The 264,201-nt window shown below is 29.8% G+C and overlaps 22 protein-coding genes and 1 long non-coding RNA gene across 46 annotated transcripts; 16 read left to right on the top strand and 7 right to left on the bottom strand.

The window, feature by feature from the left end:
• Positions 1-21,581: 21,581 nt before the first annotated feature.
• On the top strand, positions 21,582-59,933 carry LOC126847465 (proton-coupled amino acid transporter-like protein CG1139). 5 transcript variants are annotated; one of them, XM_050587710.1, is made up of 11 exons: positions 21,582-22,101; positions 23,617-23,691; positions 49,327-49,409; positions 53,842-53,979; positions 54,058-54,208; positions 54,444-54,565; positions 55,217-55,301; positions 56,363-56,635; positions 57,218-57,396; positions 57,471-57,637; positions 58,403-59,933. In XM_050587710.1, the coding sequence occupies exons 1-11, from the start codon at positions 22,045-22,047 to the stop codon at positions 58,648-58,650; spliced, it is 1,578 nt and encodes a 525-aa protein (XP_050443667.1). In that variant the 5' UTR covers positions 21,582-22,044; the 3' UTR covers positions 58,651-59,933. The 5 variants fall into 5 exon arrangements, with proteins under 5 accessions (XP_050443667.1, XP_050443666.1, XP_050443668.1 ...); XM_050587709.1 differs by having other exon boundaries at positions 23,617-23,697; XM_050587711.1 differs by lacking the exon at positions 23,617-23,691.
• Positions 59,934-64,682: 4,749 nt separating this feature from the next.
• On the top strand, positions 64,683-77,824 carry LOC126846932 (outer dense fiber protein 3). 2 transcript variants are annotated; one of them, XM_050586845.1, is made up of 6 exons: positions 64,683-64,816; positions 72,014-72,162; positions 73,140-73,197; positions 73,420-73,490; positions 74,649-74,971; positions 77,462-77,824. In XM_050586845.1, the coding sequence occupies exons 2-6, from the start codon at positions 72,054-72,056 to the stop codon at positions 77,540-77,542; spliced, it is 642 nt and encodes a 213-aa protein (XP_050442802.1). In that variant the 5' UTR covers positions 64,683-64,816; positions 72,014-72,053; the 3' UTR covers positions 77,543-77,824. The 2 variants fall into 2 exon arrangements, with proteins under 2 accessions (XP_050442802.1, XP_050442793.1); XM_050586836.1 differs by having other exon boundaries at positions 74,649-75,085.
• LOC126846922 (FK506-binding protein 59) lies at positions 76,963-81,757 on the bottom strand. The gene is made up of 7 exons (XM_050586810.1): positions 81,394-81,757; positions 81,121-81,314; positions 80,553-81,046; positions 80,336-80,489; positions 80,106-80,272; positions 78,486-78,669; positions 76,963-78,073 (listed from the first exon to the last, which is right to left on the bottom strand). The coding sequence occupies exons 2-7, from the start codon at positions 81,299-81,301 to the stop codon at positions 77,916-77,918; spliced, it is 1,338 nt and encodes a 445-aa protein (XP_050442767.1). The 5' UTR covers positions 81,302-81,314; positions 81,394-81,757; the 3' UTR covers positions 76,963-77,915.
• Positions 81,758-82,048: 291 nt separating this feature from the next.
• On the top strand, positions 82,049-88,868 carry LOC126846920 (myotubularin-related protein 3). The gene is made up of 13 exons (XM_050586793.1): positions 82,049-82,578; positions 84,133-84,494; positions 85,109-85,298; positions 85,430-85,617; positions 85,685-85,820; positions 85,917-86,107; positions 86,176-86,713; positions 86,790-86,902; positions 87,018-87,196; positions 87,288-87,394; positions 87,465-87,611; positions 87,734-87,894; positions 88,132-88,868. The coding sequence occupies exons 2-13, from the start codon at positions 84,133-84,135 to the stop codon at positions 88,346-88,348; spliced, it is 2,529 nt and encodes an 842-aa protein (XP_050442750.1). The 5' UTR covers positions 82,049-82,578; the 3' UTR covers positions 88,349-88,868.
• A 464-nt stretch (positions 88,869-89,332) lies between these two features.
• On the bottom strand, positions 89,333-100,539 carry LOC126846900 (eukaryotic translation initiation factor 4E transporter-like). 4 transcript variants are annotated; one of them, XM_050586771.1, is made up of 20 exons: positions 99,956-100,539; positions 97,358-97,547; positions 97,152-97,269; positions 96,584-96,747; positions 96,393-96,530; positions 96,161-96,309; positions 95,915-96,007; positions 95,238-95,380; positions 94,425-94,707; positions 94,148-94,360; positions 93,934-94,076; positions 93,773-93,844; positions 93,403-93,463; positions 93,225-93,319; positions 92,769-92,955; positions 92,147-92,269; positions 91,958-92,073; positions 91,708-91,882; positions 91,442-91,627; positions 89,333-90,234 (listed from the first exon to the last, which is right to left on the bottom strand). In XM_050586771.1, exons 1-20 carry the CDS (start codon positions 100,035-100,037, stop codon positions 90,029-90,031), a joined length of 2,937 nt encoding a protein of 978 aa, XP_050442728.1. In that variant the 5' UTR covers positions 100,038-100,539; the 3' UTR covers positions 89,333-90,028. The 4 variants fall into 4 exon arrangements, with proteins under 4 accessions (XP_050442728.1, XP_050442719.1, XP_050442711.1 ...); XM_050586762.1 differs by lacking the exon at positions 99,956-100,539 and adding an exon at positions 97,660-97,927 and having other exon boundaries at positions 92,769-92,949; XM_050586754.1 differs by lacking the exon at positions 99,956-100,539 and adding an exon at positions 97,660-97,926.
• Positions 100,540-100,648: 109 nt separating this feature from the next.
• On the top strand, positions 100,649-102,387 carry LOC126846925 (ZZ-type zinc finger-containing protein 3). Its single transcript, XM_050586824.1, has one exon. It carries the CDS (start codon positions 101,065-101,067, stop codon positions 102,220-102,222), a length of 1,158 nt encoding a protein of 385 aa, XP_050442781.1. The 5' UTR covers positions 100,649-101,064; the 3' UTR covers positions 102,223-102,387.
• Positions 102,388-102,932: 545 nt separating this feature from the next.
• On the top strand, positions 102,933-108,375 carry LOC126839665 (splicing factor ESS-2 homolog). The gene is made up of 6 exons (XM_050575078.1): positions 102,933-103,147; positions 103,850-104,009; positions 104,138-104,257; positions 106,319-106,419; positions 106,533-107,161; positions 107,291-108,375. The coding sequence occupies exons 1-6, from the start codon at positions 103,097-103,099 to the stop codon at positions 107,595-107,597; spliced, it is 1,368 nt and encodes a 455-aa protein (XP_050431035.1). The 5' UTR covers positions 102,933-103,096; the 3' UTR covers positions 107,598-108,375.
• Positions 107,308-108,492, bottom strand: LOC126839740 (macrophage migration inhibitory factor homolog). Its single transcript, XM_050575155.1, has 3 exons — positions 108,210-108,492; positions 107,817-107,998; positions 107,308-107,751 (listed from the first exon to the last, which is right to left on the bottom strand). Exons 1-3 carry the CDS (start codon positions 108,315-108,317, stop codon positions 107,670-107,672), a joined length of 372 nt encoding a protein of 123 aa, XP_050431112.1. The 5' UTR covers positions 108,318-108,492; the 3' UTR covers positions 107,308-107,669.
• Positions 108,493-110,528: 2,036 nt separating this feature from the next.
• Positions 110,529-205,996, bottom strand: LOC126839751 (macrophage migration inhibitory factor homolog). Of its 10 annotated transcripts, none has more exons than XM_050575216.1 (3): positions 205,704-205,996; positions 141,438-141,610; positions 110,529-110,682 (listed from the first exon to the last, which is right to left on the bottom strand). In XM_050575216.1, the coding sequence occupies exons 1-3, from the start codon at positions 205,809-205,811 to the stop codon at positions 110,604-110,606; spliced, it is 360 nt and encodes a 119-aa protein (XP_050431173.1). In that variant the 5' UTR covers positions 205,812-205,996; the 3' UTR covers positions 110,529-110,603. The 10 variants fall into 10 exon arrangements, with proteins under 10 accessions (XP_050431173.1, XP_050431146.1, XP_050431164.1 ...); XM_050575189.1 differs by lacking the exon at positions 141,438-141,610 and adding an exon at positions 114,243-114,415 and having other exon boundaries at positions 205,704-205,969; XM_050575207.1 differs by lacking the exon at positions 205,704-205,996 and adding an exon at positions 168,503-168,798.
• LOC126839694 (macrophage migration inhibitory factor homolog) lies at positions 115,313-144,307 on the top strand. 4 transcript variants are annotated; one of them, XM_050575124.1, is made up of 3 exons: positions 115,313-115,514; positions 116,216-116,388; positions 144,095-144,307. In XM_050575124.1, exons 1-3 carry the CDS (start codon positions 115,407-115,409, stop codon positions 144,195-144,197), a joined length of 384 nt encoding a protein of 127 aa, XP_050431081.1. In that variant the 5' UTR covers positions 115,313-115,406; the 3' UTR covers positions 144,198-144,307. The 4 variants fall into 4 exon arrangements, with proteins under 4 accessions (XP_050431081.1, XP_050431069.1, XP_050431075.1 ...); XM_050575112.1 differs by lacking the exon at positions 144,095-144,307 and adding an exon at positions 117,453-117,829 and having other exon boundaries at positions 115,318-115,514; XM_050575118.1 differs by lacking the exon at positions 116,216-116,388 and adding an exon at positions 143,377-143,549 and having other exon boundaries at positions 115,319-115,514; positions 144,095-144,295.
• Positions 122,305-150,144, top strand: LOC126839825 (uncharacterized). 2 transcript variants are annotated; one of them, XM_050575253.1, is made up of 5 exons: positions 122,305-122,445; positions 123,548-123,598; positions 123,869-123,913; positions 124,006-124,163; positions 150,011-150,144. In XM_050575253.1, exons 1-4 carry the CDS (start codon positions 122,379-122,381, stop codon positions 124,161-124,163), a joined length of 321 nt encoding a protein of 106 aa, XP_050431210.1. In that variant the 5' UTR covers positions 122,305-122,378; the 3' UTR covers positions 150,011-150,144. The 2 variants fall into 2 exon arrangements, with proteins under 2 accessions (XP_050431210.1, XP_050431201.1); XM_050575244.1 differs by lacking the exon at positions 150,011-150,144 and adding an exon at positions 125,142-125,275.
• Positions 157,035-162,138, top strand: LOC126839676 (splicing factor ESS-2 homolog). The gene is made up of 6 exons (XM_050575087.1): positions 157,035-157,248; positions 157,951-158,110; positions 158,239-158,358; positions 160,420-160,520; positions 160,635-161,263; positions 161,393-162,138. The coding sequence occupies exons 1-6, from the start codon at positions 157,198-157,200 to the stop codon at positions 161,697-161,699; spliced, it is 1,368 nt and encodes a 455-aa protein (XP_050431044.1). The 5' UTR covers positions 157,035-157,197; the 3' UTR covers positions 161,700-162,138.
• LOC126839720 (macrophage migration inhibitory factor homolog) lies at positions 161,410-162,586 on the bottom strand. The gene is made up of 3 exons (XM_050575140.1): positions 162,312-162,586; positions 161,919-162,100; positions 161,410-161,853 (listed from the first exon to the last, which is right to left on the bottom strand). Exons 1-3 carry the CDS (start codon positions 162,417-162,419, stop codon positions 161,772-161,774), a joined length of 372 nt encoding a protein of 123 aa, XP_050431097.1. The 5' UTR covers positions 162,420-162,586; the 3' UTR covers positions 161,410-161,771.
• LOC126839711 (macrophage migration inhibitory factor homolog) lies at positions 168,973-171,480 on the top strand. Its single transcript, XM_050575133.1, has 3 exons — positions 168,973-169,164; positions 169,866-170,038; positions 171,104-171,480. Exons 1-3 carry the CDS (start codon positions 169,057-169,059, stop codon positions 171,204-171,206), a joined length of 384 nt encoding a protein of 127 aa, XP_050431090.1. The 5' UTR covers positions 168,973-169,056; the 3' UTR covers positions 171,207-171,480.
• On the bottom strand, positions 169,009-191,277 carry LOC126839837 (uncharacterized). Of its 2 annotated transcripts, none has more exons than XR_007685980.1 (2): positions 190,792-191,277; positions 169,009-169,172 (listed from the first exon to the last, which is right to left on the bottom strand). It is a non-coding gene; the product is annotated as an uncharacterized LOC126839837 (long non-coding RNA). The 2 variants fall into 2 exon arrangements; XR_007685978.1 differs by lacking the exon at positions 190,792-191,277 and adding an exon at positions 182,064-186,600.
• On the top strand, positions 175,072-178,039 carry LOC126839814 (uncharacterized). The gene is made up of 5 exons (XM_050575232.1): positions 175,072-175,209; positions 176,312-176,362; positions 176,633-176,677; positions 176,770-176,927; positions 177,906-178,039. The coding sequence occupies exons 1-4, from the start codon at positions 175,143-175,145 to the stop codon at positions 176,925-176,927; spliced, it is 321 nt and encodes a 106-aa protein (XP_050431189.1). The 5' UTR covers positions 175,072-175,142; the 3' UTR covers positions 177,906-178,039.
• On the top strand, positions 194,234-199,353 carry LOC126839656 (splicing factor ESS-2 homolog). The gene is given in 6 exon segments (XM_050575068.1): positions 194,234-194,447; positions 195,150-195,309; positions 195,438-195,557; positions 197,619-197,719; positions 197,834-198,462; positions 198,592-199,353. Coding segments are annotated over 6 exon segments (1,368 nt in total). The 5' UTR covers positions 194,234-194,396; the 3' UTR covers positions 198,899-199,353.
• LOC126839730 (macrophage migration inhibitory factor homolog) lies at positions 198,609-199,786 on the bottom strand. The gene is made up of 3 exons (XM_050575148.1): positions 199,512-199,786; positions 199,118-199,299; positions 198,609-199,052 (listed from the first exon to the last, which is right to left on the bottom strand). The coding sequence occupies exons 1-3, from the start codon at positions 199,617-199,619 to the stop codon at positions 198,971-198,973; spliced, it is 372 nt and encodes a 123-aa protein (XP_050431105.1). The 5' UTR covers positions 199,620-199,786; the 3' UTR covers positions 198,609-198,970.
• Positions 205,997-206,175: 179 nt separating the features above from the next.
• Positions 206,176-208,681, top strand: LOC126839686 (macrophage migration inhibitory factor homolog). The gene is made up of 3 exons (XM_050575097.1): positions 206,176-206,364; positions 207,066-207,238; positions 208,305-208,681. Exons 1-3 carry the CDS (start codon positions 206,257-206,259, stop codon positions 208,405-208,407), a joined length of 384 nt encoding a protein of 127 aa, XP_050431054.1. The 5' UTR covers positions 206,176-206,256; the 3' UTR covers positions 208,408-208,681.
• A 1,374-nt stretch (positions 208,682-210,055) lies between these two features.
• On the top strand, positions 210,056-213,030 carry LOC126839807 (uncharacterized). Its single transcript, XM_050575223.1, has 5 exons — positions 210,056-210,199; positions 211,303-211,353; positions 211,624-211,668; positions 211,761-211,918; positions 212,897-213,030. The coding sequence occupies exons 1-4, from the start codon at positions 210,133-210,135 to the stop codon at positions 211,916-211,918; spliced, it is 321 nt and encodes a 106-aa protein (XP_050431180.1). The 5' UTR covers positions 210,056-210,132; the 3' UTR covers positions 212,897-213,030.
• A 7,142-nt stretch (positions 213,031-220,172) lies between these two features.
• LOC126846542 (mucin-19-like) lies at positions 220,173-236,777 on the top strand. Of its 2 annotated transcripts, XM_050586060.1 has the most exons (13): positions 220,173-220,289; positions 220,439-220,450; positions 221,237-221,275; positions 221,673-221,687; positions 228,780-228,803; positions 229,286-229,318; positions 230,185-230,217; positions 230,998-231,021; positions 232,463-232,486; positions 233,616-233,636; positions 234,368-234,391; positions 235,129-235,159; positions 236,680-236,777. In XM_050586060.1, the coding sequence occupies exons 1-13, from the start codon at positions 220,181-220,183 to the stop codon at positions 236,687-236,689; spliced, it is 399 nt and encodes a 132-aa protein (XP_050442017.1). In that variant the 5' UTR covers positions 220,173-220,180; the 3' UTR covers positions 236,690-236,777. The 2 variants fall into 2 exon arrangements, with proteins under 2 accessions (XP_050442017.1, XP_050442029.1); XM_050586072.1 differs by lacking the exon at positions 233,616-233,636.
• A 1,490-nt stretch (positions 236,778-238,267) lies between these two features.
• On the top strand, positions 238,268-240,557 carry LOC126846298 (uncharacterized). Its single transcript, XM_050585607.1, has 3 exons — positions 238,268-238,419; positions 238,867-239,023; positions 240,215-240,557. Exons 1-3 carry the CDS (start codon positions 238,339-238,341, stop codon positions 240,460-240,462), a joined length of 486 nt encoding a protein of 161 aa, XP_050441564.1. The 5' UTR covers positions 238,268-238,338; the 3' UTR covers positions 240,463-240,557.
• A 7,286-nt stretch (positions 240,558-247,843) lies between these two features.
• Positions 247,844-249,972, top strand: LOC126846296 (uncharacterized). The gene is made up of 3 exons (XM_050585593.1): positions 247,844-247,997; positions 248,695-248,851; positions 249,670-249,972. Exons 1-3 carry the CDS (start codon positions 247,920-247,922, stop codon positions 249,921-249,923), a joined length of 489 nt encoding a protein of 162 aa, XP_050441550.1. The 5' UTR covers positions 247,844-247,919; the 3' UTR covers positions 249,924-249,972.
• The last annotated feature ends 14,229 nt before the right edge of the window (positions 249,973-264,201 follow it).

Here is a 264,201-nt window from a genome sequence, read left to right as displayed (position 1 = left end):
ATCACAGTAATTAGTTTGGCATTCATATTATAATATATTATTATACCTACGATTAGCATGTTTTCAAACAAATCATTTTTCATTCACCTTTGTTGCAGTCTAAACTTTTAGGATTTATCTGACGCAATGTTTTATTTTAACCTACCAAAATATTGACCAAAAAAAAAAAAATGCCTAACTAAAAGTTCAACGGGTAGGTATCTAAAATAAAATATTGTGTGAAAACATTTTTTTGTTAATGGATAAATTTAACTTGGAAATTATTCCATCGTGAGTACTCGACCCTAGTAACGCTTTTGTATAAAATATGGAAAAAAAAAATATTTTGTCAAAGTTGACATTTTCAAATTCACTGCATGTACTCGCTATACTTATCTAGTATTATAGTATACCGGGCTATTGTTTTTTTTTTTTACAACTCAGGTGTACATTTTGGTTTCGATTTAAAAAATGGCACGTTTTCAAATTATTTACTTTAGGATAAGACATGCGTAAGACAATCGACACACGTTGATATTCTTGTGTGTCACTTACATGTATGGACTAAAATAAAAACTGTGCACGTGATCAGTAGGTGCCAAAATAAGAGAATTGCGCATATTTTTTTTTATGGACTGTAACCAAGTACGGAGACCCAAAAACCTTGTGAAAAATGTGTATAAATGTACAAATTAGTTTCCATGCGAAGCTTTACGGGTAAGAAGGTATAAATAGACTCCACAATTGCTTTTTCTTTGGCCATTTGCAATCGAAATAATTGGATCAAGTAGGTCGAATTTTGAAAAGTCTAAAACTCCAATTAAATCTCATTTTTCAAGGTACCGTTTTAGAGATTCAGAGCCGAAAAACCACTTGGATTTACATTATGAAAACGCATTGGACTTGAATAAAGTATTCATTTATTAACATAAACAATAATTGTATGCATTTTATGTAAAAGCCAAATAGGTATCAAACATTCTAGACAAATTTTGTATTTACACATATTGTAAACTCTCAAATCGTCAATATTATATCGAAAACTTACATTTTAAAAAACGTCATCGAAAAACACTTGTTGTAGTTTACATATTATATAATATAGCGCGATCAAACTTGTGTATCAGCCAAATTGTTTTTTTTTATAAGATTATTAAAACTCTTTATGTAGAAAAAAATCAAGCGACACTAGTGGTTATACATTGTAAAGAAATAAAAAAATTAAATAATTAAATACTCTTGACCACAAAAAAAAATTGTGGTTAATGGTTTATTTAAATAATTTATTGTTTTATTTATGTACCAAATTATCAAAATAAATATATAAAGGATTAGATCGAAGACTTGGTTTGAAGATCAGTTTATGTTATATAATTCTTATTGCAAAATTTCTTGTAATACAAATTATTACTAGTTTATAAGCCGTTTTGAATAAATAAATTTTAAATTATTATCAATGAAAGTTATTAGGGATGATAGGGATAAAAATCACATTACAGTCTCCTCCAGACTCTTATCTTAATACCTTTTTGTTTTAATGAATTTATAAGTTATTGTTCAAAACTAGTTATCAGATAGACGTTATTTCCATTATGGTATTACCATAAAGTACAACAAACGTTGTTAAATGTTTAAGTATAGTAAAAATCGTATGAACTTGTAGTTTGAATAGTTTGTGGCCAAAATATATTTTACAAACAATTTCAAGATGTTTTTTAGATCTTTTTAGCTAAGAACAAAATGTGACGTACACTTATTATTACCCTGTATAGTTAGACCAATAGAAGTTGCATGATATTTAAAAAAAAAATTCACCAAACTACAGGAAAACACAATTAATATTAAAATAGTAGGCTAGGTCTTTTTTATTTAAACGTCTCCAACGACAGCAGAAGTCGAATAATCTTACAAAGTTTAAAATGTTCTAGATCCTTTATTTTATAAATTATAATTCCATAATTTTTTTTCGGATATCACAACATAAAGCACTTTATAAGAATAATCGAAGCACTAGCAATAGTTAATCAATCATAATGGCAGCTCCAAGCTCAATTCTTATAATTTTTATATTCGAGTTGGTTTTCTGTTTAACGATTGTGACATCATCTTCATTATTTGAACTTGTACTTAGACCTAGTGCCGACGAAGTAAGCAACGCACTCGCGGATTTGGAGCTTCCTGGAGAAACAAAGGTGAATTAAAAATAACACAGCTGTAATTAAATTTAATAAGCAATAACAATAACTGGCTCTGATTTTTCCTTTGTGTTCGATTAAAAATACCCTAAAACATTGTAAATCATTGTGATACAGCCTAAACAGTTTATCTTGCTAACATACACATTGCTCAACATGGTTACATTTTAATATAGTAATTGAAACTGATTTTATCTGTCCTGTAAAATCGATAAAAAAGAAATATGCGAGGTGTTGCATCTTAATCAGGACTATACATTGTCCCAAGTATTTACCCAAGTAAAATATAAAAACAGCATATTTAACTTACATTGGTCTAGTACTGAGGTACACAATTAGCAGTTACATTGGTTCTCACGATGAACTTGTAGTTTTACTCTGCCAATTATTTTACCCATGAACGATAAAATACTCGCTCAACTGAAATACTTCCGTAAGACGCAAGAAGTTCAGTGCACAGACTTTGTGTTATTGCTGTACAAGTTGTGCGTAACCGCCAAACGGAATACGAAAGACATTGCTGAGCATGTATACAATATGATAGCGATGGCATACGATGGGAAGACAATGGTGCACGGCTGGCTCTGGAAATTGCACGTCAACCTTTGGACGCCGAATAATAGTTATGGCCACGAGGCGTGGACATTGGAGATAATGGAAGAAACTGTGCGGGGTCTAAGACAGTTTGGAAAACCCTTAACCGATCTGGCGAGTATGTGTGTGCAACACGGATATACTTCGGACTTGTTGTACCTAAAAAACACTGAATTTCCAATGACGATGAATGCATTCGCGTACGAATGGATGGAGGAGTGTTTTAAGTTTAACAACGAAAAACATGCACGTTATAGAAGTAAGAAACCCGCGTTACCTATCACCGTCGAACATTTATTCTTGATAAATGCATGGCCAATTTCTCGCGACCAATGGCTTGTGTACGAAGCAATAGCCTATGTTACTATTAAATGGAATATGTTAGCCAATGTATTCGGTGTCGATTTCCAAAATGTTTACAGACAGTTTACAGTCACTCGAGACTTGACGATTGAACCGTTTAAGCACATTGAATTTCAGCAAACGTTTATACACATCGTCAGGATAAAACTATACTCTTTTATTTGGGTGGAACTTACGGCTTATCGAAATGCCAATGACTCTAAAACGAACGTATACTATCATAACTCCTTTAGGAAAAATATAGCAAACATAGTTAAAATCAGTTACATCGAAGACAGTGCATTAAACCAAGTATTAACTTTGTACAGTGAAATAAGTAAATCTAATATGGAGCAGATCGAAGAAGTTTTGAAAATAATAACAGATCAAGTAAATAACATTTTGACAACATTAAATAATAGTATATATCCTAATGAATCTGCATGGACCGACATTTCACACGTTGACGTAGATCATGATATTGCGTACGATCTATTTATGGAAATATTTCAAAAACAATGCGATCAATTTGGAATAATGCTTAAAAGAAAACTAAAAGGATTACCATTAGATGTTTTATCATTCTTTATTGACGGAAGTAAAAACACGGTTCTTACTGTTTTCCCGGAAAACTGATATAAATACATCTAATATAATGTCCTACAAGATTTTCACTAAGTAATGTTAATAACTACCAATATTGTATTTGTTCTAAACCCAAGATCTATGTTTTAGTATAATAGATTATATTTAAATTAAATTTTAAATATTGTGATGCTTATAATTTTAATGTTCACGACAAAGTTACAGTTTTCATTTAATAAAATAGTATAACTACCTATTTGGAAAAAAAAAATGTAATTTTTAGTTTATATGTGAATGCAATGAGAATGAGTAGTCCGAAATTGGCAATGTCTTCGAGGAGGAGGCAATGTGTGAGGTCGACAGCAGATAGAGAAAAATATTATTAAGAAGTACTTTACAAGAAGTACTTTGTGGTTATCTTTTATGACATGTATGTACAAACATTTTGAACTCTGCTTTTTGGTCTTGTGATAAACTTGACTACGTGTATTTAATAATCCAACCCTAACGCAACACCAATAACAGCTCCTAGCTAAAATTCTGGGTTTACCTAATTATAGTATAATATATTATGTAGATTGCAATTCAGCTTTTAATAATGATCCTCTATAAGTAACGATCAACAATCAGAAGCCTTGCCACCGGCATAACAAAATATGCTAAAAATAAAAGCAATATACAATACGAATTGTCATTTTATATAGTAAATATTTTTAAATATAACATTTTTTAATTTTAATAAAAAACTATATTAGATACAAAGGTAAATATATTTTTTTTTTTAATGAATATGATTTAATAAAGTAAAAAAATTGTAATATATTACATAAGGTAGAAGTTATTGTAAATTGTACTATAGTTTGTTTTCGTTAGATTTAAAAATTAGCTATTAATAACAATACCATATAGAATTGTTAAGAGGCCAAAAAAATACAAATTTATTATCATTCGAGTTGAAAACAAAGTTTTTTTTGGTTCTGTCTTAAACCATAAATGTAGGTTATCGGTAAATTTCAAGGTTTTAAGCACACCAACTTGGTAAACAAACTAAATAAATAAAAGAAAATATATTATTTTCTTGTGTGGTATTCTTTCTTTGTATGAAAAATTGGCGATAACAATAATTTATCAATTTTGTTAACAGTTTTGGAATAAATATATTAAACATTTTCAATAAAAACAGTAAACTAGTTATAGCATTAATTTAATGTTATTATTAAGGATATTCTATCACTTGGATTGTTAAAAAATAGTTAAAAATACCATAAAGTATATACATAACAATAAAAGTTTCAAATTTGAATGTATTTCATTGTATAATACTTTCTATATTTTTTTGTTGAGTTTATTTTGCTGTTGTTTTTTACATTTCGTATGATTTTTTGAATAAATTGCCACCCAAATAAACATTTTAATAACTACTTACATTAAGATAAGACATGTGTAGACAATGTTCATGTAGAATATTTACATGTAAACTTATAATAATATAAACACTACACGTGATTGTAAGGTGTGAACATAAGAAAATTACGCAAATAAGTAAATAACTAAGTACAGAGACACAAAATATTGTGAAATGTATAATTGCATGAATGCCTTTTAAAATATATCTTACAATGAATGACATTTTTTTTTCTAGAGGGGTGTCTTTTCTTAGACCCGATGACTATTTTTCTTCTGGACCAATTTACTGATAGTGTTACTATCAATCATATACTGCGAGCTAATGATAATTTAATGGATTTGAGTCGGGCAATATATAAAAAAATATACATCATACCAATCTAAATCGGGATTGATGCAACATAAATTAGTCGTTCAGCTATTGAAAACATTTAATGTAACAATTTTTTCAGAATTCAAAGCTGAAAAACACAAAAAATCATTTTCACGATATTATTGCAGTATTCATTTTACTCTACTGCTTGACAGTGTGATTTTAATGGGTTTATCAAGTATTTGGCAATTCAATTTGTAAATTGACCTTCTTAAACAAACCTTCAAAATTTTGCATACTTAACTTAGCAAGCTGTAATATTATTGTATGTAAATCTCAGTTTTTCTAAATGAACAAATTAAATTAAATAAATTTTCCAAAAGTATGCCTATTTCAATAGTCTACACTCTACAGTATAATTTATTTTGAATACATTTAAGTTGTGATGTTCATATCTCTATTTATTGTTCAAGTGAATTTCACTTTTACAATTTGTATGATAATAAAATAATTTTTATTTATTTGATTTTTTTATCTTCGCTGAAAATGTGTTGAGAATCGATGGAGTAATGTAGTAATGACATTTTACATAGCCACGCATTAACTTCACGAGGCCATATAAATAAGTTATTGATTCAGGACCGTTTGTTGTCTGCTACACTGTAATGGTTATGATAACGAATTGTCGATTTAATAAAATCATCGAAATACGTTCATCAGAACGTTGTGAGGAAATTATCTGGAAAAGCCGAATTCTATGAATTTACACTTGGCGTCTAGCTGTAATAATAATATCTTCTAGTCCAATTTTCATTCATCGCATCATCAGGTTTATTTTTATTACAATATTTGTCAGTTACGCCACAGATAAAATAAAACCAGATAGTGCACTTTTGAAGAAAAAAAAACGTAAAATGTAAACAAACTTTAACCATTTTTTAGTGTGACCAAAAAATAAAAAATAAATAACTCTTCTGTAACACAGTGTGATCTAAGAAATTTGATCAAACATCTGTAATGTTATGACCGTTCACTATCGTTTACCTATTTGTTATCAGTTATTCTTATCAGCGTATGTTATCATTGTAAATAGTGTCTACAATATTTTTGGCACTATAGCTTGGCCCTACTGCATTATGCAATCAAATATCGTTATTTAAAAATCTATTGTTTTATCATTAAGACACTAAACGCGCTAAATACACTTTAGCGTTCATTTATTAAGAAAATATCCAAATATTTTAAATCAATTCCACACTATGACTTGTACCTGTAGTCTATCTAATCGATTGACTGATAAGCTTATTGACTGAAACAGGCGCCTAATTAGAATTAATATTTCAGCTTAACTCTAACACAATTGGGGCTTTACAGATATAACTATAATTAACATGTCATCATGCCATTGCACTTTAGTGCAACAAACTCTAATTAGGTCTATAAAATCCCAGCATTTATCTGCGCCAGATGTTTGTTATGGTAAGTAACTCATGTGATTTAAATATACAGCTGCATCTAAATCATTCGACCAACGTTTATACAATAAATTACATTTACATGTGACATAATTGTTTTGTATTTTGTTTACCAATAATTCTAGAACTAATTATTTACTATGCATATTATACCTATGTATTTACTTTCTATAATCGATAATTTCCACAGCTTATTTGTAGACTAGGTCTGTTTTTTTTCTACATGTTGTATTATGAACATAGTTTTTAACTATATAGCAATCTGGTATTTTTACTACCGCCAGCACCTGTTTTATTAGCTAGTAGAAGCAATTTTTTTTATACAAAATATATTTGACAAGGTCAGTTTTGATTGAAAAAAACACACACACAACATATTAAAAAGTTGGCAAAGTAGGGTCAAGGTGGTCCCTAAATTTGAAAGTCATAATATCACTGCCAAACTCTTGGCGGTGCTAATTTGCGAATAACTAACTTCTTACTGTGCTAACTAAGTTACATAAAATGTGTAAAAATAGATGCAAAATACAGTAGTAGTTTGTACTTTGTCTTGAGAGTGGAGGAAATCTAGTTAATATTCCATAAAGAAAAAACCTACTCAAACCGACCACATTTGGCGCCCTGTCAATGTTGGAACTTTAAAAATCGGCACAATTTTAGCCAAATTATGATAAACCTCTTCATGAAGAGTACTTGAGAAATCAAAAAAAAGTATAATTTATTTAGAAGTGTTTCTAAGTTTAAGAACTTACCCGTCACGTGATCGACATAATGTTACCTAATTAAAGACAAATACCAAAAAAAAACTCAAATGTCAAAATTATCGTTAATTAAAAGTATGTCATATACATTTTAATTTTTCAAATTTACCAGCTCAAACGCTTAAATAACATACTATTACACAACAGCTGTTATTAACAGAACATTATTACTGTAACAATGAAAACAATAATATCTTAATTCAAGATCACAGGTTAAGTGGTCATTTACTAATTCGGAGATGGCAGCAATTATTGCTGTTCGCGGTATAAATTGTTTTCATAATTAAAAATCCTTTAAAAGCCAAGGCTAACACGTAATGAATGTTTAATATTGACCAGTAAACAATATAGTCAAAACAATTTATACATTAATACTATCTACTTAAACTGTAAAAGCCAATACAAGATAATATCAAAATATGATTTAGCAAATCAATGAAATTTCCAATTAAACTGATATCTGATAATAGTTCATTTCTTAAATACCGTGGATTTGTTTCTTAAAAAATTATCCCAGTTCTTTTAAAGTTGGTATGGTGATAAGTCGTATGTACTTCCATTTTAACCTAACCGTCTTGTAAACCAACATCTCAATATTTAAACTCAATTAAGGTGAGCGAGTGAAAGGCTCTCTCTCTCTCTCCCTCTCTTATTGCCTTTCTTGTTCAATGTATTTAACATATTATAAGAATTATTGCAAAGTGAAAATCGGACCATGATAAACTTTCAAAAAATTGAACTTACTCTTACAAATAAGGATTAATGATTGATTAGAGTCAAACGTGTCTTTGTATTTATTTTACAAGCATCTCTTCTAAATAAAACCATCGAAAAGAGGTTTGGGAAGAGGGCGTGTAATAATTTAGTTTGATTTTGGGTCATTACCTAAATCTTTTAAAATGTTCTGTACTACTATTCAATGTATTTAAAAAAAAAATCGAAAACGCTTAGTTAAATAAAAAAATTATCGCAAATATTGCTGCAGCACCGTTTTACCGTTATGTACAATTTGCATACTATGCTTAATGGGTACAGTGGCGCTGAATGCTCCATTATAACATAAGTATAATAATTATTATAATATGCGCTCTTTGACAATGTGTCTGACCTAAATCTCATCTGCGCAAAAAAAAAGTATAGGTTATTTAATAAATAAACAAACGTTACACTGTACGCTCCTCCCTCGTTCCATTCATTTAGAAAATGGCTTCTTATTTTATTAGGTGGCGCCTTTGAGTTTGTTTTTTTACAACACTAACACAATTCAGTGGCGCCTGGTATTTTTTCCTACTTTGTCAGTTAGTCTTAGTGCAAAGTATACTCTTGATTTGTAACATCTATTGCACTTTGCTACATATTATTCAGAACTCAGATACACCCTATTTTTTTATTGTAGACATTCGAACCGATGCAAGTTCATTGTTGTACTTACATAGCTAGAATTAACGTTTGTTTTGGAGGCACCTTTTATAAACCATATAATCATTAGAGAAAAAAGCTGTATAAAAAAGAAAATATATGCGTAGGGGTAAGTACTAGGTACACACAACACTTTGGTCTTAAAATAGTTATTATAGTTAACAGTTTACAGTACACGAGCATAACAGTGTTTATAAATACACTGACATTGGGTCTTAATTTAGATTTAGAAAATATTATGTAAACAATAAACACGTCGAGTTTAATATTTTTCTAGGCACACCTAAGTCCGTAGCGTTGAAAATAGTGTTATGTAATTTTCACCATGTACACAATAATTTAATGATGACGATGGAGTCTACTAGTGAAGGCATTTTACACATAGTACAAGTGAATACATTGAATTAGCATAATATTATTTTGTTGTTTTTTGTACCTACACTTTTTATAAAATAACAAGAACCACTTACTTTTGTGAAAGGCTCAACGGTTGACTTCATCTAATCAGAGCACAGATATATATAAAAAACTAGATTGCTAACTAGTGATAAGAATGGAAGTCGTCATCGGCCATTTTTGTGGGATTTTTGTGTGTATAAAATAATATGTACATATTATATAACTGTGATTTTGTGTTATCAACTTAACTTTTGATTGTTGTAATCAATGATAAAAGTTATAAACATGTGATAAGGTTCTAATTTCCACAAAGATGGCGGAAAATGGTAACTTCAATTATCTCTATTGGTGGCATGTACACTATGTAATCTAGTGACTCAGAGTGATGTCTTTTTTTCAAGTGTTGATTTATCTTAGTAGGCTTAAGATAATTGTGTATTCAGGGCAAAGTAAAATATCAATTTTATTTAATACGTTTAAATTTTCGATTTCTTTCACTTTATAGGTTAACAACATGGGAAAAACCTTTCATAATATTACATTGTTTTCCGTTCTGATGTTATAATAGAGCAGTATAGCTGTTCTATCTGGCATTAGTCATCGGTAAGTTTAATATAATATTTGATACCTATTTGCCCGTCACAATTGTTTTATAATTAGTTCAAAATATATTACACTTGAGTTGCATATTAATGAACTCGATAATAAGTAATATTATATTAATACACATACTAGAAAACGCTTACAAACAGCTGCTAATTACACCCTCTGCGAGTTAAAACCGGTTAATGCAGTTTTATGTAGGTTTTTTTTCGTTCCTGTGACTATTGCTAGTGCACACTTGTGAATTTTATAAATTACTCGACCATTTCATGGTTAGACAATTATAATTTATATCTGTGCACAAACGCATGGATTTTGGTTACATTTGGTACGCCAACAAAAGAGAAATTACAAGGTCTAGCCGCGTCTAGGTAGGTTAGGTTTTTTCGAACAAAAGACATTTTCAACAATAGTTTCAATTTATAAAAATCACTACATTGTAACAGCGGGTAAGGTAATTTTTTTTAACGACCATTGAAGAAAAATATTTCAATGGACAACATGGAGTTCAATTTCAATAATATTAAATCTTCCAACTTTATTCCGACGGGTGTATTGTACGATTAAATCTTTTGGTCAGTAATCATACAAAATAATATATCAGTTTGTACTAGGTCATTCAACTGAAATCATATTCGTTTTTGATAAGGCTGAACAAGAATATCATTTTTATAAAATTTGATAAGTTTATTTAATAAATAGGACACATTTTTCGAATGCCATTTTTCAATCAATTTTTAATTATAAAATGTTAATACTTACCATACACTCGTATGTAATGTAAAAAATAGACCGTTCTTATACTATTACAAAAACATTGTGTTGACATTTGTTCAAACGTAATTTTACAATTTTGTTTAAGTTGATAAAATTGTGTAAGGGAATAAATGGACCTTGGAGACCAAAATATGTATGGGAAGCGTATTATTATGCCATTTTTTATTTTAAAGACAAAAAAATTGGCACAATTTTTGGCACTTTATTGCACATAAAACATAAAAACCTAATGTGTATACATATATATATTTGATAGTTATATGCAATAAGAATTAAATTAAGGATATCCGGCATTTCTGTAGATTTATGATTTTCGCTTAAAGGGAACGGGAAAAGCTATTTACCAAGGAGTAAAGGATAGGCAATTTTTGACAGAAATTTATCTAGTAGTTATTTTAAATATGCCGACTAGTTTTAAGGTGAAAAAATATTAAGTTTTTCTAGTAATAAAACTTTTAGAGTGTTTTTTCTCCGAGTTATGGCAAAAGTTTGATAAAAAATTACTTTCGTAGAAGTCATTTTCTAGCGTATCTATTAGACGGATTTCAAATTTGTTTTGACAAAAACAACATTATTCGTTTATTGGTTCAATTCAATTAAGTGATAAATAAATGTCCAACACAATTCATTTATGTACAAAATCACATTTATTTATCGCTAAGAGATTTTTTATGGTTCAGATATTAGTGCTAGTATTAAAATTAGTAGCATAGCAAATTGAAGATCAAATACTCAAGTTTGCAATTGTTCGAGTAATTATAACCAAAAAAAAACCATGTACTTTTTTAATCCGAAAAAATGTATTTAATAAACATTTTCAACTTATTAACAGGTTTAAGCCCAAATTCAGATAACGATCATAAACGTTTTGTTTGGATACAAATTTATTAAGACTCGTTTATCGACACTTATGAGTATTTATATTAATCATAAGAGCATTACCCTTTGGTTTAAATTTACAGTTTTGAATCGAGTCCAAGCACAAAACTATTTTACTAGTTCTCGAAATATTCCTAAAATTAAATGTTTTCTTTTTTATGTATTTTACTGTAAATTCGTATAAAATGTCATTGTATATTATGACAGGTACTTAATCATTGGCGCCCGCAGATGTTTTGTACAAGTTAAATTTATGTGCGTTAATAAAATTTCAACGGACTACATAATAGTTGTGTCGAAAATGTTTTAATGGAAAAATAGATAGCAATAATATTATAGGTACATATGCATGAAATTAATTGAATCTGTCGCATCTATGTTTCCTAGCAATTTTTTTTTTTTAAATTGTTAGTAATTAGTATTAGTGGTTCTCGGTATAACTATGATATGGTATTAAATAATAAGTACCGATTTGAATTGTGTTTTTTTTTTTGTACTTAAATGACACAAAGTGGTTAGTTAACACAATCAATTAGCAACATTTCTTGAAATTCGCGGTGTCACGTCGAAGACGAGTGTTACACCGTTTATAGTAAGCTCACCAGTGTTGCTATCAAGTGTTACGAGAATTAAACATCTTATTAAACACAACTCTGTTAATAGTTCTTCACACGCCTGGTGATGGTTTCATTATTATTGTGTAGCAACGATATGTGTTTTATCTTTCGCGGTGTTAAAGCCAATCTTGGAAGTTTTTTTGCTATTTTGCACTATACCAGAGTCTACGACAAAACGTAGACGTAGCAAACAAAATTATAGAGTTTAAATGCGATTTTTTTTTTACTATCTTAAGCGATAATGGAAAAATTATAAGAGATTATAGATAAGCACAGATATATGTATATAATAAACTAGATTGCCAAGTGTACATGCCACCACGTATTTTCGCGAGGGTACTTAAAGCAAACGGTTTGCTGTTGACCATTTTGGCGGTGTTTTAACCCAGAATAAACAGAAGGGAATCTTAGAGCTTATCAAATACATATTGAGTTTTAGCCGGTGATGCCAGAACTCAGATATTATCTTGTTTTCAATTTGTCTGATGTTGTCGCCATTTTCCGCGTCTGTCGAGTGAACAGTGTAGCCGGAATAAACGAAAAATGAGAATTTCCCTACATCTACCAGCACTGCCCATTTCTCGATCATATTCAAGATGTCGGACATGATTTTGTCTCGTCCCATAAGAGCCCATGTAAAAATTGGATAGTTTCTTTTCTGTTTATTCTGTGGTTTTAATGTCAAAACTGTTTGCTGTTTAATCAAACGTTTACTCTTATCAGCAAACAGCTTTTCCAGCAGTTTGTAATATTTGCTACCTATGATAATGCCAAATCATTTGTTCGGGGTAAACAAACAATCCTTATCAACTAAACATTATCAGCACATATAAGTAAACAATCAATAAACATATTTGCTTTGGTACCACCGCGAAAATACGCTTATTTTCTGCCGTCTTTGTGGAAATTAGAACCTTATCACATGCTTATAACTTTTATCAATGTTTTTAACAATTACAAGTTAATTTTATAGCACAGAATCATATGTATATACTATTTTATACACACATAAATTCCACAGAAATGGCCGATGTCGACTTTCATTCTTATCACTAGCAATCCAGTTTATTATAAATATATCTGTGGAGATAAGAAATAAAAGCCGAAAGATAAGTGATAAGAGGAGACATATCCATGATTCCATGTTTTCCACGGAGCGGAAAAAACTAGGTTTTTTGTTAATTCACCTTAAACATGATAAATAATTATTATAAAAAAATCTCTTTTTTCCCCTAGCGTTTGTCCAACTATCAGTTTGTATAGGTATTTCGTATACTGTACGCACAAAATAGGTTCGACCGTGTCATACGCAGTCGTTCGTGTACAATCAATATTATATTATGTTAACTGCTTGTTTGAAATAAATTTGAATTTAGGTTAATGGTAATAATTAATTATTACTATTATTCGAGTTGTCCGTGATTTTAACGCGGGGCAATGGCCTCTCAATCGTACTAGACGCAAGCGGTTACGGATAGCGTGTGAGAAATATAAAACCGTTTTGTTATAAAAAAAAATAATATCAATAACGCAAACGATTCCATTGGCGTTATTCGCCAAGTTTCCTGAATTAATACTATAGAATATTATGTTTCCATAATTTCTATCATCATCCCATTACCGGTGCAGTTGAGATTTATAGCATAGAAAACCATGGCGAAGGTGGACCGGCTGTATGCTATACATAATAATATTATACTATAACACTAACGTTCAATAGTCTTGTGTCTAGGCCACTAAATTAAACTCTTTGTCTCTTTGTGTCCGGGCAAAACCTACGCGGTCCAATCTTATTATTTATAAGACGGTGTATGTATATGTACATCACAGCAGCATCTGTATTTTATAGTATTGTTAACATTATATATATATATATATATATGTATGTAATTAGCTTTGGACAGATAAGAGCTGCAAAGTAATGTGCTGGTTCCAACATATTATACCACATTATGCAATATAAGGTTTTTTTTTTGCTTAACTCGTTAAGATCGTTGGAACCCAAACGTGTAGTCCATTGTTTAAAAGGTTGACAGTGACTAGTTACTGAAAAAAAAGCTGGAAAATTTAACGGTTTATATATTGTTTATAAAATAACATATTTTATTCAGCCACGAGTTGAATTTTAATAATTAAATTTTCAATTGCCTTAAGCTTAGCTTAAGTCGCGACTAGATATGAACTTAATGAATTCGCCCTAGTTAAGTCGAACACATTTGTATGAGATAAGGCAAAGAAGAAAAACAATGGTGTTAGTTGAAAAAACATTTAGTTAATTATTGTCGAGAGAGTTAAAAAACTAATAAACTAAATTTGTTGTCGCGTCAACGTTCACACTTGTAAAATATGATATAAAACTAGCTATAATATACAATATAGACATATTGAAACAGCAATTCAAAGATCATATTATGTAAAAATAATATCAATGTAATATTATGTAGACTGTAGAACGTCATTAAACAGCCATTAACACAATATTATACCAAGGTTGGCTGAGTTAATTGTATATGTATGCTTTTTTTTAACCTAGTTAAGAAATAGTTGTAGTTCATTACTTAGTAAAAGGTTAAGTTAACAAAATCAACGTAACTAATGTTGGTTTTTTTCAAATCGATTATGTCATATTTTGGATAGGATACAGCTTTAGCAGCCCACGTAGGGCCATCGCTGCCTCTTAGAGGCTCACGGGGGGGAAGAGTTTGAAAATTATTAATTATATGATCACCTCCCCACGGAAAAAAAAACACAAAACAAAATATATTAACAAGACACTATATAGTGTTATGTTTAAATTATTTATATTATGTTTATTATATTTCCTACTATATTTTTAAAGGTTTATCGTTTTCCACACAAAAGGTCGATTCGTCAATAATGACCTTTCAATGTTAATTGCACAACAAAGTACCTACTCTCATTTGAACACCTTTTATGTAATTACAAGATTATATCTGATAATTATTTGATTTATCATATATAGAGGCGTGTTTTAATTAAAACCGTATAATAAATGTAACGAAGTATAATAATAAATAATATATTAAAGTTCTGACTTGAATTTCTTAAACTTTCACGGATTAAGCTAGGTACATACCGTGAGACCCATTAGTTTTAGAGGTTGCCTGTCAAATTGCCTACACAAATCCCCTTTGTACATTTTGCGTCCAGTATCATCAAATAGGTACCCAAGTAGGAAAGACCGGAGACAAAAATAACCGGCTAGTTTATTTCTTAATTGATAAATATTAAGATCAGCCCGTTTTTCATTCATCATGATTTAATTATAATACAATAAAATATATATGTATTTTTTTTTAAATAAATTAACTGCCAGTATTTAACTAAACGCTTTTTTTTAAATAAATTAACTGACAATATTTAACTAAACGCTTTTAAGTTAAAAAAAAAAAATGATAGACAAACCAGATTCAAAATGTAATAAGATTAATAAATTATATAAAACACGGATGTGCTGGGGTTTTCTAGAAACGAAGTTGCTTTAACATTTGCCTGAGGCTAAGTATAATATGTAAAGTGAACGATAAATACAGTTTTTCGAAACTTTATATCCCTTTAAAATGAACTAACCTACTTAACAAGCGATAATATTATACAATATAATATTGTCATCTGTTTGTATACCGAATTTTTATTTTTTTTTTACTATAAACTTCTAACCGATAAAATAGCAGAAATAATTGTTTTCAAATCTATTTTGACTTATTAAATTCCTTGTTTTAAAACAGTATATTGATTTTAAAAGTCTTAACGTGTCACCTGGTCGACGTTAGCATGACTATTTGCCTGTCATATAAATAGGTGGCTAATTAGGCACGTTAAGGCATCGCTAAATAATCTAAATGTTTTATGCTTTCCGATACAGTTATCAGCGCAATTAGCAAAGAAAATTATCATAAAAAAATGCCAGTGTAATGTTAAACGTTGCATGTGCACAAAATGCTGTGTCATATTACAATCTGTATAGCTGTAGAGATGTTTTAAATGTCATGAGCCGATTAATAACCGTTTTGTGATACCACCATTAATATCTGATAAAACAAAAGTGTTTTGCGCGAACGAAAAAATAGATTATCGTGTAAGGAGATTTCATTTTTTTAATTTTGCAACGTGACACATTGTACAGGGGAAACAATTACACTTCGGTACAGTCTAAAAAAAAAATAATAATATATTTTCGATCATTAGCCTTTGTAGACAATAATTATTGTTATCCTATTGGAGCCGTTAACTTAGTCACAAGTGGTAAATAGCAAAATATTTACAGTGTCTTGTAACTTTGTAGCCAGGGACGGACAAAAATGGGTTGTTCATGGTTTGTTAATCCGGGATTAATAAAAAATTAAATTACATTTATTCCAGTAAACCAACGTTATGGATAACAGATTTTTTATCTTCCACCCAAATGAATATTTCATGCAACTATTGTGAGATGTTTTAAAAATAAAAAATGTCATGAAATTTCAGAACCCTAATTGTGATAATATATTATAATACGTATACTGTTTCTATGTTTTTCGTTAATTTATATTTATTTAAAAAATATTTACAATCTATGCTCTAAGGTATAATGAGAAAATAATAACATTAATATTATATATGTACAGAAAAATAAAACGGAAGAACCCGACGGGATTTTTTTCTAACTTAAATTTAATTAGCTTAATTGGTTAACTGTTGGATTAATAGATCTCGTAGGCGTGTAAGGTTCAAAGTTGGGATGGTTTGCAGATTGCATTGGCCCCAATAGGCCTTAATGGGGATTTGTATATTATGGTTTTAGTACATAAAGCTAGTTTTGAATATATCGGGATAGGTATTTCTTGGAATTGAAGGAGGGGGGGGGGGTGGATTGGTTTTTTTAACGTGAAAGAGACGTATACTGATTTTTCAGGATTAATTTTAATTCTCTTTTTGGATGACCAACCATCGAGTAGTCATAAATGTGTTGAAGAAAATTGGAAGTCAGTATTTGTTTTTAAAATTGATTAATTTAAAAAAAAAAAATACATTCACAGGTTGTTACAATATTATGAATGATTTTCTCGTTCGTTTGAAAATGATCAATTAGCTTGTTGTTTCTTATTCTTAAGCGTGAATACTGAGATTGCTTTAATCGATATTCCAGTTTTTTCGGATTGACCTACTGGAATAACAGTTAATCCTTTGAACCTGGATTAATAATCCTTTCCATCTCGGTTGGTTACCATATATAGTGACTGTTTACTTTTACCTGCTTGAGTCGTTACAACAATTATTTGTTCCCTTTCAACCGTATAAATTTAATGCTTTGATTTTTGTATGCTGCGAACAACTACAAGTTCATCACATTGTGTAATAATTTATACATCAATGTAAAACCAACAGATCCGCGTGGAAGCTAAAAATAAAACGTATTAAGCGAAGTGCCAGCTAAAAATGGAACACGACAGTGTGACAAGTGACAGCAATACATCAAGTTGGCTGACAAACACGAGTGTCTATTGAAATATTTATAATGCGATTCTATCGACGGTCTTGTACTGACGTATTTGGGTAATGGCCCTTTGAACTCGGTTCGCGTTTTGATTGTATACCAACCGACATAATATTTTATTGTACGTTTTAGTGTGTGTTTATTGGATTTTCGGAAAACTGTTTTATTTAATAGGTTACGCGCACTTGCACGTTGTTGAAACGACCGTGACTTTGACACGAGAACCGAGTGCGTTTGACTTAGTCTAACAATAGAATCCTACGTTTCTATATGTACATGTTTTACATAATTCACACACCCTTCCGGATAGAATGTAAGAGACGGGATACGGTTAGAGCCGTAACGGGAGGGTGGGATGGGAGGTGAAAATTGCCCACGTAAGACTGTGATATAATTATTTAGGTTAGGTCAAGTTGCAGTGTTAAAAGTCAAGTTAGGACAACGGGAAAACGCGTTGGACACTAACGGCTTGCGGAATAAGTAGGTTTAAGTAGGTCTTGATATGCTTCCTGAGCAAGACAAGTATTTTGTGGGACCAACCATTCGACAAAATAAAGGAGAAGTCGAAAGATGTGTGAATCGAGTGTGGTCGAACGAGGTAGAGAAAGGCAACAGCAGATGTGTTGTGCGCTAGAAGGTTCAGGATAGCACAGGAGGCCGTAAGGAATGTTTTAAAAAACACAATACCATTAGTGAAACCAACACAAGTAGTTCATTTGTTCAAGTAAATAATATTTTTCTAAGGATAGATTGGCGGTGTATGCAAAAGCATTGATTTTTAAATCAATGGCGAGACACACATACCGAGCGCGCCAAAATCGTATTATGAACGTGGAAGTTAAAATACTTTATGCTGTCTATACTTTACTCTCTACTCAAGGTTACCGGAACCGGTAACTTATTGTGCGCTAATAGGTGTGTAAATTTTGTTATCGTTCAGTGTTTGTTAACACACATGGGTCGGGTTCATAAACTATCTCATACAAGTGCATATGGAAATCCGTTTTGATTTCTGACCCGTCACGAGCTTCGATAAGATTATGCGGTAGAACAATAACACTATAGTGATCACCGACCATAATATAATAATAACATTATGTATTGTACATCGTTAATGATATAAATATTGGATTATCAGAATATTTGTACTATTTTGTCAACAACTTAACGCAGCACTAGAGTTAACAGAAGGTGCTACACCTCTTCGCCCAAAAGGAATATCCCAATTTTCCATCTTTCTCCAGTATTCGAAAAGTGCCATCCTAACCGCTTGTTAATCTTGTGTTATCAGTTGCTTAAAGATACAAATATGTCATTGCGCATAAAATCAATCCTTGCTCGGTTGGTCACGTGAGGTGAATCCTTAGGCTTCTTCCGCTCTGCAAGTATCATTTCCCTGATCCGGTCTCGGTTAGTTACACTTAACGTGCATATAATTTACCTGTCAAGTCTACTAGGTAGTTACTTTGTACATAACCCAGCGAAGACACGTGTTGCAAACCTTTTGCGGTACACAAATGGTGACAATTCACTTCACAGATGTTCGACATTCTTATCTTCATTTAACTCTGTTTACTGTGCCCCTTGTTCGTTCCATTCTGGAATATGCCAGTGTCGTCTGGGATGAACATTAAATTTATAAAATCGAGGAAATCGAGAAGAGTGAAGTATGTCATTACTTCTGTGAGAAAATGAAGGAGAAAATTAAGAAGGTATTTCAGAAAGGACGAAGTTAGATCAATGTGTGTAATGTGAGCCATATTCGTAGCAGAGGAAAAGAGACGATGCTTATTCCAATTGTAATTGCCTTTAAATAAACAAATTCGGACTAGGTAAGGTGAAGTGACTAACGGCTGTCCAACCCTTAACCGGTGGTGATTAAATTTGAAAAGGGAATTTACCAATTAAAGACCCAAAATTAAACAATCATGACAAATGTTTGTGGTACATTTCCCTCCGGCCTTCTCAGTCTAATTGAATTACTAGGCCTAAGTAGATATTATCCCAAATTCTATAACTGCTATAGATAAACTATTGTAGAAACCGATTAAAAGTAATGATTTACATTTGTCAACATTTAAAGGCAGACAATGTCGAGTATTCGCCATTGCATAAATCAATACAAATTGTAATGGAATAATATTTAATACAATATATTGTGTATGTAGTAAACATTTTTGCATAACTGGCCAGAATTTAAATGGCAAAATAGAAGAAATCCAAATTGTATGGCAAGAAAGATTCCGATTTCAATTATTTTTTTATTTGTAGATAGGAAGGCTAAGTCGTTCCTGTTCTACACAATGAATTTCAATTTTTAATTACATCACCATAAACAAACAAAAACAATGTGTAAAAAGGTTGCCATTAACGCATAATAAGTTTAAGTAAAGTTACTTTTAATTATATTTAGGTGAGCTAAGTTATCTAAAAACTAAATTTAGTTCTAACATTTGAAATAATATTTTTAACTTGATGACAAAAAAATGTTAGACCATACAAAAATTATTATAGTTGATATCTTTTTTCGCAAAAACAATTACTGTAACATACAATTTGGATGACCTTGTAAAAAAAGGTGGGATTTTGTTTGCACGCAAATTGTTTAAACAAAATAATTTTTGTATCCGGATTTTTTTCCTGCCGAACACCATTATGCTCTTATATATATTTATAAACATATAGTACATATACTATCATTCTGTAAATTTATTAGTCGTATTATATTTTAACTTAGCTGGTTTTATTTTTTAATCCTCGAGTACCTCGATTCCAGTGAAATTAATCCTTTAAAAAAACCTAAATACACATCACTGTGTCCTGTGGGCAGAGTGGTGTATTATCCAAATAAAACATTTTCTAAACAATCATCTAGATAACACATTATTCAAGTAAAAGTTATTCAAATAATTTCAAATATAATTATTTGTATAATATTTTATTCGAATAATTTCAAATTCAACTGTTCGAATAATTTAAAATTTAATTATCAGAATAAAAAATTATTCAAACATATTTTAAAACATATTTTTTAAATATTTTGTAAGTGCTTTATTTAAATAATTATAATATGCTATTGGTATATTGGAAGACAATGTTTTATTGGAATAACAATTTGCAAAGCTCTTATCCTGTTATATATAATATGAAATAAAAATAGCATAAAACATTTTATTTTTACAATAGTGTTAAAAATTTGGTGGTGATTATTAGAATAAATTCAAAAAAAATCTTTCGAATAAAATGGTTTTTAAATAATCATCTAGATAACTCATTACTTAGAGAAAATTTATTCGAATAATTTCAAAAATAATTATTCCAATAATTTAAAAATTTTATAATTCGAATAAAAAAAAAATTCTAATTATATTTGAAAATATTATTTCGTATAAATTTAATATATTTTACATTTGGAAAATATATAAAACCAGTAAACGTAGGAAGACTGAAATAGAATGTTTCATTCGAATAACGTGTTTTATTTGAATAAGAATTTCTTCTATACAACTCTGCCTTTGGGACCGTGATTTTTTAATTTTCCTTTTTTTGATTGAATTTTTGATTGAAATTTTTTTTTTTTCAGCACAGCCCCTCCGACGCGACGCAGAAACGAGGCGTGGCCGGCCGCGGTGGACCACCGCGCGCTCGGCCGGTGTGGTGGCGGTGGCGGTAGCGGTGGCGGTGGCCGGGTCTGCGGCCGAACGCGCGGACGCGGCGAAATCGCGGCGGCGGCAGTTCACAGCGGACCGTTCTGCACGACGCACCACGTCCCTCTCTCAGTCGGCTGTCACACATCTCGCCAGCGCCGTGCATGCCGCCCGCAAACGCGCTCACTGCAAAATATAAAGTCACCAGCCACCGCCGTCGTTAACCGTTTATTATTTAAAATATATTCGTACACAAAATTATTATTTTCTTATTGTATACAAATAAAAAATAAATACAACGACGTCGTACTCGGCGCCTCCCCCGCGTGACCACGGTGGAAGGAAAAACGTTTGTCGCTAAAAAAAGTCAGGGAACGTTTTTTTTTTTTTGTTTTTTCACTCTACACAATAAGTATTGGTAATATAATTTCGAACCCGACGCACCCGGACCCTGGACACGACCCGTAGCCACGGCACCCAAACACGCCAGCAGCCACGGTCACTGCACTGCAGCACAGCACGGACAAGGCAGCAGCCCCAGGCCGACACACCGCTATGTCGCGTCATTTCGCCGCCGCCGGAGACGCCGCCGGAGTGCCGCTCAAGTCGACGGTAAGTGCACGGAGCAGTCTTTGGCCACCACCAAAAATTTTCTTCAGACGAACCCTCCCCACCGACCCGACGATTCCCCGTCCCCACGGGGGTCACATGGAAACGGCGACTTTCACGTGGACACGTGTCTTACGGCCGGGGGTCATTCTGAAATTCCCGTGGCGTTTCGCGTGTCACGATTTTGACGGGTACCAGGATCCTATGTTTCTTAAGAGGACGTCGAAACCCCCCCATTTGTTAAGCAGTTTGGGTATGGGTGAATATTCGCGAAACCTTAATTTTTATTCATGCATTCCGTTACAATTTGTAGAACAATAAGCGTGTAATATATTATTACAAAGGGCAGATTGACAGAGTGAAGAGGCCTCCCCCCAGTGGAGAACTTTGATAGAGTTAATTGACCACTGGCTTTTTAATCTTTTTCGATGTGTTTCCAAGAATAGTTATTGACGAGAGTTCAAATCTCAATTTAAACGTTAACCCATCACGTATAATCACGTTAATTATTAATATAATTAGGACTGGTTTTTGCATCCTCGACGGCGATTGAAACAAATTTGTATCGTCCAAACGTGTTTGCGCAAAACAGGAAAAGGTTTTTTTCAAAATTATTTTTGAAATGAAATGCCTGTGATAAAAAAGATAGAAGACAACTCATCTCCGAAGAAACCTCAAAAGCCGTTTTGTGTTATCTACAACGCGCATAGGTCAAGAGCAAAAATACATGTTATTTTGATTTTGCTAACTTTTTAAAATCGTTGTAACTTTATTTGTGATTTGACATTTTGAAAATTGATTACCTCGAAAATCGAATAATTGTCCTCCGTCGGAAGAGACAATAAGACTTTATTGTAATTACTTTTTTTTTTGTCTCTAAAATCACTGGAAAAGGTAACTGTGTATTCTGTTTTGTGTAAACATGTTTGTGTAACCGTTGAAAATAATCTCAGATCAGACGTCCTCTTAGGCCCTCCACTCACACGGGGATACTCTAAAGAAACAGCTGTTAATTAATCTAGCCTGGATACTAAGGAGACTGAGCAACTAGGCAACCGAAGCTGTTGCCGGTTGTCTTCACAAAGGGACTAACCTAACCTAACGAAAGGCGGTCTACTTAAGGAACAGCCGAGATGCTGAGACACACTCTATACGTGTAGACACTGCGAACGCGGCGGGTGTCACCGTATCTCTCTCTAGCCGACCGAATCTCACGTGCTGTCCAGATGACGATGATCTCGATGATAATAATAAATATATATATAAATCTATATGTATATAATTATTATTCTATAATATAACAATAACTAAAATACGACACAAACCGTAGAAAAACGTGCGCCGCGGTCCTATTAATAAAGTATGGTTCTCGGGGGACATTATCGTTGAAAACTAAATGTATAAAAAAATAATTACTATCTAAAGTTTTATATTATTAAGATCATAATATATATATATATATATACTTTTGGTGGTACGGCTTTTTTTTTTTTTCTTGACACGCTTGCCCGTTTTCAGGTCGGGGTGGGTATACCTGTCTCGGCCGAAGATATAATTCTACAGACATTCGACAATGACGACAGAAACCTGCAGGTGTGCGTATGTATGCTTTGGAAATCTACACTCGTTATACATATATATATATACCTATATATATAATAATATAATATAATATTACACTATATGGTTTTTTTTTTGTTTTGGTTGTTTTCCGTTTTTACTAATCCGTACGATAAAAAAAATTGTCAAACTTTTGTCGTCCGACCCGAGCCGTACACGCTCGAAGACGGTTATAATAATATATATTATTACACCTTCTGTAACGTTTTTTTTTTTTTTTTGCATGTGTGCTTCTTATATTATTTGTTGGCATGACATCATGTGAGAAAAAAAAATGAAAAGTGTGCTTAACATAAATATAATAATAATATTATCGTTGATTAAGCTTTCCGTAACAAGCTTGTGCCGGGTTACCCATAGGGCAACCGCATCACAATAATAATAATTGTTATTGTTGTTGTTATAATAGTAATATACTTACCTATATATTACGTACCTAGGTACGTTTCTACCGAGCATAGCTGCATTCTTCGTTTTTAGTCTTGAATGCACTTTTTTTTTTTTTTTTTACAACATTTCAATAATAGAAACAATACACAGATAATGCCAGTGTTGCCTACGGTGGTATTCTTGACGTTTAACATATTATGTAGGTATGTGTTGTGCATTAAAGACCGCCAACGTTTTCAACAAAATATTATCAAAGCTTTTCTCTGTACTTAAAAAAAAAAAAACACGACCTCTATCGAAAAGCCAATATGTTCTTCGTGCGACCGTTAACAATATTCGCATCTGTACAAATAGTATAATAAAACTAGCGCATATTTTTTATAATAATTTCAATTTATTATTACTCGTTTAGTATTTTTTTTTTGTCGCCAATTTGGTGAAATTGATTAGAATTTGCTCGCCAACAGTGTAATTTAAAAAGGCGTGCACTTGTTGTAGTCTTCAGTTAAAAATTAGATACAGATTAAAATATGTTCGAGTTACTTTTAACTTATAACCTCGATTTCTTAGAATCTGGCTTAAACTAATTCATTTTTCTATCAAAAGAAAAATGTATACTATATAATATAGTTTCAAATATTGTAACTATAGTTTTAAAACAACGACAAATTTAAGGGTTGAAAATATAATTTTTTTTTTTAAATAACGAATTGATTCACTAGGCTATAATTTAACTAAGTTAACTGTCAATTTAATTCAACTTGGAATTCAATTAATAACACTTACTTTAACAAGCATACAATTTACCAGCTTAAAATAATTGTAATTTGATTGGTTTCACTAATTGTACTTGTCGATGTAAAGTGTACTATTTACAACTTACTGTAATTATAATAAATACTGGTACCGATCGGTATGTAAACTGTAATATTATTATATTATTGATTTGTTTAAAACTTGACGGTATCCGCTCATGTGATTCGCCTTTTAAGGACATAATAAATTGTTTTTTTTTTCCATTACGATTGCAAAATTCGGTTTCCGGTCTTCTGTAAAACTCACTTTATAATACTTATCCTGTTTTTACATTCGGCTTAACCGTGTAGACAAGGCGTTTTTGTGCTTCCCCGCTCGGAGTGATTGATTCTATTCGCCCGGCCGTTACGCCATAATCCCTCGGGCGATCCATAAAATACAAACCGGGGGCTTTAAGGATTTATCCAGAACAATATTATACAACAGTAGTTTCGACTGTGTGTAGTCACCGGTTTAGGATATATAATTTGGTGTATAAGAAATATTGCCAATAAGATACACCACACAAATGCGGAAGGCCGACTGAGGTAAACCTGTGTGACCTGAATTCCATAGAATAGGTCACAAAGGTTTAGCCTAATCGTTCCTGTGAACATTGCAAGGTCCACAATTCCATTATTTTTCGCGTTATACAATGAAACGGATTTCCAAGAAATCGCATTATTACAATCGCAAGGCGCAAAGATATATGTTTTACTTAAAAATTAAGATGTACAAAAACAATTTACGGAATCGACAACGTTGGGCGCTTGTAAATGATGTGCGGTAACGATTTTTCATGGCTTTAAAATGAGGGTGATATTTGTCAAATTTGAGTCGTCCGTTTAGGACAATTATTATTTTTAATCACACACAGCCGTTGATGAATTGCAAACATTTAATGATAAATTGGACGAGTTTCTGTAAACTGACTTCTGTAACTATTGATATACTTAGATAACCTTTGTTGGCCAGCTTAGACGATTCGACGGTGCTTGTTCCTTAACCGGCCAGAAGCGAGAATTTTGTGTTTTATTCTCCGCTTTGGAAACAGCCGGTTGTTCGAAGGGCAATTTCTTTTTTTGCGGCTACATTGCGGGAAGACACTTGTCAAAAGGGCCGGGAGTGGGTAGACCGATCTCGTTGTGTGTAATATTTTATTTTAAAACAACACAAAATCCACTGTATCCTAAATAGAAAATTGCTTTTCGTTAGCGTTTTACAAACCGGCATCGCATAATATTGGCATCGGCGTCAGGTCCTAGCGCCTCTCAACCCGGTAAGGTCGGGACAAACTTTTTAAAAATAAAATTATACACACAACAACATCCGAGTGATATACTTGAATGTCAAACTATACAGAGTCGTGCGCGCGGTTGCCTTCCATCTCTCCGACCCCGCGACTCCCTGCCCGCTGTCACCATGCAGCACACTGTACACCTACAGACCCGTTATAAATTTAGCATCTGGCATCTTGACGGCAGTCGTACGCACCACATCATTGTACGACGGGCACTGGTGAATTTGTTCACTCACGGGGTAACCGAAGCAAACGCAAAAAAACGTGATCATATCAGTATCACAGCACAAACAGCAGAGAAACTATATAATTTTTACATGAACTCTTGTGGGAAGAGATAAAATCATGTCCCTACATCTTGAGAAATGGACAGGGCTGGTAGGTGTAGGGAAATCCTCATTTTTCGTTTATTCCGGCTACACTGTTCACTCAAAAACGCGGAAATGGCGATGCCATTGTTGTCGGCGTAGGACATTTTTAATAATTGAACAGTGTAGCCATGAATCACAGAAAATTAAAAAATAAATATCTGCGTTCCGGCATCACTGTCTATTTCTCAATATGTCTAAACGTTTTTGATAAATTCTAAGAGTCCCTTCTGTTTATTCTTCGGTAGTTAAAAAAAAAAATTCTAACATATTGTTGTGGAACTTGGCAACTGCTAAAGGAACCTATCATAGTGTAATCATATTTGAAAGTAAAATATTGATGAAAATTTATGGCCTCATTTATTATATGCTGGAAACGAAATGGTACGAAAGAAGACACAACACCGAAATGCAGAGACTTTATGGATGGCAAAATATCATTCTCTCGTACATTAGAAGTAAAAAAGTTGAGTTGCTAGGTTATGCATGATGGCTTGATAGCTGAAGGAACTTGTTAAGGTCCAGGAAGAAGCTTAATTGGATATGAAGTAAGAGAGAGACGTGGAGAAGCATTGTGATGGCAGCTAGGCCATGTGTAGTTGTGTATGGTGTTTTGATGCAAAACAGTTATGCCCATTAATTTTCAGGGTTCCCATTCGAGCAAACCACTCATGTTCGCTTTATTAAAAATAGTTTATAAAAAAAAAAAACATAGTTTGTAAGAGTTATTTTTTGGTCAAAATAATAAGTTTTAATCGTCCGTTTTGGACATGCCAACTTGCTAATTATAAAACGGTTAAAGCACCTGTCACGCTTAGGCGTTTGCGGTTTACCATCGCTCTTGCGGAGAATCCGCGTCCTGGCTGATGTTTAAATTGAAAATGACCACCGCCCAACGTTATTACTCGCTGTTGTTGTTTATTAAGTGAGAGAGAGACAGAATCGGAGGTGGCTGCGGATGCTGTCATAGCCGGTTTTTGTAGGTTCGCTAAAACATTTATAATGTATCATTATGCAACGGTCGGTATGTTGTTATTGTTAAATTCAATTTCGTTGCCAAAAACCGTCGGTTTAGGTAAATTCGCTATATTTATGCGATTATTATGTACCTGCGAAATTGCCTAGTAGGATTAGAGGTGTAGCCGTTGGTCGTGGTCGATGATGAATGGAGACTTGTGCGCGTTTTGAGACACGTGACGGAACCGTGTTCAAGTTAAACACCGGCAACGTTGTTGTTTTACTGCTAACAAAACGTGCAAATGTTTTCTCACAATATTACATATAGGTGAACGGCGAACAAAACAGCAGCAGCAGCAGCTGTCCTAGACGTGTGTACCTAATCCAATTCCGCTTTTGGGTGGGCCAACACAGTAATCGTTGTTTGGAGCGTGTGCGCGCGCTGTGCACATCATATTATTATCATAGTTGTGTGTTAACATTGTGCCCACACTGCGTTTAATCGATTCCGGTTCAATGGGATTACAGTTTAATTTCGATATCCATAAATTAAAATATATTAATAATAGTGGTAGGTAGGTATTTGTTCTTTGACCTCATAATCTGTCGCCATCGAGAGCGACAGATTGTTCGAATATTCGACAAAATTATTAACGTCTCGTCCCAAAAACGACAGTCAAAACGCAATTGCTGTTACGACTCTCTGATAAACCACATTAAATGCAATTTGGCAAATTTCAACGGTAAACAATCAAAGGTGCAATTATTTGGGTATGCTGACAATAATGTTATATTCAATCTCGAATAGCTGCTGTTGCTTCAATTGTTTTCATAAAGAAAATAGTACATGTCTCGGTTTTGCATTGTTCATTTACTGTAATTAAATAAGATTTGAATAACTTTATCTTTGGTAGTTGTCGAATATACTATTATACTTGCTGTGTTGTACTTATCATCCAATACATGAATTTGATGTTAACAATACAATTTTAACCATCGAAGACAGCCAACGTGTTGAAGATGGTTTTGTTTTTAAATTTTAATTAACACAAGCCCCTGTTAACAGATTTTTTCTAATAAAAATAACTGTTGGTATTGATGTACAATAATATGACATTAAAAGGGATAAACGACGGTCGTGTGCCGAAAAAGTGGGTTAAAAGGTTAAACGATATTCTAGTTTGATAAATCTGTTAGTTCAAAGCCGCCTTGTAAATAATGTTGGTGCCCGAGACAAATTTCGGCGACACCAGTGCCAAAAAAATATAATAATATAATATAATAAATGTGCGTACAATCAAAATAACACGAGCTGATGTCAAACGTTTTCCCAACTCGCACGGGTGTACGAGGTGTTGTATTGTGTGCGTTAAAAAATAAGTAACCTAAGTACAACATTTCTAAAAAAAAGAACTTAGTTTTTTTTTTTGCTCCGCGGTAAAAACTTGAATCATGTATAATATGTTATCTCTTATCAATTCTCTCTTATCATTTATTTCTTATCGCATGAAAATGAAAGTGTAACGCGACAAAGGTGTCATGACATTTCTTGTATCCAGCCCAATAACATATCTATTTGAAAAAAAGGCCTAACAAACAAGCAAAACACATGCTCGCAAAAAAAAAAAAATAAAGCATTTAGGTAAATTAGTTTTCCAATAACCATGACAAATAATTGCGGTTTCGTGCAGATTTCTATTTGAACACAATAAATCCGATGATGACTTGGACACGCGATACACATCCGCGTTTCAGTCGCTTGCTGTTTGATGTGCTCAAGGAAGTGCACTTTCTATAGGGGGAAAAAATGTATAAATCGCATAATATTATAACTGGGCCGAGGTCGAGAATTTTTTTCCTAGCAAAATATCAACACTAGTTATTGTTGTTTTTCTCGGTTTATAGCTGTAATGAATAAAAAAACCTTTGGCGTCCTTCCCGAACGGTTGTGAATAATAATTGTATTATCATTAATAATATGTTCTCCGCGTACCTATGCCGTGTTCTCTTTTACAAAGAACCCGACCAGAGAGATAAGAACGATTAAGGTATTTGTATTAATATTATTATAATAGTAATAATTGGTGTTCAGAGTCTGCGTTTGTTAAAAGCGATGACTGAGAAAAAAATTGTCTGGCAAGCCCTGTGGGCTAAGACCATCAGCGCCAGACATAATAACATACATAATTAGAAAATATGTTTTTGCCCGAACAGACCACTCGGATTTCGTGTATACTCAACATAGTCATTTCGAAAATTTCGCAAAGACGGTAATAATTATTGCATAATTACCTAATGTTTGCCATTTTGGCTTTAGAAATTAATATCGTATATTATTTTCTTTACCGTCGTATCCGATGGCTATTGTACCTACATATATTATGTATAATATTATATACAGAGCTAAATGTATATGTATACATAGAAAATATCACCCACGTGATCGATTAGTGTTAATTATTATTATTATTGGTTTTTTTTTTACAAAATTTTATTGAAGTCGTTTTGTTTTATAGGTTTATTGTAGTATAATTAATATTATTATACTACTATTGTGTTGAATTCCGACCGTTGCAAAATAGCTAATTATTATCAGGTCGAACCGGTACAAGGCCTGTTATCGTGTGATTAGTACCTAAATAATAATAGGTAACAACATTATTAGATAATAGTATGATTGCAATAATAATGTTACACATTTTACCTGTTTTTATTGTGCAGTTGGCCGACTAATAACTGATGATTAGGCTAATGATTTGAGCTCATCCTTAATTTCGCATTGTTAAGTCCAAATCCAGTTACCAAATTTAGCGTAGCAAATTGATTTTGGAAACATTTCCATTGTACACACTGTTTGTGGGTTTGTTCATAGACAATTATTTGAATTTTCACTCGTTAGACTTTGACAACGTTTTTCATTGACATCATTTTTGTTGATGAGTTTACATTTGTGAGTGTTAATCGATTGAACGATCAACACTGTTGTTTTAAACATTTGTTTAGAATAAAGCTAATTTACTACAGCATAATATAATACTTGGGTGCAATGTGTGTTATATAATATAGTAGTATTATATAAACAATTACAATATAAACATAATATAAGTAAACAAAAAATATCATACAGCGCAATAGTCGTGTAATTGTTGATGTTGTGATTATTTCGATTGATGATAGTATGATGAAAATGATGCGTAGTAGAAGTTATTACTGTAGAAAAGGCGCAAAAAAAATATAAAGATTTATTATATAAAAAAAAAAAAAGTAGTAGATAAAACGCACCGTGGCTTAATCTCGATGTCGTGCACCGAAGGTCTTCGATGCGGCCACAGAGTTAAAAAAACATTGATGATTATTTAACTGTGATTAACCCTTGTAATTATAGTATTAGTATACATATATTATGTATACAGAAAAAAAAATAATCCATATAAACTGTGCAGACGACCGAGCGGACGTGGACAAAGCCGTGTCAAAGGTTAAGCTATGGGATCGACCTATTTTTCCTTTTTTTACTGGTCGTTGGTAGATAGAGTTAAACGAAAAAAAAAGTGTCAATATTCATATTATTATTTTCAATAGTAAATTGTTATTTAATGGAATGCTTGTTGCGTTGAGTTTAAAAGAAAACATTGCGTTACTGTCGGAATGCATTTAAGTGACGTTTTCTAAGTACACATGTTACAAGACTTAGCCCGTGCTAAGTAAAATTTTAAATAAATTCTTATCGTAATCCGCACAGTGGGTTTGTTATATTTTTTTAAAACTAATGTTTTCGACATTAAATTGTATAGAAATAATTTTAATATTTAATGTTAACAATAAACAATAAGGACTTTAATTTTGCAAGCAAACAAAAACCCTAACTTCTTTTACATATTTTATTCCTCTTATTTGTAAGTTGTTAACTAACGTAAATGTAGTTATGAAAAAATGGCGGGTTTTCTAAAATTTAACACAGTAATATTATTATATTTTGAAAAGTCGCACCGACAATAATCGATAAATTTAACAATGTTTTCTTTAAACGTTATAGACTAATCATTCGATTTCGCTATAGGTACCTAATCAGTTGATTGATACTGACTAATAATAATTAAACCGAACGTTCAATTAGTAAATCTATAACGAGTCGTATTGTATTGTTAAAAAAATGAAATCATTAACTCGGTCGACCTTACGTCGAACGTATTAATTGTACAGTGTACCTGACCTATAACATACATATAATTTACAAGAAGAATACGCGCGAACGCAGTGATAACGGCAAAATGGCCGCCGTCGGGTTTTTCCAATTGCGCGGCGGCGGCCATATTGTAAAACTGATAACACGAGTTGTGGCTTACGTTGTAATATTTTCGTCTCGGTCGGTATTTTGTTATTGTTGTTATTTATGTCTATCGATTGATGGCATGTGCTCTGACGCAATTCTATTCGACACGGTGTAAAATGCCGTCAAATGCGACGTAGTTACCGAAATACTCAACTCAATCAGTGTATATACATATACAGTGTTCACATATATTTTGATTATTATTGCACATTCTCAAACCGTTGTGTCCCGGGGATAATGGGATATTATTACAATGTATTCCGTAGGGGTACGTAATCGTGTCAAGACGTTTAACGGGGCTTCCCTGTCTAACAATATGATATTATATACAACGCAAGTAGCACGCCATTGGGTATTGTTAAAAGTTTTCGTTTTAACTGTCTGCGCTGTCAAACTTTCGCCTTCGTAAGGCGTTTCGGCTAACCGATCGCCGTCTTCAGGGGTGGATCTAGGAATGGGGAAAAAAAACAGGGTGAGAGGCTAGAAAACAAAATCCACAGAGTTAGAGTTTACATACATGGTCAGAAAAGTACATATTAAAAATAAATATATATAATGCGTACAATTTACGTACTTAACAAAGGGGGTCTCCTCTCCCGCCCCATGGCCTCCTATTTTATCGGCGGTCGTCGTTAGCGTCCGGAAAAAAAAATGGTAATAGTTTGTTTGGTGCGTTGTGATTTTTTCTAGACCCAAGATCCAATTATATAGTAGGGTCCACTTTGAAATTCCATTCGAAGTTTGCCGCACACGCCAAAAACGAGTACCTTCTCGATGTTTGCCCAAGTGATCGACGGCTTGTGTGTTTGCGTGTCTCCTTAATCAAACAACATTCATAAAAAAAAAACGATACCGACTGTCACGTATGACGTGCACACACAAGCTTATACCCGGGTGATTATGGCCGACAAACACTCGAGAGACGGTGCTAACCAAATAATAATTATGATACCTTAATGTCAGACTTACGACCCGAGTATTTGCTATGCGTCGTAGTGCGCACATTTCATGAAATCTAACAAATAAGACAGGATCGTAATCACCCGTGTACTCGTGCGGCTTTTGTCCACTTGAAAAATTGCTCAAAATAACGTTAATTGGTGCACACACCAAATTTTGTCACAACAAATTCCTTCGGTCGAGTCTGAAGCTGGCGCATTTTTGATCAATTCCCTAACGCTTTTTTTAGAATTGTAGAAATTCGCTTTACAATGTCAATTTGGAACAACCAACGAAGAGTTATGATTTTCCTAAAGTCTTTGGAAATCATGCATTCCTGAAATGGCGTTATTTTTTTCAAAGGAATGCATATTTACCATTTTGTTTATTGAATGGCTATTGCCATGTCTGTGTCATTTTATAAACATCTCTCTTCAAATATGAATGTTATTTTAAATTTGTTAAATCACATTTTTTGTCGTTATTATTTCCAAATCACTTCTGACTTGAAACTTAGAGGAATACTAAAATGTAGTGACACTTGCCCGTAGTATTGCAACGAAAGCTGATGGTTTGAAAGCTGTACAGTGTACAAGTTATGATCTCATGATAGGGTTCCGTGGCAGGTTAGAATTCCAGATTGAGCATCGATACTCAGATCGAAAAGTTTCCCAAATAATAGATTTTGCTTCGTCACGATTTAACCTTTATGTCAACTAATGTGGGTAAAATTTAGAAAGTGCTAAGCAAGTTGAAAACGGACCTTGAAAATAATTGCAAACACTTCGATCCTGGCTATATTATTTTGATTTCGATCGTTGTTCGAAGCAAACAGATTGTGCTTCCGTAGACGACTTTTGTTTGAATCTACCTCCGCACTTGTAACGCCTACACTATTAAAACTTAACAACACCGAATCCCTTGATAGTTCGAGATAAAGTTTTCCAGGTTATTTCCCGAAGGCGGAGGCGCCGCCCTGAAAGATGATTAATTTTACTGTTGTTGCTAAAACGCAAATAGCCAACGATGGGTCATTATTTGAGGATAAAAAACCGGCTAAGTATTTAATGAGTCGGGTAGCATTCGTAGTGGACGTTTTACGTGACTCTGTAAAAGTGAATGACCCTAGAACGACTTAACTGTTTAATCGTGTTCAAGTCCGACTGGGGTTTTCGTTGTTTCTCGAGAGGGGTACTCGTACCCTTTGGCAGAAGTTCTAGTGTACAACGTACATAACCGACAGTCAAGGGTCAAGTTGTATAATTCCGGCTTCGTCTGTTATGGAGTCACTAGTCGGTGTTCAATTTGTTATCTACACCAGTGGCTACCACCAGTTGTTACCGATTTTCTAGTAGTCTCCTTACGCCCACGGTCTAGACTCAGACAGGCTTATCCGTTTCTCTTAAACAATATAATCTACACTCATACGGTGCATACTATAGCTAAAACAGCCTCGTCGGGGAGGGGCAAGGTGGAAGGGGAGGGTGTGTAGGATTTGCGTGGGATCGCGTTAAACATCCATTTGTGGCAAACGCCTCGTACTCCCCATACTACTTAGGTTCACACCGCTAACGGCAGCAATAGTTGTGCGTCATTCGCTTCCGTTTTGCCCGTCTGCCACCGTAGGACTTATCGATTAGCATCCGCGTAATGGCTCGTATACGCGGTCGTTGTCGTCACCGGAAGGCTTAGAGGTCTTGGCCATAGGGTAAAAATACATATAGGGCTGTAACGTCATAGGCAATGCCATGACGAAGTAATCGAGAAGCCGAGCGACAGTGTGACCACTTTAAGTACTTTTTTTGTGAGTTACACAACACAGTAAAATCCTTGTTTAACCATACAGATCAATAGGTAAATAATTCAAATGTCGCATTATGTTTTGTATCGAAAGGTTGCAATGATGAAACAAATTAAGAAGTAATATGTAGGCACTGAAGAAATGTGATTTCGTCATTTTGGTCACACTGCAGTTGGCCTTTTCGCCAAATGATTTTATAACATTTTATTCGTTGAGGTCCTGGCACAAACTGTGTAACCGTCGCGAATGATTGATACGGTGTGTGCTACTGTGCCCTGTACATAATAGCAGCCAGAAGTCTGGAAGCTTGAAATCCTGGTAGCTTCCCAATAGTGTATCAACTTCCCGGCGCTATTAGGGTGATTGTGTGTACTCGGCGTGGGTCGATCGACCACTTGATCACCGTCAAAAAAATATAAGGCATTTTTTTTTTTGTATATTATTATTATAAAACCGTATTTATACATCGATCGTCGACCGACCCCTTTTGGCCTTGATTTGAAGGGCGCGCACGCAATTTCTAAATATACATCTGTCGGTGGCTATATCTGGTACCAGGCTGTGGTACTACTGTCTACTACTACAATAATATAATTACCAGACGTCACGTCGATCGATTTTCCATTCATCACAATATTATCATCGGAAACAATATATATATGGGGAAAAAATAGCCAACAGTGTGAAGTCGTTACAGGGATTATCATAACTAAAAAGTGATAAAATCACTATATTGCTATAATGCTATTATTTTCGAAAATTAAGACATGCCTTGCGTTAAATTTATCACCATGTAAACACAATAAAAATATCAACACAAAAAATCACACAGTAAGTTAATGTGAATAAGTGACAGTACTGTTTTCCAAAATAAAAAAAATGTTGTATTACCTTCTGATTTTTGAGAAAGTATGTACATGTATAGAGTAGAGTCACGTTAACAAGTCCAATTTTCACCAACTGTAACCCTCGGTAAAAGAGATTATGATATTTTTTTCGCTGTTTATCTATAGCCTCTTGATCATATCCGGGTATCTATTTCACAGTGTATATTATTTTGCTATTTTTATAACGTGCACGTGCCTATCTTTATTTTTTTTTTTGAATAGTTGTTTATGTTCAACATTTAAAATTTTCAAGGTCACAAAATAAACCACATTGAATGTGATAAGTATATCACATTGAATTTTCTAAGTAATTATTGTCTGAAGTACAGTTTAGCGTTAAGCTGCCATCCTAAAGAGAAACACAGTAAATTGCAAATTAAAAAAATGTAAATGATATTTTATAAAGCGAATAATTGGATAATTCCGCGTTTTTCTTTTTATCAAAAGATGAAACGCAATAAATCCCATAGAAATACCTTCGAAAATGATTATAAAAAGCAGTAGTATCGACCTAAATATTGTCTAATACTAGAGAAAAATCCTAGCGAATATATAAGCATATTTTCATAGTAAACTGATTTCCCAATTCATATACTGCGTATTTACCTATCTTAGCTAAAACGGCTTTGCAGTATGTAATTAAACTTGCAAATATGCTACTAAATCTAGAAATAAACATTATAAGCAAATATATGCTCAAAAGCGTATAAATATGCAAATATATACAATATAAGTTTGCTGATTTGAAATCTAGTCTTTGTGAATAGAATTTATATGTTATTTGGGTAGAAAATCTGATTTCACTGGAAAGATATCATAAGCACCCAAACTTTACTCGAATCGATTATTTATGAAAGGGGTTTAGTCCAAAAAGTTTAACTTTCGGGAACGAACTTGACTCTTTTCATAAACAAAATTACTAAATCATAAACGAGACTGTGTGCAATAGAGCGATGTAAACCAAAACTACTATACTAAACTATTTCATTATGACTTTCAAATTAATTTTTATAAAAAGAAAAAAATCATTAATAAACTTTTTTTCTGACTTGTTTGGCTCCTTTCAAATACAAGCGATCCATCTATAAGCCACAGAACATATTGAAAAAGTTAAAAACTTTTTAAGGTGTAAAACAAAAAAAATAAAAAACTAATTTTCTTAACAATTTAATTTATGGAGCTGATACTGCACGACGTCTCTTTAGGAGGGCAGTATATTATTATATATTAATAAAAATAATTAAAGCTCGGATGATGATGACTGCATATTTGTTTAGTAAAATCAGATTTATACGCTAATACGGTATAAATTAAATTCACAAAGACTAGATTTCAAATCAGCAAACTTAATATATTGCTTGTATTTGTTTGTTAGACACGTATTGTGAGCATATATTTGCCTGTAGTGTTTATTTCTAGATTTAGTAGCATATTTCTAAGTATAATTAATGAAAAAATGTTCCATTTTTATGATAGTGCAAAATCAGTTTTGCGGTAAGCAAACAATCCTTATCGATCTAAACATTATCATTTATCAGCACATATCAGTAAACACGTTTGCAAAAATATAAGATATCCGACGCTAAGTTAAGGGTAATAAAATATAAGATTGCATTAATAATACTAACAATAATGGTCGGCACTCCAGAGTCTGTGGTATCATACTATATTATTCTATCTAGTGTTGTGTGTGTGTGTTTTTTTCTTCCCCATTTTTTTTTGGACAACGAATTCTGTTATTGGCGAGGTCGGAGTGTATGCGCCGGCTCCACACCGCCTCCGGTGCCCGTCCGTTTCCCATCAGATCAATACCGGCCGCGGCGGCGGGGCGACCCGTTGCCGTACTGCCGAAACCTACAGCGGCCGCAGCCCGGTCGGCCCGCGCGCCTCGGCCGGCCGCAGCGGTGTAACCAACGTATTCGCTCTACCGGCCGCCGCCACGCACCGAGCACGTGCACAGACCGTGTGCGCACACATTCGCGTATGCCGTTTCTCGTTTTCACAATCCAATGGTGTTTTTTTTTTTATGCGTATTCACACACACACACACACTATGGGACCCGCTTTTATGTATAGTTGTATGGAGAAAAAAAAAATTAACAAGAAAAAAGAAACCCGACGGGTCGCCAAATGCCGGGCCCCTGCCACCGCCCCGGGCTAGTCGAGCATCACGCACCACGGTGTACAACAACTGCTGCAGCAGTGTGTACCTACCTACCGGAATGACTGCTGCAACGCCCCACCCCCCCATCACCGGTGGCCGCGTGTGACGGCATGCGTGTCCTCCGGGAATTCCCCAGTCCCAGTCGGGATTCCCCGGATCCCGCGGCCTGTCCGTGTATCAACAGTTAGCGACGGGAACCCGAAAATTCGGGTTTTCTCGATAAAAATAGAAAACGTTATTTAAGCCGCTTGAAAATCTTTAAAGTATTAAATAAATAATAATAATATTAAGTGAAGTATTTATTATTATTGCTATACAATAAGCTGTTCGATTGAAAGTGAAAAATAACATACACCGCCAAAAGTTCGATAAATTATTTATTTATGTATAGTAATTAAACTGGCGAAAAGCCCAGATTACAGTCGGTAAATAATAAAGTTACAGTAATTAAAAATAACCGGAGAAGGAGGTGTTTAAATTGTCCTGTCTCACGCAGCGAGTTATAGGTTCAAAAAGGGACGGAGAAAGAAATAATATTGGTGGAGAATAATTTAGCAATTATTCATAATTTTTAAATTTAACAAAATGTATACGTTACCGCTTAAGTTGAAATCCGAAAATCCGGAATAAATTTGTTGTCAATGTTAAGATGACGCCATTTCTAAGGAGTAAAGTATAGGCAATTTGCTTACAAAATCTTCACCTAAATGACTATGATGTGTTAGCTTAGTAAATAGTACTGTTTTGTTGGTAGTTAAATTATTATTTGGACTATCAAAGCATCCTTGACAGAGATTTAAAAAAAAATTGTGAAACAACTGTATTCGTTATAAATGTTGTAAGTAAAGAACTCTAATTGTGTTGCGTCGACGAGATTTTTATATTAACTTGCGATTAATAAAACAAAAATAAGTGATTAAAAAATTATTTTGGTTTTAATAATTAAGTTATTATAAAAATCTCGTCGAGGCGACACAGATAAAGTTCTTAACGTTTAAGATGATGTAAGTAACTTTCTTGTAAGGCAATTTTTGAAAGAGCTGTATCAAGAAAGCCTACTTATGTTTTTATATCTAAAATGACCGGAATGGCGTTCTGTTATGGGTTTTTTTTTTAAATTTTCATCAAAATATTTTACTTACGTACACAGCTTTATATTATAATAATATTTATATGATTTTTAAGTGGCTAAAACAGAATTTTCTTTTATAAATCTGGGTTTTCGGATTACCATTATTAATACCAACACACATACCTAGCCGGCAATTTCAGACCGGTATTCAAACAGTAGCCAAACGAACCTAGCCGGGAATTAATCCGGTATAGTTAATACAATTATTATTCATTAATAAATTCGGTGAATTAGATGAAACAAATATTGATCATTATCACCGAAGTACTGCCGTATTGACTGAATGGATTTTATACTGTAATTTCAAGTGGAGAAGACTTATGAATCTCATAACTCCTCTAAAATTTCTTTAAGTACCCCATGCAACGCTATAATATAAAAAAAGGAATTTAAATTTCAAATACATTACACGGAACTAGATCAAAGCGTGACATTTGTATTGTTAAAGCAAGCTTATTTTTTTTGTTTGGCATGTTTTTAAGACGGTCTTTATAAATTCTGATCAGCTGTTTTGGATGACATAGATTGGTGTTATAGCACTACAACACTTCTAGTAAGTCGAGTGAGTTCGAGAATGTCGTTCTCTGAAACCGAGAAATATTGCGACATGTCTGAGACAACTTGAACAAACATTGGGTTGTGTGGCTTCAGCTTATAGAACAATACACGTAATTATATATTATTATAAGGCGACGACGTCGATGGTCCAGCGAGCAAAGAGTGAAAACCGGCTTGTGAAAGAATGGCGACGGTTCTTGGGGTTTTTTTTCTTCAAAAAAACCACTACGACATTGCCGACGGCCTTAGTATTCTTGGTTATTTAGTGGTTGTCGATGGAAACAGAGTGATCACTAATCATTTATCTCCAACAGAAAGTGACGACTATGTAACGCGAAAACGGCGACATCGAATTTCTTGTATCCAGTCCAATAACGCATGCATGTTAAAATGTGTTACTATTTAACTGTTATGAATCCGAGTGCACTGTTTTTACACCCCTCTAATATTCAAAACCCGCGGTAAGAGCCGTGCACGGCCTACTCTCTCTCTGCTTTTACCCTTTTGCCCGTCCCCATTGTAAATATACGCTGTTCGCCAAAACTTTGGCAATTCTCCACGTGTATAACCTTGACATTATACCCACCGGCTTTTTTGTTTCAATGGGACTTTTTTGTCCGTTCTCGTTAAAAATCCATGCGCGCCCGTTGGATTTCAAGCCGAAACTTTGTCGCTTCCTCCAACTAAAAAATACACAACACTTCAGTAATAAATAAAAAACTTTTGGAGTTTGTAGCATCTAAGTGCCAAGGTAGATGGGCTAACACGGGTCTTCACGCAACAACACCAATAATAATATGTTACAACATAATTTAATAATTAGAACCTATCCAATACAAATCCAACCTAATCCTCTATCCCTTACCCTTTCGGACCAAATCAAACTCTAACCTAACCTATCCAACCAGAATCTAACCCAAAACAAACCTAACAATTATCTAGTTTTTTCAATATCGGCAAATTGGACACCGCGAAAGCATATTCCGTGGTAAAATGCTCATTTATGTCGGACAGAATGGATAGAACGAAGAACAAGATGATCAACTTCTATCTCTATCCATATCGTGTCCAGAAAGGACAACGTGAATTATCTTTGTAGGTGTTGGACGTTTGGCACAAGAGACGTTTTTTACCGTGGCACAAAATATATAGTCACTTTTTTTTTTAATGACCCACACAACGTTTTTCCGTATATTCCTACGCCATATGTTGCGGAGAGAAGATAATACACCACTTGTCCCGGTCGTTCGACAAGGTATTTAATTGTTCTCGGTCCGCATAATAAAAAAAACTAAGTCCGTTCGATAAAACAACTGCAACCCACGTCGGTCGTAACCCATAATAAACGGTATAAAACGATAATATTTATTATACAATGAATTTTTTTTCGCACTATGCCGTTTACGGACGTGTCGAACCCGCAGTGACTATCGTTTTGCAATTGATATTATGTGAACCTATAATTCATTTTTCACTTCACTCGGTGGTTAATGGTTAAAGCGGGAGCAGAAGGAAGAGGCGTCGTATTACTATTGGTCTCCTCGTTGTATAAAATATTGTTATAACAACGTCGTTTAGCAGTTTGGGCAAACTTAACCAATATTCATCTAATCGAATTAGTATCATATTTCTCTGTTCGTTGCACGGTGTGACAATATGATAGTAGATTTCTCAATTTGTCGGAAATGTATTTTCGTAAATTATTCCTACTTAGTGTCTCCGAGCTAAATTTTCATGGACGATTCCAATGTTCTAAGCATATTCGATGGTTTAAAGTATGCTCATTTCGAAAAGCTTTAGGCAACCGTACAGTGTTTTTTCTACTTTGTCCACTAACCAAATATAAACCGTTCAGTTTTTTTTGTTTTCGACGAGTTATTAACTGTCAGGTGCTATCGCATCGCATTATTGTATGGACAGAATAAGCTAATATGATTTGCTCGTCCTTGGTTTAAAGAGAAAAATATAGTCCTCGATTTAGACGGATTTTTATTTTTAGACTGACCTGTACGAAAAGGAAACGAATCGTATGGTTTGTAGTATGTGGGCTGTGTTAATCGTTTATCGTTAACCGACCATTGCAGTTATGGTCGGTCATTATTTGGCGAAATCGAGACGTTAGAAACGGAAGACTTACTTAGTATAAAAATAGCCTTTTTTCAATTATTTCTACTCGATTATTGATCGATCAAACATTTATTTTCTTCGACTCGGCCGACTTTGCAAAGAAGGTTTTTAGGTTTAGTAATGAAACTGTTTAGTTTAATTATCCAAAATACCTATCGTGTGTGGGTAAGATACAAATCGCATAGCTACTCTATCAAGGTAATACATTAACGTAGTGTTTACTTTGTTTTTATTGAAACATCAGACGTCTCCGACGTAAGTCGCATTAGCCTTTAACGAATGAATTTTTCCAATAAAATTTGATAAAAACCTCGAGTTATGATTTGTTCTAAGACACTGAACTAATATGGAACGCGTATTCAGATAGAAAAATGTCCCGACCCGGGAAACAGCCATTTTGTGTATCAATTTCATGGAAAGTGAAAATGCTACGTTACTTTTCCATGGTACATATTAAAATGTTAGGTTAGGTAATGATAACACAGTCATATATTTGACAAATCATTGAAATGTTTGTGTTTTTTGAGTGGGCTAGACTTTCGAGGGCCCAAAGGTCATTGAGATCCTTCTGTTGAAAATCCCTAATCGCTACGCTGTTAACATGGACTCTAATCGCAAAATAGCTGTTGTCTCGACCGATACGATGACCGTCGAATGATTGATTATTATTTTTCTATCTCTTTATCGCACAGAAAAAAAAATCGGTATGACGGTGTCGTTCGCTTTATGATCGCAATCTTTTACACACGAGGCGTCTAAGAAGAATCCAAACGATTAATAGATTTGCGAGCACATGATCGAAACCGCTTGCAATTTGTTAACAATTATCATTTTTTTTTTGCAAATCATTAAACCCTTTCGATAAAGACTCTTTCTCATTAATGTTTGTCATTTGGCAAACTTTTTTTTTTTTTTAAGTCGTGACCACGTTTCTGATCAATCACATAACACATACTTGTGCCTTGTGTTCTCATTTTTATGCTCAATCATTGTTATAAAACGATTGAACGTTGAATCACAACTTAACAATATTGGATTATCATTTTATTATTTTTTTTTTTTTAACAGGTATTCAATCAAACCGAACACACAATACTATTATGTTGGATTTGATAAACATATAATATGTTAATACGTGGGGTTATTGTTAAGTTCAAAGTGCGTTTAAGCCTCAAGGTCTAGTCGGACAAGGATTACTTTATGAAACAAATAAACGCAAAAATTGTCCTATTTTTCAAATCTCATATGAACTGCTCTCAATTTCTTAGAAAATGAGCTAATAGGCTTCCACTCCAGTTACAATGTCAATGGCTCGAGAATTACTTGTAGTAATTTCGAAATTAATATATTGTACTCGAATAGTTACATCACTTAAATCAGCCGCAGTGCTTAAGCTAACAAAAATGTTTTCGCACGACTCTTAACGACCTCGGTTCGTGTAATACGGTTATTTTGCCTGTTACCTTGCCAAAGTAATTGCAAAGCTGTTAATTTCGGTTTTTCCATCCACCCAACACCCTATACGGATATTGTATAATCAAAATATACACTGTGAATACTAATTTTATACCATGCACGGCTAGTCGAAACGACCAAGCCGTACACCACTTTGGACTTGCTGTGTTAGTATATTTTTCGGTATTTGTTTAGGTATTTTTTTTTCTAGCTACACTTGTACAAACAAACAACCGATTCGTAATTTTAGAACGCAATTGTGTGTTTATTTAAAAACATATTTTGTATATTTTACTCAGCATGTAGTACACGTGCTCGCGACACCCAAGCACTGTTGCTGTACAAGTTTTTATTATGGAAACTAAAATTATTATTTGTCAGTTATACTATACCGGAACATACCTACACCATAGAAAACAAGCATAGCTCATTGATTTCTTTTGTAACACTAACGAATTACTGTTTAAAACATTGGGTTTTTTTTTTTAACAGCAATTAGTTTGAACCGTTTAAGTGCAGCGTTAAAAAGTGTATACCTACACAGTAAACATACATATTGTACAGGTACTCTAAGTAATTTCTTATACAGACTAAGTCCTGTCTTTGTAATGTGATTTTATTAGCCAAGTTTATTTATTTTATTAATGAAACGCTCGCCGATCAATGGTAAAACCGTTTTCACCTTAGTTTTTTTTTTTTGTATAATAAGTATTACAAAATGTGATTGAAAGTTTATTTTTTTTGCTGATACACAGCCAATACATTTATAGATTGTACGCTAAGAGTGTAATGGGTTTGGAAATTCATTGACCTTGATTCTAAGTATACACATTTAAATTAACAAATAACCAATATGCGGCCCAATAAAATAAACTAAATGTTATAATAGCTAAAGATTTATTTAAAATTAATGGCCACTTTTTTTTAGCTGAACGGTAACTAAAAGGTTATTAATTTATAAAAAAAATATTATCAACGTTTAAAAAATAAATAAATATATATTTATATTATGTACATTATAAATGTAATTTTTTTTTTTCAATTATAATTTAATGATAAAAAATATATATGTTTCTAATGTTTGATTATAAGTATAATTAGTTTAATAATACATTACTTTACCATCTTGAATGATTTATAATTAATTAACATATATATATGTATATATTTGTTTTGTAATTAGGTCGATTATGAATAAATAAAAAAATAATAGTGACTTTATTATACCTACATATATTCCTTTTTTGTAAATAACTATACCAGGTGATTCTTTTAACGCACAACACTAGTTTACTCTCAAAATAATTCTAACTATTTTGAGTGTTTTGGAATTTTGTAGTGTTTATCTTTGAAAACATTTTTATTTATCTTATAGTACAATATTACACAATTTTCAAATTTATATCATTTTTAGTATTGGCTAATGTTGTTTTTACCTGCACGAATTACTCAATCAAACTCCACCTCCCGTCCTTAAGTTTAAACTTTAAAATTATTTATTCAAAACTGGTTATCGACCAGTCAAAATTGTCACTGACTTATTCTTAATTAAAAAAGTTAATAAGATATATAATATTACTATTAAAGTTTTAAAAGTTGATAAAACTCTACCCTATATTAAAACGATATAAATTTGAATATTTTCCAATACTGTAATAAAAACATAAAGGAAAATATAAACAAGAAAAACGACAAGATATCTATTATTTTAAGAGAAAATTGGTGTAGGGCGTTAAAAGAATCAACCCTGTAGTAACTAGACTAGCTGTCGATGAGCTATATGGGTCAAGTATTATTATACATTTTTACTTGAAGTTTCATACCAGTAAATTTAAAAAAATAATGCTATTATTGTTGGTAAAAAAAAAAAAAATTAGTACAAGAACTTATATGTCGAGGGCCTGTGACGCGTTTCGGCCGCACAGAAGATAATTAATTGAAGGAATTATTTTTAATTAAAAGTTGTATTGTGTCTTTTAAACGATAATGGTAATTAATTTTAATTCCCAGAACATGTTGTCCGTATGTACAATATTGTCCCCTCGTAATTGTTGCTAATTTTTGCAATCGTATTCGTCGAATTTTCTTCCCTTCCTTTGCGTTATAAAAAAAAAAATGCCATCTTCATTTTCTGCTGTCTTGTGTAGTCTGCGGGTCAACGTCAGTCAAGGACATACCAATTGAACACAACAATAATAATAATAACATCATCGATGGCAAGTTTCATTTTTTAATTTGCATAGATAAAGTATAGAAAAAAAATGAACAATTAAAACGAGCTCACGAATAGTTTTTTTTATTTTTAAAAACTCTCAAGACCTCCATTTAGCAAATTGCAATGCTCGAGTATTCTAAATTGTAGTCGCTAAATTGGTTTTAATTATGTGTTAAATTTATTTTTGAATTTTGGTGACAAAACAACGTGTTATACATTTGTTTTTTATGGTTACTAACATACGTGCATTTTTTTTTTTGGAGCTACTGAAGTGACTTGACATGAAAGCAAATGTATAGACCGAGATGGATTGGTTAGATTAGGTACATTAAGACGTTAGGTAGGAAATTGTTAAACGAAAAGAGTAGACGAAAAATCAGTGGACAAAAAATGTAAGAACTCGCTTAGACCATTTTCAAAGGTCTTAATCATTATTTTTAATTTACTCCGGAATAGAAAATTAATCATTTTAATGCGCATTTTAATTCTATTTATCATTATAATATCATTTTAATGATATTATAATATTATGATATATTTCATATCATTTTAATTTTAATTTGTCTCCTTAACAGTTGTGTTTATTTTTATAAGGATGTACAATTTATTATGTTCCATTAAACTGGTTTTTGGAATATTATTTGGGACGTTCATTTGTAAAACTAAATAAATACCTAATGAAATAATGCTTACGCTTAAAAAAAAACCAAGAGCAATTTTATAGCTCAATTGCACCTATGCTCAAATTTTATTCTGAGGAAAACCAAATAAAATGTTATCGATTAATCCCGTTCGAGTGCAAATCAGAAATGTATTGGAATTTTTTCTATTTTTTATCATTGCCTATCCGTTGGTATTTATGATGGTCTAAAGTGGCCATCGTAAAATGCACACAATACGTATTTGTATTATGTAATATTACCGACAAAACCACACATGAGCATCAATTGCATTGTGAATAGCACTATAAATGCATTTGTAAGACAATCGGTTAGATTAGGTTAGGCGTTTACCGTTCAAAAAAACACCAACATTACTTGTGTTATAATATTTTGATGTTATCTATACTCATAAAGTACCTATACTAAGTGTATACAGGTACTACAGGTACTCAACAGTTGATGTTTAAAATGAATAATTACAGATTTTATCAATAACCGAAATGTATAACAATAGTAATCAAGCAGAAGGAGGGAGAGATGACGAGCTAAGAGTGGTTAAGTTAGAACGATAATGAGATTAATTAATTTGGAGTGGTGATTTTTTTTTTATCAATCTTATATTTTCAATGTCTTCTACGAGACGTGATACAGAGTGATTACAGGCACTCATTTTCTCTTAAAAATAAACAAATTCTTTTTTTTTTAGTTTTTCATTTTAAAAACGTTTATGTTTATTTACAATATATCATACAAATACTAAAATACTCACGTTATTTAGTAATTTCCAGAGCTTTATCGACTTTTGAAAATTAAATGGTAACTTATAAATATATTTAATTGACTTTTTAAACTGAGAATATTTCGCTGGTCGACAACCATTTTGGATAATTACTTTTAAAGTTATTAAAGTTTAAGGCTGGAACGCGTGAGGATAATAACAATACTACATTCCTACCGTTTTGTCTGCTGGGGCTTTAATAGCTTTAATATTTTTAAATGTAATTACCGAAAATAGTTAACATTGAAGTTTCAAAAGTTGACAGCCATCTGGAAAGTACTAAAAAAAAAGATATTTAATATTATAAAATAACATATTAAGCTAAAGTCTTCCCCTCCCCTTTAAAAAAAAACAACAACGAAATTGCAATGTTTCTAAGAGAAAATTAATGTCTCGTCCTTAATGAATCCACCTGTATGTATATAAATATATTACAATAATGTTTTATACCGCACTAAGTGTATGTAGAAGACTCGATAAAGATTTTTATCGAATTTGCATGCGACCGACGTTTAATCCGGTATTAAAAGATTATCGTTTTCAATGAAAAAACGACCATCATATTATTAATAATAAAATCTAGACCGCGACACAGTGACTTCTCATTGTAGTCTAGCTCGCGTTCGCCGGTAGCCGACGTTTGTGGGTGCACCATGAGTTTCAGGGTAAAACATAATATTATAATAACTGTAACCTAAATTGTTAATGACAAATATTATGTTGGAGTGTGTTTTTAAAAGAAAGAGTACAGCGGAAAAAAGTAAAATAAAATACATATGTTTTATATATATTGGGTGATTTTCTTTTTATCGCGAGCCACGGTTTAGTAAGTAATTGAATTTTTCTTTTGCACAGCGTTTTTAAATAATGTGATCTCAGTATCTCACAAATGTTTAACCCCCCCCTCCCACAAAAAAAACGAATTATTTTTATATGAACTTTTGAAACTTACTACGGTAACGTATATAGTTTTATTAATTTTTTAAATTAAGAATATTTTACTGAAAATTTTGGTCGGTTGATTTGGACCAGTCTCTGAACAAATATTTTTCAAGTTATAAGAGTGCACAAGGCACTTTTCCTCCTGCGCTAAACTTGAAACTTCAAAGATAGCTTCAGACATCTTAAACTGGTTGCCGACCAGTTAACATTTGTAGTACAATATTCTCAATTAAAAAAGATAATGAAATGTATGCGTAACACCGTTTAAGTTTCAAAAGTTGATATAGAGGTAATTAGTTTGGCAGGGAGGTAGGAAGATAAAAACTTGTGAAAAATCGAGGTAAAATTATATAAAAACACTATGGAAAAAAAATTGTAATTATTAATTAAACCCATTGTGACATTGAGTGGCTCACGATAAAAAATCACCCTGCATATTTATGCATTTTTTTTTTTATAAATTAATATTTTTACCGTTTTACTATTAAACAAATTATAATGGAATCCGCGGATAGGTAGAAAAATGTGGACAGTCAAAATGTCTCAAACAAAAAAAGAAAGCCAAAGTTTTCAATTAAACACTCATCGACTTTTTGTCCCTGTACTCTTGATAATTATATTTGCTCTGTTTTAATAGTGATAACGCGCGTTTAAATGGAGTTTAGGGCGATTGTAAACGAACGGGGAAAAATGGTTTTCCATTAAAAAGTGTCATGTCTAAGCACATAATATTATTGTATTTTGCCCGAATCGCTTACAATTGCTCTACACGACTGCTCTAATGATTGCTAGTGTTGTGGAAACAGATATGCTCTAGTTCCGTCGAAAAGCTAGTCATGATCTAGAAATCAACTCGAATAGTTTTCGACTTTGAGTAGTTTTAGTTGTTTACAATGAATATAATATTTTTAAAAAAACGTCTCGGCTCGTTTTTTTTTTATAGTTTTTTTTTTTTTTTTTTACTTATAACACTACTGTAGATCGACTCATCGTAGGATCATCGCATGTAAAAACTCGATATTGTGTTGTCTCTGACTAAAATTTTTATCTATATTATGTACTTAGCATTTAGCATGGAAACTACTGACACGTTCGTGCTAAACAAAATATAACGTCCTATTGTAACCTCAACGTACCTTCATTGCATCTTTTTTTTTTTTTCCATAATAATATTCTATATGAAATTATGTGTTACGACTAAAAAAAAAAAATGTGTGTTCGACACTATTATTATAATATACTGTTTGTGATAGTTTATAGAACTCATAATATTCTAGTCTCGTACATAACTATATAATATAGTGGCGTGAACAAACAATATTAAATACTTGGCTTGACTAGACATTAGATTAATATTATTATTACAACATAATAATATAGTCTTTGACGCAATCATCGCCGAACCGTTCGTATTTCATATTTTATTGTTTATTATTCTTTCAAAAAAAAAAAAAATAATAATAGTAATAACGCTTCGTCGATTAAGTAGCAACACCTCATATTCCATTTTATGGCCAAGTCATCAAGTTGGCCACACTGTTCCATAAACTCGATTTGCGCGGGAAACCGACTAATTTAAAGTCGAGAAAAATGAGATGTGTGGTGTTGCATCTTCAACGACGACTAATAGGCTATTTTTTTTTTATTTCAATCTGATCACTAAGAAAAAAAATCTGCACATTGTTCATTCTCGTTAAAAATGTTCATCAAAAGCAAAATAATATTATGCTAAATACGAACCGTTCGATTATGTTTGCAAGTTTAAGACGTGTGACGTTGATTTGATCGAGTTATATATTTTACAGGGATCCATGCGGCCCATCATCACAGAACTTGATAACAAAAAAGGATCCATTCGAACGGACGTCGCAGATCTGGTCCTTGTCAAGTATGTGAATCATCTTTACCTTTTTTCAAATATAGAAAAAATAATGGATATTACCCTCTGTTCTCTTTATGTAACGCGCATCTCAAAAATAAACACAAAAGCAATGAATCTAACCATGTACGTTAGGTTTAAATATGTACGCTAGTCTTTATTAGGATTTTGTTTAACCATTGTGTAGCCTAAATGACACTACTCGATTCCATACTTGATGTGATTTGCTTGACTTTGTAGGGGAAATTATTATTCCACTTTTATTGTTCAGAAATTTATTTTTTTTAAATTGTAAACTGAAAATCTTGTTTCACATAGAAAATGGACTATAATTAAGTTTATCGCCAAAGGAAATTTTAGATCCCTCAAAAAAAAACACACATTAATCAATTCGGGACATATTTTTAATAACATGTTTTCCTAATTGATTTTAAATATTTATTTATAAGTCAAATTTGTTGGAAAAAAAAAGAAATATTTTTGATTGGATTAATAACATATTGCAGACTCTCTAATTTACTTATAAAACAAAATAGGTAAATAGGTTTGGGCCACTCTAAAACAGCACTTTACTCAATCGAAAATCCAACATTGTATTTAGATGAAATTGGTCCGCTCTTATGTTGTGTTGTGTTTTGGGTAAACCTTTCGGCACTAACATAGCAAAGTTATTTTCTGTGTCACGAAAAAACATTTGCACGTGAACCTCATTTATTTGCCAGAACACAATCGACCGTCAAACTCTTCTCCCACGCTCGTTTTTGCCATGTTTATTCAGAAAAACACACACACACACACACTCAGATACTAAGTACGAATTTTTTTTATTATTATTTATTACATATTTACTCAAGCCAAAAACATGTCTTGTTCATATCAGCAGGTAACTAAAAACAACAAGTATTAATATATAAAAAAATATGTAAGCTCCATGAAAAACGCTAGTCCTCTTGACACCTTTTCGTCTGCCAAACTATCAAAATTGTCTATTTTTATTTAGGACAACACACAGAGTAAAAATATATATAGCTGTGACATCATAAAATGCTGCCCTATACTCGGCAGCAACCAAGTAATCAAGAAGGTGACCACTTTAAAAAGTGCTTTAACATTGCACAGTATAATCCTTATCGACAATACAGATCAATGGATAAATGCAAATTTCATAAGTAAATGTGATAACATTATAACTGATAAGACGTCACGTTGTGTATAACATAGTCACTGTAGAGAAACGAATTCAAAATATGTACCAGAGAAATGTAATTTCGTCATTCTGGTCACACTGCGGCTCTCCTTACTTCATGACATTTTACTTACTGCGACCCCCTGGGACAACCTCATTTTATTACATACTTGCCACATCCTTAATACTTCAATTTGTCCACTGTGCTCGTTGTTCACTATCAGGTTTCCGAGCTCCATTTTCTAACCATCTCATTATTACACTCACTGTGTATTCTGAGGTACACTTACCTGTAAAGTCCAAGCCGTCCCTAGCCACCGTGGCCACCATCGGAGAGTGACAATAAGTAAAATATAATCACATTTACATATGAAATTCGAATTTATCTATTGGTCTGAACAACCTATGAAAAAAAGTATTTTTTTTATATAAAGTGGTCACACTGTCACTCGCCTTCTTGATTGCTTCATTGTCGACTACAGGACGTTTTATGATGTTAAAACTATTTATATTTTTACTCTTTGGGTTAATACCGAGTGGACAATTCAATGTAGTCGGTTGTGTTTCTCCCTTCGTCTAAACACACCCACATTGTACTTTTATGGTATCGTAAAAAGTTAATATTATGTATGCGCTTCGGACAAAGTGCTGTGCATTCGGTTAGTTCAGTTTGGTTGGTTTGACCTAAGCAATTTGCGTTTCGTTTCTATTTTACATTTACAAGGTTCGATGAACTTTCTGTTTATTGAAAACTGCACCATACTTTAAATTAGAAAACCGTTTTACTTACAATAGTAACGACCATTTACTATGATGTAGTATTCGAACTCGAGTTTTTATTACTGTTATTATTATTTATACTCAATACATTGTACTGTAATAACCTCGGAAATGGCAATGGCAGTGGCAAAACGTTTTTTTTTCCAAAAATAAATCATTTATCTTTATTGTGCGGGCTAATCCGAATTGATTTCAATAAAAAAAATCAAATGTTTTATTAATGTGCAACGCGTGCCGGTTATTACATAATAATATTTTATACGTAAAAAAAGGACGAACAGATTAAAACGCTTGTTACTTGTATTGAGTACCTTTTGTAGATTAAACCGTTAATTGAAAGAAAACAAATTGTGTATTTAAATTCAATGTCGATCAGTGTTAAATCATACTCTTGTCTGAGGCCTTTAATGTTGGATTGATAAATTAATAACATTTATTAGATATCTAATCGTCGAGTGTGATTAGGTAATTTTGTTTATTGCAAATAAATCTTTTTGTACGGCCTGTTTGTTATTTTAAATAAATATATTTTTCTCTTGCCGTAGTGCAAATTATAGATACAGCGATTAATGTTTTTTTTCCACAATTATTATTATTCTATTTTATTATAGCATTGGGCCTTGAAGCCCGTTAAGCTTGATGATGATTTTATAATAAACGCTTATTATTGTATTTATCGATATAGCGTACGTTTATTTATGTGTTCAAATCAAACAAAAACCAAAATACAATTTTATAAATCACGTTTTTTTTTCAAGTTCATCCATTTAAATTAAATGACATAACTCATTGGGTTTGTTCTGCTTATAAAAAAGAAAAATCAATAAAAAATGATTACAATTGTTTTTAAAGTTCACGGTAGTATGTAAGGTCAGGTCGAACGTAAACAAGTCCAATGGTCGGGTTTTATTAGGTTAGGTTATGTTACTATAGCTACAACACATTTTGTTATCGCATTTCATTAATATTCTATTATTACATTAAAAATGACGAATTACTTCATTTAATTATGTATAGGACCCGGAAATCTATACTCTAATCGAAACCGAAATATACATGCTTATGAATGCATGTTCAAAAGAAACAAAACATACAACAATTGTCGATTATGTTTGGTTTTCTATTTGATAATATTAATTCATGTTATATTATAATTATTTTTTATATATTTTTTTTTAAAAAAACATGTCTTTTATATTGTCATTATTTTATCGGTACTCTTGTATAAACAAAATTTAAATAATGTAAAAAAAAAACGAATTATACTACAATGTGTAAAATAAAATTTCTCAATATGGATTCGTTAAAATATAAGTGTTCAAATCTAACTATTTTCGGAACCATTCGATACAAACACGAATAAGACCCCCGTGTATTTCCTGACCCTAATAAGTCCGATGGACACCCTAACGACCCTATAGATGTCATTAAAACGATAAAATACAGTGCGACCTAAATGACAAGTTCTCAAGTTCTCTTATTAACATTTGTGGTGTACTATGGGAATTACGAACCCCTACATCAAACATCTTGATTAATACAAAGGGTTCTTTGTACGGCGCGTTGTACAAATTCAGTGTTGCACATCGTTCAATGATAATAATTAACGTCTTCTTCGTCTTCGCCTTATACTCCCAACTGCACGGGGCCGGTCATCCTAGTCCTACACCTCCATAGTGCTCGATCTTCTAAATCTCGTTCAATCACCACAGCTTTCCTCATATAACTCTCTATACCATCTATCCATCTTCACTTCGGTCTTCCTATCTTTCCCTCTGCGTTTATCTTCATAACAACTCTCACTGCCTCTGCTGCCTCATTTCTCCCTATAATACGACCTAACCATCTCAATCTAATCTCTCTTATTTTTCCCACAATATTGATGTAACTCCTAGACTCCCCCTTATATATTCATTTCTTATCCAATTCTCCCATGTACCTACCCCACTCGTCCACCATAGCATTCTCATCTCCGCTACACTCATTCTTTGTTCAGTTTTCTTGTCTACTGCCCAACATTCCGATCCATTCAACATTGCTGGCCGCACTATCATCTTATAAAATCTACCATTCAATCGTATGGGCAGCCTCCTGTCACACAAAACACCTGACGCTTCCTTCGACTTCATCCATCCACAATTTATCCTATTTTTCACCTTCTTCTCACACCCACCATTTTTTTGTACTACCGTTCCTAAGCACTTGAACCTGACACACTTCATCATCGCCCATCTGCGTTACCTGTTTTTCCCTATAACTTTCTCCAAAATCAAACACGATTGTCTCCGTTTTGTGATCCTCAGTCCTTTCCCTTCAAGCGCTGCTCTCCACTCTTCAAGTCTCTCACCTAATTCTTTTGGGAATTTCCCTTTGGTACTAACACTACATTATCCGCAATGTTTTGTACAACAAACAATAGTTAATATATTATGCACTCTAAATTGATTTTCATTTGCATTGTGTTTTGTTTTACAGGTACAAATGTTCATCAAACGGCGTGCCGGTGACACAAACCAATGGGTCAACGCTACCATTGGTGTCGAGCAACAGCAAGGATGCCGAGCTGGGCGGCTACAATCCATTCGACCACCGGATGGTTCAACACCCTACGACGTACTTACATCTCTTTTGTGAACCCCCCCTTTAGAGAGCCGATATATTATAATAACAAATTGTATCGTGCCTTTGCAGGGACATGGAAACATTTATACACCTGTTGAAAGGAAGTCTGGGCACGGGCATATTGGCCATGCCTCTGGCTTTTCTTAACGCCGGACTAGTGTTCGGACTCGTCGCCACCGCTACCATCGGGTTCATTTGTACATATTGTGTCCATATATTGGTAAGTTTAACTTGCAATTGAAGGTCCGGTGCAAGGACCGGCTATCCTCTATATTGATGAGAGTGGAAAAGAGCTAGAGACAAGTAGATAGACTACGAAAATACAGCGTAGCCTTATCATAAACAATTTAGAATGATAATCAAAAACCTTCTAACGTTATATACTTTTAAAAATATGATTATCATTAAAAACCACTTGAATATACTCACATTAAATATTACATATCTATTTCCAGGTTAAATGTTCGCATAAATTATGCCGCAGAATGCAAGTGCCCGCGCTGGGATTTGCCGATGTGGCTGAAGTTGCCTTTCTCGCAGGGCCGCCGGCCTTCCAAAAATTTGCTGGACTCTTTAGGTAAGTAGTGGAGAGATTTATATTTTTTTTAGCATAGCGTTGTTATAGAGCTGGTTACAAGAAATTTCATGTCACCATTTTCACGTTAAACTTTTACTTTTACGTGATAAGAGATAAATGATAAACATATATATATATATACAACAAACTAGATTGCTAACTAGTGTTAAGAATGGAAGTCGACGTCCGCCATTTTTGTGGGATTTATGTGTGTATAAAATATTTTTATATATATTTGTGATTCCGTTTTATCAACTTAACTTGTAATTGTTATAAACATACTTTCGTGTGATACGATTTTAATTCCCACAAAGACGGTGAAAAATGGTAACTTCAGTTATCGCTATGTACACTTAGAAATATAGCTGTTTATTATATATGTCTGTGATGATAGATGATAAGAGATAACATATCCATGATTAAATGTTTTTTTATGGAGCAGAGAAAATAACTAGGTTTTTAGATTTTTTTAACGAATGCCGCTTTATATAATACCATATCCGTGTGGTTTTATTACATTTACCTATTATAATATGTTTTGATCGATGGATAAGTATAATAATACACATAATATTTTAATAATGACAACGGCATTGATGTATTATATCATTATTATTATTTTTATTGAAATATATGAATTTTTTTTTTCAGAGGTCTCGTTAACACGTTCCTAACTATTGATTTACTCGGTTGTTGCTGTGTTTATATTGTTTTCGTGTCGCAAAATTTAAAACAGGTAATCACAATACACAATATTGTTAATTTATTAAAACAATTGTATTGCTCTTTTAAAGCAGTTTTGTCCATTGCTGATCGATATTAACGCCGTCGATTAAACGAAATAAATGCGTTTATTCATATCGTTCATTGATGCATATCATGATGATTTATAATTAGTATAATGTAATTATCAGAGAAACGACGTTTAATCTAGGACACAGGGCCCGTTCATACATAAATATTTAAACATGATATACTATAAGATTATTATATCAATACTGAGAAAAAAATCACAATTATTTCAAAGTTTTTTATTTATGATTTAACAGTAATTATTATAAAGTCATCATTGAATTGGCGCATACCAGTTTAATTGGGTTTTTTTATAGGTCGAGCATGTCGGTTCGTTTCGAAATAAATATCTTAGTTATCAATACAAATGATCGATTTGAATTTTCGCTATGAAATAATATTATATGAGAAACCATGTTTATGATTACGCTTTGCGACCTACTACTAATGGACATACAAATAAAGAATACCATGTCCGTTAGGTCCAATATTAGTGTTAGCCGGTGTAATTGTAAGAAAATAGGGCAATCAATGAAACAAAAAACCGTAAATTGTTTTTTAACGTTTACATCATACGGTTAAAAGATTTCAACGGTTGAAATTAAATATTGTCGATTTTTCCTATCCGCAAGAAGGTATTTTTTATATTTTATTTCAAAAATGTATAATATACTTTGGCTCCGTGTGTTTACAAGTTGTCCGGCTGACATTGTCAAAACGTGATTATTTTCAAATTTGCTGCTGTGTTTGTGCGAATAAGGAAATGTTTTTGAACTGGGTCAACGCCACACGACGGCATTGTTAATGTGTTTGAGATGAAGTTCGTTGCACGTTCTCGTGACAAGCCATAAATTAACATCGTCCGGAAATGAATTAATTGGTGTAATTAATTGCGAAAATCCGACGAACGACTTACCGTTTACGCTATACCGATAAAACCCACTTGACAACGTCCCAGCCTGGGTCCACTAACGCGGCATTTGATCGATACGGTTGACTTTTCAGGTGATGGACGTGTACGTGGTCGAGATGAACGTCAGATGGTACATGTTGATGCTGTTGCCGTTGGTGGTCGTCATGAACCTCATCCGAAACTTGAAGTACTTGGCACCGTTCTCGATGATCGCCAACTTTTTGGTGGGCATTTGCATGTGCATCACCTTCTGGTATGTGTTCCAAGACGTGCCGTCCGCAAAATCGTTACCGTACATGGCCGACTGGCACCTGTGGCCATTGTTCTTCGGCACCGCCATCTTCGCCCTGGAAGGAATCGGCGTCGTGAGTAACAGCGTTGATTTTAGAATATAACATGCACACAACAGGTGCTACACAAACCTTACACGTCGATTGCCAATTGAGAATTGGTTGCTGTTACCATTGATTTTAGAATAATATACAGACTAGCGGTGCTACACACAAAATCGGTCGCCGTTTTTATGTGGGATTCCTGCTGGCAGCGGATACCCTCGTCATAGGTCGACGGTGAACTATGACGAGGGTATCTCCGTTGTTGTCTCCATTGAGGGAATTCCACATAAAATCGTATCTGTATAATCTACAATACAATGGTAACAGCGACCGATGCAATTGGCAATTGATGAACCGCGTTCGTTCGAGGAAGGGTCTGAGTCCAACGGTACACGAACAATTTCGGGGACCCAGAAAAGGGTTTGTGACAATCGAAATCCGCAATAATGTGATTTTGTCAAAAACCATGACTCGTGTTGTCTCTCAAACGACTGTGATTCGGCTGCACCCGATGTGGATCCACGAGCCTTTGACAGATCAGCCAAAATCTGTACAACGCTCGTGACCCACATTGCGGATTAAGTCAACATAATACTCACGGTTTTCCCACAGGTGATGCCGTTGGAAAACAGCATGAAAACTCCTCAGCACTTCATCGGTTGCCCGAGCGTACTCAACATCGGCATGGCCATCGTGGTGGTGCTATACTCGACCGTCGGTCTGTTCGGTTACATGAAATACGGAGACAAGACCCAAGCCAGCATAACGCTGAACCTTCCACAACACGAATTGTAAATTGCTCGCATTTTTGCTTTGGTCGAATAATGTCAGTAGGATTAATTTCATGTAATTCTAACCACCGCAGGTTGGCGCAATCCGTCAAGATCATGATAGCCGTCGCCATATTCCTCACGTACAGCTTGCAGTTCTACGTGCCATTTGAAATCATCTGGAAAGCCACGAAACACCGGTTCACATCGCATCCGGTGCTTTTCGAATATTTGCTCAGAGTGGCGTTAGTCATAGGCACAGGTAATGTCACGATCATCAAACAACAAACCGCGTGCACACCATGTCATGCGCTTATATTGAAAGGGTACTTATTCTCAGGGACAGTCTTCGTCATTTGGGCTCAATGTTTGTACAATTACGTATGTAAGAAGTATGTGTGACATAACTTCCCGGATCGTGTTCAATACCTTCTTGCACTCTTCGCTCGTACAACGGGTTTCTCAGTGATTGACAATTTTATAAACATTCCTTATCAGGCTGCTTCCGTTTGAACGTCATTAAAACACTGCTCCTTTAGCTTAGTTTTATCTTTAGAAAGAGGAAGATATCTTTTAATCCGATGAATTTCCGAGACCTGTTACCACGTTGCGTTTGTGCGCCAGAGAAATGTCCATTTATGTTTGACAAATTCATGTTGATGCAATGCCGATTCGGTTCAGGCCGAGGTATTTTTTTCCATTCGTGCAATTATTTTTCCTCGCTCTTAAGCCGCCTGTCTTATTCATTTGCAATACTGCCCAGGACGTTGAGTTTCATTGGCATCTCTGACGAAACCCCTTTGGGAACCACGATTTGAGATAATATGATTGTCTAACCGCTTGTGACAGAGTGACTAGCGTTCCAAGCGGACAATATTTTCAGGCCGTCGGGCAACCATATTATCTTAAATCGTACTGGGAACTATTTAGACATAGCCTATGGGCTAGTGGCTCGTAGTCGGTGACCGCCGCAACCCTAACCTAACGCAATATTATTCACCTTGTTGATTCATGTTTGGATTTGCAGTGGGTCTAGCCATCGCCATACCAAACCTTGGGCCGTTCATATCGCTGGTCGGAGCGCTGTGCCTGTCGTTCTTGGGGCTGATAATACCGAGCTGCATCGACCTGGTGACGTGCTGGGACGACCCGGGCATGGGCACACTATACTGGCGGTTGTGGAAGAACCTTATCATCATTGCTTTCGGCCTGTTGGGATTGGTCACCGGCGTCTACTCCAGCATGATCGACATCGTCAAAGAGCTGAGGCATTGAGAGAAGAAAGAGTGAAAGCAAGTGAGAGAGAGCGAGGGAGCAAGACGCGTGCGCAAGTAACCAACGACGGCAGGCGAGACACAACTCATCTTCAGGCAGAACAGCAATATTAGCGTTGTCAATTCATCTTAGAGTCCAGTAATGTTTAAAAAAAAAAAAAAAATGACAATAACTATTTTGTACTGATTAACTAGGGTGCAACAGAGAATTTCGGAAAAAAAAATTATTATTGACTTAGATTATATTAATTATTAAAATCTTAACGTTGGTCAAGCAGTTCAAAGTAATTTTATGCGTACACTACTACTTGTAGGGTAGTTATGACCTTGTAAGAAACTTAACTCGCCTACAATTTCAACTAATATTATAATAATATGTATTATAAAATAAACTACCTACTAAACAAATTGAGATACCTATATTTTATTCTTGTTGCTCAATATTTTTTCATTCAGTTAGTGATCGCGTATGCGTCGTATTCGGTGGTATTGTCTATATTTTATAAACCAATCTTTATATATATATACATAACAGTAATTGCGGTCGTTCTTATATTTTATAGATTGTTTGCTTGTTTGATGTATCCAAAATGTTTTTCATTTGCCATAGTAACGGTTAAAAACATAATAATTGTATTTTTAGTAGTATTATTATTATTTATTACCTAATTTAATATTTTTATTTTACTCTTTAAATTATATCATATTTTTATTTTCTAAAGATTATTCAGTTGTTTTTTATTTTTAGTTAAAATCAAAAATTAACCTAAAAAAACTTAAAAAATTCCATTTCCACGCCAGTAATTTGTAACAATCAATACATTTGTTTTGTTCACCTTGGAATGGTTTAAATATTTTATCATTGCCGGTTGATAACTGATATAGCTGCTAGAGAAACAAATCAATTACTCTACCGACCATTTAAATATATCATAGCAATAGTTTAATACATTTGGAATGTAACGACTAACTGAATTTATACTATAGTTGGGCAATAAACGTCAAATAGAGATGTATGACATGATGTACTCATAGATAATACTTTTGCCGATACAAGTAAAGAAAAAATAAATTGTAATAGACATATTAAAACGCTTAATAACACATATTAAAACAAAAGATTTAAAAAAAAAGATTTCCAATAAGAATAAAAGAAAATATTCGAATACATTGTTACATAAAATTTATTTGAGAAAAATACCATTTCAGTTGGCTACTATAAGACATATTTTACTGATGTATTATACTGGTTACAATAAATGATGTATTAATATTAAAAAAAACGTTCCTCGTTGTGTAAATTTGATTTGCGATTTGCATTTATAGATCATATTGTTTAATATTAATATAATAGTGTGTATGATATGAAAAAATTATTTAAAACTGGAACTTTGTGATGTAGTTTTAATAAAATACAATATATATGTGTGTAATTAATACTTATTTAACTGTAAAAAAAAAATCCATATAATATAAATATTTGTGAAAACGAAAATATTATTAATTTCAAATTGTCGATAGTAACTTTGAATTAACTGATCAATATTATAGTATAAGTGCAAATATGTATGTATATATATTTATATATATATATATATAGATATTTACAAGTGCAGGTGTATTATGAATAAATTAATGTATAGTTATATATTTTTTAGACTGAACTATTACAAATTCATATCCGTCATTGTTGATTTTAGTGTTCTATCTATGACAATGTATACATTAAAAAAAAAACAACCAATAATTACCGTTTATTACGAATAAATGTATTATTGTATTTTACATTGAACCATGTGACATTGTCTTTGAAACAATAGGTAGTGTAATAATATTGTGTTGTATTTTTAGTGAAGTGCTCACTATAATAGTAATAATAATACAGGTAGGTACTTATACCTACAATTTTGAGTATGACTTATATTAATACCTATATATCTGAAAAATCTTTATTTTAAATAATAATAAAAACTATAGACCAGTAGCGTGGTGACAAATGAATTTTATTTAAATTTAAAAACAAATACTACCATCTCATCGATAATATTTTTATAAAATATACATAATAGATTATATTTTTATGGCGTTTATTTTCGTTTACCATATAAGTATATACATATTATTATTATTATTATTATATAGTATTATACGCAGTGTACTCTTGTTAAAGTGTTTAGTTCATTATTTTTGATTATTTACTAAAATCAATGATTATTTTTATTACTATTATTATTACCTCGTCGACGGCAAACCCGTTTAAGTATATTATGTATTTTTTTTTTTGTGTCGGTCATTATGAATATAATTCGGTTGTTTATTTGAATTTTTTTTTTCAATTTTTATTTCAACACTATTTTTCGAATAACAATGTTCTGAAATTGGTTTTCTTCTGTCTCTAGTTAAACTTCAGTTATGAGTACTTGTCATTATTATACTATACTTGTCTGTATAATATTTACCTGAATTTTTTTTATTTCATTTTGTTGAATCTAAATTATAATTTTTTTTCCAGAGAACTTTTATTTGTTTTTCCTTTGAATTAAAAACCTTTAAATGGGGAAAGTCAGACGAGTTGTGATTGCGATTTAAGTAGTAAAAACGGATGAGTGAAACCTTTTTGTCTTGCAGCTTAATTATTTGAAAGTGCGAACGCGTCCCGTATCAAACGATAATCTTAAACAAAAAAAAAAATGATATATACTTACTAAGTTTAAAAATGGAATATTTATTACTTATTTTAATTATTATTGTTATTATTTATTCGCATCGAACACACGTGTTCGAACAACCTTATAATAAAATAATAACCGACATAAAAAAAACATTTCCTTGTTTGTAGAAAAACAATATTATATTTTTTTAGATTATATTATTATATCTTAAGTGTTTTATGTAATATTAAAATTAAATAAAAACCTGTGATGTTATACAAATTATTCGGTAGCTATAAGTTATAGTTGTAGGAAATGCTAATAAAAATTGAAAACAAAATGTTGATAAAACAAATTTGACCATGTTTTCGTCTATCGATACCTATTCTATATATATAAATCTACTACATGCCAATTATTGTAATCCTTAAATCCAAAAATAAACCCCTAAGGAAATGGTAGTTTTTTCTTATTGTAAAATGTTTAAAAGTTTTCCAAGTATAATGTATAGCTTAGGATAAAAGAATATTTACAATAGATAATTCCCCTCCCTGTTGGTAATCAGCTCTACGTTTCATTTTCAATAAAAATATACAAAAAAAAAAAGAAAGAAATATTTATGTTTAATTTGATCATACAACTTGTCAATCTAAAAGTGTTGTTGTATTACATATTTTAAAATACATGTAACGTTTTAATTCTAATCGAACAGGAGAAAATAAAGTATAATTGAAATCTCATGTAGTTTTTAAAATCTTAACAAACTTAATAAATAATCAGAGTTCTACACTTTCTTCTTTTTCATATGTACATTTTCGACAGTTATGAACGTAGAATGCTAATTTTTATTTTCTGAATTAACGCTGCCCACTTTTTAAGTTGGCGTATTACGACAAATGGTCATCGATTATGTTTAAAATCTTAAGCAGTTTGTCAATTTTTTTTTTTTTGGTACTTTTTATGACAAATGATGTCGCTAAAGTGGCCCAAAGCCTGTGTGTATTCTTAAGTTTTTCTTTCCTTTTTTTTCAGTGTTTGAAAATGGCTTTTACGCCCAATCCGTTCAGAGGACAAAGAGTTAACTTGTTAACTTTGTTGTTGTAATTTATTAAATATGTTTTGCCAAGAACTAACAAAATGAGTCTTTTAAAGACTTGTGGAGTTTCTGCGTTACAGGCAGTGTTGTGCATTATCCAGATAAAATTATCTATACAAATTACCTTTCTACATAATAGCAATTATTATCATTATATCACCGAGATAAATATTATTTGTATTATTGTCTTATTATCTTATCTAGATAACGAAAAATAAAAAAGTAATCCACGAACAATTAATTTAAAATTATTATTAAAACTATTAAAATCATTTAGCGCTACACGCGAAGCCTTCGTGTACACTCGACAATAAGAACATTTGGCAATATAAAATAACAATGGTTGTTTATTATTATTGTACATAGGTTGATCCTTTCTGTTTATTTATAATTAGTATTTATATTTGATCAATTGAAAACATGCTTCATATAATACACAGTTAAAATATCCGAGTCAAACTCGTTGCACGGCAGATAGTGATTTGAATAGTACACAATCATACGAAAAAAAAATTAACATAGGTAACTAAAGACCCAGGTTTACAAATTAAAATCAAAATTTTGGTCCACTTTAGCGTTTGCCGTGAATCGTCTTAGATGCTTATTTGCTAAATAAATTATTAACATAATAGTATATTATCGACCGAACATTTTTGTTACCACTAATATTATACATTATATATATAACCATCTAACTAAAAAATAGTAAGTTCAAACCAGTACGGTCCAAACCAAGCACAGTAAGAACGTTTTATTCATAAGTAAGTAGTAGTAAGTAGTACTAGTAGTAGTGGGTAGTAAGTGAGTATGTAAGGAAGATCCGGTGTTCACAGATAAAAATGCAAATACCGTTAAAAGCGTTGTACCTAATGGCAATTGTGTGCTTAAAAATCAATATTTAGTATTAGGGCGGATACGATTGGGGTTGATCGACTGTCTATAAATTTGTATTGCCATAGTTACCCATACAATATCATAACTAACAATAAATGCAAATATTTCCATTACTTGTTGACTGTCGGTTCACTCACACATAGCAACCTGGAAATTGACTTTGGTAAAATATTGTAATTTCTCATATTTTTGGGGGGGGGGGTGGGGGTCCTTTAATAAAATACAAGTTTGACTACAGTTTTCAACCAAATGAACCGGTAAAATAATTTGCCATTAGAATATAACTTCAATTAATATAATATTATAATTGAGGGCACTTATTAGAACAAGAGCCCAATTAGGTTATTTTGCAAAATTCGTTTTTTCTTACAAACATTTCTTTTTAATTTGATATCGTGGTAGAATATTGGTACTGTAAAATAATTTTATTATTAGAAAAAGGGCCCAATCAATGAAGTTGGGACTTTGTTAGTACAACTGTGATTAAAAGTAAAATATTGCGTTAACTACTTTTGAGAGTTGTATAATATTCTCAAAGTTAATATTGTTTTCGGTGTCGAGATCTCTTAATTTAAATTAATAGCAAGTTAACAGAAAGTGTTATCAATGAGTGGCTTCTTTCAACAAAACTTCATGATTTTATAACATTTAACACATATTCTTATTATGTCTAGTATAATTGATACAGATTGTTTATTACGTGTAAAAATAAAAAAAATAAAAAAATATTGTTTTCTATATGACATTTTTATGTTTTTCTTTTTTTTTAGCATGTTTATATAATATTATACACGATATGGAATAAAAATGTTATACTTCATTTTCATACAGTTTCCAGTATTAATAAATAAATATAAAGTTGCAATTTTAAAAGTCTTGATTAGAACAAAGGCGTAATTTCACAACTTTTAAAAAATTCCCCAGGCTGAATTTGTATATTTGAAATTAATATTTTATAAATTGAACCAACCCGTTAAATGGTATAATATGTACTACGCAAAACTATACATTTTTCTTGGTAAAAAAAAAAAAACACAATTTATCGTGTCAATCCTAATAAGCGTCTCAGTTATTCGAATAAGAAAATTTGCACATGCAAAGCGACCGCGCAGTGACTTGAATGCTGGAGAGCCAAGATTTCGCTCATATAAAGTTGGAACGTTATTTGGCTGTGTGTGTGTGTGTGTGTGTGTTGATGAGGATATAATAATAGTATTGTTTGTATTGATAATATATGTATATTATTCGCGATGGCATTATACGGTTTGACCAAATTTAGCGTTAAACGGGCAAAACGACAAATGGCAAAAACAATGGCAATCGAATAGCAGACCTGACACGCACTCACACGGTCTGCCGCTGGTCGGGTATGAGCAGTTTTCGCGTGGGCACGCCGTCGTCGGGGCGTGGGCTTGCTTGTTTGTATGGCTGAAGTTTAGCACATTTGTTGTGGCCCAAAAAGAGCGACTGTTAACCGTTTCCGTTTCAGTTGTGCCCGTGCTCCCGAACACACAGCACTCGCCCAGGTAAGAGGTTTACTTTGTTTTTAATTTTTTTTTTCAACTTATACATGATGGTATCCATACTTACGCGCAAACGCGAGTTTTCGAGTCACACGACTGGGCAGTGAAAAGAATTACAATTCGAAATTGTCGTTTGAATTTTTAATTGTCGACAATCGGTTCGTCCGACTAATGTGTTTGTAAAGATTTCTCAATTATTTAAGATTAAAATATCCGTTGGGTTTTCAAAGACAGCGCCAAACACAGTGGCGGCGACTACTAGTCTTGTAGGTAATAACGAAAGAATATCGACAACGGTTTTGAAACATAAATGAAAATCCTTACTTAATCATAGCACACATCAACTGATTGATGAAAACGAAAAGTTTAAGCGATAACATTTTTTTTTTTTTTTTAATTTGTCGTCTACATATTTGTAGAATTAAAAACATATGTTCCTTGTGGAAAGAAACCCAAGTCCATACTTCTTTTACGTACGAGTGATAAAGATAAAACTTGTCTAAGTCTTCTAAGTACTTCTTGTCTAAGTATTGAAAAATATAGTAAAATGTGTAAAACCTACAAGTATGGGGGGAAAATCATTTTCGAAATATTCATGTTTTGTGTGTCTTATATCCGTTTGATAACCCTGTATAGGTGGTTAGGTTTTATTTTAAATTTAATTTTCACACTAACTAAACTACCGACCTAAGTCGATTGCCTACCCGGTCGGGCCGTTCGCATTTATACAAACACCGTGTAAAACAATAATTATTATATTATTGATTTACCACACAACAATATCGCATGTATATTTTATTAGGTAGGTTCCATTTCGATCAGGGTCAAGTCGGGTTAGGACGTCGGCCGTTCTAGAATAGAGCAGAAGATAGTTGTTGATTTTTTACAATTTAAAAATACAAAATAAGTCAATAAAAAAATTAAATAAAACACAGCAACAGAATACACAACATTTTAACACTTATTCCTATTTGTTTACAATATTATTACTGTCTTTTAATAACAGCTGTTGATTGAAATCATAAAAAAAACAATTTAGTTTACAAGCCAAGCTCTTCGATGATATTATTGTTTCAAACTGATTAACCTTGCTGGAAATTAGAATAATTTCCATTTCAACATTTATAAAACCAATTAAATCATACAATTTCTAACCTTTACCTGTTTATTGTCGAGTTGATCAATTGAATGTAGTTATGGCAAGAATAATAATTGGTAGTTTTTTTTACGATGATTTCAATAATTATTATGATGTTGTAAAACAGCGGTTAAATTATCCGTCTTAACATAAATCATGCTCCTGCCAAGTGATCCTATGGATAAAATATTAAAACACGGATTTAGGTAATATAAAATTATTTTCCCCGGTCTAGTCTAGTCGACAACAAACTCAATTGAGCCGATAATGATTATACTTAGACCGAGCAATCTATTTTGCAATATTCTATAATATGATTAGTCGACTAAAACCGATTTTGTGGGAAAAATAACTATTTTATTAAATATTACACAATCATGATTCGTTTTCCTGTCAAACTTCGAACCTTTCTATTTTGTTGCTCAAGCCTAACCTGGAGGTTAAACAGAAATTAGCGGCATCAAGGGTAAAAAAATGAAAATGAACACCTAATAAGAATTGTAATAAGTATTATTATATGGCCGAAAAAGATCGGTGACCGAGAGCTCTAATATACTTGAGGGTCTGCCCAAAAAAGGTCATATCAAGGCTCAAACGATGCGGCCCACTCGTTGACCAACCTACGCCGAATCCGCGGCAGAGAGTATGCTTAACATGCTAATATTTCAATATTTAATAATAATAGTTAATACCCACCAAAGGCGTTATTAAAAAAAAACGTTGTCGATTTATACAGGGTGATCAATTCGATGCGAGACACTGATCGGTTTCTCATATAATATGTTACCATACTTTTCGATACTTTCAACCTTGTTATCTACATCAATCTGTTTGTTTGCTATGGCTTTGCAAAATCCAGTAGCCCATAATATGCATATTTATATGATAATGACAGACAAGAAACCTACCCGCAGAAACACAGTGACGGCTACTGGTTTTTTGAAAGATGCGTTACAATTGTAAGCGGAAATGCCAATTACCTGTCTTTGGAAAGTCTTAGCAAACGAACAGGTCGATGCAATCCAAACGCCAAAATTGTTTAAAAATCGTTGTCCCGTTTCCAAAAAAAAACAAGTCCATACTTCTGTTACCTGAAAGCGATGTAGATAAAAATGTTCTAAGTATTTGAAACCTATAAATTGTACCTACAAATATAGGAAACAAATAACATTCGTATTTTCTGAGAAAATGAGTCGGATCGATCACCCTGTATAGATATAAAAAATATAATATATATTATATATTATACATCATCTAAAGCACTATAAAATATATCTCCACTGTAGATTGGTCGGTTACCCTTCTTGGCGGTATTACATATTATAATATCATCATGAAACAACACCTTCGCACACCGCCGTCAACCTTAACCTGGCCGCCCCCGTAATAGCCCGGTGTAGTCTTTCCACTTTCAACACTTAACGCTGACTCATGACACACATTGTGTATTATTCTGCACTTTCCCGCAATACAATGATAATAATAATAATAATATGTATAAGGCTGAGATACCCATCACACAAGGCACTAAATTGACTAGAAGAACCTAGAGAGAGAGTAAAGCTCACTAGGACCGCACGGTATTATGTTGACAGACCTAACAGAAAATATATTTTTTATGAGCATTTTTTATAATGTCATAATTGTACTATTTGATAGTTTTTTTACAATTATTTTTCGGAAATAATATTTATTTAAATACTTTAATATTTATTAACAAATAAAGTGCATTTCATTCAAACATTTCAAATAATCTGTATTATTAATGTAATATTAATGTGTTATTATGCAATTTAATATTGAAATACTTTAATATATTTAATTTAATTCATTAAAATATTTAAATATTACATTGCAATAGTTAAAGTTATGGGACACTAAAAAAAACGTTAACATTTGTCTTTACATAGTAGTTAAACGTTAGAGCCACATACTGTTCGAAGTAACCCAACTGGCAACGTACTTGTATATTATCTTTTAGATATAACTTTATCTGTAATATGATCTAGATAAATTAACTTAACGATTTGGATTAACATGGTTTGGTTTTAACAAGTTGCTGTATATAATCAATATTTGAAGGATTTCAATCATTTTGCTTCAATAAATACTTTAATGGGACCAATTATTAAACCTTATTTAAATTAGCTATTCATTTTTTTTTTATAATTAATCACTTTTAATTTTAAAAAAATTGGCCGACACAGCAATTTGATTTTTTTTTTATAAAATATAAACTATTCATCATAATAACAATTCTGAACGTTTGTACACAACAATAGTGTATTATTAGGCTTTCAACACTTAAAAGTGTAACGCTAAAAGCATCCGGTCTAACCTATATTTACATTTGACAGTAATTTTCGATTTCTCAGGTAAATTACTGGGAAACGTGTCAGATGTTAAGTATTAAGACCAATACAGCTGTTTTCGAAAATCTAATAGAGTTCAATGGAGACTACGCCCATTTCGCGTGCAAAGACAATTAAATATGTTAAAAATCACATTTTACATAACATCCTGAAAAACATACAAGTTTTTTTGGTTTTTTTTTAACACTGTTTCCTTTCAAAGTTCCCACGCGAGACGGTAACGTTGTCTGTTTTTAACCGTTCAAGCAATAGGTATAATACCACATGAGACAACTGTGAGCTGAAATTTTCAATTTCAAATAAACTTAAGCAATATTATGTATTATGATTCATTATTAGGTCGAGTAAATGTATCAACTCGGCTGAACTTAAAGTTCGCCATTGTTTACAGGGCGTTAAACCACCGTAATAAAATATTAAACACACATCATAAATCATACATATTATTCATAGCGCTATAAAACAATAAAAGCTAAGTCTGACTTGGGCTCGTCAAGACATGCAATTAGAGCTTTATGTAATTTCCTATTAAACGAACCGTATGTTATGAACAAAATAACCGACCGATTAATACAGCTCGATTTTTTTTATCATAGGCCATTTAATATCTCGCTGGGTTTAATTATAATAATTTAATTTTTTTTCCATAGAGTTTTTATATAATGTGATCTCAATTTCAAAAAGTTCAAGTTTGCATTTCAAAATTCAAAAGTTCCTATCTTCCCCCTCCTAAACTAATTATTTTTATATCAACTTTTGAAACTCAAATGGTAGTAACGCATATACATTTCAATACATTTTTTACTTAAGAATAATCAAGATAAATTGCTTTTGGATTTCGGATTTGCTGAAATCTGAAAATTCGAAATCCGAAAGCAATTTATTGTCAAAGTTGAGCGTTTTCTTTTTTAATGTTCATCAAAATAATTTACTTAGGCACACAGTTTTATGTGTGTAATAGTATTTACAGGATTTTTCAAATGGCTTTTAAATAGCATACATGATGTTGAGCGGTATAAGATAATAAAATCACTCTGTATAATAAAGTCGGACCGTGCGATCGGTTCTGTATCCATTTTTAGCAGGCAATGCGTGTCGACGCCCTCGCACGTGGCTTTCCCATTGTACTTAACCGACTGTTTTGCTCGAGATGAAATCACTTCCGCTTAGCCGACCTTGCCATTTGTATTTGTAGTAATAATTACCAACACATTGAGACACCGCCCCTGGATGTCCTACAGAACAATATATCATAATCATTCCGTTTGTGTATTCATAAACGTTTATACGTCTCCCTCGGATGTGTCCATTTTAAATATTAAAGTAGACAATTTGGCCTCTTCGAGCACAACATCCCTCCCCCTCGCCCATCACCTGTAATTGTTACTGTTGTCTGAAGTAATTTATATCAATAACCGAAAGCCTTCTTCAACTGGTTTTTATTAGATACTTAAAATCATTTACCAAAACGACAACAATGTCGATGACTCAGTGCACGCGTCCTTTTATAAGTCCACTTTTTTCCAAATGCACTTTTTTGATATCAATATTGACAGAAATTTGAATTCTGTTAATTTTTTTATATGCTAGGTAAAGTCCTATAACCTATATTAACTGTTTTCACTTCACATGAATGGTAATAATTAGCTATGTTGGTATTTGCCCAAATGTAATAAGTCCTCAACTTGAGATGTTAAGTCGTTGATTTTGTGTAGCTACAAGTGTATAGTTATGAGAATGCACACAGATCATAATACATATTTTGATTTGTTTACTTCAATTATTAACTGCACACGTATAACAAGTCAGGACAGTATTACCAATGAAGCAGTGGACTTATTATATTTGGTTACTGTTGAAATACCGTATTGGAGGTTTTAATATAATAATAAAATGAGCTTTCGAATAACATTTAAATCGCGTGATTGTCGCCAATGATATTTAGCCGGCTGGTACGAAATCAAAAAAAATAATCTATTATACCTACTTGTCCAAGTACAATAAAGTTCACGTGTTTCCCCTTGTACAATGCAATAGTTTGGGAAAAGGTCACATACAAATTAGGTCAACACCTACGACTTATCTGCGTGAGGACACTTGAATACACTTTTTCAAAAATGGGTCAAAACATTTTTTCCAATAGGGCATAACCAATGCGCATATTTTTCAACCCCCTCATTTATTTTTGAAGTTCAGCGTTTTTTTTTTAACTCATTAGAACAATTTACTTAGGTACACATACCTTTATATTGTAATAGAATGTATACAATTTTTAAATGGCTTTAAATAGCGTTCAGAATAAAATCCGGATTTTCGGATTGCCATCGCTAATAAAAACACCGAAAAAAAAACTCAATAACTGATTAAACCCTTTAAGATATTGAGCGGATCATTTAAAAAAACGCCTTGTATATGTCAGTGATAAGTAACTTGCTGATAAACATATCTTATATATATTTGTTTTTTAATTAAAAATATAAAATAATATTATTTCAAAACGAATATAAAATGAGGACAACCTCGTGATAAAAATAACTGGAATTAATTTATTAAGCAAATATTAGCTCAACTTAATGTTTTAATAATGTAAACTTTCTCGACTCTTAAACGATTACTTATACAATTTATGACAGTGAAACATTTAATGGTCGCAAGGTCGTAAAGTAAGGTAGTATAATATAATAATAATTGATAATTATTACAAAACTAATGGTTTATGAACATATATATATATATATTACATGGTTTATAACAAAATCGAATAAACAACTAGTGAGCAAAGCTATTAGCTAGGTAAATACAGTGCACAAGAAAAGTTTGCATAACGTGTCTTATCGTTGTATTCGTGTTTGTAGTTAATTTGTCGAGGACAAACTTGCGAGCAAAATTATATTTTGTCTGTTTCGTTCTGGTGTTTTTTTTTTTTTTATGTCAAATCGATAGCTTTAGTTTTCAGCACCTGTCACGCAACATATACGTAAATATTACAGTGATTCAAAGTAACCTAGATAATTTTGTTTTTATCTTGAGAATACGTTTTTTTGTTGTCCAACAATTTCAATTTAAATGGTTTTAATTCTAAGTATGTGTGTTTTACTTTGTTGTTTTGTCGGTAGTAAATGTTTAAATCTGATTTTCATATGCTGACAATTTGCATAAACATTTTTTTATAAAAGCGAAAAAAATATAATCTAAAAAATGGACACCTCTAAAACCCATTTTAAAAATAAAACGTGAAACTTTTTTTTTTTGTTCAAAAAACATAATCCTTGGAGAAGAATTAAAAAAAGTTATGAAGTTATTAGTTCAAAAGGGTATAAAAGTACATAGTTATAGTAAAACTTATAAAAAAGTTATAGTGAAGAATAAAAAAAAAGTTCAATCAAGGGTTTTTCGGATCACCCTAATATCGTTTGAAATGTTTTCCTCGGTAATTTAACATGGACCCCAAGTCCCCTATAACCTTTACTCAATAAATCGGTACAGTCACAGCGCAGTACAATACAAAAAACTGATTCGTCGTGACCCAAACGGAAACCTTGAAAACATCAATAAATAAACTAACACTGCATTTATACCACTCATATGTATACGTCTTGTACTTATAGTGCGAACGACCAATATATCGTTGAAGTCACATTGGCAACACGTGTACTGCGTGTGTGTTTATTGTGAGCAACTTCTTTACAGGTATACAACAGGCAAACTTGGTAGTAGAACATTTTTGAAAATGGGCGGATTTCAGCAGAGACAATGGACCCCTACCAAGAGACGTGGTCCGATAGCAGCCGAATTTTCCGGCCCCGGTCCGGCTGCCGTGGCTTTACCCACACTTGTAGGTAAGTTTTGCGCGTTACCGTTTAAGATTCGAAAAGTTGATACAAAAATAATTATAGTCGGAGAGGGGGGTAGGACCAGTAAAATTTGCGGAAAATTGACATCACATTTTATAAAAAAAAAAAAGCTAAAAACAAGTTATTTCCAATAATTATTGTTTACTATACATAAGGATTAGGCGACAAACAAAATATTTACAAGTTTGTCTTTTATAATTTTTGTTCAAAGTTGTCTAATAAATGATACGTTTTATTGTGTAACTGAAAAAAAATGCATTGGCAATAACATTGCCCGTTGGGTCAAGGGATTCGATAACTGATATTTTTGTTTTTTTTTTAAATAATTTTTTAACGATTTGATAAAAAACTAAACGTTAAACTTTCTTTTACGGGTTTAAATTTTAACCTTTATTATATAATATTAAACAGACTGTTGCACAACCACAGATTTTTCTTCTTACGTCATGAGTTTATTTTTTTACTACTTATTAGATGCGATTTCAGTACTCGAGAGCAAAAAAATAGACTAATCTAATAGATCTATATCTATTGTATAGCAAGGAAGAAATGTAATAAACATAAATTAACCCCCCCCCCCAACCTTTTCTGCATTTGAACGGAAAAAAGTTATACTTTCATAATAAACTAATTTTTTTTTTTTTTTTGAGGGTATAAATCAATAAATTCTCACCCCTATGACGGTTGTGGTTGTGTTACTACAAGTATGCGATACACACTATATTTATTGAACAATAATAATTTTAAAAAAATTATAATAATGGGTTGAGGAGAGATTACCTTTTTGTGAGCCTATAGTTGATTTTTATTTCCTAGGTAGGTACCCAACAATCTTGAATAGCTAGTAATATAAACTCAAACAGAAACTATATTATGTCGACTTATAAATAGTGATTGAAATTAGAGTTGATTTATGCGCCGATGATTTATAATTTTTTAATTTTTTTTTTTATGATTTACAGGAAATCTAGTACCAGAATCTAAACGCGGACGTGGGCCCGCATTTAGTTTTGGAGCCAGGTAAAAGATTTTTAATTGAAATTACTTATATAACTACTTATGTACTAGAATATAGGGTAGTTAGAAGAAATTACTGATGTCGATGGCACAGTGCACAGCTCACTGCGGGTGTCACAAGTGCAATTTTTTAACCTGATAATTATTATATTGCACTCTTTTTAAAATTAATTAAGTTATTTTTAAGTAGAAGTACCTACTCAAAATGTCAATTTTGTTTTCTAGGCATAACGAAAAAAACGATAGCGCTGGACCTGGACCAGGGCAATACAATATTACTGGAATGAGCTCTAAAGGTAAACCTAACCTAACCTGTTTACTAAAATATTTCAAAATACCAAGCCGAAATATATTATTTCGTGTCGTTTTTTTTACAATAAAGTAACACGTTTTGACTAAATTGTATTTTTTGCCAAATTAATGGCTAAATATGTCAGTTAGGTAAATTCTGATTTTATGGATGTCTTAAATAAAATGAATATTGTGAAGAAAACAAATTTAAATACAGGTCCAATTTTAGAAACGGATATTATTTTTTTTTTTACAAATTTCATGTGCTCTTTTTGGTAGAACTGAAAAATTAATAACAAGACCAGAAAAATCCGAAGAAATCATTCGGTATTCATATTTAGGTATTTTGTGATTTAAGTGATTTAATACATTTCGACCATGCCAATTTGTCTTCAGGTTAATTTTTATAAGCTTCATGGCATAATTTTTAACTTATACAATTTTTACTAAACTAACCCGTTTTTTTAAGTATTACCATTAATACTTAAAGGTATTACTTATAATGTTTGCTATACTTAAACCGCTCTTACGGCGTATACCGCCGAATGGTTCTTTTTGACGCAATATACTAGTTTGTTCTTAAAATAATTACAATTTTATTAGTGTTTATTTTTGAAAACTTTTTTGTTTACGCTATATTACTATTTGAGACAATATTAAAGTTTTTAGTATTTTCTACAGCTTTGTCGACTATAGGAACTTAAATGGTAACGTACATATTTTATTAACTTTATAAATTAAGAATAATTTTTAGGCACTGGTCAATGAACAGTTTTGAATAAATAGTTTTAAAGTTATTCAAGTTAAAAATTTAGGACTGGAAGAAGGGTGGATAGTAGAGTTATTTTTACCTGTACACAAATTACTCAACAAAAGCCAAGTTTTATAAGTTGTTAGAGTTTTAGCAAATACTAAAAAAAAAGATAAAAATTTGAATATTGTCTAATACCTATAGTAATAAAATATAAATAAAAATATTTCCAAAAAGAAACACTAAAAAATTGCAATTATTTTAAGCGAAAACTAGCGTAGGGCGTGATTCTTTATCGGCCGGTAGATATAAGTAAATAGTCCGTCACAAAATGGCTGTCGCTTTTTTGTTTACATTGAAAGAAGTTAATAAGTAAATAAATAATATCGAACGCGAACCGACCGTATTCCAGGCAAAGACACGCCGCTCGCGGCCACGCTGCACTCCAGGCCCAAAGAGACGAGGGCGGACAACTACCCGGCGCCGGGCGACTACAACCTGGACAGGTCGGAGAAGGCGCTGCACGAGCACTCGCCCGAGTACACTTTCGGTCTGAAAACCCAAACGGACAAACCCAACCCGAACCCGGCGCCCAACGTGTACAACATACCCACCGTGATGGGCGCGGCCAAGGAGGGCCACTTCAGGGCGGCCCCGTCGTTCAGCATATCCGGCCGCACCAAGGACTTCCCGGACGGCAGGTTGTTGAATCCGGGACCGGGAGCTTACAACGACGTAAGTGGAGATAGTTTAAAACCCAAATCGCCGGCGTACACGGTCAGCGCTAGGTACAATACGCCCGGGGACAATTCGCCGAGACCCGGCCCTGGCACTTATTCACCGGAAAAGGTCAGTTTACCTCGCATTAATAGGTAAGCGTATGGACAGGGGGTCGGGGGCATAGCTGTACTGAAATCATAAAGAATAAAAATATGGGTTTTTTATTTTGTCGCGAGCCACTCAATAATTCACAGGGTTTAATATTAGTAATTTAATTTTTCTTTTTCATAGTGTTTTTGAAACAATGTGATCTCAATATCTCTCGAATTTTTGTTGTTTTCACTCCATTACTAATTATTTTTATATCGACTTTTAAAACTTAACGTATATATTTCAGTAACTTTTTAATTTAAGAATATTTTACTAAACATTTTGTCCGGTTGATAGCCAGTTTTGGATAACTATTTTTGAAGTTATAAGAGTTTAAAAGTTAAGACTAGAGGAGGGGAAGTGCGCGCAGATAAAAATAATACTAAACTCCACGTTTCCTAAACTTGAAACTGCGATAACTTCAAAAATAGTTATCCAAAACTGGTTACCGACCAGTCAACATTTTCAGTACGTTATTGTCAATTAAGAAAGTTAATGAAATGTATACGTTACCTACCGTTTAAGTTTCAAAAGTTGATATAAAAATAATTAGTTTAGGAGTGGGGTAGGAATATGACATTTTTTGGAAAATTTATATCACATTATATAAAAACACTATGAAAAAAATATATATATTAATTAAAACCATTAGGATATTAACTGGTTTACGATAAAAAAAAATCACCCTATAGAACTGTAATCATCATAATATATGGTTGTGCCACCGATATGCTGAAATCACTTTTAAATAAACGCTTCGATTCAAAACTGTAAATAGTAAAAACTAATATAAATCACCCAATTGGCCAGAACTGTGTATTATAATCATGTTATTTGATTCGATTTGGGTTAATCCTATAAAAAAAATGCGACTACAGATAATGTTTGAATTTTATTTTGATTAAATTTCAGCCTTCTAGGACAGCTCTAAGTGGTTCCTATAGAGACATATATTTCCTATTTAATTAACAAATAATAAATACATATTTCATTAAAATCTACATAGCTTAAAAATATTTTTTAAATTTAAAAAAGATTCTGAAAGCTGACACTTTCGCTTTTAAAATGTTTTATATCTATAGACATTAGATCTTGTTCATTTTTATTAATAGAAACAATCTTTTAGGGTACGTTAAACTGACTAACTTTAGGTCATTGTAACTAATTAAAAAAATGAGAAAACCCTAAAAATGTATATTATAAATATTTTAGAGGTACAAAATATGTCGGCTTCCAGAATCTTTTTTTTTTAAATTTAAAACATATTTATAAGTTTTGTCGATTTTAACGAAATATGTATTTATTATGTGTTAATCAAATGAGGACAATATGGCTCTATAGGAACTACTCAGAGTTGTCCTAGAAGGTTGAAATGTTAAACATTATTTTTTTTTGACAAATCAAAACTTTTCAGGGAATAGCAAAAACATTTTTTTTTTTTTTGAGTCAGTCTAATAGACTTGTTACACAAAGAAATCGGTCCATCGGTTCGGACAAAAAAATTAAATCATTGTAAAAACAATTCCTTCACGACTCCGCATCGAAGCTAAAACATTTAATATCCAAGTTTTAATATATTACATCCAGACTTCATTTTTACTTCTACCACTGTCTCAATCCTCTCTCACCTATTTTACTATTTCATTTTCTTCCTTCTCTCAATACGCCTAACCCACCTAGATTGTATGGTTCTCATATTTTTGATTATATAATATTATTTCCATTCAAGGCGGCAGTCACTCTCATTATAGCTCCGAATTGTTCAGCTTGCTATAAATGTATTGTGCACTAGTATTTTTGAAAATTAAATACACACATCAAATACCAAATATTATTTTGTAATATTTATTAGGACAAAAAAAAAAAAAAACAATTACATATTACAAAAGATGACATGTTCAAATGACGGTTTTCTTTGACATTTTTAGGGGACAACGTTAAAACCGTCGGTACCGGCTTATTCATTCGGTATAAGACATTCTCAATACGAAGGAATCATTTACGAACAAGAATAAGTCAGTTTATATTAGTAGTTAACAGAGACGTTTATCTCACGGTTTTAAAATCAAGCACAACGATAATTAGATTATTAATAATAATAGTAGTAAATAATAAGACTAGATAACAAAAATGATAATGATAATAATATGCAAAACACACATAGCTTTGTAGTTTAGAGAGCGAAATAATATTGGAAGTACGTACAGTAGTCGTATGTAATGTATTCATTTGGTTAACTCTAGGAAAATCAAATTTGTAATTTAAAAACGAGTAACTGCACAAACAGAGATATTAAATAGTTGTTAAACTTGAACTCTTTCAAATAGATTAACGTGAATTGATTTTATGTTTTAGGTTCCAATTGATCTGCCACCGGCGCATTCGTTCGGAATCAAGCATTCGCCGTACTCGCATAGTTTTGGTATCGGTTACTAAACGGAAATACAAACAACTATCTATTTAACAAGTTTAGATTAGCCTAACAAGATATTGCTTGAAAACAATGTTGATTTCATAAAAAACAAGCGGGTTATTAAATTACATTGTCAAAATTGTTGTCGCAGTAAAATGTACTATTGTTGTTTTTAAAACGAAATAGAAAACATATTGTAAAAGTGTTCAAAAAACTAACCAACGAAAATTAAAATATATCAGATATAAAATTAACCTACCTTATGTGTAACATGGAACAAATAAAACAGTTATTGAACATCTTAACGATTGGTACCGTCTATTTAATTTAATTAATTTGAATCAACAGCACGGTTTTATTTATCTCAACTATCGGTAAGATTGCAAAGATTATAAGTTACAAATTTTTAAAAAGACCCGTTGTGTTCAACATCAATACGTTGGGATGTTCTTTTTCAAAATCAGACGGTGCTCGTTCTCGTTCATCGTCGCCCCATTCCCCGAGGGTGTTCATTACATCTGGTTGTTGGCTGAGCGCTTCTTCTTCTTTTGCAGCTAAATAAACAAAGTTGAAATATAAATAAATTACTGAAGAAAGATAGGACATATTTGTATGTAACTATAAAGTTTTTGCAATTTTATTAGAACATTTGGACGCCAACAAATCATTTAATGAATTAATATTTCCAAGTCAAAACTTGAGTAATATAAAATATTACTACAAAATTAATACAGGTCATCACATTATACAGATTGTGCCTCACTAGTATTTTAGACTTTTGTAGTATACACTAACAAAAGCTGACATTTATGCAGTACTTGTTATCGATCTATCAAAATGTTAAAAAAAACCCTACTATTAATTCGAAGAAATTCATTATTTATTGGCGGCCAAATGTCTTAGCATCTAAATAGCGGCCTCCATTTGTCGCTGAAGTTTACGTATGGTCTCAATGGGTGTACTCACTGTCTCTTTTGGCAAATTTTTCAAACATATTTGAATACACGGATTTTTCCAACGACTTTTGATGTTTTAATTTATTATCACATTCGTTGATTTTGGTTGCAGCCGCACGGTTGTTTGGTTCTTGTTTCAAAACCTCTTGAAAACACCGTTTAGCCGCTATTAGTTCGTGCAGACCAATTAACGACTATAACGACAACAGTTTTGTTAAACTTGTTTATTAAAAGCAAGTATCGGTTAAAGCAAAAATCATACGGATAGAGAAATATCTATTCAAGTCTTTATACCCACATTGCTCGCATTCATATTTCCCTTAAGTGACCTAGAGTCTTAAAGATTTGTCAGTCGAAGAAAGTAAGGCCAGCACAGTATGTAACTACATCTTATTTTTACTCATAACGCAAATTGTGTACTATACCCTTCAAACTACACTTAACCACAGTTGATCCTTAAAAAATTGTGTTTGACATCACACATGAAAGATTACATCACGTTTTTCTCCTCTGTCACCGACGAGAGCGTACCCAAAGAAAGCTCTACGTCTGAACTTTTACTTTCCTTTTTATTGGTAAAACGAGAAAAAGAGAATATTTGTTTAAATTATTGTTTTAAGTCGATCGAATAACGGTTTAATTTCTGCAGTGTACAAACACAGAACAATAGGCCATGAAACTTGTTTTAATATTTAGATAACAGATTAGAAATGCCTATGCAGTAATAATAATTGTTGTTATGCTAGAATGTAAAGTGATAACGCTTAGTTACCTCGTTTAAAACGACAAATTACTTTTGCATGTCTCATCACAAATGTTAACAATCAGGTTTTTTGTATTCAGCTACGTTATACATACAAACAAGTGTTGAAATCAAACAAAATGCTACAATTTTAACTAGGTAATTTATTTATTTTTTATTACTCTGCGTTTGTCGTGCATAGGTAATATTAGACAACAGTTACAAGTCTTACATTATTTATTGTGGTATTTAATAAAAAAAAGAAAATTAATTAAATAAAATGCTTACAATACCAATATATTTTTTAAACAATTAATATTTAGCTCGGGAAAACAAAGAAATATGATACCATAAAAATCCAGAGAATGTTATTACGTTATGAATGATAACTTTAATTTCTATTTAATATACCAAAAAATAATAGCAATAAATTAACTGAAAGAAATTAAAGGAGATCAATTTTAATAGGGTAAGTAGATTTTGTAATTTATTAATTTTTAATTTATATGGAAATGAATTCCACAGAAATCACTAGCTTAACACGGGACTAATTATTACCATTATTATTTGATAAATATTCTAGTGAGAATGATTTGAGTAAAATATTTAATTACTCATAGAATAAACATATGGATAGTAACCCACTAGTCAAACTACCGATTACTATATTAATTTAGCAGACAATTTTCTTAGTATTATTTGGCTACATAATTGTGTTTGGTGATAAAGTAGTCATAACTAATTATTTGTTATTATTTATTACGCCATTACTGCAAGATAATTATAATCTTTAAATGACGTTCTAAGAAACAAATGTTAAAAAAAAAGCTAATTTCTAAAATGCAACATAACCCCTTTGCAGTCAATAAAAATTACTTGAATTATTACCTCTCCTTTTCTGAACATAGCTTTGACATTGGTCGGGTCTAGGTTTAACGCATTATCACAGTCGTTTTTCGCTTGGGTGTGTCTATTTGATTTTAAATTACACATTGCAGAATTTAAATACGACACTAGTTTCAGGAGTTTTACTTCTTCCAATTGATTTTCATTAACTAAATAAAAACAAATGAATTAATACAGTTTGTTTTAAAATACAATTTTTCAAAGTAACATACTCGAGACATCGTTCTTTAAATAGTCTACCATTTTTTTGTAAAATTTAAGTGCCATACTGTAGTTTTCCATTTTGTAATACTCGGTTCCCTTTTGTTTGAAATACTTCGCTTGTTCTATACGATCTTCACTAGTCAACGACCAACTTTCTACAAACTATACAGAGTTACATTACAATGAGTTTCAAAATTAAATAAGTGTAATTTTTAAAAATCCAACCTTTTCGAAAAAATTCAGTTTGACAACATACACTTCTTCTGAGTTATCGTCGTTTTGATCTGGTAAAGTGTGTTTTTCATGAATGAACAGTCTTGATTTCTCTTTCATTTTGAATTTAGTCAACGCTAGCTCTATACCAGGACATATACCGTGCAATTTGCCTTCTCCTAATCTAAACTCTAGATTGTCTTCTTTTACAACACAGCCGTTTTTTTCCTTTTGTACATTTATATTGACCAAAGAAACACTGCTGGGGGTGACGTGACCGGTACCAGGTTCTAGTATTTGTTTAGTTATGCTTCCGTCTTTTCGACGACTAATGTCTTCCCACGTACATTTCAACAGTTGTATTTCAAACGTAAGCCATGTGTTCGGAGGGATTAGCTTTTCAAAGCCGTCTGAACCGTAAGCGTAATCTGGATGGCAATCAAACTTGGAAATTTCTCCACAAGTCATGGTGGATATTGCCACTTCAAAACCTTTTATCGTCATATCTAGAATGTAAATCAATTAGTTTAATAATAATAGAATGAAAACTACTTAAATAAAATATGTTCTAATGTTTAACCTTTTCCGAGGGTGAATTGAAACGGAGCACTGGCGTTAGTCCTGTCAAATACCGTGCCATCAGGAAACGTGCCAACATAACTTACGTAAACTCTACATCCTTTATGGGGCTTATCCGTTCCGTGGCCTTCTTTCAATAATTCTTTGAGAACTCCTCCGTCAGAGTTTGGCGTTATATCCATATTTGGTCGCGATCTACAATAACAATTAAAAACAACGGCTGCCGGTTAAACACACAGAAGTAATTCAAACAAAATGCATTCCAGACAGTTACCTGACTACTGGCTATAAAGTAGTTTCAATTAACCGAACCCATGATGAATATTATCCTAAATAAATACAAAAATATTGTATTCGCTTCTGGCATAAATGAATGAACCAGGCATATTGAAATGCTATTATGTGTGTAACGATTTACAAAGCGCAGATATGGAAAATATATATTATATTATATTTATATATATATACTTTAACTATCGACTTTAATGAATAGGTAGGCAGTCACTTATTGTGGATAATGAATAATTACATAGGCAATAATTGTATGATGTACTAATAACGAAAATCACAATTTTCGTTTCAATTTTATAGTAAAAAACTACAACTAAAAAAAAAAATTAAAAATTAAAATAAGTAATAAGTAATAACATTAATATTTCAATTCAAAATCTTTATCATCGCTCGACGGCCGATTATTACTATTATTTATACTAAATTGTTTGAGGTTAATACAGCCGAAAAAATTACCGTACTGCTGTGAACACTGTCAGCGTTGGTCACACTGTTTGGCCATATGTTCTTTTATCGAATTTCATTCCACAAGAACAACACTGCAGTACACACAAGATGTTATTATGTATGGCATGATATATATATATATATACAAGTATACATATATATATATGTATGTGTTTAATAGATTATTGTGATTTGTGATTTGTGTATGACTTTTTATTTTATTGTTCTAAATATTTTTTCATTTCGTGTTTTACTCGCTCAATAATTATTGTTATCGTTGTTTTTATTATGAATGTGTCGATTCGTTCGGTATTTTTATTTCTAATATCGTTTCGTAAACTTTTTTACATTCAGTATTATCGTTTACGCTGACGTGAGTGAGTGTGTGTGTGTGTGTGTGTTTGATTTTTTTTTTTATTACTTATACGTGTGTTATTATCGAATTATTATAATATTTTTTTTCTACATACGTTTCTACGTACGTACGTCTAGCGAATGTGTTGAAAGTTTTAAAAATCATTATTATTATTATTATTGTCTATGGTCGTTTTCTAATCGTTCGTCCGTGAAATTCTGCGCCAAATATCTGTGTTGCGACAGTGTCGGTCGCGGCCGACATTGGAAATATGTGAATAATAAATAATAATTGTTTATTGTTGTTGGTGTTAATCCATCGTCGACGGTATTACAATATTGGGATGTACGCGTAACACAGCGAAAAGTAAGTGTTTACAAAATGATAACGACAGGGCGACCCCTTTGAGTGTGCATTATTATCAGTCCCCAAAGGCGTCGCGTCCTTCGCGTTTGCCGTGGCTTAATACAAAACCGCGTCCGTGTGTCCAATTAACAACTTTAATTTTATGTGTCGCATTTTATGAGATTCCTAAACGCGGATTGTCAGTGTGCCAGTTTTAATATTTAATTGTGATTCGTTTCTCATAGTATAGTATATAATAATAATACCTATTATGAATTATATCTAGGATGATGATCATAGTGATATATATATGGGTATACGGTGTTATGCACTGGGCAAGGACGTCGTGTGCAATTCAATAATGTAGTTGGCCTTAACAAAATAATCCTAAGCATTTTTATATTGTTTTACAAAAAAAAAACAAACATATATCTAGTTCATCATAGTCCTTCTCCATCATAGTCCTGACTGACAATTATTTGCGACGACGATTCGGGGTATGCATTTTTTTTTTTGCCTGACACCCATTTTATGTATATTTGTTTTCCAAATGTTTAAGGTTGTTTTACGTTTTGATTTTAATCGGAAATCTGCGGACTTAGCCGAATTAAAACTTTTAGCTACTTGAACCCTAGCAACTATCGTGCGTGGCAACCACCATTTCTTGGCAGCTTTTTAGAAGCTTTGTGGGTTTTATTTTTCTTATTTCAGAAATAATGAATATTTTATTTATTATTATTTTAGTTCTTAATCTGTTGCCAAAGTTCAAGTAGCAATAACTTTCGTACCAATGAAGTAAAAAACATTATAGTTTATCAGGAAAAACATTTTGAATTCTAACACGTTTTTTTTTCAAGTGTAAAAAAAATATAAATAATTATAATAAGGTTTATTCTAAAGAAATATTACATAGGTATACGCAATTGATTAATAATTTACATTTTATTAAAAATATACCTAATTGGAATGTTATGTTGACCTTTGACTGGTGATTAGCCAAAACAGTGTGAATATTATAACTTAAATGTGCTGTTATGAATACTAAACAGTCCATTATTTTATGTGTATTTATATATCTATTTGTTGTTGTTGGTTAATAAACTATTACTATTAATTGATAATATTTATTGTATAATTAAAAACTCATTTGCTAGTCTATTTTAGTGAGTTATAATTATTTACAATAATATCTCTGTATGTTTTGCAATTTTGGTAAATAGGTAAAATACAAATTAATGGTATTAATTTTAATATCATTAAATAATATTATTTTAGTAATTTAACTTTGATATAATGGTTTTTATTAAATTCAACTAATTTGTATACAAACAAAATTAAAAGTATTCAGTATTTTAGATGTCTATGGTGAGATAAATTAATATTATAGCACAAAAATATATATAATCCATTTTTTTAGTGTAATTTACTTATTTGGCTAAACAATTTTTTTTTTTTTTTTCAGTCGTTTCAAATTATTTTTTAATTGATACCATTTGTTAATTATATGATCTCAATAACAACTTTTATTGTCAACGATCGATAAAAAGGTAATCATTTCTTATTGTTTTTGCTTAGATGGAGTTATCAGACTCTTCTGGGAGTACGTCGACCGTGACGCAATCAATGTGTCACGTACGAGCATCTGAGTTGTATCCAAAACGAGATTTGGAAACCGATGAAGGCCCTCCCACTCTGGAACCACCGTCAGTACCCTTCACACCGTTGGCCGGCGAATCAGTCGAATACCTTGGCCGCGGATCAAACAACACCGTTTTAGCGTTATCGAATTACCGTTTTTACCAACAAGTATCAAACGAAAGGTTGAAACATAGAAGAGGTATTCAAGACAGCAATATACCATTGGGTTTAATTGAAATAGTTGAAATCAAAGATCTATTCTACATGATAGTCAGTTGTAAAGATGCACGCACTTGCAGGTAAGTTGAAAAACTAAACTACAATTCAAATTTAGTGGTAATGCTATTTTAAGAAAAGCAATTCAAATAACTATTTTCAAATATTACCAATGTAAAAACTGTTGTTCAATATTAATATTAATATTGTTAAATATTTTTTTTTAAAATTAATTTATAACTTATTTCCATTGAAAACAAGTATGTTTTTAACTTATCTAAGCAGACATATAATTAAAAACTAAATTTTCTTTGGAGAAAATCTGGTTTACAAAGCAATTATAAAAAATTGTTTTCGGTCAAAATTTAATGCTAACAGTCAGCTAATTTAATCTCACAGTTAGCAAAATTGTTGACGAACAACATAACTAACATTTTGACATAAATGGTTATTTATTAAATGAAAACAAAATTTGTCTACAAACTATATGTACATGATTTTAACTTTTGTTAAAATTTTACAAATGGGAATCAAATATCTACCTTTTCTTAAGCTCTGTAAACCAGATAGGTATGTAAGAATTACATTTTGGAATTCGCTGTACAGGACGTTATGTGTGACCTAATAATTATTATGGATTAACTGTGTACTTTTTAGCTTCAATGTTTTAATGATGTAATTTGTTTATTTGTTATAGGTGTACGTTTTCTACTAATGATTTATGTCTAGAATGGTTCAAACGATTAAACAGAGCTTTAATAGCTCCAAAAAGTATCCAAGACATATTTTCCTTTGCTTTTCACGCGTGGGCCATCGAGGATCAGTGTTTTGAAGACATTTCATCAAACTTAGGACACGACAGAGAAGACGATTATTTTTTGAAAGAGGTAAAATATTATAAAATTTGTACTAATTTACTGCTTTAGATAATACAAAATGTATTTTGAACACATTAATAGGGTATGTTAGGTAGGTGCTACCTATGCTAGTTACTTATCATGTTAGTTGTTTTTTACAGATTGAAAGACTAAACATAAGTGTTAAGGGCGATGATTTTAAATGGAGAATTTCAGAAGTAAATTGGGACTACAAATTATGTGCCAGTTATCCAAATCGTTTATTAGTTCCTTCGTGTATAACCGATCAGGTGTTGGAAGCTGCAGCGAAATTTCGTAGCTCAAAACGAGTGCCAGTTGTTGTTTGGAGGTAACGTTGCTTATTTCATAATTACCTACCTATTTTATTTCATTAATTTTCAATCAAACTTATTCAGGCATAAGGGTAACGGAGCTATTTTAGCAAGATGTTCACAGCCAGAAGTCGGTTGGCTTGGATGGAGATCATCGGAGGACGAAGATCTATTGAAAGCAATTGCAGAATCTTGTCAAAACAAAACTAAAAAAACCAAAGTAGGTTTGTCTGGTACAATTAATGTACAATGCATATGTATATTCTGTAAATATTGTATAAATAAATATAATAATATTTTTTTAATGTATTACTAGAAATTAGTGGTAATTGACGCACGGTCCTATCCTTCGGCCGTTGCAAATCGAGCTCGCGGTGGAGGATGCGAGTGTCCGGAATACTACCCTTGCTGTGAAATACGATTTATGAACTTAGCGAACATACACGCAGTGAGGAAAAGTTTTCATTTACTCCGTCAACTGTGTGCATCATCTCCTGATCTTCCCAAGTAGGACATGACAAATAAAATTGGAATATTAAAGGCAGTTGTTAACTGTGATTATATTCTTGTTACAGCTGGTACAGTTTATTAGAAAGTACTCGATGGTTGCACAACATGAGCGGTTTACTTCATGCCGCTAACACCATTGTGGCGACTATCGAATTAGAAATGCAACCAGTGCTCGTACATTGTTCCGATGGCTGGGATCGCACTCCACAAATTGTATCTTTGGCCGAGCTCATGTTGGATCCGTACTATCGAACTATCGATGGTTTCCGAGTACTGTGCCAAAGGGAATGGTTAGATTTCGGTCACAAATTCGCCGACCGCGGTCAAGGTGATGATCCGAATGAACGGTGTCCTGTGTTCATTCAATGGCTGGACTGTGTACACAACCTGATGGCACAATACCCGTGTGCATTTGAATTTTCCAAGTCGTACTTAGTCAAGCTAGCGCAGCATACTTATTCCAATCTGTTTGGCACGTTTTTGTGTAATAGCGGTGCGGAAAGAAAACGCATAGGAATTGGCACCGCTACGTTTTCTGTATGGAAGCATTTGGCCGCTTCACCCGAGTGCAAAAACCATTTGTATTCATCGCACCAACATAATGTAATTAATTACATTATATAATATATATATATGTATTAATAATTTTTTATCTATAATACAATTTTTATGTATACAGATTTTGTGGGTTAGCTGTAATCTGAGGGACATGAATCTTTGGAGAGACCTGTATGTTGGACCATTTACCGAAGGACCAAATTTAAATAAAGCTACCGAATTATGTAACTCAGCGTAAGTTATTAAACTGTTTTTCAGTTATGTATTACGCTAATCCAATGTTATTTACTACTATAATAATATTATAATATTATGTTAAAAAATATAAGATAAATAAATTGTTTTGTAGGTTAGGAATAGATGGTATGATTGAAACTTTAGTCAATGATCAGCCAGTTGTGATAACTAACGACGAACCTAGTTTAGAATTTTCTAAACCTGAAGATATAATTTCATTAGACGATAGAGATGACAAATCATCAGATACTAACTCCAGTTCTAGTATAGTCGCAGAAGAAAACTGTATTGGTACGTTGTGACAATAATAAAATAACTGTAAATAGTTAGTTTGTTAATGGTAATAATTTTATCCTTTTTTTTTTTAAATCAATATTTTTAGAACGACATTCAAATTCGATAAATTACACTTTGAACTCTGTCGATGGTTTACTTCCTCTTGTAGACGATGTACAAGACCGACTACAACAGATAGCATTAGATCATAAGGTAAGTATCAAATTAATGAATCGGTTGTTACAACATACTTGGAACAAAATATGTATTATTTTTTTTTTAGAATAAAGAAGTGGCGCTCCAAAACGAACTTCATGTTACTCGGTTGGTAATCTTACGCCAGGCCAGTCATCGATGTAATGGTGTCGAAATCAATACCGTACCTGAAGTAAATGGCCAAGGGACGATGGCGGATAAAACTGACGATGATGTGCGTAGCTTATTAAAAAAAAATAAGTGTATAGAATGACCTTAGTAGTTAGTTTGGTCGGCCGATACATTTATCTTAGTAGTTGTAATGTATTTAAATGAGGATGGAGTAATTTTTTGAAGGTGTCCGTATGTAGCAGTACTGGCGGCGAGACGACACTGTCTTGGGAACCGGTGGAAGCGCTCGATACTCAACCGACCCTTTGGGTACCCGACCACGCAGTTACCCAGTGTATGTCTTGCGACAACAAATTTTGGCTGGGAAGACGGAAGCATCATTGTAGGTGAGTCTCAAAACGAAAGGTATTTTTTTTTAATTACAATTTCTTTGGCGTAGTTTGAAGACTTAAGATTTTAAAATTAGATGGAAGGAGAATCTAGTGTGACCCCTATATTATTAGGGAATAATGCAAGTAAATAGAGTTTTTATGAAAGAGATAAATATTTCCCAAAAACTCCGGACCTCTTCGGCCCAACTGTTGCTGGCTTTATTGAAAAATTGTTCGAAATTGATGTTTCAGGAGTTGTGGGAAAATATTTTGTGCCGACTGCTCGCGAAATCTCGTGCCCCTACCCGCCGAACAACTATACGAACCTGTACGCGTTTGTGAACCATGTTTTGCACTCGGTGCATCCAGCGCCGCCACCAATTCAGCGGCAAACACTACTTGTAAACAAGCATTAGCAGACGATCAAAAAGGCGTAACCATAACATTACAGACTGCACCGTCCAATTAACAACACTATAATTTGTTATAGGTGGAAGATAGAAGTATACTCGTTAAGTTGATAAACAAAGTAAAATTATAATTATTTAAAAAAAAAAAAAAAAAATGTAACTAAATGGTGTTTTCAATATTGGAAGGCCAACATAAGTTTTATTAAGTATTAATTTATACCGATCGTTATTGTTGTTTGGACTATTATTTTTTTCTAATTTAATGTTTTTAAAGATTAGCGTAATAATAAAGTGGCGAGGTTTAGACGTTATTGTAAATAATTACCTAATGGTTACCCCACGAGTTGGATAAAAAAAAATAAAAGAATGAATGTCTCGACCTCGGAATAAATACATGTTATTCTTTGTGTAATAAATTAACAAAGTTTAATAGTAATTATTATCATTGTTTTATATGTATATACTGTTGTATTTTAATTTTATCTACATATCTCCCCAAATTACCAATTATTACTGTTTTAGAAAATACAAATTTTGGTTTTTATTTAACGAAATTGTGTAATGTTTATGAGCTGTTGTTTAATATACATGTATAATGTGTATTGTTTATATATATTATATTAAAAAAAAAAAATAACAAGTGTGTTTTTTAATCTATATATATATAAAATTCTCGTGTCACAGTGTTTGTAACTAAACTCCTCCGAAACGGCTTGACCGATTCTTATAAAATTTTGTGTATATTCAGTATGTCTGAGAATAGGACGTAAACTATTTTTCATACCCCTAAGAACATGTTTTTAATTTTTAATTAATTAAAATGATTAATTATGATTATCAATAGATATCAATACAACTCTATGGTTTTCCATACCACAGGGATACAGTGATCCGATCAGCTGATCGTGTGTCTATTCTAATACACGGGCAACGCCGGGTCGGGACAGCTTGTTATATATAAATATGAAATCATAAGATGTACATGTACACGTAATTACACGTGAACGCAATATTCTCCACAAGTAATAGAAAACAATGAAAAATCGATTGGTCAAAACTAAATAATTACAATATTTTATTTCTTCATAACATATCATCATCCGCCGCTATGGCTAATTTTTTTTTTTTACTCTAGTAATACAATGAAGGCTTATTTTGAACTTACAAATCATACAATTTCTAACATCACAGACAAATTGTACATAAGAAAATAAATTCTTTGTACTTATATACACATTGTTTCTTTTTTTTTTTCTAAAGATAATAATAATAGTAATAATAATAATAGTAAGTTTTTGTACACAAAGGTTCAAATTTTGAAGAAATTATAATAATGTAATATAAAATATTTATATACGTTTTCTGATCATCATTAGAATAAAAATTATAATTTTTCAAAAAATATTGGTTAATTTTTTGTTTAAAACATGCAAAAAGAAAAATAACATTCTGAATTGCTTAGTGGAGGAAATAATTTTTTTTTTTTTTAGAGGTCTGTCGCACAAAACAAACTTGCTTAGACATATACTGTGAACCTCGTATTTTAAAAACAATAAAAGGAAAATAAAGAAAATGAGACTTGGAGAAGGACCTATATTAATATATTAAAAGGAATAACAATTTTTTATTATTTTTTAATTTTTAAGTTTTTTTGTTTTTTTTTCTGTTTTTGTTGTATTGTTCTTATGGTACACATAAAACAAACAACATTGTAGCAGATTTACTTTTGTTCTGATCGTTTAAGATCGACCGCCCACCTGGAACTTCTCTATGTCTTCTACGCTGAGCATGTTTACATTTTGAGTCATGGCCGGCATGTTTGGTAAACGTCCAGCGCGAGCTTGTGCTAACAACTCAGGAGAAAACCAACGAGCAAGCTGGTTGCTGACCGGAGATTGAACACGGCCTACGCGGTTTTTGTTGTCGCCAGAACCGTAGTTCATACCTGAAAAAATATAAATATCTTTTTGACAATGTATTTAGCGAAGTGAGATAACCTGTATATTGAAATTATCTTTATTGTCATAAATATTAATGAAAAAATAATTTCCCTTGAAGGAAATACATTTGATCATGAATATGTCTTCATTTTCTTTCCTCTCACTTATCAGTCAATTCTTTTATCATTAAACTAATAACTGCTGATTTTTATTATCAGTAATTCCCTCTTTTTTCCTTCCCCGTCTATTCATCACCGCTGCCCATCTATAGCATCATATTCCGTTATGCAAATTTAGTAATCGCTCCAGACGTAAGATATATTCATGTCAAAAAGAAAGCCAACATAGTATGGTCATTTGGAGGTGACTGGAGATTTCATTACTATCGACTCGGTCCAATCTTCAGACCAGAATGCTAAGAGACTAGACATAACTTCATTATTGACTCTAATAAAACATTTAAATGTTTAAATGTGTTCCTACAAATAACTATTTGTTATTGAAATAAAAAATACACAAGTTTCAGTTTACACCTGCATATTTTTAAACAACTCATTGTTAAAACAACAGTACTCTGACACGCAGCAAATTGAGACAAGAGTTTAGAAAACTGATATTGATTTTTTTTAATAACTTTTGCTTAATGTATCGCTTGAAATACATTGTTAATATTGTAAGAATAACTTAAAAATTGTGCGTCCATCGATACCCAGTAAAACTTATGAAGAATCTGAATTGTTTATTCAAAACATAAATCCGAGGGTTTTTTAAAAACAAGATAAAAACATAATATTTTGTTCTTGTACTACAAAAATCGGGCCTGTGTTATAAAATTTGAAAAAAAAAATATCAAAATAGATAATATCTCTTTCCCGAGTTAATGTGTAGGCTTACAAATTTTAGCTTTATGTTAATTTTTGATGAAAAATTGCCTACACAATGCACTTAAAGAAATGCTAGTGTGGAGGCTCCTCAAGTTAAAATATTATGTACATTTTTAGGGTGTTTTACTCGATTTTGAAGAATGAGAAAATACAGGGGGGGGGGGGTAGGTTAAAAAGTTTACTATGGGTTTAAGGAGTATTCAGTTGATTTATAATTTGAAAACGATACTCGTCAACGATTTATGTTGGTAACAATTCATTCACGGATGAAACGATTTGGTCTTAAAGTGAGACCAGATACAATTATTAACCCTAAATAAGTACTCACGCCCATTCATGTTGTTTGATTGTTGTGTTACTCCTCCTCCGTGATGGTACCTAGGGTAATTACCGCTCAATATTTGTTGAATAGTTGTATTGACTGGTCGCTGTTGTTGTTGCTGCTGCATAAACTGTTGTTGCTGAATTTGTTGTTGCAACGTGTTTATTTGGTGTTGTAAAGCTTGTTGGGTGGCTAAAATTAAATAGAAAACAAATAATTTAGAACATCGGGTTTTATGGAAGAATTGATAAAAATATATATTATTGATTTACCAGCTCTTTCATCGGGAATATGATGTTTGTCGACTAGAGGTTCTGAAGTAGAAGTCATTTTGCGTAATACTGATGTCGGCGTAAGGCCGATTCGAGGTTGAGACTGCTGTTGATGGTGAGACGAGTTGTTTATGTCCATGGAACTACCTTCTCCACCATAAGGTGTGTTATGAGTCTGAAAATAAAATACGCATTCAATACACCACACCCCAATATTAGTTTTATGGAATTGTCGTAGTTTTTTACATACATTTTCCATTCTTTTATGGCTTTGATCGAGCAGTTGTCTCTTCAACATTTGGCTTTGGTATAACGCTGCTTGTTGTTGGTATGCCAAATCTTGCTGGTTGACCATTCTCTGAGAATCTGTAAACATAGTAATAGGGTTAATAAAGCGTTTGTATTAATTTAAATAATATGTCTGCCGGTAATCACATACTGTTGGAATGTTGAAATAACTTCATAAGACATATCAGAGTTTCTCGGTAACGCGCCTGACTTGGATTAGTTTTCTTCCATTGATCGACCAAATTATGAAGCATAACTTCACCGCGTTTTATTCCTAAAATTGTTTTTAAAAAACTTATCGTTATTTTTGATGTCAACACTAATAAAAAAACGTTTTACTGATTTTAATACAGAATGTTCACTAGATGTGTAATCTTGAAAATATGGGTAGTACTTTTTTAAAACTTACTGAAAGCTTAAGTACCTAACAATAAAAAAAATAAGGAAATTAAAATTTATGTTTTAATGTATGCTTTTGTTTGAAATATTTTTTAAAAATACCAAATTTAACGTGCAAGCAAAAATATTTTTACTTATACAACAATAATAATTTAAAAAATAAAATTTTATATGCTTACAAACACCACGAAGAAAATTAATTATTATATTTATCGGGAAAACTCCTATTTATACATGTTATTAAATTTAATTTAAGTAGACGCTTCTCAAGACACAATTATAGTTAACCTATTTATGATGTTATAAATGTTAAAAACATTACAACTCCCATACTCTCTAGTACTCTGCTAACTGTTGAAAAGACGATTACAAACCTAATAGTATTTCCTGTGCTTCGCGGTTGTGCAAAACATCCTTAGTTGGCGTATAATAGTTTACCATATGCTGGAGTTCAACGGGAAGTTTATAAGCCTGCTGCTTGGTGTGTAGTTGTTGTTGTTGTTGTTGTTGTTGTGCAGCCATAGCTTTAGCCATCATATTATTTTCATGTTGTTTCTGCAACTGAAATAATTATTATAGCACACTTTGTTATTTATTTGATTTATTATTATTATTGTTATATTTAAACAATTCTCTCTCAAAAAAAAAAAAATTAGTTTTTAAAAAAGATTTATCTACGCTTTGTATTAAATACATATTTTTAACTTTTTAACTAATTTTATTGAAAAATGTAATTACTTTCGGATATTAAGCGTGCTTATTAATATTACTAAATATCTACAAAACAATAATGTGTTATTAATATAAATTATTATATTATTTAAAATAACCTGTTGTGCTTCCATCAGTTTCATAACCAATTCATTAGGAACCTGCATGTTGGGTTGTTGGGGACGATAATTGTTTGAAGGGCCATAACATGGACCTGGAAAATTACCGGGGTAGTGTTGAAGTTATATATTTTTAATTTAATTTAAAAAAAAGTAGTTTTACAAAACAAATACTAACCAGCAGGGTTTTGCCCTTGGTTTGGTACGTAGTTAGGTGGTCCTTGAGCGTTATTTAGCATCTGAAATAGTGTATTATACGTAAGAGAGGTTTTTTTTAATTAAAATTTGTTTAGATTATTATAATTTTTTTATTTCTATATAAATTTGTCACTACGCAAAGAATTAGATAGTAGTTAATTTGTTTAAGTTATTAGTTGTATTTAATTTTTATGTGAAACGAAAATAGACTAAATAACATTAATAAAGATTAATTAGCCTATAATATCGATTTAACAATTTTAATTTTACTAATAATACTGATTTTATTATCTCAAACGATAATAGGCTATAATTTGTATAATAATATAAAATTGCATCTCAATCTTTACCTGCATAATAGAATAGTTTTGGGGATTGTTTTGTTGATGTCCATCGTTATTCTCAAACTCGTTTTGGTGTACCTGTTTTTGGTGAATAGACGAAATTATTGAAATTTCTATCACTAATGAATATAATATAATAACACTCTATTACTGTTATTTGAAGTTACCTTAGTGTTATGAATTTTTTTTTGTTTCATCTCATCGTTGAACTGGTTATTATTGTGCTGGGGCGAGTATCCGTTTTGTTGACCGCCAGACATGCGTAACCTAGACTCAATTTCTTCGAGACTTTGAACCTTGCCACTAGTTTCTGCGAGAACAATTTTTCAAAGTTAATACCAAAAAAATTATAATGTTTGATAAGGAAAAATAAAAACTCACCTAAATCACGTATGGCGGTTTTAGGATCAGGTACTTGAGGTGCACTTGCTTTGATGACGTCCATGATGGCAGGTGGAAGTTTACTGTTTTCGCTTGACGTAATAGAATCGTAAGCATTAGTGGAATTTTTGGACTCGCTTTGATTACTCTGGTTCTTGACTATTCCCATAAGCATCGAAGATAGTTGTCTGGGATCTTCTTCTGTAGTTGTCTCTGTTAAAAGCCAATCACACAATTAATTAAGTTAATTAATCAACATCAACAAATGCTATCGTACTAATAGTAGTTCCAGAATTCAACATTTCAGTTGACGCCGACGAAGCTCGACTACTATCACGAGTGCTGAACCACTGACGAAACCGTGAGCCGCCAGCTACATTGCCATCGCTCTCTCCTTCAACGTGCAATATATCACTCAAATAATCTGGCTTCAAAAAATCATCTATATTGAAATCGTTGAAAGCACTGTCGTTCGTCTTATGTTCAGCATCGTAAGCTTGAATAAACTCATTTCCGGAAATTGAATCTGAACTCTTTTTAGTTTGATCATCAGACTCTTCCTAATTAACAATTACAAAAAATGATTAATTTAAGTTCAGGTCGAAACATAATTCTCACTAGCCAAACGTTTAAATTCGCTCATAGTTTAACCATTTATTTTAATACTATTTTACATTGGTTTTAATTAATTTAAACCATTTTAAATTAATTTAATGTTATGTATAAATATATGGATAGATGTTACTTTTTGAACGAAAAATTACTATGTTTCTAATAAATAAAAGTCGTGGCAAAAAATTGTATTTCTTACACTTTTTTAGTTCTTTATAAGTCTACTTTAAAATACTGTATTGGTAAGTTTGCTCATTTTGCCCGAAACTAAAATGCAATTAACTTTTTTGATAAAAGTAACATCATACAAAATGTGTAAATCTGTTTTTAAAATGAACGACTTATGTTACACAGATGAGTGCCACAGATCATGTTAAATATAGACACAATATAACAGATGCAAGTATTATTATAACATATCATACGAGTTAGTTATGAAACGGCTTTGTACATAGAGATAGACTACACTGAAAATTACATTAGACTTGTCAGTCGTGGATTTCTTTTTTTTATCCTCGTCCTTTTCTTTTTTTGTTTTCTTTAACTTATCGTTCGTGCCTTTAGCAGCGGTCGTTACGTCTGTAGATGTGGAGTCAATAGAATTTTTCTTGGCTCTGGCAGCTAAATTAAACAATGATAAGAAAAATCTTATTATATAAAGTGACCAATAGTTATAAATATATCATGTTCACTGTCCTCATGTTAAATTTAATCAAAAGTTATCAGTCCTATGATCCATAATGGGTCACGTTAAACCTATTTTAGTAGTCCATGATCCACATGTGGTTCATTTCAAACATTTATTTTTCTGGAGATTAATTTGTATGGACTATATTCTATGAAATTCATAATAACACAGTTGGACAGGTGAGATGATAAGGACTTAATTAAATAATTAATTAATTAGGGACTTATCTATAAATAAATTATGAACCACATAAGGGTCATCGGACAGTGAGCGTGATATATATAATATATCTGTGATCCTCAAAATCTCTAAGGATTTTGACGAAATGTAAAAATTGAATTGCCAACTGGGATATATTGATTATTTAATAATAAATTGACTCAGAATAGAATCATTATGTTTTCAACTGAACACCTAGCTTCTCTTCTAACACTTATGATCTATAAAAATAGTACAATTATGCTTACATGTCTTAGACTTTTTTGGTTTCTTTGACTTGTCTGTAGGTGGGTCATCAAAACCCCTTAACTCAATAGTGTCATTTTGTGACGTCGGACCATCTATGAATTAAAAAAAACATACAAGTGAGTAGGAAAAGGAAATTTTAACATTTCCATTTCAAAGAGCTGTCAAGCCAGATAAAAATATAATATAAATTTCCATTTTATATTTATAGTATATTCTTCTTTTTTTATAAATAAACATTTAGCTACCTGTCATCCACTCAGGTTCTTCTTGGGAGCGGTAAGAATCATTTCGGCGCTTATCATAATTTCCTGAGCTTTTATTATTAAAACGATCGTAATTTCTGTATCGATCTGAATCTCCCCTATCAAACTCAAAGTCTTTTCTACGAGGTTCTCTGTAAGCAAAACGCAATGATATGAAATATCATATATTTTTAACTATAAAAAAAAAAGTAATAATAATAAATAAAATACTAACGCTGTGTCACGAAAACTTCCTTTGCTAAAACTGTAACTGTTTGCAATTCCGTTTTCTGCCGGACGATATCCAGTCTCCCAAGAATCTCGACTCATTAAACGACCACTACCAATTCGACGTTGTTCACGAATAGGTTCCCTGCAGACATAATAATATAAGAAAATTTAAATACTAAAAACAACATCTCTTACCTTTCTACATACTGCTTAGCAGCTGTATTCAATGGACTATTCGAACGTTTTGGTCCAGTAGCATTAGCGGTGACAAAACATCCCGAATTAAAGCTACGTCTTTGTGGACTCAAAACTATATCTTGATCCTTTTTCAAGCGGTCTTTGGCATCCTGCGACTTTTTCTAAGCCAAACAAAAAAAATTACCTAAGTTAACACATACTTTAAACACTAATTGGTCGGGTTAAGGTCATTTTATTTTTAAATTACGTCTATGTTAGGTTTTTTTCTTAAAAAAAAAATTCAAATTTTATTTTGAGAAATATTCACCAAAATACCAAATAAATTTGTAGATTTGTTACGTTATTTATTTATTTATTACTTGTTACAATAAATATTATTTATTTAAATAAAACATATTTCAATATATTTTGGTGAGAAGTAAAATAAAGCCTATCTATCTTGTTACCGAATATTTAAATTATATTTTTAATACATTATTTATATTGATTTATTGCATAGTTGTCTTTAGAAAGCAACCTATTATAATATTGTTAATTGACTATTATTTAATTAATATATACTAACTTCAACCTTAATATCGCCATTTTCTACTGGTTGATTCTGCCAAGGTGTTAAATCGAATGCAACAGATTTGGTATTGGTTGCAGGTTTGCTGCTAGTCATAGGCCCCCTTTGTGGTCCCCTAAAAGCAAAGCAAGTAATGACAGTGAATTAAAAAATCATATAAAAATATCAAAAAGATTTTGATTATTGTACGATTTGTTATTTACTTTCTTGTTTTAGAATTTTCTAAATCCAATTCGGGGAAGTTGTCCAAAAACTTCGGGCGTACCTTTGAACTGCACAAATTTTGGAACTCCAACAATGCTTTTTTTGTGTATCTTTGTTCCGGCTTGAACCTGACCACTTTGACTTTTTCTTCACTGCCAGATCCATTTTCGGATTCACTCATGGTTATCCCTGTAATGAATAAAACAATAATTAATTATTTATTTAAAATGCATGCCATTGACCACAGTCTTGTGAAATGTTAAAAACAAAATTATAATAATATACATGAAATGATGCAGACCTAATACTTTTTTCAAACCAAGTGTACATAAACTATTATTATTTAACGGTCCTTCTGGAACATTTTCTTTACAATGTGGCATGGTTTTTAAAACTTTATTCAACATAGAACTTTGAATACCAGCACGTCTTTTACGACTTTTGAATATTCTATTATCCATAATGTCAAAAATTGTAAAAAATAAATATTGCACATTCACAAATAAAATAAGTCATACAAATATGAAATCAAAATATTAAATATAATACATTATGAGCAAGTAAAAATACTGAAGTTAAAATGAAACCGTTTCACTGATTACAAGAAATTGGAATTTCATGAAATGATTTTCTAATAATAAACCAACAATGATTGTTCCCCCCCCCCCACTAACTAGATAGGTTATCTCCATTAGATATATCACACAGGTACCTACTAACGTAATACTGCCAGTCATGGGCAAGTTAGTCTATCATAAATTAAATCTAAATAACTATTGGTCGTGGACTAGAAATAATTATGATTTTTCCGAAACAAAAGATAACATCTACTCCATCAAGATTTATCATTGTTTTATAAGTACTCGTTATTTATTTAAAATACATATTATTTTTTCACTGAAACCCTCGATATAAAAAAACTATTTAAAAATAAATTATCATCATTTAAATTACTATTATTTTTTTTTTTTGATAAACGTTACAGTAATTTGTTTGAAATATTAAAGTACTTACAATTTAAGCATTAGAGTTTTATAAAATCAACATCTACATCTACATTTTTTATTTTTAGTGCTTTTTTTTAAAACTACTACAATAGATACTGTTATCTTTTTCTAAATTATGCTACCGGATCAAATTTGTTTTACAATCATGTCGTGTCATTAACAGCATTAAACAAAAAAAGAAATTTATAGTTTAAAAAATATTATAAGAAATCACATTAAAATCATAGTTAATTTACAAGTTGTACAATATCTTACTTGATAAATGTATAAAACTAAAAATTAAAATTATTGATCTCTCCACTAATTGAGGTTTGTTTAAAAAAAACAAAATGTCTGTTATCAATATCTCTGTACTCACCTTCTTGCAGCTCTAAAAGATCAAAATAATTTAATGAACTAGCTTAGGTAAATCTTAAGTGGTTACTTTAAAAAAAAAAAATAAGAAAGTGTTTGTATAATATTATTTATTGCTTTGTATTTTAATATTTAAAAAATGTATTGTTATTAAACTAGTTAAAGTACAGCAAAATTATCAACAAAATGAGCCAAAATAAAAATGCATTATTAAAAATCCCAAGTATTATTTTGGTAAACCTAACAAAAAACATTTACCAAAAAAAAAACCTAAAAATATTATACATTAGAAAAATAATTACGCTTTTATATTTTGTATAGACAAAAAGTAAGGAAGATAAACAAAAAAAATTGATGGCATCCCACCATATTTGTTCCTCCCATGTCAACCACTGTGTAAATAGTTACTAAATACAAATCTATAGCTAGGTATAATGGTGGCCTAAAATTTATTGTACTATATTTACTTTTAATAAGAAAAAGAAACAATAATAACATATTTATGTGTAATCATGATATTGTAGATACAATAAAAAATTGTTATAACTCATTTAGTAGTTATTTGAAACACATATCCAAGGTCTTTAAATGTTGAGATTAGGTTTATCAAGTATAATATACAACTAACAACACGAATCATGCTAGTCCCCAAATTAAGTTAGAAATATATTAGCATCACTTATTAGTATGTATGCTAACATTTTGTTGTTAATAACCATTAAAATACACACTTAATTCAGAAACAAAAAGAAACCTAATATTTGAAATAAAGTAATTCACCTACATATCTTATAGTTGTTGGTTTTTCATTTTAACACACTTTAAAAACCAATTTTAACCAACTCATCTATTGATAAACTAATTTATGATAACAAGTTTTCAAGTAGCTAAACCTTACCAAATAACTAATATTGGAACTGTAAACAATTGTAGAAGACATAATAAACCTACCATAATAAAACTTACCACACAAAACATAATAAAGGTTTGGAGCCTTACCACAGATAAATTGAAATAGGCAACAGAATCCAGTTACTGTTACTTAATGTTAGCGCGTTTTACCCGGGAAATAAAATTATCCTAAAATAGGTAGTGGGTATAATATCAGACGTATTAAAATATAAACTACTATGTAGTTTTGTTGCGGAAGCTTTGTGAACAATGGAAATATATCAAAATAACATTATAGGATACACCTATTTACTATAGTATTATCTAATGCAGTTTTTCGCTTACCTTCAGCTTTACAGTCATCTGAATTCGACAATGCAGGCTCAGCTGAATCAGATTGACTATTATCGTTTGCCTGGTCAGACATGGTAAAAAAATATATACCTATATATTATATATATATATATATAAATCAATAGATTTATTCTATTTTAAAAACCGTTCGAGAGGCAAAATTAAATCATTAGAACAAAACGTCTTCCGCATTTATATACCGAGTGGACTTAGTTTTTGACGTGTTCAGTTCGCACGAAAAGTAAAAAAAAAAATCAGTTAAACAACAGTGATAACCGCAAACCGATATAATTAATAAAAAAAAACGCTATCGACTTTTAACGTGTGAATTTCGTTGAACGAATTACAAGGAACACAATCCGCATAATATTATTTGTAACTTTTATCAAAAGAAGAAAACGTATAGAGTAACAAGACGTCGTCCTTTCGAACTCTGTGACAGACAAAACAAAAATACTAAAAAGTAAAAACAATTGAAACGTCTCAAGCGAACATAAAAAGAAACAATATGGAAATGAATTATTATCGTTACACGATATTATACAAAACGAGAACGGGCAAACGGGGAAACGAAAAATAATGAAAGTATCAAAGTATGGAATATTTATTTTTTTTTCAGATGCAGGATGCCCCGATGATGGGGATAGTTGAGGTGGCAGGCAGGCGGGTATATACTGAATGTCATGGAAAAGAAAACCATTTAACAACTATTGCAATCATCGTTATCAAACGCGGCAAACAGATTGAGCTGATAACAATATTATGTTATCGTGCAGTGCACATGCTGTACTTTGTCGTGATGGCTTTTTTGACAATAATTGTTGTTTCGTGCACTACAATAAAATAAATTACCTACGTATGCAGCTGTTATAAATGTTAAATAAACCACCCCTTTTTTTAAATGTAACAATAAATTAAAAAAATATTGACGCTTTTTATAACGATAACATTGTTGTTTTATTTTGTTGAACATTCGCACGTTATTTAATTTGCAAGTGTTGTTTGATGTAAAAATACAAAATTAAAAATATCTCTTGATTTAGAGTGTCGGTATTTCAGTTACTTGATAATTATTATTTTATAATAAAGTCGCCGTCAGTATGGATGCAAATGTCGATTTTGAAAAGTCGTCAACAACCGAGCTGGACGCTGGTGAATTTTATTTCGAAACCGATTTTTATTTACTGAAAAAGAACAAGGATTACCAAAATCTATTGAAAACACTGGCCATTCTCGAAGTGCAACGTTCCATCATAGTGCAAAACATTGAAAAAATAGTTGAATTAGAAGAAAAAGTTATCAAGAATCCGTTGAGCATTTTAAATAAAATTGTAAAACAAGAAGATTTCGGTGTGTTGAAAAAAGTAACAGTTGCTAAAGTACCAAAAATAGATTGGTCTAAATATACAACACATGAAGAAAGCGAACAATCAAAACTAGTTTGTGACATTAATTTGCGGAATAAAAACATATCCGACAAACAAGAATTACAAAGCGCTAATGCAACTGATGTAGACAAGCCAGAAACATTTAAAAAGCCTTGGTCAGTAGAGGAACAGTTACGCCTTGAAGAACTGTTAGTAGAATATCCTCCTGAAAGAAATGAAAGTAATAGACATAGAAAGATAGCGGAAGCATTGGGTACGAGAAATTTGCGACAAGTATGCAGCAGAATTCAAAAGTACAACATGAAAATGAAGAAAGTTGGTCAAATTAAACCTATAAATGCAAGCGCAAAGAACTTGAACAAAAAAACTGCTACTTTAAGTCATAGAAACATTGGAGCGTTATTAAAACCAACTACGTTTATTCCTTCTACCACATTGTCAGATGATGTGGATGTTTACAATTCGGATCGAAACAATGTAAAGTTAAAACAAAATATTGAGATGAGTAGCGAAAGAAAGTTAGAAATTCTGGATCAAGTATTAAAAGATAAACTGTCTGAATCTGATAATTGCGTTATCCATAAAAATTATAAATGTTGTATGTGCCAGTTAGACCCCATCTTAGGAACGAGATGGAATTGTTCGGATTGCCCTTCTATAGGAAGAAGTACTGATTTCTGTAGCGATTGTATAGTTGATCTTGTAAGGAATATTTTCGAAGAACCACCACATCCTTTGGATCATTGTGTAATTCCTATTAAGCATATACAAGAAGATGACAACTTAGATAGCCTTGTTGATCCAAATTATGTGCCATTAGTATTTAAAACTCAAAATTATCTGGACCCAAATTTTATGGTACAAAGTTAATAACATTAAGTATATTTAAATATTTACTTGTATGTACAGTGTTTTTAACGTATTATTATGTGTTTACTATGTTAATATGTACATTTAACTTTTTTAGACACCAATGTGTCTTGTGACACATTGACTAATTTTATTATAATTTTAAATAACTATGTTATGTATAAAGCACACTGATTTGTTTCACATTATTGTAACTGAATAGTATGTATGTATAATGTATAATTATTATGACTGTTAGAAATAGTGTACTTGTTTAGTTTAAAAATTAAAATTTTAATATTTTTAGAATATTTAAAAAAAAAAGTGATTTCATTCAAACCTTCATCTACTTTTTATATGTATTATTAACTATTATCATCTATTATATGTCATGAAAATAATAGGTATATATTTTCATTTGAATTTTGATCTATGGTACATATATTACACCTTGTATTAATTACATTTAAGACAGTTATATGAAAAGGAGAACACTTAAATGCATAATGAAACTATGTACGTTATATTGTATTTTAGCAAGAATTATTAATTAGAATTGGTAATATATTTTTATAATTATAAAATACTTTTCCTTTTTGTATTATAAAATAAAATGTTCTTTGTTTTGTATTTAAATAATGGTAAGCCTGTAATTCTTGTGATGTTATCAAAAGTTTCATAACAATATTATTGTCCTTGTTATCATGATTAAGGTTTTTTCAGTATTCACAAAAAAAAAAAAACTAAAAGTTAAAACGTATAACATACTTTTACCTATTATAATGAATTTGTAAAGTTATATTTTATAAAAGTCGTACATATTATTCAACTTATTACTGGTTACGAATTCTATTTTCTTACACCTACGTTTCAATTGTTAGTTTTAAGTTTCAATATGGCCAATCAAAAAGAACAGGCCGTTCTACCCGAAGAAGAGTATTTGGAGGTAATTTTATTACTGTTTACATAACATCATAATATAATTATATTAGCCACCTACATATTGGTATCGACTACTGTGGTAATTAACTATCGTAGTAACTATCTCCTAAAATGTCATTAGTAATCCTTTAGGCGATTTGAATTTACTATACCTACATTATATTAACCCTAACTAGTGTGCAGCAATTCTACTCATAAAATTGTGCCTTAAAATTATAGGTAAAATCAAACAAATTTGTATAATAAAAATTATACAACATAATAATATATACTAACTACAATCGTCAGAGCAGTACGAGAAATGGCACATCACTAGTTAAGAGTTAAACTTAAAGAAATTATCACTGAAAAATATTTTGTCTTTAGTTGCCAAATAAAAATAAATGTAATATAATATTAACATTTTCAAGAACCACTGGGAGGCTTATTTGGGATTAAAACGGTTTGTCGCCATCAGACAAGTATGTTTTATTAGGCGAGGTACGAAATAATTGTTATCGCAATAAAAGTGTACCTAATGCTTTGCTAATAATAATAATAATTATTATTATTATTTATAATCAATGCTGATAGCAACAATATAAATAATATCGAGTTATGTATGTTTTTATAAAGAGTAAAATAACTCAAAGTTTTGATGCAAATAGTGAAAGTATATTATATAATATTTGTAATTATTGCTCATTTGTGAAATTTATTTTTTTAGAATATTGGTAAAATCATTGAAAGAGATTTCTTCCCAGATCTGGAAAAGTGGAAAACTCAAAAAGACTATTTAGATGCCGTCGAAATAAATGACACAAAGAAACTACGGGAAATATACGAAAAATATAGTATAAGCAAAAGACTACTAGCTACACAGCCAGGTTAATCTTAAGAAATTTATACTCACCTATCCATCTTTAAAATTTGTTTTCCCCTTAGTATTTAAATTTAGATTAGATATTTTAAACCACACTTAGAACCCTAACCAAAATTAATAATTTATTTCTAGATGCCAGTCCAGATACTTTTGAAACGCCACAACCTTCTAAAGGGCCGTCATCTAGTAGAGCTGATGATTCAAGTATTATCGATGGTGGGAAAAATGATGATAACAAAACAAAAACTGTTGGTATGTTAATATCGATTAAGTTTAAAAAATGTATACAGTGGGTAAAAAAAGTCTCCGTACACTGTTGTCAAATTTTTTCAAAAACATAAAATGATAATTTAAAAGTTGATTAACTTCATATTTTTAACACACTTTTATTCAGAAACATATTAATATTTGTTTTTAGAAAAATAGAGCATATATATTAATTAGTTTATTTTATACGTGTATATATGTACAACAACTTTGGAAAATAACAGCAAAAAAGTCTCCGTACATTTATTGATGTGTATGAATAACAGATAAAAATAGTACCGGAATAGGGAAAATCCGTATGGACTGAGAGTTCTACATATCAACGAGCATGTTATTATTGTTTTTGTAGCCATTAAGAACGATAGACATACGCTTAGTCCGTTTTATTCAATTCATATACATTGAACAATGGAGATACCAATTGCTATTCGTAAATTAGTAGTTAAACTAAGAAAAGATGGTAATTCTCTCAGAAATATTGCACAAACAATAAATAAATCGCACTCGACTGTACAATATATTATAAACCGATACAACGAAACTGATTCTTTTGAAGATCGAAAACGTACTGGTCGTCCCCAAAAATTGAAATCACACCAAAAGAGGGCCATTCTAAGGACAATTGTGACGGAACCAAAAACCAGTGCACCTTAACTGGCTGGTATGATTGATACTGACTATAATGTGAAAGTTGTGCCTCAGACCATTCGTAATGTTATTAGAAACGCAGGATATAAAGGTTGTGTAGCTAGGAAAAAACCCTTTATCAGTCAAATAAATAAAAGGAAACGTTTAGATTTTGCGAAGGCACACATTCATAAGGGAAATGATTTTTGGAAATCTGTATTATTTAGTGACGAAAGCAAGTTTAATATTTTTGGTTCAGATGGGCGAGTTATGGTGTGGAGAAAACCTAATAAGCAGATGGATTGCAAAAATTTGTGCCCAACGGTAAAGCATGGGGGCGGTAATGTACTAGTTTGGGGTTGTATGAGCGCTGCAGGTGTTGGTAATTTGGTATTTATCGATGGTATTATGGATCAACATGTTTATTTAAAAATTTTGAGAAATAACTTACATGCAAGTGCTGAAAAACTAAATATTGGCAATTCGTTTATATTCCAACAAGATAACGACCCAAAACATACCGCGAAAAAAGTTAAAGAATGGTTGTTATACCGAGTACCAAAACAACTTAACACACCTCCACAATCACCAGACATGAACCCTATAGAACATTTATGGGAGGAAATAGGTAGACGTCTTAAAAATTACCAAACTCAAAACAAAGAACAATTAAAAAATGCAATACTAGAAGTATGGAACAGTATTGATTCTACTGTTTCGACAAAATTAGTAGAATTAATGGGAAAACGAATGCACGAAGTTGTTATAGCTAGAGGAGGGCCAATTGACCATTAATAACGATAATTATTACAATATATCATGTTAAAAATATTTATGTTATTTTGTACGGAGACTTTTTTTCCTGTTATTTTCCAAAGTTGTTGTATATATATACATGTATAAAATAAACTAATTAATATATATGTTCTATTTTTCTAAAAACAAATATTAATATGTTTCTGAATAAATGTGTGTTAAAAATATGAAGTTAATCAACTTTTAAGTTATCATTTTATGTTTTTGAAAAAAATTGACAACAGTGTACGGAGACTTTTTTTACCCACTGTATATCTAATTGTTATCTTTGTGTCTTAATAGCAAATCTGGACATTATTTAATTTTTATTTTTATTTAAGTACAATTTAGCCCTTTGGCTACTGCTGTCAAGGATTAAGCTGTTAATAGAATGAATAAAATGATTTCCAATAAAATTAATCTAATGTAGTACAGCCCTACAAGTATAGTCTATAATGCAGTAGTCAGAGGGTTAATAATTTCAACCAAATGTTTATTTGAACAAATTTATAAAAAAAAAAAAATGCATAATAAATGGCCTTAAATTCTATTAATGAGTTAATAAATTATTATAAATAAGAAATAGTAGTTTTCATTATTTTATTGTTTATGTTTTTTTTTCAGAGAATACCAGTTTAGATAAGTTCTTAAGTAAAACCACAAGTGAAGACAATCAAAGTTTCAATGATATTATTAAGGAATCAGAAATTCAATTCCGCAAAAAGGTTTGATTTTTTTTAAAATTTTAAATTATTATTTTAATTTATTAAAACTTAATTGTGTTTGCTTTCAAAATATTATTCTCCAATAATAATAAATAAACTTTTTTTTTTAACAGAACGCTTGGTTGTTTGAAGGCGAAACTAAAGCTTTGGAAATGGTAGATACACTCCAAGTGCCATCTATTGAAGACCAAGCATCCATAACGGATAGGCCGTTTAACATGAACTCTTGGACATTCAAAAATAAAAATTACATTATGTATGTCCCCGACGGAGTTCAATTAACAAAAGAAGAACTAATAAGTATGGCTTCTAAACGACAAAAAATCGAACATTCTAATACGCGTCTTCGTCTGAATCCATTTGATGAACAACACAACAAACAGCAATTGTGTAGCTTGGCGCATATGCAAACTCGGCAGTTGGACGGCAAAATCGGTGTTGACGGCAAAGAATTAACTTCTTACACCCCTAAAATAAACGGATATGGTTTTGTCAAAACTCCTTCTCCAGCTCCGGGTGTCAACCAGAGTCCGTTGATGACTTGGGGAGAAATTGAGGGCACTCCGTTTCGTTTGGACGGAAGCGACACACCGTTGACACCTAATAATTCTGGGCCTACTTTTAAAATACCCGAACAGCCTAAAAGGGAACGATTGGCTCATGCCCTTGCTGAAAAAGCAAGTGAGAGCCATAGGAATAAAAAGTTTAAAGCCTTAGAAACAGCTAGAAGACAGTTATCAACGTAATTATAAAATTTAATTTTGTATTAAGATATTATATAGGAATATCATTGTATGGAAATAACCTGTTCTGATTTTTAAAAACGACTAGAGATTTTTTTTTTTTAAATATATTGTATTGTATTTTTTAGGCCTTCGCCATCTCATTTAATGACAAGTCCATTGGACAGATTGAATACCATGTCACCGGCTGCACAACGTTTAGTATCTAACCGTTTAAGCAGTGATAGAAGAAGAGATTTTGCATTGAGAGCGTCTTACAGCCCATCGCCACAATCGACGCCCACTCGATCACCAGCTATTTCACAGTTGAAAAGTGATTTGAAAAAATCTACACCCACAAGCGAAAAGAAACAATATGATGTACCTAAAAACTTGACCGATAATTTATTGAACATCAATGTTGCAAAACGTTCTAGAGCAGTTGATTTTTTTTAAATGGTTAAAAAAAAAAAATGAAATTAAACTAATATGTAAAATACTTTGTTGTACAGTAAATTAATTATATTGTTAATTTTGTAAAAACGCTAAGACAGTAGTGCTGAATACTGTTACGTTGCTCGCTTCCTGTTCGACAAATGATATTGATATGCTAAAACATGAAAATACTTTGTAAAAAAAAAAAAAAAATTGACTTGTATATTTTTATTCTGTTACTTTTTGTCTGGTATTTTGAAGTAATCTACAATGTGCTTTACCAGTACTTGAGCGTGCTTTACATTTTGTTCGGGAGTTATTTTCCCCGAACCGCCCACTATCTTCAACGTTCCCAAGACGCAACAGCCATCCACGCCGTGCCAATAAATATTTTGATTAGCGTTTACGTGCACTACGGAAAACTGAAATTCAATGCGACCTTTACTTTACTAACGTATCCAATGAATTAAGAGTTTTTTTTTGTCAACGTATCTATAGAATAGAACTACAAAGAAATTTTTTTTAAATTTTGTAAGTAATGTTGTACTTCTAATCTTGTTTTTGGTTTTTCCTATGGCTATAATTTAAAATATACTTTAGTCCATTAAGAACACAGAATAGGTAAATGCTTACGTTTTTTGGTGTACTAAACATGTCTGCCATTAATTCAGCCGTTTTAATTCCAAAATCTGACGGTATTTTCGAAGGCTGAACATTTGTGTCAATTTGTAATATTGGCATTTTATATATTATATTTTCACGGACGAGCTACGGGTTTCAAAACGATTCTAAACCAATGTAATAATTGTAATTTGTTTTTTGAAAAATATATGATTGTTGTTTTATAAAATACAAATCAATATAAATTGTGTTGGCTAATCTCGAGTGTACGTCTTAAAACGTTTAAGTTATTTTCTGGTTATCCGTCTTATTATATAATAATAAATGGTAAGTAGTAGCTGACCTATGACTGTATATGTGTTGTACCTACTTAGTAATACTATTAGTGTTTTTTTGCGGTAATACAATTTTTTTAAAGTTATATTTTGATAATTTATGATTTAATTGACAGATAAACAAATATCGGAATATTTTTTCTTTAATGTCGTATCATTGGTAATAGTAGGTTGATAAATTAAGTCTACCTATTGGCTATTATTTCAAATGTAATTAGTAATTAACTATATCTATAAAGTTATTGTTGGCCAACTCCAACAAAATACCGAAAGTTAAAAAGTTATTTGATATACTTCTACTTATAAAACCATGAAGGACAATAAATATATTATTTAACATCAAACATATTCGATTTTTTTGAACGTGGCTAAAAATAAGTACAATAAGTAGGGTTTAAACATGTCTAAAATGGTATTAATAGGATTAGAAGCGGGTTGTTTTTAAGAAGTTTTATATAGGCAACATTTAAGTAAATTGTGGTTTTAATAAATTTCGACCATGTCAAGTTACTTTCCAGTTAATTTCTAAAAGCTGCATTGGTTATTTTCAATTTATATACTTTTTTCAATGAGTAAAGGCTGTTTTGTTTTTTTCGACCTAAAAGCCTGTCAAAATTAAGCATACCTACCGAAATGATCAGGTTTCAATTTTGCAAAGAGATTCGATTTGTTTAACTACTTTATTGGGTTTATATTTAGAAAACCGATTTTTATTTTAAAAAATCAGTTTTTTGTAACTAAATAAATTAAATTTGAAAATTCTTCATTATACAAAAACCTTTTTTTTTACATGAAAAATGTAAAAGTCCGTTTCTGGCAAAACTCAGAGAAGTAGCCAAAGAAATCATATCTCTTTACAGAATTGAAATCGGACCATCCTAAATAGTAGAACTGTTGTCAGGCAGCCTGAATATTTAATAATTAATCTCAGGCTTTTATGTCTAAAACGTTAAAAAAACCAACCTTTTTCAATCCTTTAAAAACTATTATTTTATATCTAAATTCAGAGTCTAAGAATTAATATGTACATTTTAGTTTCTTTAGCTTTGAATATATAAATATATATATATATATTTACATTTTGATTTCAACCAAACAAGACCTAAATATAAAGAAAGATACATATATGTATTTATACTATAGTGTATACTATATTAAAGACATAATATTGATATATAGCGTTTACTTCAAGTATGAAGAATATTTTTTACGATATTTTATATATATATATACCTATTAATTATTTGATATGCCAGGTGATTACTTTAACGCCCTACACAAGTTTTCATTTAAAATTATTGACATTAGCACTATATTACAAAATTAAACAATACTCAAATTTTTATATTTTTTAGTATTTTATAGAACTTCATCGACTTTTGAAACTTAAATAGTAACACATATATGTATTTGATAAGCTTTTTAATTTAAGAATAATTTGCTGAAAACTTTGATTAGTACGATAGCCAGTTTTGAATAAATAGTTTTAAAATTATTAAAACAACAACCGATACCATAACTTAACACATGTTAACTTATTAACAATAAGTCGATAAACAGTTTTAAATAGTTATTTTTAAAGTTTAAAGTAATTTAAAATTAAAATTTCTTAGAACTATTTATTCAAAACTAGTGACTGGTTATTGACCAGTCGAATTTTCCAGTGAATTATTCTTAATTGAAAATTTCAATTAAATATAGGTACATGTTGCGAAATAAATTTTAGGAGTTGATAAAGCTCTAGAGAATACCAAACAACATTACAGTTTGAATATTGTATAATATTGTAGTATAGCATAAACAAAAAAGGTTTTTAAAAATTAAAAACTACAAAATTGCCATTATTTTAAGAATAGTGTGGGTCGTTAAATGACCCACTTATGTCTAATATAATTTTACATTTTAAAAATAACAAAAAAAAACTTACCACCTAACACACAATTTTATGAACTATGATTGAATATTAGATACGTCAGCTTTACAAAATATAGAAAAATGTCTACAACAATACTTTATTTCATCTATTTATTAAAAAGTGCAACTAACATAATGAACATATTGTATAATTGTTTTATAAAATCTTTTCTTCCAAAGTAGTTCCTTGGACTCCGATGTTCGACGGCTTTTGATCCACAAACGAAATATATAATCTACAAAATAAAAACGAAATTCCACAAATTTACTGTATAGTTAATTAATAAGCTTGTTTTACAATAAACTGTAGTATTATTAATTGTAATGAAATATCATAAGAGCTGTAATTTTAAAAATATTATAAGGTTATGTAAGAAAACTTTAGCTTTTGTTTTATCGGTATAAATTATAATATTATGACGATTCACTAATTTTTGCGTTCCATAATAACATTATACTTAATTTACATTTTACACTCAAACTAACAAAATAAGGATAACAAAAATTAAAAAATTGAAGTAGGCATATTTTTCATTGATCATTTTACACGTTAAAAAAAAAAGGTGTTAATATTTTTTTCTGAATTTATTTTAGCTTCGATGCAAAGCGAGAAGGTATTGGTTTTACTCTGATGTGGGCTTTTTTTTTCGCTGTATATACTGTAACTTTTTTAATACTTGACCAATTCCTTCGAATAGCAACTCTATAAATCACAAATTTTGTTTAGTTTGTACTTTGGGGGGGTAAAAGTTGAAAAAAATAAATTATTCACAGACGAAAGTTGAAAAAACAAAAAAAAAACCATACGAGTTTTTAAGTTAGAAATTTTAATGGCTATAATTTCGAGAAAAAGAGTCGGATCGAGTTGAAATGTATCGGAAATAATTATTTGGTATGCCCGCACACGTCAGTTGTGTCAAACTTAAACTATACCCATTTCCCGACCCCCTATGGGGGGTACAAGTTTTTTTGTTTTTCGGGGTTTTTAGCGGTAATTTTAAAACTTTTGGGTTGAAAATTTGCCAGTAGTTGGAACTCATATGTACCCATAACACATTAAACGGGAAAAAAATTCGGCACTACAGTTTTTTTTTAATTGCCGGGAAACTGTGTTTTCGCAGATTTCGCATATTTTAACAAAAACACCTAAAATCTTTAAAAAAAATTGATCAAATCATTAAAACAATTTTATGTATATCTAATTTCAATTGATATTTTTTTTTTTTAACATTTGCAATTAATTAATTTGAATTACATTATGTGTAAAATAAAATATAAAGGGATATAATATACATTATTTAACAAATGTAATTTATACTATATTTATACAGTTTTATTAAAGTATGACGCAAAAGGCAATGTTATTTGTAAGAGAACAGAACGTTCATGTGTATAAAAAACACTAAGTAGCGCCGAATAAATATTTCGCAATCAAAAAAACAATTTTGGTTAGCGTAGTATAAAATAATTTTTTACAACAATTGTCCAATATTCCAAATATCCCTAAAATAATATTATCACCAAATGAGTACCAAATAAGTCAAAATGTTAGATTTTTGTCAATAAAAAATTGTTCCTGTAAATATTTAGTTGGGCCAAATCATTATTTAGTTCTTCCAACTAGAAGTTTATCGTGTCCCTATATCAAACCATAGTAAAAGTAAGACCGTTGTTTATAAAAACTTTTACAGTTAATTAATTTGGATAACATTATGTGTAGAATAAAATATACTGGGATATAATATACATTATTTTTAAAATGTAATTTATACTATATTTATACAGTTTTATTCAAATATGACGCAAAAGGCAATGTTATTTGTAAAATAACAGAACGTTCATGTGTATAAAAAACACTAAGTAGCGCCGAATAAATATTTCGCAATCAAAAAAACAATTTTGGTTAGCGTAGTATAAAATAATTTTTTACAACAATTGTCCAATATTCCAAATATCCCTAAAATAATATTATCACCAAATGAGTACCAAATAAGTCAAAATGTTAGATTTTTGTCAATAAAAAATTGTTCCTGTAAATATTTAGTTGGGCCAAATCATTATTTAGTTCTTCCAACTAGAAGTTTATCGTGTCCCTATATCAAACCATAGTAAAAGTAAGACCGTTGTTTATAAAAACTTTTACAGTTAATTAATTTGGATAACATTATGTGTAGAATAAAATATACTGGGATATAATATACATTATTTTTAAAATGTAATTTATACTATATTTATACAGTTTTATTCAAATATGACGCAAAAGGCAATGTTATTTGTAAAATAACAGAACGTTCATGTTTCTAAAAAACACTAGCACCGAATAAATATTTTTCAAACAAAAAAACGATTTTGATTAGTGTTGTATAAAATTATTGTCCAATATTCCAAATATTATTAGTACCAAATAAGTCAACATGATAATTATATTATTATACAGAGCATTAAATCAAAAATGTATTGATAAATATATTTCTTTTAAAGAAACCCCTTCAAAAAACAAAATATATTGGGCACAAGATTTACAGTGTGATCGCTATAAATTTAAGTAAATCGGTAACTCTTCCAAAAATAAAAATTTGGTCCAAATAAACTTACAGGGTACAAAACATTTCTAGTTGGACCGACTCAATAAAAACTGGGTCCAACTAAAAGTTTGGATATTATAGGGATTAGGGGTAAAACAAAATTTGTAAACGAAATAAATAAATAAAAATTTGTTCCTGTAAATATTTAGTTGGGCATATTCATATACAAACCCGTAAGTGTCGAAACATTTTTGAAAATCAACTTGACGTATATTATAACGAGAAGGACAATAGACAGCCGAAATAGTAATTGGAACATTATTAATATTTATTGACACGCTTGACGCTTGAACGTGTTGTTTTTGGTACGGTCTGATTTTGTTGTGTTGTATGGTATTTGATATTAAAATAGAAGTACCAGTGTGAGATGAGCCGTCAGGATGATTAGTTTTGTATGAAGTATAGTTGTATAAGTTAAAGTGTGATTTTTCAGTAAAGTGTGTTTCACTAATTAGAGCTACGTCAATAATATTGTCGTTAGATATAGTTTGTAACTCATTTTTATGCTATTGAAGTCCATTAGCATTCTAAAGAAGTACTTTGGGAGAAGTTTTATTAAGATTAGAATCATTATGCATTTTTTGTAAACAATTTTAATTATTACTGTTATTAACAAGTATATTATGGGGTTGATTAATAATTTGAGATCAGTTAGAAATGAAAAAAAATTTTTAGTAAAATCTTTGTCAGCATTAGTTGTATTTTGGGTTTGAGTATTGTTACTATAGTAAGATTGTTGAGTTATTTTGGCGTATGATTAATGCATAGGGTCTATTACTTGGGTTTTATCTCCGTTTCCTCATTGCTTTGATTACATTATGCCAATACTCTACTGTACTAGTCCTCTCGGATAAAATCGCTTTCAAATAAACGCTTTGATGCTCATTTGTAAATACAAAACCTTCATTTAAAACTTTCTAACTATGCTGGTTTATACTGTGCTTGGTTTGGACTGTACTGGCTTGAAAATACTAACTACCGATTTGCATCGAAGCGTTTTTTCGAAAGTGATTTTATCACTTTCAGAATTAAAAATTCCTGTAAACCTGTGACCTCCCCGCCACCACTTCGCCCCGACCCAACTAAGCTCCATCCCCACTATGCCCCGACCCCACTGTACTGGTTTTTTTAGATACTATTATATACTATTTAACTTTATAGAAAAATATCATCACAATATTATGTATAATTCGTTTAGTTAGAACAATTACCTGTTTTGTGGAATGCCAAGTTGTTTTTCAATAAAATTGTAAATAGAAAAGGAGTTGTTCTTATTTTCTTCGAATCCATAAATGCCTACTCCGGCCAAACTACCAATTCCACAGTAAGAATAGTTGTTATGCCAATACATTGGATCTCCAGTTTTTATTTTAACAGAAATTTCCTAAAAAAAAAAATCAACATCAAAAATTGAAATAAATAAAGCTAAAAAAAAAGACTTATTTTTAGTTGACATTAATTATTAAAAATCGATAAATTTATATTAAAAAAGAAATACATAAAAATAACTACCTATTACTGGCAACGTGAAACAACATATGAATGTACAAAACACAATTTTTAGAAAAAAAAATTAAAACGCGTTAAGATCTAAACTGTGTTTTATACTGTTCTTTTTTTTGAAAAAATAATATTTTTTAATTTTTTACTTAATTTAATAATATGTCTTAGTCTAGTCGTTGTGGGTAAATATTTCAATTGTTAAATATTTATTTAATAAACATTTTTGAAAAAAAAAATCCAATGTTAATTTAAGTATAGGTACCTAATCTATATGAATTACACATGGCTGCAACTTTAATACAAGTTGAAGAAACTTACCGATTCTGGAGTTTTTAAAATCTCACTGACCAACTTGGACGCGTCAGACAAGAAACTTGCCGGTACTTTGTACTTGGGTACGTTTGTGATTAGACTTAAGGTTGGCATTTTTTTTTGTGTACTTGGAGTTAACAATCAATTGGAATGAGTGTATATGTAGGTGCTTGCCTTACTATAGTGTTGAAAGTCGAATGGCCACAAATAACATAGGTTGTTAAATTATTATAGTTATATCTTACATAATTCATTAAATGTGTGTGTGCCCTATGAGTTTGGTCAGTGCGACAGACAAAATATTATGTAACGATTTGCAAAAAAAAAAATCAAGATTAACAGTTATTAACGTTATATTTATACGCAGTTTTTTTAATAATTATAACGATATCCAATAACTTACTGTTAAAAAAATTAAATATCTATACTCGAAAAAAAATTATAATACCGAATTATGTAACCGAACAAGTATTAATGTGTTATAGAACGTGAACGGTCGCTATACTTGATCATTTCGATTTAATTTTTGTTCAGTTTAAAATAATCAAAAAAATCTTAAAATGCCTCGTTTAAGTTTGGACACAAACTTACCCTCATCAAAAATACCTGATGATTTCTTAAGCGGAGCTTTGAAAGTGCTGTCTAATACACTTGGCAAAGGACCCAAAGTGAGTACCTACGGAAATAATAAAATTAATTTTAGAAATAAGTTAAACCCAATAATTTAAACGTTAATTGGCTCAAAATACAATTAAAATGGAACTGTACTAAATTTAAATGATAGTGTAAATATATAAATAACATTCCGAGACCGACAAATTTTTGAAATGACTTTTATTTTTATAACAAATTTCTTGATCTTTTAAAAAAATAAGATTTCCTATTTGACATTTATTGAAAACGACCAAAATGTGTAGGTATTAGATCTTTAAAAAGTTGTTGATGACAAAAATAAGTTCAGAACTAGTTTCTAGTTATTAATTATAATAAAACCCTAAATTCGTAGTAAATTGTATTTTTAATACAAAATATTGATCAGGACAAATCATTCATAGTAATATTGCCAATACACATTTATAAAATATACTAAATAACTAATAAGTTTAAATTACATAAGTGTGTCAACGTTTTGCTGAGCACTTTTAAATTTCTGTTCTGATGGAATTTTTATTTCTGAGAACTTATACCTACCTAACTAAGAACACTTAATTTCAGAGAATTTTTTGGAAAAAGCCCCACAGGTGTTTGGGACACCGACATTATACTATACTACAGACAGTAAAATAATCTCAAACCGCATTTCAATTTGCAATGAATCATTAAAAAAAATTATTTCAATGTAATATTATAAATATACATTGTTTTTCAGTTTTGTATAACGCTTGTGAATAGTGGTTTGAAAATGACTTTTGGTGCATCCAGCGAGCCATGTGGAATTGTTCAAGTCACAAGTATTGGTAGCTTAGGGCCAGAAGAAAATAAAAAACATATTGCCGCCATCACAGATTACGTTCACGAAACTGTTGGAATACCAAAAAATAGGTAATTATAACCGAGCTCAATTTTCCAAAGAAAAAAGTATTAGGATTAACCCGATAAGGTCTAAAGTGCTGTCGCTTTTCTTAATAAAATTGTATTGTAAACAATAGTAAAACACATACTGTATAACATGAATTTTTTTTAATTATTAATAAGTTAAAAATGAAAAACTAATTCAAAATTGTATAAATGTCATGAATTTGTATATTAACTCAAGGTCAAAGTAACGACAATTTTTTTTTTTAATTCTGACATCAAACTATAGGTACTTTTTTTCATAATTTTGTTTTTTGCCATTTTTTTTATGATGTATAATAGTAACTTCAAAGTTTTGCATTGTACAAAAAATGAAAACATTTAAGACCCTTGAGCTTCTTAGGGCTTGAACTAAACATTCTGGAATGTATACAGCACTTATTACTTGTATATACATAGAATATTTGGTAAAAGTTTGGTAAAGGAGATACATTTTTACTAGTAACTGTTTGAATTTTTAAAATTTTCCATTTTACAACTACGCATAACATATTTTTATTCAAGTTCTTACGGTAAAAGTAAGTCTCCATTACCAAACTTTTACCAAATGTTTTATATTATACATATAAGTAAGTGCGGTACACCATTTTAGAACTGATAGTTCAAGCCCTAAGAAGTTCACGGCTCTTTGTGTTTGTAGTTTGCACAATAGCATTAAACACATTTTATCATCTCCCCAAGGTTGTTAGTTAGGCACAATTATTGTACGAGTATGACCTATAAGCTAATATTGTTACTATAGATTCACCTAATACATAACTATACCGTTGTGACAAATAAAAATATATATCCAAACATTTGTGAGGTGTGTCGCTTTTAGAAAATACTCTCAGATCAAAATTTCATCAACCCTTCCCCAAAAGCGGAATAAGATTTTTTGGTTTTTTTATTTCTTAAGCGCAATATCAGGATTTAAGTGTTGAGATTATTTAATTTCAGAAGGGAGACAGGCTAAGTTACTTTAATCGAAAGCTAATAATTGTATTTTATAAAATAGTTAACATGATATTATTGTAAAACTTGTGTTTTAGACTATACGTTTTCTTCCAATCGAACACACCTGAAAGTACAGGCTACCTTGGATCGACGTTCCATCAACTTGCAATTGTCGAAAAGGGAGCTAGATTGGCCTAATATTTTCAATTTGTTAATATTATATTGTTCTTAGTCGGTACACACTTGATTATTACATACTAAGTACCTACTGAAAATTGCAAAAGCTATTTCCGTTTATTATTGTATAAAATATGTATTTGGTTCATTTGACAATAAGCCGAAGTCATGAAATAAAAAATATAATACATACATTTCATACGGTATTAGATGGAATAAATAATAATAATATAAAATAGTATGCTGCATTATTAATATTTATAGTGTTATCTAAATAAAACAAATTACAACAATAGCGATATGTGTTTCTTTTAATAAATTGTCCTAATAAAATATAATTTCAAACATTTAAGTCGGTCGAGATGTATGTTTGGTGCACGAGGTTGTATTTAGATAAAAAAATGGAAAAAACTTCTAATTTCGAAAAGTTTTAATAAATATTTTTTTTGAACTTTTGTTTGACAGTTAGGTATTATAAAATAATTTCACGTGAATTTTGATTTTAAAAATTATTTTTAATTTCCAATAATTTTTTGTTACATATTTTAATCTAACAGAAAAAGGTTTTTATCGATAAAAATGTCTATAGAGACTTGAAAATAATATGCATAGTATTATAATAATACACATTTTTTTTTTTTGAAATATTTTGGTAGTTGAAGCATTTGTACAAATAAAAAACCGTTCCATCTACGACAACAACAGGCAAAACGCATGAAAACACTTTGGTGTGTTTATTGCCAGAAGAATACATTTTTAATATTAACCAACGCATCGATAAAAAAATGTGTTTAGGATTATTGAAAATTGAGAAAAGTGCAAAAACAATATTGCGAGTGAAACCCAAATCAGAAAAATACTAATTACCGACTATGAGAAAATAATACTTATAAAATTAGGAACTATGAATCAACAAAAATATCTATCAAAGGTTATCTTCCATTAAAAGTGTGACCACAATGTTACATGTATTTGTTTCTATTAGTCTCTTATTTAACAAAACAATATTACTTTATGAAAATAACCACTACTTATATTTTACAGTTATTAACGAATTTACAAGTCCTGCATAACGCATTTCTTAACTAAAATAAGTTTTATTTACCAATAATTTATAATTTATTTCGTGCTATGGTTTAGAAGATTAGAAATAATAAAAATACTTAATTAGAAATTAAAAAAAAAACATAATATACAATAGTATATTGTAATGTGTATAGCATAATAATACTTATAAAGTAGTATAAGTCCAGTATAATGTTTAGCTTAACACATTTCCAAGCGCTTTAACACCATGTAAATTATTGTATAGGACTAAAAAAATGTATTTACGAAGTTTCAGAAGTAAATTTAGAATTCTAGCTTAGTTATACACGTCAAAATTTAAAATCGTTCTACAAGTATGTCGGGAAGTAACGAAGTCAATATAAATATATCGTAGAAATAATAACTTTTATTTCACCTAAAATTACACAAATTACAAAAAAAGTCTTTTACTGGTTATAAAAAAATATATAACTATATTAAAAAAATTTCCATAATGATGACGTTGTAAATTTGTGAAAATAAGGAAAACCTATGATGCTAAACAAACCATAATATCGGACTAATATTGATTATTAATATAGCTGTGTCGATTTTTTTATCATCAATCTATACAAGAACTTGTATTTAAAACGTTGATAATACATTGTTAATATTTTATTCGATTTTTTAAAGTTCGTACGAGGATGTTAGGAACGAAAGGGTTAAAACAAACTGAATTTTAAAATTAAAGGTTGTTGATGAAATTTTCTACATTATTTTATTAAAAATGTTTACGTCTTTTATGTGGTTATTTATAAAAAAACCTAACTTAATTGTAACAAAAATATTTAGGTGTGAAATTTAGGGGAGTTAATGAGTATAATAATGGCGAATTATATTTTCTGGGTTTATAATGCCAATAAGATGTGGTTGGTTATAGATGATAATGTGTTTTTATATGTGCTATTATTCATAATATAATTACTACGTATTCACTTTGATACGAAAATAAGAAAAATAAAATGCTAAAAATTGAATAACAATTTACAAAAATTGTTGTTTTTCGTATTTCGTATCGGCGCATTTCATACAACGAAAATTCAGGGCACGGAAAAAAGCCTGATATGTATAGACACTGACATTATTAATGGTGTTACTATTGACATTATACTGTGAAGGATATTTGTTTTAAACCGTTTGGTGGTGGTGGAAGAGATATCTTAAAAACATGAAGAATTTATTAATATTATACAATATACGGGTACAAATGTTGGATATTCAACGTAACAAATTCATCGGTAGTCTATAAAAAAAAAAAAAAGTTAATGAGTATAATAATAGCGAATTATATTTTCTGGGTTTATAATGCCAATAAGATGTGGTTGGTTATAGATGATAATGTGTTTTTATATGTGCTATTATTCATAATATAATTACTACGTATTCACTTTGATACGAAAATAAGAAAAATAAAATGCTAAAAATTGAATAACAATTTACAAAAATTGTTGTTTTTCGTATTTCGTATCGGCGCATTTCATACAACGAAAATTCAGGGCACGGAAAAAAGCCTGATATGTATAGACACTGACATTATTAATGGTGTTACTATTGACATTATACTGTGAAGGATATTTGTTTTAAACCGTTTGGTGGTGGTGGAAGAGATATCTTAAAAACATGAAGAATTTATTAATATTATACAATATACGGGTACAAATGTTGGATATTCAACGTAACAAATTCATCGGTAGTCTATAAAAAAAAAAAAAGTTAATGAGTATAATAATAGCGAATTATATTTTCTGGGTTTATAATGCCAATAAGATGTGGTTGGTTATAGATGATAATGTGTTTTTATATGTGCTATTATTCATAATATAATTACTACGTATTCACTTTGATACGAAAATAAGAAAAATAAAATGCTAAAAATTGAATAACAATTTACAAAAATTGTTGTTTTTCGTATTTCGTATGGGCGCATTTCATACAACGAAAATTCAGGGCACGGAAAAAAGCCTGATATGTATAGACACTGACATTATTAATGGTGTTACTATTGACATTATACTGTGAAGGATATTTGTTTTAAACCGTTTGGTGGTGGTGGAAGAGATATCTTAAAAACATGAAGAATTTATTAATATTATACAATATACGGGTACAAATGTTGGATATTCAACGTAACAAATTCATCGGTAGTCTATAAAAAAAAAAAAAAGTTAATGAGTATAATAATAGCGAATTATATTTTCTGGGTTTATAATGCCAATAAGATGTGGTTGGTTATAGATGATAATGTGTTTTTATATGTGCTATTATTCATAATATAATTACTACGTATTCACTTTGATACGAAAATAAGAAAAATAAAATGCTAAAAATTGAATAACAATTTACAAAAATTGTTGTTTTTCGTATTTCGTATCGGCGCATTTCATACAACGAAAATTCAGGGCACGGAAAAAAGCCTGATATGTATAGACACTGACATTATTAATGGTGTTACTATTGACATTATACTGTGAAGGATATTTGTTTTAAACCGTTTGGTGGTGGTGGAAGAGATATCTTAAAAACATGAAGAATTTATTAATATTATACAATATACGGGTACAAATGTTGGATATTCAACGTAACAAATTCATCGGTAGTCTATAAAAAATGTCTATAGAGACTTGAAAATAATATGCATAGTATTATAATAATACACATTTTTTTTTTTTGAAATATTTTGGTAGTTGAAGCATTTGTACAAATAAAAAACCGTTCCATCTACGACAACAACAGGCAAAACGCATGAAAACACTTTGGTGTGTTTATTGCCAGAAGAATACATTTTTAATATTAACCAACGCATCGATAAAAAAATGTGTTTAGGATTATTGAAAATTGAGAAAAGTGCAAAAACAATATTGCGAGTGAAACCCAAATCAGAAAAATACTAATTACCGACTATGAGAAAATAATACTTATAAAATTAGGAACTATGAATCAACAAAAATATCTATCAAAGGTTATCTTCCATTAAAAGTGTGACCACAATGTTACATGTATTTGTTTCTATTAGTCTCTTATTTAACAAAACAATATTACTTTATGAAAATAACCACTACTTATATTTTACAGTTATTAACGAATTTACAAGTCCTGCATAACGCATTTCTTAACTAAAATAAGTTTTATTTACCAATAATTTATAATTTATTTCGTGCTATGGTTTAGAAGATTAGAAATAATAAAAATACTTAATTAGAAATTAAAAAAAAAACATAATATACAATAGTATATTGTAATGTGTATAGCATAATAATACTTATAAAGTAGTATAAGTCCAGTATAATGTTTAGCTTAACACATTTCCAAGCGCTTTAACACCATGTAAATTATTGTATAGGACTAAAAAAATGTATTTACGAAGTTTCAGAAGTAAATTTAGAATTCTAGCTTAGTTATACACGTCAAAATTTAAAATCGTTCTACAAGTATGTCGGGAAGTAACGAAGTCAATACAAATATATCGTAGAAATAATAACTTTTATTTCACCTAAAATTACACAAATTACAATTGTAATTGTATATGCTACTGTATACAACTTCTCGGTGGTGGCGGCCGTGGAATAGCCGACGGTCGCCGCGTAGTGAGTAGGGGAATTTACGGCGGCGAGTAAGTAGAAGAGTGGGAGAAATATAGGCTCGAAACCGCGGAGCTCGTTCATTTGGATGCGCCAAGGAGTAGCGTTCTCTCAGTGGCCTTAGTATAGTATTGCGATCAAGTCCATTGGTGATAATCTTTAATCTTTAATATCATAAATATGAACTGCATAGGCATTTATTTGATTTTATCGACAGCGGTTTTGGTTGTGCTATCAGCACCTTCAGGTACATACGAAAATTGAGTATAAAAATTAATATCAATATGGTAATGTTATGAATAAAAAAAAAAATAAGGCATATTTTAGAAATAGTTTGATATTTTCAAAGCGCGATATTACACTAGATTAATAATTATTTTTACTATTCATTTATACATTTCATGTTTCATCTCAACGGAGATAAGTTTTAAATTAAGCTGTACCTACAATATTTTTCATTCATTGATCGACTCCAATAAGCTAAATATAAAAAAATATATAAATATACTAGCATTTTAAACAAATTTCCTTTTTAATATTTAAAGAGACATGTGAAATCCAAAATACAAAAACTATACAAATATATTATATGTGACAGCCTTCTAATATTATTTAATTTGTTTATTATGAAACATGGAAAACATATTTTTTGATCATTCTTAATATTTAACGAATGATTTATATTGTAGAAAATAACAATTGTTTTTTTACCTAACTTTTAAGAAAACGCTTTGGTGTGAATCTGTGGATAGTGGTCTGGTTTGAACTGTACTAGTTTAAACTGTTCTTAGTTTACACTGTATTGGTATAGACTGAACTTAATTTCTACTTTACTGATTTAGACTGTACTAGGTTATACTGTAGTTTGGGCTGCACTGGCTTTATTTTTTTAGTTATTATTTTTTTAGTTTATAGTGTAAAATGTATTTTAAACGTTCATATTATATATATTTTTGTACTTTTGTTAAAGGGGTAAAGAAAAGGCAATATTTTACAAAAATTGATCTAGTAGCCATTCTTATTTATTCCAACTAGTTTTTTCTTCGAGTTATGACGACAGTTAGATAAAAATTAATTTCGTAGAATCAATCAATAAAAATCGGCCTTTAAGACCCCATTGAGAAGATGTTAAACTAAAAACAAAGAAATTATTGCAATTGGTTCGATCGACATTTCAGAAAGTAACTTAACTTGACGTTTTAGTTACTGCCAAATAACATCTGTGTTAAAAGGTTACTGTAAAAATCGTTAAAAAACCAATACTTACAAACATTTTTTTTTTTTTTTAAACCAAATTGTCACTTTAAAGTTAGCAAACTGTAATATATGATTTGAATATTATTTTTTAGGGATAGGTGAAACTAATTCGATTGAAAAGGAACCGGTAGTACACAAAACAAGTCAGTACAATAATATGTAACCTTCTTTTTATAGTTTAAACAATAATATAAGTAATAATAAGGTAAATCAATTGGTTCGATCGACATTTCAGAAAGTAACTTAACTTGACGTTTTAGTTACTGCCAAATAACATCTGTGTTAAAAGGTTACTGTAAAAATCGTTAAAAAACCAATACTTACAAACATTTTTTTTTTTTTTTTAAACCAAATTGTCACTTTAAAGTTAGCAAACTGTAATATATGATTTGAATATTATTTTTTTGGGATAGGTGAAACTAATTCGATTGAAAAGAAACCGGTAGTATACAAAACAAGTCAGTACAATAATATGTAACCTTCTTTTTATAGTTTAAACAATAATATAAGTAATAATAAGGTAAATGTCTAATTTTTTTTTTTTATTTAGATAAATCTCCTCCCGATGCACCGATGAAATGTTCAACTAAGGCTCGAATGGTGTGTTGCTGTCCTTTAGCAACTTGTTTTTATTTGTGTGCAAAATGTGGTGGAATAGATGATACAGATAATCCCAATCCTTTTAGTTATGCTGATGATAAAGATTAAGTAAGTTGATATACCTAGTAAAAAAATAACTAAATTTTAGAAGCACATCGTCGTCATCATTGATAACGACGGAGTAAGCTAACAATTAAAATATAAAAGTTTAAAAAAAAATGATTGAAACTTTTCTATCGATAAAGAAATCTAAACAATTTGAGAACGTACATAAACGGTTATAAAAACAAAAACCGTTACATATGTCTTTGGAAATTAAAAGCCGGTGTATATTTCTGTTAAGGGGAACGGAAAGCGTTATTTATTAAAGGGCAAAGGTTAGGTAATATTTGGCAAAAATTAACCTAATAGCCATTTTTAATATGCCTATTAATTTCAAGGAACACATATTACAATTTTCTAATTATAATACTTTTAAAGTTATTTTTCTCCAAATTATGACGAAAGTTTGATAAAAAATGACTTCCGTGGATGTCATTTTCTGACGTATCTATTGGATGGATTACAAGTTTTTTAATTTTTATGTGAAACTTACTATTTTTTCTATGGGGGCTAAAGACCGATTTTTGATTTAGCTATTAAAAAGTAGTTGTATGTATTAGAAAAAACTATAAAAAAGTAAAAATAAAAATGCTTATAAATATTTTTTGAAAACAAAAATAAAAAATCGGTTTTTCAGCTCCCATAGAGAAGATGTTAAACTATAGAATAAAATAATTATTATTGAAATCGGTTCGGTAGACAATTCTAAAAGTGACTCCACGTTTTAGTCTTCATTTTTAAAAAAAAAATACGCTTTCCGTTCCCCTTAAATATATGACTTAGCTAAAAGAATTTAATACAAATCTTTATTATATTACATTTTCCAAAATAATTTATACCTTCCTAGTGAATAAAGTTTTTTTTAAGGAAATGTAGGTAAAAAAAAAAGTATAACTATAACATGCTTAAACAATTAACAATAGTTTTATTTTAACAATAGTGTCATGAAAATAAATTCAGATTTTAAATTTTTTTTTATTTCAGGAAGGATTTAAAGGTGTCATAATAATATCCAGTTTCTTAACAGTTTCCAATCAATTATCAAATTGTGTATTTATTTTTTCAAAACCATGTTTATATATTTTACTAAATCATAATAAACATTTTTATTCGGCCAATTTTAAAATGTCTTGTTTTTCGTTAACTACAACTATTATTGACTGAAACCAACAGATTTATTTACTCGTTTTAGATAGTGGTTTTGTATATTGAAGAGAGTTATATTATAATGGAAACATTATTACGGTCGCGTTAACTAACTTGAGTCATTGAATGTGAAAATAATTCCAGCATTGTCTCACGCAAGTACAGTCTAAATCAGTACAGAAATAGTTTAGTACAAAATGAGTTAAAGGAATTATTTATTATGTTAATATAAATTAACATTCAAGAAGACGATTCAACGGGAATCTATGGATAAAAGACCACTTAAGTAATTTTTTACTTTGTTGGTTTGAACTGTGCATAGTTTATACTGTTGCTTGATTTGGACTATACTGATATAAACGCATCTACAAACATATATTTTAATAATTCATAGATATTTTTCCGATTGTAAATTAAATCGAAATATAATTATCTTATTTTATGAGTATTATAAAAAATTATTATTAAAATTTAGTGCATCCTAGTTATAATTGAATGCAAAAAAATTGGAGACTCTGATTAGATCATTAATTGGTGAATCCTAATAGAAGCATGGCTATAAAACTATTATTACTAGATATATTTTAGTCATTAAAGGTGTATTTGAGATTAATAAAAGTCAATACTATAAGTAATTAATAGTTTAAAAATGCTAAAATCTCAAATATAATTAATAAAGAGTGCAACAGTCAAATGTTACAGAATATATAAAATACCCAATTTTAGATAGAGGTTATAGAGGACGTTTTAGTTTTGGTACAAAGCATCAGAAGTTGTTGGTTTTACTTTTAAAATTATGTAGCACCTTCTATACACCCGAAATTATATACAATTAGTACTTTGGTGGTACAGTTACTTAAAACCAGAATATTTATATGTAAACTAATTTTAAATATGAGATCATTTGTTCACAATAATTTATTATTTAATATTTAATATTTTTTGAATTTAACTATTTGACAAATTTGTAATACCAAAGATCCTTGTCACATTCTTAAAATAAATATGCTTATTAGTTTTTAAAATGTTTATCTTTGTCCATCGTTGTGTTTTATCCTTTATTAATAATATATATATATAGTAACATATTGTATATAACTCATGGTGTTATCGCATATGTATATCATAGATGTATCTATGTTTATTATTGTTTCCTTATACACTCACCAAAAAAATATTAACCACTAAAACGTACATTTGTAATTTATTATATAGTCTATTCCAATAACTTGTTTCTACTTCTGATTTATTCCCTTATATTAATTTTTTTATTTTAAATTATCTATGGAAATGTAATTTTTGACGGGCTCAGTATTTATATTTAGAAGAAATATAAATCTTAATTTATCTTTATATACTATGCACATTTATTCTACCTCATTTCATATCAGATTACAATATATATAACATTAAGTAAATATGTTTGATGTATATGTTTAATTTAATACTAAGGATAAGTTCTTACTACACATTTAATTACTGCTTACATTTAATAACAAAACATTATACCATACAACAAAAAAACAACCGCAAAAATCATTTTTTGTCACGAAAAAATATAATTGTATTAAACATTATACGCGTGAATAAATAAATTCTAAAACTGTAACTATCATTTAACCAAAAAATAAGCTTGTTATTTAATTTAAAAAAAAATAGCTACAAAAATGATTTTATTTTAACAAAAAAATCGATACGCTTCGAAAATCAATTTTTTTGATAAATGAAAAAACAAGTAGGTATCTATACTTTACTACTTTAAAACTTTGAAATTCTGGTAGTTAGTTGCCTCAGTATTCTAATCTGTTTTAATTTTAAAGCTTGTTAATTATTACTTCGAATAGAGACTGTCTGAGCGCACGGCAGTGCGACAGCCAAGTTGTAGCAATGTGAGTCTAAAACTAATTCACATGGTGTTTCTTACCCCCTTATATCTTTGCTTCCTCTTAAGATAGGCTTTTGAAATTTGAAAAACATATTAAGCTGTAGTAGTTTAAGATACTGTAAGAAATTAAACCCATTTCAAAAGGGGAGAATTGAGTGGTGTAATGTTATGGGCCAAAAAAAAGAACAGCCTTGGCTACAATATACCACTACCACAGACTATATGAAAACAGATAGCTCACTCGGCAAGTAAACAAAAACCAAGACGTCACATGACCAAAATGAAATCAGTTTGACCACATATCCGAGTATAAAATTTCGTGTAATGTGTTTCATTATAATATAGTAGTTATCATTTAAATCGTATGGTTGATAAGAAGTGTGTACATAATGTTGTAAAATAACTGCACAATTGTTCATATTAACTCATGCGGCTACACTGATACTTTTGCGCAGCCCTTATCAGTCTTATTAAAAATGTCCTTAAAATAATTCAGGGTACAAACATTAATCCTACATATTTTAAATTGAATAGTATGTTAATTTCATATTATCTTTCCATAATTGCGTACTATTTTCAACACTTGTAAAATTGCATATGTGGTTGTGTGTTGATTTAGAGAAGTGTTTTTGTGTGGGCTATTACTCATAGTATGTTATTCACAACGATACGTAGCTAAATAAACTTAGACGCTAAAACAATGAAGAACAATTGTGTGTTTTTACATACTAAGTTCTTTAATATTATAAAAACTCATTTAATAGTACGAAAAACCTGGCTACATAGACCATTGTTAAGTCACTTTTATTTGTATTACTACTATTACTGATGCATGTTGTGCTATTTTATATCGATACGAATTTAAGGTAAATAAGACGTAAAAAACTAGGTCGAAGATTTTGTATTTGGTTTTGGTATTTAATGCATACAGCATAGGTGTATCGTGGCTAACAGGTAACTGTTTGAATAAGCATACAATCAAGCAACATCACATCAAAATAGGTTTTATTTTTATATTTCAATAAAAACACAACTTAAAACGGGATTTCAATACTTTTCCATGTAAGAAATTAAATATACAATTATTTAGAAAAGTAAGAACAATGATAAAACCATTTAATATTATCAAAAGGTTCCAGTTAAAAATATAATTAAAATAGTAAAATTATTCTTTAACAAATGTAGAAATGTTTGGGTGCCCTAAACCAATTGCAGCAAAAAATGGATAAAAATATAATTATAGTTTTTGTATTATTATTTATTTAGTTAAAATATTTTTACTAAAAAATAAATATTGGTTACCATTTTTTTAAATATTTGGTTCACATTGTAATCTATAATTATATTATTATTTGTTCTTTAATGGATATGTACAAATTGGCGCAAGATGTTATTAAAAACCTAACAATTCAGAGTTGGTTGCAATTTGGTTTAAACTTTATAAAAAAAAAACTAGAAATTTAGTGGAGTTAATGATTTAAAAAAGGCTTATTATATTTTCTGGGTTCATTATGCTAGGATGTGGTTGGGTATAAATCATAATGAGTTTTTATACGCGCTATTACTTGTAATATAAAAATATTCACTTTGAAGCGAAACTAAGAAAAGTAAAATGCTAAAAAATCAATAACAATTGTGTGTTATTTACAAACATTATTGTTTATTATGTGTAGGCGCATTACATACAACTATACATACATTCAGCCATTTAGGGTACGGAATAAAACCTGATATGTATTGACACTGGCACCAGTTCATCTGTCAAATTTTACTATCGACATTATATTATATTATGTAGGTTATCGGTTTCAAACAGTTTGGCGGTGTAACGGACCTACTTGTCTAGCTGGCTAGACTAGGCAAAGTGGCCGTCGATAAAGCTAAAATAGACGGATCCCCACGGGAAAACGGTTGGCTAGGCCGTTGTCTACGTCTAATTGGCCTTAAAGTCTCCCTTATTAACTTAATATATCGCCCGAGGAGCTAGAACGGGCGGTCACACTGTTAAATAATCTAACTCTCAGCTGCAGGCTACAAGATGTTTTATTCTAAATTAGGGTTTCTAAATAAAATACAAAATCATACAATATATATATATATATACACTCTGACCTGGGTTGGACGATGAAATGGTTGGTCAAAGCGGAGTTGAAACGGACGCACACAAAAGATAGTCGGATGGGCGGCTTGTAGTAAAACGGCAAAAATATAGAGCGCAAGGTCGAGGATATTGGCGGTCCGTGATGGTAAAGTCAACTGGTTAATTAGATGATACGCGACGTGCATTGTCCTGTGTGTGCGACCGTTCCCCTACCTATAGTCGGGGGTGCTGTGTCAGTTGGTTTGGAACGCGAAGTAACGGTCAAGTGAAATATGATCGTTACAGCTGCCCTTCCCCCGTAGAGGTCCGACCTCGGACCTAGTGGTATAAAGTTAAGGGTTGTCAAAAAAAGGTTGAAAAGCAAAAGAAACGAAATGGTGGTACAAAAATTCCTGAAAATAAAGGTGAACCCTTAAAACTAAGTGGGGGAAAGAACACTTGTTTTTTTTTTCGGTGGACTTCTGGTGACTTCTAAGTGCTGGAAGGACATCCCTCTCAGTCTAGGGCCACATCATTGTTGCATTCCCTCTGCATCGGAAAATGGCCCGCCCTATCGTCGCTTTCTTGGCATAAGCTCGGGGCAAAAACGGAACACCAGGTCTTCGCAAAGTCCTCCCCAAAAATAGTGTTCTTAAAATTTAACAATAATCCACATTTAAAAATTTCGTCATTATTAAGTTAAAATCTGTTGGGTCACAAACAATGTGGGCGTGCATCCGGTGAATAATATTTATAAAATAAAATGATGTGTAATCACAAATTAATAGCATTTAAGTTAACTTAATGGCTCTGGGGAAAAAGCTGCATAAAAAACCAGACCATTTACAATATACACTTAAGTTAAAGAATGCACGCACCTTCAGGTGTATTTTGATTAATTGTAGGGTAGTTTTCCGTAAACAATTTAAATTAAAGAAAGTAATTATGTCCGTCCCCAGGTCGTTACGCGGTTTTTTTTCTTCTAAAATGTATACAAACATTACACATACGATACAAAAAAAATTACAAAAAATATTTTGACGTCGGCTAATCTTGCGCCTTTGGCGTATCGTATGTCTAGGAAATGATTTATTTTAACTATAACAATCGGTCAATATATATGTATATAATAAAAATATGTAAAACAAAGGCATTATTAACAAACAGGTTGTCTTTAAAAAGACAGTTTTAAAAGTTGACCACCGTACCGCTGCGCCTAAAACTTAATATAAAAGTCGACTTAATAAGACATACATATATATATATATATACTTAATGAAATACAGTATAATTAATTGATAAATAATTTTATATAGCCCCTAAATACACATTGCTTTGGAAAATTAACATTTAAATAAGAATAGAATCAATTGTGTGGTCAGACATTTTGGGTTTGATAATACAAGCAACTCGGACGTCATTTAACGTAAGTACCCTTTAAAATTGTAAGTGTTCTCATAAGAAAAATAAAATATTTTTATTAAAATAAAAAATAAATAAACGAAACTATTTCAAAATAATTTCATATAGTTACGAAAATCAGCATGCGCAAAATTATGCATATAAAAATAAAATCGCCGTAAAAAGAAAATATTGGTTGCATCTGCACACCTTGTGTCAATAAAATAAATTCGTTAAAATCCGATTTAATGTGTACATAGTCAAAAACAGTTAATCGAAAACGAAACGCCGTGTAAAATATCAGTCATTATTTCATTAGCTAATCCGAAATTATTTTATAAAGCCGAAAAATTAATACGCCGCATAATGTAATAACAACTCGTGATCTGACATAATAGTCGTCCATTGGTTGATAAAAATAATAAAATATTATTCAACAAGTAAAATAAGTCAATCTGAGATCGTCAGAGACAGTGCCGTGTAAAAAACATGTCAACGGTAAAACCGGACGGTCACCGGGGGTTAGCCGGGAAAATATTTGCCAAATAATAATATAACAGTCAATCTGAACAAACGCAGAGACAAACAGCCGTATAAATAAAATATAAAAACTCAACGGTAACCAACCGGAAATATGTATTTATTCACTACCAAAATCGCTGATGACATTCGCGTATTAACAACCAAAATATTTAAAATTCAAAAATTCGATCCGGACGTATAAAATAAAGGTTAGCTACTCCTTTCTCTTAAACTACCCATATGATCGACATTCGAAATTCAAAGATATGTGTTATATGGTGTGGTAAAAATGTTGGTCTCCAGACCAACGGCAAAATAAATCAATAAAATATTGAACTTTGCGGTTAAAATGCGGCACTTAGGCGGCAATATCGGCAACAATAGGTATGCGGCAATTTAAAATTGCGGCGATCTATGGCCATGGCAAAAACGGCAATTAAACGGCAAATAAAAACATACAAAATCAAATTCAAATTGATTATCTTAAAAGCGGCAACGTGCGGCCGAATATGATCGCCTCCTTGGCTGCGGGCGGCAACGTGCGACTAAAGATGAAACAAACGGCAAATAGGTACTATTTAGTACGCGTCGGCAAAAACGATGATGTAAATAAAATCGGCAAATAATTCGGTAGTATTGATGACTTAGCAATAGGCGTACGGCAGAAGTAGTAAGTGAATATTAAATTCTAATATAGTTGGAAAAAAAAATTGACCTAGTTCATATTATCCTAGGCTGACAAATAGGGGTCGCGACTAAAATGGACCATAAAATGACCTACTTCTGGAAATTACAGTAATACATAAATGACGTTCCGATCCTAATTGCTTATTTATACTTACGGGGCAAAATATAAAGATAATTATTTTTACACGTTTGCATAATTGCACGGCACAGACCGATAATATTTACTCTTTTATATTTTGATAATATAATTTACTTTGTCTTGAGGGAAAAAAAAATCACTTATTTATTTAATATTATGAAAAATAATATTAAAACCTTCTAACTAATATTACAATAAAAATTGTCCCAGAAATTACAACGTCAGCAAAACATTGCGATCACTGGCACATACGGGTGTGTGCGTGTATATGTGTATATATCGTCTCGGGTACCGTCTGAGATTGTACATGTTACATTATTGTTCTCCGTTAAAATCATGATCATCACTTTTAAATACGTTGTTTTAAATTTCTGTTCTAACGGTCAAGGAATCGTATTATAATATTTTATAACCGTGTCAAATTCAAATAATAATATGAAGTGCGAGTCGGGGATTGGTGTCCAAGGATTGTCAGAAAATAAGACTCGGACATGTCCATGATTCATTTCTGACAACGCAATAACAGAAAAAGGCATTGCCTTACAATCGAACGTTTATAATTACGGGATAGCAGTTAGTTTGAAATTATAAAACCTGCAACGGCAGTTGTCTGCCTCCAAGGAAATATGTGTTTTTTTTTTTTTTTTTGCTAGATGTATTCCTAGTAATCACACCGTGAGAAATGTGAATTACAATTTATATTTATATTTTTAAAGACGCTACCTAACAGAAGTAAATAATTTATATATTCGCGCATAATATAATTATATGTATGATTCCCCCAAAAAAAAAACAAAAAATTATATTTTTACAAAAGAAAAATAGAAATTTATTTTTCCTTTTCCTTATACTGCCTCTTGGAATTTCCATCAAGAGACAGAGGAAAACAGAGGAATTGGAGTTTCAACATAATTTTGAGTTCCTAGGTTATGGTCAAAGTTACCTATGTTATGTTGCTGGTTAGTGATAAATGGTCTGCTAGTATAATTGGGTCTCTGTCTATTGCTAATACCCTTTCTAGATTGATCATTAAAAGTAGAACTATTACAGTTATATTCAAACTTCCTATTTCTAGTTCCATTATAATAATTATGGGTTGTCCTATTTTTCCCATTGAATAGAGCCCTAGAATGATTATTATTTAACCCACGGGGGTGTCTATAATATTTATAATAATTAAAGTTACCCAAATTAATATTCTTATTAGCGCTATGATTACTATGCACACAATTCTTAAAATTCCTTTTACCATTATTAATCCTAGTATTCTGGCTAATCCTACTATTTTTATTATTCACATTCTTATTAGCCATATAATAACCATTGTTGTTATTATCTTCAACCCTATTTATGTTAATTCCATTATTATAATTTTTAAAAAAATCGATGTGTATTTCCTTATTATTCACGTTAAGTTGTATTTTTGACTTAACAAAGTTGACTACGCCCTTATATTTAATTAGAAAATCAACTCCAAGAAGACTATTACAATTCAAATTTCGTACGACCGCGCATTGTATTTCTACAGGAATATTATTAAAATCAGGGGTTCGGAATTCGTTCCTATTTGACTCATTTCTCTTTTATGTTCCGGAACAAATACCCGGAACTCGTTCCTCAAGATATTCGTTCCGGAGCAAATACTCGGAACTCGTTCCTCGAGATATTCGTTCCGGAGCAAATACCCGGAACTCGTTCCTCAAGATATTCGTTCCGGAACAAATACCCGGAACTCGTTCGTTGAGATATTCGTTCCGGAACAAATACCCGGAACTCGTTCCTTGAGATATTCGTTCCGGAGCAAATACTCGGAACTCGTTCCTCGAGATATTCGTTCCGGAACAAATACCCGGAACTCGTTCCTTGAGATATTTGTTCCGGAGCAAATACTCGGAACTCGTTCCTTTGATATTTGTTCCGGAGAAAATAAAATGTAATTGTTCCTTGTCATTATTAATAATTTATTAATGGAGCAAAATGTATTTGTTCTACGTATTATGTTGTTTCGTTCGAGTTTATTGAAGGTGCACATTTTTTTTGTTACTTTATTCTTTGTGTGTGGTATTTTAGAAACAATAGACACATTAATGTAAGTTAAATATTAATTAATTTAAGTTAAATGACACATTAATGTAAGTTAAATATTAATTAATTTAAGTTAAATGACACATTAATGTAAGTTAAATATTAATTAATTTAAGTTAAATGACACATTAATGTAAGTTAAATATTAATTAATTTAAGTTAAATGACACATTAATGTAAGTTAAATATTAATTAATTTAAGTTAAATGTTAATTAATTTACCAAAAGATTATAGTTAATGCATTTAATATAACAATCAATGTTATTTTCAGTGTACATAAATGTATATAGTATATACATGGTGAAAGTTAACAGAGCTATTATAATATATTTTTACATACTGAGAAAAATGTATGCAACTAATCCATCAAAACCATCAGTTCTTTAATCATAAATTAAACGCAATATTAATGCGTAGGTATTTAAGTTTATTTTTTCCTAACTTAAACCTCTTATAAATTTTAATACAGTTATCCTAATCTATTATATAATGGCTACATTGGCCGAACGCTTCTTTTCTACTGCATGTCTATAGCAAGTTATTTTCAAATGTATATGTAGATACACCATTAAGATAATATTTAGGTACTATATCAGTAAATAATAACGTTGGGAAATGTCTGTGTAAATGCATTAATATTGTTATTAACCATATAAGTCGATCTACATTCAAATCTGTTATGTTATTACTATGCAAATTTTCACAACTTACTGTTTATAGGTTATAAGTTATAACAGTAGTTAATTTATTTTATTTATGAATCCAGTTATTATTTATACATTTATTATTCAATCCTTATTGAATATTTGAATTATTTATTAGGTCTTTTTAACTAGCTAATAGTTTTTATCCTTAGAGTAATACAGGATGATTATTTTATCATGAACCACTCAGTATCTCATAGGGTTTAATAAGAAATTAAAATTTATTTTTTCATATTGTTTTTATACAATGTGATCTCAATTTTTCACAATTATTTTTGTTTTTACCCCCCTCTCAACTAAGTTTTTTTGATAGCAACTTTTGAAACTTAAATGGTAACGTATATATTTTATTAACTTTTTAAATTGAGAATAATGTACTAAAAATTTTGACTGGTCGATAACCAGATTAGGATAACTATTTTAAAAGTTATAAGAGGTTTAAGTTAGGATGGAAGGGGAAGTGCGGTTTGGAAATGCGCCCAGATAAAAATAATCTTACATTCCTCCTTTCCTCCTGTCCTAAACTTGAAGCTTCATCACAAGTTGAGAGGGGGGTAAAAACAAAAAAAATTGTGAAAAATTGAGATCACATTGTATAACAACAATATGAAAAAAAAAATATTTTAATTTCCTATTAAACCCTATGAGATATTGAGTGGTTCACGATAAAAGAATCACCCTGTATATGCTGTGTAAAAAAAATACACTGAAAATTAATCATAAATAATTAGCCAAAAAAATATTAAATTAATATAAATTAAGTGTTTTTTAACTTTGCAAGTTTAATTTATGATTAAAGAACTGATGGTTTTGATGGATTAGTTGCATACATTTTTCTCAGTATGTAAAAATATATTATAATAGCTCTGTTAACTTTCACCATGTATATACTATATACATTTATGTACACTGAAAATAACATTGATTGTTATATTAAATGCATTAACTATAATCTTTTGGTAAATTAATTAACATTTAACTTAAATTAATTAATATTTAACTTACATTAATGTGTCTATTGTTTCTAAAATACCACACACAAAGAATAAAGTAACAAAAAAAATGTGCACCTTCAATAAACTCGAACGAAACAACATAATACGTAGAACAAATACATTTTGCTCCATTAATAAATTATTAATAATGACAAGGAACAATTACATTTTATTTTCTCCGGAACAAATATCAAAGGAACGAGTTCCGAGTATTTGCTCCGGAACAAATATCTCAAGGAACGAGTTCCGGGTATTTGTTCCGGAACGAATATCTCGAGGAACGAGTTCCGAGTATTTGCTCCGGAACGAATATCTCAAGGAACGAGTTCCGGGTATTTGTTCCGGAACGAATATCTCAAGGAACGAGTTCCGGGTATTTGTTCCGGAACGAATATCTTGAGGAACGAGTTCCGGGTATTTGCTCCGGAACGAATATCTCGAGGAACGAGTTCCGAGTATTTGCTCCGGAACGAATATCTTGAGGAACGAGTTCCGGGTATTTGTTCCGGAACGATTACAACAGGGAGTCATGAAGGAACATGTTCCGGAATTAGTTCCGAACCCCTGATTAAAATATACTTTAATAGTTGACCTGCCAACTAAATCTAATTTTGAACCATTGGCTGTATATAATTTTGTCTTCCCGTAAGAACTAATTACATGATTTTTGGGAAGCATATTTTCGTTAATAACGCTAGTAGTCGCGCCTGAGTCAACAGTAAAATGATGTGATACATTATCTAAAACACCTATGATTACTGGATTATTCCCTTTATAATCTGCATTATTAATTACACAGCTACCTATGTTTTCTACTCGGGGTGGAGTATTATAATTTTTATTCTCTTGTCTATCATTATTCCTAAAACGCGCGTTGTAATCGTTTTCACTATGGTTATCAAAATCGTCTTCCTCACTTCTACCATAATCAGAATTACTCCTAGGTCTATTTCGTCCATATCTGCTATCGGATGCGGCGTCGTCATTATGATAACTTCTATTCCTATAATCATTATTATTATCGCGCTTGTTAAAATGTTTACCTTCACCGTTACCATTAAATTTACTGCCATTATTTCTATAATTATTAAAATTTCTTCTCAAATTACCATTACTTTTAAACGGTCTATTATTCATGTTAGCTTTAAGTTCCTCAAGCTCTTCTCTCAATAGTCTTCATCACTAATATCATTATGTTTACTAACTTTAAGTATCTCAATCTCTCTCCTCAATAATTCTATTTCGCATCCATTATTATTAATTGCTGCCATGTCCGCCTCATATGACCTAATATTTGATATTATCTTATCAACCGTAGAGTTGTCCATTGCATATATCCTCCAATATATATCCTGAGGTAACCCCTTCCTAATTATCTTACTTGTCTCTTTCTAACTCATTTTCTCATCCACTCGTTTACACTCTCCCAGTACTTTCAAAATGTAACTCTGTAGTGTTTCCTCCGGCCGTTTCTTTCTCCTATTTAAATTTTCTCTCAAAAGCGCTCGTTGTTTCTCGGAATTATAGTATTCCGTGAACACCTTTTTTAAAATAGACCAAGATAAGGTATTAGTTTCATCCTCTATCTTCTCAAACAAAATCTTCGCTTCCTCTCTAAGGTACAGCGGAAACATAACTACTTTTTGCCCGTCAGTCCAGGTATTTGCTGCCGAAATTCGTTCGTAATCTTTAAAATACCCAATAATATCTTCGGTCATTCGACCGGAAAAGCATTGCGGAGTAATACTCATAATTAATTTTTAATTAAATAAAAATAATGCAATTTAAGTTAAATAAAATATCCTTTAAAATTCCAGAGCAATTTGTACCGTAAAATAAAACACCTTAACACAAACTGAGAGCGAATAAATTAATCAGTGCAGTTATATGGGGTCGTGGCCGTAGTTTATTCACTTGCAAAATGGGTTCTCCCCCAAGGTAAAAAATAAAACTAACGGCAATCGGCGCCTCCACCAAGTTGTAACGGACCTACTTGTCTAGCTGGCTAGACTAGGCAAAGTGGCCGTCGATAAAGCTAAAATAGACGGATCCCCACGGGAAAACGGTTGGCTAGGCCGTTGTCTACGTCTAATTGGCATTAAAGTCTCCCTTATTAACTTAATATATCGCCCGAGGAGCTAGAACGGGCGGTCACACTGTTAAATAATCTAACTCTCAGCTGCAGGCTACAAGATGTTTTATTCTAAATTAGGGTTTCTAAATAAAATACAAAATCATACAATATATATATAATATACACTCTGACCTGGGTTGGACGATGAAATGGTTGGTCAAAGCGGAGTTGAAACGGACGCACACAAAAGATAGTCGGATGGGCGGCTTGTAGTAAAACGGCAAAAATATAGAGCGCAAGGTCGAGGATATTGGCGGTCCGTGATGGTAAAGTCAACTGGTTAATTAGATGATACGCGACGTGCATTGTCCTGTGTGTGCGACCGTTCCCCTACCTATAGTCGGGGGTGCTGTGTCAGTTGGTTTGGAACGCGAAGTAACGGTCAAGTGAAATATGATCGTTACAGCGGTGATGGGAGAGACAGCTTAAAAACATGAAGAATATAATAATATTATATAATATTTGTAATCTTAAACTATATTGGTCAAATAATACTTCAAACATTTCAGGAAACATATCATAAATCACCAACATCAAATACGTTTTAAAAGATAAAAACATACAACAACCGCAGTGTTTTACATGTCATTTCCCCAAAACATTTTTATTTATAACCTGTTTACATTGTAATACTAAAAATAAAAAAAACCAGTACAGTGGGGTCGGGGCATAGTGGGGACGGAGCATAGTTGGGTCGGGGCATAATGGTGACGGGGAGGTCACAGGTTTACAGGAATTTTTAAATCTGAAAGTGATAAAATCACTTTCGAAAAAACGCTTCGATGCTAATCGGTAGTTAGTATTTTCAAGCCAGTACAGTCCAAACCAAGCACAGTATAAACCAGCAAAGTTAGAAAGTTTTAAATGAAGGTTCTGTATTTACAAATGACCATCAAAGCGTTAATTTGAAAGTGATTTTATCCGAGAGGACTAGTACAGTAGAGTATTGGCATAATGTAATCAAAGCAATGAGGAAACGGAGAGGTCACAGGTCTACAAGAATTATTATAAATAAAAATGATAAAATTGAATAAAATCGCTTTGATGCTCATTTGTAAATACAGAACCTTCATTTAAAACTTTCTAACTTTGCTGGTTTATACTGTGCTTGGTTTGGACTGTACTGGCTTGAAAATACTAACTACCGATTTGCATCGAAGCGTTTTTTCGAAAGTGATTTTATCACTTTCAGATTTAAAAATTCCTGTAAACCTGTGACCTCCCCGTCACCACTATGCCCCGACCCAACTATGCTCCGTCCCCACTATGCCCCGACCCCACTGTACTGGTTTTTTTTTTTTGCAAAAACTTAGTGGACCAAATAACACATATACAATGTCTTGTTATATTTTGTTGGAATGGTCGACGATTCATGTTTCAATCGTTTGTACTCCATAGTTTAAATTATAATCGCTTATTCTCAATAAAATTAATATTTATGTATTATATACTTCCATTAAAGCAATCTCACACAAACTATTTATACTTCACAGATTATATTATTTCAAAGCTATATTATACTTCTATTTTACTAGATTGACAATGTACAAAATAAAATGCAACTAAAAAAACCTTTTCATAGATCCTTAAAATGTAAAGGGTGGGATAGTGAAACGGGTTTTACCATTTAAATACATTAGAAAATCGCCTCATAATACTGCCTCGTCCTGTATATTAATTTCTTGTTATTTTCTAAAGAAAAATCGATTTTCTTACATTTAAATTAAAATAAATCGTATACTGGTACTGTGATGGAGAAAACAATAAATTTTACCTACATATATTACTTATTAGTTAAATATTACTAACGTGTATAGCCACTAGCAGTCGGCTGTTGCCTGTTATTTAACAATAACCTTTTATGGAGATTTTAAAAATTGTGTTTTTTTAATAATAGCATAGGAGCAGTATCATGATGTTAAATGTTCACGAGATTTGATCTAGTCATAAAACAAAGTATTATCATTTATGACTTAATTATTATTAAAATTTATCTTAATAGTAATAGTACATAGTAATAAAATAATGAAATATTTTATACAAAATTAGAGCTACAAGTTGATAAACTAAAAAATTAAAATTAGCACGAAGCAGATTATCTAATATTAAACAATTTAAACAATCAAGCTTGAATCTCTTTAAATGAATAACAGTATAACAATATACAAGACATTAGTTTTCCTTTAAAAAAATTGTGTAATAAAAAAAACATTTTGAGGCGGTATACTGCATAAAAACCAACACTTAATCTGAATCCAAACAACAACAGTCCTCTTCATTATTTGCAGGTAGTTGGACATTATATACTCATAGTTACACTTCGGTAAGGTTATATAACGCAGGCTATAAAATAACGAGATAACGACAGTGGTTTTGTCGTATCAGAATCATTAAGTGTCTTAATAAGTACACGGATAGGTTTTTTTCCCAATCAATCGAGTTTCTACTATAATCAGGTACACGATTTAGTCGCCTGTGATATCATGTAATAAACACAATATTATGATACCGATCATTGGGCCCTAACCTAATCTAACACGGATAGACGTTACCAACTAATAATTTTTAGTGTCTGTTCGTTTCTCACATCTGGTCCACCGGGTTTTTAGTTAAAAAAAAAAAAAGAAAAAAAAAAAATTGAATTTGTATAAACTTTAAGTCAAAAGTGGTACTTGAGCACAAAACCTAATAGTATCATTCTGCATAGATATACGTAAAATTGTTTTAATGATTTGATCAATTTTTTTTAAAGATTTTAGGTGTTTTTGTTAAAATATACGAAATCTGCGAAAACACAGTTTCCCGGCAATTAAAAAAAAACTGTAGTGCCGAATTTTTTTCCCGTTTAATATGTTATGGGTACATATGAGTTCCAACTACTGGCAAATTTTCAACCCAAAAGTTTCAAAATTACCGCTAAAAACCCCGAAAAACAAAAAAAATTGTACCCCCCCTAGGGGGGTGGGAAATGGGTATAGTTTAAGTTTGACACAACTGACGTGTGCGGGCATACCAAGTAATTATTTCTTATACATTTCAACTCGATCCGACTCTTTTTCTCGAAATTATAGCCAGTAAAAGTTCTAACTTAAAAACTCGTACGGTTTTTTTTTTGTTTTTTTCAACTTTCGTCTGTGAAGAATTAAACTTTTTCAACTTTTACCCCCCAAAGTACCAACTAGATGAAATTTGCGATTTATAGAGTTGCTACTCGAAGGAATTGGTGCAGTATTAAAAAAGTTACAGAGTATACAGATAAAAAAAAAACACACATCAGAGTAAAACCAATACCTTCTCGCTTTGCATCGAAGCTAAAATAAGGATAACAAAAATTAAAAAATTTAAGTAGGTATATTTTTCATTGATCATTTTACACGTTAAAAAAAAAGGTTTTAATATTTTTTTCTGAATTTATTTTTTAGATACTATTATATACTATTTAACTTTATAGAAAAATATCATCACAATATTATGTATAATTCGTTTAGTTAGAACAATTACCTGTTTTGTGGAATGCCAAGTTGTTTTTCAATAAAATTGTAAATAGAAAAGGAGTTGTTTTTATTTTCTTCGAATCCATAAATGCCTACGACGGCCAAACTACCAATTCCACAGTAAGAATAGTTGTTATGCCAATACATTGGATCTCCAGTTTTTATTTTAACAGAAATTTCCTAAAAAAAAAAATCAACATCAAAAATTGAAATAAATAAAGCTAAAAAAAAAGACTTATTTTTAGTTGACATTAATTATTAAAAATCGATAAATTTATATTAAAAAAGAAATACATAAAAATAACTACCTATTACTGGCAACGTGAACAACATATGAATGTACAAAACACAATTTTTAGAAAAAAAAATTAAAACGCGTTAAGATCTAAACTGTGTTTTATACTGTTCTTTTTTTTGAAAAAATAATATTTTTTAATTTTTTACTTAATTTAATAATATGTCTTAGTCTAGTCGTTGTGGGTAAATATTTCAATTGTTAAATATTTATTTAATAAACATTTTTGAAAAAAAAAATCCAATGTTAATTTAAGTATAGGTACCTAATCTATATGAATTACACATGGCTGCAACTTTAATACAAGTTGAAGAAACTTACCGATTCTGGAGTTTTTAAAATCTCACTGACCAACTTGGACGCGTCAGACAAGAAACTTGCCGGTACTTTGTACTTGGGTACGTTTGTGATTAGACTTAAGGTTGGCATTTTTTTTTGTGTACTTGGAGTTAACAATCAATTGGAATGAGTGTATATGTAGGTGCTTGCCTTACTATAGTGTTGAAAATCGAATGGCCACAAATAATATAGGTTGTTAAATTATTATAGTTATATCTTACATAATTCATTAAATGTGTGTGTGCCCTATGAGTTTGGTCAGTGCGACAGACAAAATATTATGTAACGTTTTGCAAAAAAAAAAAATCAAGATTAACAGTTATGTGCAATGAGTAATACTTGTACGCAGTTTTTAATAATTATAACGATATCCAAATACTTACTGTTAAAAAAATTAAATATCTATACTCGAAAAAAAATTATAATACCGAATTATGTAACCGAACAAGTATTAATGTGTTATAGAACGTGAACGGTCGCTATACTTGATCATTTCAATTGCATTTTTGTTCAGTTTAAAATAATCAAAAAAATCTTAAAATGCCTCGTTTAAGTTTGGACACAAACTTACCCTCATCAAAAATACCTGATGATTTCTTAAGCGGAGCTTTGAAAGTGCTGTCTAATACACTTGGCAAAGGACCCAAAGTGAGTACCTACGGAAATAATAAAATTAATTTTAGAAATAAGTTAAACTGAATAATTTAAACGTTAATTGGCTCAAAATACAATTAAAATGGAACTGTACTAAATTTAAATGATAGTGTAAATATATAAATAACATTCCGAGACCGACAAATTTTTGAAATGACTTTTATTTTTATAACAAATTTCTTGATCTTTAAAAAAAATAAGATTTCCTATTTGACATTTATTGAAAACGACCAAAATGTGTAGGTATTAGATCTTTAAAAAGTTGTTGATGACAAAAATAAGTTCAGAACTAGTTTCTAGTTATTAATTATAATAAAACCCTAAATTCGTAGTAAATTGTATTTTTAATACAAAATATTGATCAGGACAAATAATTCATAGTAATATTGCCAATACACATTTATAAAATATACTAAATAACTAATAAGTTTAAATTACATAAGTGTGTCAACGTTTTGCTGAGCACTTTTAAATTTCTGTTCCGATGGAATTTTTATTTCTGAGAACTTATACCTTAATTAACTTATACCCTATTAATGACACCGACATTATACTATACTACAGACAGTAAAATAATCTCAAACCGCATTTCAATTTGCAATGAATCATTAAAAAAAATTATTTCAATGTAATATTATAAATATACATTGTTTTTCAGTTTTGTATAACGCTCGTGAATAGTGGTTTGAAAATGACTTTTGGTGCATCCAGCGAGCCATGTGGAATTGTTCAAGTCACAAGTATTGGTAGCTTAGGGCCAGAAGAAAATAAAAAACATATTGCCGCCATCACAGATTACGTTCACGAAACTGTTGGAATACCAAAAAATAGGTAATTATAACCGAGCTCAATTTTCCAAAGAAAAAAGTATTAGGATTAACCCGATAAGGTCTAAAGTGCTGTCGCTTTTCTTAATAAAATTGTATTGTAAACAATAGTAAAAATCATACTGTATAACATGAATTTTTTTTAATTATTAATAAGTTAAAAATGAAAAACTAATTCAAAATTGTATAAATGTCATGAATTTGTATACTAACTCAAGGTCAAAGTAACGACAATTTTTTTTTTTTTAATTCTGACATCAAACTATAGGTACTTTTTTTCATAATTTTGTTTTTTACCATTTTTTTTATGATGTATAATAGTAACTTCAAAGTTTTGCATTGTACAAAAAATGAAAACATTTAAGACCCTTGAGCTTCTTAGGGCTTGAACTAAACATTCTGGAATGTATACAGCACTTATTACTTGTATATACATAGAATATTTGGTAAAAGTTTGGTAAAGGAGATATATTTTTACTAGTAACTGTTTGAATTTTTAAAATTTTTCATTTTACAGCTACGCATAACATATTTTTAATTGTGTTTTAGACTATACGTTTTCTTCCAATCGAACACACCTGAAAGTACAGGCTACCTTGGATCGACGTTCCATCAACTTGCAATTGTCGAAAAGGGAGCTAGATTGGCCTAATATTTTCAATTTGTTAATATTATATTGTTCTTAGTCGGTACACACTTGATTATTACATACTAAGTACCTACTGAAAATTGCAAAGCTATTTCCGTTTATTATTGTATAAAATATGTATTTGGTTCATTTGACAATAAGCCGAAGTCATGAAATTAAAAATATAATACATATATTTCATACGGTATTAGATGGAATAAATAATAATAATATAAAATAGTATGCTGCATTTTTAATATTTATAGTGTTATCTAAATAACACAAATTACAACAATAGCGATATGTGTTTCTTTTAATAAATTGTCCTAATAAAATATAATTTCAAACATTTAAGTCGGTCGAGATGTAATGTTTGGTGCACGAGGTTGTATTTAGATAAAAAAATGGAAAAAACTTCTAATTTCGAAAAGTTTTAATAAATATTTTTTTTGAACTTTTGTTTGACAGTTAGGTATTATAAAATAATTTCACGTGAATTTTGATTTTAAAAATTATTTTTAATTTCCAATAATTTCTTGTTACATATTTTAATCTAACAGAAAAAGGTTTTTATCGATAAAAATTTCTATAGAGACTTGAAAATAATATGCATAGTATTATAATAATGAACATTTTTTTTTTATGAAATATTTTGGTAGTTGAAGCATTTGTACAAATAAAAAACTGTTCCATCTACGACAACAACAGGCAAAACGCATGAAAAAACTTTGGTGTGTTTGTTGCCAGAAGAATACATTTTTAATATTAACCAACGCATCGATAAAAAAATGTGTTTAGGATTATTGAAAATTGAGAAAAGTGCAAAAACAATATTGCGAGTGAAACCCAAATCAGAAAAATACTAATTACCGACTATGAGAAAATAATACTTATAAAATTAGGAACTATGAATCAACAAAAATATCTATCAAAGGTTATCTTCCATTAAAAGTGTGACCACAATGTTACATGTATTTGTTTCTATTAGTCTCTTATTTAACAAAACAATATTACTTTATGAAAATAACCACTACTTATATTTTACAGTTATTAACGAATTTACAAGTCCTGCATAACGCATTTCTTAACTAAAATAAGTTTTATTTGCCAATAATTTATAATTTATTTCGTGCTATGGTTTAGAAGATTAGAAATAATAAAAATACTTAATTAGAAATTTAAAAAAAAACATAATATACAATAGTATATTGTAATGTGTATAGCATAATAATACTTATAAAGTAGTATAAGTCCAGTATAAAGTTTTTATAGTATAATGGTTAGCTTAACACATTTCCAAGCGCTTTAACACCGTGTAAATTATTGTATAGGACTAAAAAAATGTATTTACGAAGTTTCAGAAGTAAATTTAGAATTCTGGCTTAGCTATACACTACAAAATTTAAAAAGTATGTCGGGAAGTAACAAAGTCAATATAAATATATCGTAGAAATAATAACTTTTATTTCACCTAAAATTACATAAATTACAAAAAAAGTCTTTTACTGGTTATAAAAAAATATATAACTATATTTTTTTTTTTTTTTTTTTTTTTAATAATAATACAAAACAATCTATACAATATACATGTACAATAAGTTTTTTTTTGTTTTTTTATCTATATTACAAGGCTTGTATATCGTGAGGAGGAAGCCACCCATTGGTAACACCTCTATAGTTAAGTTATGTTAAGTTGTTTATTTTATGTTAATAAGTCTCTATTCCAGTTATGTTTTAGTCTGCGTGGAGGGTTGCCGGGGATACTAGTCGTGTGCATGCGCTTTATTAGGGGATTTGAGTTTGAGTTTAGTTTTGAGTGGAATCTGAAGTAGTGTATTTTGGCAAGTTCTTTAACAGTTGTTATTTGCAGGTCTTTATGTAGATTATTGTTTGAGATGTACCAGGGAGAGTTTGCAATCATTCGCAGTGAAATATTTTGGAACGCCTGTATTGGTCTTATTGTTGACGGTTTAGCTGGTCCCCATATTTGTATTCCGTAGGCCCATATTGGACGAATTATTGACTTGTATATAAGCAGTTTAGTCTTGAGTGACAGATTAGACTTTAGTAAAGGGCGGAAAAGATGTAATCTTATATTTGATTTTTTTCTTTGAGGTGAGGTCCCCAGGTTAGACGTTTGTCATGAATTAGACCAAGATATTTTGTCTCATTTTGAGAAGCGATAATTGTGTTGTTAAGTATTATATCGGGACATATTTCTGGACGGAGAGCGAAGGTAACTTGACTGGACTTATTTTCGTTGATTTTTATTTTCCAATTCTTCAACCATTTCTCACAAGTCTTAGTATGTGATTGTAGATAGTGAGCGGCATCGTTTATATTTTTGTGGCAACTTAAAATAGCTGTATCATCAGCAAAAGTAGCTAATAATGTGTTTCTACTTTGCGGCATATCTGCAGTAAATATGTTATAGAGGTCGGGAGAAAGATCACTACCTTGAGGGACCCCGGCCTCAATTGTGTAGCAAGATGAATTAGCACAACCTTGTCTGACCATATAACTATATTAAAAAAATGTCCATAATGATGACGTTGTAAATTTGTGAAAATAAGGAAAACCTATGATGCTAAACAAACCATAATATCGGACTAATATTGATTATTAATATAGCTGTGTCGATTTTTTTATCATCAATCTATACAAGAACTTGTATTTAAAACGTTGATAATACATTGTTAATATTTTATTCGATTTTTTAAAGTTCGTACGAGGATGTTAGGAACGAAAGGGTTAAAACAGACTGAATTTTAAAATTAAAGGTTGTTGATGAAATTTTCTACATTATTTTATTAAAAATGTTTACGTCTTTTATGTGGTCATTTATAAAAAAACCTAACTTAATTGTAACAAAAATATTTAGGTGTGAAATTTAGGGGAGTTAATGAGTATAATAATGGCGAATTATATTTTCTGGGTTTATAATGCCAATAAGATGTGGTTGGTTATAGATGATAATGTGTTTTTATATGTGCTATTATTCATAATATAATTACTACGTATTCACTTTGATACGAAAATAAGAAAAATAAAATGCTAAAAATTGAATAACAATTTACAAAAATTGTTGTTTTTCGTATTTCGTATCGGCGCATTTCATACAACGAAAATTCAGTGCACGGAAAAAAGCCTGATATGTATAGACACTGACATTATTGATGGTGTTACTATTGACATTATACTGTGAAGGATATTTGTTTTAAACCGTTTGGTGGTGGTGGAAGAGATAGCTTAAAAACATGAAGAATTTATTAATATTATACAATATACGGGTACAAATGTTGGATATTGAACGTAACAAATTCATCGGTAGTCTAGTATTGCGATCAACTCCATTGGTGATAATCTTTAATCTTTAATATCATAAATATGAACTGCATAGGCATTTATTTGATTTTATCGACAGTGGTTTTGGTTGTGCTATCAGCACCTACAGGTACATACGAAAATTGAGTATACAAATTAATATTAATATGGTAATGTTATGAATAAAAAAAAAAAATAAGGCATATTTTAGAAATAGTTTGATATTTTCAAAGCGCGATATTACACTAGATTAATAATTATTTTTACTATTCATTTATACATTTCATGTTTCATCTCAACGGAGATAAGTTTTAAATTAAGCTGTACCTACAATATTTTTCATTCATTGATCGACTCCAATAAGCTAAATATAAAAAAATATATAAATATACTAGCATTTTAAACAAATTTCCTTTTTAATATTTAAAGAGACAAGTGAAATCCAAAATACAAAAACTATACAAATATATTATATGTGACAGCCTTCTAATATTATTTAATTTGTTTATTATGAAACATGGAAAACATATTTTTTGATCATTCTTAATATTTAACGAATGCTTTATATTGTAGAAAATAACAATTGTTTTTTTACCTAACTTTTAAGAAAACGCTTTGGTGTGAATCTGTGGATAGTGGTCTGGTTTGAACTGTACTAGTTTAAACTGTTCTTAGTTTACACTGTATTGGTATAGACTGAACTTAATTTCTACTTTACTGATTTAGACTGTACTAGGTTATACTGTAGTTTGGGCTGCACTGGCTTTATTTTTTTAGTTATTATTTTTTTAGTTTATAGTGTAAAATGTATTTTAAACGTTCATATTATATATATTTTTGTACTTTTGTTAAAGGGGTAAAGAAAAGGCAATATTTTACAAAAATTGATCTAGTAGCCATTCTTATTTATTCCAACTAGTTTTTTCTTCGAGTTATGACGACAGTTAGATAAAAATTAATTTCGTAATATCAATCAATAAAAATCGGCCTTTAAGACCCCATTGAGAAGATGTTAAACTAAAAACAAAGAAATTATTGCAATTGGTTCGATCGACATTTCAGAAAGTAACTTAACTTGACGTTTTAGTTACTGCCAAATAACATCTGTGTTAAAAGGTTACTGTAAAAATCGTTAAAAAACCAATACTTACAAACATTTTTTTTTTTTTTTAAACCAAATTGTCACTTTAAAGTTAGCAAACTGTAATATATGATTTGAATATTATTTTTTTGGGATAGGTGAAACTAATTCGATTGAAAAGGAACCGGTAGTATACAAAACATGTCAGTACAATAATATGTAACCTTCTTTTTATAGTTTAAACAATAATATAAGTAATAATAAGGTAAATGTCTAATGTTTTTTTTTTTATTTAGATAAATGTCTTCCCGATGCAGCGAAGAAATGTTTAACTGGGGCTGCTATGGTGTGTTGCTGTCCTTTAGTAACTTGTTTATATTTGGGTAAAAAATTTGGTGGTCTGGATGATACATATAATCCCAATCCTTTTAGTTATGTTGATGATAAAGATTAAGTAAGTTGGTATACCTAGTAAAAAAATAACTAAATTTTAGAAGCACATCGTCGTCATCATTGATAACGACGGAGTAAGCTAACCATTAAAATATAAAAGTTTAAAAAAAAATGATTGAAACTTTTCTATCGATAAAGAAATCTAAACAATTTGAGAACGTACATAAACGGTTATAAAAACAAAAACCGTTACATATGTCTTTGGAAATTAAAAGCCGGTGTATATTTCTGTTAAGGGGAACGGAAAGCGTTATTTATTAAAGGGCAAAGGTTAGGTAATATTTGGCAAAAATTAACCTAATAGCCATTTTTAATATGCCTATTAATTTCAAGGAACACATATTACAATTTTCTAATTATAATACTTTTAAAGTTATTTTTCTCCAAATTATGACGAAAGTTTGATAAAAAATGACTTCCGTGGATGTCATTTTCTGACGTATCTATTGGATGGATTACAAGTTTTTTAATTTTTATGTGAAACTTACTATTTTTTCTATGGGGGCTAAAGACCGATTTTTGATTTAGCTATTAAAAAGTAGTTGTATGTATTAGAAAAAACTATAAAAAAGTAAAAATAAAAATGCTTATAAATATTTTTTGAAAACAAAAATAAAAAATCGGTTTTTTAGCTCCCATAGAGAAGATGTTAAACTATAGAATAAAATAATTATTATTGAAATCGGTTCGGTAGACAATTCTAAAAGTGACTCCACGTTTTAGTCTTCATTTGTAAAAAAAAAAATACGCTTTCCGTTCCCCTTAAATATATGACTTAGCTAAAAGAATTTAATACAAATCTTTATTATATTACATTTTCCAAAATATTTTATACCTTCCTAGTGAATAAAGTTTTTTTTAAGGAAATGTAGGTAAAAAAAAAGTATAACTATAACATGCTTAAACAATTAACAATAGTTTTATTTTAACAATGGTGTCATGAAAATAAATTCAGATTTTTAATTTTTTTTTATTTCAGGAAGGATTTAAAGGTGTCATAATAATATCCAGTTTCTTAACAGTTTCCAATCAATTATCAAATTGTGTATTTATTTTTTCAAAACCATGTTTATATATTTTACTAAATCATAATAAACATTTTTATTCGGCCAATTTTAAAATGTCTTGTTTTTCGTTAACTACAACTATTATTGACTGAAACCAACAGATTTATTTACTCGTTTTAGATAGTGGTTTTGTATATTGAAGAGAGTTATATTATAATGGAAACATTATTACGGTCGCGTTAACTAACTTGAGTCATTGAATGTGAAAATAATTCCAGCATTGTCTCACGCAAGTACAGTCTAAATCAGTACAGAAATAGTTTAGTACAAAATGAGTTAAAGGAATTATTTATTATGTTAATATAAATTAACATTCAAGAAGACGATTCAACGGGAATCTATGGATACAAGACCACTTAAGTAATTTTTTACTTTGTTGGTTTGAACTGTGCATAGTTTATACTGTTGCTTGATTTGGACTATACTGATATAAACGCATCTACAAACATATATTTTAATAATTCATAGATATTTTTCCGATTGTAAATTAAATCGAAATATAATTATCTTATTTTATGAGTATTATAAAAAATTATTATTAAAATTTAGTGCATCCTAGTTATAATTGAATGCAAAAAAATTGGAGACTCCGATTAGATCATTAATTGGTGAATCCTAGTAGAAGCATGGCTATAAAACTATTATTACTAGATATATTTTAGTCATTAAAGGTGTATTTGAGATTGATAAAAGTCAATACTATAAGTAATTAATAGTTTAAAAATGCTAAAATCTCAAATATAATTAATAAAGAGTGCAACAGTCAAATGTTACAGAATGTATAAAATACCCAATTTTAGATAGAGGTTATAGAGGACGTTTTAGTTTTGGTACAAAGCATCAGAAGTTGTTGGTTTTACTTTTAAAATTATGTAGCACCTTCTATACACCCGAAATTATATACAATTAGTACTTTGGTGGTACAGTTACTTAAAACCAGAATATTTATATGTAAACTAATTTTAAATATGAGATCATTTGTTCACAATAATTTATTATTTAATATTTAATATTTTTTGAATTTAACTATTTGACAAATTTGTAATACCAAAGATCCTTGTCACATTCTTAAAATAAATATGCTTATTAGTTTTTAAAATGTTTATCATTTAACCAAAAAATAAGCTTGTTATTTAATTTAAAAAAAAATAGCTACAAAAATGATTTTATTTTAACAAAAAAATCGATACGCTTCGAAAATCAATTTTTTTGATAAATGAAAAAACAAGTAGGTATCTATACTTTACTACTTTAAAACTTTGAAATTCTGGTAGTTAGTTGCCTCAGTATTCTAATCTGTTTTAATTTTAAAGCTTGTTAATTATTACTTCGAATAGAGACTGTCTGAGCGCACGGCAGTGCGACAGCCAAGTTGTAGCAATGTGAGTCTAAAACTAATTCACATGGTGTTTCTTACCCCCTTATATCTTTGCTTCCTCTTAAGATAGGCTTTTGAAATTTGAAAAACATATTAAGCTGTAGTAGTTTAAGATACTGTAAGAAATTAAACCCATTTCAAAAGGGGAGAATTGAGTGGTGTAATGTTATGGGCCAAAAAAAAGAACAGCCTTGGCTACAATATACCACTACCACAGACTATATGAAAACAGATAGCTCACTCGGCAAGTAAACAAAAACCAAGACGTCACATGACCAAAATGAAATCAGTTTGACCACATATCCGAGTATAAAATTTCGTGTAATGTGTTTCATTATAATATAGTAGTTATCATTTAAATCGTATGGTTGATAAGAAGTGTGTACATAATGTTGTAAAATAACTGCACAATTGTTCATATTAACTCATGCGGCTACACTGATACTTTTGCGCAGCCCTTATCAGTCTTATTAAAAATGTCCTTAAAATAATTCAGGGTACAAACATTAATCCTACATATTTTAAATTGAATAGTATGTTAATTTCATATTATCTTTCCATAATTGCGTACTATTTTCAACACTTGTAAAATTGCATATGTGGTTGTGTGTTGATTTAGAGAAGTGTTTTTGTGTGGGCTATTACTCATAGTATGTTATTCACAACGATACGTAGCTAAATAAACTTAGACGCTAAAACAATGAAGAACAATTGTGTGTTTTTACATACTAAGTTCTTTAATATTATAAAAACTCATTTAATAGTACGAAAAACCTGGCTACATAGACCATTGTTAAGTACTTTTATTTGTATTACTACTATTACTGATGCATGTTGTGCTATTTTATATCGATACGAATTTAAGGTAAATAAGACGTAAAAAACTAGGTCGAAGATTTTGTATTTGGTTTTGGTATTTAATGCATACAGCATAGGTGTATCGTGGCTAACAGGTAACTGTTTGAATAAGCATACAATCAAGCAACATCACATCAAAATAGGTTTTATTTTTATATTTCAATAAAAACACAACTTAAAACGGGATTTCAATACTTTTCCATGTAAGAAATTAAATATACAATTATTTAGAAAAGTAAGAACAATGATAAAACCATTTAATATTATCAAAAGGTTCCAGTTAAAAATATAATTAAAATAGTAAAATTATTCTTTAACAAATGTAGAAATGTTTGGGTGCCCTAAACCAATTGCAGCAAAAAATGGATAAAAATATAATTATAGTTTTTGTATTATTATTTATTTAGTTAAAATATTTTTACTAAAAAATAAATATTGGTTACCATTTTTTAAATATTTGGTTCACATTATAATCTATAATTATATTATTATTTGTTCTTTAATGGATATGTACAAATTGGCGCAAGATGTTATTAAAAACCTAACAATTCAGAGTTGGTTGCAATTTGGTTTAAACTTTATAAAAAAAAAACTAGAAATTTAGTGGAGTTAATGATTTAAAAAAGGCTTATTATATTTTCTGGGTTCATTATGCTAGGATGTGGTTGGGTATAAATCATAATGAGTTTTTATACGCGCTATTACTTGTAATATAAAAATATTCACTTTGAAGCGAAACTAAGAAAAGTAAAATGCTAAAAAATCAATAACAATTGTGTGTTATTTACAAACATTATTGTTTATTATGTGTAGGCGCATTACATACAACTATACATACATTCAGCCATTTAGGGTACGGAATAAAACCTGATATGTATTGACACTGGCACCAGTTCATCTGTCAAATTTTACTATCGACATTATATTATATTATGTAGGTTATCGGTTTCAAACAGTTTGGCGGTGTAACGGACCTACTTGTCTAGCTGGCTAGACTAGGCAAAGTGGCCGTCGATAAAGCTAAAATAGACGGATCCCCACGGGAAAACGGTTGGCTAGGCCGTTGTCTACGTCTAATTGGCCTTAAAGTCTCCCTTATTAACTTAATATATCGCCCGAGGAGCTAGAACGGGCGGTCACACTGTTAAATAATCTAACTCTCAGCTGCAGGCTACAAGATGTTTTATTCTAAATTAGGGTTTCTAAATAAAATACAAAATCATACAATATATATATATATATATATATACACTCTGACCTGGGTTGGACGATGAAATGGTTGGTCAAAGCGGAGTTGAAACGGACGCACACAAAAGATAGTCGGATGGGCGGCTTGTAGTAAAACGGCAAAAATATAGAGCGCAAGGTCGAGGATATTGGCGGTCCGTGATGGTAAAGTCAACTGGTTAATTAGATGATACGCGACGTGCATTGTCCTGTGTGTGCGACCGTTCCCCTACCTATAGTCGGGGGTGCTGTGTCAGTTGGTTTGGAACGCGAAGTAACGGTCAAGTGAAATATGATCGTTACAGCGGTGATGGGAGAGACAGCTTAAAAACATGAAGAATATAATAATATTATATAATATTTGTAATCTTAAACTATATTGGTCAAATAATACTTCAAACATTTCAGGAAACATATCATAAATCACCAACATCAAATACGTTTTAAAAGATAAAAACATACAACAACCGCAGTGTTTTACATGTCATTTCCCCAAAACATTTTTATTTATAACCTGTTTACATTGTAATACTAAAAATAAAAAAAACCAGTACAGTGGGGTCGGGGCATAGTGGGGACGGAGCATAGTTGGGTCGGGGCATAATGGTGACGGGGAGGTCACAGGTTTACAGGAATTTTTAAATCTGAAAGTGATAAAATCACTTTCGAAAAAACGCTTCGATGCTAATCGGTAGTTAGTATTTTCAAGCCAGTACAGTCCAAACCAAGCACAGTATAAACCAGCAAAGTTAGAAAGTTTTAAATGAAGGTTCTGTATTTACAAATGACCATCAAAGCGTTAATTTGAAAGTGATTTTATCCGAGAGGACTAGTACAGTAGAGTATTGGCATAATGTAATCAAAGCAATGAGGAAACGGAGAGGTCACAGGTCTACAAGAATTATTATAAATAAAAATGATAAAATTGAATAAAATCGCTTTGATGCTCATTTGTAAATACAGAACCTTCATTTAAAACTTTCTAACTTTGCTGGTTTATACTGTGCTTGGTTTGGACTGTACTGGCTTGAAAATACTAACTACCGATTTGCATCGAAGCGTTTTTTCGAAAGTGATTTTATCACTTTCAGATTTAAAAATTCCTGTAAACCTGTGACCTCCCCGTCACCACTATGCCCCGACCCAACTATGCTCCGTCCCCACTATGCCCCGACCCCACTGTACTGGTTTTTTTTTTTTGCAAAAACTTAGTGGACCAAATAACACATATACAATGTCTTGTTATATTTTGTTGGAATGGTCGACGATTCATGTTTCAATCGTTTGTACTCCATAGTTTAAATTATAATCGCTTATTCTCAATAAAATTAATATTTATGTATTATATACTTCCATTAAAGCAATCTCACACAAACTATTTATACTTCACAGATTATATTATTTCAAAGCTATATTATACTTCTATTTTACTAGATTGACAATGTACAAAATAAAATGCAACTAAAAAAACCTTTTCATAGATCCTTAAAATGTAAAGGGTGGGATAGTGAAACGGGTTTTACCATTTAAATACATTAGAAAATCGCCTCATAATACTGCCTCGTCCTGTATATTAATTTCTTGTTATTTTCTAAAGAAAAATCGATTTTCTTACATTTAAATTAAAATAAATCGTATACTGGTACTGTGATGGAGAAAACAATAAATTTTACCTACATATATTACTTATTAGTTAAATATTACTAACGTGTATAGCCACTAGCAGTCGGCTGTTGCCTGTTATTTAACAATAACCTTTTATGGAGATTTTAAAAATTGTGTTTTTTTAATAATAGCATAGGAGCAGTATCATGATGTTAAATGTTCACGAGATTTGATCTAGTCATAAAACAAAGTATTATCATTTATGACTTAATTATTATTAAAATTTATCTTAATAGTAATAGTACATAGTAATAAAATAATGAAATATTTTATACAAAATTAGAGCTACAAGTTGATAAACTAAAAAATTAAAATTAGCACGAAGCAGATTATCTAATATTAAACAATTTAAACAATCAAGCTTGAATCTCTTTAAATGAATAACAGTATAACAATATACAAGACATTAGTTTTCCTTTAAAAAAATTGTGTAATAAAAAAAACATTTTGAGGCGGTATACTGCATAAAAACCAACACTTAATCTGAATCCAAACAACAACAGTCCTCTTCATTATTTGCAGGTAGTTGGACATTATATACTCATAGTTACACTTCGGTAAGGTTATATAACGCAGGCTATAAAATAACGAGATAACGACAGTGGTTTTGTCGTATCAGAATCATTAAGTGTCTTAATAAGTACACGGATAGGTTTTTTTCCCAATCAATCGAGTTTCTACTATAATCAGGTACACGATTTAGTCGCCTGTGATATCATGTAATAAACACAATATTATGATACCGATCATTGGGCCCTAACCTAATCTAACACGGATAGACGTTACCAACTAATAATTTTTAGTGTCTGTTCGTTTCTCACATCTGGTCCACCGGGTTTTTAGTTAAAAAAAAAAAAGAAAAAAAAAAAATTGAATTTGTATAAACTTTAAGTCAAAAGTGGTACTTGAGCACAAAACCTAATAGTATCATTCTGCATAGATATACGTAAAATTGTTTTAATGATTTGATCAATTTTTTTTAAAGATTTTAGGTGTTTTTGTTAAAATATACGAAATCTGCGAAAACACAGTTTCCCGGCAATTAAAAAAAAACTGTAGTGCCGAATTTTTTTCCCGTTTAATATGTTATGGGTACATATGAGTTCCAACTACTGGCAAATTTTCAACCCAAAAGTTTCAAAATTACCGCTAAAAACCCCGAAAAACAAAAAAAATTGTACCCCCCCTAGGGGGGTGGGAAATGGGTATAGTTTAAGTTTGACACAACTGACGTGTGCGGGCATACCAAGTAATTATTTCTTATACATTTCAACTCGATCCGACTCTTTTTCTCGAAATTATAGCCAGTAAAAGTTCTAACTTAAAAACTCGTACGGTTTTTTTTTTGTTTAGTTTAAAAATTAAAATTTTAATATTTTTAGAATATTTAAAAAAAAAAGTGATTTCATTCAAACCTTCATCTACTTTTTATATGTATTATTAACTATTATCATCTATTATATGTCATGAAAATAATAGGTATATATTTTCATTTGAATTTTGATCTATGGTACATATATTACACCTTGTATTAATTACATTTAAGACAGTTATATGAAAAGGAGAACACTTAAATGCATAATGAAACTATGTACGTTATATTGTATTTTAGCAAGAATTATTAATTAGAATTGGTAATATATTTTTATAATTATAAAATACTTTTCCTTTTTGTATTATAAAATAAAATGTTCTTTGTTTTGTATTTAAATAATGGTAAGCCTGTAATTCTTGTGATGTTATCAAAAGTTTCATAACAATATTATTGTCCTTGTTATCATGATTAAGGTTTTTTCAGTATTCACAAAAAAAAAAAAAACTAAAAGTTAAAACGTATAACATACTTTTACCTATTATAATGAATTTGTAAAGTTATATTTTATAAAAGTCGTACATATTATTCAACTTATTACTGGTTACGAATTCTATTTTCTTACACCTACGTTTCAATTGTTAGTTTTAAGTTTCAATATGGCCAATCAAAAAGAACAGGCCGTTCTACCCGAAGAAGAGTATTTGGAGGTAATTTTATTACTGTTTACATAACATCATAATATAATTATATTAGCCACCTACATATTGGTATCGACTACTGTGGTAATTAACTATCGTAGTAACTATCTCCTAAAATGTCATTAGTAATCCTTTAGGCGATTTGAATTTACTATACCTACATTATATTAACCCTAACTAGTGTGCAGCAATTCTACTCATAAAATTGTGCCTTAAAATTATAGGTAAAATCAAACAAATTTGTATAATAAAAATTATACAACATAATAATATATACTAACTACAATCGTCAGAGCAGTACGAGAAATGGCACATCACTAGTTAAGAGTTAAACTTAAAGAAATTATCACTGAAAAATATTTTGTCTTTAGTTGCCAAATAAAAATAAATGTAATATAATATTAACATTTTCAAGAACCACTGGGAGGCTTATTTGGGATTAAAACGGTTTGTCGCCATCAGACAAGTATGTTTTATTAGGCGAGGTACGAAATAATTGTTATCGCAATAAAAGTGTACCTAATGCTTTGCTAATAATAATAATAATTATTATTATTATTTATAATCAATGCTGATAGCAACAATATAAATAATATCGAGTTATGTATGTTTTTATAAAGAGTAAAATAACTCAAAGTTTTGATGCAAATAGTGAAAGTATATTATATAATATTTGTAATTATTGCTCATTTGTGAAATTTATTTTTTTAGAATATTGGTAAAATCATTGAAAGAGATTTCTTCCCAGATCTGGAAAAGTGGAAAACTCAAAAAGACTATTTAGATGCCGTCGAAATAAATGACACAAAGAAACTACGGGAAATATACGAAAAATATAGTATAAGCAAAAGACTACTAGCTACACAGCCAGGTTAATCTTAAGAAATTTATACTCACCTATCCATCTTTAAAATTTGTTTTCCCCTTAGTATTTAAATTTAGATTAGATATTTTAAACCACACTTAGAACCCTAACCAAAATTAATAATTTATTTCTAGATGCCAGTCCAGATACTTTTGAAACGCCACAACCTTCTAAAGGGCCGTCATCTAGTAGAGCTGATGATTCAAGTATTATCGATGGTGGGAAAAATGATGATAACAAAACAAAAACTGTTGGTATGTTAATATCGATTAAGTTTAAAAAATGTATACAGTGGGTAAAAAAAGTCTCCGTACACTGTTGTCAAATTTTTTCAAAAACATAAAATGATAATTTAAAAGTTGATTAACTTCATATTTTTAACACACTTTTATTCAGAAACATATTAATATTTGTTTTTAGAAAAATAGAGCATATATATTAATTAGTTTATTTTATACATGTATATATGTACAACAACTTTGGAAAATAACAGCAAAAAAGTCTCCGTACATTTATTGATGTGTATGAATAACAGATAAAAATAGTACCGGAATAGGGAAAATCCGTATGGACTGAGAGTTCTACATATCAACGAGCATGTTATTATTGTTTTTGTAGCCATTAAGAACGATAGACATACGCTTAGTCCGTTTTATTCAATTCATATACATTGAACAATGGAGATACCAATTGCTATTCGTAAATTAGTAGTTAAACTAAGAAAAGATGGTAATTCTCTCAGAAATATTGCACAAACAATAAATAAATCGCACTCGACTGTACAATATATTATAAACCGATACAACGAAACTGATTCTTTTGAAGATCGAAAACGTACTGGTCGTCCCCAAAAATTGAAATCACACCAAAAGAGGGCCATTCTAAGGACAATTGTGACGGAACCAAAAACCAGTGCACCTAAACTGGCTGGTATGATTGATACTGACTATAATGTGAAAGTTGTGCCTCAGACCATTCGTAATGTTATTAGAAACGCAGGATATAAAGGTTGTGTAGCTAGGAAAAAACCCTTTATCAGTCAAATAAATAAAAGGAAACGTTTAGATTTTGCGAAGGCACACATTCATAAGGGAAATGATTTTTGGAAATCTGTATTATTTAGTGACGAAAGCAAGTTTAATATTTTTGGTTCAGATGGGCGAGTTATGGTGTGGAGAAAACCTAATAAGCAGATGGATTGCAAAAATTTGTGCCCAACGGTAAAGCATGGGGGCGGTAATGTACTAGTTTGGGGTTGTATGAGCGCTGCAGGTGTTGGTAATTTGGTATTTATCGATGGTATTATGGATCAACATGTTTATTTAAACATTTTGAGAAATAACTTACATGCAAGTGCTGAAAAACTAAATATTGGCAATTCGTTTATATTCCAACAAGATAACGACCCAAAACATACCGCGAAAAAAGTTAAAGAATGGTTGTTATACCGAGTACCAAAACAACTTAACACACCTCCACAATCACCAGACATGAACCCTATAGAACATTTATGGGAGGAAATAGGTAGACGTCTTAAAAATTACCAAACTCGAAACAAAGAACAATTAAAAAATGCAATACTAGAAGTATGGAACAGTATTGATTCTACTGTTTCGACAAAATTAGTAGAATTAATGGGAAAACGAATGCACGAAGTTGTTATAGCTAGAGGAGGGCCAACTGACCATTAATAACGATAATTATTACAATATATCATGTTAAAAATATTTATGTTATTTTGTACGGAGACTTTTTTTCCTGTTATTTTCCAAAGTTGTTGTATATATATACATGTATAAAATAAACTAATTAATATATATGTTCTATTTTTCTAAAAACAAATATTAATATGTTTCTGAATAAATGTGTGTTAAAAATATGAAGTTAATCAACTTTTAAGTTATCATTTTATGTTTTTGAAAAAAATTGACAACAGTGTACGGAGACTTTTTTTACCCACTGTATATCTAATTGTTATCTTTGTGTCTTAATAGCAAATCTGGACATTATTTAATTTTTATTTTTATTTAAGTACAATTTAGCCCTTTGGCTACTGCTGTCAAGGATTAAGCTGTTAATAGAATGAATAAAATGATTTCCAATAAAATTAATCTAATGTAGTACAGCCCTACAAGTATAGTCTATAATGCAGTAGTCAGAGGGTTAATAATTTCAACCAAATGTTTATTTGAACAAATTTATAAAAAAAAAAAAATGCATAATAAATGGCCTTAAATTCTATTAATGAGTTAATAAATTATTATAAATAAGAAATAGTAGTTTTCATTATTTTATTGTTTATGTTTTTTTTTCAGAGAATACCAGTTTAGATAAGTTCTTAAGTAAAACCACAAGTGAAGACAATCAAAGTTTCAATGATATTATTAAGGAATCAGAAATTCAATTCCGCAAAAAGGTTTGATTTTTTTTAAAATTTTAAATTATTATTTTAATTTATTAAAACTTAATTGTGTTTGCTTTCAAAATATTATTCTCCAATAATAATAAATAAACTTTTTTTTTTTAACAGAACGCTTGGTTGTTTGAAGGCGAAACTAAAGCTTTGGAAATGGTAGATACACTCCAAGTGCCATCTATTGAAGACCAAGCATCCATAACGGATAGGCCGTTTAACATGAACTCTTGGACATTCAAAAATAAAAATTACATTATGTATGTCCCCGACGGAGTTCAATTAACAAAAGAAGAACTAATAAGTATGGCTTCTAAACGACAAAAAATCGAACATTCTAATACGCGTCTTCGTCTGAATCCATTTGATGAACAACACAACAAACAGCAATTGTGTAGCTTGGCGCATATGCAAACTCGGCAGTTGGACGGCAAAATCGGTGTCGACGGCAAAGAATTAACTTCTTACACCCCTAAAATAAACGGATATGGTTTTGTCAAAACTCCTTCTCCAGCTCCGGGTGTCAACCAGAGTCCGTTGATGACTTGGGGAGAAATTGAGGGCACTCCGTTTCGTTTGGACGGAAGCGACACACCGTTGACACCTAATAATTCTGGGCCTACTTTTAAAATACCCGAACAGCCTAAAAGGGAACGATTGGCTCATGCCCTTGCTGAAAAAGCAAGTGAGAGCCATAGGAATAAAAAGTTTAAAGCCTTAGAAACAGCTAGAAGACAGTTATCAACGTAATTATAAAATTTAATTTTGTATTAAGATATTATATAGGAATATCATTGTATGGAAATAACCTGTTCTGATTTTTAAAAACGACTAGAGATTTTTTTTTTTTAAATATATTGTATTGTATTTTTTAGGCCTTCGCCATCTCATTTAATGACAAGTCCATTGGACAGATTGAATACCATGTCACCGGCTGCACAACGTTTAGTATCTAACCGTTTAAGCAGTGATAGAAGAAGAGATTTTGCATTGAGAGCGTCTTACAGCCCATCGCCACAATCGACGCCCACTCGATCACCAGCTATTTCACAGTTGAAAAGTGATTTGAAAAAATCTACACCCACAAGCGAAAAGAAACAATATGATGTACCTAAAAACTTGACCGATAATTTATTGAACATCAATGTTGCAAAACGTTCTAGAGCAGTTGATTTTTTTTAAATGGTTAAAAAAAAAAAATGAAATTAAACTAATATGTAAAATACTTTGTTGTACAGTAAATTAATTATATTGTTAATTTTGTAAAAACGCTAAGACAGTAGTGCTGAATACTGTTACGTTGCTCGCTTCCTGTTCGACAAATGATATTGATATGCTAAAACATGAAAATACTTTGTAAAAAAAAAAAAAAAATTGACTTGTATATTTTTATTCTGTTACTTTTTGTCTGGTATTTTGAAGTAATCTACAATGTGCTTTACCAGTACTTGAGCGTGCTTTACATTTTGTTCGGGAGTTATTTTCCCCGAACCGCCCACTATCTTCAACGTTCCCAAGACGCAACAGCCATCCACGCCGTGCCAATAAATATTTTGATTAGCGTTTACGTGCACTACGGAAAACTGAAATTCAATGCGACCTTTACTTTACTAACGTATCCAATGAATTAAGTGTTTTTTTTTGTCAACGTATCTATAGAATAGAACTTCAAAGAAATTTGTTTTAAATTTTGTAAGTAATGTTGTACTTCTAATCTTGTTTTTGGTTTTTCCTATGGCTATAATTTAAAATATACTTTAGTCCATTAAGAACACAGAATAGGTAAATGCTTACGTTTTTTGGTGTACTAAACATGTCTGCCATTAATTCAGCCGTTTTAATTCCAAAATCTGACGGTATTTTCGAAGGCTGAACATTTGTGTCAATTTGTAATATTGGCATTTTATATATTATATTTTCACGGACGAGCTACGGGTTTCAAAACGATTCTAAACCAATGTAATAATTGTAATTTGTTTTTTGAAAAATATATGATTGTTGTTTTATAAAATACAAATCAATATAAATTGTGTTGGCTAATCTCGAGTGTACGTCTTAAAACGTTTAAGTTATTATCTGGTTATCCGTCTTATTATATAATAATAAATGGTAAGTAGTAGCTGACCTATGACTGTATATGTGTTGTACCTACTTAGTAATACTATTAGTGTTTTTTTGCGGTAATACAATTTTTTTAAAGTTATATTTTGATAATTTATGATTTAATTGACAGATAAACAAATATCGGAATATTTTTTCTTTAATGTCGTATCATTGGTAATAGTAGGTTGATAAATTAAGTCTACCTATTGGCTATTATTTCAAATGTAATTAGTAATTAACTATATCTATAAAGTTATTGTTGGCCAACTCCAACAAAATACCGAAAGTTAAAAAGTTATTTGATATACTTCTACTTATAAAACCATGAAGGACAATAAATATATTATTTAACATCAAACATATTCGATTTTTTTGAACGTGGCTAAAAATAAGTACAATAAGTAGGGTTTAAACATGTCTAAAATGGTATTAATAGGATTAGAAGCGGGTTGTTTTTAAGGAGTTTTATATAGGCAACATTTAAGTAAATTGTGGTTTTAATAAATTTCGACCATGTCAAGTTACTTTCCAGTTAATTTCTAAAAGCTGCATTGGTTATTTTCAATTTATATACTTTTTTCAATGAGTAAAGGCTGTTTTGTTTTTTTCGACCTAAAAGCCTGTCAAAATTAAGCATACCTACCGAAATGATCAGGTTTCAATTTTGCAAAGAGATTCGATTTGTTTAACTACTTTATTGGGTTTATATTTAGAAACCCGATTTTTATTTTAAAAAATCAGTTTTTTGTAACTAAATAAATTAAATTTGAAAATTCTTCAATATAAAAAAACCTTTTTTTTTACATGAAAAATGTAAAAGTCCGTTTCTGGCAAAACTCAGAGAAGTAGCCAAAGAAATCATATCTATTTACAGAATTGAAATCGGACCATCCTAAATAGTAGAACTGTTGTCAGGCAGCCTGAATATTTAATAATTAATCTCAGGCTTTTATGTCTAAAACGTTAAAAAAACCAACCTTTTTCAATCCTTTAAAAACTATTATTTTATATCTAAATTCAGAGTCTAAGAATTAATATGTACATTTTAGTTTCTTTAGCTTTGAATATATAAATATATATATATATATTTACATTTTGATTTCAACCAAACAAGACCTAAATATAAAGAAAGATACATATATGTATTTATACTATAGTGTATACTATATTGAAGACATAATATTGATATATAGCGTTTACTTCAAGTATGAAGAATATTTTTTACGATATTTTATATATATATATACCTATTAATTATTTGATATGCCAGGTGATTACTTTAACGCCCTACACAAGTTTTCATTTAAAATTATTGACATTAGCACTATATTACAAAATTAAACAATACTCAAATTTTTATATTTTTTAGTATTTTATAGAACTTCATCGACTTTTGAAACTTAAATAGTAACACATATATGTATTTGATAAGCTTTTTAATTTAAGAATAATTTGCTGAAAACTTTGATTAGTACGATAGCCAGTTTTGAATAAATAGTTTTAAAATTATTAAAACAACAACCGATACCATAACTTAACACATGTTAACTTATTAACAATAAGTCGATAAACAGTTTTAAATAGTTATTTTTAAAGTTTAAAGTAATTTAAAATTAAAATTTCTTAGAACTATTTATTCAAAACTAGTGACTGGTTATTGACCAGTCGAATTTTCCAGTGAATTATTCTTAATTGAAAATTTCAATTAAATATAGGTACATGTTGCGAAATAAATTTTAGGAGTTGATAAAGCTCTAGAGAATACCAAACAACATTACAGTTTGAATATTGTATAATATTGTAGTATAGCATAAACAAAAAAGGTTTTTAAAAATTAAAAACTACAAAATTGCCATTATTTTAAGAATAGTGTGGGTCGTTAAATGACCCACTTATGTCTAATATAATTTTACATTTTAAAAATAACAAAAAAAAACTTACCACCTAACACACAATTTTATGAACTATGATTGAATATTAGATACGTCAGCTTTACAAAATATAGAAAAATGTCTACAACAATACTTTATTTCATCTATTTATTAAAAAGTGCAACTAACATAATGAACATATTGTATAATTGTTTTATAAAATCTTTTCTTCCAAAGTAGTTCCTTGGACTCCGATGTTCGACGGCTTTTGATCCACAAACGAAATATATAATCTACAAAATAAAAACGAAATTCCACAAATTTACTGTATAGTTAATTAATAAGCTTGTTTTACAATAAACTGTAGTATTATTAATTGTAATGAAATATCATAAGAGCTGTCATTTTAAAAATATTATAAGGTTATGTAAGAAAACTTTAGCTTTTGTTTTATCGGTATAAATTATAATATTATGACGATTCACTAATTTTTGCGTTCCATAATAACATTATACTTAATTTACATTTTACACTCAAACTAACAAAATAAGGATAACAAAAATTAAAAAATTGAAGTAGGCATATTTTTCATTGATCATTTTACACGTTAAAAAAAAAAGGTGTTAATATTTTTTTCTGAATTTATTTTAGCTTCGATGCAAAGCGAGAAGGTATTGGTTTTACTCTGATGTGGGCTTTTTTTTTCGCTGTATATACTGTAACTTTTTTAATACTTGACCAATTCCTTCGAATAGCAACTCTATAAATCACAAATTTTGTTTAGTTTGTACTTTGGGGGGGGTAAAAGTTGAAAAAAATAAATTATTCACAGACGAAAGTTGAAAAAACAAAAAAAAAACCATACGAGTTTTTAAGTTAGAACTTTTAATGGCTATAATTTCGAGAAAAAGAGTCGGATCGAGTTGAAATGTATCGGAAATAATTATTTGGTATGCCCGCACACGTCAGTTGTGTCAAACTTAAACTATACCCATTTCCCGACCCCCTAGGGGGGGTACAATTTTTTTTGTTTTTCGGGGTTTTTAGCGGTAATTTTAAAACTTTTGGGTTGAAAATTTGCCAGTAGTTGGAACTCATATGTACCCATAACACATTAAACGGGAAAAAAATTCGGCACTACAGTTTTTTTTTAATTGCCGGGAAACTGTGTTTTCGCAGATTTCGTATATTTTAACAAAAACACCTAAAATCTTTAAAAAAAATTGATCAAATCATTAAAACAATTTTATGTATATCTAATTTCAATTGATATTTTTTTTTTTTTAACATTTGCAATTAATTAATTTGAATTACATTATGTGTAAAATAAAATATAAAGGGATATAATATACATTATTTAACAAATGTAATTTATACTATATTTATACAGTTTTATTAAAGTATGACGCAAAAGGCAATGTTATTTGTAAGAGAACAGAACGTTCATGTGTATAAAAAACACTAAGTAGCGCCGAATAAATATTTCGCAATCAAAAAAACAATTTTGGTTAGCGTAGTATAAAATAATTTTTTACAACAATTGTCCAATATTCCAAATATCCCTAAAATAATATTATCACCAAATGAGTACCAAATAAGTCAAAATGTTAGATTTTTGTCAATAAAAAATTGTTCCTGTAAATATTTAGTTGGGCCAAATCATTATTTAGTTCTTCCAACTAGAAGTTTATCGTGTCCCTATATCAAACCATAGTAAAAGTAAGACCGTTGTTTATAAAAACTTTTACAATTAATTAATTTGGATAACATTATGTGTAGAATAAAATATACTGGGATATAATATACATTATTTTTAAAATGTAATTTATACTATATTTATACAGTTTTATTCAAATATGACGCAAAAGGCAATGTTATTTGTAAAATAACAGAACGTTCATGTTTCTAAAAAACACTAGCGCCGAATAAATATTTTTCAAACAAAAAAACGATTTTGATTAGTGTTGTATAAAATTATTGTCCAATATTCCAAATATTATTAGTACCAAATAAGTCAACATGATAATTATATTATTATACAGAGCATTAAATCAAAAATGTATTGATAAATATATTTCTTTTAAAGAAACCCCTTCAAAAAACAAAATATATTGGGCACAAGATTTACAGTGTGATCGCTATAAATTTAAGTAAATCGGTAACTCTTCCAAAAATAAAAATTTGGTCCAAATAAACTTACAGGGTACAAAACATTTCTAGTTGGACCGACTCAATAAAAACTGGGTCCAACTAAAAGTTTGGATATTATAGGGATTAGGGGTAAAACAAAATTTGTAAACGAAATAAATAAATAAAAATTTGTTCCTGTAAATATTTAGTTGGGCATATTCATATACAAACCCGTAAGTGTCGAAACATTTTTGAAAATCAACTTGACGTATATTATAACGAGAAGGACAATAGACAGCCGAAATAGTAATTGGAACATTATTAATATTTATTGACACGCTTGACGCTTGAACGTGTTGTTTTTGGTACGGTCTGATTTTGTTGTGTTGTATGGTATTTGATATTAAAATAGAAGTACCAGTGTGAGATGAGCCGTCAGGATGATTAGTTTTGTATGAAGTATAGTTGTATAAGTTAAAGTGTGATTTTTCAGTAAAGTGTGTTTCACTAATTAGAGCTACGTCAATAATATTGTCGTTAGATATAGTTTGTAACTCATTTTTATGCTATTGAAGTCCATTAGCATTCTAAAGAAGTACTTTGGGAGAAGTTTTATTAAGATTAGAATCATTATGCATTTTTTGTAAACAATTTTAATTATTACTGTTATTAACAAGTATATTATGGGGTTGATTAATAATTTGAGATCAGTTAGAAATGAAAAAAAATTTTTAGTAAAATCTTTGTCAGCATTAGTTGTATTTTGGGTTTGAGTATTGTTACTATAGTAAGATTGTTGAGTTATTTTGGCGTATGATTAATGCATAGGGTCTATTACTTGGGTTTTATCTCCGTTTCCTCATTGCTTTGATTACATTATGCCAATACTCTACTGTACTAGTCCTCTCGGATAAAATCGCTTTCAAATAAACGCTTTGATGCTCATTTGTAAATACAAAACCTTCATTTAAAACTTTCTAACTTTGCTGGTTTATACTGTGCTTGGTTTGGACTGTACTGGCTTGAAAATACTAACTACCGATTTGCATCGAAGCGTTTTTTCGAAAGTGATTTTATCACTTTCAGAATTAAAAATTCCTGTAAACCTGTGACCTCCCCGCCACCACTTTGCCCCGACCCAACTAAGCTCCGTCCCCACTATGCCCCGACCCCACTGTACTGGTTTTTTTAGATACTATTATATACTATTTAACTTTATAGAAAAATATCATCACAATATTATGTATAATTCGTTTAGTTAGAACAATTACCTGTTTTGTGGAATGCCAAGTTGTTTTTCAATAAAATTGTAAATAGAAAAGGAGTTGTTCTTATTTTCTTCGAATCCATAAATGCCTACTCCGGCCAAACTACCAATTCCACAGTAAGAATAGTTGTTATGCCAATACATTGGATCTCCAGTTTTTATTTTAACAGAAATTTCCTAAAAAAAAAAATCAACATCAAAAATTGAAATAAATAAAGCTAAAAAAAAAGACTTATTTTTAGTTGACATTAATTATTAAAAATCGATAAATTTATATTAAAAAAGAAATACATAAAAATAACTACCTATTACTGGCAACGTGAAACAACATATGAATGTACAAAACACAATTTTTAGAAAAAAAAATTAAAACGCGTTAAGATCTAAACTGTGTTTTATACTGTTCTTTTTTTTGAAAAAATAATATTTTTTAATTTTTTACTTAATTTAATAATATGTCTTAGTCTAGTCGTTGTGGGTAAATATTTCAATTGTTAAATATTTATTTAATAAACATTTTTGAAAAAAAAAATCCAATGTTAATTTAAGTATAGGTACCTAATCTATATGAATTACACATGGCTGCAACTTTAATACAAGTTGAAGAAACTTACCGATTCTGGAGTTTTTAAAATCTCACTGACCAACTTGGACGCGTCAGACAAGAAACTTGCCGGTACTTTGTACTTGGGTACGTTTGTGATTAGACTTAAGGTTGGCATTTTTTTTTGTGTACTTGGAGTTAACAATCAATTGGAATGAGTGTATATGTAGGTGCTTGCCTTACTATAGTGTTGAAAGTCGAATGGCCACAAATAACATAGGTTGTTAAATTATTATAGTTATATCTTACATAATTCATTAAATGTGTGTGTGCCCTATGAGTTTGGTCAGTGCGACAGACAAAATATTATGTAACGATTTGCAAAAAAAAAAATCAAGATTAACAGTTATTAACGTTATATTTATACGCAGTTTTTTTAATAATTATAACGATATCCAATAACTTACTGTTAAAAAAATTAAATATCTATACTCGAAAAAAAATTATAATACCGAATTATGTAACCGAACAAGTATTAATGTGTTATAGAACGTGAACGGTCGCTATACTTGATCATTTCGATTTAATTTTTGTTCAGTTTAAAATAATCAAAAAAATCTTAAAATGCCTCGTTTAAGTTTGGACACAAACTTACCCTCATCAAAAATACCTGATGATTTCTTAAGCGGAGCTTTGAAAGTGCTGTCTAATACACTTGGCAAAGGACCCAAAGTGAGTACCTACGGAAATAATAAAATTAATTTTAGAAATAAGTTAAACCCAATAATTTAAACGTTAATTGGCTCAAAATACAATTAAAATGGAACTGTACTAAATTTAAATGATAGTGTAAATATATAAATAACATTCCGAGACCGACAAATTTTTGAAATGACTTTTATTTTTATAACAAATTTCTTGATCTTTTAAAAAAATAAGATTTCCTATTTGACATTTATTGAAAACGACCAAAATGTGTAGGTATTAGATCTTTAAAAAGTTGTTGATGACAAAAATAAGTTCAGAACTAGTTTCTAGTTATTAATTATAATAAAACCCTAAATTCGTAGTAAATTGTATTTTTAATACAAAATATTGATCAGGACAAATCATTCATAGTAATATTGCCAATACACATTTATAAAATATACTAAATAACTAATAAGTTTAAATTACATAAGTGTGTCAACGTTTTGCTGAGCACTTTTAAATTTCTGTTCTGATGGAATTTTTATTTCTGAGAACTTATACCTACCTAACTAAGAACACTTAATTTCAGAGAATTTTTTGGAAAAAGCCCCACAGGTGTTTGGGACACCGACATTATACTATACTACAGACAGTAAAATAATCTCAAACCGCATTTCAATTTGCAATGAATCATTAAAAAAAATTATTTCAATGTAATATTATAAATATACATTGTTTTTCAGTTTTGTATAACGCTTGTGAATAGTGGTTTGAAAATGACTTTTGGTGCATCCAGCGAGCCATGTGGAATTGTTCAAGTCACAAGTATTGGTAGCTTAGGGCCAGAAGAAAATAAAAAACATATTGCCGCCATCACAGATTACGTTCACGAAACTGTTGGAATACCAAAAAATAGGTAATTATAACCGAGCTCAATTTTCCAAAGAAAAAAGTATTAGGATTAACCCGATAAGGTCTAAAGTGCTGTCGCTTTTCTTAATAAAATTGTATTGTAAACAATAGTAAAACACATACTGTATAACATGAATTTTTTTTAATTATTAATAAGTTAAAAATGAAAAACTAATTCAAAATTGTATAAATGTCATGAATTTGTATATTAACTCAAGGTCAAAGTAACGACAATTTTTTTTTTTTAATTCTGACATCAAACTATAGGTACTTTTTTTCATAATTTTGTTTTTTGCCATTTTTTTTATGATGTATAATAGTAACTTCAAAGTTTTGCATTGTACAAAAAATGAAAACATTTAAGACCCTTGAGCTTCTTAGGGCTTGAACTAAACATTCTGGAATGTATACAGCACTTATTACTTGTATATACATAGAATATTTGGTAAAAGTTTGGTAAAGGAGATACATTTTTACTAGTAACTGTTTGAATTTTTAAAATTTTCCATTTTACAACTACGCATAACATATTTTTATTCAAGTTCTTACGGTAAAAGTAAGTCTCCATTACCAAACTTTTACCAAATGTTTTATATTATACATATAAGTAAGTGCGGTACACCATTTTAGAACTGATAGTTCAAGCCCTAAGAAGTTCACGGCTCTTTGTGTTTGTAGTTTGCACAATAGCATTAAACACATTTTATCATCTCCCCAAGGTTGTTAGTTAGGCACAATTATTGTACGAGTATGACCTATAAGCTAATATTGTTACTATAGATTCACCTAATACATAACTATACCGTTGTGACAAATAAAAATATATATCCAAACATTTGTGAGGTGTGTCGCTTTTAGAAAATACTCTCAGATCAAAATTTCATCAACCCTTCCCCAAAAGCGGAATAAGATTTTTTGGTTTTTTTATTTCTTAAGCGCAATATCAGGATTTAAGTGTTGAGATTATTTAATTTCAGAAGGGAGACAGGCTAAGTTACTTTAATCGAAAGCTAATAATTGTATTTTATAAAATAGTTAACATGATATTATTGTAAAACTTGTGTTTTAGACTATACGTTTTCTTCCAATCGAACACACCTGAAAGTACAGGCTACCTTGGATCGACGTTCCATCAACTTGCAATTGTCGAAAAGGGAGCTAGATTGGCCTAATATTTTCAATTTGTTAATATTATATTGTTCTTAGTCGGTACACACTTGATTATTACATACTAAGTACCTACTGAAAATTGCAAAAGCTATTTCCGTTTATTATTGTATAAAATATGTATTTGGTTCATTTGACAATAAGCCGAAGTCATGAAATAAAAAATATAATACATACATTTCATACGGTATTAGATGGAATAAATAATAATAATATAAAATAGTATGCTGCATTATTAATATTTATAGTGTTATCTAAATAAAACAAATTACAACAATAGCGATATGTGTTTCTTTTAATAAATTGTCCTAATAAAATATAATTTCAAACATTTAAGTCGGTCGAGATGTATGTTTGGTGCACGAGGTTGTATTTAGATAAAAAAATGGAAAAAACTTCTAATTTCGAAAAGTTTTAATAAATATTTTTTTTGAACTTTTGTTTGACAGTTAGGTATTATAAAATAATTTCACGTGAATTTTGATTTTAAAAATTATTTTTAATTTCCAATAATTTTTTGTTACATATTTTAATCTAACAGAAAAAGGTTTTTATCGATAAAAATGTCTATAGAGACTTGAAAATAATATGCATAGTATTATAATAATACACATTTTTTTTTTTTGAAATATTTTGGTAGTTGAAGCATTTGTACAAATAAAAAACCGTTCCATCTACGACAACAACAGGCAAAACGCATGAAAACACTTTGGTGTGTTTATTGCCAGAAGAATACATTTTTAATATTAACCAACGCATCGATAAAAAAATGTGTTTAGGATTATTGAAAATTGAGAAAAGTGCAAAAACAATATTGCGAGTGAAACCCAAATCAGAAAAATACTAATTACCGACTATGAGAAAATAATACTTATAAAATTAGGAACTATGAATCAACAAAAATATCTATCAAAGGTTATCTTCCATTAAAAGTGTGACCACAATGTTACATGTATTTGTTTCTATTAGTCTCTTATTTAACAAAACAATATTACTTTATGAAAATAACCACTACTTATATTTTACAGTTATTAACGAATTTACAAGTCCTGCATAACGCATTTCTTAACTAAAATAAGTTTTATTTACCAATAATTTATAATTTATTTCGTGCTATGGTTTAGAAGATTAGAAATAATAAAAATACTTAATTAGAAATTAAAAAAAAAACATAATATACAATAGTATATTGTAATGTGTATAGCATAATAATACTTATAAAGTAGTATAAGTCCAGTATAATGTTTAGCTTAACACATTTCCAAGCGCTTTAACACCATGTAAATTATTGTATAGGACTAAAAAAATGTATTTACGAAGTTTCAGAAGTAAATTTAGAATTCTAGCTTAGTTATACACGTCAAAATTTAAAATCGTTCTACAAGTATGTCGGGAAGTAACGAAGTCAATATAAATATATCGTAGAAATAATAACTTTTATTTCACCTAAAATTACACAAATTACAAAAAAAGTCTTTTACTGGTTATAAAAAAATATATAACTATATTAAAAAAATTTCCATAATGATGACGTTGTAAATTTGTGAAAATAAGGAAAACCTATGATGCTAAACAAACCATAATATCGGACTAATATTGATTATTAATATAGCTGTGTCGATTTTTTTATCATCAATCTATACAAGAACTTGTATTTAAAACGTTGATAATACATTGTTAATATTTTATTCGATTTTTTAAAGTTCGTACGAGGATGTTAGGAACGAAAGGGTTAAAACAAACTGAATTTTAAAATTAAAGGTTGTTGATGAAATTTTCTACATTATTTTATTAAAAATGTTTACGTCTTTTATGTGGTTATTTATAAAAAAACCTAACTTAATTGTAACAAAAATATTTAGGTGTGAAATTTAGGGGAGTTAATGAGTATAATAATGGCGAATTATATTTTCTGGGTTTATAATGCCAATAAGATGTGGTTGGTTATAGATGATAATGTGTTTTTATATGTGCTATTATTCATAATATAATTACTACGTATTCACTTTGATACGAAAATAAGAAAAATAAAATGCTAAAAATTGAATAACAATTTACAAAAATTGTTGTTTTTCGTATTTCGTATCGGCGCATTTCATACAACGAAAATTCAGGGCACGGAAAAAAGCCTGATATGTATAGACACTGACATTATTAATGGTGTTACTATTGACATTATACTGTGAAGGATATTTGTTTTAAACCGTTTGGTGGTGGTGGAAGAGATATCTTAAAAACATGAAGAATTTATTAATATTATACAATATACGGGTACAAATGTTGGATATTCAACGTAACAAATTCATCGGTAGTCTATAAAAAAAAAAAAAAGTTAATGAGTATAATAATAGCGAATTATATTTTCTGGGTTTATAATGCCAATAAGATGTGGTTGGTTATAGATGATAATGTGTTTTTATATGTGCTATTATTCATAATATAATTACTACGTATTCACTTTGATACGAAAATAAGAAAAATAAAATGCTAAAAATTGAATAACAATTTACAAAAATTGTTGTTTTTCGTATTTCGTATCGGCGCATTTCATACAACGAAAATTCAGGGCACGGAAAAAAGCCTGATATGTATAGACACTGACATTATTAATGGTGTTACTATTGACATTATACTGTGAAGGATATTTGTTTTAAACCGTTTGGTGGTGGTGGAAGAGATATCTTAAAAACATGAAGAATTTATTAATATTATACAATATACGGGTACAAATGTTGGATATTCAACGTAACAAATTCATCGGTAGTCTATAAAAAATGTCTATAGAGACTTGAAAATAATATGCATAGTATTATAATAATACACATTTTTTTTTTTTGAAATATTTTGGTAGTTGAAGCATTTGTACAAATAAAAAACCGTTCCATCTACGACAACAACAGGCAAAACGCATGAAAACACTTTGGTGTGTTTATTGCCAGAAGAATACATTTTTAATATTAACCAACGCATCGATAAAAAAATGTGTTTAGGATTATTGAAAATTGAGAAAAGTGCAAAAACAATATTGCGAGTGAAACCCAAATCAGAAAAATACTAATTACCGACTATGAGAAAATAATACTTATAAAATTAGGAACTATGAATCAACAAAAATATCTATCAAAGGTTATCTTCCATTAAAAGTGTGACCACAATGTTACATGTATTTGTTTCTATTAGTCTCTTATTTAACAAAACAATATTACTTTATGAAAATAACCACTACTTATATTTTACAGTTATTAACGAATTTACAAGTCCTGCATAACGCATTTCTTAACTAAAATAAGTTTTATTTACCAATAATTTATAATTTATTTCGTGCTATGGTTTAGAAGATTAGAAATAATAAAAATACTTAATTAGAAATTAAAAAAAAAACATAATATACAATAGTATATTGTAATGTGTATAGCATAATAATACTTATAAAGTAGTATAAGTCCAGTATAAAGTTTTTATAGTATAATGTTTAGCTTAACACATTTCCAAGCGCTTTAACACCATGTAAATTATTGTATAGGACTAAAAAAATGTATTTACGAAGTTTCAGAAGTAAATTTAGAATTCTAGCTTAGTTATACACGTCAAAATTTAAAATCGTTCTACAAGTATGTCGGGAAGTAACGAAGTCAATACAAATATATCGTAGAAATAATAACTTTTATTTCACCTAAAATTACACAAATTACAATTGTAATTGTATATGCTACTGTATACAACTTCTCGGTGGTGGCGGCCGTGGAATAGCCGACGGTCGCCGCGTAGTGAGTAGGGGAATTTACGGCGGCGAGTAAGTAGAAGAGTGGGAGAAATATAGGCTCGAAACCGCGGAGCTCGTTCATTTGGATGCGCCAAGGAGTAGCGTTCTCTCAGTGGCCTTAGTATAGTATTGCGATCAAGTCCATTGGTGATAATCTTTAATCTTTAATATCATAAATATGAACTGCATAGGCATTTATTTGATTTTATCGACAGCGGTTTTGGTTGTGCTATCAGCACCTTCAGGTACATACGAAAATTGAGTATAAAAATTAATATTAATATGGTAATGTTATGAATAAAAAAAAAAATAAGGCATATTTTAGAAATAGTTTGATATTTTCAAAGCGCGATATTACACTAGATTAATAATTATTTTTACTATTCATTTATACATTTCATGTTTCATCTCAACGGAGATAAGTTTTAAATTAAGCTGTACCTACAATATTTTTCATTCATTGATCGACTCCAATAAGCTAAATATAAAAAAATATATAAATATACTAGCATTTTAAACAAATTTCCTTTTTAATATTTAAAGAGACATGTGAAATCCAAAATACAAAAACTATACAAATATATTATATGTGACAGCCTTCTAATATTATTTAATTTGTTTATTATGAAACATGGAAAACATATTTTTTGATCATTCTTAATATTTAACGAATGCTTTATATTGTAGAAAATAACAATTGTTTTTTTACCTAACTTTTAAGAAAACGCTTTGGTGTGAATCTGTGGATAGTGGTCTGGTTTGAACTGTACTAGTTTAAACTGTTCTTAGTTTACACTGTATTGGTATAGACTGAACTTAATTTCTACTTTACTGATTTAGACTGTACTAGGTTATACTGTAGTTTGGGCTGCACTGGCTTTATTTTTTTAGTTATTATTTTTTTAGTTTATAGTGTAAAATGTATTTTAAACGTTCATATTATATATATTTTTGTACTTTTGTTAAAGGGGTAAAGAAAAGGCAATATTTTACAAAAATTGATCTAGTAGCCATTCTTATTTATTCCAACTAGTTTTTTCTTCGAGTTATGACGACAGTTAGATAAAAATTAATTTCGTAGAATCAATCAATAAAAATCGGCCTTTAAGACCCCATTGAGAAGATGTTAAACTAAAAACAAAGAAATTATTGCAATTGGTTCGATCGACATTTCAGAAAGTAACTTAACTTGACGTTTTAGTTACTGCCAAATAACATCTGTGTTAAAAGGTTACTGTAAAAATCGTTAAAAAACCAATACTTACAAACATTTTTTTTTTTTTTTAAACCAAATTGTCACTTTAAAGTTAGCAAACTGTAATATATGATTTGAATATTATTTTTTAGGGATAGGTGAAACTAATTCGATTGAAAAGGAACCGGTAGTACACAAAACAAGTCAGTACAATAATATGTAACCTTCTTTTTATAGTTTAAACAATAATATAAGTAATAATAAGGTAAATCAATTGGTTCGATCGACATTTCAGAAAGTAACTTAACTTGACGTTTTAGTTACTGCCAAATAACATCTGTGTTAAAAGGTTACTGTAAAAATCGTTAAAAAACCAATACTTACAAACATTTTTTTTTTTTTTTTAAACCAAATTGTCACTTTAAAGTTAGCAAACTGTAATATATGATTTGAATATTATTTTTTTGGGATAGGTGAAACTAATTCGATTGAAAAGAAACCGGTAGTATACAAAACAAGTCAGTACAATAATATGTAACCTTCTTTTTATAGTTTAAACAATAATATAAGTAATAATAAGGTAAATGTCTAATTTTTTTTTTTTATTTAGATAAATCTCCTCCCGATGCACCGATGAAATGTTCAACTAAGGCTCGAATGGTGTGTTGCTGTCCTTTAGTAACTTGTTTTTATTTGTGTGCAAAATGTGGTGGAATAGATGATACAGATAATCCCAATCCTTTTAGTTATGCTGATGATAAAGATTAAGTAAGTTGATATACCTAGTAAAAAAATAACTAAATTTTAGAAGCACATCGTCGTCATCATTGATAACGACGGAGTAAGCTAACCATTAAAATATAAAAGTTTAAAAAAAAATGATTGAAACTTTTCTATCGATAAAGAAATCTAAACAATTTGAGAACGTACATAAACGGTTATAAAAACAAAAACCGTTACATATGTCTTTGGAAATTAAAAGCCGGTGTATATTTCTGTTAAGGGGAACGGAAAGCGTTATTTATTAAAGGGCAAAGGTTAGGTAATATTTGGCAAAAATTAACCTAATAGCCATTTTTAATATGCCTATTAATTTCAAGGAACACATATTACAATTTTCTAATTATAATACTTTTAAAGTTATTTTTCTCCAAATTATGACGAAAGTTTGATAAAAAATGACTTCCGTGGATGTCATTTTCTGACGTATCTATTGGATGGATTACAAGTTTTTTAATTTTTATGTGAAACTTACTATTTTTTCTATGGGGGCTAAAGACCGATTTTTGATTTAGCTATTAAAAAGTAGTTGTATGTATTAGAAAAAACTATAAAAAAGTAAAAATAAAAATGCTTATAAATATTTTTTGAAAACAAAAATAAAAAATCGGTTTTTTAGCTCCCATAGAGAAGATGTTAAACTATAGAATAAAATAATTATTATTGAAATCGGTTCGGTAGACAATTCTAAAAGTGACTCCACGTTTTAGTCTTCATTTGTAAAAAAAAAATACGCTTTCCGTTCCCCTTAAATATATGACTTAGCTAAAAGAATTTAATACAAATCTTTATTATATTACATTTTCCAAAATAATTTATACCTTCCTAGTGAATAAAGTTTTTTTTAAGGAAATGTAGGTAAAAAAAAAAGTATAACTATAACATGCTTAAACAATTAACAATAGTTTTATTTTAACAATGGTGTCATGAAAATAAATTCAGATTTTAAATTTTTTTTTATTTCAGGAAGGATTTAAAGGTGTCATAATAATATCCAGTTTCTTAACAGTTTCCAATCAATTATCAAATTGTGTATTTATTTTTTCAAAACCATGTTTATATATTTTACTAAATCATAATAAACATTTTTATTCGGCCAATTTTAAAATGTCTTGTTTTTCGTTAACTACAACTATTATTGACTGAAACCAACAGATTTATTTACTCGTTTTAGATAGTGGTTTTGTATATTGAAGAGAGTTATATTATAATGGAAACATTATTACGGTCGCGTTAACTAACTTGAGTCATTGAATGTGAAAATAATTCCAGCATTGTCTCACGCAAGTACAGTCTAAATCAGTACAGAAATAGTTTAGTACAAAATGAGTTAAAGGAATTATTTATTATGTTAATATAAATTAACATTCAAGAAGACGATTCAACGGGAATCTATGGATAAAAGACCACTTAAGTAATTTTTTACTTTGTTGGTTTGAACTGTGCATAGTTTATACTGTTGCTTGATTTGGACTATACTGATATAAACGCATCTACAAACATATATTTTAATAATTCATAGATATTTTTCCGATTGTAAATTAAATCGAAATATAATTATCTTATTTTATGAGTATTATAAAAAATTATTATTAAAATTTAGTGCATCCTAGTTATAATTGAATGCAAAAAAATTGGAGACTCTGATTAGATCATTAATTGGTGAATCCTAATAGAAGCATGGCTATAAAACTATTATTACTAGATATATTTTAGTCATTAAAGGTGTATTTGAGATTAATAAAAGTCAATACTATAAGTAATTAATAGTTTAAAAATGCTAAAATCTCAAATATAATTAATAAAGAGTGCAACAGTCAAATGTTACAGAATATATAAAATACCCAATTTTAGATAGAGGTTATAGAGGACGTTTTAGTTTTGGTACAAAGCATCAGAAGTTGTTGGTTTTACTTTTAAAATTATGTAGCACCTTCTATACACCCGAAATTATATACAATTAGTACTTTGGTGGTACAGTTACTTAAAACCAGAATATTTATATGTAAACTAATTTTAAATATGAGATCATTTGTTCACAATAATTTATTATTTAATATTTAATATTTTTTGAATTTAACTATTTGACAAATTTGTAATACCAAAGATCCTTGTCACATTCTTAAAATAAATATGCTTATTAGTTTTTAAAATGTTTATCTTTGTCCATCGTTGTGTTTTATCCTTTATTAATAATATATATATATAGTAACATATTGTATATAACTCATGGTGTTATCGCATATGTATATCATAGATGTATCTATGTTTATTATTGTTTCCTTATACACTCACCAAAAAAATATTAACCACTAAAACGTACATTTGTAATTTATTATATAGTCTATTCCAATAACTTGTTTCTACTTCTGATTTATTCCCTTATATTAATTTTTTTATTTTAAATTATCTATGGAAATGTAATTTTTGACGGGCTCAGTATTTATATTTAGAAGAAATATAAATCTTAATTTATCTTTATATACTATGCACATTTATTCTACCTCATTTCATATCAGATTACAATATATATAACATTAAGTAAATATGTTTGATGTATATGTTTAATTTAATACTAAGGATAAGTTCTTACTACACATTTAATTACTGCTTACATTTAATAACAAAACATTATACCATACAACAAAAAAACAACCGCAAAAATCATTTTTTGTCACGAAAAAATATAATTGTATTAAACATTATACGCGTGAATAAATAAATTCTAAAACTGTAACTATCATTTAACCAAAAAATAAGCTTGTTATTTAATTTAAAAAAAAATAGCTACAAAAATGATTTTATTTTAACAAAAAAATCGATACGCTTCGAAAATCAATTTTTTTGATAAATGAAAAAACAAGTAGGTATCTATACTTTACTACTTTAAAACTTTGAAATTCTGGTAGTTAGTTGCCTCAGTATTCTAATCTGTTTTAATTTTAAAGCTTGTTAATTATTACTTCGAATAGAGACTGTCTGAGCGCACGGCAGTGCGACAGCCAAGTTGTAGCAATGTGAGTCTAAAACTAATTCACATGGTGTTTCTTACCCCCTTATATCTTTGCTTCCTCTTAAGATAGGCTTTTGAAATTTGAAAAACATATTAAGCTGTAGTAGTTTAAGATACTGTAAGAAATTAAACCCATTTCAAAAGGGGAGAATTGAGTGGTGTAATGTTATGGGCCAAAAAAAAGAACAGCCTTGGCTACAATATACCACTACCACAGACTATATGAAAACAGATAGCTCACTCGGCAAGTAAACAAAAACCAAGACGTCACATGACCAAAATGAAATCAGTTTGACCACATATCCGAGTATAAAATTTCGTGTAATGTGTTTCATTATAATATAGTAGTTATCATTTAAATCGTATGGTTGATAAGAAGTGTGTACATAATGTTGTAAAATAACTGCACAATTGTTCATATTAACTCATGCGGCTACACTGATACTTTTGCGCAGCCCTTATCAGTCTTATTAAAAATGTCCTTAAAATAATTCAGGGTACAAACATTAATCCTACATATTTTAAATTGAATAGTATGTTAATTTCATATTATCTTTCCATAATTGCGTACTATTTTCAACACTTGTAAAATTGCATATGTGGTTGTGTGTTGATTTAGAGAAGTGTTTTTGTGTGGGCTATTACTCATAGTATGTTATTCACAACGATACGTAGCTAAATAAACTTAGACGCTAAAACAATGAAGAACAATTGTGTGTTTTTACATACTAAGTTCTTTAATATTATAAAAACTCATTTAATAGTACGAAAAACCAGGCTACATAGACCATTGTTAAGTACTTTTATTTGTATTACTACTATTACTGATGCATGTTGTGCTATTTTATATCGATACGAATTTAAGGTAAATAAGACGTAAAAAACTAGGTCGAAGATTTTGTATTTGGTTTTGGTATTTAATGCATACAGCATAGGTGTATCGTGGCTAACAGGTAACTGTTTGAATAAGCATACAATCAAGCAACATCACATCAAAATAGGTTTTATTTTTATATTTCAATAAAAACACAACTTAAAACGGGATTTCAATACTTTTCCATGTAAGAAATTAAATATACAATTATTTAGAAAAGTAAGAACAATGATAAAACCATTTAATATTATCAAAAGGTTCCAGTTAAAAATATAATTAAAATAGTAAAATTATTCTTTAACAAATGTAGAAATGTTTGGGTGCCCTAAACCAATTGCAGCAAAAAATGGATAAAAATATAATTATAGTTTTTGTATTATTATTTATTTAGTTAAAATATTTTTACTAAAAAATAAATATTGGTTACCATTTTTTTAAATATTTGGTTCACATTGTAATCTATAATTATATTATTATTTGTTCTTTAATGGATATGTACAAATTGGCGCAAGATGTTATTAAAAACCTAACAATTCAGAGTTGGTTGCAATTTGGTTTAAACTTTATAAAAAAAAAACTAGAAATTTAGTGGAGTTAATGATTTAAAAAAGGCTTATTATATTTTCTGGGTTCATTATGCTAGGATGTGGTTGGGTATAAATCATAATGAGTTTTTATACGCGCTATTACTTGTAATATAAAAATATTCACTTTGAAGCGAAACTAAGAAAAGTAAAATGCTAAAAAATCAATAACAATTGTGTGTTATTTACAAACATTATTGTTTATTATGTGTAGGCGCATTACATACAACTATACATACATTCAGCCATTCAGGGTACGGAATAAAACCTGATATGTATTGACACTGGCACCAGTTCATCTGTCAAATTTTACTATCGACATTATATTATATTATGTAGGTTATCGGTTTCAAACAGTTTGGCGTTGTAACGGACCTACTTGTCTAGCTGGCTAGACTAGGCAAAGTGGCCGTCGATAAAGCTAAAATAGACGGATCCCCACGGGAAAACGGTTGGCTAGGCCGTTGTCTACGTCTAATTGGCCTTAAAGTCTCCCTTATTAACTTAATATATCGCCCGAGGAGCTAGAACGGGCGGTCACACTGTTAAATAATCTAACTCTCAGCTGCAGGCTACAAGATGTTTTATTCTAAATTAGGGTTTCTAAATAAAATACAAAATCATACAATATATATATATATATACACTCTGACCTGGGTTGGACGATGAAATGGTTGGTCAAAGCGGAGTTGAAACGGACGCACACAAAAGATAGTCGGATGGGCGGCTTGTAGTAAAACGGCAAAAATATAGAGCGCAAGGTCGAGGATATTGGCGGTCCGTGATGGTAAAGTCAACTGGTTAATTAGATGATACGCGACGTGCATTGTCCTGTGTGTGCGACCGTTCCCCTACCTATAGTCGGGGGTGCTGTGTCAGTTGGTTTGGAACGCGAAGTAACGGTCAAGTGAAATATGATCGTTACAGCTGCCCTTCCCCCGTAGAGGTCCGACCTCGGACCTAGTGGTATAAAGTTAAGGGTTGTCAAAAAAAGGTTGAAAAGCAAAAGAAACGAAATGGTGGTACAAAAATTCCTGAAAATAAAGGTGAACCCTTAAAACTAAGTGGGGGAAAGAACACTTGTTTATTTTTTCGGTGGACTTCTGGTGACTTCTAAGTGCTGGAAGAACATCCCTCTCAGTCTAGGGCCACATCATTGTTGCATTCCCTCTGCATCGGAAAATGGCCCGCCCTATCGTCACTTTCTTGGCATAAGCTCGGGGCAAAAACGGAACACCAGGTCTTCGCAAAGTCCTCCCCAAAAATAGTGTTCTTAAAATTTAACAATAATCCACATTTAAAAATTTCGTCATTATTAAGTTAAAATCTGTTGGGTCACAAACAATGTGGGCGTGCATCCGGTGAATAATATTTATAAAATAAAATTATGTGTAATCACAAATTAATAGCATTTAAGTTAACTTAATGGTTCTGGGGAAAAAGCTGCATAAAAAACCAGACCATTTACAATATACACTTAAGTTAAAGAATGCACGCACCTTCAGGTGTATTTTGATTAATTGTAGGGTAGTTTTCCGTAAACAATTTAAATTAAAGAAAGTAATTATGTCCGTCCCCAGGTCGTTACGCGGTTTTTTTTCTTCTAAAATGTATACAAACATTACACATACGATACAAAAAAAATTACAAAAAATATTTTGACGTCGGCTAATCTTGCGCCTTTGGCGTATCGTATATCTAGGAAATGATTTATTTTAACTATAACAATCGGTCAATATATATGTATATAATAAAAATATGTAAAACAAAGGCATTATTAACAAACAGGTTGTCTTTAAAAAGACAGTTTTAAAAGTTGACCACCGTACCGCTGCGCCTAAAACTTAATATAAAAGTCGACTTAATAAGACATACATATATATATATATATACTTAATGAAATACAGTATAATTAATTGATAAATAATTTTATATAGCCCCTAAATACACATTGCTTTGGAAAATTAACATTTAAATAAGAATAGAATCAATTGTGTGGTCAGACATTTTGGGTTTGATAATACAAGCAACTCGGACGTCATTTAACGTAAGTACCCTTTAAAATTGTAAGTGTTCTCATAAGAAAAATAAAATATTTTTATTAAAATAAAAAATAAATAAACGAAACTATTTCAAAATAATTTCATATAGTTACGAAAATCAGCATGCGCAAAATTATGCATATAAAAATAAAATCGCCGTAAAAAGAAAATATTGGTTGCATCTGCACACCTTGTGTCAATAAAATAAATTCGTTAAAATCCGATTTAATGTGTACATAGTCAAAAACAGTTAATCGAAAACGAAACGCCGTGTAAAATATCAGTCATTATTTCATTAACTAATCCGAAATTATTTTATAAAGCCGAAAAATTAATACGCCGCATAATGTAATGACAACTCGTGATCTGACATAATAGTCGTCCATTGGTTGATAAAAATAATAAAATATTATTCAACAAGTAAAATAAGTCAATCTGAGATCGTCAGAGACAGTGCCGTGTAAAAAACATGTCAACGGTAAAACCGGACGGTCACCGGGGGTTAGCCGGGAAAATATTTGCCAAATAATAATATAACAGTCAATCTGAACAAACGCAGAGACAAACAGCCGTATAAATAAAATATAAAAACTCAACGGTAACCAACCGGAAATATGTATTTATTCACTACCAAAATCGCTGATGACATTCGCGTATTAACAACCAAAATATTTAAAATTCAAAAATTCGATCCGGACGTATAAAATAAAGGTTAGCTACTCCTTTCTCTTAAACTACCCATATGATCGACATTCGAAATTCAAAGATATGTGTTATATGGTGTGGTAAAAATGTTGGTCTCCAGACCAACGGCAAAATAAATCAATAAAATATTGAACTTTGCGGTTAAAATGCGGCACTTAGGCGGCAATATCGGCAACAATAGGTATGCGGCAATTTAAAATTGCGGCGATCTATGGCCATGGCAAAAACGGCAATTAAACGGCAAATAAAAACATACAAAATCAAATTCAAATTGATTATCTTAAAAGCGGCAACGTGCGGCCGAATATGATCGCCTCCTTGGCTGCGGGCGGCAACGTGCGACTAAAGATGAAACAAACGGCAAATAGGTACTATTTAGTACGCGTCGGCAAAAACGATGATGTAAATAAAATCGGCAAATAATTCGGTAGTATTGATGACTTAGCAATAGGCGTACGGCAGAAGTAGTAAGTGAATATTAAATTCTAATATAGTTGGAAAAAAAAATTGACCTAGTTCATATTATCCTAGGCTGACAAATAGGGGTCGCGACTAAAATGGACCATAAAATGACCTACTTCTGGAAATTACAGTAATACATAAATGACGTTCCGATCCTAATTGCTTATTTATACTTACGGGGCAAAATATAAAGATAATTATTTTTACACGTTTGCATAATTGCACGGCACAGACCGATAATATTTACTCTTTTATATTTTGATAATATAATTTACTTTGTCTTGAGGGAAAAAAAATCACTTATTTATTTAATATTATGAAAAATAATATTAAAACCTTCTAACTAATATTACAATAAAAATTGTCCCAGAAATTACAACGTCAGCAAAACATTGCGATCACTGGCACATACGGGTGTGTGCGTGTATATGTGTATATATCGTCTCGGGTACCGTCTGAGATTGTACATGTTACATTATTGTTCTCCGTTAAAATCATGATCATCACTTTTAAATACGTTGTTTTAAATTTCTGTTCTAACGGTCAAGGAATCGTATTATAATATTTTATAACCGTGTCAAATTCAAATAATAATATGAAGTGCGAGTCGGGGATTGGTGTCCAAGGATTGTCAGAAAATAAGACTCGGACATGTCCATGATTCATTTCTGACAACGCAATAACAGAAAAAGGCATTGCCTTACAATCGAACGTTTATAATTACGGGATAGCAGTTAGTTTGAAATTATAAAACCTGCAACGGCAGTTGTCTGCCTCCAAGGAAATATGTGTTTTTTTTTTTTTTTTTGCTAGATGTATTCCTAGTAATCACACCGTGAGAAATGTGAATTACAATTTATATTTATATTTTTAAAGACGCTACCTAACAGAAGTAAATAATTTATATATTCGCGCATAATATAATTATATGTATGATTCCCCCAAAAAAAAAACAAAAAATTATATTTTTACAAAAGAAAAATAGAAATTTATTTTTCCTTTTCCTTATACTGCCTCTTGGAATTTCCATCAAGAGACAGAGGAAAACAGAGGAATTGGAGTTTCAACATAATTTTGAGTTCCTAGGTTATGGTCAAAGTTACCTATGTTATGTTGCTGGTTAGTGATAAATGGTCTGCTAGTATAATTGGGTCTCTGTCTATTGCTAATACCCTTTCTAGATTGATCATTAAAAGTAGAACTATTACAGTTATATTCAAACTTCCTATTTCTAGTTCCATTATAATAATTATGGGTTGTCCTATTTTTCCCATTGAATAGAGCCCTAGAATGATTATTATTTAACCCACGGGGGTGTCTATAATATTTATAATAATTAAAGTTACCCAAATTAATATTCTTATTAGCGCTATGATTACTATGCACACAATTCTTAAAATTCCTTTTACCATTATTAATCCTAGTATTCTGGCTAATCCTACTATTTTTATTATTCACATTCTTATTAGCCATATAATAACCATTGTTGTTATTATCTTCAACCCTATTTATGTTAATTCCATTATTATAATTTTTAAAAAAATCGATGTGTATTTCCTTATTATTCACGTTAAGTTGTATTTTTGACTTAACAAAGTTGACTACGCCCTTATATTTAATTAGAAAATCAACTCCAAGAAGACTATTACAATTCAAATTTCGTACGACCGCGCATTGTATTTCTACAGGAATATTATTAAAATCAGGGGTTCGGAATTCGTTCCTATTTGACTCATTTCTCTTTTATGTTCCGGAACAAATACCCGGAACTCGTTCCTCAAGATATTCGTTCCGGAGCAAATACTCGGAACTCGTTCCTCGAGATATTCGTTCCGGAGCAAATACCCGGAACTCGTTCCTCAAGATATTCGTTCCGGAACAAATACCCGGAACTCGTTCGTTGAGATATTCGTTCCGGAACAAATACCCGGAACTCGTTCCTTGAGATATTCGTTCCGGAGCAAATACTCGGAACTCGTTCCTCGAGATATTCGTTCCGGAACAAATACCCGGAACTCGTTCCTTGAGATATTTGTTCCGGAGCAAATACTCGGAACTCGTTCCTTTGATATTTGTTCCGGAGAAAATAAAATGTAATTGTTCCTTGTCATTATTAATAATTTATTAATGGAGCAAAATGTATTTGTTCTACGTATTATGTTGTTTCGTTCGAGTTTATTGAAGGTGCACATTTTTTTTGTTACTTTATTCTTTGTGTGTGGTATTTTAGAAACAATAGACACATTAATGTAAGTTAAATATTAATTAATTTAAGTTAAATGACACATTAATGTAAGTTAAATATTAATAATTTAAGTTAAATGACACATTAATGTAAGTTAAATATAATTAATTTAAGTTAAATGACACATTAATGTAAGTTAAATATTAATTAATTTAAGTTAAATGTTAATTAATTTACCAAAAGATTATAGTTAATGCATTTAATATAACAATCAATGTTATTTTCAGTGTACATAAATGTATATAGTATATACATGGTGAAAGTTAACAGAGCTATTATAATATATTTTTACATACTGAGAAAAATGTATGCAACTAATCCATCAAAACCATCAGTTCTTTAATCATAAATTAAACGCAATATTAATGCGTAGGTATTTAAGTTTATTTTTTTCCTAACTTAAACCTCTTATAACTTTTAATACAGTTATCCTAATCTATTATATAATGGCTACATTGGCCGAACGCTTCTTTTCTACTGCATGTCTATAGCAAGTTATTTTCAAATGTATATGTAGATACACCATTAAGATAATATTTAGGTACTATATCAGTAAATAATAACGTTGGGAAATGTCTGTGTAAATGCATTAATATTGTTATTAACCATATAAGTCGATCTACATTCAAATCTGTTATGTTATTACTATGCAAATTTTCACAACTTACTGTTTATAGGTTATAAGTTATAACAGTAGTTAATTTATTTTATTTATGAATCCAGTTATTATTTATACATTTATTATTCAATCCTTATTGAATATTTTAATTATTTATTAGGTCTTTTTAACTAGCTAATAGTTTTTATCCTTAGAGTAATACAGGATGATTATTTTATCATGAACCACTCAGTATCTCATAGGGTTTAATAAGAAATTAAAATTTATTTTTTCATATTGTTTTTATACAATGTGATCTCAATTTTTCACAATTATTTTTGTTTTTACCCCCCTCTCAACTAAGTTTTTTTGATAGCAACTTTTGAAACTTAAATGGTAACGTATATATTTTATTAACTTTTTAAATTGAGAATAATGTACTAAAAATTTTGACTGGTCGATAACCAGATTAGGATAACTATTTTAAAAGTTATAAGAGGTTTAAGTTAGGATGGAAGGGGAAGTGCGGTTTGGAAATGCGCCCAGATAAAAATAATCTTACATTCCTCCTTTCCTCCTGTCCTAAACTTGAAGCTTCATCACAAGTTGAGAGGGGGGTAAAAACAAAAAAAATTGTGAAAAATTGAGATCACATTGTATAACAACAATATGAAAAAAAAAATATTTTAATTTCCTATTAAACCCTATGAGATATTGAGTGGTTCACGATAAAAGAATCACCCTGTATATGCTGTGTAAAAAAAATACACTGAAAATTAATCATAAATAATTAGCCAAAAAAATATTAAATTAATATAAATTAAGTGTTTTTTAACTTTGCAAGTTTAATTTATGATTAAAGAACTGATGGTTTTGATGGATTAGTTGCATACATTTTTCTCAGTATGTAAAAATATATTATAATAGCTCTGTTAACTTTCACCATGTATATACTATATACATTTATGTACACTGAAAATAACATTGATTGTTATATTAAATGCATTAACTATAATCTTTTGGTAAATTAATTAACATTTAACTTAAATTAATTAATATTTAACTTACATTAATGTGTCTATTGTTTCTAAAATACCACACACAAAGAATAAAGTAACAAAAAAAATGTGCACCTTCAATAAACTCGAACGAAACAACATAATACGTAGAACAAATACATTTTGCTCCATTAATAAATTATTAATAATGACAAGGAACAATTACATTTTATTTTCTCCGGAACAAATATCAAAGGAACGAGTTCCGAGTATTTGCTCCGGAACAAATATCTCAAGGAACGAGTTCCGGGTATTTGTTCCGGAACGAATATCTCGAGGAACGAGTTCCGAGTATTTGCTCCGGAACGAATATCTCAAGGAACGAGTTCCGGGTATTTGTTCCGGAACGAATATCTCAAGGAACGAGTTCCGGGTATTTGTTCCGGAACGAATATCTTGAGGAACGAGTTCCGGGTATTTGCTCCGGAACGAATATCTCGAGGAACGAGTTCCGAGTATTTGCTCCGGAACGAATATCTTGAGGAACGAGTTCCGGGTATTTGTTCCGGAACGATTACAACAGGGAGTCATGAAGGAACATGTTCCGGAATTAGTTCCGAACCCCTGATTAAAATATACTTTAATAGTTGACCTGCCAACTAAATCTAATTTTGAACCATTGGCTGTATATAATTTTGTCTTCCCGTAAGAACTAATTACATGATTTTTGGGAAGCATATTTTCGTTAATAACGCTAGTAGTCGCGCCTGAGTCAACAGTAAAATGATGTGATACATTATCTAAAACACCTATGATTACTGGATTATTCCCTTTATAATCTGCATTATTAATTACACAGCTACCTATGTTTTCTACTCGGGGTGGAGTATTATAATTTTTATTCTCTTGTCTATCATTATTCCTAAAACGCGCGTTGTAATCGTTTTCACTATGGTTATCAAAATCGTCTTCCTCACTTCTACCATAATCAGAATTACTCCTAGGTCTATTTCGTCCATATCTGCTATCGGATGCGGCGTCGTCATTATGATAACTTCTATTCCTATAATCATTATTATTATCGCGCTTGTTAAAATGTTTACCTTCACCGTTACCATTAAATTTACTGCCATTATTTCTATAATTATTAAAATTTCTTCTCAAATTACCATTACTTTTAAACGGTCTATTATTCATGTTAGCTTTAAGTTCCTCAAGCTCTTCTCTCAATAGTCTTCATCACTAATATCATTATGTTTACTAACTTTAAGTATCTCAATCTCTCTCCTCAATAATTCTATTTCGCATCCATTATTATTAATTGCTGCCATGTCCGCCTCATATGACCTAATATTTGATATTATCTTATCAACCGTAGAGTTGTCCATTGCATATATCCTCCAATATATATCCTGAGGTAACCCCTTCCTAATTATCTTACTTGTCTCTTTCTAACTCATTTTCTCATCCACTCGTTTACACTCTCCCAGTACTTTCAAAATGTAACTCTGTAGTGTTTCCTCCGGCCGTTTCTTTCTCCTATTTAAATTTTCTCTCAAAAGCGCTCGTTGTTTCTCGGAATTATAGTATTCCGTGAACACCTTTTTTAAAATAGACCAAGATAAGGTATTAGTTTCATCCTCTATCTTCTCAAACAAAATCTTCGCTTCCTCTCTAAGGTACAGCGGAAACATAACTACTTTTTGCCCGTCAGTCCAGGTATTTGCTGCCGAAATTCGTTCGTAATCTTTAAAATACCCAATAATATCTTCGGTCATTCGACCGGAAAAGCATTGCGGAGTAATACTCATAATTAATTTTTAATTAAATAAAAATAATGCAATTTAAGTTAAATAAAATATCCTTTAAAATTCCAGAGCAATTTGTACCGTAAAATAAAACACCTTAACACAAACTGAGAGCGAATAAATTAATCAGTGCAGTTATATGGGGTCGTGGCCGTAGTTTATTCACTTGCAAAATGGGTTCTCCCCCAAGGTAAAAAATAAAACTAACGGCAATCGGCGCCTCCACCAAGTTGTAACGGACCTACTTGTCTAGCTGGCTAGACTAGGCAAAGTGGCCGTCGATAAAGCTAAAATAGACGGATCCCCACGGGAAAACGGTTGGCTAGGCCGTTGTCTACGTCTAATTGGCCTTAAAGTCTCCCTTATTAACTTAATATATCGCCCGAGGAGCTAGAACGGGCGGTCACACTGTTAAATAATCTAACTCTCAGCTGCAGGCTACAAGATGTTTTATTCTAAATTAGGGTTTCTAAATAAAATACAAAATCATACAATATATATATATATATATATACACTCTGACCTGGGTTGGACGATGAAATGGTTGGTCAAAGCGGAGTTGAAACGGACGCACACAAAAGATAGTCGGATGGGCGGCTTGTAGTAAAACGGCAAAAATATAGAGCGCAAGGTCGAGGATATTGGCGGTCCGTGATGGTAAAGTCAACTGGTTAATTAGATGATACGCGACGTGCATTGTCCTGTGTGTGCGACCGTTCCCCTACCTATAGTCGGGGGTGCTGTGTCAGTTGGTTTGGAACGCGAAGTAACGGTCAAGTGAAATATGATCGTTACAGCGGTGATGGGAGAGACAGCTTAAAAACATGAAGAATATAATAATATTATATAATATTTGTAATCTTAAACTATATTGGTCAAATAATACTTCAAACATTTCAGGAAACATATCATAAATCACCAACATCAAATACGTTTTAAAAGATAAAAACATACAACAACCGCAGTGTTTTACATGTCATTTCCCCAAAACATTTTTATTTATAACCTGTTTACATTGTAATACTAAAAATAAAAAAAACCAGTACAGTGGGGTCGGGGCATAGTGGGGACGGAGCATAGTTGGGTCGGGGCATAATGGTGACGGGGAGGTCACAGGTTTACAGGAATTTTTAAATCTGAAAGTGATAAAATCACTTTCGAAAAAACGCTTCGATGCTAATCGGTAGTTAGTATTTTCAAGCCAGTACAGTCCAAACCAAGCACAGTATAAACCAGCAAAGTTAGAAAGTTTTAAATGAAGGTTCTGTATTTACAAATGACCATCAAAGCGTTAATTTGAAAGTGATTTTATCCGAGAGGACTAGTACAGTAGAGTATTGGCATAATGTAATCAAAGCAATGAGGAAACGGAGAGGTCACAGGTCTACAAGAATTATTATAAATAAAAATGATAAAATTGAATAAAATCGCTTTGATGCTCATTTGTAAATACAGAACCTTCATTTAAAACTTTCTAACTTTGCTGGTTTATACTGTGCTTGGTTTGGACTGTACTGGCTTGAAAATACTAACTACCGATTTGCATCGAAGCGTTTTTTCGAAAGTGATTTTATCACTTTCAGATTTAAAAATTCCTGTAAACCTGTGACCTCCCCGTCACCACTATGCCCCGACCCAACTATGCTCCGTCCCCACTATGCCCCGACCCCACTGTACTGGTTTTTTTTTTTTTGCAAAAACTTAGTGGACCAAATAACACATATACAATGTCTTGTTATATTTTGTTGGAATGGTCGACGATTCATGTTTCAATCGTTTGTACTCCATAGTTTAAATTATAATCGCTTATTCTCAATAAAATTAATATTTATGTATTATATACTTCCATTAAAGCAATCTCACACAAACTATTTATACTTCACAGATTATATTATTTCAAAGCTATATTATACTTCTATTTTACTAGATTGACAATGTACAAAATAAAATGCAACTAAAAAAACCTTTTCATAGATCCTTAAAATGTAAAGGGTGGGATAGTGAAACGGGTTTTACCATTTAAATACATTAGAAAATCGCCTCATAATACTGCCTCGTCCTGTATATTAATTTCTTGTTATTTTCTAAAGAAAAATCGATTTTCTTACATTTAAATTAAAATAAATCGTATACTGGTACTGTGATGGAGAAAACAATAAATTTTACCTACATATATTACTTATTAGTTAAATATTACTAACGTGTATAGCCACTAGCAGTCGGCTGTTGCCTGTTATTTAACAATAACCTTTTATGGAGATTTTAAAAATTGTGTTTTTTTAATAATAGCATAGGAGCAGTATCATGATGTTAAATGTTCACGAGATTTGATCTAGTCATAAAACAAAGTATTATCATTTATGACTTAATTATTATTAAAATTTATCTTAATAGTAATAGTACATAGTAATAAAATAATGAAATATTTTATACAAAATTAGAGCTACAAGTTGATAAACTAAAAAATTAAAATTAGCACGAAGCAGATTATCTAATATTAAACAATTTAAACAATCAAGCTTGAATCTCTTTAAATGAATAACAGTATAACAATATACAAGACATTAGTTTTCCTTTAAAAAAATTGTGTAATAAAAAAAACATTTTGAGGCGGTATACTGCATAAAAACCAACACTTAATCTGAATCCAAACAACAACAGTCCTCTTCATTATTTGCAGGTAGTTGGACATTATATACTCATAGTTACACTTCGGTAAGGTTATATAACGCAGGCTATAAAATAACGAGATAACGACAGTGGTTTTGTCGTATCAGAATCATTAAGTGTCTTAATAAGTACACGGATAGGTTTTTTTCCCAATCAATCGAGTTTCTACTATAATCAGGTACACGATTTAGTCGCCTGTGATATCATGTAATAAACACAATATTATGATACCGATCATTGGGCCCTAACCTAATCTAACACGGATAGACGTTACCAACTAATAATTTTTAGTGTCTGTTCGTTTCTCACATCTGGTCCACCGGGTTTTTAGTTAAAAAAAAAAAAAGAAAAAAAAAAATTGAATTTGTATAAACTTTAAGTCAAAAGTGGTACTTGAGCACAAAACCTAATAGTATCATTCTGCATAGATATACGTAAAATTGTTTTAATGATTTGATCAATTTTTTTTAAAGATTTTAGGTGTTTTTGTTAAAATATACGAAATCTGCGAAAACACAGTTTCCCGGCAATTAAAAAAAAACTGTAGTGCCGAATTTTTTTCCCGTTTAATATGTTATGGGTACATATGAGTTCCAACTACTGGCAAATTTTCAACCCAAAAGTTTCAAAATTACCGCTAAAAACCCCGAAAAACAAAAAAAATTGTACCCCCCCTAGGGGGTGGGAAATGGGTATAGTTTAAGTTTGACACAACTGACGTGTGCGGGCATACCAAGTAATTATTTCTTATACATTTCAACTCGATCCGACTCTTTTTCTCGAAATTATAGCCAGTAAAAGTTCTAACTTAAAAACTCGTATGGTTTTTTTTTTGTTTAGTTTAAAAATTAAAATTTTAATATTTTTAGAATATTTAAAAAAAAAAGTGATTTCATTCAAACCTTCATCTACTTTTTATATGTATTATTAACTATTATCATCTATTATATGTCATGAAAATAATAGGTATATATTTTCATTTGAATTTTGATCTATGGTACATATATTACACCTTGTATTAATTACATTTAAGACAGTTATATGAAAAGGAGAACACTTAAATGCATAATGAAACTATGTACGTTATATTGTATTTTAGCAAGAATTATTAATTAGAATTGGTAATATATTTTTATAATTATAAAATACTTTTCCTTTTTGTATTATAAAATAAAATGTTCTTTGTTTTGTATTTAAATAATGGTAAGCCTGTAATTCTTGTGATGTTATCAAAAGTTTCATAACAATATTATTGTCCTTGTTATCATGATTAAGGTTTTTTCAGTATTCACAAAAAAAAAAAAAACTAAAAGTTAAAACGTATAACATACTTTTACCTATTATAATGAATTTGTAAAGTTATATTTTATAAAAGTCGTACATATTATTCAACTTATTACTGGTTACGAATTCTATTTTCTTACACCTACGTTTCAATTGTTAGTTTTAAGTTTCAATATGGCCAATCAAAAAGAACAGGCCGTTCTACCCGAAGAAGAGTATTTGGAGGTAATTTTATTACTGTTTACATAACATCATAATATAATTATATTAGCCACCTACATATTGGTATCGACTACTGTGGTAATTAACTATCGTAGTAACTATCTCCTAAAATGTCATTAGTAATCCTTTAGGCGATTTGAATTTACTATACCTACATTATATTAACCCTAACTAGTGTGCAGCAATTCTACTCATAAAATTGTGCCTTAAAATTATAGGTAAAATCAAACAAATTTGTATAATAAAAATTATACAACATAATAATATATACTAACTACAATCGTCAGAGCAGTACGAGAAATGGCACATCACTAGTTAAGAGTTAAACTTAAAGAAATTATCACTGAAAAATATTTTGTCTTTAGTTGCCAAATAAAAATAAATGTAATATAATATTAACATTTTCAAGAACCACTGGGAGGCTTATTTGGGATTAAAACGGTTTGTCGCCATCAGACAAGTATGTTTTATTAGGCGAGGTACGAAATAATTGTTATCGCAATAAAAGTGTACCTAATGCTTTGCTAATAATAATAATAATTATTATTATTATTTATAATCAATGCTGATAGCAACAATATAAATAATATCGAGTTATGTATGTTTTTATAAAGAGTAAAATAACTCAAAGTTTTGATGCAAATAGTGAAAGTATATTATATAATATTTGTAATTATTGCTCATTTGTGAAATTTATTTTTTTAGAATATTGGTAAAATCATTGAAAGAGATTTCTTCCCAGATCTGGAAAAGTGGAAAACTCAAAAAGACTATTTAGATGCCGTCGAAATAAATGACACAAAGAAACTACGGGAAATATACGAAAAATATAGTATAAGCAAAAGACTACTAGCTACACAGCCAGGTTAATCTTAAGAAATTTATACTCACCTATCCATCTTTAAAATTTGTTTTCCCCTTAGTATTTAAATTTAGATTAGATATTTTAAACCACACTTAGAACCCTAACCAAAATTAATAATTTATTTCTAGATGCCAGTCCAGATACTTTTGAAACGCCACAACCTTCTAAAGGGCCGTCATCTAGTAGAGCTGATGATTCAAGTATTATCGATGGTGGGAAAAATGATGATAACAAAACAAAAACTGTTGGTATGTTAATATCGATTAAGTTTAAAAAATGTATACAGTGGGTAAAAAAAGTCTCCGTACACTGTTGTCAAATTTTTTCAAAAACATAAAATGATAATTTAAAAGTTGATTAACTTCATATTTTTAACACACTTTTATTCAGAAACATATTAATATTTGTTTTTAGAAAAATAGAGCATATATATTAATTAGTTTATTTTATACATGTATATATGTACAACAACTTTGGAAAATAACAGCAAAAAAGTCTCCGTACATTTATTGATGTGTATGAATAACAGATAAAAATAGTACCGGAATAGGGAAAATCCGTATGGACTGAGAGTTCTACATATCAACGAGCATGTTATTATTGTTTTTGTAGCCATTAAGAACGATAGACATACGCTTAGTCCGTTTTATTCAATTCATATACATTGAACAATGGAGATACCAATTGCTATTCGTAAATTAGTAGTTAAACTAAGAAAAGATGGTAATTCTCTCAGAAATATTGCACAAACAATAAATAAATCGCACTCGACTGTACAATATATTATAAACCGATACAACGAAACTGATTCTTTTGAAGATCGAAAACGTACTGGTCGTCCCCAAAAATTGAAATCACACCAAAAGAGGGCCATTCTAAGGACAATTGTGACGGAACCAAAAACCAGTGCACCTAAACTGGCTGGTATGATTGATACTGACTATAATGTGAAAGTTGTGCCTCAGACCATTCGTAATGTTATTAGAAACGCAGGATATAAAGGTTGTGTAGCTAGGAAAAAACCCTTTATCAGTCAAATAAATAAAAGGAAACGTTTAGATTTTGCGAAGGCACACATTCATAAGGGAAATGATTTTTGGAAATCTGTATTATTTAGTGACGAAAGCAAGTTTAATATTTTTGGTTCAGATGGGCGAGTTATGGTGTGGAGAAAACCTAATAAGCAGATGGATTGCAAAACTTTGTGCCCAACGGTAAAGCATGGGGGCGGTAATGTACTAGTTTGGGGTTGTATGAGCGCTGCAGGTGTTGGTAATTTGGTATTTATCGATGGTATTATGGATCAACATGTTTATTTAAACATTTTGAGAAATAACTTACATGCAAGTGCTGAAAAACTAAATATTGGCAATTCGTTTATATTCCAACAAGATAACGACCCAAAACATACCGCGAAAAAAGTTAAAGAATGGTTGTTATACCGAGTACCAAAACAACTTAACACACCTCCACAATCACCAGACATGAACCCTATAGAACATTTATGGGAGGAAATAGGTAGACGTCTTAAAAATTACCAAACTCGAAACAAAGAACAATTAAAAAATGCAATACTAGAAGTATGGAACAGTATTGATTCTACTGTTTCGACAAAATTAGTAGAATTAATGGGAAAACGAATGCACGAAGTTGTTATAGCTAGAGGAGGGCCAACTGACCATTAATAACGATAATTATTACAATATATCATGTTAAAAATATTTATGTTATTTTGTACGGAGACTTTTTTTCCTGTTATTTTCCAAAGTTGTTGTATATATATACATGTATAAAATAAACTAATTAATATATATGTTCTATTTTTCTAAAAACAAATATTAATATGTTTCTGAATAAATGTGTGTTAAAAATATGAAGTTAATCAACTTTTAAGTTATCATTTTATGTTTTTGAAAAAAATTGACAACAGTGTACGGAGACTTTTTTTACCCACTGTATATCTAATTGTTATCTTTGTGTCTTAATAGCAAATCTGGACATTATTTAATTTTTATTTTTATTTAAGTACAATTTAGCCCTTTGGCTACTGCTGTCAAGGATTAAGCTGTTAATAGAATGAATAAAATGATTTCCAATAAAATTAATCTAATGTAGTACAGCCCTACAAGTATAGTCTATAATGCAGTAGTCAGAGGGTTAATAATTTCAACCAAATGTTTATTTGAACAAATTTATAAAAAAAAAAAAATGCATAATAAATGGCCTTAAATTCTATTAATGAGTTAATAAATTATTATAAATAAGAAATAGTAGTTTTCATTATTTTATTGTTTATGTTTTTTTTTCAGAGAATACCAGTTTAGATAAGTTCTTAAGTAAAACCACAAGTGAAGACAATCAAAGTTTCAATGATATTATTAAGGAATCAGAAATTCAATTCCGCAAAAAGGTTTGATTTTTTTTAAAACTTTAAATTATTATTTTAATTTATTAAAACTTAATTGTGTTTGCTTTCAAAATATTATTCTCCAATAATAATAAATAAACTTTTTTTTTTTAACAGAACGCTTGGTTGTTTGAAGGCGAAACTAAAGCTTTGGAAATGGTAGATACACTCCAAGTGCCATCTATTGAAGACCAAGCATCCATAACGGATAGGCCGTTTAACATGAACTCTTGGACATTCAAAAATAAAAATTACATTATGTATGTCCCCGACGGAGTTCAATTAACAAAAGAAGAACTAATAAGTATGGCTTCTAAACGACAAAAAATCGAACATTCTAATACGCGTCTTCGTCTGAATCCATTTGATGAACAACACAACAAACAGTAATTGTGTAGCTTGGCGCATATGCAAACTCGGCAGTTGGACGGCAAAATCGGTGTCGACGGCAAAGAATTAACTTCTTACACCCCTAAAATAAACGGATATGGTTTTGTCAAAACTCCTTCTCCAGCTCCGGGTGTCAACCAGAGTCCGTTGATGACTTGGGGAGAAATTGAGGGCACTCCGTTTCGTTTGGACGGAAGCGACACACCGTTGACACCTAATAATTCTGGGCCTACTTTTAAAATACCCGAACAGCCTAAAAGGGAACGATTGGCTCATGCCCTTGCTGAAAAAGCAAGTGAGAGCCATAGGAATAAAAAGTTTAAAGCCTTAGAAACAGCTAGAAGACAGTTATCAACGTAATTATAAAATTTAATTTTGTATTAAGATATTATATAGGAATATCATTGTATGGAAATAACCTGTTCTGATTTTTAAAAACGACTAGAGATTTTTTTTTTTTAAATATATTGTATTGTATTTTTTAGGCCTTCGCCATCTCATTTAATGACAAGTCCATTGGACAGATTGAATACCATGTCACCGGCTGCACAACGTTTAGTATCTAACCGTTTAAGCAGTGATAGAAGAAGAGATTTTGCATTGAGAGCGTCTTACAGCCCATCGCCACAATCGACGCCCACTCGATCACCAGCTATTTCACAGTTGAAAAGTGATTTGAAAAAATCTACACCCACAAGCGAAAAGAAACAATATGATGTACCTAAAAACTTGACCGATAATTTATTGAACATCAATGTTGCAAAACGTTCTAGAGCAGTTGATTTTTTTTAAATGGTTAAAAAAAAAAAATGAAATTAAACTAATATGTAAAATACTTTGTTGTACAGTAAATTAATTATATTGTTAATTTTGTAAAAACGCTAAGACAGTAGTGCTGAATACTGTTACGTTGCTCGCTTCCTGTTCGACAAATGATATTGATATGCTAAAACATGAAAATACTTTGTAAAAAAAAAAAAAAAATTGACTTGTATATTTTTATTCTGTTACTTTTTGTCTGGTATTTTGAAGTAATCTACAATGTGCTTTACCAGTACTTGAGCGTGCTTTACATTTTGTTCGGGAGTTATTTTCCCCGAACCGCCCACTATCTTCAACGTTCCCAAGACGCAACAGCCATCCACGCCGTGCCAATAAATATTTTGATTAGCGTTTACGTGCACTACGGAAAACTGAAATTCAATGCGACCTTTACTTTACTAACGTATCCAATGAATAAAGTGTTTTTCTTTTGTCAACGTATCTATAGAATAGAACTTCAAATAAATTTGTTTTAAATTTTGTAAGTAATGTTGTACTTCTAATCTTGTTTTTGGTTTTTCCTATGGCTATAATTTAAAATATACTTTAGTCCATTAAGAACACAGAATAGGTAAATGCTTACGTTTTTTGGTGTACTAAACATGTCTGCCATTAATTCAGCCGTTTTAATTCCAAAATCTGACGGTATTTTCGAAGGCTGAACATTTGTGTCAATTTGTAATATTGGCATTTTATATATTATATTTTCACGGACGAGCTACGGGTTTCAAAACGATTCTAAACCAATGTAATAATTGTAATTTGTTTTTTGAAAAATATATGATTGTTGTTTTATAAAATACAAATCAATATAAATTGTGTTGGCTAATCTCGAGTGTACGTCTTAAAACGTTTAAGTTATTATCTGGTTATCCGTCTTATTATATAATAATAAATGGTAAGTAGTAGCTGACCTATGACTGTATATGTGTTGTACCTACTTAGTAATACTATTAGTGTTTTTTTGCGGTAATACAATTTTTTTAAAGTTATATTTTGATAATTTATGATTTAATTGACAGATAAACAAATATCGGAATATTTTTTTTTTTATGTCGTATCATTGGTAATAGTAGGTTGATAAATTAAGTCTACCTATTGGGTATTATTTCAAATGTAATTAGTAATTAACTATATCTATAAAGTTATTGTTGGCCAACTCCAACAAAATACCGAAAGTTAAAAAGTTATTTGATATACTTCTACTTATAAAACCATGAAGGACAATAAATATATTATTTAACATCAAACATATTCGATTTTTTTGAACGTGGCTAAAAATAAGTACAATAAGTAGGGTTTAAACATGTCTAAAATGGTATTAATAGGATTAGAAGCGGGTTGTTTTTAAGGAGTTTTATATAGGCAAAATTTAAGTAAATTGTGGTTTTAATAAATTTCGACCATGTCAAGTTACTTTCCAGTTAATTTCTAAAAGCTGCATTGGTTATTTTCAATTTATATACTTTTTTCAATGAGTAAAGGCTGTTTTGTTTTTTTCGACCTAAAAGCCTGTCAAAATTAAGCATACCTACCGAAATGATCAGGTTTCAATTTTGCAAAGAGATTCGATTTGTTTAACTACTTTATTGGGTTTATATTTAGAAACCCGATTTTTATTTTAAAAAATCAGTTTTTTGTAACTAAATAAATTAAATTTGAAAATTCTTCAATATAAAAAAACCTTTTTTTTTACATGAAAAATGTAAAAGTCCGTTTCTGGCAAAACTCAGAGAAGTAGCCAAAGAAATCATATCTATTTACAGAATTGAAATCGGACCATCCTAAATAGTAGAACTGTTGTCAGGCAGCCTGAATATTTAATAATTAATCTCAGGCTTTTATGTCTAAAACGTTAAAAAAACCAACCTTTTTCAATCCTTTAAAAACTATTATTTTATATCTAAATTCAGAGTCTAAGAATTATTATGTACATTTTAGTTTCTTTAGCTTTGAATATATAAATATATATATATATATATATTACATTTTGATTTCAACCAAACAAGACCTAAATATAAAGAAAGATACATATATGTATTTATACTATAGTGTATACTATATTGAAGACATAATATTGATATATAGCGTTTACTTCAAGTATGAAGAATATTTTTTACGATATTTTATATATATATACCTATTAATTATTTGATATGCCAGGTGATTACTTTAACGCCCTACACAAGTTTTCATTTAAAATTATTGACATTAGCACTATATTACAAAATTAAACAATACTTAAATTTTTATATTTTTTAGTATTTTATAGAACTTCATCGACTTTTGAAACTTAAATAGTAACACATATATGTATTTGATAAGCTTTTTAATTTAAGAATAATTTGCTGAAAACTTTGATTAGTACGATAGCCAGTTTTGAATAAATAGTTTTAAAATTGTTAAAACAACAACCGATACCATAACTTAACACATGTTAACTAATTAACAATAAGTCGATAAACAGTTTTAAATAGTTATTTTTAAAGTTTAAAGTAATTTAAAATTAAAATTTCTTAGAACTATTTATTCAAAACTAGTGACTGGTTATTGACCAGTCGAATTTTCCAGTGAATTATTCTTAATTGAAAATTTCAATTAAATATAGGTACATGTTGCGAAATAAATTTTAGGAGTTGATAAAGCTCTAGAGAATACCAAACAACATTACAGTTTGAATATTGTATAATATTGTAGTATAGCATAAACAAAAAAGGTTTTTAAAAATTAAAAACTACAAAATTGCCATTATTTTAAGAATAGTGTGGGTCGTTAAATGACCCACTTATGTCTAATATAATTTTACATTTTAAAAATAACAAAAAAAAACTTACCACCTAACACACAATTTTATGAACTATGATTGAATATTAGATACGTCAGCTTTACAAAATATAGAAAAATGTCTACAACAATACTTTATTTCATCTATTTATTAAAAAGTGCAACTAACATAATGAACATATTGTATAATTGTTTTATAAAATCTTTTCTTCCAAAGTAGTTCCTTGGACTCCGATGTTCGACGGCTTTTGATCCACAAACGAAATATATAATCTACAAAATAAAAACGAAATTCCACAAATTTACTGTATAGTTAATTAATAAGCTTGTTTTACAATAAACTGTAGTATTATTAATTGTAATGAAATATCATAAGAGCTGTCATTTTAAAAATATTATAAGGTTATGTAAGAAAACTTTAGCTTTTGTTTTATCGGTATAAATTATAATATTATGACGATTCACTAATTTTTGCGTTCCATAATAACATTATACTTAATTTACATTTTACACTCAAACTAACAAAATAAGGATAACAAAAATTAAAAAATTGAAGTAGGCATATTTTTCATTGATCATTTTACACGTTAAAAAAAAAAGGTGTTAATATTTTTTTCTGAATTTATTTTAGCTTCGATGCAAAGCGAGAAGGTATTGGTTTTACTCTGATGTGGGCTTTTTTTTTCGCTGTATACACTGTAACTTTTTTAATACTTGACCAATTCCTTCGAATAGCAACTCTATAAATCACAAATTTTGTTTAGTTTGTACTTTGGGGGGGGGTAAAAGTTGAAAAAAATAAATTATTCACAGACGAAAGTTGAAAAAACAAAAAAAAAACCATACGAGTTTTTAAGTTAGAACTTTTAATGGCTATAATTTCGAGAAAAAGAGTCGGATCGAGTTGAAATGTATCGGAAATAATTATTTGGTATGCCCGCACACGTCAGTTGTGTCAAACTTAAACTATACCCATTTCCCGACCCCCTAGGGGGGGTACAATTTTTTTTGTTTTTCGGGGTTTTTAGCGGTAATTTTAAAACTTTTGGGTTGAAAATTTGCCAGTAGTTGGAACTCATATGTACCCATAACACATTAAACGGGAAAAAAATTCGGCACTACAGTTTTTTTTTAATTGCCGGGAAACTGTGTTTTCGCAGATTTCGTATATTTTAACAAAAACACCTAAAATCTTTAAAAAAAATTGATCAAATCATTAAAACAATTTTATGTATATCTAATTTCAATTGATATTTTTTTTTTTTAACATTTGCAATTAATTAATTTGAATTACATTATGTGTAAAATAAAATATAAAGGGATATAATATACATTATTTAACAAATGTAATTTATACTATATTTATACAGTTTTATTAAAGTATGACGCAAAAGGCAATGTTATTTGTAAGAGAACAGAACGTTCATGTGTATAAAAAACACTAAGTAGCGCCGAATAAATATTTCGCAATCAAAAAAACAATTTTGGTTAGCGTAGTATAAAATAATTTTTTACAACAATTGTCCAATATTCCAAATATCCCTAAAATAATATTATCACCAAATGAGTACCAAATAAGTCAAAATGTTAGATTTTTGTCAATAAAAAATTGTTCCTGTAAATATTTAGTTGGGCCAAATCATTATTTAGTTCTTCCAACTAGAAGTTTATCGTGTCCCTATATCAAACCATAGTAAAAGTAAGACCGTTGTTTATAAAAACTTTTACAATTAATTAATTTGGATAACATTATGTGTAGAATAAAATATACTGGGATATAATATACATTATTTTTAAAATGTAATTTATACTATATTTATACAGTTTTATTCAAATATGACGCAAAAGGCAATGTTATTTGTAAAATAACAGAACGTTCATGTTTCTAAAAAACACTAGCGCCGAATAAATATTTTTCAAACAAAAAAACGATTTTGATTAGTGTTGTATAAAATTATTGTCCAATATTCCAAATATTATTAGTACCAAATAAGTCAACATGATAATTATATTATTATACAGAGCATTAAATCAAAAATGTATTGATAAATATATTTCTTTTAAAGAAACCCCTTCAAAAAACAAAATATATTGGGCACAAGATTTACAGTGTGATCGCTATAAATTTAAGTAAATCGGTAACTCTTCCAAAAATAAAAATTTGGTCCAAATAAACTTACAGGGTACAAAACATTTCTAGTTGGACCGACTCAATAAAAACTGGGTCCAACTAAAAGTTTGGATATTATAGGGATTAGGGGTAAAACAAAATTTGTAAACGAAATAAATAAATAAAAATTTGTTCCTGTAAATATTTAGTTGGGCATATTCATATACAAACCCGTAAGTGTCGAAACATTTTTGAAAATCAACTTGACGTATATTATAACGAGAAGGACAATAGACAGCCGAAATAGTAATTGGAACATTATTAATATTTATTGACACGCTTGACGCTTGAACGTGTTGTTTTTGGTACGGTCTGATTTTGTTGTGTTGTATGGTATTTGATATTAAAATAGAAGTACCAGTGTGAGATGAGCCGTCAGGATGATTAGTTTTGTATGAAGTATAGTTGTATAAGTTAAAGTGTGATTTTTCAGTAAAGTGTGTTTCACTAATTAGAGCTACGTCAATAATATTGTCGTTAGATATAGTTTGTAACTCATTTTTATGCTATTGAAGTCCATTAGCATTCTAAAGAAGTACTTTGGGAGAAGTTTTATTAAGATTAGAATCATTATGCATTTTTTGTAAACAATTTTAATTATTACTGTTATTAACAAGTATATTATGGGGTTGATTAATAATTTGAGATCAGTTAGAAATGAAAAAAAATTTTTAGTAAAATCTTTGTCAGCATTAGTTGTATTTTGGGTTTGAGTATTGTTACTATAGTAAGATTGTTGAGTTATTTTGGCGTATGATTAATGCATAGGGTCTATTACTTGGGTTTTATCTCCGTTTCCTCATTGCTTTGATTACATTATGCCAATACTCTACTGTACTAGTCCTCTCGGATAAAATCGCTTTCAAATAAACGCTTTGATGCTCATTTGTAAATACAAAACCTTCATTTAAAACTTTCTAACTTTGCTGGTTTATACTGTGCTTGGTTTGGACTGTACTGGCTTGAAAATACTAACTACCGATTTGCATCGAAGCGTTTTTTCGAAAGTGATTTTATCACTTTCAGAATTAAAAATTCCTGTAAACCTGTGACCTCCCCGCCACCACTTTGCCCCGACCCAACTAAGCTCCGTCCCCACTATGCCCCGACCCCACTGTACTGGTTTTTTTAGATACTATTATATACTATTTAACTTTATAGAAAAATATCATCACAATATTATGTATAATTCGTTTAGTTAGAACAATTACCTGTTTTGTGGAATGCCAAGTTGTTTTTCAATAAAATTGTAAATAGAAAAGGAGTTGTTCTTATTTTCTTCGAATCCATAAATGCCTACTCCGGCCAAACTACCAATTCCACAGTAAGAATAGTTGTTATGCCAATACATTGGATCTCCAGTTTTTATTTTAACAGAAATTTCCTAAAAAAAAAAATCAACATCAAAAATTGAAATAAATAAAGCTAAAAAAAAAGACTTATTTTTAGTTGACATTAATTATTAAAAATCGATAAATTTATATTAAAAAAGAAATACATAAAAATAACTACCTATTACTGGCAACGTGAAACAACATATGAATGTACAAAACACAATTTTTAGAAAAAAAAATTAAAACGCGTTAAGATCTAAACTGTGTTTTATACTGTTCTTTTTTTTGAAAAAATAATATTTTTTAATTTTTTACTTAATTTAATAATATGTCTTAGTCTAGTCGTTGTGGGTAAATATTTCAATTGTTAAATATTTATTTAATAAACATTTTTGAAAAAAAAAATCCAATGTTAATTTAAGTATAGGTACCTAATCTATATGAATTACACATGGCTGCAACTTTAATACAAGTTGAAGAAACTTACCGATTCTGGAGTTTTTAAAATCTCACTGACCAACTTGGACGCGTCAGACAAGAAACTTGCCGGTACTTTGTACTTGGGTACGTTTGTGATTAGACTTAAGGTTGGCATTTTTTTTTGTGTACTTGGAGTTAACAATCAATTGGAATGAGTGTATATGTAGGTGCTTGCCTTACTATAGTGTTGAAAGTCGAATGGCCACAAATAACATAGGTTGTTAAATTATTATAGTTATATCTTACATAATTCATTAAATGTGTGTGTGCCCTATGAGTTTGGTCAGTGCGACAGACAAAATATTATGTAACGATTTGCAAAAAAAAAATCAAGATTAACAGTTATTAACGTTATATTTATACGCAGTTTTTTTAATAATTATAACGATATCCAATAACTTACTGTTAAAAAAATTAAATATCTATACTCGAAAAAAAATTATAATACCGAATTATGTAACCGAACAAGTATTAATGTGTTATAGAACGTGAACGGTCGCTATACTTGATCATTTCGATTTAATTTTTGTTCAGTTTAAAATAATCAAAAAAATCTTAAAATGCCTCGTTTAAGTTTGGACACAAACTTACCCTCATCAAAAATACCTGATGATTTCTTAAGCGGAGCTTTGAAAGTGCTGTCTAATACACTTGGCAAAGGACCCAAAGTGAGTACCTACGGAAATAATAAAATTAATTTTAGAAATAAGTTAAACCCAATAATTTAAACGTTAATTGGCTCAAAATACAATTAAAATGGAACTGTACTAAATTTAAATGATAGTGTAAATATATAAATAACATTCCGAGACCGACAAATTTTTGAAATGACTTTTATTTTTATAACAAATTTCTTGATCTTTTAAAAAAATAAGATTTCCTATTTGACATTTATTGAAAACGACCAAAATGTGTAGGTATTAGATCTTTAAAAAGTTGTTGATGACAAAAATAAGTTCAGAACTAGTTTCTAGTTATTAATTATAATAAAACCCTAAATTCGTAGTAAATTGTATTTTTAATACAAAATATTGATCAGGACAAATCATTCATAGTAATATTGCCAATACACATTTATAAAATATACTAAATAACTAATAAGTTTAAATTACATAAGTGTGTCAACGTTTTGCTGAGCACTTTTAAATTTCTGTTCTGATGGAATTTTTATTTCTGAGAACTTATACCTACCTAACTAAGAACACTTAATTTCAGAGAATTTTTTGGAAAAAGCCCCACAGGTGTTTGGGACACCGACATTATACTATACTACAGACAGTAAAATAATCTCAAACCGCATTTCAATTTGCAATGAATCATTAAAAAAAATTATTTCAATGTAATATTATAAATATACATTGTTTTTCAGTTTTGTATAACGCTCGTGAATAGTGGTTTGAAAATGACTTTTGGTGCATCCAGCGAGCCATGTGGAATTGTTCAAGTCACAAGTATTGGTAGCTTAGGGCCAGAAGAAAATAAAAAACATATTGCCGCCATCACAGATTACGTTCACGAAACTGTTGGAATACCAAAAAATAGGTAATTATAACCGAGCTCAATTTTCCAAAGAAAAAAGTATTAGGATTAACCCGATAAGGTCTAAAGTGCTGTCGCTTTTCTTAATAAAATTGTATTGTAAACAATAGTAAAACACATACTGTATAACATGAATTTTTTTTAATTATTAATAAGTTAAAAATGAAAAACTAATTCAAAATTGTATAAATGTCATGAATTTGTATATTAACTCAAGGTCAAAGTAACGACAATTTTTTTTTTTTTAATTCTGACATCAAACTATAGGTACTTTTTTTCATAATTTTGTTTTTTGCCATTTTTTTTATGATGTATAATAGTAACTTCAAAGTTTTGCATTGTACAAAAAATGAAAACATTTAAGACCCTTGAGCTTCTTAGGGCTTGAACTAAACATTCTGGAATGTATACAGCACTTATTACTTGTATATACATAGAATATTTGGTAAAAGTTTGGTAAAGGAGATACATTTTTACTAGTAACTGTTTGAATTTTTAAAATTTTCCATTTTACAACTACGCATAACATATTTTTATTCAAGTTCTTACGGTAAAAGTAAGTCTCCATTACCAAACTTTTACCAAATGTTTTATATTATACATATAAGTAAGTGCGGTACACCATTTTAGAACTGATAGTTCAAGCCCTAAGAAGTTCACGGCTCTTTGTGTTTGTAGTTTGCACAATAGCATTAAACACATTTTATCATCTCCCCAAGGTTGTTAGTTAGGCACAATTATTGTACGAGTATGACCTATAAGCTAATATTGTTACTATAGATTCACCTAATACATAACTATACCGTTGTGACAAATAAAAATATATATCCAAACATTTGTGAGGTGTGTCGCTTTTAGAAAATACTCTCAGATCAAAATTTCATCAACCCTTCCCCAAAAGCGGAATAAGATTTTTTGGTTTTTTTATTTCTTAAGCGCAATATCAGGATTTAAGTGTTGAGATTATTTAATTTCAGAAGGGAGACAGGCTAAGTTACTTTAATCGAAAGCTAATAATTGTATTTTATAAAATAGTTAACATGATATTATTGTAAAACTTGTGTTTTAGACTATACGTTTTCTTCCAATCGAACACACCTGAAAGTACAGGCTACCTTGGATCGACGTTCCATCAACTTGCAATTGTCGAAAAGGGAGCTAGATTGGCCTAATATTTTCAATTTGTTAATATTATATTGTTCTTAGTCGGTACACACTTGATTATTACATACTAAGTACCTACTGAAAATTGCAAAAGCTATTTCCGTTTATTATTGTATAAAATATGTATTTGGTTCATTTGACAATAAGCCGAAGTCATGAAATAAAAAATATAATACATACATTTCATACGGTATTAGATGGAATAAATAATAATAATATAAAATAGTATGCTGCATTATTAATATTTATAGTGTTATCTAAATAAAACAAATTACAACAATAGCGATATGTGTTTCTTTTAATAAATTGTCCTAATAAAATATAATTTCAAACATTTAAGTCGGTCGAGATGTATGTTTGGTGCACGAGGTTGTATTTAGATAAAAAAATGGAAAAAACTTCTAATTTCGAAAAGTTTTAATAAATATTTTTTTTGAACTTTTGTTTGACAGTTAGGTATTATAAAATAATTTCACGTGAATTTTGATTTTAAAAATTATTTTTAATTTCCAATAATTTTTTGTTACATATTTTAATCTAACAGAAAAAGGTTTTTATCGATAAAAATGTCTATAGAGACTTGAAAATAATATGCATAGTATTATAATAATACACATTTTTTTTTTTTGAAATATTTTGGTAGTTGAAGCATTTGTACAAATAAAAAACCGTTCCATCTACGACAACAACAGGCAAAACGCATGAAAACACTTTGGTGTGTTTATTGCCAGAAGAATACATTTTTAATATTAACCAACGCATCGATAAAAAAATGTGTTTAGGATTATTGAAAATTGAGAAAAGTGCAAAAACAATATTGCGAGTGAAACCCAAATCAGAAAAATACTAATTACCGACTATGAGAAAATAATACTTATAAAATTAGGAACTATGAATCAACAAAAATATCTATCAAAGGTTATCTTCCATTAAAAGTGTGACCACAATGTTACATGTATTTGTTTCTATTAGTCTCTTATTTAACAAAACAATATTACTTTATGAAAATAACCACTACTTATATTTTACAGTTATTAACGAATTTACAAGTCCTGCATAACGCATTTCTTAACTAAAATAAGTTTTATTTACCAATAATTTATAATTTATTTCGTGCTATGGTTTAGAAGATTAGAAATAATAAAAATACTTAATAAGAAATTAAAAAAAAAACATAATATACAATAGTATATTGTAATGTGTATAGCATAATAATACTTATAAAGTAGTATAAGTCCAGTATAAAGTTTTTATAGTATAATGTTTAGCTTAACACATTTCCAAGCGCTTTAACACCATGTAAATTATTGTATAGGACTAAAAAAATGTATTTACGAAGTTTCAGAAGTAAATTTAGAATTCTAGCTTAGTTATACACGTCAAAATTTAAAATCGTTCTACAAGTATGTCGGGAAGTAACGAAGTCAATATAAATATATCGTAGAAATAATAACTTTTATTTCACCTAAAATTACACAAATTACAATTGTAATTGTATATGCTACTGTATACAACTTCTCGGTGGCGGCGGCCGTGGAATAGCCGACGGTCGCCGCGTAGTGAGTAGGGGAATTTACGGCGGCGAGTAAGTAGAAGAGTGGGAGAAATATAGGCTCGAAACCGCGGAGCTCGTTCATTTGGATGCGCCAAGGAGTAGCGTTTTCTTAGTGGCCTTAGTATAGTATTGCGATCAAGTCCATTGGTGATAATCTTTAATCTTTAATATCATAAATATGAACTGCATAGGCATTTATTTGATTTTATCGACAGCGGTTTTGGTTGTGCTATCAGCACCTTCAGGTACATACGAAAATTGAGTATAAAAATTAATATTAATATGGTAATGTTATGAATAAAAAAAAAAATAAGGCATATTTTAGAAATAGTTTGATATTTTCAAAGCGCGATATTACACTAGATTAATAATTATTTTTACTATTCATTTATACATTTCATGTTTCATCTCAACGGAGATAAGTTTTAAATTAAGCTGTACCTACAATATTTTTCATTCATTGATCGACTCCAATAAGCTAAATATAAAAAAATATATAAATATACTAGCATTTTAAACAAATTTCCTTTTTAATATTTAAAGAGACATGTGAAATCCAAAATACAAAAACTATACAAATATATTATATGTGACAGCCTTCTAATATTATTTAATTTGTTTATTATGAAACATGGAAAACATATTTTTTGATCATTCTTAATATTTAACGAATGCTTTATATTGTAGAAAATAACAATTGTTTTTTTACCTAACTTTTAAGAAAACGCTTTGGTGTGAATATGTGGATAGTGGTCTGGTTTGAACTGTACTAGTTTAAACTGTTCTTAGTTTACACTGTATTGGTATAGACTGAACTTAATTTCTACTTTACTGATTTAGACTGTACTAGGTTATACTGTAGTTTGGGCTGCACTGGCTTTATTTTTTTAGTTATTATTTTTTTAGTTTATAGTGTAAAATGTATTTTAAACGTTCATATTATATATATTTTTGTACTTTTGTTAAAGGGGTAAAGAAAAGGCAATATTTTACAAAAATTGATCTAGTAGCCATTCTTATTTATTCCAACTAGTTTTTTCTTCGAGTTATGACGACAGTTAGATAAAAATTAATTTCGTAGAATCAATCAATAAAAATCGGCCTTTAAGACCCCATTGAGAAGATGTTAAACTAAAAACAAAGAAATTATTGCAATTGGTTCGATCGACATTTCAGAAAGTAACTTAACTTGACGTTTTAGTTACTGCCAAATAACATCTGTGTTAAAAGGTTACTGTAAAAATCGTTAAAAAACCAATACTTACAAACATTTTTTTTTTTTTTTTAAACCAAATTGTCACTTTAAAGTTAGCAAACTGTAATATATGATTTGAATATTATTTTTTAGGGATAGGTGAAACTAATTCGGTTGAAAAGGAACCGGTAGTATACAAAACAAGTCAGTACAATAATATGTAACCTTCTTTTTATAGTTTAAACAATAATATAAGTAATAATAAGGTAAATCAATTGGTTCGATCGACATTTCAGAAAGTAACTTAACTTGACGTTTTAGTTACTGCCAAATAACATCTGTGTTAAAAGGTTACTGTAAAAATCGTTAAAAAACCAATACTTACAAACATTTTTTTTTTTTTTTTAAACCAAATTGTCACTTTAAAGTTAGCAAACTGTAATATATGATTTGAATATTATTTTTTTGGGATAGGTGAAACTAATTCGATTGAAAAGAAACCGGTAGTATACAAAACAAGTCAGTACAATAATATGTAACCTTCTTTTTATAGTTTAAACAATAATATAAGTAATAATAAGGTAAATGTCTAATGTTTTTTTTTTATTTAGATAAAGGTCCTCCCGATGCACCGAATAAATGTTTAACTAGGGTTTCTATGGGGTGTTGCTGTCCTTTAGTAACTTGTTTATATTTGGGTAGAAAATGTTGTGGATTAGATGATACAGATAATCCCAATCCTTTTAGTTATGCTGATGATAAAGATTAAGTAAGTTGATATACCTAGTAAAAAAATAACTAAATTTTAGAAGCACATCGTCGTCATCATTGATAACGACGGAGTAAGCTAACCATTAAAATATAAAAGTTTAAAAAAAAATGATTGAAACTTTTCTATCGATAAAGAAATCTAAACAATTTGAGAACGTACATAAACGGTTATAAAAACAAAAACCGTTACATATGTCTTTGGAAATTAAAAGCCGGTGTATATTTCTGTTAAGGGGAACGGAAAGCGTTATTTATTAAAGGGCAAAGGTTAGGTAATATTTGGCAAAAATTAACCTAATAGCCATTTTTAATATGCCTATTAATTTCAAGGAACACATATTACAATTTTCTAATTATAATACTTTTAAAGTTATTTTTCTCCAAATTATGACGAAAGTTTGATAAAAAATGACTTCCGTGGATGTCATTTTCTGACGTATCTATTGGATGGATTACAAGTTTTTTAATTTTTATGTGAAACTTACTATTTTTTCTATGGGGGCTAAAGACCGATTTTTGATTTAGCTATTAAAAAGTAGTTGTATGTATTAGAAAAAACTATAAAAAAGTAAAAATAAAAATGCTTATAAATATTTTTTGAAAACAAAAATAAAAAATCGGTTTTTTAGTTCCCATAGAGAAGATGTTAAACTATAGAATAAAATAATTATTATTGAAATCGGTTCGGTAGACAATTCTAAAAGTGACTCCACGTTTTAGTCTTCATTTGTAAAAAAAAAATACGCTTTCCGTTCCCCTTAAATATATGACTTAGCTAAAAGAATTTAATACAAATCTTTATTATATTACATTTTCCAAAATAATTTATACCTTCCTAGTGAATAAAGTTTTTTTTAAGGAAATGTAGGTAAAAAAAAAAGTATAACTATAACATGCTTAAACAATTAACAATAGTTTTATTTTAACAATGGTGTCATGAAAATAAATTCAGATTTTTAATTTTTTTTTATTTCAGGAAGGATTTAAAGGTGTCATAATAATATCCAGTTTCTTAACAGTTTCCAATCAATTATCAAATTGTGTATTTATTTTTTCAAAACCATGTTTATATATTTTACTAAATCATAATAAACATTTTTATTCGGCCAATTTTAAAATGTCTTGTTTTTCGTTAACTACAACTATTATTGACTGAAACCAACAGATTTATTTACTCGTTTTAGATAGTGGTTTTGTATATTGAAGAGAGTTATATTATAATGGAAACATTATTACGGTCGCGTTAACTAACTTGAGTCATTGAATGTGAAAATAATTCCAGCATTGTCTCACGCAAGTACAGTCTAAATCAGTACAGAAATAGTTTAGTACAAAATGAGTTAAAGGAATTATTTATTATGTTAATATAAATTAACATTCAAGAAGACGATTCAACGGGAATCTATGGATACAAGACCACTTAAGTAATTTTTTACTTTGTTGGTTTGAACTGTGCATAGTTTATACTGTTGCTTGATTTGGACTATACTGATATAAACGCATCTACAAACATATATTTTAATAATTCATAGATATTTTTCCGATTGTAAATTAAATCGAAATATAATTATCTTATTTTATGAGTATTATAAAAAATTATTATTAAAATTTAGTGCATCCTAGTTATAATTGAATGCAAAAAAATTGGAGACTCCGATTAGATCATTAATTGGTGAATCCTAGTAGAAGCATGGCTATAAAACTATTATTACTAGATATATTTTAGTCATTAAAGGTGTATTTGAGATTAATAAAAGTCAATACTATAAGTAATTAATAGTTTAAAAATGCTAAAATCTCAAATATAATTAATAAAGAGTGCAACAGTCAAATGTTACAGAATATATAAAATACCCAATTTTAGATAGAGGTTATAGAGGACGTTTTAGTTTTGGTACAAAGCATCAGAAGTTGTTGGTTTTACTTTTAAAATTATGTAGCACCTTCTATACACCCGAAATTATATACAATTAGTACTTTGGTGGTACAGTTACTTAAAACCAGAATATTTATATGTAAACTAATTTTAAATATGAGATCATTTGTTCACAATAATTTATTATTTAATATTTAATATTTTTTGAATTTAACTATTTGACAAATTTGTAATACCAAAGATCCTTGTCACATTCTTAAAATAAATATGCTTATTAGTTTTTAAAATGTTTATCTTTGTCCATCGTTGTGTTTTATCCTTTATTAATAATATATATATATAGTAACATATTGTATATAACTCATGGTGTTATCGCATATGTATATCATAGATGTATCTATGTTTATTATTGTTTCCTTATACACTCACCAAAAAAATATTAACCACTAAAACGTACATTTGTAATTTATTATATAGTCTATTCCAATAACTTGTTTCTACTTCTGATTTATTCCCTTATATTAATTTTTTTATTTTAAATTATCTATGGAAATGTAATTTTTGACGGGCTCAGTATTTATATTTAGAAGAAATATAAATCTTAATTTATCTTTATATACTATGCACATTTATTCTACCTCATTTCATATCAGATTACAATATATATAACATTAAGTAAATATGTTTGATGTATATGTTTAATTTAATACTAAGGATAAGTTCTTACTACACATTTAATTACTGCTTACATTTAATAACAAAACATTATACCATACAACAAAAAAACAACCGCAAAAATCATTTTTTGTCACGAAAAAATATAATTGTATTAAACATTATACGCGTGAATAAATAAATTCTAAAACTGTAACTATCATTTAACCAAAAAATAAGCTTGTTATTTAATTTAAAAAAAAATAGCTACAAAAATGATTTTATTTTAACAAAAAAATCGATACGCTTCGAAAATCAATTTTTTTGATAAATGAAAAAACAAGTAGGTATCTATACTTTACTACTTTAAAACTTTGAAATTCTGGTAGTTAGTTGCCTCAGTATTCTAATCTGTTTTAATTTTAAAGCTTGTTAATTATTACTTCGAATAGAGACTGTCTGAGCGCACGGCAGTGCGACAGCCAAGTTGTAGCAATGTGAGTCTAAAACTAATTCACATGGTGTTTCTTACCCCCTTATATCTTTGCTTCCTCTTAAGATAGGCTTTTGAAATTTGAAAAACATATTAAGCTGTAGTAGTTTAAGATACTGTAAGAAATTAAACCCATTTCAAAAGGGGAGAATTGAGTGGTGTAATGTTATGGGCCAAAAAAAAGAACAGCCTTGGCTACAATATACCACTACCACAGACTATATGAAAACAGATAGCTCACTCGGCAAGTAAACAAAAACCAAGACGTCACATGACCAAAATGAAATCAGTTTGACCACATATCCGAGTATAAAATTTCGTGTAATGTGTTTCATTATAATATAGTAGTTATCATTTAAATCGTATGGTTGATAAGAAGTGTGTACATAATGTTGTAAAATAACTGCACAATTGTTCATATTAACTCATGCGGCTACACTGATACTTTTGCGCAGCCCTTATCAGTCTTATTAAAAATGTCCTTAAAATAATTCAGGGTACAAACATTAATCCTACATATTTTAAATTGAATAGTATGTTAATTTCATATTATCTTTCCATAATTGCGTACTATTTTCAACACTTGTAAAATTGCATATGTGGTTGTGTGTTGATTTAGAGAAGTGTTTTTGTGTGGGCTATTACTCATAGTATGTTATTCACAACGATACGTAGCTAAATAAACTTAGACGCTAAAACAATGAAGAACAATTGTGTGTTTTTACATACTAAGTTCTTTAATTTTATAAAAACTCATTTAATAGTACGAAAAACCTGGCTACATAGACCATTGTTAAGTCACTTTTATTTGTATTACTACTATTACTGATGCATGTTGTGCTATTTTATATCGATACGAATTTAAGGTAAATAAGACGTAAAAAACTAGGTCGAAGATTTTGTATTTGGTTTTGGTATTTAATGCATACAGCATAGGTGTATCGTGGCTAACAGGTAACTGTTTGAATAAGCATACAATCAAGCAACATCACATCAAAATAGGTTTTATTTTTATATTTCAATAAAAACACAACTTAAAACGGGATTTCAATACTTTTCCATGTAAGAAATTAAATATACAATTATTTAGAAAAGTAAGAACAATGATAAAACCATTTAATATTATCAAAAGGTTCCAGTTAAAAATATAATTAAAATAGTAAAATTATTCTTTAACAAATGTAGAAATGTTTGGGTGCCCTAAACCAATTGCAGCAAAAAATGGATAAAAATATAATTATAGTTTTTGTATTATTATTTATTTAGTTAAAATATTTTTACTAAAAAATAAATATTGGTTACCATTTTTTTAAATATTTGGTTCACATTATAATCTATAATTATATTATTATTTGTTCTTTAATGGATATGTACAAATTGGCGCAAGATGTTATTAAAAACCTAACAATTCAGAGTTGGTTGCAATTTGGTTTAAACTTTATAAAAAAAAAACTAGAAATTTAGTGGAGTTAATGATTTAAAAAAGGCTTATTATATTTTCTGGGTTCATTATGCTAGGATGTGGTTGGGTATAAATCATAATGAGTTTTTATACGCGCTATTACTTGTAATATAAAAATATTCACTTTGAAGCGAAACTAAGAAAAGTAAAATGCTAAAAAATCAATAACAATTGTGTGTTATTTACAAACATTATTGTTTATTATGTGTAGGCGCATTACATACAACTATACATACATTCAGCCATTCAGGGTACGGAATAAAACCTGATATGTATTGACACTGGCACCAGTTCATCTGTCAAATTTTACTATCGACATTATATTATATTATGTAGGTTATCGGTTTCAAACAGTTTGGCGGTGATGGGAGAGACAGCTTAAAAACATGAAGAATATAATAATATTATATAATATTTGTAATCTTAAACTATATTGGTCAAATAATACTTCAAACATTTCAGGAAACATATCATAAATCACCAACATCAAATACGTTTTAAAAGATAAAAACATACAACAACCGCAGTGTTTTACATGTCATTTCCCCAAAAAATATTTATTTATAACCTGTTTACATTGTAATACTAAAAATAAAAAAAACCAGTACAGTGGGGTCGGGGCATAGTGGGGACGGAGCATAGTTGGGTCGGGGCATAGTGGTGACGGGGAGGTCACAGGTTTACAGGAATTTTTAAATCTGAAAGTGATAAAATCACTTTCGAAAAAACGCTTCGATGCAAATCGGTAGTTAGTATTTTCAAGCCAGTACAGTCCAAACCAAGCACAGTATAAACCAGCAAAGTTAGAAAGTTTTAAATGAAGGTTCTGTATTTACAAATGACCATCAAAGCGTTAATTTGAAAGTGATTTTATCCGAGAGGACTAGTACAGTAGAGTATTGGCATAATGTAATCAAAGCAATGAGGAAACGGAGAGGTCACAGGTCTACAAGAATTATTATAAATAAAAATGATAAAATTGAATAAAATCGCTTTCAAATAAACGCTTTGATGCTCATTTGTAAATACAGAACCTTCATTTAAAACTTTCTAACTTTGCTGGTTTATACTGTGCTTGGTTTGGACTGTACTGGCTTGAAAATACTAACTACCGATTTGCATCGAAGCGTTTTTTCGAAAGTGATTTTATCACTTTCAGATTTAAAAATTCCTGTAAACCTGTGACCTCCCCGTCACCACTATGCCCCGACCCAACTATGCTCCGTCCCCACTATGCCCCGACCCCACTGTACTGGTTTTTTTTTTTTGCAAAAACTTAGTGGACCAAATAACACATATACAATGTCTTGTTATATTTTGTTGGAATGGTCGACGATTCATGTTTCAATCGTTTGTACTCCATAGTTTAAATTATAATCGCTTATTCTCAATAAAATTAATATTTATGTATTATATACTTCCATTAAAGCAATCTCACACAAACTATTTATACTTCACAGATTATATTATTTCAAAGCTATATTATACTTCTATTTTACTAGATTGACAATGTACAAAATAAAATGCAACTAAAAAAACCTTTTCATAAATCCTTAAAATGTAAAGGGTGGGATAGTGAAACGGGTTTTACCATTTAAATACATTAGAAAATCGCCTCATAATACTGCCTCGTCCTGTATATTAATTTCTTGTTATTTTCTAAAGAAAAATCGATTTTCTTACATTTAAATTAAAATAAATCGTATACTGGTACTGTGATGGAGAAAACAATAAATTTTACCTACATATATTACTTATTAGTTAAATATTACTAACGTGTATAGCCACTAGCAGTCGGCTGTTGCCTGTTATTTAACAATAACCTTTTATGGAGATTTTAAAAATTGTGTTTTTTTAATAATAGCATAGGAGCAGTATCATGATGTTAAATGTTCACGAGATTTGATCTAGTCATAAAACAAAGTATTATCATTTATGACTTAATTATTATTAAAATTTATCTTAATAGTAATAGTACATAGTAATAAAATAATGAAATATTTTATACAAAATTAGAGCTACAAGTTGATAAACTAAAAAATTAAAATTAGCACGAAGCAGATTATCTAATATTAAACAATTTAAACAATCAAGCTTGAATCTCTTTAAATGAATAACAGTATAACAATATACAAGACATTAGTTTTCCTTTAAAAAAATTGTGTAATAAAAAAAACATTTTGAGGCGGTATACTGCATAAAAACCAACACTTAATCTGAATCCAAACAACAACAGTCCTCTTCATTATTTGCAGGTAGTTGGACATTATATACTCATAGTTACACTTCGGTAAGGTTATATAACGCAGGCTATAAAATAACGAGATAACGACAGTGGTTTTGTCGTATCAGAATCATTAAGTGTCTTAATAAGTACACGGATAGGTTTTTTTCCCAATCAATCGAGTTTCTACTATAATCAGGTACACGATTTAGTCGCCTGTGATATCATGTAATAAACACAATATTATGATACCGATCATTGGGCCCTAACCTAATCTAACACGGATAGACGTTACCAACTAATAATTTTTAGTGTCTGTTCGTTTCTCACATCTGGTCCACCGGGTTTTTAGTTAAAAAAAAAAAGAAAAAAAAAAAATTGAATTTGTGTAAACTTTAAGTCAAAAGTGGTACTTGAGCACAAAACCTAATAGTATCATTCTGCATAGATATACGTAAAATTGTTTTAATGATTTGATCAATTTTTTTTAAAGATTTTAGGTGTTTTTGTTAAAATATACGAAATCTGCGAAAACACAGTTTCCCGGCAATTAAAAAAAAACTGTAGTGCCGAATTTTTTTCCCGTTTAATATGTTATGGGTACATATGAGTTCCAACTACTGGCAAATTTTCAACCCAAAAGTTTCAAAATTACCGCTAAAAACCCCGAAAAACAAAAAAAATTGTACCCCCCCTAGGGGGGTGGGAAATGGGTATAGTTTAAGTTTGACACAACTGACGTGTGCGGGCATACCAAGTAATTATTTCTTATACATTTCAACTCGATCCGACTCTTTTTCTCGAAATTATAGCCAGTAAAAGTTCTAACTTAAAAACTCGTACGGTTTTTTTTTTGTTTTTTCAACTTTCGTCTGTGAAGAATTAAACTTTTTCAACTTTTACCCCCCCCCCCCCCCAAAGTACCAACTAGATGAAATTTGCGATTTATAGAGTTGCTACTCGAAGGAATTGGTCCAGTATTAAAAAAGTTACAGTGTATACAGATAAAAAAAAAACACACATCAGAGTAAAACCAATACCTTCTCGCTTTGCATCGAAGCTAAAATGTTACGACACTAAGAAAAATAAGATCCTAAAAAAATTTAATAAAAATTGTGTGTTATTTACAATGTGTAGGCGCATTCCGTACAACGAAAATTCAGGATACGGAATAAAACATAATATGACGTGTTGACACTGTCATCAGTTAAGATTTTACTATTGACATGATATTATGTAGGTTATCGGTTTCAAACAGTTTGGCGGTGACGGGAGAGACAGCTTAAAAACATAAAGAATATAATAATATTATACAACATACGGAAACTTTATGCTAATATTTGTAGTCTTAAACCATATTGGTCAAATAATACTTCAAACATATCATAAATCACCAACATCAAATACGTTTTAAAAGATAAAAACATACAACAACCGCAGTGTTTTATGTCATTTCCTCATACTATATTTTTTTTATATCCTGTTTACATTGTAACACTTATTAAATAAATGTTGGGTATTTTACATTAGCAAACGAGCTGTAGCTTGGTTATGAGATCAACGTCTTTGTTGTTATACTTTTATATCCTAAATATGAATTTCCAAGGCAGTTTTTTGTTTTTGTCAACAGTTGTTTTGGCTGTGCTGTCAGCAACTTCAGGTACTTAAAAAATTAAGTATAGCAATTAATACTAATATGGTTTATATAAAGAAATTAAGGTATTTTTTGAAAAAAGTGTAATATTTTCCAAGATCTATATTACAACTGTTTAATATTTATAATATACATATATACTTTTCATGTTTCAGGTGTTAATGGACGTAAGTTTTAAATTAAGTTGTATTTTTTTTTTTCGTTGAACTAATAAATATAAAAAAAATTATACTAGCATTTCAAACAAAATTATTTTACTTTTTTAATATTTAAGGAGATGAGTGTTAACCTAAATAATATAGGTACTGCTCAAATAAAAAAAAAACAACTTATTAGATATAAAAATTAATGATTGATTTATTCGAGATTAATAAACCACTATGAGCTATTTATAATTTAATAATTACAATAATTTTTTTTTAATTATAGCTTATGAGAACTTTCCAAATTATTTTATTCAAAATATTAAATTAATAAAATGAAAAACAAATAATAAATAAATATAAAAATTATATACTACGGCTTATAAAAAAAAATTAATTTATTAATGAAAAAATAAATTCATAATTTTATTTGGAGGCATTTCTTCTAATAAAAACAACTATAGACATGAATATTATTATATTAACTACAAAAATATATTATGGATGATACCCTTCTATAGTTATTGAATTTGTTTATTATGGAACAATGGGAAACATATTATTTGATCATTCTGATTACTTAACGAGTACTTTACTTTGATGAAAATAAAAATAACTCTGCCATGTTAATTAGCAAATTATATCATTTTGTTTATCTAGAAGTACTTATATTTAAAAATATAAAATTGGACTATTGGGTAACAACTTGATTAAAATTTTTAGGTACAACTTAATAAGTACTAATTAGAAAAGTTATGCAATAGATTAAATAAGTATTTAGATTTTAGGTTATTTTGTTCATTGTTTTAGAAAGAGACCCAGCAGCTCCTGCAGCATCAAGACTATATGGTAAGTCCATATATTTGTTTTCTTAAAAATGTATATTTTATAAGGGCGTTGTTTTTTATTTACTTAACGTAACCTAACAATTTTCACCCGTTAGAAAGATAGAAGAAAGAGGTCAATGTGTTTAGCTGTAGTGTGAGTAGAATGTATCTATGTTTGATTTGATCCTACATCTATAGTTTGGAAAATACCAAAAAACTAGACTCTCAATAAACTTATTGTGAATGGCTATCAGCCGTTACTATGAAAACTATTGGCGTTATTTAGAATGGCCAAGAGTTAATTTTAAAAAAAATTTGCATACATATTAAATTTAAATAAGGAATTACAAAAAAATCCAAATATTTGATTACAATATATTTATTTTTTTATATTATAAATACTTTATTCTATGTTTCAGATTACGTTAGTCCTGGTAAGTTTTAAATTAAATTGTACTTGTTTTATTTGTCGATCACATTCCTTTTCTTAAATATTAGGAAAATATAAAAACCGCTAATGTATTTATGTTTCTTGTATCTTTTAAATATTAAGGGACTTAAGTGTTAATCCAAGTTAAATAGGTACTGCTAATAAATAAATAAAACTATTTAAGTTATAGAAATAAATATACGATAACCTCAGCCGAAAAATCTTTAAGTTAGATTAAATATTTAATCGTTATTTTTTCGTAATTTCAGCAAATATAAACTTGCTTGGTAGTTGACTTTATATTTTTATCTTAGAATTTAACGTTATTATTAATTAATTTTGAAAAATAATTACAAGGTATTTTATACTTGTATTTCGAAAGCATAATTTTAGATACCAGATAATAAGAGGTTACAAGCTTATTAAAACCTTTACATTAAGAAGGGCCATAATATTTTTATTACCTAACCTAACCAAAAAAAAGGCTAATATGCTTAGGTATTATGTCTGTAGAATGTATCTATGAATATATGTTTGCTGCCACCTTCTGCTTATACTAATGTGCTTACATTAATAAGGGAAATAATTAATATAGTTCTACAAATGCTAATAAACTATAAGATCAATGCGTCATACATATGGACGTAAGACCAAGATAAAACAATAAAGAAGACCTACGGTTGAAGAATACCAGCATGAATATTGTATCCCTAAAAGCGATATAAAGAAAAAAGTTTCATCCCTTCTGGCGGAAAAGGTTTATGATATTTGTTTTGATTTTAACGTTTATCGATAATAATATATTAATAACACTGGCCCAACACACATTTTGGTGCGTACGATTTTCCTGCTGGTTTTAATAGTATTTTAAATGCTGATTTCAAATATGTCATCAGATTTTTCCTGTCAGCTCTACTTTTTTAGATATAGGTACGCTAAATCTCAAAAAGTGCCTAAATATGACAAATATTGCCTATCCTTTGCCCCTCAATAAATAGCGCTTACCGTTCCGTCACACCGCCCCTTTTTAAGGGTAAAGTATAGGCATTTTTTTTACAAAATCTTAATTTAAAGGTTAAACTGTGATGTGTAATTATTTGTTTAATAATTAGGACTCTATTTTGGTAGTTAATTTATTTTTCGGACTATGATAGCATCTTTGAAAGCGATTAAAAAATGTTTTTTCATCTCGACAGCATTATGAGAGACAACTTAATGTATTAGCATGAAAGCTTAGGTTTTAATATCTAAGTAGAAAGATGCGCCCCAGGTTTTTCTAGTTCAACTATTCTATTTGGTTATCAAGACGCCAGGAAGGTTATTTTATCCTTTTTAAGGCGCATAAAAACGTTTTTTTTGGATTAATTTTTTAATCTACTTTTTTTAATTTTATAATGGATGCTTTTATATTTTAAACACTTACTGTCCTTACACTACATATATAAATACTACATCTCTGTCATATATTATATTATTGTGAATTGGAATGTATTTCCGTCAATAAAGATTATTATTATAATTTAAATCCAAAATTAAGTGACTTATTTTCAGTCTCTCTTAAGACCTAAATACAAAGATATCCAAAAAATATCGATGCTATTATTATTTAAACAGAACATAATGAGGTATTGGTAAGTATTGAAAATACAGGTGATCCATAAACATTCGACAAAACAAAATGTTTAAAATAAATATTTACTTAGACATGTTTATTTTTTACAAATTAGGTACTACATATTTTTAACTTATTTAACATTTAAAACAACTCTTAACTCTTAATTGTTTTTACACGTTAATTATTACATCGTATCAACGTAAAATAAACAGCTCCTACTTTTTTCAGTAAATAATATTAATTTATTGTTAACATTATGACAGTTTATTTTCAATCATAATTTATTTATTTCGTATACCTTATAGGGTGCATGATGACGTTGAACAAAGCGAGAATGAACAGATAGCTATTTCAACTGGTCAAACAGTCTCTACACCCAATGGTCAAACTGCCTCGACATCCACAAATCAAACAGTCTCCACACCCAATGGTCAAACTGCCTCGACATTCACTGATCAAACAGCCTCGACATCCTCTAATCAAACAGTCTCTACACCCAATGGTCAAACTGCCTCGACATCCTCTAATCAAACAGCCTCGACATTCACTGATCAAACAGCCTCGACATCCACAGAGTCAACTAGCCCTCTGTTTCAAAAACGTTTAAAACGAACGTACAACACAAAATCATTAAAAGATAGGCCATTAAACAAAGAACGCAAAGAACTTATAACACATGGCATTTGTGAAGTTATTACTAGTGACTTGCTGCCTTTTTCCTTTGTTGAAAATGAAGGATTTAAAAAACTTATGAAATTGGTTGAACCTAACTATCAGATACCGTGTCGAAAAACAATAAGTAATCGTATAGAACAATTATACGAAGATAAAGTAAACGACACAAAAACTTATCTCGAAAATATTAACGGTATCGCTCTAACTACTGATGGCTGGAGTTCAATGGCTATAGACTCTTATATCACATACACTGGTCATTATTTTGATAAAAATTGGATATTGCGTAATTTAACATTATCAATTGACGAAATCTTAGAATCCCATACGGCTGACCACCTTAAAGACGAAATTTTGGAGGTTGTGGAAAAATGGCATTTGTCTAATAAGGTCACTGGCATTACACATGATAATGCATTAAATATATCAAATGCAGTCAAAAGTTTGGAAAAGGAATACAATTTATACTCAAATAGATGCGCAGCACACACAATCCAATTAGCCATTAAGAAAGGTCTTAATGGAAGTGTTTGTAGTCGGATATTAAAAGTAGCGTCTTCGATTGTTGCTGCTTTTAGACAATCTCCTAAGCGATCTAATGCATTACAGCTATATTTACAACAGACGGGTCAAAAACAGTTAGCTCTAGTCCAAAGTTGTCCCACTCGATGGAATTCGTCCTTAGCAATGTTGGAACGTTTGCTTTTACTGCGCAGGGCTGTTGTGTCAGTCTTATCGGATCGAGAGCACTTCAATGTAAAAACCGCAAAAAAATTAGAAATGTTGGAAAACGACTGGGACAAATGTGAAATCCTCGTCAAGTTGTTAAAGCCTCTGCAATTAACCACGACAATACTATGTTCTGAGCAGCAAATAACGATATCAATGGTAAATATACAACATAATACAAACTTGGTAACAAGCAATTTTGTTTTTCAATAATATAAAAACATGTAAAACTTATTTATTGTATTTCAGGTTCGACCACTTATTGCAAGTCTTATGAGCAAACATTTGAAATTGAATGAATCGGATTGCATGTTTGCTACAGGATTTAAAAACGTAGTTGCCGAAGATTTATCCAAACGATTTTTAATGAAAGAAGAAGATTTAGATGACATACCGGTGAATGTATCACAAATGGGAAGTCTGCTCGATCCTAGATATAAAAATCTCAATTTTGAACCATCCGAGCAAATTAAAATCCGTATTCGAGCAACTGTGCGATCGAAAATATCATCGGTTTTGACGACTGCAGACGGTAGTAACATTCAAATTGTAAAACCAACAATCTTAGACGAGCTAATGGGCCACTTTTTTGAGGATGATGAAGACGAATTTACTCGGTATTTGTCAGAACCACAAATTAACCATAATGAGAATCCTTCTTTGTGGTGGAAATCACGTGAAAATATATATCCCACTGTGTCGATTTTAGCAAAAAGCATATTATGCATTCCCGCTTCATCAGCATCGTCTGAACGCGTATTTTCGACAGCTGGGAATATTATAACACCAAAGCGAAATAGAATGACTCCTTACCATTTATCAGCTTTGGTGTTTTTGAAAAACGCGCTTTAAAATGACCAAATTTATTATTATTATTATTATTATTATTATTATTTATTATTATTATTATTATTATTATTAAAAAATTGAAAATTTAATTATTATAATATGCTATTTATAGTTACCTAATTTATAACAATTATTATTATCAAAACATTTATTATACCGACTATTATAATATTAAGATTATTTATTATTGTAATAAATTATTTTCTTTCTTCTGCTTACTGTTAGGTTTACAATTTGCAGACAATTATTATTATTGTTATTGTTATTATTATAGAATATTATTTACAACTATTATTCGTTTATAATTTATACTTATTACTTAAGTTAATACATATTGATTTTGTTATTTATTTTATATGATATATTAAGCTAAATGAGTTTATAATGTTTAGTTGTCGTTATGGCTATTTTTGTTGTTTTTACATGGGTGACACTCCGGCAATAGGAATGAGCCGGGACCGAATTTCACCATCCCTCGGAGCAACCGTAATATTTGAGGAATTGATATGCCGAAAAATCAACGTCAGAATCGCCACCGCCGATCGTCTGTTTTATGACCTCACAAACGAATTTCTTTTAAAGCATAGGAACTTGAATCCGCGGACTTCATCCCTAAAATAAATACTTTATTATAAAACAATTTATTGTATAAGTTTAATTAGTTTTGTTAAAATAAAAAAATATTATAGTTACCCTTGATTTGAAACGATTTGTTTACTGCAAGCGTGACCTCATTACGATAAACAATGCACGCATTGCTACCTAGAATACAATAAGAAACTAGGTTAAATTTTTTTTTTCCTTCCCCTTTATATTAACGCCTAATCATACTGGAGTGCCGTATATTTGTTTACCATACTATTATAAAATTTGTGAATTTTATTTACATCAGCGTTTTAGCCGTTACTTGCCGTTCGTTTCATCTTTAGCCGCACGTTGCCGCCCGCAGCCAAGGAAGCGATCATATTCGGCCGCACGTTGCCACACGTTGCAGATAATCAATTTGAATTTGATTCTATCTGTTTTTATTTGCCGATTGCCGTTTTTGCCATGGCCATGCATCGCCGCAATTTTATTTTTGCCGCAGATCCATTGTTGCCGATATTGCCGCTTAGTGCCGCATTTTTACTGCAAATTCAATATTTTATTGAGTTATTTGCTTATGGTCTGAAGACCAAAATCTTTAACACACCACTAACACATATCTTTGAATTTCGAACGTAGATCATATGGGTAGTTTAAGAGAAAGGAGTAATTAACCTCTATTTTATACGTCCGGATCGAATTTTTGAATTTTAAATATTCTTGTTGTTAATACGCGAATGTCATCAGCGATTTTGGTAGTGATTAAATACATATTTCCGGTTGGTTACCGTTGAGTTTTTAATATTTTATTTATACGGCGGTTTGTCTCTGCGTTTGTTCAGATCGACTGATATATTATTATTTGGCAAATAATATCCCGGCTAACCCCCGACGACATACTTATGTCCGGTTTTACCGTCGACCTTTTTTATGTATTTACGGCAAGATATATTTTTTGTACACGGCATAATTTAAATAACATTAAGAACGGCTAATATTTGTCACAAGTTGACGCGTTAATTACGGCACTCAAAATAATTTCGATCATAAGAAAACTCAACTTATTTGTTATGGCATCGAGTCCATACGGACACGGCGTTCCAATTCTTATTATCTATTTTAACTTAATTTTTTTTTTTGTTTAAAAGGTCAAAAATAATTAAATGTTCGGCATTTCTTATATGCGTACCACGCGGTATTAGAGCGAATATCCTTTTACGGTAATTTTAAGCGCACTTTTATATATAATTTAATTTACCAAAATATTTGAAATATCTCACTACATTTTTACAATTGATTTTATTATAAAATCCCCATTTTTCCTTTATGATTATAATGAATTCACTTATAAATTTCTATAATAAAACGTACTTACGTGGAACAACGATGACTTCTTGCTTCGTCTTAGGATAACATACAAATGCAGTGCGCACTGCACATAATGGTAACGGACGGTTAGAAAACCGTCCGATCGTAAAATACAAGCCGTCCTATATTTTGCTTAGGTAGTCAGACGCGCACATATTATCTAGGTAGGCCCAGATAACAAAGGCTCGGTAACGAATAGTATTATAACTATACAGTTTTGTGGTTTATAAGACATAATGTGTAGAATATAAATAGTTGCATGACTTGTTTTCTCCAAAGCAAGATACTGGATAATAATAATTTATATGGAATATACTGCATGATATACATATATATATTTTTAAGTTTTAGGCGCAGCGGTACGGTGGTCAACTTTTAAAACTGTCTTTTTAAAGACAACCTGTTTGTTAATAATGCTTTTGTTTTACATATTTTTATTATATACATATATATTGACCGATTTTTATAGTCAAAATAAATCATTTTCTAGACATACGATACGACAAGGGCGCAAGATTAGCCGACGTCAAAATATTTTTTGTAATTTTTTATATATATAATCGGTCGTTATCGGAAATAGCTACACTAAATAAATCAATTATACAAATACATTTTAAAATAAAAACACAGTATCTTAGACTTTAGAAGTGAAAATGATTTGATTTACTTATTTCAATTTAATTAAGAACCTAAAATTTGACTTTCAGGTTTAAAAAACAGAAATAAGCATTGTAAAACTAAAAATTCGGATTTTCGGATTTTGAAATCCGAATTTTGGACTTTCGGATTTTGAAATCCGAATTTCGGATTTTCGGATTTCGGATTTAAAAATCCGAAATCCGGAATCCGGATTTGTCGGATTTTTGGAGAATCCGGATTTAGTTCACATCACTAGTATGAATATTGTAATACTGTAATATTGTAATATCAGTATGAACTTTAAAAAAAATCTGTAATAAAACGTACAGACCTATCGATACATATCATATGAATTGAATGTACATTTGTCAGATCATCGTGATATACTTAGGATATAAAAATAGTAATCTGTGGGATTCGTAGAATTAGAACTCTTGAGGGACGGCTTGCTGAAATCTTGAATATAATATTTTTTCTGTTTAGATATTCAGGAGTCGGGTTTTTTTTTTATTAAACATTTTATTGAACACATATCGACAAAGTATTCAAATGCTCTATCACAATAGTTCTATATACATTCATATGTGTATATCATATATTTAAATACTATAAACATATTTACCATCCATGTTTCAGCTCAGTCTTATTCGACATCTACTGGTAAGTTTTGTAGTACGTTGTACTATTTTTAATGTACATTTTAATATGGATATGTTTTTGGGACGGGGGTCATTCCAAAATTTGCGTGGAAACTTGTGTTATGATTTCGCGTCATCGACATAAAGACCGTCATACAGATAAAGATTATTTATTGAATAATTAATATGTGTACCAGGGTACTATAAAACATACGTGTACATTGCCACCGCCACAACATGAACAATGTATAGCAAACTTTACATATGGGTCCCTGGTAAATCGTCGATGGCAGAGAAGCGCGTTTCATAAAAGATAAAATGTAGAAAATATTGTAAAAATGTGTAAAAAAAAATTGTTTAAGAAGTAATAGTATAAGTTTAAAGTTTAAACTATAAATGAAACAAAACTAAGAAATTTCAAAAAAAAATGTCAAATGCTCTATTGCAATTGTTTTATATTTATTTATATATCAATATTATACATATTTATTTGCCATGTTTCAGGTCAGTCTTCACAAGGTTCTGCACAAGCTTATAGTAAGTTTTTAACTACGTTGTACTATTTTTATTTGGCGATCGGATTACAGTGACTTAAATATAAAGAAAATATAAATACAAATTCTTAGAATTTTTAAGACACCATATCTGAAATCATTAATATATTTTCTCAGCTCAGGTTTTTCGGAGTCGGGTTTTTTTGTATTGAATATGTTATCGAATAATTTATTGACTATGTATCGGACATAAAATGTAGTGAAGATTAAAATGAGTAAAGAATAAAAGATTAAAATGTATACAAAAAAAAATAGTATAAAAAGTAATAATAAAAGTAAATATTATGAATAGAATAAAACTAAGCAACGGACACAGCTTAACCTCAAGTGCTATGCGGCAGCTGAGGTGTCCACTGCGCCACACTGCCCCATATACTCGTACGTTACCCAATTATCGTAGTTAACAATATAATGAACATATTTTCAGTACTTGCTGACTATTGATTCGCTCACATATGGATTAGCAACATGTGAATTGACTATGGTCGAAGTGTAGTTTTCGCTTTTTTTCTTAACAAAAATAAAGTTTGATTTTTCAGAAAATTATAATGTCATAGTTTCATTAAAATCTACCTTAGGTCTAATTTTCAGACCTAAATCTCTAAAACTTCTCTATCCCTTCTAGAGGGAAGAGTTTATGTTGTGTTTTTTAGTTTGTAAATTTTTAACAGTAGTACTATGTTTAAAGAATATATTGCATACAAATTTTGAACTAATTCGACTAATTTGAAAGTAGTTAAAGAGCATCAGAGGGTGGCCGATCCCATGTATTTGGGAACAGAAGGCGAAGATAGGAGAAATAATATACATTAATTATTTATACATCACTATTTATTTTCTATGTTTCAGGTGCTACTGCTACGTCAAGTTATTCTAGTTCTTGTAAGTCTTATATAATGTTGTACTATTATTATTGGGTGTTTGGGTTCCAATGACTTAAATATAAAGAAAAAATAATTACAAATTCTTATAATTCTTCAAAACACAGAATACTCTGATATCATGAATTTATTTTCTTGTTTAGTTTTTTTGGAGTTGGGGTTTTTTGACCTTACTATAGTATTATCGCCAATTGATCAACGTGAACAAAAATATGAGTTTATGTGCTACTGGTTTTCGAAAACATGACAATTATTAAGGGGAAATGTAATATCTTAACAAAGTCATAACAAATGAACAGATGGATGAAAATTAAAAATTCAAACGCTTACATATTTTTTTATTTTTTGTCTACGAATTTATGGAATTAAAAACATTTAATGCCATTTAAAAAAAAATCATATAACCCTCTTTTTTTCTTTTATGGTTTGGTAATAAACATTTTAAAATTATTGAAAAATAAAGTACAATGTACACCTAAAAATAAAGGAAAATTTTTTTCGAAAATATTAATGTTTTCTGAGAAATGGAGTGTCTTACCCAAAATCAATCCCTCTGAATAAACCTAATTATAATACATATTTATTTAACCTATTTATATAATCTAAATTATAAAGGTAGTGCTAGTAATAAATAAATAAATAAATAAAATTAGCTAACGCCTAACATCATACTGAAAATTTTCAAAGCTACTAAACTCAACATAATCAATGTTAAAGAACTGTACCATACTCTTAACACTTATGTGTACACCATATAACTTGTAACCCTCTAATCTTACAGATCAGGCTTCTACACCAGGTTCTGGTAAGTTTTTAACTACATTGTACTATTTTTATTTGGCGATCAGATTCTAATGATTTAGATATAAGGAAAAAATAAATAAAAATTTTTAGAATTCTTGAAGTCATATGATTTTCTGAAATCATTAATATATTTTCTATACCAAATGGTACCAAATGACAGCGAATGTGGTAACCATTACACCAGTTATGTGCACGGGCCTACCCAAAGCGTGTGATGTTAACGGTGTAGGGAAAGTATATACGGTCCCTGGTTTGAAACCACCCCAACTGGTGGGTGTATAGTGCAAAGTGAGAGTAGGTACATATAAATGTAAGAACATTGACTGGTAAAAGTATTGAAGAGTATGAGAGTGAATATATGTTATGTGTAGGAAACTAGATGGAAAGGAGTTAAAGTAAATGAAATCGGAAAGGGGTATACGATAATATATATTAAGGTAAGACTAGTACCAGAAATAGTGTGGGGGTGCATGACGGAAAATGTAGATGAAATTTGGAATAGGGTAGTAAATGCAAACCCTAGAGCTGGTACCATGAAATTTAGGTTTAGTAGACTTAATTAGGGAGGAGGAAGTGTGGAGTGTGGTTAGAAAGATAAAAAAGAAGAAAGCGGTAGGACCGAAAGGGACACCAGTAGAGGTATGGCAGGTGTTAGAAAACTTTGGCATTGAGTGCTTGACAGGTTTTCTTGTCAAGGTGTTAGTAGACGGGAAAATGCCGGAATTGTGGAGGAAAAGTTTCTGGTATCAATATTTAAGGGCAAGGGAGGTGTGCAAGAGTGTGGAAATTATAGAGGCATATAAGTGATGAGTCATAGTATGAAGGTTTGGGAGAAGGTTATAGAAAAGAGAATACAAAGTGAGACTACAGTATCGAAGAATCAGTTTGGTTTATGCCAGGGAGATCTATGGAGGTGTAGAATTAGGGCAGCCGACCCTATATAGTGGAGAGTATAAAGCCAAGATAAGAAGTACATAAAAGGTGTAATGTAAAGTTCTGCATGTGACTAAAACCAACATATGGCATACAACACACCATTTAACATAAAATAATTCTAAGGACACTACAGAATTGAGAGTAAAATTCTAACCCAAAATTATGTGCCACATACGTTTTGGTTACATTCCGGCCACTCAGTGGCCACTCGGTGGACGCAAGTGTGGCCAGATATCAAAAAATCGTGTTACATATCAATTCGACAAGATTTTTTCTCCGATTTCAAATAAGAAGTTATTTTTTTCGCAAGACCATTTTTTAATGACATACGAGTTTAATTTTAAATAATTTAAAAGTTTTTAAAAAATGAATATCATTTACTGTACCAATAGAGTATCACAAATGTCTCATTTGAAGCTCGGTAGAACTTGACATTACACCCTGTATATAAATTAATATGTACATATTTATAGATTATATTATACCTATTTTTTCCATGTTTTTAGGTTATGAATCTTCAGGTTCTACTAGTAAGTCTTAAACATTATTGTACTATTTTTATTTGGCGATCGGATTCCAGTGACTTAAATATAAAGAAAAAATAAGTACAAACTCTTATAATTCTTGAAAACACAAGATATTCTGATATCATGAATTTATTTTCTTGTTTAGATTTTTTGGAGTTGAGGTTTTTTTACCGTGTTATAGTGTTATTGCCAATCGGACAAAGTTATTATAAATAATAATTTTATAGTTTACTGGTATTCGAAAACCGAAAAATATTAAAATTATTAAGGGGATTCGATACCGGCGGTTTTTTTCATTTAAAACACATCATTTTTGTCCATCGCACAGGCCGAACCAGTAATCCGATAAGTAATTTGAAAACAGATTTGAATTTGTCATGAAGTTTACTTGAGATCCTACGGAGGCATTTTTTTCAATTTTGAATTATAAACCTTTAGAAATTTGATTTTAAAATTTAAAATTGTATAAAATGTTCAAACGTTTCTTATTTATAGCAAGAAAAAGGTATCAAAAAAGTACCTCGTAGAATTCCAAGTAAAATTCATAACAAATTAAAATATTTTTTCAGATTACTAATTAGATCACTGGTTCGGCCTGTGCGAAAATGTGCGAACAAAAATGTACTATTATATTAACTAAAATGGCTTTTACTCATAGACAAACTGATTTAAATTAAAAATAATACCATGAAGCTTATACAAATTAACCGGTAAATTAATTAACATGGTCGAAATTTATTTAAACCACTTTTTGCCTATACAAAACTCCTTAAAAATGGGCGATGTGACGTCCTCTTAAGGAAAAATGTAATATCATTACAAAGTCATAACAAATGAACAGATGGAAATTAAAAATTTAAACGCTAACATATTTTTTTATTTTTTGTCTACGAATTTATGGAATTAAAAACATTTAATGCCATTTAAAAAAAAATCATATAACCCTCTTTTTTCTTTTATGGTTTGGTGATAGAATTTTAAAATTATTGTAAAATCCAGTACAATGTACACCTAAAAATATAGGAACATTTTTTTTCGAAAATATTAATGTGTTCTCAGAAATTGAGTGTCATACCCAAAATGGATCATTCTGTATATAATTATAATACATATTTTTTTAACCATGTTACAGCTACGCATTCAACAACTACTAGTGAGTTAAATAACATTGTACTATTTTTATTTGGCGATCGCATTCAAATGACTTAAATATTAAGAAAAAATTAATGCCCTAAAATGTTTGTTTTGTCTTTTTAATGCTTAAGGATATAAGTGTTAATTCAAATTATAAAGGAAGTGCTAGTAATAAATAAATGAATTAATTAAATTAGCTAACGCTTAATATCATACTGAAATTTTCAAAGCCGCCAAACTTTACATAATTAATGTTAAAGAACTGTACCATACTCTAAACACTTATGTGTATATCATATAACTTGCAACCCTCTAATCCGTCTCAACTATCTGTGGTCGAGACCTTTTTTAGTAGTATAAAAATAAAATACATAAATGAAAGTTGGGTAATTAAACGTACCACTGCAAATTATATGAATTTAATGTATGTAAATTTCTGAGATCATTTTGATCATGGAAATACGCGAGTCATCCAGAAATTAAGGTTAAACGTGTTTTGTAGTCCAGGAGTAAATTTTCGTAGTTAGGTCATTGATATTAGAATTTTTGAAATCAACTGATTCTCTAAAATAATTTGTTACACATTCCATATGAGTCGCCTTTTTGCATACTTGCCCCGATAGCAGATATACTCCATTTATGTAACAAGGTTCCTCATCAAAATATTTAAATGTCTACAAAAAAAAAAAAAAAAATAGTGCAAAAAGTAATAATCCATGTTATATTTATATATTTTTTTCAATGTTTTAGATCAGTCTCAAACACCACATTACAGTAAGTTATATATCTATATATATAAATATACATACAGGGTGATTTTTTTATCATGAACCACTCAATATCTCATAGGGTTTAATAAGAAATTAAAATGTTGTTTTTTTATATTGTTTTTATACAATGTGATCTTAATTTTTCACAATTTTTTATGTTTTCATTCCCCTCCCAACTTAGTTTTTTTGATAGCAACTTTTGAAATGGTAACGTATATATTTTATTAACTTTTTAAATTGAGAATAATGTACTAAAAATGTTGACTAAATATTTTAATAACCAGTTTCAGATAACTATTTTTAAAGTTATAAGAGTGTTAAAGTTAGGATCGAAGGTGAAGTGCGATTAGGAAATGCGCGCAGATAAAAATAATACTACACTCCACCTTTCCTCCTGTCCTAAACTTGAAACTTTAATAACTTCAAAAATAGTTATCCGAAACTGGTTATCGACCAGTCAAAATTTTTAGTACATTATTCTCAACTTAAAAAATTAATAAAATGTATATGTTACCATTTAAGTTTCAAAAGTTGCTATCAAAAAAACTAAGTAAGGAGGGGATTGAAACATAAAAAATAGTGAAAAATTAAGATCACATTGTATGAAAACAATATGAAAAAACAACATTTTAATTTCTTATTACACCCTATGATATATTGAGTAGTTCATGATAAAAAAATCACACTGTTTATATACATACATATATTATATATTATTCATACTTATTTACAATGTTTCAGATGATTTTTTTTCATCAGGCTCTTACCTCAGGTAAGTTTTAAAAATATTATACCATTTTTATTTGGTGATTAGATTTTAATGACTTATATATAACATAAAAAAAAATATATCAACATTTTTAGAATTCTTGAATGCACATGGTTTTCTAAAATTATGAATTTATATATTTTTCTTTTTAACTTTTTGTATTAAAATTTGTATTGCATAAGTTATTGACGAATTTCGGACATTAAATGTGCTAAATATTAAAATTTGTACAAACAAAAAAAACTGAGTGGGTCACGGGACCCTCGGTAGTAATGAAGTTCAGATATCATATGGTTGTATTCGATTAATTTATAAAAAGTGATTGATATAAAATCTTTTTATCATATGTATATTATTATATATTACTAAATCTCGCATTCTATCATAGAAATTATTGATTTATGATGACTAAAATATGATACGTATATTTTTTACTCAATTTTGTTAAAATATCTGGAAAAACAGCATCAATGGTTGTACCTACCATATTTTGTCTATCTTGTGGGCAACTTGAAAAAGGCACTTGTGTTTTTTGTTTACTGAGTTACCATTGCCCCGCCCCTCACCCCCTCCCATATAGGAAAGTCAGTCTGTTTAAAAGCTCTTAAATCTCCCTCAAAATTTCGGTTAATTTTGGCCAAGTAAGCAATCTAGTTTCTTATGTATATCTGTGATATTATGATCAGGATGTAGTTAACTGATAAGAAACTCGCCTGAAACTACTATTGATAATAAAAGGATGGATAGGCCAAGGGAGTTTATCACATAGGAATGAACAATTTGCGTATTTTCGCGAAGGTACCGAAAGCAAACGGTTTGTGGATAACCGCTTTTGCGATATTTTAATGTCAAAACTACCTATTTACTGTTAAATAAAATGTTTGCTCTTATCAGTAAACAGCTTTACTAGCAGTTTGTATTGGTTGGTACTTATGATAATGAAAAATCATTTTAGCGGTAAACAAACAATTCCTATTAATCTAAACATTATCAGTTATCATTATTCCTTTCGGTACCACCGCGAAAATACGCTTTTTGATAATTCATCTTATTTTGAGAGGCACTAGTACATTTTATCTCCCCTATTCTGGCGTACAACTCCTTATCTATGGAAACTAAAACCAATAAATATATAATATATATGTGTGTGTGTCATGGACGGTGATAAGAAACGTTTTCACCCACAACAAAACACTTAAAAAATTTAGCCAGATAAAAAAAAACTCCCCAGATTTCTCCAAAACCCCCAAAAATCCCCAAACCTGGCAACAATGATGTACTGACCGAGAGTGTTAGCGTCAGAGAGTCACTGTTTCAAGCATCTCAGTAGATACTAGATAGTGAGAAAAAGGAAGAGATATAAAGAGCCAGTGCAAGTTATCAAGTACTTTTAAGGGTAAAAATGTATTCTGTAATTATTTTTTTGAGTAGTAAAATATAATATAATAATTATAATATAATAAAAATATAATAGTTCTTTGTCTTATGTATATGTATCATACTTATTTATTTTTATGTTTTAGCTCAGTCTAATACACAAAGTTCTGGTAAGTCAGGTGATCCGATTTTATGTCTTAAATATAAAGAAAATGTAAAATATATACTAGTGGTTTTAAAATGTTTCTTTTCATTTTATATATCAAAGGAGTCAAGTGTTAACCCGATTTAGATATGTACTACTAATAAATAAGCGATTAAATTATTTATTACAAACATAAAAAATAATTAAAAACAATTTTTTTTGGTGTTTTTGCTGATAATTTTATCGTTTAGTTCATAATATAGTATTTTTTATATAAGTTTCATGAGTGAAATTCTGTATACATGTTTTCAACTTTATTATATTATTTTTATTTGTTGATTAAAATAATTAAATAATTCCAATAAATTAATACATATAAAGTAAAATTCTTAGAATTCTTGTCGGTACATGATTCTCAGAAATCGTGAATATATATACATATTCTCTGTTTAATATTTTCTCTTAATTGACTACAGGTTTTTGAGAATGCTGAAAATGATATAGCACTACTCTAGATCTATTTTCTGTCTAATTTAATATATTTAATAATATAATATATAGTTAACATTTTTATGTAAACAATACATTATTTTTAACAACCGTAATGTTGCACATATAATATAAATATAGTTATGTACCTACAAAAAATTGAATTGTGTTTTTTTTCTCAAAATTATGTTTAACGTATCGTCTATGTATATTCAGGTGTTTTTAAGTTAAATTAGTAAGTTTAAATTTTAAAACTACGCTCTTAGTCATCAATTAAAAAACGTTGTAATAAAAAATAATAATATAATTAATCATTTTTGGGAGTTAGCTTTTATTGTAAAATATTATATTTCAGTAATTAAGATAAAGTAATAACAATTTAAGAGTACAAATTAAAGAAAAAGAAGCAGATCAAACAACGCAAAACGTAAAGTCAAAAAATAAATAAATACGAATTACATAATATATCGTATTTGAAATTATTAAAATTAATAAAAAAATATTAGAAATAATTGCTAAATTATAAATCCAGTTGGAAAAATAAAGGTAACAACGAAGATTATTGTAAAAGGCGTTTTTGTTTGAATTAAAGAGGCGGTAGAATTTTAGGTAATGTTATGGGGGAGTTGGTCTCTGAGAAGTGTAGTTCTATGCTGGGCTGGGCATTCAAATATGATAAGATTGGAATCGCAAAAATCTATGAAAGCTGATGAATGATGATGACAGCATTGCTACCGAAATACACGCATACACTTATGTTAAAAAGTTTATTTTTTTTTTTTTGAAGTGAAGGATATTTTGTAATAATATTATATTATTCATTGTTATTTATACCATATAATTCACATATTAGTATTTTTAATTTCTCGGATATTTACGTCCAAAGGGTAAAGTTAAATGATCAATCTATAAATATTTAAAATATTAGTCCATAAAAATTGAATGGTACAAAAAAGTATGCATATTTTGTCAAAGACAAATTTGCAAAAATGTAATTGTTTAAGTTTACTCGAGTGTTTTTTTATTGCGAATTGTCATTTGAACAAAGATCAATAAATTAACACAGTATAACGTTTACTGCTACTATAAAACGTAAGAGATATTCATTTTGTAGCTCAGAATAAAAACTCATATTAACTAAAAAAGCCTATAATTAATCTTATACGTTAAAATGTTTTTTAAACTAATTATTTTTTTAACATGTTGGTCAATATTTAATTGTACAAAGGAAAAATCCGAACAGGAGGATGAAGTAATTAAATGTTTAAGTAATAGATATATATATTATTTAAATTTAATACTGAAACCAATATGACGGATCACAAAGATGTTCGTTATGGATTTATTTAAATTTGTGCTCATTTAGTAGTTTCATCAAAAATAGTAAGGTGTACACGGCAGTTGATAAAATTCGTTAATCCACAACTAAGTATTTCCAATTATTATTTTTAAAAAAAATCGGATAGTTAAATGATCATTTATCTAGCTCTAGAAGACAATGGCACTATGTTTAGAGTAACTTCTATAAGATTTCTTGTCTTGGGTGTTTTCCGTTCAAGAAAAAAATGTTTGATGAAAATTTCAATACATACATTTTACTTGAATTCTAATTTGTATGTATACAATTTTTAAATGAATAAAATAGCTTTTTTGTAAAAATCTAAATTTTAAAATTAATTTTTCAAAAATCATTTTTTAGGCTGTACTCCAAGTTTTCAAGGAGGCTATGGAACATTTTAATCAAACATCTGGTCTTAAGATGAACGAATTTTTACTGATTGTTGGTGACGATGAGGACACTCTAGACACTATTAAATTTTACTTCGAGATAACTCCACAAGCAAAACATTTAAGGGGTAATTTTAGTAGGAATCCGTAATAGTGTTATATTTTTAGTTGCTTGTTTACGATTCGCTGATTTCGTGCTTATATATATATATTTCACTATTATCAAGCACTATTTGGTTTAATTAACATTTTTTGTCCAGAACTGTACTAAGGGCTTTTGAAAGTATCTCAAGGGTCTCAGTATGCTCATATTTTTTTTTTTTTTTGTATCAACAACATTTCCTTGCCTAAATCTAAAGTATTATTTCTAAATCCATAATAGCTTACCTTCTTTTTATTTCCTTTTCTGATAAAGAAGTTTTTCTGATTTGCTCTGATTCTCAAGCCTTCTTGCTCTATTCTTCAATCATCTGGGTTCTAAAATATCTCCCCTTATTTTTAATATTAGTTCACTCTTGTTCCGTATTTGCGGTTCTGTTAAGTAGTGTAATTTTTTTTTTGTCTTAAGTCACTCTGATATCATTATCAATGAAACTGCTGATCCATTGCTACTTCAACAATCTCCTTCCTTAATTCACATGGACTTCTCATCCCTAATTCAGACATTTTTCAGCTCTGCAAAAAAAAAAATATTTTAAGAGTGCAACAGCCTAAATGATCTTCCTCCCAACTTTTCTTTGTGGCATTGTTTTATTAGACATATTATCCCTTGTGTCCCTTGGTTTAATGACCTCAGTCTTAAACCAATACAATTTTTTGTTTGGTTATATATATTTGGCAAACAAAAAAAAATTATAAAAAATGTTTAAAAAAAACTAGTAAAGTATAAAGCATTCTCAATTATAAATTAGCATAGTGGTTCAAGAATTTAAATTTTGAATATGTTATAAACATAAATACGGTCTAGTTTTCAGAACTTATGTTTTCACAATAATAAAGAAAAATGTTCTTCTTTAAATGGTTTAATATTATTATTTTTTGGTTGATCAATGTGTATCGATAGTAATAAATCTAAAGAATATCCCACACAGATAATACGAATTAAAAAATTAAATAGACAAAAATGATTTGTTTGTACAAAACTGTTCGGTTTATAAAAGTTTTGTTTAAACACATAAAAAAGTACCATGAAATTTGTATTTAATATAATAATGTAAATATTAAAAAGAGTAACTATTAAAGTCCAAGTAGAGTGGGTAATAGTTTTGTATAATTTGTACTATATATTTTTTTTAAATTACGTTTTATTTATTTTTTAGATAATATAACTGAAGAAATATTTGTTGGTTTGGTTAAAATAATTTGTAGCGTTTGTAGCGTTCCTTTAATGCATCTAGTTGAATATATGATGATTCAAATTACAAATCTAAAGTCGCCTAACGGAACAACAAGTAGTAAAAAAACTTTTGAGCGAAATGAATCAATTGCTAGTAATAATCCAACTGAATCATCTTCTAGTAATCAGCCAACTGAATCATCTTCTAGTAATCGGCCGTCTAAACAATGATAATAAAAAAAATTATTATTATTATTGTAATTCGTAACACTTTATATTAAATATTACAAATGTTCTAATAAATCAAATATTGCAGTAAAACCAAATCGACATCAATTGTATTTTTTTAGGCATAGTTTTTTCTTTAACTTTCAAACTAAAATGATAACATTGTCAAAAACATAATAATTATTAATTAATCATTAATAATACTTAATAATTCAATTAAATAGCTAAAGATTAACAATGTAACTATTGATTTACATATAAATAAAAGAAAATAAATACAAATTGTTGGTTGCGAAATTGTTAAAAAAAAATATAATAATTTGTCAACATTTTTATGTCAATGTTCAGAAGTTAAAAATTTAATGTATTTTTTAATAACGACAAGATTTCCTTCTCCATGAATAAGTAAACTAGATTTATCATGTCTATCAAGTCTAAAAGTCACGTCTGAGTAAATGTTAATTCATCATCTCAAAAAGAGGTTGTTTAACAACGTCTCTGTAAGAACTAAAAAATCGTGTGGAAAAGATGAGATGATAAGATTTACAATTGAAATGTATAAAAATTGATTTAAAAGTATTTACAATTTTTTTTTTTGTACTGGATCTTTTTAAAATGTATACAAAATTACTGAAGTATACCATTTTAGTTAACCACTGTATTTATTTATTATAATATTAAATATTATGTATTGTTGTAATTGTATGTATATAATATACATACAATTAATGAATTATGTATTTTCTTTTAGTTTGCCCACTTTTTACATTTTGGACATTACGGTGAATATTTTGTGTGTCAGCACTATTAAAGTTTGTCTGAGCGACAGCTTGATTATCTCTTAAAATCCGCCTGTGATCCTCACAAACACCAAGTATTGTTCTGAACATCTAAGCGTCGGTCTCTGCAATCCTCGAGTGTTGCTATGATCACTTTTACGGCAATCTCCGCGAACTTACACAATTTATCTTGAGAAATATTTTTGAAAAGCCCTGCTAATTTTACAAGAAAGTCGTTGTACCTCTGTGCTGCATTACCAAAAAGTCAAAATAACTTAACCAGTGCTTAAGAAACTATTCTTCTAACAACTATAGTTGTTAACTATGTAAAATATAAATTAGAACAGGAGGATCAAGTAACTATAAGTTTAAATAAATTTCATATATTTTTTAGAGCTAATACTGAAACCATGCTACTGGACGACAATAAAGACAATTAAAGCTATTTTATTTAAATCTATGGGCATTAATTGATTCATTAAAAAAGTCGTGGTTCAATTAATTAATTTTTTTGTGCAGTCAGCATTCGTTTTTTTCCATATAACGACTGTTTGTATAAATCACTTGTTATAATTGTTTAACTTCGTTGATCCGTAACTAGTTTCTCTGATTATTATCAAAAAAATGTTGAGTAATATTTTTTCTAACACTAGAAAAAATTTTTAAAGTAATTTCTATAACTTGTTTTTAAGGATGTTAAAACATTTAAGGGAAACGTAAAGCGCTATTTATTAAGGGGTAAAGGATAGGCAATAATTTACAAAATTTGATCTAGTAGTCATTTTTAATATGCCGACTAATTTTAATGTGAAAAACTATTAAGTTTTTCTAGTTATAATACCTTAAAAGTTTTTTTTCTTCGAGTTTTGGCGAAAGTTTGATAAAAAAAGCTAATAGGCCGGATTTTTTATTTGGAAATTAGAAAATTAATTAGATTTATTAGAAAAATGTACAAAAACGTAAAAATATAAAATGCTTATACAGTTTTTTTGAAAACAAAAATAAAAAATCGGTCTTATATCCCCCATACAAAAGATGTTAAACTAAAACACAAACAAAAATGTTGAAATCTGTTCGGTAGACACTTTAGAAAGTGACTTCGAGTTTTAGTCTTTATTTGTAAAAAAAAAAAGTGAAGAGTATCCACACTTTATGCAGATACATCAATACATGGATATGTCTTTAAATCTAGTATCTCTAATATCTTATAACTAATCCATTCGCACTATAATACTCCTCCTTACGCCTCTTTAAACTTACCTCTCCATAAACTGGATGATGCTTTCGTATTATTTTGTATTTTAATGGTTGTATACATGAACACAAAGCATTTAAATAATGATATTTGAAAATAATAAAATATAAATATATAATAATTAAATTAAATTAATACTAGGGTGTTCGATTCGTATTACTGATTTTTCGTTTTTTTAATTCCATTTTGCCCAATTTTGCTGCTACAACAATAACAAACTGTTTATTATCCTAATTAGTAATATATTTTAACACTTTTTGTTTAACAACCGTCTTTTGAAAACCGTTTAAAAATGTATTGCTCAACATAATATAACTTCTATTAAGTTCATATGAGGTGCATTTATTATATTTATTTCTCCCGCAACAAAATTCAATTTTCATAATTAATATTTCATGTGAAAAATATGTTTAGGCTATACTAGATGCTTACGGTATGGCTATGAATCATTTTAAACCACCGTTTGGTCTTACGAGCCAACAATTTTTAACGATTTTCGATGAAGATGAAGATAGTGACGATGATGACGATGTTCCCATTGATACTAGACTTGGTATTTACCGCCACTTCAAGAACAATCCACATGCAATTCGACAATTAAGTAACCAATTAATTTAATCTTTAAATTTGAATAAGAGACGTTTTTTTACATTTAGGTAATTGATTCTAAATACATTTTTGACGAATAGCATTGCTGAATAATTTATTTTTTGTTGAGTAGTAGAGAAAATTTTGTCATCATTTATCAAATACATATTTACTTTTACTATAACATTACCTATAGTTAACCTATGACATTATCAATTTAATGTTTTGAACGACAATTAAAAATATCTACAGACTACTATCGTTTTTTTAAAATTACCAATGTACGATTCATAATATAATCATACATACGATATAGAAAGTAAATAATAATTATGTTCAAAATCTAAGTAGATTGAGTAAAATGTTTGTATAATTTTATTTTATCCCATACTTAAACAATTTTAAATTAGCACAAATATTCTTATATTAAAATACGTTTTATTTGTTTTTTAGACAAAATAAATGAAGGAATGTTTTTTTAACTAGCGAAGGCGTGATTGTAAAATTCCTTTATTGCAATTAGCTGAATATATGATGGTTCAAATTAAAAAATTAGAGCAAGCTGAAAAAATAGGCAGTGGAACATGAAAAATATGCAGTATTAAAAAAACAATTGAACTAACTGAATCAACTGCTAGTAATAATCCAGCTGAATTGTCTTTTAGTAATCTGCCTTCTTATATAATGATAATAAAACTAATAATTATTACTATTATCAAGCAGTAGCATTATCAAAAATATCACAATAGTAACAATAATAAAGTTTATTTAATTGAATAAAACAGGCTAGATCCGAATAGTACAGATTAACAAGCTTAGAAATTGAACTATACATAGATTAACCAAATAAATAATATTTATTAAGGTAAATAAAATACAATACTTTTCTATACCTACTATTTTTTCTATCATATTACTTCATTGTCATATCTACCGGATAAATGAAAAATTGACATTAGATGATCGTTTTTTTACACAAAGTCACAGCTTTTGAAATTGAGATGCCTTTTATTATGTGTGTTGTGTGGTGGTATGTAGCACATTAAAATATAACAGTTATCATACAAAGGGACTTAAAAGAGGAACAATTTATAAGATAAGGAATATCAAAGGGGCCATTATTAACAATTTTTTGGTAAAAACGAGATAATAATAATTTTTGTATACTCGTTCATATATAATATTACTCAAGTGTAAATGTAATACTCATATAATAGAGAAATAAAAAAAATCAATTTTGGCTGATCATTTATTAAAAAATCCATAACCCTTAAAACTGGATTTTGTTTTATAATATAAAAACAAGTTATATTATAATTTTACTGTGTAAGAGATAGAAATATAACGGTAATTACCCATTTCCAAACTGTTTTTGTATTTGCTACGATTCTAATTTCTACCTGATACATATCTAAAACTCTAATAAAAATGTGTCCTATACTCATATGTCAACGTTCAGAAGTTGAGAATTAAATGTTTTTATAATAACGACAAGAATACCTTTTCTACGACTAACTGTTTTGATCATTTCTATCACATCTTAAAGGTTATACTGATTAAATCCTAATTCACCATCTTTAAAGGATTGTGTAACCACATCTTTGTAAGAACTAGAAACTCATGCGGGAAGATGGTATTAAACGTATTAGTATTATATAAATATAAATAATTAAAAATTATAAAATATTTATTTAAACCTGTTCACGTTAGAACGAATCTAAGACCTTAAACTTAATTTTTCGTACTGGATCTTTTTCGAAATTACAATAAATGACTAACTAAAACCATTTTAGTCAACCGCTGTTATTGTTTATTATAATAGGACATATGTATAATATGTATTATTTTATGTATTCTTCATCTATCAAAGAGGAGCTAGGGTATTGTGATATTTACTAATAACAAATTGAAAGGTCCTTTCATATGGACACTTTTAGTTATATTTCCTACTATTCAAATCATTATTGTGATTTTAACTTAGCCCGACATAGTTTTCTGCGGTTTCGCGGTGTTCTAAATTATAATTATAATTTAATGATTGAGTGTTTAGCATTTGAAACAAAATTGCCAAATACACGTGTATTGCTGTTCTCGCTTATGAAAATCACCAAGGGATATTATATTGGAAGAGTGGCGTCTATTGACCACCTGGGTTTTACCTTTTGACATAACTATGTCTTATAGCTAGGGGTCTATTGAAAACTGTAGAATTTGACAAATTATTATGCCAAACAAGCATACTATTGTCTCTGTACATTCAAGTGTTATTAAAAAATTACCGACACGTGCCGGTGATTAAAACAAACTATGTGTAATGAAATAAATTTAATATTATTAAAGCTGTTTTTTTTTATGATAAAAGCAAAAACTGGGAATTGAAAATATAAAATCTCATAGTAAAATTATTGAGTATAATTATTAAGTATTTATAATTAGTATACAAGTATACAAATTTTCGTTTTTATAATAAATCTGAAATACAAGAAAATATAATATATTGTATTGTATAGCAAATATTGATTTCAATATTAATATGTCTACAAACTATATTTAACGTAAAATCTTCGTATTATATTCAGCTGATTTTTTAATAATTTTAATTTAAAAATTACAGACATGAGCCACCTATTAATTTAGAAATGAGTAATATAATAAATTGCATTATTAATTACTGTTTAATATACTATTTATAAGTATATTATGCAGGTGTTTCTAGTTTAGTTATTAAGTTTAAATTTAAAAACTCTATACACGTGCCAGCGGTAAAACGGACTATGAGTACAGAGTAATAAAATATAATCATTAATCATTGTAGGTTTTTTGACAAAATAAAGTAAAATAACGAAAATTGTTATTACGCTCTTAAAAAAGTATTAATAATTAGTATACAAAATTGAAAAATGTTCATAAAATCGAATTCAAGCGATTCTTAAAAACATCCAACCCCCTGTAACAGGTTTTAAATTAAACGCTTCTGTTTGGACATATTTAACAGTTAATACAGTAAACAGTAAAGCATCACTGCACTTCTTAACAGTAATGTTATACAGCGAACGATAAAAATGTATTAAAACATTACTAAAGGGCGCAAATATACACTTAGTTATCTAATACACCAACATGTATACTCTGTCTCATGGAAGAACGGTACTGCACAGAACCAAAAAACGTTACTCCTGTTCACTTTATTTTGTACATACTGGAGTAATGCGTTTTGAATTATGCGCAGTACCGTTCTTTCGTGAGATAGAGAATAGATTTTGCGTGCCCCCCTCCCTTCCTCTATTAAAGCGGGCCTAAGGGAGAATGACACCCAGACTCACAGATTTAGGTATTCTTATTATTATGTTACTAATCAACAATAACGTTTAGAGGTTATACAGACATAAAGCTTTAACTTCAATAAAAGTTTAAAAAATCAATGGTATTACAAGTTTTTTTTTTTATTACACAAAATGTATTATCATAATTCATATATTAATAATATATTATCATATATTTACTAGGTCGGAAGTAGGAAAACAGACTGGCCATGTAAACTAAATTTCGACTTTTTCATGACTGGTTTAATATATAGATAGATTTTATTTATTGACAACGATGTAGAAATACATATATTATATGCTTAGTATATTATTACTTAGTTCCTATAATATTATACCACGTATTTAAGGCTTATGTTGAAACCCTTTTTTTTTTACCTAGCGACCATTTAGCAGAGTTAACGAGCGTTTTTGTTGGGATAAAACTAACAATGGCACGGCTTATTATTATTACTACTAGTCCTACGACAGACTGGATGAAAATGGGTATACTAACTTTTTGTTAAAAAAAAAGAAGTGAGTATTGTAATTTTTCAAGTATAAAAATTAACACGCTATAACTTCCTTATTTGATATTTTTAAATGATGACCGCTGAGCCATTGACTATAACTTACACACACTGTACTAATGTAAGGTAATTTGTTTACAATATAAGTACAGTAAGGATTAGTTAGTAGACGAAATTACAGATTGATTTAAATTAAATTAAATAACATAGTTTTTTTAAGAAAACTATGTTCCTTCTGATTGTGTAGAAGTGGAAAATGCTTCTTGTAAATGTTCAGAATATTTAATTAAAGCAACTTTTAGCAAGTTAAAACTTTAATCGGATATTTTCAATATTTATCTAAAGACAAAACTTAAGAAAATTTCATCTAAGTAATTAAAAATAATATGTCCACTTCCCAGCTTATTTAATAATATAAGTATGCGTGAGTGAATTTATTATACTCTAAGTCTAATGTTTTCTGATGTATTATAATAATAGCATTGCTACTGAAATACACGTATACGCTATTGAATAGTGTGTTTTTTTTTATCAAGTGTAAAGTTATACACGCAATCTAAATAATATATTCCAAAAGCTTAGGGTCTAACGAATCAACCAAAACAATTTTTTTGTCAAGAATAATAGAATATCTTTCTTATTGTAATACCATAATATGCTTATTTTACTAATTCTTTAACTTTACAGATTGTATATTTTTCTCATAATAAAAAAATATGTACTAACACATCATTATAAAAAAAATGCCGGCCGGGCTTATTAAAATATAAAAGCACTTCTTATTCTTTCGTTTATTTAAGTGTTTCATAGAAAAATATTATTTGGTGATTAATGCAATAAATTACAACATAAAGTTAATAAACAATTATTATTTGTATAACAATTTTAGATTTTTTTACCACTATATAACTAGTTATGATACAGCGTAAGAGAGATATTCGTATTGTCGATCTGGATAACATTTTTAATTTACTAAAAAACTTTATCACTAAATTTATACGTGAAGATGTTTTTTAAATTAATAATTGCTTTAACATGCATGTCATTTGTTAACTGTGGAATCAAATTACTTGCGGAAGATAAAGTAATTTAAAGTTCAAGTATTTTTTAGACTTGACACTGACACCATTATGTCGGGTTACATAAATGTTAATTAAAGATTATTTAAGTTTATAGACATTTAGAAGTACATTAAAAAAAAAAAGTATGGTGTTTATCATATATTAATTAATTCATTTTGTCTACAGCCGGCATTAAATTTTGGCTGTTACTATTAATTAAGTGTTATAATAATTGATAAGATTCGTAATCCTTAACAAAGTATTTCTAATTATGATAAACAAAATATGGTGAACGGTTATTTTCCTAACACTGGAAGAGGATCACAGATATGCTTAGAGTAACTTCTATAGGGTTTGTTGTGTAGGGTGTTAAAAGATTTAAACATAGAGTATATGCTTATTGTTAAATGATCATTATTTTTAAAAATTTTGTATTTTTTCGGTTGTCTTTAGTTTTGTGCTGACTTTTCGGAACCATCGCAGGATCCATCTTCGGAGCGGTACTCACTGTCGTCTGTCAGTATGACCGTGCAGTTAGAATATTATAGTCAATATAGTTCTTAAGTTAATACCTGCAAATTTCTGAGTCAGCATAAAACTAAAGAAACGGATGTAACCACAAAATTTTAAACCTAAGTTTATATATATTCTTCTAGATGTGATTAACCTAACAAAATTCAGTTTTTATAATCATTTTTTTATGTAAAAAACATTTTTTAGGCTGTATTAGAAGCTTTTACGGAGGCTGTGAAACTTTTTAACCCTTCATTTGGTCTTTCAAAGGCACACTTTTTATTGATTATCGGTGACGATGCTAAAACTAAAGAAGCTATAGGCCGTTACTTCTTAAACAATCCACATGCAAGACGTTTTGAAGGTAACTAACTAATTTAATCTATAAATTTCACTAAAAATTTCGTATAAGTGTTATAATTTTAGATTCTCTAATTTTGTTATTATGTGTATTTTATTCCACTATAAGCGAGCACAATGTGTTGGTAAAATAATACATTTTTGTTCGGAACTACGTTTTTTAAATGAAATTTCATTGCCTAAATCTAAAAAATTATTTTTTCTGGTGGATTTAAAATTTACCAATCGCGTTATTACATTCTATCTCGACGCAGACCTTTTACAGTTTAATTTCTATCTTAATAATATTTGAAGAAACACAAATAATTTAACACTTATGTCAATAAATATTATAATTATATGTTTTTTTACAGTCTCATTTAATATAAGGAATTTTAGTTATAATATTAACTGAGAACTATATACTTACTACTTACTTTAGTAAAAAAAAGTTCGAACTTTAGTTGTTATAAAATCAATATTATATTTTACTGTACTAGTTAAAACTTTGGCGATTTAATCTATGATTGGAATATACTGTGCTTGATTTATTCTATATTTCTATGTATTTTTATACCACTATTTTTAAATAAGTGAATTATTTGTTTGTACAAAACTCTTTGGTTCTTCAAAATTTGATTTAAGCACATGAAAAGTAGCGTGAACAATAATTATTGTTTTTAAATGTAATATAGAACTTAAAAGAAGTAATTACTAATGATGGGCGAAGTCTAGTAGAGAAAATGCAATTTTTGTATTTATTTGCACAACAAACATTTTTTTTTTAATACTTAAAATTATACAAATATTCTTCAATTAATATACGTTGTATTTGATTTTCAGACAGAATCAATGAAGGATTATTTTTCGATCTAGTGAGTGCAATTAGTCGCGATTGTAATGTCCCTTTAATAGATGTAGCTGAATATATGATGTCTAAAATTAAAAAACTAGCGCAACTTGAAGAATCATCTACTGGAATTTCCACTGATATAGAATCTTCAGAATCATCTGATACTTGTAGCTCTTATCAGTCACACAAAACATCTTCTAGTGATCAGCTATCTGAATCATCTTGTATTACTCTTTCTGACTAATGTAATCGTAACATATTAATGTAATAATTTTAATAAATCAAATAATTTAGTGAAAGCAAATTGACATTTTGTGTATTTATTTTCTTAGAGTTACCATATTTTTCCTTACATTAAAAACAAAAGTGTAACGTTATCGACATAACAAGATTAACTAAAATATAGTTTATTTAATCGAATAAAACAGTCTAGAGCCAAATAGTATAGATTAACTGTTGCGATATATAAACTAGGTATATAAGAGTAGAATTTAGGTATTTAAATAAATCACAACACTAATAAATTAATAGATTAACACACTACTATTGATAAACACATATAGTTAATAAAATAATTTTTTTTTATTGAAAAAATATACAATCTGTACAAATTAAATCACAATAAGTATATACGACAATATAACACAAAACATGTGATACATTTCATAAAGAAGTCAAATTAATACAATAATAGATAATATTATTACATTTAGGAGGAGGGTAGTTTCTAGACAACTCTTTAAGTTGTACAGATTTTTGGTATTAAAGACTTGCTTTCCGGACTAGTCTTTAAACGGCTTGTAAAGCTTTCTTAGTCTTTTTCAGGGTAAACTTGATTAAATGCAATTGAGAAAAGTTTATTATGCAAAACAAAATAATTAACTATTTTTAGTTTGAGCTAAAATACTGTATACAACCTGAGATGAGATTAAAGATAATAGGAAAGATATATATATATATTTATAAAACATACCCTAATACTAATGCCATACAGAGAATATTATAGGAGATGGTACACTGCGCCAAAATGACCCTTTTTCTATAACTAATATGTAAACTGCGGCAAAAAAAATGTAAACATTATACAAACTGCGACAATCTATTTTATATACCTACTGGCTACTATAGAATGTATACATACCGAATACCGATAAGAATGCTATCTCGTAACATGTATTATTATAGGTCTATGGTGTGCACATAGTCAATAGAAGTAAAGATGTAAAAATTAAAATTTAAAAATAATTTAAAAATATGGAATTGAAAAATATTGTTATTTAACTAACATTAAAAATTATTGTACATCTAATAGGATTATACTGTCTAAGAAAATTAAAAATTGAAATAGTAATACAATTATTGTTTATATTTAATTGAATTTATTTAATATTTTGTTGTTTATTCTTAAAACATACTTTTTTCAAAAATTCGTACCTGGAAATCGGTTTATCTTTCTTTTTTTCGTCATTTTACGTTAATAAATTTGTATTTTTGCGTTGTTATTGTATTACACCTTCTTCTGCACTTCTAATTTTGATTTATGTGTCAACTTGAACATCCAGTATAGCACCTATATATTATGATTTCTGTACCTTTACAAGTATATATTATTGTATTGGTATGTATAAGTAGGGCAGGGTATATAAGTATAGTATATTATAAAGTAGGTAAATAAAATAAAATGTCGCAGTTTGTAGAATGTATCTTATCATTTTTGCCGCAGTTTACATAATATCAGCATATAGAAAAAAGGGTCATTTTTGCGCAGTTTGCATACAGCCAATATTATAACAATTAATATGCATAATTTATAAAGCTATAAAGTAAACATATTTTTTAAAATTTGATGGTGAATCATAAGACTGTTAATATTTTGTTTGGCTTATCTGATGTGAAGCGATCAAACAATTGGGCCGCCTTACAAACATGTGTTTTTTTTAAATTTCGTTTTTGTTTACATTGTTTTGACTAAAAAGCATGACACTCAGTTACTCTGAGCTTGCTTGAGTGTAATATTTTAAGTATAGAAATATCAACGGCAAAAAACAGTACTTATTTCCCTCAGAGGGGTTTAAGGTTTTTCTCTATTTTGGTTTACTGTGGGAAAGTTTATGAAAATTGAACAACTGGTGGTAGATGACTGTATAGTGTATACATAATTAATAAATAATCCTATTATCCCTCTCGTCTTATGTTTCCGTTCTACTTCCATCTCTCTTATAATTTTATTATTTTATTGTTTTATTGTTAATACCTAACAATCGCTTCCATACACGCTGCCCTCATTAAATTGTACCTCCATGGCACACATCACTTCATCTTTATTGTACTCTTCAAAATATTCTCCGATTCTTCAATAATTTACCATAAATGAAAAGATTTATTAATCTTATCCAACAATACATTGTATCGTAAATGTGTCTGAATCTAACCTCTCCTCTCTTTTCAAATTTCCCTAATATACAAATAAAAAATTGTAAATAATATATTGACCAGAAAAAAATTGACAAAAAAATACGGTTTTAATCATACTTGTTGCTTATCACTATACTGATTCGTATAATTTCCTTTTTTAGCTTACTAACTATAATCGAATTGCATCAATACGTATTTTTTGAGTCATTTTGAGACTTTAGTTATAATAATTTCTAAATCGTAACCAGACTCGGGTAATATCCTAATAATTTTCTATCGAAGCAAAGTGATAGATAAACAATTATTTTATATAAAATTGATCAATCACAAGCTATAATATTGTGTGTAGGTAGTTAATATTTTGTTAAATTTTCTAACATAATGTACCTAGTTCGGATTGTTTAAAACGAAATATTGTTTTATATTACGTTTCCCATCCATATAGCCCGTATAACCATAAATCTTAAAATCTAAAATACTGGTTGATATAGTAACAGGCAGTAAACCTGTATAGTTCTAAAAACGTATGATCTAAATAAATTACTTTCCGAACCGAATATCGAAAGAGACGTCATTTTTTAGGATATGTTCACGCGCAGATGTTTTCCAACTGCTATATTGATTGAATATTCATCAAACAAAAATTTTCAATTTTCAATAAAACCTCGTAGACAAAATACAGAAAATTGTGGTGTGTACGTTTTATGTAGCTTGTACGCTCTTTATTATTGAAAACTTTATACTTGTTATACGACTTTATATATATAATCCGCTTGCCGAAAAAATGGATTTAAAGAAAAAGTCTTAAAACAAAATCAAGATAAGAAAAGTAATAAGAAAAAATCGGGTTTTGTAAATTTTTTTAAACGACCTTAGGATTTTACATTTTTTGTTAAGAAGACGCTACCCGCCCGTAATTTATCCACCAAAAATAGTTTTGCGAGGGACAAGAATGCGAGGGCAGTATTTAAAGTAGCCGTATACAATTTTTACAATGGACAGAGAAAAACTTTATCTACGGGGTAGCGTTTTTAGTTTTTTTTATAACTTAAGCACAATCAATATTATTCATAATTTTTTCCATTTTTATTTTGTTTATAAAAAAATATTAAGTAAAGATGTCAAAAAAATTAAAGATATGGAATGGATAAAGTTCTTCTCTATACATTGTGATAATTTGGTAAATTTACTGTTGATACTGGCCTCACATACTTGTCCCGCGCAAAGAAGTTTTGATGGAAAAAAAATTGTAATTTATCCTATAGAAATGACTGTGATAGTCTGACAAAAAAAATGTCAATCCACAAAGTATTACTGTAATAATAAGTATACATTAGAGTTCAAACACTAATTTAAGATTTTTCGAAAAATTGCCTATACTTTATTCCTTAGAGAAATGGCCTGGATAGCGTCCTCTTAAACTCTTCAAAATGATAAAAATAAAAATCTTAATTCAATAGTAAAAAAAAAAAGTTTTGAAATTGGAAGATGAATGATGGCACATCGTTTTTTGTTTTTAGTGACATGTTATACTGTGTACTTACATTTATTTTATATTCGATAATTAATTAATTTTTTTGCATTTGTCCAACTTACCCGAAGAACTCGAGAAAAAATAACAAACAAATTGTAAATCGTTATTAAATATCATTCAATTCAATACCTACATCCCGTTAATAGAAACACTGCTCATATGAACATACACTATTAAGCTCTTCATAATTTCTATTGTAGTATTATATTAAAGTCGGCCGTATTGTCATAAATACATTTTTATACAACTTTTACGCACAGAATAATACATTTGCCCAATTATATCAATTGTAATACTGCACCATATATTCCCAATAAAAGTAACACATGCACACTGAAATGAGATACAAAAAGTTCAAGTACATTCGCTATGACTCGTCTTTTATGCCTTGAAACTTCGGAAAACTATATGAAAAGGCTATAATAAGATAAGAGTTATGTTATTCTAGGAATATTATGCTGAGCCTTTGGTATCTGAAACAATGGATATCCACTAATCTAAAGGAACACGTGATAGTAGTTAAATTCATTAGATATTTAATTGAGTTATAATAAACAGGAGTATCAATTTAAATTAATTAACTACCGAAAAAGAGAACTTTTAGTTGGTGAAATCGAGGTTTGACACACTGTTGTCGCATTGGGGCATCAATCATATTAATATTGAGTAAAAAAAATTTACATGACAGGGGCATAGTATAGAGAACTCTAGAAACACCGGCGATAGTATACAAGCCTAAACATGATTTTTATTACAGCTTTGATACAAACGAAATTTGCATTAAACATCCTAAATAAAGTTGTTCATATGAGATAATTCAGTAATACGGAAACACAGATTAGATAACTTTTTTTGTTTTTTTTATATAGAAATAACTTTATAACCAGTTTAAAAATTATAAGAATGCATTAAATATGTCATGTTTACATGTTATTGCTTATTACACAAAGTCCAAATTCTTTGAGTTAAGTATTATGAAATGTATGTGTCACACACTAAAATTGAACCAAATTTAAATTACAAAAAAACTTACAACATAAAAGATTATCTGAAATGTTATTTGATAATTTCATTAAGGAGTTTGTTGAATAGGGCGCACGCTTTTCTTTTTAGCCAAAAATAAAGATGTTTAACAATATTTAAATTGGAGTTAATTTTTGGTTGTTCTCAAAGTAATTTACATTTTAAATAAAATGTGCCACAATTGATTGGTAAATTGTTCTTGAGGTAAAATTATTTTTTACTTTTTAGTTCACTTTTTTACTATTTTTTTGAAAAGCATGTTTTTAAAAAGGTTTTTTTTACATTTATTTATTTTATTAATTTTGTTTGTTTATGAAATCGTTTTGTATCCTTTTTCTATTTTATTTCATTCGACACATAAATGGGGTTGACCAGCCAAAATCTCCCCACAATACTCAAATTTATTTACAAAATAATAATCTTTATTCAAATTTATTAGTGTCATATAAATGTAAAATTTTCCAAAAACTTAATCCGTTTTCGCAAAGTTATAGTTCAAAGTTAAAACTTCCAAACAAAAGTTCCTCAGTATGGCCTATTATTCTTTGCAAAATAAAAATTTACTGAACCAAATAGTAATATATAAAGTATACTGTATGTTATAGATAACTGATAAGATTGAGGGGGTAAATACTTTTTATCGATAATAAAGTCTAGAAATAAGAATTCATATAAGTATTATAACATTTACCAAATGAATCACTTAAATTAATCCTTAAATGAAAGGTTAAATGCTATGTTTATAAGGAATATAAGGTATCGGTTTAGGGGGAAAAAGAACATAACGATAACAATATTAATATCTAGTCTATACATATTAAACAACAAGTTCTAAAACAAATTATAAATTATGACGTTTTAACGACTTCGATATTTACATATGTCTTAGGCAAACAATGACTGCTTGTCACTTGGCTTTTTCGCGGAGTACTGTCGTCTTTTGTGCGACGTATACTTAATGTAGACATTTTAGTTTTTGTTATAGACTAGCTAGGTCTTCTTCATTTTGTCAAGTAAAATAATCTGATGTCTAAACAATTTACAATGGAAAAATATTTAAAGTTTATAATAGCTTTGGCTGTTATAAATAACGTTACAAGCACGAACATAACGAATGAGGTCAACCATATTTGCAAAAAAGAAAATTGGTCAGAGATGCGGTTCAATTTTCTCAGCGTCGGAACGGACTGGATGGCGAAAGGTAAATTATATAATGAAAGTACTGAACTCAGTGAAGCCTATAAATTGACAATGATCCCTTGTATGATGGAATGCGGTTACGGACAAGAATTTATTGACTTTCTCTGGTTAACGTTTTACACAGTTGCTGAGTGCAAAAAAGTTTCACGGAATGTTGATGATTGTTGGACAAAACTTAAAGAAAATATAAATTTAGGCGTGTTTACTCTTGACAAATGGTTAGGTTCAATCATGCAGATGCAGACTTTAGACAGCAGTATTAAATTTAAACCATTTTACAAAACTCTGTCAAAAGTTCAAAATTATCTCATGACACAAGGCCCAAACGTAAAATATAATGACACTGAACCAGAAGAAAGCGAAAGGTTTGACCAGAAAATTAAATGTTCTGCTAAATTTTTAGGCAGTCTTTATAACTCTACCTGCTATCCATATTATAATGACTTTGATATCGAAAAATTAAATAATGAATATGCAAGTCAAAATGTTATACGTGTTCGCTACGTTTTTTATATGAACAGATTGGATTCTTACCTCAAATACATAAGAGTTCACTTGTTGGTAAAACTTGGTTTTGTTTACAATGAGGAGACTGATAAGATTGAATTTAATGCCAACTAAAGGCACCTTATCTTTATTTATTCCAACAAAAGTTGCTAATATCGATAAATTCAGTAATATGGAAACACAGAAACACATGTTTAGAGTTTTTTTTCATATAGAAATTGTAACCAGTTTAAACATTTTGATAAAATTTATTAAATATAGTCAAGTTAACATAACTTATTAAAAGTAATTATTTTAAGATTCATTTAGTTTAAATGTATTCATCAAATATAATAAAAATCACTTGTGCGTTATTATAAACTGCGTTTTTATTGACTATAATTTATTTATGAAGCATTATTATTTTGACCTTTTTTGTTACATCGAAAAAGCAAAAACTAAAAAATCTGTCTCCAACACAGATTTGTAAAGTAGGAGTCTTATTAACTTACAGAATTGTACAAACACAATAAGTTGTAATTATTTTGTCACGTTTTTGATCCCTTTAAGGAAAAACACGATTATAAATACAATAATTTTTAAATAATTAAATAAGAATAATTTGCTGATAACGGTGACTGATCGGTACTCAGATTTGAATAATTACTTTAAATGTTATTGTAAGGACTCCTGATGAGTAATGTGTTTACATCGAATTTTATACGGAATATTTATTTATCAAGCAATGCGCTCCTAACCGACAATAACCTAAATTCCACCAAACACCCTTTCCCCCCTCAAGAAGTGGAAACCTTTTTAGTTAAGGGATTAAAGGGCTAAAACTGGTCGGGAAGTAATACATATCTAAAATAAGTAATCGAACAAAAAAATCGTTACTACCTTAAAACTAACTAACTGCAGAAAAACTGCTTATAATTTCACAAATATTGGTTGGATTATATTTTATGTACATCATTTTAGAGTTCCCTTATTAGGTAAAACATTTTTTGTATAACTATAAAATATACTATGTGTATTAATAGCTTGTATAAAAAGTTATAGACACGTGACTTAAAATAAATTATGAGCTGTACTATCGCCGCAACGTATGTTTAGGTGTTTTCTAGTTAAATGATTAAGTTTAAATAAAAAACCTACATACACGTGCGAGCGATTAAAACAAACTATAAGTAACAAAATAAATTAGAATATTTATGACTGCTGATCTTTTTAGACAAAATATTTTTAAAAAAATCGAAATTGAGAAATGAGAATTAAATTTTATATTTTAAAAAGTATTTATGTATTTATTTATTAGTATGCAAAATTGAAAAATATTCACAAAATTGGATTGAAACAATTTTTAAAAATGTCTAATCACCAATATCAATTTAAAAATAAAAAGCTTTTATTTAGTGCCATGGCCATTTCATACAGTCACTGTAAAATAATTATTATAACATCACTGCGCTTTAATAATATTGATATTGTAGAACACACAGTAAAGATTAATACTATTAAAACATTACCAAACAGCGCAGCCCTATACTTTGCTATTTAATACAACCACATTTGTCTTTTGTTATGAAGGAGGCCAGTGGGAACGAATTCATTACTCATAGATTTGAGGTACCCTAACCTAACATAGTCCCTTATAAATAATACTAACTCCAAGACTACCTAGATTACCTACTATAACTATAACATTTTAGCCGAAAAAAAATCACAATAACCTTGACCACAGACTAGCTACAAATTATTTTTAAAAACTTACTGACTAAATAATACAAGTATACATAGATTGTTGTTAATAAATTGCATATAAGTTTAATGCAATGGAATTGAATTGATAGGGAAATTGTAAACGATATTATACGGTCTAACAATCATCTGTTAAAAAATCAACATAATAACCTAAAAACTGATCAAATCCTTAAACGATGAAAACCGTAACGTCAGTTATGACGGTGCACGGTAATAAAATACAAATATATTTTGTTTAGTATTTTTCAGAGCTAACAATCGAAATATAGACTGTAACTTTTTACATGAAGAACAATTAGCTGAAAACATTGCGACATCGATCTGTCAATTTGGGATAATTATTTTTAAAGTAATTGTAGGGACTCCCATGAGTAATGTGTTTACATAGATGACAAAATAATTATAGGAAAGTTACGGGACGATCAAGTTCTGAAACGAAGAAAAATTTGACTGAGGAATAAGGTGTTCGATAGTTAGTCATTATTAATTTACTATAAACTAAAATTACTGTTACATTGTAATAAGAGGACGTTAAACTTGTGCAATAGACTGCTTTAATAATAACACATTATTACAAAAAGCAATATAATATGCTGAACCAAAAAGCAATATAGAAAGTGGACTGTATATTATCGATAAGATAGAGGGGGTGAATATTGTTATCGATAATAAAATTTAGAAATAAGAATTAATTAAGTAATTTATTATAAAAAAAGGTATATATTTAACGTTAATGGTTTTACTGTAATATATTGAGAATAATGGTTGAAATTATATGTTAATACATAAATAAACATGATAGTTATTAGACATACAATTAATCAACAAGTATGAAAAAAATACAAAAACTATAGAAGTCAGATTATATGTGGTAGTGACAATTAAGAAAAATAAAGAATTGAACGATACAATATTAATATCTAGTCTTAACATATTAAACAGCAAGTTCTAAATTAATTTTTTAAATATGACGTTTTAATTGCTTTGATATTTACATATGCCATAGCCCTTAGGCAAACAATGACAACAACTTCGTGGAGAGCTAATGTCTACTGTGCGATGTATAATAAATGTAGACATTTTAGTTTTAGTTATAGACTAGCTAGGTCTTCTTCATTTTGTCAAGTAAATAATCTGATGTCTAAACAATTTACAATGGAAAAATATTTAAAGTTTATAATAGCTTTGGCTGTTATAAATAACGTTACAAGCACGAACATAACGAATGAGGTCAACCATATTTGCAAAAAAGAAAATTGGTCAGAGATGCGGTTCAATTTTTTCAGCGTCGGAACAAACTGGATGGCGAAAGGTAAATTATATAATGAAAATACTGAACTCGGTGAAGTCAATAAATTGAAAATGATCCCTTGTATGATGGAATGCGGTTACGGACAAGAATTAATTGACTTTCTCTGGTTAACGATGCACACTGTTGCTGAGTGCAGAGAAATGTCACAAAATAATGTTGATGGCGCTGATGATTGTTGGATAAAACTTACAGAAAATATCGATATAGGTGCGCTTACACTAGACAAATTGTTGGGTTCAATCTCGCAGATCCATAATTTAGACAACAGTATTAATTCCAACCCATTTTACGAAACTCTGTCGTTGGTTGTAAATTGTCTCATAACACAAGGCCCGAATGTGAAATATAGTCACACAGAACCAGGGAGCACAGGGATTGTCCGGCAAATTTATCGTTTTGCTAATACCTTAGGCAGCCTTTATGACTCTACCTGTGATCCCGAACACCATGTCTTTAATATCGATGAATTAAATTATGAATATGAAAGTCAAAGTGCCACAAGTGTTCGCTACAATTTTTATATGAACAGATTGGATTCTTACACAGCATACATAAGAAACCACTTGTTTGAGAAACTTTGTTTTGATTACGATGAGCAAACTGAAACGGTTTTCTTTAATGATCCTAACTAAAGTTGCTAATATCAATAAATTCAGTAACACGGAAACACAGATAAAAAAATGTTAATTTTTTTTTTAATTTATATATTATATAGAAATATAATCAGTTTAAACATTTTAACAAAATGTATTAAATATGTCATGTTAATGTGTTTTCAACATTATTAATTTTTTCAATAGGTAAAATTATTTTTATATGTATTCATTCAGTTTAATGTAATAAAAAATCAATTGTGCGTTATTATAAACTGCATTTTTATTGACTTTAATTTTTTTTTTATAAAACATTAATTTGACCTTTAACACACATATAAAATCATAGTTAATGCTTTTATAAAAGTACTTTAAATTATAAGTATTGAAAAAAAAATCAGTGCAAGCGAACTTTGTTCTGTGCGCTCCCGAAATTTGCACCGAAGAATTTGACAGTGATGAAATGTATTTCTTAGTTCTTTTTTTTAAATTTATAAAATTTAAAAGTAGATATTTCGGTAATTTAGGACAATTTTCGATACTTTTATAATCCACCAATTCTTTTTCTGTCCAACACTACCACTAAATGCTCTCTGCCGTAATTTAACAGCAAAATATTGTTTTAGTTAAATTTAGAGCATTATTTAACAGAGCTCACGTCATTGGACACGCCTAATGAATGTTCAACAATATTATAATTATGTTAAACTCGTTTTCGTATAATTATAGTAAACTGTAGCCTCCTTAAAAGAACACCTTGAAAAATCGAAAATGTTTTTTTTTTAATTTGACGACAAAGTGTGACAATGTCCAATTGGCGGAGGCGCTGGGTTAGCAACGCCATATTTATTTTAGTAAATAAGTATTACTATAATCATTATAAAATTCAACTAAATAGTATGGTAAAATTGATTTGAACTTAAAGTTTATAATTGCGTTAGCCGTTATAAAAAACGTTACAAGCACAAACATAACGAACTAGGGGTAAACCTTATTTAAGGATTAAGGTGTTCGATAGTTGGTCATTATTAATTTAGTATGAACTAAAATTATTGTTACACTGTAATAAGAGAACGTAAAACTCGTGCGATAAACTGAGCTAACAAGCACCTTGTAGAACACGAATAATTCACTTTTTACAATAATAAGCAACATTTTAATCCAAATGGTTTGCGCTGTTGTCTCAACTGGGGCCTGGGTCGACGTCAATTTAACGCCACGTAAATAATGTACAAAATGTTTAATACTGATTTGAAATTAATATTTTTACAGAACCTTCAGTTTAAAAATCATTGCCTTCAATTTTTTTTAAATGTGCACTTATTAAAATAACTTGGGAAATAAAAAGTTTTAGTAATTCATAGGTTAAAAATATCCTAAAATATACTATTTTAGGATTTTTCCACAAAAATGATTTAATATGTATTTTTTCCAATTACTATGTTATTCGAATATGTATAAATTAAAATACATACAACAAAGTCTATAAAAATGCAGTTTATACACGTACACTTGTTTTTTATTACATTAAAACTAAAATATAATTTACATATTCAAAAAATAGTAAAATGTGCTATGCCCTATAAGCTACAACACATCAACATGACATACTTAATGTGTTTTACTACAACTTTTACACAGATTACAGTTGCTATATAAAAAAATAATTTAAATATTATCTAATCTGTGTGTCATTGTTGCTAAATTTACTGATATTAGCCTCTTCTGTTAGGAGGATTCTCGAAGTATACAAAAGTCAAGTCCGCGCTTAAACGAAAACCAAGTTTGTTCAAGTGATCTCTTATGTGTTTTGTGTAAGAATCCAATTTGTTTACATCGAAATCGTAGCGAAAAAAAACATTACTTTGACTTTCGTACTCAACTGGTAATTCGATTAAATTCAAGACAGTGTGTTGTGGTCGACAGACAGAGGTCAAAAGGTCCCCCGAGGAATAAATGAAACCTGTCAGCAACAATTTGAATATGGTCAGCGCGCCTCTTTCGATGCTACCTATTAGTTTTGTCAAACAATCGTCAGCGTTATTGTACTGTGTCAAACCACCGCATACAGTAGTTGTATTAGTCGTTAACCGGAGAAAGTTCATAATGTTTTTTGTCCGTAATTGCATCCCATCATATAAGGGATCAACTTCAGCTTTTCGACCGTACCGAGGCTGTTACTATAAATACTACTTTTCGCCATCCAGCCCATTCCGGCGTCGACATAATCGAACAACGTTTCTGACCAATATTCTCTTTTGCACATATGGTCGAGTTGATTCGTTGGAGATTCCCGTACGGTTGGGCCTATCACGTTGCTTGTCAAAAACTTAACGATCAAAATATGTCTTTCCATGCTAAATCGTTTAGACACCTGATTGTGTACTTGACGAAATGGTAGCGCCCTGCCTAGTTTTGTAACAAAACTAAAATTTATTTATAAACTAACATTTATTATACTTCATCGCACAGTAGACGACAGTATTCCACGTGAAAACTAAGTGTCGCCCAGTCATTGTTTGTCTAAAGCACGTGTTAATTTCAAAATATAAAAAGTCATATTTTTTAATGTATTTTATAACTTGTTGTTGAATATTAATATTATTATCGTTCAATTTTTTTATTTTTCTCAATAGTACCACATACAAAATTTAATACATACAACAACAAAAAACCTGTAAAAAGTAAAAACCTTTCAGATTTATAAGGGTAACAAACAATTATTTTATCTTTTAAAACGTATAATTGATTTTTTAGCTATTTTTTGTGTGCACTTGTATCAAAAGAGTTGTACAAATTTATGGGTTATAATCAATCATAAGTTGACAATAATATTCTCGAAACCAACATTCTGTATTGGACTTGTGCAAAAAGGTGGTTAATATAATATTTCTTTCGACTGCTTTATTATTTAAACAAAGCAAAATATATTACAATTTCAGCAAAACCCGTGTACGCAATACAGACAATAATTATGTGTACCTCACAAATAACACAACATGTAATTTGTACCGTTAGTCATAACACATGACTAGCTGTACCGACTATGTGTCAAATTTAAAACGTTTAACGATAAACTTGACGACGAAATATGTGTAGGAAAAAAAATTTAAAACAAAAGCAAGAAAATAACTGTAGACAACCGTGGTTGAAACTATTATTATGAAATATCAGTCTTGGGTATCAAAGACAATGGAGTTTTGTTGTACAAAAATGTTATACAAAAATGATCATAAAACCACGGAAAAAATCAAATTCACAAATAAGTTAACTTACTATATTAGTATTTTCTGTTTAAGGAATATTTATTCTGCGTAGGTAAACTTCAAAAATATGAACCTGCCAAATTTTTCATTTAACGGTCATAATATACAGAGTGATTCTTTTGTCACGGACCACTCAATATCTCATAGAGTTTAATAAGAAATTCAATTTTTTTTCTTATTGTTTTTATATATCGTGATCTCAATTTTTCACAACATTTTTTTGATTTTACCACCCTCTCAATACTTAGTTTTGTTGACAGTAACTTTTGATTTTTATATGGTAACGTATACATTTTAATAATGACTATAATTCTTCAGCTTTCTGGTATAAAACAAAGTTTCGATAATGTATATAAAGACTTGTTCTTTGATCTAGTGAATGCAATTAGTCGCGATTGTCCGGTTCCTATAAGACAAATCATTGAGACAATTGTAAGAATAAATTAAAGAAGGAAAGAATATACTGAAGTGTTTGTCTTCCTATATTCCAAAACAATACAATCTCAATACCGTATAAAAATAGTTTAGCGTGTGACATGATTTAATTATTTCAAAAGCAATTTATATTTTCGGTTTTTTGTGTATTTTTACATTTTCACCAAAGACAGTATACTTGAATATTCATATTTATAAACAGTATTTATATGATTTGACATGAAACATTTGTTTAGTCTGTACTAGCTGCTTTCCGTATGGCTATGGAGTTTTTCAATCCTATACAAGGTCTTAAGATGAAACAATTATTATCGATTGCCGGCAACAATAATTTCAACAATCGTACTTCGCAGGCCATCCACATGCACGACATCAAAAAAGTGATCATTAAATGATTCTCCGACTTTTAATAAGAGCCGTACAAGTGTCAGTTTTTTAGTAACCATATTGTAAACTATATGTACAAAAACCAAAAAGTATTTAATATGTTCTAT

This window comes from Adelges cooleyi, unplaced genomic scaffold (assembly GCF_023614345.1).
Source record: "Adelges cooleyi isolate 19-005CV unplaced genomic scaffold, UGA_ACOO_1.1 ACOO_flye_CR_arks_rails_tigmint_CR_PRNA_108, whole genome shotgun sequence".
NCBI lineage: Eukaryota > Metazoa > Arthropoda > Insecta > Hemiptera > Adelgidae > Adelges > Adelges cooleyi.
Note: the sequence above shows the minus strand (reverse complement) of the source record. Positions and strands in the feature narration are given on the sequence as shown.

Coding starts and splice junctions, on each gene's coding strand:
- LOC126847465 (XM_050587709.1), top strand. CDS start 22,045: ATGTCGCGTCATTTCGCCGCCGCCGGAGACGCCGCCGGAGTGCCGCTC. Junction 23,698..49,326: donor ACAGAAACCTGCAGGTGTGC/GTATGTATGCTT, acceptor TATATTTTACAG/GGATCCATGCGGCCCATCAT. Junction 57,638..58,402: donor GGCGTTAGTCATAGGCACAG/GTAATGTCACGA, acceptor TTGGATTTGCAG/TGGGTCTAGCCATCGCCATA.
- LOC126846932 (XM_050586836.1), top strand. CDS start 72,054: ATGGGCGGATTTCAGCAGAGACAATGGACCCCTACCAAGAGACGTGGT. Junction 72,163..73,139: donor GGCTTTACCCACACTTGTAG/GTAAGTTTTGCG, acceptor TATGATTTACAG/GAAATCTAGTACCAGAATCT. Junction 75,086..77,461: donor GCACTTATTCACCGGAAAAG/GTCAGTTTACCT, acceptor TTTATGTTTTAG/GTTCCAATTGATCTGCCACC.
- LOC126846922 (XM_050586810.1), bottom strand. CDS start 81,301: ATGGATATAACGCCAAACTCTGACGGAGGAGTTCTCAAAGAATTATTG. Junction 80,490..80,552: donor AACTGAATTTTTTCGAAAAG/GTTGGATTTTTA, acceptor AACTCTGTATAG/TTTGTAGAAAGTTGGTCGTT. Junction 80,273..80,335: donor TTTAAAGAACGATGTCTCGA/GTATGTTACTTT, acceptor GTTTTTATTTAG/TTAATGAAAATCAATTGGAA.
- LOC126846920 (XM_050586793.1), top strand. CDS start 84,133: ATGGAGTTATCAGACTCTTCTGGGAGTACGTCGACCGTGACGCAATCA. Junction 84,495..85,108: donor AAAGATGCACGCACTTGCAG/GTAAGTTGAAAA, acceptor TATTTGTTATAG/GTGTACGTTTTCTACTAATG. Junction 87,895..88,131: donor AGACGGAAGCATCATTGTAG/GTGAGTCTCAAA, acceptor TTGATGTTTCAG/GAGTTGTGGGAAAATATTTT.
- LOC126846900 (XM_050586754.1), bottom strand. CDS start 97,819: ATGGATAATAGAATATTCAAAAGTCGTAAAAGACGTGCTGGTATTCAA. Junction 94,708..95,237: donor CCACGACTGACAAGTCTAAT/GTAATTTTCAGT, acceptor ATTGTTAATTAG/GAAGAGTCTGATGATCAAAC. Junction 90,235..91,441: donor ATCAAACAACATGAATGGGC/GTGAGTACTTAT, acceptor ATATTTTTTCAG/GTATGAACTACGGTTCTGGC.
- LOC126846925 (XM_050586824.1), top strand. CDS start 101,065: ATGGATGCAAATGTCGATTTTGAAAAGTCGTCAACAACCGAGCTGGAC.
- LOC126839665 (XM_050575078.1), top strand. CDS start 103,097: ATGGCCAATCAAAAAGAACAGGCCGTTCTACCCGAAGAAGAGTATTTG. Junction 106,420..106,532: donor AAATTCAATTCCGCAAAAAG/GTTTGATTTTTT, acceptor TTTTTTTAACAG/AACGCTTGGTTGTTTGAAGG. Junction 107,162..107,290: donor GCTAGAAGACAGTTATCAAC/GTAATTATAAAA, acceptor TGTATTTTTTAG/GCCTTCGCCATCTCATTTAA.
- LOC126839740 (XM_050575155.1), bottom strand. CDS start 108,317: ATGCCAATATTACAAATTGACACAAATGTTCAGCCTTCGAAAATACCG. Junction 107,999..108,209: donor TGTTTAGTACACCAAAAAAC/GTAAGCATTTAC, acceptor ATTGAATTTCAG/TTTTCCGTAGTGCACGTAAA. Junction 107,752..107,816: donor TTCAAAATACCAGACAAAAA/GTAACAGAATAA, acceptor TTCATGTTTTAG/CATATCAATATCATTTGTCG.
- LOC126839694 (XM_050575124.1), top strand. CDS start 115,407: ATGCCTCGTTTAAGTTTGGACACAAACTTACCCTCATCAAAAATACCT. Junction 115,515..116,215: donor CACTTGGCAAAGGACCCAAA/GTGAGTACCTAC, acceptor ATTGTTTTTCAG/TTTTGTATAACGCTTGTGAA. Junction 116,389..144,094: donor GTTGGAATACCAAAAAATAG/GTAATTATAACC, acceptor ATTGTGTTTTAG/ACTATACGTTTTCTTCCAAT.
- LOC126839825 (XM_050575253.1), top strand. CDS start 122,379: ATGAACTGCATAGGCATTTATTTGATTTTATCGACAGCGGTTTTGGTT. Junction 122,446..123,547: donor TGTGCTATCAGCACCTTCAG/GTACATACGAAA, acceptor ATTATTTTTTAG/GGATAGGTGAAACTAATTCG. Junction 123,599..123,868: donor ACCGGTAGTACACAAAACAA/GTCAGTACAATA, acceptor TTTTTGGGATAG/GTGAAACTAATTCGATTGAA.
- LOC126839676 (XM_050575087.1), top strand. CDS start 157,198: ATGGCCAATCAAAAAGAACAGGCCGTTCTACCCGAAGAAGAGTATTTG. Junction 158,359..160,419: donor TAACAAAACAAAAACTGTTG/GTATGTTAATAT, acceptor TTTTTTTTTCAG/AGAATACCAGTTTAGATAAG. Junction 160,521..160,634: donor AAATTCAATTCCGCAAAAAG/GTTTGATTTTTT, acceptor TTTTTTTAACAG/AACGCTTGGTTGTTTGAAGG.
- LOC126839720 (XM_050575140.1), bottom strand. CDS start 162,419: ATGCCAATATTACAAATTGACACAAATGTTCAGCCTTCGAAAATACCG. Junction 162,101..162,311: donor TGTTTAGTACACCAAAAAAC/GTAAGCATTTAC, acceptor ATTGAATTTCAG/TTTTCCGTAGTGCACGTAAA. Junction 161,854..161,918: donor TTCAAAATACCAGACAAAAA/GTAACAGAATAA, acceptor TTCATGTTTTAG/CATATCAATATCATTTGTCG.
- LOC126839711 (XM_050575133.1), top strand. CDS start 169,057: ATGCCTCGTTTAAGTTTGGACACAAACTTACCCTCATCAAAAATACCT. Junction 169,165..169,865: donor CACTTGGCAAAGGACCCAAA/GTGAGTACCTAC, acceptor ATTGTTTTTCAG/TTTTGTATAACGCTTGTGAA. Junction 170,039..171,103: donor GTTGGAATACCAAAAAATAG/GTAATTATAACC, acceptor CTTGTGTTTTAG/ACTATACGTTTTCTTCCAAT.
- LOC126839814 (XM_050575232.1), top strand. CDS start 175,143: ATGAACTGCATAGGCATTTATTTGATTTTATCGACAGCGGTTTTGGTT. Junction 175,210..176,311: donor TGTGCTATCAGCACCTTCAG/GTACATACGAAA, acceptor ATTATTTTTTAG/GGATAGGTGAAACTAATTCG. Junction 176,363..176,632: donor ACCGGTAGTACACAAAACAA/GTCAGTACAATA, acceptor TTTTTGGGATAG/GTGAAACTAATTCGATTGAA.
- LOC126839730 (XM_050575148.1), bottom strand. CDS start 199,619: ATGCCAATATTACAAATTGACACAAATGTTCAGCCTTCGAAAATACCG. Junction 199,300..199,511: donor TGTTTAGTACACCAAAAAAC/GTAAGCATTTAC, acceptor ATTGAATTTCAG/TTTTCCGTAGTGCACGTAAA. Junction 199,053..199,117: donor TTCAAAATACCAGACAAAAA/GTAACAGAATAA, acceptor TTCATGTTTTAG/CATATCAATATCATTTGTCG.
- LOC126839751 (XM_050575216.1), bottom strand. CDS start 205,811: ATGCCAACCTTAAGTCTAATCACAAACGTACCCAAGTACAAAGTACCG. Junction 141,611..205,703: donor TTTTAAAAACTCCAGAATCG/GTAAGTTTCTTC, acceptor TTTTTTTTTTAG/GAAATTTCTGTTAAAATAAA. Junction 110,683..141,437: donor CTTGGCATTCCACAAAACAG/GTAATTGTTCTA, acceptor TTTATTTTGTAG/ATTATATATTTCGTTTGTGG.
- LOC126839686 (XM_050575097.1), top strand. CDS start 206,257: ATGCCTCGTTTAAGTTTGGACACAAACTTACCCTCATCAAAAATACCT. Junction 206,365..207,065: donor CACTTGGCAAAGGACCCAAA/GTGAGTACCTAC, acceptor ATTGTTTTTCAG/TTTTGTATAACGCTCGTGAA. Junction 207,239..208,304: donor GTTGGAATACCAAAAAATAG/GTAATTATAACC, acceptor CTTGTGTTTTAG/ACTATACGTTTTCTTCCAAT.
- LOC126839807 (XM_050575223.1), top strand. CDS start 210,133: ATGAACTGCATAGGCATTTATTTGATTTTATCGACAGCGGTTTTGGTT. Junction 210,200..211,302: donor TGTGCTATCAGCACCTTCAG/GTACATACGAAA, acceptor ATTATTTTTTAG/GGATAGGTGAAACTAATTCG. Junction 211,354..211,623: donor ACCGGTAGTATACAAAACAA/GTCAGTACAATA, acceptor TTTTTGGGATAG/GTGAAACTAATTCGATTGAA.
- LOC126846542 (XM_050586060.1), top strand. CDS start 220,181: ATGAGATCAACGTCTTTGTTGTTATACTTTTATATCCTAAATATGAAT. Junction 230,218..230,997: donor GTCAAGTTATTCTAGTTCTT/GTAAGTCTTATA, acceptor CTAATCTTACAG/ATCAGGCTTCTACACCAGGT. Junction 231,022..232,462: donor GGCTTCTACACCAGGTTCTG/GTAAGTTTTTAA, acceptor CCATGTTTTTAG/GTTATGAATCTTCAGGTTCT.
- LOC126846298 (XM_050585607.1), top strand. CDS start 238,339: ATGTTTTTTAAACTAATTATTTTTTTAACATGTTGGTCAATATTTAAT. Junction 238,420..238,866: donor AATCCGAACAGGAGGATGAA/GTAATTAAATGT, acceptor ATCATTTTTTAG/GCTGTACTCCAAGTTTTCAA. Junction 239,024..240,214: donor ACAAGCAAAACATTTAAGGG/GTAATTTTAGTA, acceptor TTTATTTTTTAG/ATAATATAACTGAAGAAATA.
- LOC126846296 (XM_050585593.1), top strand. CDS start 247,920: ATGTTTTTTAAATTAATAATTGCTTTAACATGCATGTCATTTGTTAAC. Junction 247,998..248,694: donor AATTACTTGCGGAAGATAAA/GTAATTTAAAGT, acceptor AACATTTTTTAG/GCTGTATTAGAAGCTTTTAC. Junction 248,852..249,669: donor ACATGCAAGACGTTTTGAAG/GTAACTAACTAA, acceptor TTTGATTTTCAG/ACAGAATCAATGAAGGATTA.